The sequence below is a fragment of the Oncorhynchus mykiss genome, chromosome 14 (assembly GCF_013265735.2).
Source record: "Oncorhynchus mykiss isolate Arlee chromosome 14, USDA_OmykA_1.1, whole genome shotgun sequence".
Lineage (NCBI taxonomy): Eukaryota > Metazoa > Chordata > Actinopteri > Salmoniformes > Salmonidae > Oncorhynchus > Oncorhynchus mykiss.
The window spans coordinates 8,756,326-9,044,683 of NC_048578.1; the positions used below are offsets into that span (position 1 = coordinate 8,756,326).

The 288,358-nt window shown below is 42.4% G+C and overlaps 14 protein-coding genes and 1 non-coding gene across 30 annotated transcripts in view; 9 read left to right on the forward strand and 6 right to left on the reverse strand.

Moving 5' to 3' along the window:
- Positions 1–10,417: 10,417 nt before the first annotated feature.
- LOC110488724 (tubulin beta-4B chain) lies at positions 10,418–13,243 on the reverse strand. Its single transcript, XM_021561052.2, has 4 exons — positions 12,976–13,243; positions 12,138–12,246; positions 11,863–11,973; positions 10,418–11,621 (listed from the first exon to the last, which is right to left on the reverse strand). The coding sequence occupies exons 1-4, from the start codon at positions 13,030–13,032 to the stop codon at positions 10,561–10,563; spliced, it is 1,338 nt and encodes a 445-aa protein (XP_021416727.1). The 5' UTR covers positions 13,033–13,243; the 3' UTR covers positions 10,418–10,560.
- A 1,566-nt stretch (positions 13,244–14,809) lies between these two features.
- Positions 14,810–22,862, reverse strand: LOC110488726 (ancient ubiquitous protein 1). Its single transcript, XM_021561053.2, has 12 exons — positions 22,614–22,862; positions 22,132–22,269; positions 20,810–20,960; positions 20,050–20,237; positions 19,555–19,627; positions 19,182–19,255; positions 16,611–16,677; positions 16,270–16,375; positions 15,991–16,134; positions 15,643–15,791; positions 15,408–15,496; positions 14,810–15,291 (listed from the first exon to the last, which is right to left on the reverse strand). Exons 1-12 carry the CDS (start codon positions 22,652–22,654, stop codon positions 15,201–15,203), a joined length of 1,311 nt encoding a protein of 436 aa, XP_021416728.2. The 5' UTR covers positions 22,655–22,862; the 3' UTR covers positions 14,810–15,200.
- A 13,550-nt stretch (positions 22,863–36,412) lies between these two features.
- On the forward strand, positions 36,413–52,668 carry LOC110488727 (synaptotagmin-like protein 4). 8 transcript variants are annotated; one of them, XM_036942875.1, is made up of 18 exons: positions 36,452–36,609; positions 42,620–42,792; positions 43,274–43,452; positions 43,739–43,954; positions 44,302–44,411; positions 44,709–44,826; positions 44,958–45,113; positions 45,216–45,321; positions 45,485–45,590; positions 45,733–45,830; positions 45,971–46,057; positions 46,468–46,646; positions 49,879–49,981; positions 50,323–50,484; positions 50,643–50,745; positions 50,854–50,980; positions 51,152–51,360; positions 51,900–52,668. In XM_036942875.1, exons 3-18 carry the CDS (start codon positions 43,334–43,336, stop codon positions 52,040–52,042), a joined length of 2,142 nt encoding a protein of 713 aa, XP_036798770.1. In that variant the 5' UTR covers positions 36,452–36,609; positions 42,620–42,792; positions 43,274–43,333; the 3' UTR covers positions 52,043–52,668. The 8 variants fall into 8 exon arrangements, with proteins under 8 accessions (XP_036798772.1, XP_036798770.1, XP_036798769.1 ...); XM_036942874.1 differs by having other exon boundaries at positions 42,688–42,792; XM_036942878.1 differs by having other exon boundaries at positions 42,710–42,792.
- Positions 52,570–60,600, reverse strand: LOC110487723 (sushi repeat-containing protein SRPX2). Its single transcript, XM_021559635.2, has 10 exons — positions 58,219–60,600; positions 57,856–58,047; positions 56,988–57,164; positions 56,879–56,905; positions 56,653–56,713; positions 56,344–56,465; positions 54,072–54,251; positions 53,812–53,945; positions 53,531–53,643; positions 52,570–53,167 (listed from the first exon to the last, which is right to left on the reverse strand). The coding sequence occupies exons 1-10, from the start codon at positions 58,340–58,342 to the stop codon at positions 52,999–53,001; spliced, it is 1,299 nt and encodes a 432-aa protein (XP_021415310.2). The 5' UTR covers positions 58,343–60,600; the 3' UTR covers positions 52,570–52,998.
- A 4,881-nt stretch (positions 60,601–65,481) lies between these two features.
- On the forward strand, positions 65,482–74,183 carry tspan7 (tetraspanin 7). 2 transcript variants are annotated; one of them, XM_036942880.1, is made up of 8 exons: positions 65,482–65,727; positions 68,979–69,167; positions 69,287–69,361; positions 69,660–69,755; positions 70,145–70,300; positions 70,511–70,594; positions 70,751–70,838; positions 73,414–74,183. In XM_036942880.1, the coding sequence occupies exons 1-7, from the start codon at positions 65,641–65,643 to the stop codon at positions 70,817–70,819; spliced, it is 756 nt and encodes a 251-aa protein (XP_036798775.1). In that variant the 5' UTR covers positions 65,482–65,640; the 3' UTR covers positions 70,820–70,838; positions 73,414–74,183. The 2 variants fall into 2 exon arrangements, with proteins under 2 accessions (XP_036798775.1, XP_021416730.1); XM_021561055.2 differs by having other exon boundaries at positions 70,751–70,835.
- A 15,172-nt stretch (positions 74,184–89,355) lies between these two features.
- mid1ip1l (MID1 interacting protein 1, like) lies at positions 89,356–91,618 on the forward strand. The gene is made up of 2 exons (XM_021561058.2): positions 89,356–89,585; positions 90,120–91,618. Exon 2 carries the CDS (start codon positions 90,210–90,212, stop codon positions 90,696–90,698), a length of 489 nt encoding a protein of 162 aa, XP_021416733.1. The 5' UTR covers positions 89,356–89,585; positions 90,120–90,209; the 3' UTR covers positions 90,699–91,618.
- An 11,890-nt stretch (positions 91,619–103,508) lies between these two features.
- bcorl1 (BCL6 corepressor-like 1) lies at positions 103,509–144,561 on the reverse strand. 4 transcript variants are annotated; one of them, XM_021561060.2, is made up of 12 exons: positions 144,316–144,561; positions 112,281–112,371; positions 109,499–112,153; positions 108,981–109,113; positions 108,372–108,830; positions 107,686–107,894; positions 107,161–107,418; positions 106,715–106,881; positions 106,366–106,511; positions 105,799–105,876; positions 105,383–105,542; positions 103,509–105,177 (listed from the first exon to the last, which is right to left on the reverse strand). In XM_021561060.2, the coding sequence occupies exons 2-12, from the start codon at positions 112,284–112,286 to the stop codon at positions 104,847–104,849; spliced, it is 4,602 nt and encodes a 1,533-aa protein (XP_021416735.2). In that variant the 5' UTR covers positions 112,287–112,371; positions 144,316–144,561; the 3' UTR covers positions 103,509–104,846. The 4 variants fall into 4 exon arrangements, with proteins under 4 accessions (XP_021416735.2, XP_021416736.2, XP_021416734.2 ...); XM_021561061.2 differs by lacking the exon at positions 144,316–144,561 and adding an exon at positions 121,648–121,768; XM_021561059.2 differs by lacking the exon at positions 144,316–144,561 and adding an exon at positions 121,516–121,740.
- Positions 144,562–147,041: 2,480 nt separating this feature from the next.
- Positions 147,042–147,114, forward strand: trnav-uac. Its single transcript has one exon. It is a non-coding gene; the product is annotated as a tRNA-Val (tRNA).
- A 4,601-nt stretch (positions 147,115–151,715) lies between these two features.
- On the forward strand, positions 151,716–179,385 carry cstf2 (cleavage stimulation factor, 3' pre-RNA, subunit 2). Of its 2 annotated transcripts, XM_021561065.2 has the most exons (13): positions 151,716–151,952; positions 152,429–152,507; positions 152,664–152,833; positions 161,495–161,631; positions 161,768–161,887; positions 162,100–162,222; positions 162,848–162,947; positions 164,091–164,150; positions 172,693–172,792; positions 172,911–173,248; positions 173,435–173,559; positions 173,640–173,714; positions 178,557–179,385. In XM_021561065.2, exons 1-13 carry the CDS (start codon positions 151,874–151,876, stop codon positions 178,677–178,679), a joined length of 1,629 nt encoding a protein of 542 aa, XP_021416740.1. In that variant the 5' UTR covers positions 151,716–151,873; the 3' UTR covers positions 178,680–179,385. The 2 variants fall into 2 exon arrangements, with proteins under 2 accessions (XP_021416740.1, XP_021416741.1); XM_021561066.2 differs by lacking the exon at positions 164,091–164,150 and having other exon boundaries at positions 151,717–151,952; positions 178,557–179,011.
- On the reverse strand, positions 178,966–186,592 carry nox1 (NADPH oxidase 1). 2 transcript variants are annotated; one of them, XM_021561062.2, is made up of 13 exons: positions 185,983–186,592; positions 184,634–184,729; positions 184,285–184,395; positions 183,954–184,038; positions 182,880–183,025; positions 182,487–182,668; positions 181,953–182,079; positions 181,755–181,847; positions 181,402–181,643; positions 181,003–181,165; positions 180,650–180,796; positions 180,416–180,540; positions 178,966–180,085 (listed from the first exon to the last, which is right to left on the reverse strand). In XM_021561062.2, exons 1-13 carry the CDS (start codon positions 186,166–186,168, stop codon positions 179,959–179,961), a joined length of 1,830 nt encoding a protein of 609 aa, XP_021416737.2. In that variant the 5' UTR covers positions 186,169–186,592; the 3' UTR covers positions 178,966–179,958. The 2 variants fall into 2 exon arrangements, with proteins under 2 accessions (XP_021416737.2, XP_036798777.1); XM_036942882.1 differs by having other exon boundaries at positions 184,634–184,800.
- A 1,463-nt stretch (positions 186,593–188,055) lies between these two features.
- xkrx (XK related X-linked) lies at positions 188,056–200,217 on the reverse strand. Its single transcript, XM_021561067.2, has 3 exons — positions 199,214–200,217; positions 190,192–190,451; positions 188,056–190,101 (listed from the first exon to the last, which is right to left on the reverse strand). The coding sequence occupies exons 1-3, from the start codon at positions 199,561–199,563 to the stop codon at positions 189,251–189,253; spliced, it is 1,461 nt and encodes a 486-aa protein (XP_021416742.1). The 5' UTR covers positions 199,564–200,217; the 3' UTR covers positions 188,056–189,250.
- Positions 200,218–205,066: 4,849 nt separating this feature from the next.
- arl13a (ADP-ribosylation factor-like 13A) lies at positions 205,067–214,291 on the forward strand. The gene is made up of 10 exons (XM_021561068.2): positions 205,067–205,235; positions 209,073–209,195; positions 209,317–209,387; positions 209,505–209,754; positions 210,047–210,152; positions 210,391–210,599; positions 212,285–212,390; positions 212,569–212,836; positions 212,994–213,101; positions 213,195–214,291. Exons 1-10 carry the CDS (start codon positions 205,216–205,218, stop codon positions 213,248–213,250), a joined length of 1,317 nt encoding a protein of 438 aa, XP_021416743.2. The 5' UTR covers positions 205,067–205,215; the 3' UTR covers positions 213,251–214,291.
- Positions 214,292–214,380: 89 nt separating this feature from the next.
- On the forward strand, positions 214,381–218,221 carry tmem35 (transmembrane protein 35). The gene is made up of 2 exons (XM_021561069.2): positions 214,381–214,608; positions 216,740–218,221. The coding sequence occupies exons 1-2, from the start codon at positions 214,489–214,491 to the stop codon at positions 217,100–217,102; spliced, it is 483 nt and encodes a 160-aa protein (XP_021416744.1). The 5' UTR covers positions 214,381–214,488; the 3' UTR covers positions 217,103–218,221.
- Positions 218,222–225,866: 7,645 nt separating this feature from the next.
- On the forward strand, positions 225,867–250,770 carry cenpi (centromere protein I). 3 transcript variants are annotated; one of them, XM_021561071.2, is made up of 20 exons: positions 225,867–226,155; positions 226,824–226,961; positions 227,076–227,194; positions 227,357–227,464; positions 227,587–227,635; positions 227,734–227,780; positions 228,082–228,171; positions 228,363–228,494; positions 228,767–228,904; positions 242,040–242,160; positions 242,434–242,528; positions 242,733–242,850; positions 243,056–243,120; positions 243,419–243,528; positions 245,667–245,802; positions 246,058–246,182; positions 246,866–246,914; positions 249,169–249,384; positions 250,013–250,054; positions 250,244–250,770. In XM_021561071.2, exons 1-20 carry the CDS (start codon positions 225,987–225,989, stop codon positions 250,385–250,387), a joined length of 2,211 nt encoding a protein of 736 aa, XP_021416746.2. In that variant the 5' UTR covers positions 225,867–225,986; the 3' UTR covers positions 250,388–250,770. The 3 variants fall into 3 exon arrangements, with proteins under 3 accessions (XP_021416746.2, XP_021416745.2, XP_021416747.1); XM_021561070.2 differs by having other exon boundaries at positions 225,868–226,155; positions 249,166–249,384; XM_021561072.2 differs by lacking the exon at positions 225,867–226,155 and adding an exon at positions 226,283–226,497 and having other exon boundaries at positions 249,166–249,384.
- A 643-nt stretch (positions 250,771–251,413) lies between these two features.
- drp2 (dystrophin related protein 2) overlaps positions 251,414–288,358 on the forward strand; it is a 211,869-nt gene continuing 174,924 nt past the window's right edge. Inside the window, exons 1-2 of the mRNA XM_036942883.1 lie at positions 251,414–251,884; positions 287,921–288,061. The gene's annotated coding sequence lies outside the window, so the exon portion shown is untranslated. The remainder of the gene's footprint in view (positions 251,885–287,920; positions 288,062–288,358) is intronic.

Here is a 288,358-nt window from a genome sequence, read left to right on the forward strand (position 1 = left end):
AACGCATCACCGGGGGCAAACTACCTGCCCTCCAGGACACCTACACCACCCGATGTCACAGGAAGGCCATAAAGATCATCAAGGACATCAACCACCCGAGCCACTGCCTGTTCACCCCGCTATCGTCCAGAAGGCGAGGTCAGTACAGGTGGATCAAAGCTGGGACCGAGAGACTGAAAAACAGCTTCTATCTCAAGGCCATCAGACTGTTAAACAGCCACCACTAACATTGAGTGGCTGCTGCCAACACACTGACTCAACTCCAGCCACTTTAATAATGGGAAATGATGGGAAATGATGTATCACTAGCCACTTTAAACAATGCTACCTAATATAATGTTTACATACCCTACATTATTCATCTCATATGTATATGAATATACTGTACTCTATATCATCTACTGCATCTTTATGTAATACATGTATCACTAGCCACTTTAACTATGCCACTTTGTTTACATACTCATCTCATATGTATATACTGCACTCAATACCATCTACTGTATCTTGCCTATGCCGCTCTGTACCATCACTCATTCATATATCTTTATGTACATATTCTTTATCCCCTTACACTTGTGTCTGTCTATAAGGTAGTAGTTTTGGAATTGTTAGCTAGATTACTTGTTGGTTATTACTGCGTTGTCGGAACTAGAAGCACAAGCATTTCGCCACACTCGTATTAACATCTGCTAACCATGTGTATGTGACAAATACGATTTGATTTGATTTGATTTTTAATAAAGGAACTATACATGAAATAACTAACAAAACAATAAATGTGTGAAAACCTAAACAGTCCTATCTGGTGCAAACACAGAGACAGGAACAATCACCCACAAAGCCCAACACAAAACAGGCTACCTAAATATGGTTCCCAATCAGAGACAATGACTAACACCTGCCTCTGATTGAGAACCATATCAGGCCAAACATAGAAATAGACAAACCAGACACACAACATAGAATGCTCACCCAGCTCACGTCCTGACCAACACTAAAACAAGGAAAACACATACGAACGATGGTCAGAACGTGACAGTACCCCCCCCCCCCCCCCCCCCCCCCCAAGGTGCGGACTCCGAACGCACAACCTAAACCTATAGGGGAGGGTCTGGGTGGGCATCTGTCCGCTGTGGCGGCTCTGGCGCTGGATGTGGACCCCACTCCATAATTGTCTTAGTCCACCTCCATAGCGTCCCTTGAGTGGCGACCCTCGCCGCTAACCTTGGCATAGGAAACCTAACAACAGGCCCCACTGGACTATGGGGCAGCTCCGGATTGATGTAGCTCAGGACTGAGGGGTAGCTCGGGACTGAGGGGTAGCTTGGGACTGAGGGGAAGCTCGGGACTGAGGGGAAGCTCGGGACTGAGGGGAAGCTCGGGACTGAGGGGAAGCTCGGGACTGAGAGGAAGCTCAGGCAGGTTGATGGATCTAGCAGATCCTGGCTGGCTGGTGGTTCCGGCAGATCCTGGCTGACTGGCAGATCCTGGCTGAATGGCGGATCCTGGCTGACTGGCGGATCCTGGCAGACTGGCAGATCCTGGCCGACTGGCAGATCCTGGCCGACTGGCAGATCCTGGCCGACTGGCAGTTCTGGCAGATCCTGGCCGACTGGCAGATCCTGGCCGACTGGCGGATCCTGGCAGACTGGCGGATCCTGGCTGACTGGCGGATCCTGGCAGACTGGCGGATCCTGGCTGACTGGCGGATCTAACTGATCCTGGCAGACTGGCGGCTCTGGCGGTCCTGGCTGAGTGGCGGCACTGGCGGCTCCTGCCTCAGAGGCGGACCAAAATGCAGCGTGGTGGTTAGCACAACATTGTTTAGAATCAAGGGCAATGGTGACATCATTGAGGACCTTGAAGGTTGCAGTGACACATCTATAACCTGAGCAGAAAGATTGCATACCAGAGAGAATACTATAGTCATCAAGAAAGCCAGTCAGTTGATTATTGACAACTTTTTCCAACACTTTTGATAAACAGAGCAAAATAGAAATAGGCCTATAACATTTAGGATCAGCTTGATCTCCCCCTTTATATGGGCAGCAACCTTACAGAAGAAAAGGTCTAAACCATCTGACCCAGATGTTTTTTGGGGGTCAAGTTTAACGAGCTCCCTTAGCACCTCGGACTCAGTGACCGCCTGCAGGGAGAAACTTTGTAGCAGGGCATGGATAAAAAAGGGAGGAGCGTCGGGGCTAGTAGCATTAGAAGGGGTGGGAGATGAGGAAATGTTGGATGGGCAAGGAGGCATGTCTGAGTCAAATAGGAATCCTGACTTAATTAAGTGGTGACTAAAGAGCTCAGTCATGTGCTTCTAGTCAGTAAGAATCACATCATTAACATTAAGAGACATGGGCAGCTGTGAGGAGGAGGGTTTGTTCTCCAGGTTTTCCAGAACTTCTTGGGGTTAGACGCACAGAGAGAGAACTGCTCATTAAAGTAACTAACATTGGCCTTCCGGATAGCCTGAGTGCACTTATTTCGCATTTGCCTGAACGAGAGCCAGTCAGCCCCAGTACGCGTGTGCCAAGCCTTTCGCCAAATGCAATTCTTGAGGTGGAGTAACTCTGCAAGATCACGGTCGAACCAGGGGCTGAACCTGTTTTTAATTCTCATTTTCTTTATGGGGGCGTGTTTGTTAACAATACCACTGAAGATATTTAAAAAATAAGGTCCAAGCATCTTCGACAGAGGGGATCAAGCTCACTCTATACCATTTTACAGAGGCCAGTTCATGAAGGAAGGCTTGCTCATTAAAGTTTTTTAGCAAGCGTCTATGACAAATCAGGACAGGTCGTTTCACTGAGGCTGTAAAACAGCGATCACTAAGGTTATTATAGGCCCTAAAAAATGTGCTTATCTTAGTCCTGTGACTTCTGTCCTGTATATGCTAATAATTTTAATGATAAACTCATAGTACAGTGGTATAGCACATGTGGCCCAGGGTTGCGGTGTGCCGCCAATAGCTGCATATACAATGAGCTCCAAAAGTATTGGGGCAGTGACACATTTTTTGTTGTTTCACTTAGATACAGTGCCTTGCGAAAGTATTCGGCCCCCTTGAACTTTGCGACCTTTTGCCACATTTCAGGCTTCAAACATAAAGATATAAAACTGTATTTTTTTGTGAAGAATCAACAACAAGTGGGACACAATCATGAAGTGGAACGACATTTATTGGATATTTCAAACTTTTTTAACAAATAAAAAACTGAAAAATTGGGCGTGCAAAATTATTCAGCCCCCTTAAGTTAATACTTTGTAGCGCCACCTTTTGCTGCGATTACAGCTGTAAGTCGCTTGGGGTATGTCTCTATCAGTTTTGCACATCGAGAGACTGACATTTTTTCCCATTCCTCCTTGCAAAACAGCTCGAGCTCAGTGAGGTTGGATGGAGAGCATTTGTGAACAGCAGTTTTCAGTTCTTTCCACAGATTCTCGATTGGATTCAGGTCTGGACTTTGACTTGGCCATTCTAACACCTGGATATGTTTATTTTTGAACCATTCCATTGTAGATTTTGCTTTATGTTTAGGATCATTGTCTTGTTGGAAGACAAATCTCCGTCCCAGTCTCAGGTCTTTTGCAGACTCCATCAGGTTTTCTTCCAGAATGGTCCTGTATTTGGCTCCATCCATCTTCCCATCAATTTTAACCATCTTCCCTGTCCCTGCTGAAGAAAAGGAGGCCCAAACCATGATGCTGCCACCACCATGTTTGACAGTGGGGATGGTGTGTTCAGCTGTGTTGCTTTTACGCCAAACACAACGTTTTGCATTGTTGCCAAAAAGTTCAATTTTGGTTTCATCTGACCAGAGCACCTTCTTCCACATGTTTGGTGTGTCTCCCAGGTGGCTTGTCGCAAACTTTAAACGACACTTTTTATGGATATCTTTAAGAAATGGCTTTCTTCTTGCCACTCTTCCATAAAGGCCAGATTTGTGCAATATACGACTGATTGTTGTCCTATGGACAGAGTCTCCCACCTCAGCTGTAGATCTCTGCAGTTCATCCAGAGTGATCATGGGCCTCTTGGCTGCATCTCTGATCAGTCTTCTCCTTGTATGAGCTGCAAGTTTAGAGGGACGGCCAGGTCTTGGTAGATTTGCAGTGGTCTGATACTCCTTCCATTTCAATATTATCGCTTGCACAGTGCTCCTTGGGATGTTTAAAGCTTGGGAAATCTTTTTGTATCCAAATCCGGCTTTAAACTTCTTCACAACAGTATCTCGGACCTGCCTGGTGTGTTCCTTGTTCTTCATGAACAGGCTCTCTGCGCTTTTAACGGACCTCTGAGACTATCACAGTGCAGGTGCATTTATACGGAGACTTGATTACACACAGGTGGATTGTATTTATCATCATTAGTCATTTAGGTCAACATTGGATCATTCAGAGATCCTCACTGAACTTCTGGAGAGAGTTTGCTGCACTGAAAGTAAAGGGGCTGAATAATTTTGCATGCCCAATTTTTCAGTTTTTGATTTGTTAAAAAAGTTTGAAATATCCAATAAATGTCGTTCCACTTCATGATTGTGTCCCACTTGTTGTTGATTCTTCAAAAAAAAAATACAGTTGTATATCTTTATGTTTGAAGCCTGAAATGTGGCAAAAGGTCGCAAAGTTCAAGGGGGCCGAATACTTTCGCAAGGCACTGTAGCCTCTATAGGCCAATGCAGCAATAGGCCCATGAGTTCCATTGCCAACTAAGTAAATTATAAAGGCCTAAAGCCAACAAATACAAACAGTACAAAATATCCTGATGAAAATTCTGTTTTTTTTTCAATCGCATTAAGCTCTCTACTCCGCCTATCTCCCTCCCTTTTTCTGTCTTAATTTGAGCTATCACCACTGTGCAACATTGTCTCAACTCAGCAGGTTGGGTACTCAGGCGCTCCAGCTCCCTCAATGGAGTAACCACACACATGCTCATTGCTCACATGGAGAATTTTTTTGTGGACAAAATTCCTAAATGAGGCTTATGAAATAAACCAAAACTTGTTTCTCACTAGTGTAGCAGGTTGTGAACTCTGCAAACAACGTTTCCACTTCCAGAATGATAATGGTAAATGACTCTAATACATGTATTAACATAAATAAATGTAACTAAATTCTGTGGATTAAGGGTACATTTACTAGGCCTACTATATGTAATGGTGAATTGATCAAAATAAACAATCAAAGGGCAAACCAAACACACAATGAATGTCCAATAATTGTCGGGAGACAGAGCACATTCTGGAGAGCTGAGTGCAGGCATTCTGGAGAGAGATGCCCATATCTTCACCCATACACCCTTCCCCTTCTACTTGTCTCAACATTTTAAATTAAACTCAAAACACATTATCTTCCCACATTTTAGGTGATTTTCACTGACTGACACAACTCAATAATCAGCTAGGCCTATTGCCACGCACACTGCCCAAATTGCTGGCTTCCCAAATAGACACTTTGGCCTATGCACTTGTGATTTGAAACAATCCACAAAAGAAGCTAATGGTCATCTGCAGCTAAATCAAGCTCTCTGGTAAAGTATTTTACTGTAGGGGAAGCCAGCGTACAAACAGTGCACTGTGCACCCACCAACTTTCCTTTCTAATTCGCAAATGGCTGAAACCAGAAATCTCTATATAATGATGAGATGCTCATTTCCCGCCCTAACACAAGTCACTGTCCCAACGCCGGGATTGTCATAGATTGTAAAGGGCGGAAATGCAGGCGAGAAGATAGGTCTACACATTATGCCCATAGAAACGCATTGGGATTATTCAGCACAGCTTTTTTATTTGTGAGAGAGTGAGCCCTTTCGCTTATTCTCCTCTGCTGAAACAAGCGAGCGAAACAGCGCCCGTTTTACGACATGTAGCCAATGTACAATATCATCTGAAACTGTCAATACAGAAAAAGTATGACATGCAATACTCCTTTTGTCCAGACAGCTTCAGATACATGGGGCCTGTTGCACAAAACTAGGATAAGGGATTAAGCCAGGATATCTTGGTGATCCTGGCTCAATTGATCCGTAATCCGGTTGCACTAAAGATGGATAGGGGGCAGGAGGATATGTTATGGTATAAATTACCATGGAGATTTATTCTGTGGAGCTAGCCTGCTCCAGACCAGGGGCCTGTTGCACAAAAGTAGAATTAAGACATCCGGGATAAATGACTCAGCTGAGCTCAATGAAGCCAAAACATGTGCGTCCAGGCTTAATTGGTTGCACAAAGACCAAGCCAGGATGAGCAGACACGGATTCATTAAGCCAGGTGAAACCAATCCTGGATAGGTGCGCGCTCACGGCTCACTCAAATAGACCCCGCCACAGATCACAGATTAACTGATTTACCATGGCAACTAGAGCCGCGTACTTTTCCCCGTCGGAAGCACAAATCCTCATGGAGGCATACGAGGAGGTAAAAGATATAATTAAGAAGAAAGGCAACACCGCCACAGTGATAAAGCAAAGAGAAAAAGCGTGGCAAAGTATTGCAGACCGCCTGAATGCGTAAGTAGTGCACAATTACACACTCACCGCTCCGCTGAAACATCACAATTACAATTCAAATATTTAATTCACATCTCCAAAAATGCAGTTGTACTGTAATTATGAAACGGTTAATTTTTTTTATTGAAATGCACTGCAGATATGAGTGAAATTGTGTAAAGTAACTCCATCACACTGTATAAAGCTATGATAAAATTTTTGATATTTTTACTGAAAACAAGACAAAAATACCAAGTAATTTTTTGCAGTGTGACTCCATTAAGTGTGTGTGTGTGTGTGTGTGTGTGTGTGTGTAGATTAAACATGAACGGGCCAAAACGGACATGGCAGCAGGTCAAAATCAAATACAAGAACATTCTGCAGAATGGTATGGTCCCTGACTAATATTTAACAAAGCACAAGCATATATTGTACCCAGAAGGTGCCTGCTCACACATTGTCTGTACTGTTTTAGCAGTGAAAAAGAATACCCACAGACAAGGCACGGGTGGTGGGTCACCAAAGGCTGACCTTACCCCAGCAGAGGACATGGCCTTGGAGCTAAATAAAGGCAGGCCCGTCTTAGAGGGGATCCCTGGGGGGAAAGAGACGAGCATAGGTTCCTCCCAAGATGCCACCCGCTTCATTCAAGGTATGTCCTTCCATCTCTACATGGGATACAACCACATTCATATTGAATCAATTTGGACTGTCTGACTTTGGTTTACCTATTGCCTTGCAGTGTCTGGCAGCACTGTGTTCCTGTTAGAGCCACCAGCACAAGCACCAGACGATGCTGATCCAGTGAGTACTCCATCAAAGGCATACTGTAGGCCTGGCATGTCTTGTCTACTAGCTTCAATATGAATCCGATTAAATGTGATAGGGTGAAGGCCCCAGTGCAGCAGCAACAGCACATGATGGAGACGATGATGAGGAGGAGACCATCTCTCTGGATTCCAGAAGGCATGAGGTATCATGTTAAGACTGTGAAAGTACTATTTACTCTACAATGGTGAGGAGTCCTCATCAAAATCAAAAAATCTAATTTCTTTTACAGGACCCAGATGCTATACAGTGGGAAAACCAGCCTGGCAACATAGTGCGTATTAATAAAAGGACACCACATCCTGCCAAATTCCAGCTGCGCTAATTGTATTGTGTTCACAGAGCTCACAAGCTATCAGAAAGTTGTATGGCAACCACCTCCGGTGCCAAATAGAACTGGCAGACATAGACATTCAGTACAAGAAGAAAAAGATGGAAAATCTTGCACTGGAGTTCGAAATAAAAAAGAGGACAATTAGGAAACTGGACCTTGAAATAAAAAAACTTGAGAGGGAGGTGAGATATGCCTTCAATGTACACTGTATGCTAACTGTAACACAAATGTATTAATCATTATTTTTCTTTCCTCCCCCAGCTCCAAGAAGATGACACAGCTCAAAATAAAAATTAGGTATATTCTCGTAAAGTCAAGTGAGCCATGACATATGAGCTCTTATTGTGAGCACACAGGACGGTGGCATCTTTCTAAGGTTTTTTTTATTTTCCCAGCAATCAGTACAACCAAGTCATCGTTATAAGGCATCGCCCTCTTTTGCCCACCCCCCCAGCACCAGGTGTGGCCACTAGCCTATATGAAGGCCCAAAATTGTGTGTTCCTTTCTGCTCTGACAATGGCATGCCCATTCGTGCGAGATGTGGTGGATGAAGAAGCACTTGTGCTGAGGAGAGCCTTCAGGTGAGAAAGGGTCTTCAGGGACCGGTTGGACCCACTGGCCTTCCCTGATGACCATCTATATGAAAGATACAGGTTTTCTGCAGATGGCATCAGGTATCTATGCAGACTACTGGGTCCCAGGATTAAGCACTGCACGGAGCCATGCACTGAGTGTGGAGCAAATGGTTTGTGTGGCCTTGCGCTTTTTTGCTAGTGGAGCCTTCCTGTACTCAGTGGGGGATGCAGAACAGCTGAACAAGGCCACAATTTGCTGCACAATAAGGAGTGTGTGTCTGGCTATCAAAGCATTAGCAGATGTCTTCATCTCCTTCCCTGGCCACAGAAGACTCTGTGACATCAAAGAGGAGTTCTATAGGATTGCAGGTAAGAGGATCTACAAATTACAGGACAACTGTTAACACATAGTAGGATACTCATTACTTTGTGTGACAGGTTTCCCCAATGTCATTGGTGCAGTGGACTGCACACACATAAGGATAAAAGCCCCCTCAGGTGCCCATGAGGCCGATTTTGTGAATAGGAAATCCTTTCACAGCATTAATGTTCAGGTGAACATAACTTTTTGATATTGTCCATTGACGAACACTCTGCATTGCCAGTGATGTGCATTGATTGGTGTAATATTCCTCATCTTATGATTTCAGATGGTCTGCAATGCTGACTGTGTGATCAGCAATGTTGTGGCAAAATGGCCTGGCTCAGTCCATGACTCCAGAATCTTTCGGGCCTCTGAAATCTATCAGTGCCTATCACAAGGTAAGCCACACAACCCCTATTTATAACCATCATGGCTGTGTCAAGAATATCACTGTGTTTATGAGGTAGTAATGATGAGATTTTGTGTTGACAGGTGAATTCTCTGGTGTGTTGCTGGGAGACAGGGGGTATGGCTGCCAGCCTTTTCTCCTGACACCTTTCACAGACCCCCAGGAAGCACAGCAGGCCTACAACCATGCCCATGCCAGGACCAGGGCCAGAGTTGAAATGACCTTTGGCCTCCTGAAGGCACGCTTTCACTGCCTTCACAAATTAAGGGTCAGCCCTGTTAGGGCATGTGATATTACTGTGGCTTGTGCTGTCCTCCACAATGTGGCCTGCCTGAGGAAGGAGAGGGCCCCCAGAGTGCCACCAGCCATGGACTGGGACAACTGAATGCATCTTCTGCATTTTACCCAACCCCTCAATCAGAAGTGCAGGGGGCTGCCATAATCAACATCGTCTTCAGTGCCCAGGGAACAGTTGGTTATCTGCCTTGCTCAGAGACAGAACAGATTTTTACCATGTCAGCTCAGGGATTCGATCCAGCAACCTTTTAGTTACTGGCCCAATGCTCTAACCACTTGGCTACCTGCTTCCCCGGGGAGCATACATTTGACATGCTGACTGCAGCAATGTCCACATCTGTTGCCTCCAATGTATCTTTAGAGAATTTGGCAGTACGTCCAACCAGCCTCAACTGCAGACGTGTATGGCGTGTGTGCAGTGGTGAACAGAGTGCCCAATGATATGGGTAGGCATAAGCTACGGACAACAGAATTGCATTTTAGCGATGGCAATTTGAATGCAGATACTGAGGCCTATTGTGCCATATAGCAGCCACCGTATGTTTCAGCGCAATAACGCACAGCTCCATGTCAAAGATCTGTTCACTATTCCTGGATGCTACAAATGTCCCAGTTCTCATGGCCTGCATACTTACGACATGTCACCCATTAAGCATGTTCAGGATGCTCTGGATAGACATGTACAACCACGTTCCAGTTCCCTTCAATATCCTTCAACTTCAAAGCCATTGAAGTTGAGCGGGACAACATTCCACAAGGAACAGCCTGATCAACTCTGAATTATGCGTCGCGGTGCATGCAGCAAATGGTGGTCACACCAGACACTGGCCAACACCCCCTTTTTGGGTATCTGTGACCGACCGATGCATATCTGCATTTCCAGCTATGTGAAATCCATAGATTAATGAATTTATTTCAAGTGACTTCCTTATAGGAACTGTAACTCAAAATAGTTGCATGTATATTTGTTCAGTATAGCTGAACTGCATAGGAAACTAATGTCACCATTACCTCCCTCACAAATTACTGTAACATTATAGTATACATTTCTAAGAAATCACTATTAGCTTCACTTACTGTACATTACCCATGATCATATTAAATGACAAACAAGTGTTTAACCATGTTTCTTTTATTTGAAGTAAACAAAACAAAAAATTAAAATACAAAAAAAAGTACAGCTGAAGGTTGTCAGATAAGGAAACATGAAGTGAAAAACAAACAGTTAGATGTTTCACAAGGAAAGAAAACAAGACAATTTAAGCCAACTCCTCTTCACCCTCCTCTTCAAACTCGCCCTCCTCCTCTGCAGTGGCGTCTTGGTACTGCTGATACTCAGAAACCAGGTCGTTCATGTTGCTCTCTGCCTCAGTGAACTCCATCTCATCCATGCCTTCTCCTGTGTACCAATGGAGGAAAGCCTTACGGCGGAACATAGCTGTGAACTGCTCAGAGATGCGCTTGAACAGCTCTTGGATGGCAGTACTGTTTCCAATGAAGGTGGCGGCCATCTTGAGGCCACGGGGAGGAATGTCACAGACTGCAGTCTTGACGTTGTTGGGGATCCATTCAACGAAGTAGCTGCTGTTCTTGTTCTGTACGTTCAGCATTTGCTCGTCCACCTCTTTCATGGACATGCGCCCACGGAAGACTGCAGCCACGGTGAGGTAACGGCCGTGACGAGGGTCGCAGGCGGCCATCATGTTCTTCGAGTCAAACATCTGCTGAGTGAGCTCTGGAACCGTCAGGGCTCTGTACTGCTGGCTTCCCCTGCTGGTGAGGGGGGCAAAGCCAGGCATGAAGAAGTGGAGACGGGGGAAGGGCACCATGTTGACTGCCAGTTTGCGCAGGTCAGCGTTGAGCTGGCCGGGAAAGCGGAGACAGGTGGTGACCCCACTCATGGTCGCAGACACCAGGTGGTTGAGGTCTCCATAGGTGGGCGTGGTGAGTTTGAGGGTACGGAAGCAGATGTCGTAGAGCGCCTCGTTGTCGATACAGTAGGTCTCGTCTGTGTTCTCTACCAGCTGGTGGACTGAGAGGGTGGCATTGTAGGGCTCGACCACAGTGTCTGACACTTTAGGGGAGGGCACCACGCTGAAAGTGTTCATGATGCGGTCGGGGTACTCTTCACGGATCTTGCTGATGAGTAGGGTGCCCATGCCAGAGCCGGTTCCACCTCCCAGGGAGTGGGTGAGCTGGAAGCCCTGCAGGCAGTCACAGCTCTCAGCCTCTTTCCTCACCACATCCAAGACAGAGTCAACCAGCTCTGCACCCTCGGTGTAGTGGCCCTTGGCCCAGTTGTTACCTGCGCCACTCTGACCTGTAATGGACAGAAGTAGAATGCCAAAGTAAAGATAACATGAGATGAAACTGGGCCCTAGTGATGGATTACACAAACACTAAAGCAGGAGACAACAAAGCTAATTAAGTGACATGGCAACCCTTTCTTTTGAGTAACCAATGCCAACCATTTGCCTGTGGTGCCTGTAGTCAAGTAATGAAGGTTTATTGTAGTAACATGCAACTAATCCGGGTCCATAGACGACTCCCAAGTTTCTTACCGAAGACAAAGTTGTCAGGCCTGAAGATTTGACCGAATGGTCCGGACCTCACAGAGTCCATGGTCCCAGGCTCCAAGTCCACAAGTACTGCGCGTGGCACATACTTTCCACCTGAAAAGTCAAAAATAGCACTTAAAGATATTCAAAACAATCGTACCTGGCTAACAACGGTAACTAGGAGATCCATTTGTGATTTTGTTGCATTTAACCCGAATTGGACAATTGCCAGATTTACCAGACCATTGTGGGTCAAGACATCACACCACTTAACTCACCTGAAGCTTCATTGTAGTACACATTAATTCTTTCCAGCTGAAGATCACTGTCCCCATTGTAACTTCCAGTGGGGTCAATGCCATGCTCGTCACTAATCACCTCCCAGAACTAGCATAGGGAGACGTCAATTAATGGCAATCCAGAGTCAATTCACTGTTAACATTTTTGCAGTTGAATTAAATACAAAATGGATGCAAACAAGCCATTTTGAACAAGGAAAAAAAAAAAAAAAAAAAAAAAGAGTTCTGCTTTCTGGCTTCCATGCGTCAAGTGTCAAAAACAAAATGGAGTTTCAAAAGTTGGCACCCATTTTATATATATATTTTTTCTGCGTTGTCCTTCGATAAATGTACAAATAAAACATTAAAATTATGCTCAATGTATTAGTACATCGATAAGTAAATATAAGCCAAACTAAAAACAGCAAGGCTATAATGTAATCGCAAAGAGCGCGCGCTGACCGGTTTGGCGCACTCCATGACCTGAACCAGACATAACTGCGAGCTCGTCCAAAGCGCGGCAGTCAACACCCTTGAATTATATTACCTCGATCATTTGAATGGTTCCCCAAATAAAACAAGTATATACAATTTTAAATAATTGAAATCATTGAACTTGGAGCAGGAAGGCAAACGTATAATCGAGAGGATGATACTTTCCGCCAAACAATTATTGATCATCTGAGAACAAAGGGGTTACGTGTTTTCGCGCACACTTTGAAAGATCAATATCGAGGCCTCTTAGCCGTAGATTTTTTTTAACCAATAATAATTCTACACATAATTTAAAAAAAAAATATATATATATATGGCTTTAAAAGCCTAAACGTGTACAAACCTTTGCGCCAATTTGATTACCGCACTGCCCTGCTTGTAAATGAACAATCTCTCTCATTTTGTTAGTGGAGTAAAATTAATCTAACTTCCTTCTTCGAATGGCTACAATCTTCAAACTTTTGCGCTCATATGTGTATTTATATATACCTCGGTGGTGCGTACAGGGTATTTTTGTTAGGTCATTCTCTAAAAACCGTTTCAATTTACAGCAATTATATTGGTCCGTTTGGTCGCAGTGCCCGCGTTGTAAGCGGCGTGATTGGTGGATTTCTGATTGGAAGTGCGACATCACGTGTTGTAATAGGCCGAATATAATAGGACCATATGAAATTAATATAATAAAATTCTGGCTTCATTAGCCTAGTCCTACATTCAGATTGTGCATCATACTCGCGTTATCAATTTCTCAAAAGTCTAGCATGTATGCCGTGATATAATTCATTTGTTCAATTTTGCAGCATTCAATGCCTTTAATCATAATGTTTGCATCATGAAACAGCGCTCCATCATTTACACTAATTAGGGAGAAGTTATGAATAATCATATTTATATTATTTTTACCTTTGACTTGGTCTATTTTCTTGGAGGCAAACAAACCAGCAACAGACTAGATATTTGAAATGTTGAGGCTCTTGCTGAAGTGATTAAATGCCATCTTCAAGACAGTAATCCACTATCTGAATTATATGAGTAACAGACTAAATATATAGTTTACCTTTAAATTTCCACATATTTTAAAAAAATCAACATTCAACTAACCATTGTCAGGATGAAATCTCAGATTACAGATAGACCTACTCGAATAACATTTTGTGTATCACCCATTCTTCGCTTCGCTCTCCTGACTATGAGATATACACATTGGTGGTAAAAATATTTAAAAATCTAGTTACAAAGATATATTATTTTTGAAGAAATATATTGTTTTGACAATATTGCAAGATTATTTTTTGTGCTAGTTAGCTATACCTGCACCAAAACAACAGTATTTTTCCTTCATAGCTAGTTCCCCATCTTCTTAAATAGGAGCCAATTTGTTTTCAGCACTTTCATTTCATGACTGATCAAAACTTGTTTTCTCATGGCTCTCTTGTCTCTGTAGCAGACATTTGGTGAGCAATAAATTTGGAACATCAAATTGCAATCAAATCACAGTATTGAATCGCAACACATATCTTATCGGCACCCAAGTATTGTGATAATATATTGAGGTCACTGGTAATTTCCACCCCGTGTACACGATACTGCCAGTGCCCATAGTGGGGCAGATAACTATAGGTGATGTACCAGGTCAGTGGCCGCCTACTTCTCAAACAAGTGTGGGAAAGAGGGAGAACAGCTGAAGGGGGGGGGGGGGGGGGGGGGCTCGGCCCTATGATCCTGCAGTGCAGAGGAGCGTGATATACCCGCTGTGCCACAAGAGCCCGGGCCTCAGGCAGAGACAGAAGAACACTCATATGCCACATCTACACAAGCATAACACCCCATTCACAATGGTGTGCTATTCTTGTTTCGTCTAACTATTAAACATTTGTTTAATGTTAAGAGTTTCTATAGCTAATCACAGGGATGATCAGCCTGTCTTATCTACTGCCAATAGGAATCACTTTGAATGACCTCCCTCAAAAGCTATATGCTCTAGTTTACGGTTTTATAGTTGGGTTTTTGACTTGATAATTGCAAACGTTTATACACAAATGTATTTACTCTGAAGTAGAGTTCAAAAGTATGACATACACTGATTTTATGACCCAATGGTGCTTTGCGCTCATTGATTCCAGCCAGGGTAAATCAAAGATAAATACTGGAATTGTGATGCTATTCAAGACAATCTCTTGCATTTATAAATGACTGATTTTATTGACATTAAAAATGTATACTGCAGAAACACGTACTCACAAATCATAATGAACCTAAGACCTGAGGAGTATTCTCTGAAAGCAGAGCAAGAAAGATTTCGTTTTTACCACCACCTCTGCCATTATAAAAATAATGAGATGTTTCACGTCACTGGGTCTTAATAGAAATTGTTATCAAAATAATATTTTTACCAGGACAAACAATTAAAAAGACATGCATGATTGCCATGCAAAAAATAATAATAAAAAAATACAAATAAATCCATTGAAATCTTCAGGTCTTCTTCCTGTACGTGTGGGTCAACAAAAACTCCACTCTGCTCTGCGTACACTCCAGTACACTTATAGTCTGTACAATTTTTTGATTTTAACAACCGTCATTCCTAACACGTTTCCCAGCAATCAGATCTTGTTCAGAGGTTTCGTCCTGCTCCAGTTCATGCTTTTCGATGTAGCGTCTAGAGAAAGGAGGGTGGAAACAACTAACAGAGTTGAAAGGTGGACAACAATGACTGAGTGTAAAATGTAGGTGAAATTATAAATTAATCAGATTGAATTGCAGCTTTGATCTCACCTTCTTGCAAACTCATACAAGGCCTCTTTCCTCTCTTGTAGGGACATGTGTCTGTCTACCGGTGATTTCCCAAAAGATTTGGCAGCAGGCTATGGGTCAAAATGATCAAAATCAGACTATATAGCAAACTCCTGATAAATAGAATAGCGTAGCAAGATGGCACATTAATTACTTTGCGAGCAAGGTAATATAGACTACCAGTGTACGTAAGACATAATTTAGATCATTGGCAAACCTTAATGGTGAGAGCAGGTGCAGCTGAAGAAGAGAGGGGCCGCCAGGCTGGGCCTGGTGCAGACATGGCACCGCCTGTGACCTCCACTGGGAACACCTCAGTGCTCTCCAGCAGATTAGTGATAGTGGTGTCCACACAGTTGGTTTGCACTGTAAAAAGGGTAAAGGGAAAGATCTGGGGAAAGCTGCAAACTTCTGTGCCTTTTTCTCCCATTGATCCTAATACAAACTCCATTTGAATAAAATTCACATGCAAATACAGGACTCGAGTCAGTGCACTGCTCATCACCATTCCAAATTCCCAGTCACTGCACTGGAAATGCAAAGTGGAAATAAAAAGGTGGCATACCCAGGTCTCTGGTGATGATGCCAAGGGGGATGTCAGGCAGAACCTCCTTCACCTGCTGAGCCATCCTGCTGATCCTGAGCTCCTCCACCCCAGAGCTGCGGATCATGAAGCCCAGGGGAACTGGACGTGGTCTGGCACCCACATCTGGACAGACAGCAGCAAATACACACCATCACCAATGGTGCCAACCACCCTCCAAGTGAGCATAACAAGCACCAAGGTCATGCTGTAGGAAGGGCCTTGTCAGGGAACTTTTCTCCAGGGCTCCCCCTTACTTACTTGAGGTTGTGGTGCGCGGTGCAATGTGCCTTTTCCTCTTGATGTGCTCCGCTTTGTCTGCTTTGGTAATCTGTGTAGAGACCACGCTGAGCTCAGTGGCTAGAAGCTGAAAATGGACAACACAAAGACCAATCAGAGGACAATATAATAATTATTCTCTTTAGTGTTCCATATCATTGTGAATTTTCGGCTCCCAATGTGATAATAACTTGCAATATACAACAAACCCTTTGATAAGATACATACTTGCTTTGTTTGTTTGATATAAAATGTGGGCGGTAGTGAATAGAAGGCTGTGCAGAATAAGGGTGCAAAAATGAGAAAGGCAAAAGGTTTTATACCTCTTGGACTTTGTTGGCAAACTCTTGAAGGGACTCTTCATCTTGTCTAGATACAGGGGGGAGCCATCTGTGAAAATAAACAAAACAGGGTCTCTACAAGCCTTGTGAGCATTTATAGTGAACCTATTTTGCTTTCACAACGGTTTTACGGTATGTAAAAATAAAAAAGGCAATGTTTACATAACCCATTTTTACGACATTCTTTCCTGCATACGCCTTTTATACCTCCCGTTCGCATGCCGAGTGGTTGTAGTTGTATGAATATACACCATAAAAAAATACATGTTTAGGCAGGTCATAAGATAGATAAGATAAATAAAATGTATTTTCAAAATAATGGCATTCTGAGTTTAATTACACTACATGAACAAAAGTATGTGGACGTCGAACATCTCGTCCCAATACTTTTGGGCAATAATATGAAATTGGTCCCCCCTTTGCTGCTATAAGAGCCTCCACTCTTCTGGGAAGGCTTTCCACAAGATGTTGGAACATTGCTGCGGGGACTAGCATTAGTGAGGTTTGGGCACTGATGTAGGGCGATTAGGCCTGGCTCGCAGTCGGCGTTCCAATTCATCCCAAAGGTGTTTGATAGGGTTGAAGTCAGGGCTCTGTGCAGGCCAGTCAAGTTCTTCCACACAGATCCCGACAAGCCATTTCTGTATGGACCTCACTTTGTGAACAGGGGCATTGTCATGCTGGACCTCGCTTTGTGAATGGGGGCATTGTCATGCTGAAACAGGAAAGGGCCTTCCCCAAACTGTTGCCACAAAGTTGGATGCGCAGAATCGTCTAGAATGTCATTGTATGCTAAGATTTTCCTTCACTGGAACTAAGGGGCCTGGCCTGAACCATGGAAACCCATTTCACGAAGCTCCCAACGAACAGTTCTTGTGCTGACGTTACGTCCAGAGGCAGTTTGAACGCGGTAGTGAATGTTATTTTATTTTTGTACATGCTACGTGCTTCAACACTCCGCAATCCTGTTCTATGAACTTGTGTGGCCTACCACTTCGCTGCTGAGCCGATGTTGCTCCTAGACATTTCCACTTCACAATAACAGCACTTATAGTTGAAAAGGTGGCAGCCTATGACAGTGCCACGTTGAAAGTCACTGAGCTCTTTGGTAAGGCCATTCTACTGTCAATGTATGACTATGGAGATTGCATGTGTGTGCTTGATTTTATAAATAGCCGAATCCACTCATTTGAAGGGGTGTCCACATACACTAAAAGTATATTACGTCCAAATGAATGAAATCAATAGTTCATTATTTTGTTCAATAAACAGACAAGACACACCTACTCCAATCACAATCACACAAACAGAGTGTACAAAACATTCTTTCCATGACATCGACCATCTAGGTGAAAGCTATGATCCCTTATTGATGTCACTTGTTAAATCCTCTTCAAATCAGTGTAGATGAAGAGGAGACAGGTTAAAGAAGGATTTTTTCCCCACCTTGAGACAGAATTGTCTACACAATTCAGAGGGTGAATGGGCATGACAAAAGATATGTGACTTTGAAAGGGGTATGTGGTGCCAGGCACTGGTTTGTGCAGGGTTTCTCCACACTCAACAATTATTATTTTTTTTTTGAATTTTACCCCTTTTTCTCCCCAATTTCGTGGTATCAAATTGTTGTAGTAGCTACTATCTTGTCTCATCGCTACAACTCCCGTACAGGCTCGGGACAGACGAAGGTTGAAAGTCATGGGTCCTCCGATACAGAACCAGCACTGCTTCTTAACACATCCAACCCGGAAGCCAGCCGCACCAATGCGCCGGAGGAAACCAGACAAAATCACATTGATTGAGACAAGTCAGTGAAGTCACAGGCTTTTGGTTCGGGAGTAGGCCTAGGATACGAAGCGACTGAACAGCAAAATAATCCACTTGTTAAAACTAGACAACATAAAATTAGATACATGCTGTCAATTGCATTAGCCTACTTGATTCTAATATTTTCATAAAATCAATTATATTTATTCCCCCAGCTGTGGTTAAGAAAACAGTGCATGCTTCGTGGTGGGCTATGCAAATTTTAGAACTAGCAGGAGGATGGTTAACTGGCGCTGCCTAACATTCATGAAGAGTTTAAGAACGAAGCAGATGCCAATGCCCCCTCAGGTTTACGGCTACGATTCATACTAAGCTGTAGGCAGAAGTTTACCGAAATTATTACTAGGCTGCTAGGCGAAAATAAAAAAGTTTCGGCTTTGATACCAGCAATACCTTTCAGATATAAGGAAACGGCAAAAAAAAAAAAGTTGCCAGTGTGGTAAATTTGGCAGAAAAACTGTGATGAAAGCTTGCTTTGGCCTCTAATCAAGCTGAATGAAAAGTTATATTACAACACAAAATATACTGCTGATCCTGACAAAATAACTCTAAAACGGCAAGACCATTACAGAAACCATTGTTAATTCTAGCAGAATGTTCCAGTGAGTAATGGACTGGACTTTAAGGACATGCATAAAATGTGTCAATTATCAAAGTGATACCTTTACAAGGTCCAACCAGAGCCCCGACAAAGACAAGTAGTGAGAGACAGTAATTATTTAGTACCTTACATGGTACACTGTACATGGGACGAAAAAGGTCCACAACAGTTCTGTCAGCCAAAAGGAGTCTGGCGTGCTCTGGAGAAAGAGGAACAAACTGCATTAGTACTTTCATTTCAGGAAATCCTCTGCATTTGTCTGACAGAATTATGTAAAGGCTAAGTGAAAAATAAACACAATATCTTTAGGTCTATCACCGGAGTGAAAACCAATTTTACAAGAAAGTACTGGCCTTCTATGGACTGTTGGAGGAAACCTTCAACTTTTGAAAGCCCAACTTTTTACACAAACACTCACCAAATGTTGTTGGTTAAATATGTCACGAGTACTGCTTTTAAACTAATACGACAGAGGCAGTTTAGTTTTGATGGTATTACCAGAGCTACAAATGGCCTCTTCACTTGTAAGGCCACAGGCTGAATGGAATCAGTCATGGAGAAAGGCCAGGAGCTGAGGGAGATAAAACACAGGTTAGCTCAGTAATTCTTAGAATCAGTAATACAGGGGCAGTACAGAGCCACCTTACAGCAGTGTTGGCATTCTGCTCAGGACAGATTCTCTTCTAAAAGACCTGTTAATAAATCACTATTTCCAGTTAAATTAATAACAGCAATAGTTCTGGGTTCTACTGGTGATTAGGGAAAAATAGAAAAACGTATTTGTATATACAAATACGGCAGATATAATCGATTACAAAAAAAATTGTTGTCTTATAAACAAGATAAATCCCATGGATAGTACTGATCTGCACATTATGCTTAAACCGGTGCTGTGGGGCAGGGACACTAAGTTTGATGAAAGAACACTTCAAAACCAAAGCGAGAGACAGTGAGAACTCAATCGGCTTGATGACAGGGACAATTGTGGCTCACCTGAACTTCAGCAGGCCAGCGCGCCCATTGGTGGTGTCCTCCTCGGGGAATAGGAGTAGGGGCAGAGTTTTTGGAGAGGAGCAGTATCTCCTGAGGGACTCCTCCATCTCATCCTGGCCCGATATGGCACCCAGCTCCATGAAGCCTCGGGCCCAACACACGAAGCCTGCAGAGTCCTCCAGCATAGGCTGAGCAGAGGAACAGGTCACGGTAAAAATGAATAACAAACACTGGCTGATGGTGTAAGGTTGAGTTAACGCAGGTGCATTTTTTGAAAAATATATCTTTGTTCAGCTGGGCAAGAACAACCAATGAGGTTTACAAACCCTGGATTGCTGATACCATGTATTGGCCATTGAGCGGCTTTGACGCCACCGGTCTGCCATATTGGCACTCCCCAGTAGGACCTCTATAGGAATTAATGGAACTCTACAGTATTTCAATTACATGTTTCAAGGACAAAATCACATTAGTCATATGTAAAAAATGATGTATTTATATATTTCTTTATGTTTAGCTCATATAATATAATGTCAAAGTATGCATGAAGGTGTCTGTAATATAACAAATGTGGCAAAAACTAATGTTGACATTAAATGTATTTCTATAGCTTCCAGAATATTTTTTACAATGGTGGGAGAGTGCCAAGATGGAGGCACGGTGGCTTCAAAACAGTGCCCCCTATCAGTCATCTATTGTATATACAAAATCATTAAAAGAAGTGCAACAATGAATAGCTTCACTTCAACAAAGCACTCACAGTATTGCAGGAAGTCAGAAGATTGACAATGTTGTGGTCAAACTGGGTCACGTGATTGCAGATGTACAGTTTTGTGCTTTTGTCTCTTGAACGTGGGCTGTTCTGTCTGACGTGCATACCAAGGACTGAGAACATTATTCTCACAATGAATCTGGAACAGGAAGAATTCTTTGAGTTTGATCCAGTGAACACAAAACAGGATATGTTTTAAAAAATGGAGAGATACTAGACAAACAGCAAATTTGCCAAGACTTCCCACAATTGGTTCCTTCAAATGTGCACCCTTCTTTGGTTGAGGCATACCCATATTGGGAGAAGCCAATAGCAGAGGTGCATAAAGATGGTGGCCCCCATGTACTTTAAACCATCAAAATAAAGAAAGTCGCACACTCCATGTATAATCTCCCAGCAATTTAATGGGTATTGGGACTTTATTTTGATAGATTATTCGCCGTTAGTAAGCACATCCACACAAACTATTATTCTTGGTGTGCGCCAGCTCATGTTTTTTTAGACCCCATTTACTTACCATAAATGCCTCGTTGTCTAAGTTTGTTGTACTGTACATTTCTTTCCTTTACTCTTTTTTTTGTGTTGTCATTACCAAAGTATACATGAACCCAATTCTAGCTCCAGGTTAACTGCAATTTGAAAAACTGAAAAAGTATATTGTGCTGATTTATTGGTGCATTGAACCATGTTTAAAAAACATTTAAAAAGCCATCGTTTAAATCCTCAGTGGACAGTGTACCCCATTTATAGACGCTAACTGCTTTAGCACCTATTGATGTTATTAGTATCTGGGGGAGTTTTTTAAAAGCCCTGACGCTTGCTTTAAACATTAACACGCATCGCTGACGGCAGTGTTTTGAAAGATGAGGAAAATATCTTTCATATCAGCGAGAAATACTTTTCTAAAAACAAAAGGTTAAATTACTACACACGTTTTATTCGGTTAATGTTCCCACACGGCCATATATCCATGCTACATCACTTGTTTACAAAAAACAGACTGTGTTTTGAAAACCTTGATTATTGACGTGTCTAAACACAGCGTCGGGATTGTAGTTCAGATGACCGAAACTAATCACTCAGAACTGTAGGGAGAAGACAGAATGCCGCCTAGAGTTTAAGCACTATGGATAGCGGTTTAACAATGACATATCTGAATTCCGACATCTTTATGCCCCTTCACCACTGTGGCAGTGCTGACAGATTTGTTTTTACTTTAAGCAGGAAGTCACCCCACTGTGTATGATGATGTCATTATGCTGAGTGAACCTAACATTTAGTAAGATAACCAGTTGCAAAACTACCCTTACCTTCTAGCAAGACTGTCTGGGAGTGCACAGCTCACCAAAAACACATGTGCACCTACGAAGAGTCGTAGTAACATCAAACACAGGCCAACTGGAGAGTAAAGTAATACCAGCAAAAGGACCAGTCCATCGTTTGGCAACCTGTTTGAGACAGACACAGCTCAGTGTTATTCTTGACAGGAAGAATATTCTGAGTCCAAGGGGACAGATTATATGCTTCTAACTAGGAAACTAATGTAACTGTTACCGACCAAACTACTTGCTAGCTAGCCGTTAATGGATAGTAGTATTAATATATTGTAGGCTAATTTGCTTACAGTAACTGACAAGTTAAATGAACGCCAAAAAGACGGTGACTTAGCTAGCTAATAGCCAGAGCCGATTATGAGCAAGACTATTGGAAATCTCTGCCATGGGTATCGGTGGACTGATACTCATTTAGCTGCTAGTTAGCTTGTCTTGACAACAACACTTCTTGTTCTTACCGCTGGAAGTCAAACATCTGTTCTATTCCTCGAGTTTCCATTATTTCACCTAATCTGTAGGTTGAGAAAGTTAATTACACGCGTCACTTTCCTGCATACTAACTAATCAACCATTTAATTCGAAACGATAAAAGGTCAAACTGGTAACCATTTATTTGCTCATGTTGATGCTGGCTAACGTTTCCAGCTAGTCTACCTCAGGCGCCATGTTCAACGCTAGAAAGAGTCTCGTCAGCAGCAGTCTCGTCAGCAGCAAAAAAGGGTACTTCCGGGTTACGGAATTTCGGAACATTTCCAAATAAAAGTCCCCATGTAATAGTAGAAAAGTGTCAATAACCTGGGTTTATTCATGATATAAAAATACTTGTCTAAACATGAACAATTATTCATATTTGTTCATATTTAAATGACATTTGCATTACATTTGTGTTTTAAAACATAAATGCCCACAATGTGAATCACTGTAGATGGTATACACATTGATTTATAGAGCAAAAACTATTATTGGTTCCGCAGTAAAAGTTGGGTAGGGAATACTCAGTAGGGGCTGTATAATCTATATGGTGTCATTTCATGGGGCTCTGAATAAACCACCCATTACATTGGCCACAATTAGGACTGGGCGGTATACTTTATTTTACGATATACCAATATACAGTATTTTACGATATATATTTACGATATAGTATTGATGCATTGACTGTTTGTTTTTTGTTTTTTTTACGTTCTATAACGGTATTTGAATGTTCGGTTTGTTAAATGTAATACGCCGTGTGTAACGTGCATTTTTGTTTTGTTTACTTCGCTACTTGAGTAATTTCTCTCCATGCTGCGTTCCACACAGACCTTGCCCCGCCCCCTGTCAATCACTGAGCGTATTTTGTTGTTCCTGGAGCACGATGCGCTTGCGTTCAATATCTGCATGGTCAATGCAGTACATGCAACAATGTTGATGACCAAGAGGTTGTTTTCACTTTGCTTCCACACATACATTCACTAGCTTTCTATAATAACACTATTTCTATAATTACACTATAGCTTTCTATAATAACACAATTTCTATAATTACACTATAGATTTCTATAATAACACTATTTCTATAATTACACTATAGCTTTCTATAATTACACTATTCTTAGCTGACTTGCCTAGTTAAATAAAGGTTAGAAAAATAAAAATAATTTGGTGTCTACTCTGTCACAATAACTCCTCCCTGGCATTTTCATTTGTTTTCACTTCAAACACTGTATTCGAATAATCATTCTATTTCTATGATTCCAACAGTTCAACAAAGTGTTTTGCTCTAAATCAAATCGCAAGATTTGGTTTAAAATAAGGCCTATATTGTTTGCCCATATCGTGCAGCCCTTATGTGGCAGTGTGGAAATGATTTCAAATGAGTGCAGGAAACCCCTAAATTATTTTGGATTGAATTGAACAGTATAAAACAATCAGAATGGAGAACGACCCATTGAAATCACTTAGAATGTATGCATTGCCACCCTAGGGTCAGGCACTACTCATAAAGCAAATTCTGAACTTTTATTATTCAAAAACATAAAATACAGTCTTAGCGTCAAAAATAAAAATCAATAACGTTCACTTTTATACATTAAATATCGGTTTATAGAGGAAAAAAAACATTATTTGTGCTGATGTAAAAGTGGGGTTGGGATTACTCACTAGGGTCTGTAGAATCTATACAGTGCATTCGGGAAAGTATTCAGACCCCTTGACTTTTTCCACATTTTGTTACGTTACAGCCTTATTCTAAAATAAATTTAACCATTTTTTCCCACTCATCAATCTACACACAATACCCCATAATGCCAAAGCAAAAACAGTTTTTAATTTATTTTTAATTTTAGCAAATGTATTAAAAGTAAAAAAATAGAAATACCTTATAACATAAGTATTCAGACCCTTTGCTATGAGACTGGAAATTGAGCTCAGATACATCCTGTTTCCATTGATCATGCTTGAGATGTTTCTACAACTTGAATGGAGTCCACCTGTGGTAAATTCAATTGATTGGACATGATTTGGAATATAATGTCCCACAGTTGACAGTGAATGTCAGGTTGGGAGAAAGAGGAAATGGCATCTGTGCTTGAATCCGAAGGTGCGGCAAGTGAAGTGTGTGATAATTGAATGGAAAATAATGAAATCAAAGAATGGAACAAAATGAGCAAAAGTTGTAGTAGAAGATAAAGCCTCATTGGGCTGCGTTTTTTTGGAGGAGATTCTTTTGGGAAATCCATTTGTAATAATGAGGACTGTGAAGAAAGCAGTGGGAAAGGTGAATTCAATCAAGGGACTAGAAGCAGCCTTGTTTTGGTTAATTGTGTTGATGAAGAACAGAAGAATCTAGCAGAATTGTCCACGTCAGAAGTAACATGTATTGATCTTCGGAGCAGGGCACCTGCCAAAGGAGTTATAGCTGGAGTCTCATTGGATATACATGATGAGTACCTATGTAGAAAGTCCCAGGAGTGGTCAGTGCATGTTGCCTGACCCGTATGGTAACTGGAAGGAAGGAGAAAAGCCTGTGGATATCATTGTTGTTTGAGGAGACTACCTGAATATGTGAAGCTTGGATATGTAAGTTATGCAGTGAGAGCATTTGTGTACAAACCATTACAGTGTGGAAATTGTAAAGGATATGGTCACGTGTCAAATGTTTGCAGACAAATAATTATGATATTGAAGAATCTGTGAATGAAAAATGTTGCAACTGTGGTGAGGATCATACTCCGGACTTCCTTGAGTGCCCTGTTAAGGGGAATGAGGTCGAGGTGTCAAGGATCAGTGCTGCACAGCCGGATCTCCTATGTGAAGGCGTTGAAGAGAGTCGAAGGGGCACGAGGCATCAGTGTTGAAGATATGGCGGCGGATGCATTGCAACTAGTTGCTAGTGTTTTAAGTCAATTGGGTGATCTGGATACACTCGTTGTGAAGGTTTGTTATTGTGGGGTATTGTGTGTAGCTTGATGAGCGCCATCCATCATTCCTTCAATTTTCCAGTCCCTGCCAATGGAAAAATTGTGTTCTTGGGTGATGAGAGATGTTGGGTTTGTACCAGACATAGCATTTTGCTTGATGGCCAAAAAGCTAAATTTTAGTCTCATCTGACCAGAGTACCTTCTTTCATATGTTTGGGGACTCACCCACATGCCTAATGGCCAACACCAAATGTGTTTGCTTATTTTTTTTCTTCAAGTAATTGCTAATTTTTTTCTTCAAGCAATGGCTTTTTTCTGGCCACTCTTCCTGTAAAACCCAGCTCTGTGGAGTGTGCGGCTTAAAGTGGTCCTATGGACAGATACTCTAATCTCAGCTGTGGAGCTTTGCAGTTCCTTCAGGGTTATCTTTGGTCTCTTTGTTGCCTCTCTGACTAATGCCCTCCTTGCCTGGTCTGTGAGTTTTGGTGGGTGGCCCTATCTTGGCAGGTTTGTTGTGGTGCCATATTCTTTCAATTTTTTTAATAATGAATTTAAACGTGCTCCGTGGGATGTTCAAAGTTAAAGATATTTTTTTATAACTCAACCCTGATCTGTATTTCTCCACAACTTTATCCCTGACCTGTTTGGAGAACTAGTGGTGGTGGTGCCGCTTGCTTGCTGGTAGTGGTGGTGGTGGTGCCGCTTGCTTGGTGGTAGTGGTGGGGGTGGTGGTGCCGCTTGCTTGGTGGTGGGGGTGGTGGTGCCGCTTGCTTGGTGGTAGTGGTGGGGGTGGTGCCGCTTGCTTGGTGGTAGTGGTGGGGGTGGTGGTGCCGCTTGCTTGGTGGTAGTGGTGGTGGTGCCGCTTGCATGGTGGTGGTGGTGCCGCTTGCTTGGTGGTGGGGGTGGTGGTGGTGCCGCTTGCTTGGTGGTGGTGGTGGTGGTGGTGGTGCCGCTTGCTTGGTGGTGGTGGTGGTGCCGCTTGCATGGTGGTAGTGGTGGTGGTGCCGCTTGCATGGTGGTAGTGGTGGTGCCGCTTGCTTGGTGGTGGTGGTGCCGCTTGCTTGGTGGTGGTGGTGCCGCTTGCATGGTGGTAGTGGTGGTGGTGCCGCTTGCATGGTGGTGGTGGTGCCGCTTGCTTGGTGGTGGGGGTGGTGGTGGTGCCGCTTGCTTGGTGGTGGTGGTGGTGGTGCCGCTTGCTTGGTGGTGGTGGTGCCGCTTGCATGGTGGTAGTGGTGGTGGTGCCGCTTGCATGGTGGGGGTGGTGGTGGTGCCGCTTGCTTGTTTGTGGTGGGGGTGGTGCCGCTTGCTTGGTGGTAGTGGTGGGGGTGGTGGTGCCGCTTGCTTGGTGGTGGTGGTGCCGCTTGCTTGGTGGTGGGGGTGGTGGTGGTGCCGCTTGCTTGGTGGTGGTGGTGCCGCTTGCTTGGTGGTGGTGGTGCCGCTTGCATGGTGGTGGTGGTGCCGCTTGCTTGGAGGTGGGGGTGGTGGTGGTGCCGCTTGCTTGGTGGTGGTGGTGCCGCTTGCTTGGTGGTAGTGGTGGGGATGGTGGTGCTGCTTGCTTGGTGGTAGTGGTGGGGGGTGGTGGTGGTGGTGCCGCTTGCTTGCTTGCTTGCTTGCTTGCTTGGTGGTGGTGGTGGTGGTGGTGGTGGTGGTTCTGCTTGCTTGGTGGTGTTGCAGACTGGGGCCTTTCAGAACAGTTGTGTATATATACTGAGATCATGTGACACTTAGATTGCACACAGGTGGACTTTATTTAACTAATTATGTGACTTCTGAAGGTAATTGGTTGCACCAGATCTTATTTAGGGGCTTCATAGCAAAGGGGGTGAATACATATGCATGCACCACTTTTCAGTTTCAGTTTTAGATTTTTTTTTTGATTTTTTGGAAACAGGTAATTTTTTAAATTTCACTTCACTAATTGGGAATAGTTTGTGTATATCCATTACATGAAATCCAAATAAATATCCATTGAAATTACAAATCAAATCAAATCAAATCACAATTACAGGTTGTAATGCAACAAAATAGGAAAACACCAAGGGGGATGAATACTTTTGCAAGGCACTGTATAGACTCTAGTGCTAGATCAATAGATTCTGTAGAAAATTATGTTCTTTACATTCATTTACTCATACTCCAACCATTTTCCATGTGCTCTACCTTGCTTGTAATATTATTATTTTATATAAATGAGTAATTTTCTTAAATTTAGACCCCGATGTAATTTTGTAACTTTATTTTAACATTATGCACTATACAAAGCTTCAAAAATGATTGATTTCGTATCATACACATAGCGTTTTTCCCAAATACTTTTATTTTGAAGGCAAAATCAGAAAACCGGAAGTTTTAATGTTGCTGCCATGAGCAGAAAGTGCAAGAGTGACATTTTCCACCATTTCCAGTTCCTTCTTTTTTTGTTTACAGAACTATGCTTTATTATGGTACACAAAAGTTATTAAGACATCAAATTACATAGTGCTGTTACATTCATGTTTTTAAATTCAATTGAATAGACATCCTGTTATCCCAGTGCATCCACACCTTGTTTTCCCTACTGTGTTCAGCGTTGAACCACATGTGCATTCCTACTTTTATCTGGTTCACTGTGATGAGTGAGGAATGAAGTGAGCGCTGGAAAGAGGAACACTGAAAAAAGGGAGAAAGAGCAGAGAGCAAGTGATAGTACCCTGCAGCATCACTCTTATGCACTTATTTTCCACTCTGGGACCCCTGGCTCACCCTGAACCCGGACCCAAATGGAAGTGGATCAAATAGTGATTTTAATAAATGTTGTATGGAAATATTTTATAAAATGTACTTTTTGCCCTCAAATATGTTAATGGTCGATTTTCTTCAGTCCAGCACACCTCACTATGTAAATAATTACAGAATAAGTGTTCAATAGATTCAGTTTCTAGTTCACAAAAACTGCATTCACTGGTAACATCAGGTATATATTTAGAAATCAAGCTATTACACGGATAGAATCTATGGATAATCTTAAAGGTGATCTCCTACTTTATTGGTCATCATAAATGTGTGTGGAGTGAGCCAAGCACGGCGCCAGTTTACATCAAACGATGAAGCCCAACAAAATATAGCAGAGGGAATATAATTCCTGTAGAAAATATCCCTTAATAAACAATCATTTAATTTCTTATCTAGTACACCTATGTCATTCACCTGGATATCACTTACAATATGATATGTTCCAAAATACGCATTATCTCAGTAGAGTTTATCCCAGTAGGTATAGCTTTTATAACAGGGCCTTATTCCTTGCTGGAAACCTCAAAGTTGTATCTTTCCATAAACGATTCCTTCTTTTTTTCTTCATTACATGCTGACCAGACCATATGCGCTATTGAGCGCACGTTGATTTTGTCCACCCACATGGGAGAGGCAGGATTTGCAGCGCGTTGGGCATCACAAATAGAACCAAGTTCTATTTTAGAGCCTGGCTATGCAGACGCTCGCTCACAAGCAGTGTGGGTGCAATGATTGAATAACATATATGTGTACATTTATTTTGCAATGCTCACACATGCGACTCGTCCGGTCTGGTCAGCGTGTAAAGTTATCTGGCATCATTGTTTTCCAGTATTTTCAGGTTTTGTGATATCTCTGGGGAAAATGGATGGTAGGAGCATGGAGAGGTCGGCGATAAATTAAGGTTAATGGGGTGGTGTTTTTGTTTATTTGATCAAATAGTGGTATGTAGGCGTAGGATTAGTTGACGGTGGAATTATTTTCTCCCTTTCCCCCTTCCTCTTATTTTTGGATCACAAAATGTAACTTGATTGACCACAGTAGGTGGCGGCATGCACAAACAAAATGCAACTTGATTGACCACAGTAGGTGGTAGGATACCGATGAAGTCAAATTGGATGGGATTCAGAGATAGATGGGAGGAGTTGATGGTAGCTGAAGGATGGGATTAAAAACAAACAAAAGATAACTATAATAAAATACATTGTGTCCATAAAATGTATATAGTATTCATAAACTGGAAGTAGAAGCGAAGGTGTTCATTAGTTTACTCCAATTAAGGAAGTGGTAGAAGGGTTAAGGGAAAATAAATCAAAATACATTTAAAAGAGATGTGTACATGTATGTATGTATATATACAGGGTTGGGGAGTAACAGATTAAGTGTAAGGGATTACAAAAAAAAGGTAATCCGTTATGTTACCAGCAAAAATATTGTAATCAGATTACAGACACTTTTGAAAAACTAGATGATTCCTTTGAGGATTACTTATAAATTCCCCAAAAAATCTATGACACTTCTCTGTTTTCTCAATGACATTCAAATCAGCATTGAAAAAGGCGCAAATTTAAGTTTGTTCCACCTGAGCGAGTCTGACCACAAATCAGAGACCACTATGATGACACACCAAATGGGTTTGATGGATCACGGGAAAAGAGCAGGAATAGGCTTTTGTAGGCTACAGTCGAAACTGCCTTCCAATGGTGCGACTGCTGTCTGCATCCAAAGATTATCCAACTTGAATAAACGCTTGGAGGTAAGGATGACAGTAGTGGTGTAGTCTAGAACCGTATGGATATCACTCATTATTGATATCTACATAGCGCATTGATGTGAATCACACTGCTGCTCTCTCATTTAGCTATTTGCGCCTTAGGGATTGTGGATGGCTGTTCACAAATCTAAATGTGTATTTGAACTCAGTAATGGTTGAGTTGTCACACAATGAGAACCCAACATATAAATTCGTTTTTCTCCAGTATTTGTAAACAAACACTGTATAGCCTCATAACATGGTTAAAACAATAATGTTGATATCATGGATGGTTAGTCCTTGCATCATAGCTCTGTCTATTAATCTGAGAGTGGTTACATTTCTCCAGGCCCAGCCCTCAGCTTTTTACCAAAACAGAGGCTTGGCGGCCATTTTGTTATTGTTTCATCTGTGGATTTGCCCTTTAAACAGCTGCATATTATCAAGATATCAAAGTGTCACCAACAAAAAGGTAAACAATAGGCCTATAGAAAATGCAGCATATGCCATTCATTTTTCACATGTACAGTCGTGGCCAAAAGTTTTGAGAATGACACAAATATACATTTTCACAAAGTCTGCTGCCTCAGTGTCTTTAGATATTTTTTGTCAGATGTTAGTATGGAATACGGAAGTATAATTACAAGCATTTCATAAGTGTCAAAGGCTTTTATAGACAATTACATGAAGTTAATGCAAAGAGTCAATATTTGCAGTGTTGACTTTTTTCAAGACCTCTGCCATCCGCCCTGGCATGCTGTCAATTAACTTCTGGGCCACATCTTGACTGATGGCAGCCCATTCTTGCAAAATCAATGCTTGGAGTTTGTCAGAATTTGTGGGTTTTTGTTTGTCCACCCGCCTCTTGAGGATTGACCACAAATTCTCAATGGGATTAAGGTCTGGGGAGTTTCCTGGCCATGGACCCAAAATATTGATGTTTTATTCCCCGAGCCACTTAGTTAACACTTTTGCTTTATGGCAAGGTGCTCCATCATCCTGGAAAAGGCATTGTTCGTCACCAAACGTTTCCTGGATGGTTGTGAGAAGTTGCTCTCAGAGGATGTGTTGGTACCATTCTTTATTCATGGCTGTGTTCTTAGGCAAAATTGTGAGTGAGCCCACTCCCTTGGCTGAGAAACAACCCCACACATGAATGGTCTCAGGATGCTTTACTGTTGGCATGACACAGGACTGGTGGTAGCGCTCACCTTGTCTTCTCCAGACAAGCTTTTTTCCGGATGCCCCAAACAATCGGAAAGGGGATTCATCAGAGAAAATAACTCTACCCCAGTCCTCAGCAGTCCAACCCCTATACCTTTTTCAGAATATCAGTCTGCCCCTGATGTTTTTCCTGGAGAGAAGGGTCTTCTTTGCTGCCCTTCTTGACACCAGGCCATCCTCCAAAAGTCTTTGCGTGCAGATGCACTCACACCTACCTGTTGCCATTCCTGAGCAAGCTCTGTACTGGTGGTGCCCCGATCCCGCGGCTGAATCAACTTTAGGAGACGGTCCTGTCGCTTGCTGGACTTTCTTGGGCGCCCCGAAGCCTTCTTCACAACAATTGAACCACTCTCCTTGAAGTTCTTGATGATCAGATAAATGGTTGATTTAAGTGCAATCTTACTGGCAGCACTATCCTTGCCTGTGAAGCCCTTTTTTGTGCAGAACAATGATGACGGCACGTGTTTCCTTACAGGTAACCATGGATGACAGAGGAAGAACAATGATTCCAAGCACCACCCTCCTTTTGAAGCTTCCAGTCTGTTATTCGAACTCAATCAGCATGACAGAGTGAACTCCAGCCTTGTCCTCATCAACAATCACACCTGTTTTAACAAGACAATCACTGATATGATGTCAGCTGGTCCTTTTGTGGCAGGGCTGAAATGCAGTTGAAATGCTTTTTTGGGATTCAGTTCATTTGCATGGCAAAGAAGGACTTTGCAATTAATTGCAATTCATCTGATCACTCTTCATAGCATTCTGGAGTATATGCAAATTGCCATCATACAAACTGAGGCAGCAGACTTTGTGAAAATTAATATTTGTGTCATTCTTATAACTTTTAGACACGACTGTAAATAACACTTTTCAGTAGTGCTCAATGCATGCCATTCCATGAGCGCAGGATTTATTTTTCAACTCGAATCAATGAGCCCAATCAGACCTCCATGACAACAAAATCATAAACAGAGTTGGGCTGGCTAATAAGTCATTTGTTTTGGGGTTATGCTCAGGTAAAACAATTTGGCTAATCTATACTACCATATTTCCTAGTCCTATTCTTGAAGATCATGAATGACTGGAATTCTGATCGACTTCGTTTTTTAATGTAAAGATATAATTTAATTGTATTATTACATGGAGTAGAAAGAGATTGGTTAGAGGAAGCCAACATAAAAAGTTAAATGTAACATCCATATATGGCCAGCTACATAAACTTTAACATTGATTGATCCTGCAATAGATGTTGTTCAATTGGTAACATACATTTTTTTCTTCAAATGACTCTTAAGGAAAAGTAATCTAAAATCAGATTACGTTACTGAGTTTGGGTAATGCAAAAGTTACATTACTGATTACAATTTGGCAGGTAACTAGTAATTGTGACGGATTACATTTATAATGTAATCTACCCAACCCTGTATACGGTACCAGTCAAAAGTTTAGACACACCTACTCATTTAAGGGTTTTTCTTTATTTTTACAATTCTCCACAATGTAGAAAAATAGTAAAGACATCAAAACTATGAAATAACACATATGAAATCATTTAGTAACAAAAAAAGTGTTAAACAAATCAAAGTAGCCACCTTTTACCATGACAGCTTTGCACACTCTCAGCATTCTCTCAACCAGCTTCACCTGGAAAGCTTTTCCAATTGTCTTAGAGTCCTCACATATGCTGAGCACTTGTTGGCTACTTTTCCTTCACACTGCGATCCAACTCAGCCCAAACCATCTCAATTGGGTTGAGGTCGGGTGATTGTGGAGGCCAGGTCATCTGATGTAGCACTCCATCACTCTCCTTCTTTGTCAAATAGCACTTACACAGCCTGGAGGTGTGTTGGGTCATTGTCCTGTTGAAAAACAAATGATAGTACCACTAAGCACAAACCAGATGGGATGGCGTATCGCTGCAGAATCCTGTGGTAGCCATGCTTGTTAAGTATGCCTTGAATTCTATATAAATCATTGACAGTATCAACAGCAAAGCACCCACACAACATCACACAGTGGGAACCACACATGCGGAGATTCACCTACTCTGCGTCTCACAAAGACACGGCTGTTGGAACCAAAAATCTCAAATTTTGACTCATCAGACCAAAGGACACATTTCCACCGGTATAATGTCCATATGGCTCGTGTTCTTGGCCCAAGCAAGTCTCTTCTTATTATTAGTGTCTTGTAGTACTGGTTTCTTTGCAGCAATTTGATCATGGTCCTGATTCACACAGTCTCCTCTGAACAGTTGATGTTGAGATGTGTCTGTCTGTTACTTGAACTCTGTGAAGCATTTATTTGGGCTGCACTAATGCACTTATCCTCTGCATCCTCTTATCCTCTGCAGCAGAGGTAACTCTGGGTCTTCCTTTCATGTGGCGGTCCTCATGAGAGCCAGTTTCATCATAGTGCTTGATGGTTTTTGTGACTGCACTTTAAGAGACTTTCAAAGTTCTTGAAAGTTTCCGAATTGACTGACCTTAATGTCTTAAAGTAATGATGGTCTTTGCTTCTTGTTGCCATAATATGAAGAGTATTTTACCAGATATTTTTGTTTTATTTAACTAGGCAAGTCAGTTAAGAACAAATTCTTATTTTCAATAAAGGCCTAGGAACGGGGTTAACTCTGCCTGTTCAGGGGCAGAACGACAGATTTTTACCTTGTCAGCTTGGGGGTTTGAACTTGCAACGTTCCGGTTACTAGTCCAACGCTCTAACCACTAGGCTACCGCTCTAACCACTAGGCTATCTTCTGTATACCACCCCTACCTTGTCACAACACAATTATTGGCTCAAACGCATTAAGAAGGAAATAAATTAACTTTTAAGATGGCATACCTGTTAATGTAAATGCATTCCAGGTGACTACCTCATGAAGCTGGTTGAGAGAATGCCTAGATTGTGCAAAAATGTCATCAAGGCAAAGGTGGCTACTTTGAAGAATCTCAAATATAAAATATATTTTGATTTGCTTAACACTTTTTTGGTTACTACATGATTCCATACGTGTTATTTCATAGTTTTGATGCCTTCAATATTACTCTACAGTGTAGAAAATAGTACAAATAAAGAAAAACCCTTGAATGAGTAGGTGTGTCCAAACTTTTGACTGGTATTGTGTATGTACAGTATATAGATTTTTTTACCCAAAAATATATGGCCGATTGGAAATTATGCAGCTGATCTTTTTTTGGTTGCCTACTTTTGATTTGACTGCTAATTACAGTATAATAATGAAGTTAAAAAACAGAGATTTTCACAGGGGGGGGAGCTGAACTGGATTAACACTAAAAGTGTGCGCTAGCTGTTCTTCTTCTATGGCGGTCCTCAAACAAACGTTAAAGGTGCAGGCCACCAGGTGCAGTCATCTTTGGTATGACACTACAAGCTTGGCACACCTGTATTTGGGGAGTTTCTCCCATTCTTCTCTCCAGATCCTCTCAAGCTCTGTCAGGTTGGATGGGGAGTGTCGCTGCACAGCTATTTTCAGGTCTCTCCAGAGATGTTCAAGTCTCTACGGTTCAAGTCTGGGCTCTGGCTAGGCCTCTCAGGGACATTCAGAGATTTGTCCCGAAGCCACTCATGCGTTGTCTTGGCTGTGTGCTTAGGGTTGTTGTCCTGTTGGAAGGTGAATCTTCGCCCCAGGTTGAGGTCCTGAGCGCTCTGGAGCAGGTTTTCATCAAGGATCTCGCTGTACTTTAATCCGTTCATCTTTCCCTCGATCCTGACTAGTCTCCCACTGCCTGCCACTGAAAAACATCCCAACAGCATGATGCTTCCACCATCATGCTTTACTGTAGGGATGGTGGCAGGTTTCCTCCAGACGTGACGCTTGACATTCAGGCTAAAGAGTTTCTCATGGTCTGAGAGTCCTTTACGCACGTTTTGGCAAACTCCAAGCGTACTGTTGTGTGCCTTTTACTGAGGAGTGGCTTCCGCCTGGCTACTCTACCACAAAGGCCTGATTGGTGGAGTGCTGCATAGATGGTTGTCCTTCTGTAAGGTTCTCCCATCTCCACAGAGGAACTCTGGAGCTCTGTCGGCGACCAGCGGGTTCTTGGTCACCTCCCTGACCAAGGCCCTTCTCCCCCGATTCCTCAGTTTGGCTGGGTGACCAGTTCTAGGAAGAGTCTTGGTGGTTCCAAACTTCTTCCATTTAAGAATGATGGAGGCCACTGTGTTCTTGGTGACCTTCAATGCTGCAGAAATGTTTTGGTACCCTTCCCAGATTTGTGCCTCGACACAATCCTGTCTCGGAGCTCTACGGACAATTCCTTCGACCTCATGGCATGATTTTTGCTCTTACATACACTGTCAACTGTGGGACCTTTATATAGACAGGTGTGTGCCTTTCCAAATCATGTCCAATCATTTGAGTTTACCACAGATGGACTCAAATCAAATCAAGTCAAACATCTCAAGGATGATCCATGGAAACAGGATGCACCTGAGCTCAATTTCGAGTCTCATAGCAAAGGGTCTGAATACTTATGTATATAAAGTATACGTTTTTTATTTTAATTAATTTTCAAACATTTATAAAAAACGGTTTTCGGTTTGTCATTATAGGGTATTGTGTGTAGATTGATGAGGAACATTTTTAATTTAATCCATTTTAGAATAAGTTTGTAACGTAACAAAATATGGAAAAAGTGAAGGGGTCTGAATACTTTCTGAATGCACTGTAATAATAATGTTGCTATTTTAGGTAAAACATGATTTTAAAGGTTTATTCAATGTGAAAATGAAGCAGTTTTTTACCAGTTGTTTTACAACTGATTTGACAAAATGTCATCACATGCAATGACTGACTTGCCACATGGTGCCTGTCTGGGAACACATTTGTTACACATTTGTTTATAAATATTGTATCCATAGGATGAAATATCTGGCCAAATAAGGGATATAGTATACAATTACACACAAAAATTAAGTATTTGTGTATTTTGCCTCTTGCATTATTTCCACAATAGAATAATGCTCCACATTAATATTTAATTTTACTAAATTATTTGTACGGGGTTTGGTTATTTACTTGTGGAAACTACTGGTATTGAATTAATTAGCACTACTTCTGCTTCTTTCTCAGAAAAGTAGGGAAATAGAGCAGAGGGAATGCACCTGCTGCGGAAAACGTCTGTAGCTATTTGTCGCCCCACCGCTGTCACAAATTTTCCATATCTTCCGGGATGTGATGATTATAACCAACGCTGAAAGTCAACAGTTTCAGAGTGCAGGAAAGAGACTGGAAGGTAGACTGTGGGAGTCACGCTGACACATTGCAGCTAAGGGTTGAGCGGTAAGTTGAGTTTGTTGTGATCTATAACATTCATTCAAACTGTTTTATTGAATTACAGTTGCAATCAAAAAAATGTTTACACGACAGTAAATTGTTGAATACCTTTTCCTGATATGGGAAACCTCCCTTAGGAATGATTTACGATCCTCGATTCATTGACGTTGCGAACAAACGATGTACCGGTGCACTTGTTTTGTCCGCTACCAGTCTGCTCTGAAAGTTGAATTATTCCATTTGATTATTTTTCATCTCCTCCCTCCCAAGATTTGGGAACGAAAGAAAGTGGTATGGTCAATTAATTTGAATCATAATCGAAGTGCAGTTTTCGATTTTCTCAATGGAATTAAAACACCGTTTTTTTTTTAACAGGTGTTAAAATACATTTTTTGAGACTGACAAATCTTCTATGAACTATATTTGCGCTCGCTCATTCAGATACATTGCTTATGTAGTGTTGTCTTATTCAGCAGATCATGTGTGTTGATAAACAACTGCGCTTTTTCAATAATGTCCAATTAACTGGATGTGTTGCCAACACAATCTTAAATCCAGCCACATCATGCATTGTCTCTAGGCCTACAATAGATTTGTTTGATTACATTTGGGCTGTTAGAAAAAATACAGTAGGCTACAACAAAACAATCAAATGTAGCCTACTGCATTTTTTTGTTAAGTCCTTTTGGCAAATGAGGTAAATGACATACTTTGAAATAGTCCTACATTTGCTGTTAGACTTACATTACTTATTGAGTTACTGTCAAGAAAATTGCACATTAAACTATGCTATTCTCATGCATTGTTAAATTGGAATTAACTTTCCTTTTATTATAGCCTATGCCCACAATGAGACTATGTTTACACAGGCAGCCCAATTCTGATATTTTGGCAAAGAATCTGATCGGTCAAAATACCAATTAGTGGCGAAAACATCGGAATTGGGCTGTAAACACAACCTAAGATGCCCTGGAAAAGCACTTTATGTGGAGTTTTCTTTCCTGTATTCACCATTTAATTTTTAATTTTTTTTACTAACGTTGGTATTCGTACAATTTGTCCTCACTCTTTCTGTTGATATCCTTCTTAGTGTCTATTGACTCTAGAAATATCCCAGGGCACTGTCATCTTTGTTTCTGTGACACACGCATTCCCTTGAAGTAGGCAGCTGCCTGCTGAGCTGCCCTACAAGGCATTGTACACTTCTCAAATGTGAGTCAATTGGCCTCAAGCGTTAAAACAATGAGGAAAAAGTTTCTCTCCAAAGTTCTGCGTGAGTGACACAGCTTAGCACACAAACACTGTGGTAATGAGGGCTATGGAATTGAAATCAAATTTTTTTTCTCTGCTTAAACTCACTCAACATTATTAGAATTAGAAAAACTTTATTGTCCACCCAATGTGTCTTTGGCTTCACAACATAAAAACAGACATTAAAAGCCATCAGGACTCCATCATCCTGAAAAATAATAAACTATACGAACTACAAAAGTGCTAGTGCAGTTTCCCGTTAGACGGCTGGCTATACATTACATCATCATTGGTCTAAAAGCCACAATCAGCATCAAGAATTCCTAGTAAAAAATACATCATCATTAAGACTGAAGGGCACCTGATCACCTCCATGTTTAAATAATTCATTTGTACGTACATCAGGATCTGAGACCATTATCAACAACTTGGGTCAAATTACTTTTTATAGATATTCTTAGATATCTCCTCCCTGAGGGGAGCTTTTCAAACTGGAAATAGTGGATGGGTCATTAGCTATAGTCAGTGCTTTGCTCTGAGTGCTCAGCACTTGTAGTGCATTTAGAAAGTATTCATACCCCTTGACTTATTCCACATTTTGCTGTGTTACATCATGAATTCAAAATGGATTAAATAATTTTTTTCCACTCACCCAGCTACACAAAATACCCCATAATGACAAAGTGAAAACATGTTTTAGAAATGTTTGCACATTTATTGAAAATGACATTTTCACTCTAATCAATACTTTGTAGAAGCACCTTTGGAGCCAATTGCAGCTTTGAGTCGTCTGTATCAGCTTTGCACATTTGGAATTGTTTTTTTTCTCCCATTCTTCCTTGCAGATTTTCTCAAGCTCTGTTAAGCTGTAGGCCGTCACTGTAAATAATAATAATTTGTCATTTGTAAATCATTTGTAAATCATTTGTTCTTAACTGACTTGCCTAGTTAAATAAAAAATAAATAAAGGCTAGGCGGGGAGTGGTGGAGAACAGCAATCTTCAAGTCTTTCCACAGATTTTCAATGGGATTCATGTCTGGGATTTGGATGGGCCACTCAAGGACTTACATTTTCCAGCTTTGCTTTGGCTGTTTCCATTGATCATCTTTGAGATGTTTCTACAAGTTAATTAGAGTCCCCGTCCGTAGAGCTCAGAGAAAGGATTGTGTCGAGGCACAGATCTGGGGAAGGGTACAATTATATATTTTTTTCAGCATTGAAGGTCCCCAAGAACAAAATGGCCTCCATCATTCTTAAATGGAAGACGTTTGGAACCACCAAGACTCTTTTTAAAGCCTGCCGCCCAGCCAAACTGAGCAATCGGGGGAGAAGGGCCTTGGTCAGGGAGGTGACCGAGAACCCGATGGTCCCTCTGAGAGAGCTCCAGAATTTCTCTGTTGAGATGGGAGAACATTCCAGAAGGACAACCATCTCTGCAGCACTCCATCAATCAGGCCTTTACGGTTGAGTGGCCAGATGGAAGCCACTCCTCAGTAAAAGGCACATGAAAGCCCGCTTGGCGTTTGCCAAAAGGCACCTAAAGGACGCTCAGATCATGAGAAACAAGATTCTGTGGTCTGATGAAACCAAGATTGAATGCTTTGGCCTGAATGCCAAGCGGTTTTCTATTTTCTACATTGTAGAATAATAGTGAAGATATCAAAACTATGAAATGACACATGGAATCATGTAGTAACCAGAAAAGTGTTAAACAAATCTAAATATATTTTATAGTTGAGATTCTTCAAATAGCCAGCCTTTGACAGCTTTGCACACTCTTGCCATTCTCTAAACCACCTTCGTGAGGTAGTCACCTGAAATGCATTTCAATGAACAGGTGTGCCTTGTTAATTTGTGGAATTTATTTCCTTAATGTGTTTCAGTTGTGTTGTGACAAGGTAGGGTTGGTATACAGAAGATAGCCAAATCTGGTAAAAGACCAAGTCCATATTATGGCAAGAACAACTCAAATAAGCAAAGAGAAACGACAGTCCATCATTACTTCAAGACATGAAGCTCAGTCAATACAGAACATTTCAAGAACATCGAAAGTTTCTTCAAGTGCAGTCGCAAAAACCATCAAGCGCTATGCAGAAGCTTGTTCTCACGAGGACCGCCACAGGAATGGAAGACCCAGAGTTACCTCTGCTGCAGAAGATAAGTTCATTAGATTTAATTGCCCCTCAGATTGCAGCCCAAATAAATGCTTCAGAGTTCAAGTAACAGACACATGTCAACATCAACTGTTCAGAGACTGCATAAATCAGGCCTAATTGATGCAAAGAAACCCATTACGAAAGGATACCAATAATAAGAAGAGACTTGCTTGAGCCAAGAAATCAATGGACATTAGACCGGTGGAAATGTGTCCTTTGGTCTGAGTACAAATTTGAGATTTTTGGTTTCAACCACCGTGTCTTTGTGAGACGCAGAGTAGGTGAACGGATGCTCTCCGCGTGTGTGGTTTCCACCGTGAAGCATGGAGGAGGAGGTGTGATGGTGCTTTGCTGGCGACACTGTCTGTGATTTATTTAGAGTTCAAGGCACACTTAACCAGCATGGTTACCACAGCAGTCTGCAGCGATATGCCATCCCATCTGGTTTGCGCTTAGTGGGACTACCATTTTTTTTTCAACAGGACAATGACCCAGCACACACACACCTCCAGGCTGTGTAAGGGCTTTTTGGCCAAGGAGAGTGATGGAGTGATGCATCAGATGACCTGGCCTCCACAATCACCCTACCTCAACCCAATTGAGATGGTTGGGATGAGTTGGATCGCAGAGTGAAGGAAAAGCAGCCAACAAGTGCTCAGCATATGTGGGAATTCCCTCAAAACAATTGGAAAAGCATTCCAGATGACGCTGGTTGAGAGAATGCCAAGAGTGTGCAAAGCTGTCATCAAGGCAAAGGGTGGCTACTTTGAAGAATATATATCTAAACCCTTTTTTGTTTACTACATTATTCCATATGTGTTATTTCATAGTTTGATGTCTACACTATTATTCTACAATGTAGAAAATGGTAAAAATAAAGCAACCTTTTGAATGAGTAGGTGTGTACAAACTTTTGACTGGGTGTGTGTTTGTGTGTGTAAAATCTTGGTCGACCAACAGCCTATCGACCAGTAAATTGGGGTCAGCCCTAGTGTGAATACTAATGTAAATGAGATATTTCTGTATTTCATTCTCAATAAATTGGCAACTATCTAAAAACTAGGTTTCACTTTGTCGTTATGGGGTATTGTGTGGTATTGGTGAGAATGACTATATTTAATCCATTTTGAATTCAGGCTCTAAATGTGGAATAAGTCTAGGAGTATGAATACTTTCTGAAGAAACTGTATATGTTATTGAACTGCTTTTTGAGGTTTGCTAACTATCTTGCTATCCATATTTGCTGCCCTGAACAGTTGTGTCCTCTTCTTGGCACTCGGGTTTCCATACCATGTGGTCATGATGAAGCAAACAATACTTTTGTACACTATTTCTCAAATGTGCTGGCTCACACTGAAACTATTCCTGAGCAGATAAAAACGTTGCCTTGCCTTAAAAATATAGTGTGTTCACAGTAAATTCAGAGTTGTCCAAAAAATTGAAGTGCCTTTTAAAAAAAAAACAGTCAACTTGACTATTCAATGTCTTCTGAGATTCTGGATTCACCTAGAGATTGAAGCTCAGAACTGGAACATGGCCGATGACAGGCTTGATGTCAGGATTAAACAAATGGTTTAACCAGTGCACTCCACCCGCCGCTCTATGTCCTTAGAGGGTGGGAACCCTGCGATATGCTGAGCTCGTGTTGTTTTTAGCTTTCCTGTTCAAATTCCCTCAAGCAAACTTTCACCCTGTCAGAGGAGTTTAAAACCTCAAGGATCCTGGATCCTATTTGTCATCATCTATCTATTCTATATGCGTGTCAGCGTCTGTCAAAGTAAGATTAGGTAGAGACTATTTTCCCATGTCTTCCTGTTATAATTTACTATAGGATGACATGTCGAAATAATAAAATCACTATCTGTATGTCACCACATTTTTATTTATGCTTGTGTACCTGACTCAAAGCTCAATATACACTTAGGCAGGGCTGTTTTCTTTCCCTGCAAAGGATTTTCTACATGATGTAAGCATATACAGTACAACGTTATAGGCTTAGTTTGTTAAAGGTGTTGTAGTTTGGTGTTTACTCCAGTGGAAATGACACCGTACTGTACGTCCTGGTGAGATTTACACAGTATACAAAACATTAAGAATACCTTCCTAATATTGAGTTGCACCCTCATTTCCCCTCAGAACAGCCTCAATTCTTCAGGCCATGGACTATAAAAAGTGATGGCATTCCTCCAATGCTTGCCACAGTTGTGTCAAGTTGGATGCATGTCCTTTGGGTGGTGGACCATAAGGGAAACTGTTGAGCATGAAAAACCCAGCAGTGTTGCAGTTCTGTGTTCGTCTGGCACCTACTACTATACCCCGTTCAAAGGCACTTAAATCTTTTGTCTCGCCCATTCACCCTCATGTCTCAGCTTAATTAAGTCCTTCTTTAACCTGTCTCCTCCCCTGTATCTACTGATTTTTTTAAAAAGGGGATTTAACAGGTTACATCAATAAAGTATCATAGCTTTCACCTGGATTTACCTGGTCAGTCTGTCTTGGAAATGTTCCACTAGTCCACCTTCACTCTGGTTTGTCTGCAGCAGGGCCATCTCAGGGTGTTGGCTCTAAGCTAGGTCACTGTGTTGTCTGGGTCTGTCCATGTGTGCAGAGGGTCCCTGGTTCGCGCCCGGGTATGGGCGAGGGGACGGTCTAAAGTTATACTGTTACACTTGCCAGCTCCATCTTCCTAATTACCCAGCCAGCTCCAGCAAGGCGGAGTGAGAGGCTTCTGACACTGTGGCAGCAGCAGCCTCTCTGCATGGAGGCTCACTAGTGGAGGAGGTAAGGGTAACACCATCCACTAACAGTCCCCTTTGTCTGTATGTCTGCTAGTCCTGCACTGTCTACCCCTCTCTACCTGTCTCTGTCCTTTCCCCTCACAGCAAGCCCTCCCATTGTTTAAACGCGCACTCTCTCCTGCAGTGGTCCACTGTAATGCTGTGCTCTTTCTGAGTAGCCTGTACTGTATATGAGGTCGTTGCTCATGTACTGAAAGTGGGTCCTCCAATAAATGGACATTAGCTGGGGGAAAAGCTTCCGATCAGCTTTACTCCATCTTCAATGCTGCTGATGTTTGGGATTAGGACTTTCACACTGGTTTTCACTGTGATATCATGAGGGATTTCAAATGTAAACTATGGTGCTTGGTAAAGCAGGAGAAAGGCATTTTCAGGCAGAAACCACAAAGGACAAGTTATAGATGGATAAAACATGTTCCCATTTTGTGCCTTCTGAACTCAGCCCTGTTCTCTTCTTTGGCTAGCAGGAGCCTGTCTGGCCTAGGGTGATAATCCCTAAGGGGTTAGCCTGGGACGGAGGTGCAATGCCACAGGCTGCAGACATGATTAATGTGGCCTTCTTGACTGACTCGGAGCGGGAGCTGATCCTGGAGGTGCTGCGGAGGGACGAGGAACTGAGGCAGGCTGAAGAGCACCGTGTCCGGTGAGAACTCCCCTCCCGAGCTGCATCTCAATAGTCCTAAAGTGGCTTCCTCCTGACGTTGTCTCATTTCCTTAATCTGATCTAAAAAGACAGGACCGGTGAAAGCGATACAGTGCATGCTGGTGGCAATCTAGCATTCACCTCATCAACTCAGTATTTCACGAGTGCAGATGGAGGCAGTCACTAGACTTTCAACATCCAGTTATGCAAAGATGTCAACACAGACACCAATAGGCAAGGGTCTAACCAATGCCCCCCCCCCCCCCCCCCCCCCCTGTTGTTTTAGGAAGCTGAAGACGGAGCTGCTGGACATTATGAGGAAGGGCGCCAAGCGTAGCAGTGGGAAGTACAGTGAGCGTAGCTGCGGCCGCTGCCAGGAACCACTTGGTCCACTATCTGCCGGCTCCAGCCAGTGTAGGGCATGCAAACACCAAGTGTGCCACAACTGCTGCTCAGTGTGCCCCAATGGATCCTGGGTGTGCAGTGTGTGTGCTAAAGAGGCGTAAGAGTCAATTTCTCTGTACTGTACATCACCCCACCCTGTCTTTTAGCATCTAAATGGTGACGATCCCTGTGTTTGCTGTATCTATATGCAAAGCGTGATGTTTTTGTTAATGTCAGACTCTCACTGTACAACGCCCACGAGGAGACGATAATACTTTCAGCGGGTTTACATTTGTGGATGCACGCTATGCATATCTGTTGCATTCTAAACTTGTGTAAAAAAATATATTTCTGTTTTTATTTTTACAACGTTTTCGCACTGTCAGCATGTCACCCTTAGAGTTGTGGTCCATATATTTGATGATGTTTTAACGTGGTGGTAATGTGTGGTGTTATTTTCTCCAGTGATCTAAAGAAGGTCACCGGAGACTGGTTCTATGACCAGCGAGTCAACCGCTTCTTCACCACCCCTGGACACGACATAGTGAGGACTTCCCTCAAAAAGAGGCCCCCACGTGAGTCCAGAAACCACCAAGTTGTGGGCTACGCTCTATACAATTGGAAACCCTAAACGACTTTCACTGCGGGTGCAGAGTGGAATGTCAGTGGCGTGGCAGCATAGCAATTTGTCCTATTTTTCTCTACTCAATTTCAATATTGAGATGTAAGAAGCTCCGTTACTGCATAGCTTTTGTTTATGCACTTTTTTTCAATGGCACTTCCCAGTAAGGAAATCCCTGTCTGAATGAATGAAGCCACTGTCAGCATATTACCAGTTGCCTGTCATGCTAAAGCTTGGTGTTCTGTTTTAGTGAGGAAGAGGGAGAACATGGAAGCGCTTCTGTTGAACAGTACAGAGTTGAACCCCAGCCAGCCCACCACCCCTGTTCCCCGACCCAGACTGAGGGACCTAGCAGCCTCCAACAAGGAGTGAGTCCTATTTTTATCTGGGGTGACAACACATGCTTTACAATCAATAGTGTGATGCAGTTACTGTAATATGTGGATGGAGTTTCAATTCAACATATAACATTTTGACACTGTTATTTCAACCTTCTCAGTCTGCTAGACGAAGTCTCCGAAGAATCCGTGGGAGTTAAGGCCAAGGAGCAGCAGGAGCAACAGCAGCACAGGGACAATGAGCCTGCAGAGAAAGCCAGCCTGAACAGTGTCATGACAGAGACCGAGTCCTCTCTTGGTACTCCTCTCTTACCAAGGTGAGTCTACATCCAAACAAATAGGCCTATAGCATTAGCGCTACATGCTAACAAAACTGCTTTTGGGATGTCTGCTCATTATGAATGGTGTTTATGATCCAGGAAGGAGGAGAGCACAGGTCAGTCTAGTCCAACAGGGTCCAGTATGAATGGTCTAGTCAAAGCTGACCTCGTCAGTAGCCACAGCCCCACCTCGGATGCAGACACGGTAAGGAGACCGTTTACCTATCAATCAGGTGTTGGGGTCAGTTCCATTTTAGTGCAGTCAGTCAAGTCTGCAAGTGAAAAGTCCACCTGTATTAGTCCTCATGTCTCCAGCCAATACATATTATACTGTCACACCTGACTGTAACCCTTGTCTCTTTCCATAGTCCTCCGTAGTAGGTCGTCGTAGTGTTAGCTCTGGCACAGGGTCTGTCGCATTGGAAGATGGCGGCCTGTTCAAGAAGAGCATCAGACGAGTTCAGAAACCCTCCGGTGAGACTCTTGTGTGTCTGCCGCCTCGGTAGCCCTGACTCCCAAACTCTATTCAAATATTGTTTTGTTTTAAGGGCATCTGGCCTGCTTGAGTTAACAAAGACATGCTCCATTTGAATGCGTCTCCATGGGTTTCACTCAGAATTCACGTCTGTGCTGGACCTGCGTGAGGAGGGGGCTGAAGCATCAGAGGGCTTTATGGGTGACCGGAGCAAGTCGGTGCCTGGGCTCAATGTGCCAGTGAGCAGTACCTCTTCCTCATTACAGACTAATGCATAAGGCTTCACTATACTACAAAATACTTCCATATGGTGCTAGTATTGGTGAGATGCAGTTGCATTGTATTTTTCATGATTTTAAATGGTTTGCTGTGCTTGCAGGATGATGAGGAGGATGAAGACATTGATAACTTGGTGAGCATCCATAGAAAGGTGTGCTCAAGTACCTCAAATCTTCGCGGCTCCAAGGTAAATGCATGCGATTCTCACTTATCCTATTTTCAAAGGTTCTAGTTAGTGTGTGATGCTATTTTTTTTAGAGTTCCTCAAGATATTTATTGAACCAGAACTTTGAGACAATTCAGGATATCCTGGTTGGTGTTGTGAGCTGCTGCCTAATTGAGTTACCATGGCAACTAAAGCTCACGCTCAAAGTTGCTTCAGGGCATGCAAATTTGACTGACCTGATTTTCATTGTCACAGGCCTCATTTGTGTGCTTTCCAGGAAGTTTATGTTACTTGATTGAATATGTTACATTTACCTTTCTGGTCACAATTTTTGCTCATTTTGAATTCCAAGTTCTAGAATTGTAGTCAATATGAATGCATTTAAACCAACTACTAACAGAAATCTGTGTGTGTGTGTGTGTCCACCACAGAGCACACTGGGCAGTCTGATGAGTATTTACAGTGAGGCAGGAGATTATGACAGCGTGGAGGTGAGCGGGGACATCGTGTTCTCTATCAGCTACGATGACACCACCCAGAGCCTGGCCGTCCTCGTCAAGGAGTGTCACTCGCTGGCCCACGGGGACGCCAGACGCCAGCGCTCAAACCCGTGAGTGTCCCCTCAGGACTAGGGTTTAACAGTTGTCTCAGTAGGAAATGATGGGTGCATCTCAATAATGTTTCCTCTCCTTCATATCCCCACATCTGAAAACACTGGGTGGATGAAAGTCATGGTGGATGCCGCTCTGGAATTTTCTTTCAACAAAGCTGCTTTACACTATTCAGATGCATTCCATCATGTCATAGTGATAGTATCCCCCACTCCTTCAAGTGAGACCAACACTATTCTACCGTAGGTTGCAATAAGTCTCGTCATGTTTTTATGATGACAGTAGATGAGATGCATTGTAGAGAATGATTCCCAGTAATCCTGTTCACACTAGACACACAGTTCAGTGTTATTACTGTATGACATAATGTAGATATGCAGGCTGAATTTGGCCCGCGGGTGGTTTTATTTGCCCCCCCCCCCAGGAAATCATCTACAAGTGATTTTAATTGAAGAAATCGGTTCAAGTATTCCCATACATAAGAGAGAACCATGTGATCGTATACAAATGTAAGCAAGGTTTGAATTGATTTTTAGTCAAACATACAGTGCCTTGCGAAAGTATTCGGCCCCCTTGAACTTTGCGACCTTTTGCCACATTTCAGGCTTCAAACATAAAGATATGAAACTGTATTTTTTGTGAAGAATCAACAACAAGTGGGACACAATCATGAAGTGGAACGACATTTATTGGATGTTTCAAACTTTTTTAACAAATCAAAAACTGAAAAATTGGGTGTGCAAAATTATTCAGCCCCCTTAAGTTAATACTTTGTAGCGCCACCTTTTGCTGCGATTACAGCTGTAAGTCGCTTGGGGTATGTCTCTATCAGTTTTGCACATCGAGAGACTGACATTTTTTCCCATTCCTCCTTGCAAAACAGCTCGAGCTCAGTGAGGTTGGATGGAGAGCATTTGTGAACAGCAGTTTTCAGTTCTTTCCACAGATTCTCAATTGGATTCAGGTCTGGACTTTGACTTGGCCATTCTAACACCTGGATATGTTTATTTTTGAACCATTCCATTGTAGATTTTGCTTTATGTTTTGGATCATTGTCTTGTTGGAAGACAAATCTCCATCCCAGTCTCAGGTCTTTTGCAGACTCCATCAGGTTTTCTTCCAGAATGGTCCTGTATTTGGCTCCATCCATCTTCCCATCAATTGTAACCATCTTCCCTGTCCCTGCTGAAGAAATGCAAGCCCAAACCATGATGCTGCCACCACCAAATTTGACAGTGGGGATGGTGTGTTCAGCTGTGTTGCTTTTACGCCAAACATAACGTTTTGCATTGTTGCCAAAAAGTTCAATTTTGGTTTCATCTGACCAGAGCACCTTCTTCCACATGTTTGGTGTGTCTCCCAGGTGGCTTGTGGCAAACTTTAAACAACACTTTTTATGGATATCTTTAAGAAATGGCTTTCTTCTTGCCACTCTTCCATAAAGGCCAGATTTGTGCAATATACGACTGATTGTTGTCCTATGGATGGAGTCTCCCACCTCAGCTGTAGATCTCTGCAGTTCATCCAGAGTGATCATGGGCCTCTTGGCTGCATCTCTGATCAGTCTTCTCCTTGTATGAGTTGAAAGTTTAGAGGGACGGCCAGGTCTTGGTAGATTTGCAGTGGTCTGATACTCCTTCCATTTCAATATTATCGCTTGTACAGTGCTCCTTGGGATGTTTAAAGCTTGGGAAATCTTTTTGTATCCAAATCTGGCTTTAAACTTCTTCACAACAGTATCTCGGACCTGCCTGGTGTGTTCCTTGTTCTTCATGATGCTCTCTGCGCTTTTAACGGACCTCTGAGACTATCACAGTGCAGGTGCATTTATACGGAGACTTGATTACACACAGGTGGATTGTATTTATCATCATTAGTCATTTAGGTCAACATTGGATCATTCAGAGATCCTCACTGAACTTCTGGAGAGAGTTTGCTGCACTGAAAGTAAAGGGGCTGAATAATTTTGCACACCCAATTTTTCAGTTTTTGATTTGTTAAAAAAGTTTGAAATATCCAATAAATGTCGTTCCACTTCATGATTGTGTCCCACTTGTTGTTGATTCTTCACAAAGAAATACAGTTTTATATCTTTATGTTTGAAGCCTGAAATGTGGCAAAAAGTCGCAAAGTTCAAGGGGGCCGAATACTTTCGCAAGGCACTGTATCTGTTTGGGCTTTTTGCGGTCAGTTTGCCGTTTACAAATTTATGTTCCGGCCCTCCGACCATCCACTCAAGAACAAATTGTCCCGCAACTGAATCTAGTTGATAATCCCTGACGTAGATCATCTTAAATAAGACCCTGTCCTGTTTACAAAATGTTTGATGTGCCCAGGGGTCATTATCAGAGTTCCAAAAGGAAGAATTGTACAGGTTACATTTAACGGAAGAAAAATAATTATACATTTGTAGTTTGGAAATGTAGGCACTTTATATTTTGACTTAAATAACAGAACAAAAATATAAACGCAACAATTTCAAAGATTTTACTCAGTTAAAGTTCATATGAGAAAATCAGTCAGTTGAAATAAATTTAATTAGGCCCTAGTCTATGGATCTCACATGACTGGGAATACAGATATGCATCTGTTGGTCACAGATAACTTAAAAGAAATGGGCCTCACAATGGGCCTCAGGTACTCGTCATGGTATTTCTGTGCATTAAAATTGCCATCAATAAAATGCAATTGTGTTCCTTGTCCATAGCTTATGCCCTGCCCATACCACAACCTCACCGCCACCATGGGGCACTCTATTCACAATGTTGACATCAGCAAACCTCTTGCCCACACGATGCCATACACATAAATTCTCTAAAACGACATTGGATGAGGCTTATGGTAGAGAAATTAACATTAAGTTCTCTGGCAACAGCTCTGGTGGACATTTCTGCAGTCAGCATGCTCCCTTAACTTGAGACGTCTGTGGCATTGTGTCGTGTGACAACTGCACATTTTAGAGTGGTCTTTTATAGTATCCAGCACAAGGTGCACATATGTAATGATCATGCTGTTTAATCAGCTTCTTGATATGCCACACCTGTCAGGTGGATTGATTATCTTGGCAAAGGATAAATGTTCACTATCACGGATGTAAACCAATTTGTGCACAACATGTTGCATTTTTATATTTTTCTTCAGTATAGTTTATTGGTATTGCAGGAGGGAATATGGCTTCATTTGAACTCTTTAACATGTAGGAAAATATTCATGTTTTTTTTTGTCCTGCAGGTATGTCAAGTGCTACCTTCTCCCTGACAAGTCTCGCATTGGCAAGAAAAAAACTACCATTAAACATAACACAGTGGACCCCACTTACAATGAGACCCTAAAGGTGATGGCCTCTCTGGAACTGCAGTAGATTTAGATGAACACTGATGAACTTTAACCCTGTATACATCCCTTATTACTCAATGGCCGGTTGATAATGCCGCCTCCTTCAGTAGGCAGTAAGATTGATATTGGCATTCAAGATAAGGAGAGTTAATCGCCGTTAGTGAAAGACAAACAAATATTGATTTTGTTGCTGCCCTTTTTTTAAACTCTGAGTATAGTGAACAAGTAACTCTGATGCAAAGGCCAGAGAGGGTGGGTGGAAAACTTTACTAAGATGTAGTTGACGGATCAGTGAGAGCAGGGTGTCACTCTCTCACTTCATCTCTTCTCCTCATTCAGTTTTCCATCAGTCGCTCCCAGGTGCTCAATCGTTCCCTCCAGCTCTCCGTCTGGCACCATGCCCGCTTGGGCCGTAATGCCTTCCTTGGAGAGGTGGAGGTGCCTCTGGACTGCAGGAACCTCGACGCAGGCCACGAGGAGTGTGTGGCGTTCGTGGGAAAAGTAAGCCTGAATAGTCTCATCACTAGGGCTCAGTTGTTCCTGGTCAGGTCACATGGTCAGAAAACATTGCAGGCCCTACACATCAATCACTAAATGTATTTCTAATCTACAGTACAACCCTGTGGTCTAGTGGTTTTACTGACTATTATCCTCTATAGGCGTCACCACTGCAGTCCTCTGCCTTCTCTCAGTACAAAGGAGAACTGTTGATTTCCCTGAAGTATGTCTCGACCAAGAATTCACCCACTGAAAAGACCAAAGGTAGGAGTGCCCCTGTTGACAGAACAAACTAACAGAAAAGCTCAGTCAGCACTATCTGTGTCAGACCAATCCCTACCAGTGGCTGTCTGACACCACCATCTCCCCTAGGCAAGAGACTCTCTCTAGGCAAGAAGACAAAGACGGAGCAGGGAGGGGAGTTGCACGTCTTGATCAAAGAGGCCAAGAACCTGACGGCAATGAAAGCAGGGGACACGTCGGATTCCTTTGTGAAAGGGTTAGCTGGCGGCATGATGTCACTAATTCTCTACGTTCACCTAAACAGAGACACATTTTGTTTCATCATCTTCACTTGAGATTGTGCAACTCCTGCTCATTTTAAGAACATTTTTCAGCCACCTAGCCTTCATCAAAATGCAATCCTTCTCACTCATGCTTTTAAACCTAGGTACTTGTTGCCATCGAAGGCCAAGTCCACTAAGAGGAAGACTCCGGTGGTGAAGAAAACTCTGAACCCTCACTACGACCACACATTTGTGTACAAAGACCTGACCCTAGACCAGCTAAGTGAGATGTGGCTAGAGCTGACAGTGTGGGACCGGGAGGCCATGTCCAGTAATGACTTCCTGGGTGGGGTTCGACTCAGCACAGGCACAGGTAATGACACAACACCTTTTTATCTTCCTGGGTGGGGTTTTGACTCAGCAAAGCCACAATTAATGACACACAACACCTTGTTGATTTATGGCGGGGAAGTCTCAGTTTATATCCATTGGCAGTATTGCTCTACCGCTTTACATGTTTGAGTTACTATTCCGTTGCAGGTCACCTATTTTTCCAATGTTAAAGTTGGTAGTAAGGTGAAGCTACCTCAGTTTAAATTACTAAGAGCAGTAGGCCTATTGTTAAAATAAATCTCATTCCCTGACATTTCTGTCCAAATGTGTGAAGTCTGGTGGACCAAAGCATCAAACTTTAGCTTTTGTTAGCCAATACAGAAAGACCGGGAGTAACTCACGGTGCAGATAGCATTGGCTTAATCTACCAAACAATCCCACAACACCTAATGGTCACACCCACTAAGGCCAACTTTGAATCATTATCCCAGGCTTATATGCGCAATAGCCTGGGGACGAGGTTAGGACAGGACAGACCTACTTTAGTTCACTGTTTTTCTGGTGCCCTTCTTTTTTCAGCCACACTGAAGGTTGGGAAGGAGGAAGTGGAGGCGGATTCTACAGGGGAGGAGGTGACTCTGTGGCAGAAGATGATGCAATACCCTGACTCGTGTGCAGAGGGCACTCTTCCATTACGCTCCTCTATGGGCAAGAGCAAGTGAAGACGCCACACTGCCTCGTAACCTGAAAGAAGAGCTATGGAGACAGGGCAATCCCTCAACTTTTTATCACCATCATTCTGTAAAAAAAAAAAAAGACTGTCTAACCGCAGGCACTATTACGACACTATTGGCCTAAAACAAGTGATTTGAAAGCATAGTGGAAATTCACCTGATAGCTTGAGGTTTTTGATAGAGGTATCATTTCATATTTTTAAATGTAAGGTTGTCAACTATACATACTTTTTGAGATCAATCGACACTAACCAAAGTTTTGATCAAATTGAAAAACTCCTGTTTAATTGACATTTTATCAAAGCTGAATTCTATCCATGTTCAGCAAACCACTCATTAACTGTGGCGCTTCATGGGGGTTACTGGTGTTTCAGTTTCAGGCAGAATCTCTGTTCCACTCTTAAGGCATTGAACCAGTTTTGGTCCATGTCACCTTGGGTTATGATTCATGGTAATTGAAAAAAAACTACTGTGCATATGATTTTTAAATATGTAAATATTACCAGTTGCACAAAGTGAAGGAGACTCATTTTATTTCTCAACTTTTATGCTCTTTTGAGTCCTATGACTGTATCAAATATTTAATTCACCAAATAAATAAAAATATGAAGTGACTGAACCTTTAATTATCCACGTTTGTTATACCCGTCTGTGCAGTATGGAAGGTGAAGTAAAGGTACCTATGTTTCATTCTCTAACAATACACCAACAATCTCTATACTTTTAGATGAAGTATATACATCTGGGATGAGTAGTGCAAGATATGTAAACATCATTAATGAAGATCTTAGCCTGTTTTTCAGGTTTATCAGCCAATGGAAACATTTGACTAGCAGAGCTGTTATCCGTTTTCTTGTTTCTCTCTCTATTCTGGGCCAGCCTTCCTCTGAGCTGATATCTTTGTAAAAGTGTCTGACCTCCAAGCCACCAGGGGGCACTCTTAGTCAGAGGTCTAACTCCAACCGCCTCTGTTCTTCTTCGTCCAAAAGGTTATTGTCGATGTATGAGAAGAGCTCATCGGATGTGGTGGGTGTGAGGAATCTCTCGTGGTCCAAACCATCCTTGTCTAGCAGCACCATGTTGAAGTAGGATCTGGAGATCCGTAAAGCCTGCCTGTACCACAGTACGAGATGACCATATCGTGTCAAGTCAGTGATGGTGTATTACATTGCCTGAAGATGCAGTGCAGCCAACATGATTGAACACTCGTAACAAATGGATCAATAGTCACTTCATTAATGATGTTTACATATCTTGCACTACTCATCCCAGATGTATATACTGAATTTTATACCGTCTATGCTGGTCGGTCATGGCCCATCCATATATTTATATGTACATATTCTTATTCCATCCCTTTTGTTAGATATTGCTACACTGTCAGAACTAGAAGCACAAGCATTTCACTACACTCGCAATAACATCGGCTAACCATGTATGTGACCAATACAATTTGATTATGTGAAGTCACCTTACCTCAGACCCTCAATGTCCAGGTGACGTCCCTTGATGTGGCCCACTTCTCGAGGAGGGGACCTTAGCAGCTCAATCACTGTCACTCCTCTTATGTCCAGACCACAATCTGCTTTCTAGGCATGAAAACACCCCAAGCATGGTCACAATTCATACAAACGAGGTGCTCATATTTCATTCACTAAACAGCTATTTATTAAGTCCTGTAGAAACTACCATTGTTGAGAGCAGAAATTCCCTGACTTGCAGATGATACCCAAATCATCCCGGTGTCTCGGACTCACCTGTACCATAAGGTTCTGGAGCTTGTAGTCTCCATGGGCTATGTTAGGTGCCGACACAATCAGAAGCCTCCTCTTCTCGTAGAACCGGTCCAGGAGGCCAGAAGCTGTATCCACATCTGTTTTAAACTCCATTGCTACAGTACATATGCACACACCATCAAAAACAGTATGGTTGTTGGTATAATCACTTTACATGTTTGGGTTCAGTTGAAGACAACAAACCAGATGGCCATGCTCTGTCATTGGTTCTCAATACTAACGGACGCACTCAGCAGGGGCCTCAGTCCAGCTGTGGTCGAACTGGCAGACACGGCTGGAGATCCCCCTCCTCTCCTGGCCCCTGTCACAGTGGTACTCGCACACCACCCCGTAGTTGTTCCCGTCAGAGTTACAGGTGAGGTAACCATGGAGAGGGGGCTTGAGGACTGGACACCTCCTGACTGGGGAGAGACGGAGAGCAGGATCTCTATTGTTCAAAGCAATAGCTGATCTAGGATCAGTTTAGGATTTAAGATGATATGGACATAGGGACATGATCCTTGATCAGCACTCCTACTCTGATACAGATACACTGTATTCTGACCTTGACCTACACTAAATGACCAAAAGTATGTGTTCACCTGCTCGTCGAATATCTCATTCCAAAATCATGGGCATTAAATATGGAGTTGGTCGCCCAGGTAATGCTATAACAGCCTCCACTCTTCTGGGAAGGCTTTCCACTAGAGTTTGGAACATTGCTGCGGGGACTTGCTTTCATTCAGCCACAAGAGCATTAGTGAGGTCGGGCACTGATGTTGGGCAAATAGGCCTGGTTTACAGTCACCGTTAAAATACATCCCAAATGTGCTCATTGGGGTTGAGGTCAGGGCTCTGTGCAAGCCAGTCAAGTTCTTCCACACAAATCTCAACAAACCATTTCTGTATGAACCTTACTTTGTGCATGGTAACATTGTCATGCTGAAACAGGAAAGGGACTTCACCAAACTGTTGCCACAAAGTTGGAAGCACAGCGCTAAGATTTCCCCTCACTGAAACTAAGGGGCTTAGCCCGAACCATGAAAAACAGCCCCAGACCATTATTCCTCCACCAAACTTTACAATTGGCACTATGCAGTCGGGCAGGTAGCGTTCTCCTGGCATCCGCCAAACCCAGATTCATCTCTCGGACTGCCAGACGGTGAATCATAATTCATCAGTCCAGAGAATGCATTTCCACTGCTCCAGAGTCCAATGGCGGCAAGCTTTACACCACTCTAGCCGACGCTTGGCATTAGCGTGAAAACCCATTTCATGAAGCTGACGAACAGTTATTGTGCTGACGTTGCTTCGAGAGGCAGTTTGGTAGTGGTGTTGCAACCGAGGACAGTCGATTTTTACACGCTTCAGTGGCCCCGTTCTGTGAGCTTGTGTGGCCTACCACTTTGCGGCTGAGCCGTTGTTGCTCCTAGACGTTTCCACTTCACAATAACAGCACTTACAGTTGACCGGGGCAGCTCTAGCAGGGCAGAAATTTGATGAACTGACTTGTTGGAAACGAGGCATCCTATGACAGTGCCACGTTGAAAGTCACTGAGCTCTTCAGTAAGGCCATTCTGCTGCCCATGTTTGTCTATGGAGATTGCATGTGTGCTCAATTTTATACACCTGTCAGCAACATGTGTGGCTGAAATAGCTGAATCGACTCATTTGAAGATTACCATGGGTTGAAGAATGTGGCAATTTCCTTTTGTGCGTAAAGGCTCTCCAAACCTCTTTTTTTATGATTCATAAATACTTACCTAAACCTAAATAATCTATGTTTTTCAGTGGCAGGGACTGGGAGACTAGTCAGGATTGGGGGAAAGATGAACAGAGCAAAGTACAGAGAGATCTTTGAGGAAAACCTGCTCCAGAGCGCTCAGGACCTCAACCTGGGGCGAAGGCTCACCTTCCAACAGGACAATGACCCTAAGCACACAACCAAGACAACGCAGGAGTAGCTTCAGGACAAGTCTCGGAATGTCCTTGAGTGGCCCAGCCAGAGCCCGGACTTGAACCCGATCGAACATCTCTGGAGAGACCTGAAAATAGCTGTACAACGACAGTCCCCATCCAACCTGACAGAGCTTGAGAGGATCTGCAGAGAAGAATGGGAGAAACTCCCAAAACCCAGGTGTGCCAAGCTTGTAGTGACATACCCAAGAAGACTTGAGGCTGTAATCCCTGCCAAAGGTGCTTCAACAAAGTACTGAGTAAAGGGTCTGAATAGTTATGTAAATAAGGTGTTTCCGTTTTTGAAAACATTTGCTAAAATTTCTAAACAGCTTTTGCTTTGTCATTATAGGGTATAGTGTGTAGATTGACAAAAAAATAACAATTTTTAACAAAGTCAATTTTAGAACAAGGCTGTAACATAACAAAATGTGGAAAAAGTCAAGGGCTCTGAATACTTTCCAAATGCACTGTTTGTTTGTCCAGTAAGTCTGGGCTTTACTCTAGTCCAAATATCAGGTCATTTTGTCTGAATGTCAGGTTACTGTGGTGCCTTACCCTCCACACGAACAATGAACTTGCAGGCAGCCCTGTTTCTGGCTTGGTCATGTGCTGTGTGCCGGATAATGTTCATCCCCTCTTTAAAGTTGGTATCTGGCCCCTGGCCTATCAGTGTTACACTGCAAACAGACAAAGAACACCACGTGATTCACCTCCTGATAAAGCACAGGGGAAGAAGGAGGGAATCTTTATTTTTTAAAGGACTGTCATACGCCAGTGTTTTATCAGCTGTTTCTGAGGCAACGGGGGGGTCTTGGTTTTGAGACAAAGACAGAAAAAGGAAATGAAACGTGGAAAGAGCGGTACTAGATGAGTATCTGTGTTGTGTTTATGTGGATGGGAGACATGCCCATGGGAGCTGCCGGGGCTTATAAAAGTTAGAAACAAAACGGCACTGGAAAAACAATTAGCTTGGATTCCAAATGGTTTTTTAATTTTTTTGCTGTGCTTACAGGGTGCATCTCATTAACTCATGGGGAAGAAAAAAAAAATATGCTGACTTAATTACCACTGACTTTGACCATTCACTTACCTCCAGGCATATCAAACCCAACACCACCTGGGTTTCACACCACAGTGAAAAAGCATTCATGAATCATGTCAGTATACTTGGACGTGCTGACTAAACATATGAGCTATACCTGCACAGATGGATTCTGCCCCACTCCAGGACCCCCCATCCAGACAGGTACGAGAGTGGTCCCCCTCGATCCGGTACCCCAGCTCACAGATGTAGCCACAGCTGGAGTCCACCACATAACCCTGGGTGCAGTGGTACGTGCCATGCCAGATCAGGTGCAGCACGTTGCAACGAACCTCTGTGGAGTCACCATAGTCAACAAGATAGACCCTGAGTATAACAAACATTAGGAAGACCTTCCTAATACTGAGTGGCATAACCCCCCCCCTCTCCCCTCAGAACAGCCTCAGTTAATCGGGGCACAGAATCTACAAGGTGTCAAAAGCATTCTACAGGGATGCTGGCCCATGTTGACTCCAATGCTTTCCACAGTTGTGTCAAGTTGGCTGGATGTCCTTTGGGTGGTGGACCATTCTTGATACACACGGAAAAGTGTAGAGTGAAAAACCCAGCAGCGTTGCAGTTCTTGATTCAAAATGGTGCGCTTGGCACCTACTACCAAACCTGTTTCAAATGTTATGTCTTGCCCATTCACACTCTGAATGGCACACATACACAATCCATGTCTCAATTCTCTCAAGGCTTAAAAATCTTTCTTTAACTTGTCCCCTCCCCTTCATCTACACCGACTGAAGTGGATTTAACAAGAGACACGAATAAGGGATCATAGCTTGCACCTGGATTCACCTGGTCAGTCTGTCATGGGAAGAGCAGGGTCCTTCATGTTTTGTATACTCTGTGTATATTACTCCCATGAAGGTTTTTTCTAAAGAAAACTCAGGGACTTTAAAAGAAAAATGAACAATAGAGAGGACATGGACAAAAAAACGACAATCAGCTGTATCTGTCTATAATCAGCCTGTACTCACGGCGGCAGTGACTGGTCCCAGACCAGCGGCGGTTGGGCATGCACTGCACCGAGGATCTGCCCAGCAGCTTGTAGCCACGGTCACAGGTCATCTCGCAGCGGGTGTCTAGGGTGCTGCGGTAGTTCTCTCCTCGGGGGAAGTGGCAGGTCACATCCCCATTGGCCAGGGTCAGAAAGTGACACCATCTTAGATCTGCATCAAAACAATATTGTTTAAACACACACTGGAACTCAGTGTCAAGACCAATGTGCTACAGACATGCCAAGAGACACTGATTTCAAAACAGTGATGTGGGGTACGTAGATTTCAAATCTGTGTTGTTGATAATGTTAGTGTTGTGACTGTGTGGTTCTCCGTAGTTACTCCTGTAGTTCAGTTGGGGAGTGTAGTACTCCTCCTCTGGCACAACCTCATTGTAGCTGCTGTGCATTGTGGTTCCAGAGCCTGAAACCAACGACACACTATTATTAGCTCTAAAATCAGTCATAGCAACAAGGCATAAACAGATAAAAACTATTTGTCAGCTACTAATGTATTTATGGGCGATATGTACTTTCTTTCCCACACATTAACCTACATGTACTTATCAGATTATTTGTGATACATATGAAATTATTTTGAGGTAGAACATGAAGAGTAGAATAAAGGTCATGCAGAGAACCTCTAATGCTAATTGTTTCCTGTTAGAGGAAATTATGGTTGAAATGACTAATTATGTATACATTCCAATCAGAACTGACTAGTCTAAATGCTATAATGTACTGTACATGTGAATTTTCTCTCTTGCTCCCATTCCCAATTGTATATAATGTAGTCAGGAGTTTAGTAACAATGAAGGTCTGTTCCTTATTTCATTCAGTTGTACAATCTCCAGGTGGCAGGAACGGCCCATCTCCAGACTGTCTAGAATGTTGATTTATACTGACTGGCCTTGACTTCGTGCTGATAACGCGAAGGCTCGAGAGCTAGAGGGCCCTCTACTTGTGAAATAGATAGAACGTTTAGAAAACGCTGACGTCATTTTCACTTTATAACCTGTGGAAATATGTGTATGTGGTTAGTACTCTCTTGAAATAAACGCTGTTACCTGGCTTTTAAGACTGGTCTCGATCTACTTCATGCATAATTAATGAACTTACAACTCATTAATGAAATAGAAAGAGTGCGAATTTGGTTTTGGCTAAAAAAACATACAGGAATTTAGAAATTCCACTAAAATTTCGCCACAAATTCTCAGGTTCGCACAGCCTGAATACTGGTCCATTCCTGAGCCATTTCCATAAAGGGAAGTTGGGGGAAAAAACCTGGTTGGGATCCAAAACTGAAGTCCAGTGAAAACTAGTACATCTCTGAAAAAGGGCCAGGCTTTCTGGTTTGCTAAAGTTTCATTCAACTCAACGTAAAAGTGTTTTAGCGTCACATGGAAGGAAAATAAGATAGCAAAGAAAGTAGGAAAAGGACTTAACTGGGCACACATTGCACTGAATGTGCACTGAGATCATGACACGTGAAGAGGACAACGTTGGAAAGCAGAGGTCCTCTCCTCCATTTTGAGCGTATTACTGTAACTAGTTAGTGTTTTTGCCTCATCGTTTTCACTGTAGCTTTAAACCAAGGAGCTGAATCTAACTTTCCATACATTACATCTCCCTTACCACACTCATTCTTTCCCCTCACTTGTGGTCTATCTTATTTCATAAACCCAATCTCTTGAAGGATATTTAAAAGGGACTCTTCTGTTTAGAAAAATTTGATTTTTTCCCCCCTTGTCTCTCCAACGGAGTACTTGTAACAACAAAGTGGTCCAGATACTAGCTTACCCAGTAGACAGGGGCTAGCCAATGTGTAATTTAGACCAATGGAAATTCAACTCATGGTGACAAATCTCAACAACGTTTCTAATGATGGTAATTTGGGCACTTGCAATAGGCTGCTAAATGTACAATGATGTTTACTTACAAACACCTTTCATCAAATGCCTTATTTACAGTCTGACTCTGAATAACACGTAAACATGCCCTCAGATTCCTAGCACCCAAGTCTCCCTCGTGCTTGCAAATCCAAGTGAGGATAAACAAACTCTTTGGCATTCAAGACAGTTTTACATTTCAGCAGCGATTCAAATCCTGTGTACCATGTCTCATAGTAGACATGCAAGTGGTATCAATATTCAAATATCTCTTTTATGTTATTACACTAATGCAGGCAGCTGCTATGGCCGCCTGCAGGTTGTAAAGCAGATAGACACAGCACGCATCACAGTGAGACCAGCCAGGGGTGAGTTTGGGTGGATCTGAGGTGACTCGAATCACTGTCTCGTAGGGGCCAAATGAGGACCTTGGCACAGCTGGTCTGTGCACACTCAACCATTTGTCTGTGATTGGAGATGTAATTACACAGGTCTGAGAAGGGGTGACATGCTCAACAGAGGAGGGCTAGATAGAGAACTCATGTGACTGTAGGCTTACTACAGTGATGACTTGTATTCACCTACAAAACTTTTTCTTAATGAAAAAATGCATAGATGGGATATTTGGGCTTCTTTGCTCTCTCTTTTTTTAACTGAAAAATAATGTTAGAAGAGTGGTTGAGTTTCTGTTCGGGAAATACTCCCTGCTCTCTTTGTAATTCCTTCAGGTCCCTCTAAAGATCCCACCTCAGCTACTTCTATTTACTGCGGTGATTGAGGTATTTCTTGATTTATTTCACCTTTATTTAACCAAGTAGGCTAGTTGAGGAACAAGTTCTCATTTGCAACTGCGACCTGGCCAAGATAAAGCATAGCGGTTCGACACATACAACAACACAGAGTTACACATGGAATAAACAAAACAAACAGTCAATAATACAGTAGAAAAAAAGAAAAGTAAAAGTCTATATACAGTGTGTGCAAATGAGGTAGGATAAGGGAGTTAAGGCAATAAATAGGCCATGGTGGCGAAGTAATTACAATATAGCAATTAAACACTGGAATGATAGATGTGCAGAAGATGAATGTGCAAGTAGAGATACTGGGGTGCAAAGGAGCAAGATAAATAAATAAATGCAGTATGGGGATGCGGTAGTTGGATGGGCTGTTTACAGATGGTGCAGTGATCTGTGAGCTGCTCTGACAGCTGGTGCTTAAAGCTAGTGAGGGAGATATGAGTCTCCAGCTTCAGTGATTTTTTCAGTTCGTTCCAGCTATTGGTGGCAGAGAACTGGAAGGAAAGGCAGCCAAAGGAGAAATTGGCTTTGGGGGTAACCATTGAGATATACCTGCTGGAGCACGGGCTACGAGTGGGTGCTGCTATGGTGACCAGTGAGCTGAGATAAGGCGGGGCTTTACCGAGCAGAGACTTGTAGATTACCTGGAGCCAGTGGGTTTGGCGACGAGTATGAAGCGAGGGCCAGCCAACAAGAGCGTACAGGTCGCAGTGGTGGGTAGTATATGGGGCTTTGGTGACAAAACGGATGGCACTGTGATAGACTGCATCCAATTTTTTGAGTAGAGTGTTGGAGGCTATTTTATAAATGACATCGCCGAAGTCGAGGATCGGTAGGATGGTCAGTTTTACGAGGGTATGTTTGGCAGCATGAGTGAAGGATGCTTTGTTGCGAAATAGGAAGCCAATTCTAGATTTAATTTTGGATTGGAGATGCTTAATGTGAGTCTGGAAGGAGAGTTTACAGTCTAACCAGACACCTAGGTATTTGTAGTTATCCACATATTATAAGTCAGAACTGTCCAGAGTAGTTATGCTGGACGGGCAAGCAGGTGCAGGCAGTGATCGGTTGAAAAGCATGCATTTAGACTTACTTGCATTTAAGAGCAGTTGGAGGCCATGGAAGGGGAGTTGTATGGCATTGAAGCTCGTCTGGAGGTTAGTTAACACAGTGTCCAAAGAAGGGCCAGAAGTATACAGAATGGTGTCGTCTGCGTAGAGGTGGATCAGTGAATCATAAGCAGCAAGAACGACATCATTGATATATACAGAGAAGAGAGTCGCCCCGAGAATTGAACCCTGTGGCACCCCCATAGAGACTGCCAGAGGTCCGGACAACAGGCCCTCCAATTTTACACACCGAACTCTATCAGAGAAGTAGTTGGTGAACCAGGTGAGGCAATCATTTGAGAAACCAAGGCTGTTGAGTCTTCCAATAAGAATGTGGTGATTGACAGAGTCGAAAGCCTTGTCCAGGTCGATGAATACGGCTGCACAGTAATGTCTCTTATCGATGGCGGTTATGATATCACTTAGGACCTTGAGCGTGGCTGAGGTGCACCCATGACCAGCTCTGAAACCAGATTGCATAGCGGAGAAGGTATGGTGGGATTCGAAATGGTCGGTAATCTGTTTGCTAACTTGGCTTTCGAAGACCTTAGAAAGGAAGGGTAGGATAGATCTGTAGCAGTTTGGGTCTAGTGTCTCCCCCTTTGAAGAGGAGGATGACCGCGGCAGCTTTCCAATCTTTGGGAATCTCAGACGATGCGAAAGAGAGATTGAATAGGCTAGTGATAGTGACAATTTCGGCAGATAATTTTAGAAAGAGAGGGTCCAGATTGCCTAGCCCGGCTGATTTGTAGGGGTCCAGATTTTGCAGCTCTTTCAGAACATCAGCTATCTGGATTTGAGTGAAGGAAAAATGGGGAAGGCTTTGGGCGAGTTGCTGTGGGGAGTGCAGGGCTGTTGACCGGGGTAGGGGTAGCCAGGTGGAAAGCATGGCCAGCCGTAAAAAATGCTTATTGAAATTCTCAATTATAGTGGATTTATCGGTGGTGACAGTGTTTCCTAGCCTCAGTGCAGTGGGCAGCTGGGAGGAGGTGCTCTTATTCTTCATGGACTTTACAGTGTCCCAGAACTTTTTTGAGTTTGTGCAACAGGATTTCAGCTTGAAAAAGCTAGCCTTAGCTTTCCTAACTGCCTGTGTATATTGGTTCCCCACTCCCCATTGCATGGAACCTATTATGGGCCATAGATGAGACTGACAGGGAAAGCATGTGTCTGTACTGGCAATAATGGTTTTATAGTTGTTTACGAGTATAGTTTCAAAGTATGTCCGGATATAATCATAACTACTTATTCAGCATGAGGAATATAATAACATTTGCATGCATTCTGTACATCAAGGCTACTGCCAAATTTAATATTTGAGTAAAGAACCTGAATAGTCCAAGCGCAATGTATCTACCCACTGGTCATAGACGTGAATTTAAGGTATAGTCTACGTTAGTTCAACTGAAATGACGTGATAACAACGTTGATTAAACCCGTGTGTGCCCTGTGGTGGTCTTACCCTCATTGTGTCCCAGCAGCTCTCTGATAAAAGGTCACCAGGAATAGTAAAAGGATATGGAATCGTGACATGACAACACGGTCTTTACGCTCAACAATTCAGATAAATGTGATCCTAGGCATCGACTTTAGCCAATGTGGAGACCATAGTCCCGCGCAGAAAAAAGTAAGGCGAGCTCTAGTCCAGACCATAAGCACGACTAAAACGTAAATTCGTTAAATCGTTTTTTTTTTTTACTGACAAAATTATTCGCGTCTATTTTCTTATCTCTCTCTCTCTCTCTCTCTCTCTCTGTGCAAAGAAGAAGCCCACCAACGCTCCAGTCAAACCAGACGACAATTTTTACTGTAGAAGTTCCTCGGTGTCCACTAGTTACTACAGCCACAAAGTCAACAGGTTATGGGTTGGCATAAGGTTAGCAGTGTGGTTACGGTTAGGTTTAAAATCACATTTTAAGAAGATACATTTTAGAAATAGGCGGGTTTATTACCTTTTGGCTGTGGTAACTAGTGACGACAAGTTCCTCCGCGTTTATCACATGCGGTTCGATAAATTACCACTAGGTGGCATTGTTGGACTAGTTACAAGGGCTATCATACAGCCCTAACCCTGATCCATCACTAGTTTAACAGTTATAGCCTAAATAATTATATTAACAGGGAAACCATTGTCCATGTGCCCAAGAACGCCAACGTTACCTGTCTAAATTATTATTGCCCAGTAGCACTCACGTCTGTAGCCATGAAATGTTTTGAAAGGCTGGTCATGGTTCACATCAACACCATATTCCCAGACACTGGACCCACCCCAATTCGCATACCGCCCCACAGATTCACAGATGACGCAATCTCTATTGCACTCCACACTGCCTTTTCCCATCTGGACAAAAGTAACACCTACATGACAATGCTGTTCATGGACTACAGCTCTGCTTTCAAGCCATAGTGCCATCCAAGCTCATCACTAAACTAAGGACTCTGGGACTGAACACCTCCCTCTGCAACTGGATCCTGGACTGCCTGACAGGCCACCCTCAGATGCTGATGCTTACACCTATCCATTTGATTAATCAGGGATTAATCCATTTATAGCTAGATACCTCAATATGACAGACATAACTACATGTATAACTAGCAACATGTAGATGGCCAACTAGCTAGATGGAAAATGGTTGTTGAAAAATGGTTGTACACAAATCAACAGCCAACAATAAATACAGTAGAGTTAACTTAAATTGTTGTAGCTTCCTTTTTCATGTGTTGTATTCATTAGACATGATAGCCCAGGCATTATTTTTCTTGTTTTCTGTTGATGAATCATGCTGTTTGTTTTCGATAATTGGGTGGTTTAACACAATTCGCTTCGAGGGGGTTTTTCCCTCTTGAAGTCACTGAAATTCTTTTAATGTGTTCTTTTACTTCTGTCCATTGTTTGGTCTAGGTGTCTTGCTCCAATTCCACATAATGCTTATGTATTAGAGTCCCATCCCTGGTTTTTGAAGTGTCCTCATGTCAGCGCCAAGTGCACATCGTTAATATAATCAGATTTCACAAATATAACTGGTATGTTCTTATTTACCTTAGTCTGGGACTCCCTAGTATATAACTAATTCATCTGAAGTTAAGCAGAGTGGCACAGCGGTCTAAGGCACTGCAGCTCGGGAGTTGGGAGTTCCATATGGCGGTGCCCAATTGGCCCAGCATCGTCTAGGTTTGCCCGGGGTAGGCCGACATTGTAAATAATAATTTGTTCTTAAATTACTTGCCTAGTTAAATAAAGGTAAGAAAAAAGGGCAGTTTTTTATCTGGAGTAATTTAAGTAGAATTTATCCTAGTCCTGATTTAAATTAAACCCTGTCCACGAAACCGCACCTGAGTAAAACAAGGAGTGATGTTCAAATCCACCTACTGAAATTAATCATGTTTACAACATTTAATTCCCCGTACAATTTTGAAACTGTTGTATTGGAAACCATAACGGACAATTAGGTCAATCATGACGTTGACAGCACACGCAAGAGCGGAAAATAAATAATACATGATCAAACACTGAATATACATATACAGCAATATTCAGTACTGCAATCAGGGCGCTAACTCTGGTCTTTACCTCATGAAACCAATAGATACACTAGTAGTGTTTTAGCCAACCGGCATCAATAGGGATTTTTTGATGAAAATTACATTTTTGTGACTAATAATATCTTATATGGCATTTGTCATTGTGTTAGGCCTAGTGTCATACGTCGTATGCATTAACTGAAGTTGTCTTTGGGAATAATAAAGTTATTATATTAAATTGTGGAACACCATAAATATTTTTTTTTTAAACAACTAGGAAATGTACTTTATTTTCACGGAGTGTGAATCTGGATCAACGACGTCACTTCTCCTTGGATTCTGTTTAGTCGAGAAAAGTTTTCCAGCACGGCGCCTTGGTCATTTTCTTTTCTTCCCTTTTTTGCAACAACGATACTTTTTGACTGACCATTTCTGCGGAATAGCCATCATGTCTCCCCCATCGAGAAGGCTTCAAACGAAGCCTGTGATTACATGTCTCAAGACCTTTCTTATTTCTTACAGTCTCATATTTTGGGTGAGTATTTACATGTAAATAACTGATGCAAGCAAGCTACCGTAACAATGGGCCAAGTTAGCGGCGATGCCAACAAGCAACCTTTCCCAACCATTGGCATTTACAAAGGAATAACGTTAGGCTACGGCTGACGCGAAAGGACTCGAGTTATTGAAAATAAACACCTCGTCAAGAAATATTTCGCCGTGATATAGCGCGACAACACTCTGGTATAAAATAATAACTTTATTGGATATTTAGCGACGCCTCGAGCTAATTTACATAATGTGCAAACTTTATCAGTAAAAGTTGGGGCCCTATCACAGTTCGTCGTTATGTTGTAATAAACTTTACTCCAGGAGCGACAAACAACCCGACCTTTTTTCTTTTGAGTGTTGCAGTCCGCGAGAAGAGGCTGCATTTCGATTGTTCACGTCGATTGCCGGGCTCATGTAGTCGATCATTTCCAACCAGCTAAGGCTCGTATAGCCCTTGATCATGGCTCTCAGTTCTATTACATTACACACATTGGAGAAAGGAGTCTTCTGTACGGGGGAGTTTTGTGAAGAGCCCAGACGCCCAGTCTGAACATTAACATGTGTCGCTTGCGGTACGGTTTTGGAAGCATTATAGACCTTATCTTTCATATCTGCGAGAAACAAAACGTTAAATTGACACACACATTTATAGGGTAACGGTTAGTGTTTCCACATGGCCATATCTCCATGTTACAGCTCCTATTTACAGAAGACAGTGACCACCTGTGCTATTTGGGAACTGTATCTAGCATGATCCGAACATCTGTGTGAAATGGAAGAAGGCCGCTAGAAACGTGTCATCACTGAAAAAATACTATCAGCAGCAACTGTGATGAAGCCGGTTAAAATGGTTTACAGTAAGTTTATATTTTGCTTTTGTGAAATTATTTCGAGGTGATATGAAAGTAAAGGGCTATGTTTCTAGAACCCTGTCGATTCAAGTTTGGATGGAACATTTGGCTGTTTTGGCTGCTAGAGCCAGTCTATCTCTGAAAATAACATATACGAACCTTCGACCTTATTAAAGGAGTAACAGTTGGCTCCATAAGAGTGAATTTTGCGCTAGTGCTTGAGCTGACAGTATTCGGCAAATTGGCAGATGTTGTAAACAGCTTTTCTAAATGGTTGTTGACTGAGAAACAACCTCAGACGGCTGGCATTCTACCTAAATAATTATTATGAGCATAAACATCTATTTAGCTGTAGTTTTAGGTGAAGATATATCTTTTTTTTTGTTGACATTAAAGACCGGTAGACAGCTTTCATTTTTCTAACCGCTTTCTTTATAAATCTTGTGAACAATGCTGTTTATTCAATTTGCATTTTTCTGTCTATGCCATTAATTGAATGTGGCTTTTTTCTGGGTACAAAGTTCACGATAACATATTTATCTTAGCCGTTTATTGATATATAGAGGGTGATGTGTATCATTCATGGCCCGGTGGACTAATGACAGCACTCTGACGAATGACTCTTGTAGAAGGAAGGGCAATACATTTTTCTAGGGAAGATGCTGAGCTCACTGATGTGAGAACTTGGGCTTTTGGTTGTGGGGGAGATGTTTAAGTTCCATGTTGACTTTGCCTTCCATGTGAGAAATCTGTAGGCCACTTATACCAACCTCAAAGCTTTTTCAGCTTTGTAAAGACCCCCAACAACAGTCACACTGAGCTGAATAAAATTGTTAGGTGCTCAAGGTGTATAATTAAGATGGTTGTTTTTGAGCCTTAAATCTTGAGTTTGTGTCAGAACTAGGCCAGACTTCTTAAAAATCCCCTTATGGACCTGAGAGTGCAGAAATATACAGTGTATTTAGACCCCTTTTCCCACATTTCATTACGTTACAGCCTTAATCTAAAATTGATTAAATCATTTTTCCCCCCTCATCAATCTACACACAATACCCCATAGTGACAAAGCAAAAACAGGTTCTTAGAAAATGTTGCAAATGTATTCAAATGAAAAAACAGATACCTTATTTACATAAGTATTCAGACCCTTTGCTATGAGACTGGAAATTGATCTCCAGTGCATCCCATTTATCATCCTTGAGATGTTTATAGAACTTGATTGGAGTCCACCTGTGGTAAGTTCAATTGATTGGACATGATTTGGAAAATCACACACTGGCCAAACTGAGCAATCGGAGGAGAATGGCCTTGGTCAGGGAGCGGACCAAGAACCTGATGGTCACTCTGATAGAGCTCCAGAATTTCTTTGTGTAGATGTGGAACCTTCCAGAAGGATAACCATCTCTGCAGCACTCCACCAATCAGGCCTTTATGGTAGAGCGGCCAGACAGAAGCCACTCCTCATTAAAAGGCACATGACAGCCCACTTGGACTTTGCCAAAAGGCACCCAAAGTACTCTGACCATGAGAAACAAGATTCTGTGGTCTGGTGAAACCAAGATTGAACTCTTTGGCCTGAATGCCAAGTGTCACGTCTGGAAGAAACCAGGCACCATCCCTACGGTGAAGCATGGTGGTGGAAGCATCATGCTGTGGGGATGATTTTCTGCAGCAGGGACTGGGAGACAAGCAGGATCAAGGGAAAGATGAACAGAGCAAAGTACAGAGAGGTCCTTGATGAAAACCTGCTCACGAGCGCTCAGGACCTCAGACTGGGGCGATGGTTCACCTTCCAACACGACAACATAACATTTCTGGAGAGACCTGAAAATTGCTGTGCAGCGACGTTCCCCATCCAACCTGACAAAGCTTGAGAGGATCTGCAGCGAAGACTGGGAAAAACTCCTCAAATACAGGTGTGCCAAGCTTGTAGCGTCATACCCAAGAAGACTCCAGGCTGTAATTGCTGCCAAAGGTGCCTCAACAGAGTACTGCGTAAAGGGTCTGAATACTTATGTAAATGCAATATTTCAGTTGATTTTTTTTTATACATTTGCAAAAATGTATAAACCTTTTTTGCTTTGTCATTATGGGGTGTTGTGTGTGTGTGTGTAGATTGAGGGGAAAAAATAATTAAATCAATTTTAGAATGAGGCTGTAACAAAATGTGGAAAAAGTCAACGGGTGTGAATACTTTCCGAATGCACTCTATATCATATATGCCATTTAGCAGATACTTTTATCCAATGCCACTTAGTCATGTGTGCATACGTTTTACATATGGGTGGTCCCAGGAATCGAACCCACTACCCTTTCGTTATAAGTGCCGTGCTCTACCAACTGAGCTACAAAGGACCAGCTGACTGTCTGTGCTTTCTCCCAGTTTACAGGGGTTATCCTTCTGGCTGTTGGAGTATGGGGGAAGGTGAGCCTGGAAGCTTATTTCCAGCTGGCCTCTGAAAAGAGCACCAACGCGCCATATGTCCTCATCGGGACTGGAGCCATCATCGTCATTTTTGGCCTGTTTGGTTGCTTCGCTACATGCCGCGGTAGTCCATGGATGCTAAAACTGGTCAGTTGCACTGTGAAAGTGTTACATTTTGTATTGCACATTCTCCTCAAATGTTTCTAGTCTTTGCATGCAGTCTTTGTATGTAAATTGATGAGAATTTGTTTTTGTTCCCCTCTCAGTATGCCATGTTCCTGATTCTGGTGTTCTTAGCGGAGTTTGTGGCTGGCATCTCTGGCTTCTTATTCAGACATGAGGTGAGATATTTTTCAAAAGTAGTGTTTCCACAACAAACAATTTACCAGGTGCTGAGGTATAAAAATGTTCATATATAAGAAATGGAATTACCCGTGCACTGAGGTATACTCCCATATAGATTATTCCAACGTTTCTGACTAGGACTACAAAGACCTTCTGGTCGTTATGTTGCAGTAAGCTATAGGCTAGTATAGAACAATGTGTGGGTACTTCTATGAGGTGACTTAAAATACACTTGCCATTACTATAGGATTCAGTTTGCCACAAATCAAACCCAATTCCCTTTGTTTATTGCAGATAAAGGCTGTATTAGGTGATGCCTATAAAGATGCTGTGACGAACTACAATACCACTGACCCCAAAAGCTCTGCAGTTGACACCATCCAGAGGACTGTAAGTGATCATTTTTGTTATTCATTGCGAAGCCTAATTCTATCTGGTTCCTTTGCAAAGACCACAAAACATTCTGTTAAGAGAAGTGATCTTTATAACAACATTTTATCAGAGACCCTGCGGAAGTATTTCTCTAATCAACTTTTACAGTACAGATGGCCACGACCCGGCCATCTTTTTTTTCAGGTGCATAGATCTTGTTGGTATACGATTGTATTAGGTTATGGTCTGTCTTTTACATTATTAAATAACTTATTGACGTACAATAGAACCACCTTTTTAAAACATTATTTGATTTGCCCACTTGGCTAAGTCCTCCATATAAGTAGGAATTAGAAGTCACTGTTGTTATTTCCTCTTGATGATTAGTAAATGTGTATTTTGTACAGTTGTACTGCTGTGGGGTGAATAGTTACAAGGACTGGAACACCACAAAGTACTTCAAAGACAATGGCGTCCCTGTCAGCTGTTGCAAAGCGAACGCGGTCTGCTCTGTCGAGAAGCTCAAGGACCTTGACAAGGCTCGTGACGTGGTGTATGACACGGTGAGAGCACTGCCTCCATATCACTATCTATCATATCACACAGAATTGTCAGCTTTGTGTCTCTGGTTAGCTAAGTTCAGACCCTGCTTTGATTCATAGTTTGTCAGTATTTTAGATCAAGTGTTTGCCAATCAGTAGGCGTAATGAACAGCTATAACCTAAAGGAACCATAGTAAAAGGTTTGTTTTCCTTCTGCTCAACATGTTTTAGGGCTGCTTCTCACTGGTGACCACTTTGATGGAGTCTAACCTGGGAATCATTGCAGGGATATCTTTTGGAATTGCGTTCTTCCAGGTACATGGGGGGGGGGGGGGGGGGATACAATAATGTTACAAACCTGTAACATGGATCTTGAAATGTTGTGAGATCATCAAGAAAATGCTAGATTTAACCTTGTCCCTTTTTTTTGGTTCACATCCTAATTGAAACTCTGTTTAACTTTCTGCCTAGCTCATTGGGGTATTCTTGTCCTGCTGCTTGTCTCGATACATCACCAACAACCAGTATGAGATGGTCTAGCAGTGCCCTTCCACAGGTAGTAGTACCCTACAAGGACTAGTGGTGTGGGATCCCATCCCATGCCTCCATTGCTTTCACATAGAAAGGAATGTCTTAGGAGTGCTCAAAATGTTGATTCCCGTGTATCCCATTTAGAGCGTTGCGCTTGCAGCGCCAGGGTTGTGGGTTTGATTCCCATGGGGGACCAGTATGAAAAAGAAAGTATTAAAATGTATGCACTCACTACTGTAAGTTGCTCTGGATAAGAGTGTCTGCTAAATGATAACATGTCAATTATTATATTGTCATACATAACATGACACTGGAACCCCTGTACTTGGTTTGGTCACTTAAGTTTCTGTTTATCAACGTCTTGATTCCGCCACTTCTGAAGAGAGCATTTTCATGAAAGGAAATGCCCACTTCCGGACATCAGATATGGTATTCATTACTTAGGATGGCGATTGTGTACAATACCAGTCAAAAATTTGCATACACCCACTCATTCAAGGGTTTTTCTTATTTGTTTTACTATTTTCTACGTTGTAGAATAGTAGTGATGTCAAAACTATGAAATAACACACATGGAATCATGTAGTAACCAAAAAGGGTTGAACAGATCAAATTAGATTTTTAGATTCTTCAAAGTAGCCACCCTTTGCCTTGACTGCTTTGCACACTCTTGTCATTCTCTCAACCAGCTTCACTTGGAATGCTTTTCCAACAGTCTTGAAGGAGTTCCCACATATGCTGAGCACTTGTTGGTATCTTTTCCTTCACTCTGTGGTCCTAACCATCTCAATTGGTTTGAGGTTGGGTGATTGGAGGCCAGGTCATCTGGTGTAGCACTCCATCACTCTCCTTCTTTGTCAAATAGCCCTTACACAACCTGGAGGTGTGTTGGGTCATTGTCCTGTTGAAAAACAAATGATAGTCCCACTAAGCGCAAACCAGGTGGGATGGCGTATCGTTGCAGAATTCTGTGGTAGCCATGCTGGTTAAGTATGCCTTGAATTCTATATAAATCATTGACCGCATCAACAGCAAAGCACCCACACAACATCACACCTCCTACCCCATACTTCACGGTGGGAACCACACATGCGGAGATCATCCATTCACCTACTCTGCGTCGCACAAAGACCAAAGGACAAATTTCCACCGGTATAATGTCCATATGGCTTGTGTTTCTTGGCCCAAGCAAGTCTCTTCTTATTATTAGTGTCTTGTAGTAGTGGTTTCTTTGCAGCAATTTGACCATGGAGTCCTGATTCACACGGTCTCCTCTGAACAGTTGATGTTGATCAAATTTATTTATACAGCCCCTTCTTACATCAGCTGATATCTCAAAGTGCTGTACTGAAACCCATCCTAAAACCCCAAACAGCAAGCAATGCAGGTGTAGAAGCACGGTGACTAGGAAGAAACCTAGAGAGGAACCAGGCTATGAGGGGTGGCCAGTCCTCTTCTGGCTGTGCAGGGTGGAGATTATAACAGAACATGGCCAAGATGTTCAAATGTTCATAAATGACCAGCATGGTCAAATGATAATAATCACAGTAGTTGTCGAGGGTGCAACAAGTCAGCACCTCTGGAGTAAATGTCAGTTGGCTTTTCATAGCCGATCATTAAGAGTATCTCTACTCTGTCTTTAGAGTTGAAAACAGCAGGTCTGGGACAGGTAGCACATCCGGTGAACAGGTCAGGGTTCCATAGCCGCAGGCAGAACAGTTGAAACTGGAGCAGCAGCACGGCCAGGTGGACTGTGGACAGCAAGATTTGTCTGTTACTTGAACTCTGAAGCATTTATTTGGGCTGTGGTCTGAGGTGTCGTTAACTCTTATGAATTCATCCTCTGCTGCAGAGTTAACTCTGAGTCTTCCTTTCCTGTGGCAGTTCTCATGCGAGCCAGTTTCATCATAGCGCTTGATGGTTTTTGTGACTGCACTTTAAGAAACTAAAAGTTCTTGAAATGTTCCGCATTGTCTGATCTTCATGTCTTGAAGTAATGGACTGTCGTTTCTCTTTGCATATTTGAGCATTTCTTGCCATAATATGGACTTGGTCTTTTAAGAAATAGTGCTATCTTCTGTATACCACCCCTACCTTGTCACAACACAACTGGTTGGTTCAAACGCATTAAGAAGGAAAGAAATTCCACAAATTAGCTTTTAATAAGGCACACCTGTTCATTGAAATGCATTCGAGGTGACTACCTCATGAAGCTGGCTGAGAGAATGCCAAGATTGTGCAAAGCTGTCATCAAGGGTGGATACTTTGAAGAATCTCAAATCTAAAATACTTTTTTGGTTACTACATGATTCCATATGTGTTAATTCATAGTTTTGATGTCTTCACTATTCTACAATGTAGAACATTGTAAATAAAGAGAAACCCAGGAATGAGGTGTCAAATGTTTACTGGTACTGTAAATTCAAATAATCATGTGGAAATGTAGTACAGTGCATCAATATTGTGCTCAACAGTTGAGTAAGACCAGTGGCTCAAGTCCCCAACCTGATGTAACATTGATTATTGATGCACCGATAAAAGTAATGGAAAATGTTAATGACTACAACCCATCTAACTTGTCATTTTGTCTTTTTTCTGTGTAGGTCACTGACAGGCTGCTCATGATGCAAAGGGAATTTGCATATTTTTAATCCTTCGTATACGTGTAATGGTTATCTATGACACTTTAGAGTACACTCTTGCTGATAAAATAAAAAAACACACCTTTTAGACTTCACTTTTCAATGGCAGCCAGACTGAAGGAAATACAGTTATTGGACACCATAAGGGATTTATTTCTGTCATTCTGTCATCAATGGGATAAAGCTTTTGTCTTGCTAAGACTAGTGGAATACAGTTTATTGTGCTTAAATGTTCATTTGGGATTCACTGACTTTGCTTGATGCTATTATATATGACATGTTGCAATTGATTTGGTGAACTTAGACCAAATATTAATGTATACGTTAAACGTTCTCATATGCATGTAAAAAAACAAATTATCATAAAGGCTGCCCTCATATTTTTTTTATGGCATCTTCTGTGTTAAAATGGTCTTACTGTAGCGTATGTTATTTTCATGATCGGCATTACAATATTATAAGCTGGTGACTAAATAGACCATCTGGAACACCACAGTAATTTACACTGTGGAAAACCTCCAGCAATCCAGCTATCTCTTCTGTGGAGACTGGGAGAGAAGTATTCGAAGTAGCCTTTGTGCTGTAGTTAGAGAATAGAAAATTATACACCGTGATTTTGTGTGAACGTGAAGGCATTTTATAAGCCCTTTGTGATTTACTGTGTTTAAGTTTGATATGTTCAGGTCTTGTGTTCACAAAAAAATATATAAAAAAATATCCTCAATTGAAAATAATTGTCAGTGTTAATTGTTCATTTTGTGTAAAAAAGTATGTCAAATCAAATTTTGTTTGTCACATACACATGGTTAGCAGATGTTAATTAGAGTGTAGCGAAATGCTTGTGCTTCTAGTTCCCACAATGCAGTAATAACCAACGAGTAATCTAACCTAACAATTCCACAACTACTACCTTACACTTGTGTGTCTAAAGGGATAAAGAATATGTACATAAAGATATATGAATGAGTGATGGTACAGAACGGCAGAATGGTGGTACAGAATAGGCAAGATGCAGTAGTATAGAGTACAGTATATACAGTAGGGCAAAAAAGTATTTAGTCAGCCACCAATTGTTCAAGTTCTCCCACTTAAAAAGATGAGAGAGGCCTGTAATTTTCATCATAGGTACACTTCAACTATGACAGGCAAAATGAGAAAAAAAAATCCAGAAAATCACATTGTAGGATATTTAATGAATTTATTTGCAAATTACGGTGGAAAATAAGTATTTGGTCACCTACAAACAAGCAAGATTTCTGTCTCTCACAGACCTGTAACTTCTTTAAGAGGCTCCTCTGTCCTCCATTCGTTACCTGTATTAATGGCACCTGTTTGAACTTGTTATCAGTATAAAAGACACCTGTCCACAACCTCAAACAGTCACACTCCAAACTCCACTATGGCCAAGACCAAAGAGCTGTCAAAGGACACCAGAAACAAAATTGTAGACCTGCACCAGGCTGGGAAGGCTGAATCTGCAATAGGTAAGCAGCTTGGTTTGAAGAAATCAACGGTGGGAGCAATTATTAGGAAATGGAAGACATACAAGACCACTGATAATCTCCCTCGATCTGACGCAAGATCTCACCCTGTGGGGTCAAAATGATCACAAGAACGAGCAAAAATCCCAGAACCACACGGGGGGACCTAGTGAATGACCTGCAGAGAGCTGGGACCAAAGTAACAAAGCCTACCATCAGCAAGGGCATTGAAGATGAAACGTGGCTGGGTCTTTCAGCATGACAATGATCCCAAACACACCACCCGGGCAACGAAGGAGTGGCTTCGTAAGAAGCATTTCAAGGTCCTGGAGTGGCCTAGCCATTCTCCAGATCTCAACCCCATAGAAAATCTTTGGAGGGAGTTGAAAGTCTGTGTTGCCCATCAACAGCCCCAAAACATCACTGCTCTAGAGGAGATCTGCATGGAGGAATGGGCCAAAATACCAGCAACAGTGTGTGAAAACCTTGTGAAGACTTACAGAAAACGTTTGACCTTTGTCATTGCCAACAAAGGGTATATAACAAAGTATTGAGATAAACTTTTGTTATTGACCAAATACTTATTTTCCACCATATTTTGCAAATAAATTCATTAAAAATCCTACAATGTGATTTTCTGGATTTTTTTTCTCATTTTGCCTGTCATAGTTGAAGTGTACCTATGATGAAAATTACAGGCCTCTCATCTTTTTAAGTGGGAGAACTTGCACAATTGGTGGCTGACTAAATACTTTTTTTGCCCCACTGTACATATTAGATGAGTAATGTAGGGTATGTAAACATATTAAGTGGCATTGTTTAAAGTGGCTAGTGATACATTTTTACATAGATTTCCATCAATTCCCTTATTAAAGTGGCTGGAGTTGAGTCAGTATGTTGGCAGCAGCCACACAATGTTAGTGGTGGCTGTTTAACAGTCTGATGGCCTTGAGATAGAAGCTGTTTTTCAGTCTCTCGGTCCCTGCTTCGATGCACCTGTACTGACCTCGCCTTCTGGATGATAGCGGGGTGAACAGGCAGTGGCTCGGGTGGATGTTGTCCTTGATGATCTTTATGGTCTTCCTGTGACATCGGGTGGTGTAGGTGTCCTGGAGGGCAGGTAGTTTGTTCCCGGTGATGCGTTACGGTTGTGGGCGGAGCAGTTGCCGTACCAGGCGGTGAGACAGCCAGACAGGATGCTCTCGATTGTGCATCTAGAAGTTTGTGAGTGCTTTTGGTGACAAGCCGAATTTCTTCAGCCTCCTGAGGTTGAAGAGGCGCTGCTGCGCCTTCTTCACAACGCTGTCTGTGTGGGTGGACCAATTCAGTTTGTCTGTGATGTACACACCGAGGAACTTAACACTTTCCACCTTCCCCACCACTGTACCGTCGATGTGGATAGGGGGCTGCTCCCTCTGCTGTTTCCTGAAGTCCACGATCATCTCCTTTGTTTTGTTGACATTGATTGTGAGGTTATTTTCCTGACACCACACTCCGAGGGCCCTCACCTCCTCCCTGTAGGCCGTCTCGTCGTTGTTGGTAATCAAGCCTACCACTGTAGTATTGTCTGCATACTTGATGATTGAGTTGGAGGCGTGCATGGCCACGCAGTCGTGGGTGAGCAGGGAGAGGGCTCAGAACGCACCCTTGTGGGGCCCCAGTGTTGAGGAACAGCGGGGTGGAGATGTTGTTACCTACCCTCACCACCTGGGGGCGGCCCGTCAGGAAGTCCAGTACCCAGTTGCACAGGGTGGGGTCGAGACCCAGGGTCTCGAGCTTAATGACAAGTTTGGTGGGTACTATGGTGTTAAATGCTGAGCTGTAGTCGATGAACAGCATTCTCACATAGGTATTCCTCTTGTCCAGATGGGTTAGGGCCGTGTGCATTGTGGTTGCGATTGCTTCGTCTGTAGATCTATTAGGGCGGTAAGCAAATTGGAGTGGGTCTAGGGTGTCAGGTAGGGTGGAGGTGATATGGTCCTTGACTAGTCTCTCAATGCACTTCATGATGACGGAAGTGAGTGCTACGGGGCGGTAGTCATTTAGCTCAGTTAGCTTTCTTGGGAACAGGAACAATGGTGGCCCTCTTGAAGCATGTGGGAACAGCAGACTGGGATAAGGATTGATTGAATATGCATGCTCTGAGGACGCGGCTGGGGGTGCCGTCTGGGCCTGCAGCCTTGCGAGGGTTAACATGTTTAAATGCTTTACTCACTCGGCTGCAGTGAAGGAGAGCCCGCAGGTTTTGGTAGTTAGGCGTCTTTATTTATCTTTTCATCTTTGAAACAACTGTGTCGCAACTCAAATGAGTGTTTTATAGGCTTGCCTTGTTTTTTTATTGACTGAAATGGTATGAAAATTGCATGCACCTGTGGTGTATTCATTATGGAAACCGTTTAAGAACTATTCACCCTGTAATGTCAGAGGATCATTTTTTTAGAACATTATCGATCTTAAAAACATGCTGTTTTCACACATGTAGACACGGGTTTGGTCTTGGAGATAAATTAACATGAGGTTGAAAATTGGCGGAATTACCCTTTAAGAACCGGCCTTCAGTCTGTGGTGTGTGTGGTGGGGAAATGGTGGAGGCATTGGCAAGTATATCGGTGGTACAGGACCAGACCAGCTTTCCAATCTGGGGGATCCGGTAGTTCTCACACAGTTACTGCATGAGCTACATTAAACACTGAAATCAAAACGGTGTTTATGTAACAAGTGTTGAATTTCATGTTGTATATTTACATAAAATCTGATTAGTTCCCATGCCTGATATTACTGTACATTCCTTTTGTTGTATGTGCCCTTTTTAATGTCACATTTCCTTCTCTTTCTGCATTCCTCCTAGGTAATTGAAAAATTGTCCCATGAAAGTCATAATCCTGTATGTTAAAACAGATAGTTTATATTGCTACTAACATTGTAATATTATGGTATATTATATATATATATTCCATGCATTTATGAACTTTATCTGTTGATTTGTGAATGCTGTACATGCTAGCTAGCTACAGTACATACCTACAATTCGTCATTGGGCTAGCATGGCTATTCATGTGTCCGGTTGTTAATTTATACTTTACAGAGAAGTTGATGAATACGGACAGCACAACATTTAATTTATGGATGTTGTTTGTTTATCCGGTATGGCATGTGTTTTTGTTTGTTATTTAGACGATATTTTACTGTTTGTTTGCAAGTGCACGTCATGCACTAACTCTACGTAATGCTTGGCTGTCATTTATGAAAGTTGGCTAGCCCAGTCCCATAGGCTATACTCTACATTGCATCATTATCAAACGAGACAAATGTTATTCTTATTTTCACACGGTCTATTATCCATGTGGAAGTGAGGAGTTGGTGCGCGAGGGCAGCTCAACATTTAGTTTATGAATGCGGTTGGTTTCCTTTATCAGAATAAAACATCAACCCTGATCCTTTGGTCATATGTAAACCGATCAAAATAATCTACACCAGTCTCATCTGCAGCTGCCCTCAGTGCAGAGACAAGGCCGGTGCTGAAGACATTTTTTTATGATGGTGGAGGTTATGGAGAAACTAATGACAGTCCAGCTCTCGACTTGAAGTCGACTGTTATGCTCGACCTGGCAACAAGGTGTATGATTTCTGTTGTCAGTAAGAAACAGAAAGCTGTCAAGTCCTGCCAAACTATTGTGACCTCGCTCTGTGGAACTTCACAAGCCTCACCATAAAGTTTCCACCTTGATTAAGGACAGGCCTACCCTAGTCGACACCGTTCAAATGAAGATGAAAATCTGCCATAATCACAATAGAGTACTTGAAATGTACTGTCAATGGGATCACTATGGCATTTGTTACCAGAGATGGGCAGTATTTGTGTCAGTTACATATAGTTGAACTGAGTATTTAGTCATTTGTATTTTCGGATGAACTGGCGGTAGTAGTTGGAGAACCATTGTAGTTCCTTTAAGGTGGCAGGTTTGGGCCAGTTAAACATGGCCGTGACTTTGCCTTCGTCCATGTTGACCCCTCCTGGTGTCAGCACGAACCCTAGGAAGGTTACCGTAGTCACGTGAAAGGCGCTCTTCTCAGCCTTGACATAAAGATGGTGGTCCTGTAGTCGTTGGAGGACCTGTTGCACATGCTGTACGTGTTCTGCAAGGGAGTGAGAGTAGATCAAGATATCATCAATGTACACAATGATGAACTGGTTGATCCTGTCCAGGAAAACTTCATTCATGATGGACTGGAAGACTGCGGGAGCAGTGGTGAGACCGTAGAGCCTAATCAGGTATTCCTAGTAACCCCTAGTGGTGATGAACCCTGGCTTCCACTCATTCTCACTTCGTATACAGACCAGGTTGTCAGCACTACGTAGGTCCAGTTTGGAGTAGATGGTAGCCTGTCCAACTTGTTCTAGTGCGGACGGAATCAGAGGAAAAGGGAAGCAATTCTTGGTCAGGTCATTGAGGGGTCGGTAATCTATGCAGGGACAGAGACTACCATCCTTTTCCTTCGCAAAAAAATAAACTGGATGCAGCTGGAGATGTTGATGGACGGATGAATCCCATGTTGAGGGCCTCTACTATGTAGGTGTCCATAGCCTCGTTCTCTGGGCTGGACAAGGGGTAGGACGGACCCTTAGGGGGCGGCCCCAGGAACGAGGTCGATCGCGCAGTCCTCCGGGCGATGAGGGGGCAGAATGGACGCCTTTTTCTTGCTGAAGACGCTCAAACTGGGCATATACAGGTGGGATGTGGGTTGGAATGGCAGACTCCGATCCTTCTATAGAGGTGGCTCGACAGGGTAGACTGAAGCAGTTCCTAAACAGGTGGGAGACCATGACAGCAGTTCCCCTTGTCGCCAGGAGATGGCAGGGTCGTGAAGGCTTAGCCAGGGGTGACCGAGGATGAGGGGTTCTTTAGGTGAAGACAACACCATTCACTGAATGACTTCAGAGGGAACGAGGCCAATCTGAAGGGTGATACGTTCGGTCATGCAAGTTACACGACCAGTTCCGAGAGGTTGTCTGTCCAGCGCATTAATCCTAAAGGGAGGATTAACAGGGATTAGTTTGACTCTTAACTGTTGTACCAGTTGTTCGTCAATGACATTTCCTGCCCCCCCATTTCCTGACCCCATTAGCAGAAAGAAGAGCTGGGATACCAAACCAAACAGCTAGTGAGTCGGTAGTTACTCTCCACAATAGAGGCACAGGTTTTCATGTAACCTCTTGTCTCTCTGCAGGCATGAGAGGGGTGCGGCCGAGTTGCATGGGTTCGGGGCTATTGGACCATGGTGGACGAGAGAAGGGAGTGGAAGACTCGCAGGCAATGGGCGTCTGACTGTATAGGTCTGCGGTCCACCAATGGATATGGACATCCGGATGTATTGGTTGAGGTACGTTAAATCTCCTCTGCAGCCAAGGTCCTCTACCCCTTCGGTAGACTGTAAGGAGAGCTGGTTCACTCCATCCACTGCCGGGCAGCCTTGGTGCGGAACTCAAGGGCATACTCAGTGGTGGACTGATATCCCTGTCGCAGCTCACATAACAGGTCCCCGGTGTGACGACCTGAAACTGAATGATCGAACACCTCCTTGAAGAGGGCGTGGAAACGTGATTCAGAATACAGATCAGAACTTTGAGAGGTCCACAGAGCTGTGACCCAATCCATAGCCTTGCCTGTGAGTAGGGAGATGATGAAGTCCACCCTGTCTTTGTCAGAGGTGGAGTCAGCGGGGTGATGGTCTATGTACAGGTTACACTGCATGATAAATCCTTGACATTTCCCTGGGGAGCCGTCGTATTTACTAGGCATGGATATAGGGGAAGATGAACAATCGGTATCGGTGAAGCAGGAATGGACTGGTGAAGGAGGTCGCAGAGTTCATCGATCCTTTCCTCTCGTCGGGCTCCGCTGAATCCATCTGTCGTTTTTGGTGAGGTATTCTGCACTGAACACGATAGGAGACAGAGAGCTGGTTTCAAGCGCAGAAGGTGTTTATTGAAAGGGGCCATAGGAGGAGGCAGATAGCTGGGTCCAGGGGTAGGCAGAAGGTCATACACGGTAGGTCCAAAAAATGGCAAAAACTATCATACCTGGGAGGAGAGCAGGACAGGAACAACCAGCGTTCCAAAAGAAGTGTCTCAAAACAAACAATACCTGATGGGATGCAAAGAACTGAACTAAATAGTGTGGGATGATGACTTGCAGGTGTGTGAACAGGTGATTAGAATTCCGGTGATTGGGATCTGGAGCGTGAACTGGAAAGTGGGCTGCGTTCTGGGGATCTAAGTGTTTGGGAGTGTGAGTTGGACACAGACGTTACAGGACTGAACTACACTCCTATGTATTTTGTAACAAGATACATTTGAGAGCTGTAATTGACATTTTCAAAATACTTTTCTATACCATTTTTTTTATATTGGTTCACAATTTTGTGGCTCCCTTTCACCCTGCATTGGTAGCAGAAGTCTGATGGCACCCTGGTGTGATAAGACAGTCTGCTAAATGAACTATTGCAAAGCATGCAGAGTATTACTCTGCTCCCCGACCCCGAAACAAGGACAATAGTTATACCCAGGAGTCACTCTTATCTAGACTGACTTACAGTCAGTGCATTCAACTAAGGTAGGTAAACAACAACATATCACAGTCATAGCAAGTAAAACATCTCTGTAACCGTGACTGAGAATGTCGTTGCTGTTTGAGCCAGCTACTTGCAAATTTATTTCAGCATTTTAGAATACAAAATGTATGTATTTAAATTAAATACATTTCAAAATACAATTATTTTATAGTTTATTTTGACACATTGATATTTATGGTGTTTTGTTATTTTTTTCCAACCCCTGTCTCTTACTTGCACCATGGATCAACATCATGGACAAATGGTTGTTGTAGCAGCAGGTCATGCTGTGCAACACGTGAGAATAGAACAAATTAGATCATTAGCTCATGACTTCCATGCTGGTTGTCCCTGTTATCATCTTTCTTTCTTCTCCAATTTCATTTTTTTTTTACCTGTGTATTTTGCAGGGTAGATACAAGTTGTGAGTGACTTCTCATATTATTTTGTAAAGATTAATTTCATGTAAAGCTCCACCTCACAAGTAATGTTAAGAGTTCTGTCGCTTGTCTCTCTATGTGTGTGACTCTACTACAAATTAAGTGAATAACATAGGTTAAAATGTCATTTGATTGATACTGTCTGGTGTGTAAATGTGACAAAAACATTGATAAGAGAGAACTCTGTATTTTTGGGTTGCGCACAAGAGAGCACTTTTTGGCACACTTTGGGTGCAGTGCATTGCAATACAATCACGGTTGTTGAGGTGAAGGATTCAATTGAAGCCTTTACGGGAGGAAGCGCCATCACGGTTGTTGACATGAAGGATTAAGTTGAAACATTAGCAGGTGTGAATGACATTATGTGAAACTCCAATTTAACAGTTCTTTTCAATTTATGAACTGAGCAGGAGCAAAGGCACCGAACTTCGGTGAAGTTCTACATGGTAACATTCTCTGTTCATTTCTTGAGCAGAGTGGGGGTGACAGACTCTGGTGAAGCCCTTTCTGACAAATTTTTGTACGTTTTGATGGAACTCTATATGATAGATACACTTTTTGTTTATTTCATACAGTTGAAGTTGGAAGTTTACATACACCATAGCCAAATACATTTAAACTTAGTTTTTCACAATTCCTGATATTTAATCCTAGTAAAAATTCCCTGTCTTAAGTCAGTTAGGATCACCACTTTATTTTAAAAATGTGAAATGTCAGAATAATAGTAGAGAGAATGATTTATTTCAGCTTTTATATCTTTCATCACATTCCCAGTGGGTCAGAAGTTTACATACACTCAATTAGTATTTGGTAGCATTGCCTTTAAATTGTTTACCTTGGTTCAAATGTTTCTGGTAGGCTTCCACAAGCTTCCCACAATAAGTTGGGTGAATTTTGGCCCATTCCTCCTGACAGAGCAGGTGTAACTGAGTCGGGTTTGTAGGCTTCCTTGCTCGCACACGCATTTTCAGTTCTGCCCACACATTTTCTGTGGGATTAAGGTCAGGGCTTTGTGATGGCCACTCCAATACCTTGACTTTGTTGTCCTTAAGCCAATTTGTTACAACTTTGGAAGTATGCTTGGGGTCATTGTCCATTTGGAAGACCCATTTGCGACCAAGCTTTAACTTCCTGACTGATGTCTTGAGATGTTTCTTCAATATAGCCACATAATTGTCCCTCCTCATGAAGCCATCTATTTTGTAAAGTGCGTCAGTCCCTCCTGCAGCAAAGCACCCCCACAACATGATGCTGCCACCCTGTCCTTCACTGTTGGGATGGTGTTCTTCAGCTTGCAAGCCTCCCCCTTTTTCCTCCAAACATAACGATGGTCATTATGGCCAAACAGTTCTATTATTGTTTCATCAGTCCAGAGGACATTTCTCCAAAAAGTGCGATCTTTGTCCCCATGTGCAGTTGCAAATCACAGTCTGGCTTTTTTTTTTAGGTTTTGTAGAAGTGGCTTCTTCCTTGCTGAGCGGCCTTTCAGGTTAAGTGGATATTGGACTCATTTTACTGTGGATATAGATACTTTTGTACCCGTTTCCTCCAGCATCTTCACAAGGTCCTTTGCTGTTGTTCTGGGATTGATTTGCACTTTTCGCACCAAAGTATGTTCATCTCTAGGAGACAGAGCACTTCTCCTTCCTGAGCGGTATGACGGCTGCGTTGTCCCATGGTGTTTATACTTGTGTATGATTGTTTGTACAGATGAACGTGGTACCTAAAGGCGCTTGGAAATTGCTCCCAAGGATGAATCAGACTTAAGAAAGTCTACAATTATTTATTTTTTTAGGTCTTGGCTGATTTCTTTTGATTTTCCCATGATGTCAAGCAAAGAGGCACTGAGTTTGAAGGTAGGCCTTGAAATACATCCACAGGTACACCTCCAATTGACTCAAATTATGTCAGTTAGCTTATCAGAAGCTTCTAAAGCCATGACATCATTTTCTGGAATTTTCCAAGCTGTTTAAAGTCACAGTCAACGTAATAAACTTCTGAACCATTGGAATTGTGATACAGTGAATAGTAAGTGAAATAATCTGTTTGTAAACAATTGTTGGAAAAATGTATTGTGTCATGCACAAAGTAGATGTCCTAACCGTCTTGCCAAAACTATAGATTGTTAACAAGAAATTTGTGGAGTGGTTGAAAAATGAGTTTTAATGACTCCAACCTAAGTGTAAAGACTGAATCAAGTAGATGTTTTTTGTAGAATGAGGACTCCGATCCAAAAGAGCTGATAAACTGGCACCCCCGGACGTGTAAATAACAGATTTCATATTTTGACTATTGATTCTCTCAGGGACAGGAAGTATAGACCGCAAGCCATACGTCAAATGCAACAGGCCTTGACGATAAGATGAGACTAGTGGAAAGAACTCTGGGATGGTTTCAACTTTAGTAGGTGTTATCGAGGCCTCCTGCAGTGCCAGTTGCAGCAAGCTCGATTAAAAAAAGGGAAGTGAGGTACATAACTAAGGCCTCCCAAGATAGGAAGACAGCATACACAAAGTAATTCAGAAAAAGGCGGAATTAAAATGTTTGATTAAGATTGTGAAGATTGATTAAGATTTCGCATAGTGAAAACTAACTACAAGTTTATTTTCTCTTCCAGGACTGATGGAATGTCCACTACCAAGTATTCTGATGAGTTTAACAAGGATTTTGTATCTCTCCCTTTGAAATTCTTCTAGAGGCACGCGACCTTGGGAGAACATGTTAGGTACCAGAAACCGGCTGTTAAAGGAGCTCCCAATGTAGTAAGGCCCGGGCCATTTGTTTGTAATTGTTTTGGGATTGCCAAAATTGTTTATTTCCCGTAGAGGAGTGATTGTTGATTGTGGGGGTCTTCACACTGGGGGATTTTTTTTAGCAATCTTGATTTTAAAGAAATGCATTGAGATATGTGTATGTACCAATCCCAGTTTTCCCATTTAAATGAAATGAATGAAATAAATATTAACAAACATATGCTAACTTTACATGTCTGTCTCAGAATTACAAGTGCAGCATAACAAATGCAGCATAACAGACACAATTTCTTACCTGGTCCATTTGAATGACAATATTGTAAAATTGTCCCATCCCCTTAGACCATCAAATAAAGCCATGGGCTTTTTCTCCACATACTGTATTGTGTATCTAACTCAGGCAAAAAAAAATCTGCCCCCGGCCATCTCTGACTAGCCTACAGCACATTTTCTATATTAGCGGGTTAGGGTGGGGTGCAGGCATCAGATTTTCACTTTATCACATATTGTCGGGCAGTTGCAGATGGGTTATTAGCAATTGGGGGCGGGTGCGGGTGAACAAATAGCTGACCAGCACACCACTAGTGTGGGCTATCAAGATTGCCTCTGACTGGCAAGAACTCACAGGGGGTGTGGCCCAGGGAGCACTGTTAGGTTTATTGATCTTCCTTGCAGTTATTGACAGTGCTGCCAGACACAATGACAATCGCTGGAAATATATGTTAATGATTTAAATTTAATCCATAATTGTACAGTGGATAATATCTCCACACCAAAAGCAACCTCAACTGGTCTATAAGAATAGGTCCATAGAAGTGACATTGCCCTAAACCCTTTAAAATGCAAGATCCTGTAACATTTATGAGAAACCCGCCCCCTTCATGTCCCCTTATGATAGATGAGAAAAACCTGCAAGTCTGTGAAAGTGTGTCATTGTGTGTGTTTTCATGTCCATGGGCGTGACCATGGACCAAACATTGTAGAGGCCCTCCTGCTGGCTGGTGACAAAATGTAGCTGTTTTAAAGGTAATTTCCTGCAATTCTATACATTTTGCCATGTGGTGGACATAACAGTTAGCAGTTAAGGTAATTTCCTCAATTCTACACATTTTGTCATGACTTATGCTGAGTGACTCAAACATTATAACAAAATCAATGGGGGCCCCATGCCATGATAAAAATACTCCTGAATGCTTAATTATTTGAATATGAGAATCTCCCTGTTAGGAACTGGTCCATTGTCTTTTCTACGTACATTATATCTGGTTTAAGTCATTTAAGTTTACACTGAAAAATTACTGTTTGGACATAGTCAGCACGAAAAAACACTTAGGTGGCCCAGCCAATACTTTTCTCTGCAGACAAAACCCTGATAAAATAATCTGCATAGGAAAGACCAAATCGAATCAATGATTTATAAGATTTAACGTACCACAAATGGACCTGGTAGCCATCTACACATGCTATGTTTGACCCTGCCTAGAGTCTGTCGCACCAGCTTGGCACAGCTCCTTGACTCAAGGCCTCTCTGACCAACTCGAGCGCATACAGAAGCGTGCTTGCAGAAGCAGCCTCTGCACGGCGTTTCCTGGATACAAGGATGCTCTGACTTCACTATCACTGCCCTTACTCCATATGAAAAATGTATCACTAGCCACTTTAAACAATGCCACTTCATATAATGTTTACATACACTACATTACTCATCTCATATGTATATACTATACTCTACACCATCTACTGCATCTTGCCTATGCCGTTCTGTACCTTCACTCATTCAAATATTGTTATGTACATATTCTTCATTCCTTTACACTTGTGTGTGTATAAGGTAGTTGTGGTGAAATTGTTAGGTTAGATTACTCGTTGGTTATTACTGCATTGTCGGAACTAGAAGCACAAGCATTTCGCTACACTCGCATTAACATCTCCTAACCATGTGTATGTGACAAATAAAATTAGATTTGATTAGATTTGAAGCGAAGAGAGAAACTGTGTCTGGACTTTACTGTCTTCCTGTTTAAATACGCCTTCAGACACTGGTTACCCGTCTGTCGAGGACAAGTGTCAGGCAGATCCACCCGAAGAACCCACCTTCTCTCTATTCCACAGGCCAAGACAGAGATATTAAAAGTGACCCATACCCTACCTATGCAAATTAATCAACAAAAGTCTTTCAGTTTCATTAATGCCGTGATTTTTACTTGTGATTGCAACTTGAACGTGTTTTTGTGTATGCATTGTAATGTACAGTGCATTCGGAAAGTATTCAGCCCCCTTGACTTTTTCCATATTTTGTTACGTTACAGCCTTATTCTAAAATGGTTTGAATTGTATTTCTTTCTTCATCAATCTACATGCAATACCGCATAATGAAAAAGCAAAAACTGTTTTTTTTAGAAATGTTTGCAAATATATGTATATATATATATATGTATATTATTATTTTATTTTTTTTATATCACATTTACAAAAGTATTTAGACCCTTTACGCAGTACTTTGTTGAGGCATGTTTGGCAGCGATTACAGCCTTGAGTCTTGGGTATGACTCTACAAGCTTGGCACACCTATATTTCGGGAGTGTCTCCCATTCTTCTCTCCAGATCCTCTCAAGCTGTCAGGTTGGATGGGGAGCGTCGCTGCACACCTATTTTCAGGTCTCTCCGGAAATGTTAGATCTGGGCCACTCAAGGACATTCAGAGACTTGTTCCGAAGCCACTCCTGCGTTGTCTTGGGTGTGTGCTTAGGGTCGTTGTCCTGATGGAAGGTGAAGCTTCGCCCCAGTCTGAGGTCCTGAGTGCTCTGGAACAGGTTTTCATCAAGGATCTCTCTGTACTTTGCTCCGTTCGTCTTTCCTTTGATCCTGACTAGTCTCCCAGTCCCTGCTGCTGAAAAACATCCACACAACATGAAGCTGCCACCACCATGCTTCAACGTAGGGATGGTGCCAGATTTCCTCCAGACATGACGCTTGACATTCAGGTCACAGTGTTCAATCTTGGCTTCATCAGACCAGAGAATCTTGTTTCTCATGGTCTGAGAGTCCTTTAGGTGCCTTTCTGCAAACTCCTAGCGGGCTGTCATGTAGTGGCTTCCTTCTGACCCCTCTACCATAAAGGTCTGATTGGTGGAGTGCTGAGGAGATGGTTGTCCTTCTGGGAGGTTCTCCCATCTCCACAGAGGAACTCTTGACCTCTGTCAGAGTGACCATCGGGTTCTTGGCCAACTCCCTGACTAAGGCCCTTTCCCCCCGATTGCTCAGTTTGGCTGGGCGGCCAGCTCTAGGAAGAGTCTTGGTGGTTCCAAACTTCTTCCATTTAAGAATGATGGAGGCCACTGTGTTCTTGGGCTCTTCAATCCTGCAGAAATGTTATAGTACCCTTCCCCAGATCTGTACCTCGACACAATCCTGCCTCGGAGCTCTACAGACAATTCATTCGACCTCATGGCTTGGTTTGTGCTCTGACATGCACTGTCAACTGTGGGACCTTATATAGACAGGTGTGGGCATATCCAAATCATGTCCAATCAATTGAATGTACCACAGGTGGACTCCAATCAAGGATGATCAATGGACACAGGATGCACCTGAGCTCAATTTTGAGTCTGATAGCAAAGGGTCTGAATACTTATGTAAATAAGATTTATGTTTTTTTTGTAATACATTTGCAAAAATGTCTAAAAAACTGTTTTTGCTTTGTCATTATGGGGTTTTGTGTGTAGATTGATTAATATTTTTATTTTATTTTATCAATTTTAGAATAAGGCTGTAACGTACTAAATACAGCTATGAATACCTATAACCATAGTATCCCAGCAATCACAGCAATGCAATCACTGTTCATAAATGAGCATGTTTAGTTATTATAATCATATGCTATACAACAAAAGCTGAAATGTATAAATAAAATGTTTAAATCAATGAAAAGCTAGTAAAATGCAAAGCAAAATCTGATTTTGAGTTATTTCTACCACTATGTATCTATGCTTGAATTTACCACTCCATTTCAGCATGGATGTGGCATGTGTTGAAATGAACACCAGATGACAGTATTGTAGACCCTTAGTGATTTCTAAAAGGCTGTGACTCACACAGAGCCTTTAGAAAATCGACCCCAATTATCCTATGGATCCAATTGTCTCACACAATTTGTGGCCAAGGTAACTTTTCAAGTCAGTCCACTTCTGTATTTTCATATGACAGCACGTCATTAATTATTTATGAAGCAAGACTGGTCTGTATACACTGAACACTTTCAACTATCATAGTTTCAAGCATTCTAGTTAATCATGTCAGCCGTTTCATTGTGTGCTTGTATCGTATTTAGTAGGCCTAGGCTATGAGAGCAAAAGTAGGATAGGACTCGTAATAAATAGGCACATAAGGCCTACTATATTGTGGACTATTACATAATAGGGTAATAGGCTAATAATAATAAAATATATTTTAGAAAACGAGTGCATTGAAATGACCATTCGTGATTAGAACTAAAATAGTTGCCATATACAAACACCGATTCTCTCATTATGATTTTTGAAACAATGTATCAAGCTTAAAAACACGGTAACATTACTGCGGGTCTTTGCTGCGGACAAGCTCACAAAATAATGTGCTCTCTGATTGCTTTTTATCACTGTCAGTAACCTAAAGTTAACGCCCCATTTCCTCAATACTATCCTATTGCGCCATTGAAACCGTGAAGTGGGAGAGGTCGTTTTTTTCTAGCCGGCGTGCCCACTATAAAGGTCCACGTCTGGCTACAAAAGCCGAGGAAGTATATACACATACGTGTTTTTGTACGAGCGGGTGGAGCAAGGAATATTATCAAGAAAGAGTTTGCACAGGTCAGTATTTGTTTTGTTCGAGACTTATCGTTTATTTGGGCGCTCTCAGTTTTCTGTAAATATGGCAAGGTCATGTAGATACTATACTAGATTTTACAGGAAGCGCTACCGGTTAAATGTATAACGCCTTGTTTGTTCGCAACATTGCGGGAAAATGTTTTTTTCTGATAGCGTAGGCTACCTTCGTTTTAGTGTGGACATTCTGTTCTGTCATTGGCATCCCAAAACCATAGCCTACTCTGGTACGCAGTAGTCAGATTAAGCCTTTAAACCCTGTTTGAAGTGGCTCTTCATTCTGTTCATGTCTCCATTTACTGTTGTGTAGCCACGCTTACTTTACCAGCTGAAAATGTCATAAGCAGACAATAGTGGTACATGCCTTTTTGCTGCGTTCTTAGTAGGCTGATGTGATGGCCTATTTATTTAGTAGGCCTTTCTATTAGTGTGGCTGTATTCTGTTGACCAATGGCCTTCTCTTTATAACGCTGGGATGCAATATTTTGTCTCATGGCTTCAATGTTTCTATTTCCACAGTGACATTTAGATCATCAGTCAGCCTTAACATCAAACTTTACCTTACTCCACCTGTTTCCTGCAAACCCAAGTCTTGCCAAAACCTCCACAATGATGCAAATTAGCAGTGACCCGGCCAGCAACAAGAACTCCCTCCTCAATGTGATGCACCGCTTCATCGCTGCAACCAACAACATGGATGAGACCATCATGGTACCCAGCCTGTTGCGGGATGTGCCCCTGGAGGTGCAGGAGAGCCAGCAGGTTGTGGTGGTGGAGAACGAGCCTCCCTACCCTAACAAGCAGAAGGACATGTACGAGCACTACCTCCTCCTCAAGTCCATCAAGAATGACATGGAGTGGGGCCTGCTGAAGAGGGAGATGAGCGGTGGGGCCAGCTTCCTGGAAATGGCTGTCAAGCAAGAGGAGCAGCAGTTGATAATTGGGGAGCTCCCTGGTGAAGAGGGCTCTGATCTGGAAGGCCAGTTCCACTACCACCTCAGGGGACTGTTTGGTGTCCTGTCAAAACTCACAGTGCAAGCAGACCACCTCACCAACCGCTACAAGAGGGAGATTGGAGGTGGTAACTTTATGAGATAGGGTCACTTTTGACTGACCGTGGACTGCTTGACTCACACAGTGGTGTTATCGGAGACTTAGTGCAACTGACCAGGGACCGGTGTACTGACCAGGGCCTGGTTTCCCGGGAGCATCTTAAGGCTTAGTTAATTGTTAGAACCATAGGATCTTATGGTTTTAATGATGAACTTAGCGTAAAGATTATTTTGGGATACCGGGCCCTGAGCTACTTGACTTTCAATCCTGACTTGAGTAGTGACACGCCACCCCCTCTCGTCCCTTGCTTCCCAAAACTCCACTAATCATACATTTAAACCAATCTGATTGACACCTGCACATGTTCCTGAATGTTTAAGGCCATGTCTGATTTGTTGAACTGTGCATTGTAAGTTTATCAGAGTTGACATTTCATGCTTATTGGCTGTTTACAGAGTTGTTGGTATCGTATTTGGAGTCTTGTTGAATCATGGCTCTGGTAGGTAGGTAACCATCAGTCTTCATTTCAAGTCCAAACATTCAATGTGGATTCACGTGTATGTCAAAGGAACTGGGTGTCTGTATGCCATGTCTTTTGTAAATGTCTCTAAAAAGATTTGACTGCAGGAGTATTTAGAATGCTGGTTGTTCTGTCCCTCCTTAAAATGTAAAGCACACTTTAGCATATGGGCTTGTTTTTAAGGGCCTTTTATTTAAAAAAAAGTAATGATGTATTCATGTCTCTGTAGCACTCCTGATGAAACATGCTGTGCCTTGAATTTCTATAACTCAAGTCCTGCTCCGATGCCCATCTTGTCCACATTGTCTGATTGGTATAAAAATGTCAACCTGCCCTTTTTGGAGTGATGGTATTGTAACACTTTTCCTTTCTGTGTTGTCCTTGGTTATTTCAATTTTTATATTGCGCACAAATGCAGTACAACTAAATAAAGACTTAAACTCCTGTTTTTGTATTCAGCTCAAATTTGTGTGCAGGTAATGTCAAGCAGTGGTAGTGACTAGACTTGTCAATGGGTATGCCATTTTCATTCTAGTAGTTTCGTCCCTGGTTTAGTTGTCAGTCTATATAGCATAGGCTCTCGCTTGGTCTTCATTCCAAATGTTACTTGCTGATGTTTGTGGCAGATTCCTGTTAAGACTAGAAGGTGACTTTGACATGCTATAACATGAGCACTGATTTCTGTTCTGTACAATTGCTGTTGTCTTCGTTACAATACAGGCTCCTTGAAAGTTTAAAGCAAGTCTGGGCACTAACTTGCATAGTATGAGGCTTATGGTGCACCATGAGCCCTGCCACTTGCCCTGGAATGACCTTGGGTGAACATTGATGCAGTTATTGTATATCTGTTAGTAATATTTAGCTGGAAGGGAAACTTCTAGCTGGGGTTATCTGTGGTCATTTGACCCGGAACTATTTCCTGCGTTGAGCTCATGGCTCAATTCCCTAAGGTGTGACTTCTCATGCAAGTGATGGCAGCATTTCTGCTGCAGTGGGCCTGGTTAAGGAAATGTAGGTTTATAACTGATTTACAGTGCTTTCGTATGCCATTGAGTCATAAACACAGGACTGATTTAACCTAAGAGTTCATGACTGTTTTCCTTGTTCCTCAGTCAAACTATCAATGGCTGTTTAACAAGTTTCCTCAACAATCAGCTGGCAATTGTTCAACCTGCATATCACACAATCTTGTTTGACTCGGACGAGAGATGGGCTTAATAAAAAGGAGCGTACAGCTATAAAGATTCATGGCATAAATAATCAGGTTTTTGACCTAAAGAATATTGCTCTGTTTAATCATTCAGAACACTTCTCAAAGCGCTGAAACAAGAACATTACTTTCATGACATTTTTTTTTCTTAATATGGGTCATTGAACTACTTTAATCAAATGTATGTATAAAGCTTACATCAGATGTCACAAAGTACTTCTACAAAAAACTCAGCCTAAAACCCCAAAGAGCAAACAATGCAGATGTAGAGGCTATTAACACAATGGAGTCATTATTCTGTTATCGTTTGTAAAATCAACACAAAATATATAGGTGAGCAAAAAATACATAATACACACCCTGAGCTATATTGTATGCTCAAAATGTAAATTATTTCAAGGCTCAGGGTGCTGGAGTATTGAAAACAGGGGTGCCAATACTTTTGACCCCTATCTTTTAGAGAATTTTTAGCACTTCATCTCTGAGTATGTTTTTGAGTGTACAATATAGCTCAGTATTTGTATTTTAGTATTTTTTTAGTGTACAATATAGCTCAGTATTTGTGTTTTTGTATATTTTTTTGCTCATATTTATAAAAGTTGCCAATAATTTTAGACCTCAATATATCTATCTATGCTTGATGTGTATCAAACACAAATTATCCATATGGCTTCCTCAAACGGCAATCTCCCACCTCCATTACCCTCTCAACCTCTTCCCTTAGCAACAGCTCCACCAACAACAGCTCCACCAACAGCAGCCAATAGGGTAACAATGCTTTTTTCCCCCTCAAAGGCACAGCAGTGATTAAAAGATTGCAGAGACTGAGAGGGACAGGAGGGGTGAGAGAGCACTGCTAAAAGGGCTACTCTGACCCACCACAAAGCACGTTGGGGCATGAAAGGCTCATGTATTAGGCTATGACTACGAGAGCACATTTATATGAAGCTGGGTTCCTGAGTCTTCTCTGTAGATGCTCTCAATGTATGCTGGGAAATATCTGGACAAAAAAAATCGCTGTAGCAAAGTTGGTCAATCCTTCAGCCCACTCAAGTGAACTGGGTCAACCACAAATAGTGGGACAGCTGGTCAGGCTGTTGATATGAATGGAAATTGGGTTTCTTCACGTTACGTCCCCACGACTGTTGGCTATCAGAGAGGATAAGTTGTCTGTGTGCGGGAGACACATTTTAGCACCATTTGTTGATATAGTCAATGGACTGAATACTCAAGTGGAGATTGTTGTTGACCTTTGTCTGTGGAGCGTGACTGGATTAATACAGTGATCCAAACAAAATGGGGTTCATTTCTTAGTCATTTCAGGATCAGAACTGAAATTAAATGAATGAATTGAAAATGTACTTTCAAGAATTGAAAATGGTTTTTAATAGCATAATATCTGAATCCCTTTCCTAAATGGCGTGAGGCCCCTATAGTCACATTGCTCAGCACTGACCGTTAGGACCAACTAAATGTCTTCAGAAACTCTATACAGCAAAGGGGTACGATCACACTCATTGCCTCTCAGATTTGAGTAAGTTTCACATGGTGTGGTTGTGATACATTTCACCATGGTCTGTCAGCAATTGGGACATGATTATGAACCAAGAGTCACGTTTGAAAACACTGCAATATTTCTTGTCTACATATGGCCTGTGAGTGTCCGACAAATGCAGCGACAGTTGAATGCAGTAACTGTCCAAATCTAACCAGGTGCTCGGTATTTTAAGTAACAAAGCCATCTCTATGTAACGGCAAGACAATTGGCTGTATGTCCTTGATACTCAACTCTTGACACTGGTGTCGAGGTTATGGAGATGAGTGCTTTGCCAGCTCTCTCTCTCTCTCTCTCTCTGTGAAGGGGAATGGATGCAGTGCAATGTGACCAAGGGGGAATTGGCTAGCGGAGCGACACTGACGGACACATGAGAGTGTCTGTGTTGCAAGACCCTTCTGAGGCTCTATAAATTGTGAATCTGTTGCCCATGCCGTGGGTCAGCGTGCGACGGCGTGATCACTGACACTTGGCAGGGAGCGGTCCCGTTGGCTGGCCCATCTCAGCCAGCTGCCCCAGCCATACCTCCTGTTCCCTGCTAGTAGTTGCTGACAACGGATGCTCAACTGCTGCAACACTTTCATCTGGCACGGGCTAGACATTTAACCACACAGCCACACAGACAGGGCTCTCAGATAACAATCTTCACAAGGTAGAGTGGACGAATGTATGGCCAAATCAAATGGATGACCTGACCTGAATTGTTGCTGAAGGTCAATTCATTGAGTTGAGCCCTTACTCAGTTGCAAAGCGGTGGTGTCTATCTTTAACTGATTGTCATGGCCTGTTTCTGGTTTAATCAACTGCTTGCTTGCTCAGGTATATTCCCGCCTCACTATGTCAACAGTGCTGCTCCAAGAGTAAACACCTGCATACTGAATATGTTTGATTGAAACATACTGGCATGCTTGAATGAAATATCCAAGTTCACAGGGAGTAATAGCAACAACAAAAAACACATCAGGTCTTTGGAGTCCATTGGTCAACCAGCAAGTAAACAGGTCATTCTAATTGGAAGTCATTTGTAGGGTTCCTGTGTACTGTAATGTATACAGCCTGGCTGTCTACTGTTAGTGTTTCTAGGCATTGCTATTTAGTAAAATAACCTGGCTGGATATGCTCACACAACAGCCCATGGGGCGTAGCCTTACAATACCCTGCCTTGTACTGCACAAGTCTTATGAGAACCAGCATGCTCTATCAAGTCATTACTAACATTCCTGGCAATGGGAACATCTATTAAATGGTGAGGAGGACATTGGAAGAAAATAAAGCCAAGGAAATTACAGGGAGTTTCCCTCCCTCACCAAAGTGGATAGTATTTCAGGAAGTATATTTGACAAGTTATCCATCTGCATAATGGCTTTAGCAATAAAAAGTGCCTGTCCTTGAACTATGCTCATAAAGGCACATTAGGCATTTTAAGCCTTTATACTAGAAATGAACTGATATTTGTCTCAGGTTTGTAAGTATGATAATCAATTTAGCTAACTATGCATAGTGGTTGATAATGCTAAATAAAGTCTGCATTATAATGTCAAAGGATGCCAAGCAATGTATGCTTTGAGTCAAATCATGCATTGCTTAGCAATCTCATCTATGATTTTCTCAGTGATCAATCTTTTGCATGCCATATTTGAAAAACAAAGCAACCCTAACGCTTTATCAGTAAAAAGGTCGAGAAGGCCGCCTTTGCTCAATTTACTCGGATTGGCTGCAAGTCTTTTGTTCTAGCAGCCTGGGAAGCAGTTGTGGAGTTGGGAACACTGTGTTCTCATTTGGGCAGATGCTTTCCCACTGAGGTCCTTCAGTGCCCAGCCAGGCCCCCCCCCCCCCCCCCCAGCCTTCATAGAGGCTGGGCTGTGCCAGGCCCTTCTTGTACCATCTCAATCCTCGGCTGTGTGTGTGTGTGTGTGTGTGTGTGTGTGTGTGTGTGTGTGTGTGTGTGTGTGTGTGTGTGTGTGTGTGTGTGTGTGTGTGTGTGTGTGTGTGTGTGTGTGTGTGTGTGTGTGTGTGTGTGTGTGTGTGTGTGTGTGTGTGTGTGTGTGTGTGTGTGTGTGTGTGTGTGTGTGTGTGTGTGTGTGTGTGTGTATATTCGTGGTAAATTAGCTGCAGGGGACACAAGCCTAGAGATATTGAGATTCTGAATGGTCAGTTAACAAGATAAGTAAATCAAATAATGGGTTTTAAAGGTTTCCTTTGGGGGGGAAGAAACATTAGTTTGTCTACAAGGGGAATCTGGTCTCGGGCTTGTGTGTATATACCAATAGGACAGGGGGAAATCCACCCAGATCTCCCTGTTATCTGAGCGGTCAGTATTCATTGTTAGCGCAGCATCATCCCCTTCAGGTGAGTAGGAGCTTGGCCTCTCTCCTGCCTTGGACAGACTTAGCATGATCAGTATGCCTTCTTTGTGCAGAACGTATAGGCATGGAATGTTGGCGCTTACGTAACAGGCAAGTGGGCGTCGAGCCCAGCTGGCTCCGCTAACGGCCAGTGTCTGACACAGAGTGTCTCTCGCAACGCACTGAAGGCCCACCCAGCCCTGTACACACCACTACTCTATTAGCTTGATCTAATTAGGTCAATAAAAGATCCTTGTTTTCACTGGTATTGTGTACCTACGTTGATCCTATGTCAATTCTGTACTGTATGTGAGGTAAATATACCAGGCTACAGTAGATATGCATGGAATGTATTCTGTTGTTGAAACTCAGTTTTTCCCAGGGTTATCTTTGCCCACCACATATATCTATAGCACAAATGTCTTTGTTTTCTACTAGGAATCAGCTTACGGTAATTGTCAGATGATAAGCATCAGTTTCGCTGGCCTTTCAACCCCCATGTAGAGGAGGCCTGTTCTCAATGGCAGAGCTTGGAGGATACAGAGACAGATTAAAAGGCTGAGTTCTCCACAGGTCAGTGCTTGCATCCATCCTTGGTGGGGAAATTTCAATTAATCTAATCTGCAAGACAAGGACAAGACAATGGCAACGGCTATGTGTGTGCATGGTGCAAGTCAGCGATTCCACCATGAGCTCTTCCACAAGACAGGACCTGAACTCTCACTGCAGACTCACTTTTCCCCTTGTAAGATAACCCAAATCAAGGGAGCTCTCTCCTCCACATACAATACCTTATATTCTATAAAACACAATCAAGTCATTTTAAGGATTCAAACCAGCATTAATAGTCTAGCCGTTAGGGAACATGCTGCTATAAGATGCACATGAGATTTTAAAATAACTTTCTCCATTGACACGTGAACAAAATCAAGATATAAAGTTCAAAAGTGCGTCTGTGATCCATGACCTGCAAGTGGTGTCTAGACTATAAAGAGCCTGCTGTATACGTGCTGATGGATTGTCTGAATGCAACAGTCTGGCCAAGGCTGGTCAATTACAGTGTGAAATCTGATGTGGAAATATGTGTGACAGACCGCTACTCTCCCTCCTAAGTCTCCTGATATATTTATCCCTCGGGAGCTTAGAGTATGTGTCCGTTGAAGTCAAAGATAGCAGCAGATTAACCAACTACAGTGGCATCGGAGGTCAGAGTATTAATAATACCTGCAATGATGAGCAACAGTGTCGTCTTTGCATTGCTCAGCATGTCTGTCTGTGAACTGCTCGTGCATTGCTTTGCAAGACTCTGTGGAGTAGTCGACCGCTAAGAGGCTTTTTATGATTCAATATGTGGCGTATACTTGTACGGAAGTTCAAAACAACCCCTTCATACGAACCCTTAGATGAAACGGCAAAAAGAGGAAGTATATTTATAATTTGAATAATTAGTCAAGTAATACATCATAATAAGATGGCAATAAGCAGTTTCATTGCAAATCATGAGTCAAGGAATATGTTCGACTACACATGTTCTCATTTGCTAGATTTTGACTTTCACATTCATTTTCTCAATTACAATGACTGGTGAAGTAAAAAGTAATGGCTGAAAACCAGAGAACTATAATGTAAGTGTCCGCTGTAGCATATTTAAGATTCTGGGCATCGTGGAGTGGTCCTCAGCAGAGTGATATGGTAAGTCGTTTTGAATAGGAAACGGGTGAAAATTGAGTATTCTAGGCTGAGTTCTAGAGACAAGCCAAGCGAACAGGACCTCCCTTTGTGGGTTTCAAAGAAGACTATTGCATAACCCAAGGCTTGGTGAAAAAAAACTACAGACAACCTCCATGAACCTTGAGAAAGCAGGCAAAAGGGAAGGGGTAGAGGAGGTCCACAAGAAGGGAGCCTAAGGAACATTTGGGAGAACAGGTTTACCTCTTCTGTGGAAGAACATGCAAATATTTCTGAAATAATTGTCAACAGGGTGCAGCTGCAGGGAAAGACTCCTAACATGATTAGAATATTTTTTTGCAAAGAACTGGAAAGTCAGTTTATATATTTTAATGTAATGTCTTATTTTGACAAGGGTGTGATATTTAAGCAATAAGGCCCGAGGAGGTGTGGTATATGGCCAATATACCACGGCTAAGGATTGTTCATACACACGACGCAACGCGGAGTACTTGAACACAGCCCTTAGCCATGGTATATTGGCAATATACCACAAACCCCAGAGGTGACTTATTGCTATTATAAACCGGTTTCCAAAGTAATTAGAGCAGTAAAAATACATGTTTTGTCATACCCGTGGTATACGGTCTCATATACCGTGGCTGTCAGCCAACCAGCATTCAGGGCTCGAACCACCCAGTTCATAATATCAGTTTAATTCGGAGTAAAAATGAGGCCATCTCGCTGATGTAACAGTCCGTTGTTCCCCTCCCCCTAAAGCTTGACTGATATATCACATCATCTTCTGTATTAAAGCTATCCATTCTGCCCTTTTTTGTCAATAAGGTCTGCATATAGGAACAATGAAAAACCACTGCGTGCCTTCTGCGCTCTCTCTTCCTTCTCTTTTCAATGCTAGTCAGTCAGCAGGTCTTGTAGAGACTTGCCCTCGTTTAAAACCAATCAGAATTCACTGCCCTAAAACAACAGATGGCCAATGAACGCAGCAGGATCCCAGGGGCTCGGTGAATGGGTGGATCTCAAATCTGCATCCATGTATGATGTCATGACGCTCAATTTACAGGGCTATCAGCAGCTGAGCCTTCCGCCCTTGTCAAAGCATTCAAATGTATGCAATCTTTGGCATCCAATTGCCAGATTTTTGATAATCACTTACACAGTATGGATATTATAGATAAATCAAGTATGATTGTACAGAAAACACATTTTTCAAAGCAGTTGAGCATATAAAACAATGATATATCTTCACATCATTGCATGTACGTACCCCTAGACCACGGGTATTCAGCTCTTACCCTACGAGGTCCGGAGCCTGCTGGTTTTCAGTTCAACCTGATAATTCATTGTCCCAGGTCTAAATCAGTCCCTGGTTAGAGGAGGAGAATGAAAAAATGCAGTGGAACTGGCTTCGAGGTCCAGAGTTGAGTTTATCTATCCTATACTTTTTGATCTCCCATTCTGCTACAATAATGACAGAGTTAAACACTGTCATTCTATAACAGGGCTCTCCAACCATGTTCCTGGAGAGCTACTGTCATGTAGGTTTTAGGGGGCTATGTTAACTAAGGGTTCACTCTTGGAACTTTAATATCTGTAAAGAACTTGCTACCTAGAAGGAATTGACTGACTCTAGCTCTGTCAGACTGTACAGAAGAAGTGTTGCAGAAGTGCTGAACTATAGTAACTTTGGGGGTTGCAAAGTGCACAAAATGTATAATGAGGGGCTTGTTCTTTTGGTATGTCAGTGTCATGTTTTAGCCATGCTGGCTGCTGAATCTGTGTGTTGACATACAGTACCAGTCAAAAGGTTGGACACACCTACTCATTCAATAGTTTTTCTTCATTTTTACTATTTTCTACATTGTAGAATAATAGTGAAGACATCACAACTATGAAATGACACATATGGAATCATGCAGTAACCAAAGTGTTAAACAAATCAAAATATACTTTATATTTTAGATTCTTCAAAGTAGCCACCCTTTGCCTTGATGACAGCTTTGCACACGCTTGGCATTCTCTCAACCAGCTTCATGAGGTTGTCACCTGGAATGCATTTCAGTTGACAGGCGTGCCTTGGAATTTCTTTCCTTCTTAATGAGTTTGAGCCAATCAGTTGTGTTGTGACAAGGAAGGGGTGTTATATAGAAGATATTTGGTAAAAGACCAAGTCCATATCATGTCAAGAACAGCTCAAATAAGCAGTAACTTTTACAATTTAGAAAATAGTAAAAAATAAGAAAAACCCTGGAATGAGTAGGTGTGTCCAAACCTTTGACTGGTACTGTATATGTACTCCGAGGTTTTAAAAAGCTTTTCACTCATGTCTTGTCATTTTTTCTCAGTGACCAACACTTTATATGACTTCATGAGAAATCTCACGAGATATGCTATCATGGCTTAGTTGCATATCAATATTTCCTGCATTACATCCCTGGAAACCTAACCAGGATGACATCCAGGCTGTCAGATGCACCTATCATCTGGAAAAGCAACCTTGGAGACAGTGAGAGGAACACATATGACAAGGAGATATTAACAGGCAGCTTAAACCCCACTGGCACCCTGGTACTTGCAAGTTTCCAAGCATACAATGCAGACATGACATGTCCATACATCCTTTCTTCAAGACAGATCAGGTGAAGGCACACATTTCATTTATAGAAACACTGTCTCAATGGTCCCAGGAGTATTCAACTCTTACCCAATGAGTTCCGGAGCCTGCTGGCTTTCTCTTCTACCTGCTAATTAACTGCACCCACCTGGTGTCACAGGTCTAAATCAGTTTAACTCTGTCATTAGTGTAACAGAATGGGAGATGGAAAAAAAAGGGGGAAAAAAGTATAGGATAGATAGACCCTTCAAACTCAACTCTGGACTTCTAATCTAGTTCCACTGCATTTTTTAATTGTGCCCCTCTAATCAAGGACTGTCTGGGACAGCCCCAGGATAGATCATTCTATAACAGGCTCTCCAACCCTGTTCCTGGAGAGCTACTGTCCTGTAGGTTTTAGCTCTAACCCTAATCTAACATGCCTAATTCTAATAATTAGCTGGTTGATAAGCTGAATCAGGTTAGTTACAACTGGGGTTGGAGTGAAAACCTACAGGAGCGTAGCTTTCCAGGAACAGGGTTGGAGAGCTCTGTTCTATATAGATGTCTCACACATTGGCAACTTTGACACAGGTGGCATATTTGTGCAACGCACAGCTTGATCACAACTACTCCATCATTTGTAAGTGCAACTCATTCCCCATGTTTCTCTATCAACACGATGCCATCTGGTGGAAAATCTATTTTGATAATAGAAATGTATATGGGCATCACAATTTAGATACTGGATACTCAAGAGAGTTTTTCAAAGAGTGTTCTAAAATATCCTATAATGACACATTTATTATGTTACGCAGAATTATATCATCATCAGCATTGGCAGCGGCGGGTGGCAGGTAGCCTAGTGGTTAGAACGTTGGGCCAGTAACTATAAAAGGTAGCTGGATTTAATCCCCGAGCTGACAAGGTAAAAATCTGTCATTCTGAACAAGGCAGTTAACCCACTGTTCCCCAGTTGGCCGTCATTGTAAATAAGAATTTGTTCTTAACTGACTTGCCTAGTTAAATAAAGGTTAAAAAAATACAAGTATTTTCAATTGCAAAAACCAAACCCAGTTAAATTAAAACTAGTGGTGATACAGCAAGACGGCCGTGACTTGACGCAGGTAGGCTTCTACACTTTGCACCCCTCCAGCTTTACTGATTTATGGCACTAGACTGGGTCACTAGTTCTCTTTTGTGGAGATCATCAAATCCTTATCACAGCACCATGCTGGGGTTTGAGTCATGCTGTGTACCTTTGAATTTCATACGAAGATGGATATTTGCTTGACAGTGCATGTTCTGAATGATATTTCAGAGAAGTTCATTTATAATTTACAGTGGGCCTATTTAGGCTATACATTTTTTGATGTTATTGGCAATCATGGTCATTAGGTTGATGATAAGATTGGGTAGGTTACATACACCTCTTCAAGAGGTCGATTTATCACCAGTCAGAGGATTACAACCAAGTTCCAGCGAACATTCGTGTGCCTCGCACCACACCTATCTGTCTATCGGTCTTCCTTTAGACTTACACAATACGGTCTAAAATGTAAAAGGTTGTGGTAAGCGTTATCTTAAAATGAGCTCAGAGTAACTGACTGTAAATATAATACACCCAGATAGCACATAACGTTCTGAGAACCATATGTTTGGTGAGAGCGTGGTTGTCCTAAGGTTATTTCGCATACAACCTTCCCACAACTTCCTGGGAACGGTGCAGGATAGTTGCTTGGCTTTGTAACATTCTCAGCACATTTTCTTGGTATTTATTACTTTAACAGAACATTTCCTTAGAGTTCAAACATGGTTACATTTCATTTCAATTTTGGTAATGTTCTAGGAACGTTCTCCAACTGGTTTGACATTGGGAATGTTCTGAAAAAGTTCAGAGATCGTTAAGAAACAACGTTTTTCTGTGGGAATTTCAGTACTTCAGCATAATGTTTCCTACAGGTTTCCTTATGGTTCTATTTAAAGTAATGTTCTCAAATTGTTCCAAGAACATTAAGAAACAATGTTCTTCGGTGTTGAATTTCAGTACTTCAGCATAACATTTCCTCATGGTTCTATTTCAAGTCATGTTCATAAATTATTCAGAGAATGATAAGAAGACTACCCATAAGAAAACTTTAGTAATGTTCAGAGAATGTTCTAAGAATGTTATTTAAAAACATATACATTCCGTTCTCAGTATCAACAAAACTCCCTCTATCCTGTTAAGTGTGTTCAGGTGTTGGCCGCACCCAGTAATTGGCCACACCTGATTTTAATGAGTGCTTGTTTCCTTTGAAATGGGGTCTGTTTAAATAGAATAAAATGAACACCTTTGTATGTGGGGAAAAAACTTAGCATGCTAGCTCCATCCTAGTGGCGCAGTGCAAACTAATTCCATGGCTAGTGAACAAAAGATTATAGGGTTGAATCTCACTGATGCTGTGTTACAATAAAAAATATGTTTTTCCATGATTAATGCCCATCTGTGATTGGAGTTCAAAAAAAAGTTAACCCAAAATAAGATAGAATTGTTATTAAAAAGACTTGAAACATTCAGTGTAAGTTAAGGAAGTTATTCAAAAACATCCAAATAACGTATCATTTCTTTTCTCAGAGCGTAAATAAAACCTCCCAGGAAAACATTCAGGGAACCATAGCAAAACATTCTCAGAACCTCGATGCAACCTAAAAAAATTAACGTTCCCAGAACAGGTATAATTTTCACTTCCATTGTCAGAACGTTTAAAAACATTCAGGGAACCATAGTAAAACATTCTCAGAACATTTAAAAACATTCAGTTTTACCGGTCAGGAAGCGTATGGCTTCGTTCCCAGAACCAATGGGAAACCAAAAAAGTACATTCCCACAACTTCCAAGGAAGTAAATGTGCTAGATGGGTATGCTTTCAGAAGAGTGAAATGAATACCCACAAACAATACTTCACAATCATGCTTTATTCTGGTTGATTTCATAAAAAATAATCAAATAAAAGATGAACCTGTTTTAACAGCACTCACACAAAGCAGTACATTATTGTCCTCCTCTCCAGACTAGATGTATTCCACTTTCTCCATCATAGGTAATGAAACTATACTCTCTCTTTACATTTCTGTCACTTCACCTTAATTAAATATCATTTATTGGTTTTTAACTTCAAACAAAAACTTCATTGATTGTCAACACAAATTCTAGCTTAGCACCAGTACAATAAAACTGTACTTTTGCTTGTTAAAATACTGTTTGCAATAAGGGAAAAAACGAAAATCTCGGGAAGGATAAAGGAATCCTTAATTGTACATTTCAAATGAAGCACCAACCATACAAAGATTTTTTTTCAAATATATTAATGACCATTAAATTAAGCACAAACAGTGTAAATAAAACACACGCGCCACAAAGCACGTTGGAGTCCGTCTGTAGCGCAATGAGGAGGACGGAGGAGTGATGAGCAAGGAGCAGTAAAAGGATACCTATCCAATCCCTCCCATGAGTCAGTCTTATGCAGCAAAGTGAAGGTTAACCAGAGGACCCTGGACTCCACAGATACCATGTGGCACTTCCTCTCAGTTACTGAAAGTTGTCCACATGATTCTAGATCACTATGGTTCTATGGTTCTGTTAGCTGGGAAGATGTGTATGTCCGTGGTCTGTTCTCTGTGGGTCTCCCAACGGAGGGGCCATCTGGCCCCAGGGCCTTCCTGCCACTGTTAGCTGGCATGGCCTGGCTGTAAGCCTCTTAGCTGCACGCAAGAGTTCACCAAGATAAAAGCCTTGGATTATCTCCCACCCCAAAATATTTGCTTTCCCTCAGGAACAAACTGAACAAAACCACACACCAAAAAAATCCTAAAACATAATCCATCCCTTGCCACACGAATACATCACAACCAAATGTGTTCACCCTGGTGGCAAGATATACATATATTAACATAAACATATAGAATCATAAAAAAGGGGGTTTCTGTTTTTTTTTTCTTGGATTCTGAAATATACCTACAGATTTGAACCTGAAAGCTGCCCTCCAGCACTGAGCACCCATCCACGAGGTGGCGCTGCCATGGCCCCCATTTCACCTCAATGTGGAGGTCCCAGGTCATTAGTGAGGTGTGTTCTTCCCAGTGGCGTAGCCAGAGTTTGGCCACAAACACCGTTACGACGGCGCCTCCAGACATGGTTTACTTTGATCTGCTGCTCGCGGGGAGGTTAGGTTGAGACACTGGGGACGTGTAGAGGAACAGTTTGGATGTGTGAGGGGCTGAGAGCGAGAGGAGGGTGGGCTACCGGCTGCAGGGAGTGGCTGTATCCGTCCTGTCCCCTTCCTCCTCGTCCTCCTGTAGGATGTGAATGGAGGAACCCAGCAGTCCCTGTAGCTCCAGTACACAGCGTACCAGCTCCACCAGCCCCGCCCCCTCCTCCCTGTCCTCCTCCTCCTCCTCCTCTCCCTGAGGCTGTGCAGAGGATGTGCTCACCTGGCTGACTGACACCTGCCTCCACAGCTCTGTCCGCGCCAGGCTCACCACCTCCAAGTGCGGGTACCGCGCCCGGAATATCCGGGACGACATCTTCAGCCGCTTCAGAACATCCGTCAACAGGAACCAATTGCAAAAGCTGTCAGGGACAAGCATAAGCTTTGTATTACAACTAGCTGAGCCTATCCAACAATCTGAAGAGTGGTTGCAAGGATTTCAAAAGGGGCTTCTGGGTTTAAAATGACAAGCAGAGACAAAAGCACTAGAATATGGGTGGAAAAGCTGGGACTATGTATTTGAGTGATTGTGTTGACAGGTGATTTTCTGCTTTGGTGTTGACTCACCCCTGGGTTAACGACACTTGGACATGGAAGCAGGCTAAGAGGGGCTCTGAAGAAAATTCAAACAGGAGACAGTCCCCATCGGAGTCTCTCTCCTTACTCCCCTCTCTCTCCTCCTCCCGCTGCGAGAGCAGGAAGTCCCAGCATGCCTCCTGGCCAGTCTCTGAAAAAAACATTTTGTGACGTGAGCTCAGGATGGCCGGGAGAACTCGCTTCACCTTCGTTCTAAGTACTAAGAGCCTCTTGTTTGACCATGGGCTTAAGGCTCCCCTAGTGGACTGTTCTGTTCCTAACAACCACACTATGCATTCTAATCATGACATATACACTATGCATTCTAATCAAGTCATAACACAGATAACAGTGGATGCAGAGGTCAATGGTGAGGAAAAGAAACCAATCAAGCGAAGGTTTCTTACCAAACACAGAGCTGCTGTAGAATTCCCATGGCAGGCTGGGGTCCTGGTCACTTCTCCCCTCCAGGTCTGTGAAGTATTCTGAAACAAAGAACATTCAGGGTCAGATTAAAAAAAGGCCACCAAACACTACCCTGTGACGTTCTGAACCGGACAGACTCCTGAGTGAGCTCCAGAGCGGCGCAGCGGTCTAAGGCACTGCATCTCAGTGGTAGGGGCATCGCTACAGACCCTGGTTCGATTCCAGGCTGTATCACAACCGGCCGTGATTGGGAGTCCCATAGGTCGGCACACAATTGGCCCAGCGTTGTCCAGGTTTGGCCAGTGTAGGCCGTCATTCTAAATAAGAATTTGTTCTTAACCGTCTTTCCTAGTTAAATAAAGGTAAAATAAAAATCTAATGGTCTGCTTTCTGGTGTAAATCTGGAAACATCAAACAGCATCAGGCACTGATATGAATGACAATAAGATCAACAAAATGAGTAATCCTCCAATGCTAGTGATCTGTGACAATGTTGTGTGATGTCAGTCACAGGGGTCAAAGGTTAAGGAGATGACAGGTTAGAGTACCTTTGAGGAAGGTCTTCATGCTGGGGCTCTGGGCCAGTTTGACCACTGTCTGCCCAGAGTAGGTGGCCAGGGTGGGGTCTGCCCCGTGGTTCAGCAGCATCCACACCACAGGTAGATTATCACTGGCTACTGCGTCATGGATGGGCCTGACAAAATACAATCGCACAAATGTGTTACTTTTCACTTCTTCAACTAACATACAGTTCAACGGATCTCATATAAGCCAAGCTTGAATGTTATATTTTATGCAACAGATATAGTAATTTATTGCAGGCATAACCCTTCAGCTCAGGAGTGTATGGCAAACAATATCCTCATTAAGTCTGTTCAGTAGTGCTTAGAAGCTCACCGTGTTCCGTCCTGGGCGCTGCAGTTGACGTCGGCGCCGTACTTCAGCAGCACCTGGACGATATGGCTCCAGCCTCGAGAGCAGGCCTCGTGGAGAGCTGTGTAACCTGCGTTGTCACGCCGATTGACCTCCCGCACATCCTTCTCCAGACAATAGTGCACCACATCCTACAGAAAATAGAACACTTGAACTTGTCTTTTCCTACTAGCCATGACTTTGCTGATAACTACTTTATTGAGGTAACCTTTAGCTACTTAGGTATTTTAAGATGAATGCATTAACTATAAGTCGCTCTGGCTAAGAGGGTCTGCTAAATGACTCAAATGTACATGTAATGTCAATTCATGTTTGATAAACTGAATTCTGTTTGGGGTTAGGGTCTGGTATGAGGTGTAGGGCCCACCACACCTGAGTAATGGCAGGGGGAAAGTGCAGTAGAGCAGTACCTGGTAGCCCAATCGGGCGGCTCTTTGTAGCAGAGTTTCCCCGGCGTTCTTGTTGACAATGAGCCGGCGAACCTCTGGAGGAACAGGTCTGCTAGGAGGAGACTCTGGTGCCCCTCCTCTTCCTTTCTTACTGGCTGGAGGGGAGGCCGGGCCCTTAGGGGTGGCCGGGAGGCCTGCTGGTTTCTTAGCGTTGGGGCTGTCATCATCAGTTGCCACAGAGGTAGGGCGCTTGCCCAAGCTGGAACGCTTGGTCTTGAGCTGCATTAAAAAAAAAAAACTGGGTAATGAGAAAGTCGTGTGTGACAGAGTGTGACAGCAAGGACAAACGGCCTCACATTCTGCGCTGGAGGAAATCAGCTGCCAGAGCACAAAATACGTAGTACAGATATGTGCCACAAGGGGGCACCACGAGCCAAGCTTTTAGGCTCATCACGGCCCACTGTATCTCACAACAAGGATTTGTTTGACAGGAAACAGAAACTCCAGATCTATGGCCTCTGCGATGGATGCTGCTAAACTTCCTACCTTCTTGGGCTCGTTTGTGTCACTCAAGTGCTTGCTCTTGAACTTCCTCTTCCCAGAGGGCTTGTCGCTGGGCTCTGGGCAGGCCTCTCTCTCCGGGCGCCGCACCGACCCTGAGCGGGTGAACGAGGGCCTCCTGTGACCAGGCTCTGGGCTGGCGCCACGACAGGTCAGTGTGGCACTGAGGCGTGGGTACATGCCAGTCCTCAAATCTAGCACAACACAGGAAAGATTAATGTTTATAAGCAGTATGTTGGGTGGTAAATGTTGGTGTGGTCTCATGCTGGTGAGGATGACCAGCTGTGTACAGACAGGCTCATATAAAGCCACAATATTTGTTTGGGCAGACTTCTTGTATAATCTTCACACTTGGTAGTGGATGGCAGCTAGAGGCACAAACAATGAGACTAGCCCCTTCACAGTAAACATGCCTTCCATCTCTGCTGAAGTGTGCCATCCAAAATAAAGAGTGCATGCATTAATGGCACATACATGGATGATTTCACATAATAAACTACAAATAGAGGGAAGCTACTGTATTCAAAATCAGTTATACTGTTTACAGTTATATTCAGTCACTCAACTCTACCCAACTTTGCATTGTGTAAGGCCCACTGTGTAAGGTCCACATCCAAACAAACCTTTAACTGCACTGTCTATTTTATTTTTCATTTCCAGGTGAACCGTACCTGATCGAGTACCCTGTCTGGTGAGGACAGATCTTTCCTCCCCCTCTCCGTCTCCATCCTTGTCCTTCTCCGTGATATACTCCCCATTCTGATACTTCCTGTTCCGGCAGCGGTTCCGTTTCTTGCGTTTCGGGGTGTCTCCCTCAGTGCTGGGGACGGGCCTGGCCCTGCACTGTTCAGCCTTCTCAGGCAGGGGGTTGGTGCGCGGTCTGCCCCTGGGCCGGCGGGGTGGCTGGGGGGGTGGGTATGTAGGGGGAGGAGGAGTTGAGGGAGGTGGAGGAGAGGGAGTAGCGAAGCCCCAGTCGTCCAGCCGAGCCTCATCAGCCCTCCGCCGGCCCCTCCTCAGCCTGGGGGTGGAGCTCTCGGAGGACGCTGGCTCCTTACTGGGTCTGCCAGGGCTGCTGAGGGAGACTGGGGTCTCAGATCTCTGGGGACTGAGGAGAGGACTGCTCACGCTACCTGTGGAACCCACATCAAAAACAGACTCACTCACAGCGCTCTAAAACAAAGTGGACAAGAGGAATCGTGACGAAGGACTTCTGATTAGATCTTTGGCTGAGGTGTAGTAGGTGAAGTTCGATTCTAGACTGTCACAAGAGACAGACCTACCTGGTTTGTTGTGAGCAGCCTGCTTGTTATCAGTCGGGCTGCTCGTCTCCTTGCGAGTGTTCTCCCCCTCATCCCTGTGTGGGGATGGTTCCACCAGCGACAGACTGTGCTCCAGTACAGGTACACATGGTTTCTTCCGTGGCAACACACAGGGGACAAAGTGAGTGCACTAAATAGACCATTCAGGTAATCGATCATAAAGCTTGGATGGTGATGGAGAGCATACGGAGAAACAACTGGACTGTATAAAACACTGAATTGCCTTTTTGTATTTCAAATCAGTATACTTGAATCCTAATGCAATAACACAGGTAGGTATGTTTTGACGCGCGGTTGATATTTCACAGATTTTTTAAAATGATGTTATAAATGCGGATGAGTCAAGTGTGTGAATGTAGTGGTTTTTCTTTCTTTGTTCAGCCAACAAAAGACAATCATGCCATTGAAAACAACACATAATCAAAGCAACTCATCTAAATGGAATTCTAAATATGCGAAACAGCAGAATAGCAACTTACCTTTTTGGGACTTGGTTCTTTCTTCACTGGAGTGGCTTCCTGGTCGTGCTTTTTCTTCACTGGAGTGGCTTCCTGGTCGTGCTTTTTCTTCACTGGCGCCGCAGACTTCTCCTTTGCCGGCTTCCTTGGACTAGGGGGCTTCTTCTGTTTGCTGATGGCAGCTTTTGCTTTGGTGGGAGACTCCTCTTTAATTCCATTTGTCTTCTCCACCTCGGCTACCCCTGCACACTGCCCAGTGAGGATGGATAGGGCAATCCCCTCCAATTTAGCACGGGGAGCGAGACCAGCAGGGGCCATATTCTCCTCCTTCATCGTTCCTCCCTCCAACTCCTGGGCCAATTTGCTGTCCATCCTGTTTCTGTTAGCTGAACCACCGCTTCTAAAGGCATGGGGGTGGCTGGTGCTGTTTGCAGAGACCTGTATCTCTTTGCCACCTGCCTGCTCCCCCAGTTTAATATGTTTCTCAGTACTCTTTTCTTTGGACTCAGAGACACTTGTTTTCTCAAGTTTGTTCATAACTTGTGTGGAATCCCCTTGAAAGGAAAGTGTCTCGTTGGTCTCCACAGATCTGATAGGTGGGCATCCAAAAGCAGCCGTCTGATGTAACAATATGTCCTGGCCCGCAGTGTGGGAGCTCACCACTTCAGGCCTTCTGGATGCCACAGGTGCTAGATGGGAGTATCCCTCGCTAGTCAATGCAGTGGTCTCTAGAGCTTTCTGCTTCACTATGGACTCAAGGTTGGACAGGGGGGACTTGGTTCTGTCCCACTTTTCGGCTTCCATTCTGGACGGGCTTTGATGGGTACCCTGAAATTTGGGACCATCTGAACCTGTGGCCCCCTTGACCTTGGGAGTCCCTTGAATGACCTTTCTCTGAACAGAAGCACCTTGGTGAGGAAGAAGTGCTGGTCGCTGCCATAACGGCTTGAGGACAGTGAGGGAGTATGGGATTGCTGCTTTGACACTTCCAGATTTCTGATGAGAGTGTGAGTTGGCAGAGCCGGGCAGAGCTGTGGCGAAAGCCCCCTTAGAGGGACAGTTTTGTGTTACAGCTGGGCTGGTACTGTTAGGGTGCTTGATACCATATACATGCTGGTTGCCCTTAGTCATGAATGATGCCTTCTTTCCCCTTGAGGCCAGGTGTTCCCCTTGGTCAATGATAGAGATAGTCTCCTGTCTAGCGAAAGTCTGGAACTCGTCCTCAAAGGACCCCTTCCCATCTTTGCTACGCAGGGTGGAAGCAAGTATGGGGCTGGCCACACCTACATAGGTTCCTGGGAGGTTATTAATGGGGGCTTGAGAGGAACCTTTGACCCAGGATGAGTTGGGTTCCAAACCCTGATGAGTTAGGGGCCTACTAGCCTGCTTTAGAGTCCCATTTCGCTGGGTGTTGGGTAGGATGGGGTATGGCGCGGCAGAGCCATACGTGGCAGTATGGGGCCTCTTTGGATGGAGGGCTACTTTCTGACGTGCTTTGTTATGGAGATGCTCTGTGGTGGCAACCGTGTTTGGAGGGTCTTTGACCGTTTTTGGACGCTTTGACTTGGCGGACAGGTCGAGGGGCACATCTCTTGCTTCAGTCGGGCATGCAACTGCATGGTCATCAGCAGCAGATGGAGCTTTCAGTTTTAGAAAGCCTACGGATGTCTTGTCTGCACTGCGGTGCGTAAGGTCTTTCTCCACATAGTTCAGCAGCCTGCCCTGAGTGGTGATGCTGGCCAGTGTAGGGCCACAGCAGATGGCAGCGGAGGGAGACAACGTGAAGCGGGTTGGTGCGGCAGAGCCTAATGCTGGGTGCTGTATTGGGAGCGCAATAGTGGGAGAGGCCACCACTGAGGCGATAGTGGATTTATGCTCCCTCCCAGCTTTGGAGCTCTTGCTACTGGACGTCGAGTTACATTTGAGTTTGGGTGTTGAGTTGGGTGTTTTCTTTTGAGGTGCTGGACATTGACCCACTGAGAAGTGATATGGATAAGTCTGCAGCAGTGGCGCAACACCAGCAGCTGCGCTTAGTGGTTGACTCCCCTTCTGAAACTGGCTGGCTGTGGCTTCTCTCAATGCTGCGATCTGACCCAATGCGGGTGGAAGAGTGATTTTGCAGAGTGGAGATGAGAAGTTAGTGGAGGGAAGAAAAGTAACAGGCTGGCCTGGTTTAAACAGTGTTGAGCGTTGAAACCCAGCGGGAAGACTAATCACTGACTGGGTCTGAACATGTGGTTTCTTATTGGACGTCACACCACTGTGGCTCGGGTTAACTGGGTCCTCAGAGCTGTTCTTCGTACCACACGGCCAATGATGTGTGGGAAAGACCCTAGGACCATCAGCCTTGGATTTGGGGACCTCTGACCTCTTGTTTTCTCTCTTGTCAGAGCTAATGAGGGGAGGGCCTGACGTTGGAGCATTGTTGTGTTCTTGAGGGGGAGGGTCCACTGGGCAATGGGTGAAGTTGCTAGGGTCTGAACAGACGTTGTCTGGCATTTTACAGTCTGTTGCTGTGCTGGTCTTGTTTTGCTGACTGAGGGGCACATCTCCTCTGAGCTCAGGGGGCAGCGTCTGAGGGGGATTTCCCACCATGCTAGCAGATGCTTTAATCGGAGCACTGATCTCTCTGCTCAATGTGCCGCCATCCCCTACATTCATTGGAGTGGGATCCACCTAGATAACAAGAAAGTTACATTAAGCCCATGTTCACTACTCATGTAATTATCTCCCAGGTAAAGCACCATTGCATCATCTGTGAAGCTGACAGTTCACTCGGTCAGTGTTCAGGCACAAAAATTACCTGCATATGTGTTTCATTAACACAACATTCCTTAGGTGTAGTTGACCTCAGGTCTGCAGCAATGGGGTCTTCCTCTGTATAAGACGCGATGCTGTTGAACAAACAGATAGAAGACTTAGTATGATCTGTGATGATCTGATTGTCCTTTTCTTTAACATGAAACAAAGTTGTGACTGCATTGACCTTTTTTGATCTTGTAAAACGTTCTGAAAAAGACAGTTGTTCTAAAAGAGACAATTGCACATATATTGCATTTTTATTTTCTATTTTTACCAGCCGGCTACCACCCGGTACTCCACCCTGCACCTTAGAGACTGCTGTCCTATGTAAATAGTCATCGAACACGGGTCACTTTTTAATCATGTTTACGTACTGTTTTACCCACTATATATGTATATACTGTAGTTTAGGCTCATTCTATAGAACTACTGCTGAACTCACCTTTCCTATTCATATACCATCTATACACACCATTACACTACATGTTAACGTTTTTAAATGTATATAAATTGTAAAGTATTTTGTCTGTAATGTCTTTCTCGCTATACGTCGGACCCCAATAAGACTAGCTGTCGCCATTGGTGTCGGCTCATGGAGATCCTAATACATCAAATCAAAATGATATACATACATACGCACATACATACGCACATACATACGCACATACATACATTTGAAGTCGGAGGTTTACATACACCTTAGCCAAATACATTTAAACTCAGTTTTTCACAATTTCTGACATTTAATCCTAGTAAAAATGATCGGTCTTAGGTCAGTTAAGATCCCACTTTATTTTAAGAATGTGAAATGTCAGAATAATAGTAGAGAGAATTATTTATTTCAGCTTTTATTTCTTTCATCACATTCCCAGTGGGTCAGAAGTTTACATACACTCAATTAGTATTTGGTAGCATCGCCTTTAAATGGTTTAACTTGGGTCAAACGTTTCAGGTAGCCTTCCACAATAAGTTGGGTGAATTTTGGCCCGTTCCTCCTGACAGAGCTGGTGTAACTGTTCAGGTTTGTAGGCCTCCTTGCTCGTACACGCTTTTTCAGTTCTGCCCGCAAATTTTCTATTGGATTGAAGTCAGGGCTTTGTGATGGCCACTCCAATACCTGGACTTTGTTGTCCTTAATTAAGCCATTTTGCCACAACTTTGGAAGTATGCTTGGGACATTGTCAATTTGGAAGACCCATTTTAGCTTTAACTTCCTGACTGATGTCTTGAGCTGTTGCTTCAATATATCCACATATTTTTCCTTTCTCATGATACCATCTATTTTGTGAAGTGCACCAGTCCCTCCTGCAGCAAGGCATCCCCACAACATGATGATGCCACCCCTGTGCTTCACGGATGGGATGGTGTTCTTCGGCTTTTAGGTCTCCCCCTTTGTCCACCAAACATAACAATGGTCATTATGGCCAAACAGTTATATTTTTGTTTCATCAGACCAGAGGACATTTCTCCAAAAAGTACGATCTTTGTCCCCATGTGCAGTTGCAAACCGTAGTCTGGCTTTTTTTTGGCGGTTTTGGAGCAGTGGCTTCTTCCTTGCTGATCGGCCTTTCAGGTTATGTCGATATAGGACTCGTTTTACTGTGAATATAGATACTTTTGTACCTGTTTCCTCCAGCATCTTCACAAGGTCCTTTGCTGTTGTTCTGGGATTGATTTGCACTTTTCGCACCAAAGTACGTTCATCTCCAGGAGACAGAACGCGTCTCCTTCCTGAGCGGTATGGCGGCTACGTGGTCCCATGGTGTTTATACTTGCGTACTATTGTTTGTACAGATGAATGTAGTACCTTCAGGCGTTTGGAAATTGCTCTTGTGGAGGTCTACAATTGTATTTCTGAGGTCTTGGCTGATTTCTTTTGATTTTCCCATGATGCCATGCAAAGAGGCACTGAGTTTGAAGGTAGGCCTTGAAATACATCCACATGTACACCTCCAATTGACTCAAATTATGTCAATTAGCCTATCAGAAGCTTCTAAAGCCATGACATCATTTTCTGGAATTTCCCAAGCTGTTTAAAGTCACAGTTAACTTAGTGTATGTAAACTTCTGATCCACTAGAATTGTGATACAGTGGATTATAAGTGAAATAATCTGTCTGTAAACAATTGTTGGAAAAACGACTTGTGTCATGCACAAAGTATGTCCTAACCGACTTGCCAAAACTATAGTTTGTTAACAATACATTTGTGGAGGGGTTGAAGAATGAGTTTTAATGACTCCAACCTAAGTTTATGTAAACTTCCGACTTCAACTGTACATACAGTGCCTTGCGAAAGTATTCGGCCCCCTTGAACTTTGCGACCTTTTGCCACATTTCAGGCTTCAAACATAAAGATATAAAACTGTATTTTTTTGTGAAGAATCAACAACAAGTGGGACACAATCATGAAGTGGAACGACATTTATTGGATATTTCAAACTTTTTTAACAAATCAAAAACTGAAAAATTGGGCGTGCAAAATTATTCAGCCCCTTTACTTTCAGTGCAGCAAACTCTCTCCAGAAGTTCAGTGAGGATCTCTGAATGATCCAATGTTGACCTAAATGACTAATGATGATAAATACAATCCACCTGTGTGTAATCAAGTCTCCGTATAAATGCACCTGCACTGTGATAGTCTCAGAGGTCCGTCAAAAGCGCAGAGAGCATCATGAAGAACAAGGAACACACCAGGCAGGTCCGAGATACTGTTGTGAAGAAGTTTAAAGCCGGATTTGGATACAAAAAGATTTCCCAAGCTTTAAACATCCAAAGGAGCACTGTGAAAGCGATAATATTGAAATGGAAGGAGTATCAGACCACTGCAAATCTACCAAGACCTGGCCGTCCCTCTAAACCTTCAGCTCATACAAGGAGAAGACTGCAAAGGAGAAGACTGCAGAGATCTACAGCTGAGGTGGGAGACTCTGTCCATAGGACAACAATCAGTCGTATATTGCACAAATCTGGCCTTTATGGAAGAGTGGCAAGAAGAAAGCCATTTCTTAAAGATATCCATAAAAAGTGTTGTTTAAAGTTTGCCACAAGCCACCTGGGAGACACACCAAACATGTGGAAGAAGGTGCTCTGGTCAGATGAAACCAAAATTGAACTTTTTGGCAACAATGCAAAACGTTATGTTTGGCGTAAAAGCAACACAGCTGAACACACCATCCCCACTGTCAAACATGGTGGTGGCAGCATCATGGTTTGGGCCTGCTTTTCTTCAGCAGGGACAGGGAAGATGGTTAAAATTGATGGGAAGATGGATGGAGCCAAATACAGGACCATTCTGGAAGAAAACCTGATGGAGTCTGCAAAAGACCTGAGACTGGGACGGAGATTTGTCTTCCAACAAGACAATGATCCAAAACATAAAGCAAAATCTACAATGGAATGGTTCAAAAATAAACATAGGTGTTAGAATGGCCAAGTCAAAGTCCAGACCTGAATCCAATCGAGAATCTGTGGAAAGAACTGAAAACTGCTGTTCACAAATGCTCTCCATCCAACCTCACTGAGCTCGAGCTGTTTTGCAAGGAGGAATGGGAAAAAATGTCAGTCTCTTGATGTGCAAAACTGATAGACATACCCCAAGCGACTTACAGCTGTAATCGCAGCAAAAGGTGGCGCTACAAAGTATTAACTTAAGGGGGCTGAATAATTTTGCACGCCCAATTTTTCAGTTTTTGATTTGTTAAAAAAGTTTGAAATATCCAATAAATGTCGTTCCATTTCATGATTGTGTCCCACTTGTAGTTGATTCTTCACAAAAAAATACAGTTTTATATCTTTATGTTTGAAGCGTGAAATGTGGCGAAAGGTCGCAAAGTTCAAGGGGGCCGAATACTTTCGCAAGGCACTGTACATACATACATACATACATACATACATACATACATATAGTATCAGTCAAAAGTTTGGACACACATACTCATTCAAGGGTTTTTCTTTATTTTTACTATTTTCTACATTGTAGAATAGTGAAGACATCATCAAAACTATGAAATAACACATATGGAATCATGTCGCAACCAAAAAACTGTTAAACAAATCAAAATATATTTTAGATTCTTCAAAGTAGCCACCCTTTGCCTTGATGACAGCTTTGCACTCTTGGCATTCTCTCAACCAGCTTCATGAGGTAGTCACATTTGCATTTCAATGAACAGGTTTGCCTTGTTAAAAGTTCATTTGTGGATTTTTTTTTCCTTCTTAATGTGTTTGAGCCAATAAGTTGTGTTGTGACAAGGTAGGGTTGGTACACAGAAGATAGCCCTATTTGGTAAAAGACCAAGTCCATATTATGGCAAGACCTGCTCAAATAAGCAAAGAGAATAGACAGGCCGTCATTACTTTAAGACATGAAGGTCAATCAATCTGGAAAATGTCAAGAACTTTATTTTTTCCCCCAAGTGTAGTCATAAAAACCATCAAGCGTTATGATGAATGCCTGGGTCTCATGAGGACCACCACAGGAAAGGAAGACCCAGAGTTACCTCTGCTGCAGAGGACAAGTTCATTAGAGTTACCAGCCTCAGAAATCGGCAATTGAAGCCCAAATAAATGCTTCACTGAGTTCAAGTAAAAGACATGTCAACATCAACTGTTCAGAGGGGACTTCGTGAATCAGGCCTTCATGGTTGAATTGTTGCAAAGAAACCACTACTAGAAGAAGAGACTTGTTTGGGTCAAGAAACACGAGCCATATGGACATTAGACCAGTGGAAATCTGTCCTTTGGTCTGATGAGTCCAAATTTGAGTTTTTGTTCCAGCCGCCGTATCTTTGTGAGACGCAGAGTAGATGAACGGTTGATCTCCACATGTGTGGTTCCCACCGTGAAGCATGGAGGAGGAGGTGTGATGGTGCTTTGCTGGTGACACATTCAGTGAGTTATTTAGAATTCAAGGCACACTTAACCAGCATGGCTACCACAGCATTCTGCAGTGATACGCCATCCCATCTGGTGAGATGCCATCCCATCTTAGTGAGACTAGCATTTGTTTTTCAACAGGACAATGACCCAAAACACACCTCCAGGCTGTGTAAGGCCTATTTGAGTGCTGCATCAAATGACCTGGCCTCCACAATCACCCGACCTCAACCCAAATGAGATGGTTTGGGATGAGTTGGACAGCAGAGGGAAGTAAAAGCAGTCAACAAGTGCTCAGCATATGTGCAAACTCCTTCAAGATTGTTGGAAAAAAATTCCAGGTGACTACCTCATGAAACTGGTTAAGAGAATGCCAAGAGTGTGCGAAGCTGTCATCAAGGCAAAGGGTGGCTACTTTGAAGAATCTCAAATGTAACAAATATTTTGATTTGTTTAACACTTTTTTTGTTACTACATGATTCCATATGTGTTATTTCATATTTTTGATGCCTTCACTAATATTCTACAATGTAGAAAATAGTAAAAATAAAGAAAACCCCTGGAATGAGTTGGTGTGTCCAAACTTTTGACTGGTACTGGACATACACTACATGACCAAATGTTTGTGGACACCTGCTCGTCAAACATCTCATTCCAAAATCATGGGCATTAATATGGAGTTGGTCCCTCCCATGATGTTGGGCAATTAGGCCTGGCTCGCAGTCGGCGTTCCAATTCATCCCAAAGGTGTTTGATGGGGTTGAGGTCAGGGCTCTGTGGAGGCCAGTCAAGTTAATCCACACCGATCTCAACAAATAATTTCTGTATGGACCTTGCTTTGGGCACGGGGGCATTGTCATGCTAAAACAGGAAAAGGCCTTCCCCAAACTGTTGCCACAAAGTTGGATGCCCAGAATTGTCTAGAATATCATTGTATGCTGTAGCGTTAATATTTCCCTTCACTGGAACTAAGGGGCCTGGCCTGAACCATGAAAAACAGCCATGGAAACCCATTTCATGAAGCTCCAGACGAACAGTTATTGTGCTGACGTTGCTTCCAGAGGCAGTTTGGAACTCTGTAGTGAGTGTTGCAACCGAGGACAGATGATTTTTACGCGTTACGCTCTTCATCACTCTGCAGTCCCGTTCTGTGAGCTTGTGTGGCCCACCACTTCGTGGCTGAGCCATTGTTGCTCCTAGACGTTTCCACTTCACAATAACAGCACTTAGTTGACCAGGGGCAGCTCCAGCAGGGCAGATATTTTACGAACTGACTTGTTGGAAAGGAGGCATCCTTTGAAGGTGCCACGTTGAAAGTCAATGAGCTCTTCAGTAAGACCATTCTACTGACAATGTTTGTCTATGGAGATTGCATGGCGGTGTGCTCGATTTTATACACCTGTCAACAGCGGGTGTGGCTGAAATAGCCGAATCCACTAATTTGAAGGGGTGTCCACATACATTTGTTAGGTATACTGCACTGTTGGAGCTAGAAACATAAGTATTTTGTTGCACCTGCGATATCTACTAAATATGTGTTCGCAACCAATAACATTTGATTTGGATTTGATTTTTCATCATAGTGTCATTGGCTCAATACACCGAACCTGGTCAAATGCCTCATTCTTAGGTCATGAGTCTTGCCATAGAAGAGGTTAGCAAAATAGCAGTTACCTTATCTTGTTAGGGAACGAATTAGCCAGCCCTTTGCTAACGCTACTATACATTCCTAACAGTAGCATTAACTCATGTTAAGTTGGCACATCTAGGATAGACATCACTGTTTAGTGATTTTTTGCGCTTTTTATTGAGAAATTGTTCAATAGTTTTCTGTGTGAAAGAGAAGCTTGATGAGGTGAGATGCCACACTGTCCTCAGTCACAAAATCCAAGAAGGTAAATTGATTGTTTAAGTTTAAAAAATTGACATTATATTACTTTATATAATTTTTAATTTTATGTTATATTCATATTGTCAAGAAACATCCAATATTGGTACAAGGCATATTTGCCAATAACTTTCACTTACTCCACATGTATACTTTGTCATTTAACTATGGGTAGGCAGGCCTATTTGCATGGACATAAAGATACTAACATAGGAGTTGGGAAATTGTCACATATGGCTTGATACTTGGAAACCATATTTCATGATCTCTCTCACAGTTCTCCTTTACTGTTGCACGGATGGACATGGTCAGTGCTGACCAAGCCATGCACGCTGCAGCAGAGTGGACTGGCTGAGACCATGGAGAGAAGTAGAAACATGGTAGGCAGGTGGGGGAAGGGGTAATGGTTTCCTCACTACCCTTCATGATACATCATTTTGAAATCCCTCTCTACCCAACTCATTCATGCAGCCTTAACCCTCAGCTCATTTCCAGCTCATGTTAGAAATCAATCTGAGGGGCAAGGAGAACCTGGGGATGATGCCATATAATGTAATACACATTCTTAATCTTAACTAGAGATACTCTATTACTCAAGAATGAATTGTAAAGTTGGTATATCTCAAAGCACCGGGAGTAAAGAAGCCTCAACATACACATCTAGCTTCTGTTTCCCTTTGCCTTGAGCCCTTGATCAAATGCCCAAATTCCAAAGTAAAGAGAACAATTAGCAGTGACATCTAAGCAGACAGGCTAAGACACTGTAGGTATCACATGCATGCACAATAATTGAAATCTTCCAGTAACGTTATTCCTACAGAATGTCAACTTCATGAATATATCTGACCGAAAGCAACATGTTAAAAGCTTTCAGACATCCACCCTACCTACACACGTCAACACACCCAATGAGGAAAGGTGAGGCAGCCACCCCACCCGACAATAAATGTGATGACTATAAATGGGTCCGGTATAACTATCCACCAGCAAATATCAGAGGAATGTGCCGGGTGTTGAAATCAGTGTAGTTGGCGAAACATACCCGTACCGGAAAACGTGAGTGACATCCCAGGTAGGCGACATATCTCCGCTGAAATCGTTAAACATGGGCTGAATATAGTTGCACGCATATATAACTGAAAATGAGAGGCTTTTGCATTAATTATCGCGTAACCTCATGTTGCTACTTGCTTATATTGCTAGTTTGTCTTTGTGCTGCAGATACGCCGTCTCCTCCACTGAGTAGCCCATTGGAATGCTAGGACGTATTTTAGAAACATATATTTTGGGTTTAATTTCTCATGCTGTCAGTCTGCACACCATGCTGGTAAAACAAAGTCACAGCTGTCCCAACTATAATGAGGTGGCTATCCCATAGAGTCTTTCGGCTACGTCTAAATAAGAATAAAATAATCTCCCTCTGACTCGAGATGACTTGATCTCCCTCTGACTCGAGACGACTTGTCCGCCTGGTCAACTGACTGCGCAGCCTGGAGCACACATGCACAAAAGAGACGCATCCGAGTGTCAAAGCTATGCATTTGAAAATGCAGAAAATACAGTCGACGAGCGGGGTCGTTTTATTATACTATTTCAACTAATTGAGAAATTGGTTTAATCTCTATAAAACCAACATATTCATGCTAAAACTCCGGGCATCCCACTCGCCCAAAGAGCTGGGGAGCTGTAGTATGATAATCGGCAAGGACGACACTATTGCCTCTCAGGTGATCAGCCTGTCAAAGACAGACTACACATGATCAAAATGGAACCAAATTCACCCTTGATTTTTGAAGCGAGAATGATGCGATAGCACCCAGCACAATAGCCTACAATGCAAGCGTTTCCAATATCTAGAACGAAACGACTGACACGAGAATATCCTTTGCCCTATCAAATACTTACATCGTCCATCCGCACTTGCATGATACATACATTATGTGCCTAACGACTGTCACATAATGAAGCCAACATCAATCAACAGCCAAATATCGCGGAATAAACATTCCAAACTCCAATGACTATATTATTTAATCATTCCATAGACCACGAGGTACTGTCCATGACGTATTTTACTGATAAATAACATGACTGAAGAAACGATGTAATGATATAACGTTGGACTGTATTGCATAGACTAATATTGATTGTATGAGGAATATATTACACTTTAACTATTTCCTAAGCTAATTTTCTTATGAAAAGTCTTTCAGAACTAACGGAGGGTAGGGCAACAATTTGCACGTAACTTGTAGTTGGCTATTGTAACGTGCACCATACACAATAAGGAAAACAAAATGTAACTCCTGTTCAAAATACCACGAACAATTTTCAGATCCCTGCGCAGCAAAGTCTCCGCAAAGCCAGTATTGGTCTGCATTACACAGTGCTAAGCATGTTTAGACAGGCTACTGTATTTATCTCCGGCCGTGCGACACAAAATGTTGATTTGACTCTTTCATCAGCCCTTACCGAACCGCTTCTGTGTTCAAAGACATGCAAGAGTCCGACCCGAACCGAGTCTTCTCGTCCCTGATACTGAATAATTCGAAAGGTAATTAGCAAGCAAGATAACGATGTCAAATGGCACAAACAATTACAAACCCGTTCGTCCAGGGTATAAATTAACAGTATATATCACGGCTCCAGCGAGAATCAAGTCTTCCGTTCTTGTCGGTTGCTGTTCACTAATCTCGACGGTTTTCGGTTCTGAAAGTCGGGGGGGGGGGGGGGTGTTCGTCAAGACAGTCCGTACAGTATCTCGGTCTACGGTCTGGTGGGAGAGAGGGGCAAGAAGGTGGACTGATAGTCTGGGACTTGTAGTGTTTGGCTATCCACGCCCAAACGATACATAGCACGCAGTGGGAGGAGTAAGGACTACAGGTACCAGCATGCAACGCAGTACACCAGCCGCTCAAGGGGAAAGGGGGATCGCAACGGTGCGCTAAACTGAAAAAGCTTACCGAATTAACAAAGTGAAAATGAACATTTTCATCATAAAGACACCGAGTTATATTGAATGAATGCACGAATAACAATAATATATAATCCAATAAATGGAAGTACCCCTACGGATGATGGTTGTATTTATGGACTAAAGCAGGCCAACAAAAAAGAGTGAGAGGTATTAGTTCTAGAGCAGCGAATTAACACGAGGGACCAAGATCTTGGCTGGTCTGTGAAGAGAAAATACTCACATTTCACTGTGTAGTTATGTTATGGAGTCTAGAGCTGGGCGATATAGACAACAATCCATATCGCAATAAATTGCCTGAATAAATGCAATAACGATAAATAGAAAGATAAGTGTATAACATTAATGTGCACCTCCTTTAAAAACAAATAATTATCATTTAAACTACAATTACTATTTTGATGGTTTTAGCCATCAATTACTTGTCACCTTTAACAATCACCCATATTAGCAAACCTATTTAATTCTAACTTCACATTTCTCTAGTATAGGCTACATGTTGTAATGAATGATATCAGCAAAATGCCTGCGATAGGTGTTCGTATCGATCATTTTTGGTTTATCTTCCCAGCTCTAATTGTGTACCCATCATTATCATATGAAATTACAGTAGGCTTTATGGGTTTGATGTATGGCCAATAGGCATAGCCTTGCTGATTGTGGCAGAAATGTATTTGGACAGACTTTCCTAAACAGTATGAAACATTACATTTTCACAAAAATAATTAAGATTGATATGACCACATTATATTCTCACCCCTTGAGATCAAGTTATACATACCCTGCTTACACTACTTGACAGTACACATTGCCCCAATGCCTCTCTTTCACCCTGTCTCCTGAGTGGTACAGCGGTGTAAGGCACTGCATCTCAGTGCAAGAGTTGTCACTACAGTCCCTGGTTTGAATCCAGGCTGTATCACATCTGGCTGTGATTGGGAGTCCCATAGGGCGGCGCGCAATTGGCCCAGTGTTGTCCAGGTTTGGCCGGGGTAGGCCGTCATTGTAAATAAGAATTTGTTCTTAACTGACTTGCCTAGTTAAATAAAGTTTACACACTCTTGACAACCAGGCCTCCAATCAACGTGTACCTCAAACATACATCTTAACACTGACCTCCATCACTGCTCTGAATTCAACCCTGTTTGCCCTATTCCAGACATCTTCAATTTCAACCCCCTCCCCAATCACAATCGTCATTTACTGATATTCAGAAATGCATAATTTCTGACGACTCAAACTGAATTATTCTGCTGCTCTATGTTCGCTACATACTCAAGTCTGAGACTGCCATCGTTGAAGTCGTTTGTGGTGACAATAAAATAACAATAACGAGGCTATATACAAGGAGTACCGGGACCAAGTCAGTGTACTGGGGTACGAGGTAGTTGGGGTGATTGATTGAGGTAATACAGTATGTACATGTTGGTTTGGTGATTGATTGATTGATTGAAGTACTATGTACATGTAGGTAGGGGTAAAAAGCAGAAAGTCTGAGTAGCCATTTGTTTAACTGTTCAGCAGTCTTATGGCTTTGCGATAGAAGCTGTTCAGGAGCTTTTTGGTCCCAGACTTGGGGCTCCGGTACCACTTGCCGTGCGGTATATTTGACATAATTTAGGGCCTTCCCTGGACACCGCCTGGTATAGAGGTCCTGGATGGCTGGGAAAACGGACCCAGTGATGCAATAGGCTGTACGCAGGACCCTCTGTAGCGCCTTGCGGTCGGATGCCGAGTAGTTGCCATAGCAAGCGGTGATGCAGCCAGTCAAGATGCTTTCAATTGTGCATCTGTATAACTTTTTGAGGATCTGAGGGCCCATGCCAAATCTTTTCAGCCTCCTGAGGGGGAAGAGGCGTTGTCGTGCCCTCTGTGTTTGGACATGTTGGTGTGTTTGGACCTTGATAGGTCCTTAGTGATGTGGACACAGAGGAACTTGAAGCTCTCGACTGTCTCCACTACAGCCCCGCCGATGTGAATGGGAGCGTGCTAGGCCCTCCATGTGTTTTTGCCTACTCTCACCACCTGGGGGTGACCTGTCAGAAAGTCCATTATCCAACTGCAGAGCGAGGTGTTTAATCCCAGGGTCCTTAGCTTAGTAATGAGCTTGGAGGGCACAATGGTGTTGAACGCTGAGCTGTAGCGAATGAACAGCATTCTTACGTAGATTTTTACTTTTGTCCAGATGGGAAAAGGCAGTGTGGAGTGCAATAGAGATTGAGTCATCTGTGGATCTGTTGGGGCGGTATGCAAATTGGAGTGGGTCCAGGGTGTCTGGGATGAAGGTGTTGATGTGAGCCATGACCAGCCTTTCAAAGCATTTTATGGCTACAGATTTAATTGCTACAGGGCGATAGTCATTTAGACAGGTTACCTCGGCGCTCTTGGGCACATTGACTATGGTGGTCTGCTTGAAACATATGGGTATTAGGATCAAGGAGAGGTTGAAAATGTCAGTGAAGACACTTGCCAGCTTGTCAGCGCAAGTCCTTTTAACCCGTCTGGCCCTCTGGCCTTGTGAATGTTAACCTGTTTAAAGGTCTTACTCATATCGGCTACGAAGAGCGTGGTCACATAGTTATCCAGAACAGCTGGTGCTCTCATGCATGGCTCAGTGTTGAATGCCTCGAAGCAAGCATAGAAGGCATTTAGCTCATCTGGTAGGCTTGCGTCACTGGGCAGCTCGCAGCTGGGTTTGCCTTTGTAATCCGTAATAGTTTGCAAGTCTTGCCACATCCGACGAGCGTCAGAGCCGGTGTAGTAGGATTTGATCCTAGTCCTGTATTGACACTTTGCCTGTTTGATGGTTCATTGGAGGACGTAGCAGAATTTCTTGTAAGTTTTCGGATTTCTGTCCCACTCCTTGAAAGCGGCATCTCCAGCCTTTAGCTCAGTTTGGATGTTTCCTGTAATCCATGGCTTTTGGTTTGGGTATGGTCACTGTGGGGACTATGTTGTCGATGCACTTATTAATGAAGCCGTTGACTGATGTGGTAAACTCCTCAATGCCATCGGATGAATCCCGGAACATATTCCAATCTGTGCTAGCAAAACAGTCCTGTAGCTTAGAGTCCACTTCAGCGGATGACTTCGGTATTGAGCACATCACTGGTACTTCCAGTTTGAGTATTTGTTTGTAAGCAGTAATTAAGAGGATGTAGTTATGGTCAGATTTGCCAAATGGAGGGCAAGGGAGGTCTTTGCATGCGTCTCTGTGTGTAGAGTAGAGGTGATCTAGAGTTTTTTTTTTTGCCTCTAGTTGCACAGGAGACATGCTGGTAGAAATGTCAGTTTTCCTGCATTAAAATCCCCGGGTCATTAGGGAGCTTCTAATCTGGCTGAGCATTTTCTTGTTTGCTTATGGCCTCATACAGCTCGTTGAGTGCGGTCTTAGGGCCAGCATTGGTCTGTGGTGGTAAATAGACCACTACGAAAAATATAAATGAAAACTCTCTTGGTAAATAATGTGGTCTACTGTTTATAATGAGAGGTATTCTAACTCAGGCAAGCAGAACCTCGAGACTTTAAATTAGAGATTGCGCACCAACTGTTGTTGACAACACACCCCCCCCCCCTCCCTCACCTTACCAGACACACACTCATCTGCCGATGTACAGAAAAAACATGTAGTCCTTGTGAAACAGGATATTACAGTTATTCAGATCCCTTTGATATGATAGTCTTGAACGGAGCTCATCCTGTTTATTTTCCAGTGATTGCACGTTCACCAATAGAATGGAGGGTAAGGGTGACTTATCCATTTACCGTCGCATTCTTGTTAGGTATCCCGCAAGCTGGCCCCTATAGCGGCCCCTCCTTCTCCTCCTCCTCCTCCTCCGAGTGACAGGAATTTGGGCCTGGTCTGGGATGAGCATCATGTCCTTTACCTCTGATTCGATGAAATTGCATTCCTCATCCAAAACTAGGTTAGTAATCACTGTTTTGATGTCCAGAAGCTATTTTCATTCATATGAAACGTTAAGATCAGCACAAAAAAAAACCACACAAAATAGCACGATTGGTCAGGAGCCCGTAAAATGGTGGCCATCCCCTCCGGCGCCATTCTGTAGTTCAAAGCCAATGACACATTTTCAAAACGCCGCTTTATCCATGCGTGTTCTGGCTCTAGCCCAACCCATCGGTTTCTGGGACCAATCAGAACGGTTAGAATGTGTTTCTAGAAATTGTTGGGGAGGTACTGAGATCCAGACTCATTGCGGGGAAGAAACTATTGTTTGTGGGCGTGGAGTAGCGTTTGGCCAAAGCAAGGAGTTTGGGTAGCCAGGCAACCATTTCCCCACCTCACACTAGAGAAAGACCGATACAGATTTTTTTGTGCCGATGCCAATAACGATTTTTGGGGGTCAAGGAGGTCAATGACCGTTATTTTAGGCCAAAATTCAATATCAATAAATGTGTTTATTTTTAATTTTTAAATCAAACAATACATTTGACTTTGGTAAAAACAATCTAATTACATTACAACATAATGGTAATACTTTTATTTGAATGGTAGATCTATTGATAAACTGTGTAAATTAAGATGGCCTAGGTCTATTCACAATACAGGTGAAAGCATATTCATTAGAAGTGTGTGCATGCATTGAGTTATTGAGCTTGTTTTGGCTGATCAGTGGAGTCTATTGTGCTAGATGATTAACAATCTGTTGGAGCTAGGAACACAAGTATTTCGCTACACCCGCAATAACATCTGTTAAATTATGCCTTCCATTTGGGACTGATGTTAGCTTACTGATCAACAACATTTGCATAGAAGGGAAAGGGGGATACCTAGTCAGATGTACAACTGAATGCATTCAAATGAAATGTGTCTTCCCCTCTGAATCAGAGAGGTGTGGGGGCTGCCTTAATCGACACGCCCGGGGAACAGTGGGTTAACTTCCTTGATCAGGGGCAGAACGACATATTTTTACCTTGTCAGCTTGGGGATTCAATCCAGCAACCTTTTAGTTATTGGCCCAACGCTCCTACCCGCCAGGCTACCTGCTGCCCCAATGTGTCACTCCAGCATGTCACGCCTGTATGAAAGGACATCATATACTGTAGGCACTGCTGACCCATACAAATGGGTCCAACTTAAGGTCATGATTTGTGATCACGGATGCATTTTCCGTGATCTGGGAAAAGTTTTTTTTCTCCAACTGTCAGGACACATCTCTAAACAACTCAGCTGTCAGGACAAAAATTGAAACAACTCAATTGGCTAGTTCAGCTATCTGTTAAGAAACAGGTTTTAACTTCATCCTACTGCTACGATTGGATAGAACAAGGCTGTAACTCCATTCCCTTCATATCTCTCTCCATTGCTCATATCACTTGGTGCTGTTTACTGCTACTATGAGAACTAGCTCAATGGTCGACGACATTTGCTACCAAGCCATTCATTTGCATAATATTTAACAAGGAGAGCGAGGGCAGGCAAAAAGATGAAACAATGTTGCATGTTCTGTCTAAATGACTCAAATCTGCCCGTAGTTTGAGAGGTGAGAATGCACACACGTGCACTGATCTACAGCTTTCTTGGACCATAAACATGCAGGAAGATTCTTAGGTAGCTAAACCTATTGCCAACCTTTATTTAGGCAGTTTAAAACAATTCCTTCTTTCTCTATTACGACAATCATCTAATCCGACTATCAATTGTCAATTGACGGGTACAACTGTGGCTGCACACCAGTAAATAGCTAACGTTGCACCCCAAGTCAGATGGCTCGTTGCCAAAAATGCTGCATGTTCAAAATGATAACCAGCTGTTAGCTCATATCTGATATTTTAGCACCACGTTTATCTAGCCAGCTAGCTAGCATAGTAGATAATACAGCTAGATAGCTAACACCACAGATGAAAGGATTACTTATCATAATCTTTCTAACAGGTCACATAGCTACATGCTTAGCTAGCTTGCTTATTGCATGCATGTCCAGGCACGTTGACACAAGCCTTATTATTAGTGAATTAAGTAAACTAATATTTTCAACAGGAGTTAGATTTTTGTCACCGTGTTAATTTATCAATTCCTTAATACTGCACCTTTCTGTTAGAGAATGAGCTAGCTTGCTGCTGATTTTCCCAGCTAGATATTCCTCTGCATTGTACAGTGCTCGTGGCTCAGGCAGTGAGTGGCGGCTGGCATAGCAGCAGGGCTGATAGACTAGAAAAGGCCAATATGGCCCGATATATTGGCTCGGACGATTATCAGTCATTCTCTACCTCGCACCCCACATCTGTCTACCCTACATCACTTGGTACTGTTTTCTGTATGGTTATTTTAACTGGGCTCTCTCAAATTGACCTTCGCTGTCCTCCCAACTCCTCCACCTCTCTTCCTGCTCAAACTCATTCATATAGTCACAGGACAGCATATAGGCCCTAAACCCGTCCTTGACCCCTCTTGCATGGTAATTCATTTCTTCATCTTCTTATCACTGTGCAGACAGTTTTAACTGTTAGAACATTCTGATTAAAATCAATTTCGGAGGATGAATGGTTCAAATGAATTTATACTGCTTCATGACTGAAACCTCAGGGCAAATTCAAAATATAAATGGTGAACTCGACCTGCACGTCCTTACCTTTCTTTACATCTCATCTAACTTTCCCAGTTGTATCATTAATGTGTGGAGTCAATGAAAACTATGCATTAGATATACAGTGCATTCGGAAAGTATTCAGACCCCTTGTCTTTTTCAACATTTTGTTACGTTCCAACATTATTCTAAAATGTATTTAATAGTTTTTTCCCCTCATCGATCTACACACAACACTCCACAATGACAAAGCAAAAACAGGTTTTTAGAAATGTTTGCAAATTTATATAAAAAAACCCCAGAAATATCACATTTACATAAGCATTAAGACCCTTTACTCAGTACTTTGTTGAAGCACCTTTGACAGGACTACAGCCATGAGTCTTCATGGGTATGACACTACAAGCTTGGCACACCTGTATTTGGGGAGTTTCTCCCATTCCTCTCTGCAGATCATCTCAAGCTCTGTCAGGTTGGATGGGGAGCGTCGCTGCACAGCTATTTTCAGGTCTCTTCAGAGATGTCCGATCGGGTTCAAGTCCGGGCTCTGGCTAGGCCACTCAAGGACAGCCCTGGAGCCACTACTGCGTTGTCTTGGCTGTGTGCTTAGGGTTGTTGTCCTTTTTGAAGGTGAACCTTTGCCCAAGTCTGACGCTTGGCAATCAGACGAAAGAGTTCAATCTTGGTTTCATCAGACCAGACAATATTGTTTCTCATGGTCTGAGAGTCTTTAGGTGCCTTTTGGCAAACTCCAAGCGGGCTATCATGCGCCTTTTACTGATGAGTGGCTTCCATCTGGCCACTCTACCATAAAGGCCTGATTGGTGGAGTGCTGCAGAGACGGTTGTCCTTCTGGAAGATTTTCCAATCTCCAAAGAGGAACTCTAGAGCTCTGTCAGAGTAACCATCGGGTTCTCTGTCACCCCCCTGACCAAGGCCCTTCTCCCCCGATTGCTCAGTTTGGCCGGGCGGCCAGCTCTAGGAAGAGTCTTGGTGGTTCCAAACTTCTTCCATTTAATAATGATGGAGGCCACTGTGTTCTTCGAGACCTTCAATACTGCAGAAATGTTTTGGTACCCTTCCCCAGATTTGTGCCCCGACACAATCCTGTTTCGTAGCTCTACGGACAATTCCTTCGACCTCATGGCATGATTTTTGCTCTTACATACACTGTCAACTGTGGGACCTTTATATAGACAGGTGTGTGCCTTTCCAAATCATGTCCAATCAATTGAATTTACCACAGGTGGACTACAATGAAGTTGTAGAAACATCTCAAGGATGATCAATGGAAATAGGTTGTACCTGAGCTCTATTTCAAGTTCATAGCAAAGGGTCTGAATAGTTATGTAAATAAGGTATCTGTTTTTTAAAATTGTATTGTGTGTAGATTGTTGATGAAAAATGTTGTTTTAATAAATTTTAGGATACGGCTGTAATGTAACAAAATGTGGAAAAAAATCAAGGGGTCTGAATACTTTCCGAAGGTATTGTAGACCTATGTTTAAGTTTTTGACATCACTCAAGAGTACTGATGCAAGAAAAGGGTCATTTTAGAGATGCAGTATATTTCATCATTTGAAACGCATGACAACCTGGCCCTTTCATTGAGGCACAATAGGCGTACACAGCAAAAAAACATATTATTTCCACAATCCGATAGAATGGTTACTGATGTTGGGTCATTTTTGGGGGTTATTTCCTGCTTGTTGGGTTGTTTTAGCAGTAACTCAACAGGTTGGGTACAAGTAAATTAATCTCATGACAGGCATTTGTAATCAAACCCCAACAATCGGATACCGGGGGACAGCAACTCTCTGCAAAACCCATTACCACTTATTGTGCCACTGGACAGAAACAAATGGGTAAGTTAACCTTTAGTTATAGTTATTTAAATGAGCTAATTGTTTAGCTAGATAACATACCTCAATCGACTACCTCAATCGTTATTTCAAATCATTCTGGTGACTTTACAGCAATTGCTAGCTAGATAGCTTCTAGCATAAGCTAGCTAACGTCTAGGTTGAAGATAACAAAGGTTAAGACAAGTTATGATTCCATATGGAAGCTTTTCGAAAAATAAACAAATTTATGAGACCAGCGGCGTTGCTAACTACTAGTGCCATTGCTAACTACTGGTGCCGTTGCTAACTACTTGTGCCGTTGCTAACTACTTGTGCCGTTGCTAACTACCAGCGCTGTTGCTATGACCAGCGCCGTTGCAAACTAGCATAGCTGGTCCCATTGTTTCAAAGAGTTATGCAATATTAAAATCCTCTTGTCTTAACCTTTGTCATCTTCTTCTTAGGCTAATGTTAAAAGAAAGTATTCACACCCCTGACTTTTACCACATTTTGTTGTGTTACAGCCTGAATTTAAAATGGATTCTATTTATATTTTTTGTCACTGGCCTACACACAATACCTCATTAATGTCAAAGTGGAATTATGTTTTACGAAAGTTTTACAAATGAATGAAAATTGAACAGCCGAAAGTATTCAACTCATTTGCTATTGCATGTCTAAATAAGTTCAGGAGTAGAAATGTGCTTAACAAGTCACATGAATTGCATTGACTCACTCTGTGTGCAATAATGATTTTTGAATGACTACATCATCTCTGTACCCCAATCTCTGTAAGGTCCCTCAGTCGAGCAGTGAATTTCAAACCCAGATTAAACCCCGACTAGGGAGGTTTTCCAATGCCTCGCAAAGGGCAAAAATGTAAAAAAGCAGACATTGAATATCCCTTTGAGCATGGTGAAGTTATCACTACAAAGATACAGGTGTCCTTCTTAACTCAGTTAATTGACAGAGTGAAAAGAAGGAAGCCTGTACATGATACAAATATTCCAAAACATGCATCCTGTTTCCAACAAGGCACTAAAGTAATACTGAAAAGAAAATTGTCCTGAACACAAGGCCGTCATTGTAAATAAGAATTTGTTCTTAACTTCTCTAGGGTAGGGGCCAGCATTTGGAATTTTGGATGAAAAGCGTGCCCAAATTAAACTGCCTAGAAGATAGGATATGCATATAATTGGTAGATTTGGATAGAAAACACTCTAAAGTTTCCAAAACCGTTAAAATAGTGTCTGTGAGTATAACAGAACTGATTTGGCAGGAGAAAACCTGAGAAAATATCCATTCAGGAAGTAGGATTTTATGTTGTTGTAGTTTTCTATTCAATGCCATTAGTGTCCATTGACTTAGGACTCAAATTGCAGTTCCTATGCCTTCCACTAGATGTCAACAGTCTTTAGAAATGGTTTCAGGCTTGTATTCTGAAAAATGAGGGAGTAAGAGCAGTCTGAATGAGTGGACCCTGCCATGTCACAGAGCTTATTCATGCACGCGGCCGAGAGAGTGCCTTTCTTGTTTACCTTTTATACTGACAACGTTATTGTCTGGTTGAAATATTATCGATTATTTAGGTTGAAAACAACCTGAGGATTGAATATAAACATCGTTTGACATGTTTCTATGAACTTTACGGATACAATTTGGATTTTTTTGTCTGCCTGTTGTGACTGCGTTTGAGCCTGTGGATTACTGAAGAAAACGCAGGAACAAAACGCAGGTTTTTGGATATGAAGAGACTTTATCGAACAAAATGAACATTTATTGAATAAATGAATGTCTTCTGAGTGCAACCATATGAAGATCATCAAAGGTAAGTGATTAATTTTATCTCTGTTTCTGACTTGTGTAACTCTTCTACTTGGCTGGTTATTGTTTGTAATGATTTGTCTACTGGGCGATGTTCTCAAATAATCGTAAGGTATGCTTTCGCCGTAAAGCATTTTTGAAATCTGACACTGTGGTTGGATTCACAATAAGTTCATCTTTAAACCTATGTAAAATAGCTGTATCTTTTCTGAATTTTTATAATGAGTATTTCTGTATTTGAATTTGGCGCTCTGCAATCTCACTGGATGTTGGCCAGGTGGGACGCTAGCGTCCCACATAACCTAGAGAGATTAACTGACTTGCCTAGTTAAATAAAGGTTAAATACATGTTTGAGGCAAATTCAATACAACATGGTGGCTGTATCATGTTATGGGTATGCTTGTACTTGTTAATGAATGAGCAGTTTTTCAGGATAAAAACATTACGGAATGGAGCTAAGCACAGTCAGAATCCTGATTCAGTCTGCTTCCCAACAGACACTGGGAGATTAATTCACCTTTCAGCAAGACAATAACCTAAAAAAAGGCAAACATCTACAATGGAGTTGCTTACCAAGAAGACAGTGAATGCCGAGTGGCCGAGTTACATATTTGACTTAAATCTGCTTGAAAATCTATGGCAAGATTTGAAAATGGTAGTCTATCAATGATCAACAACCATTTAGACAGAGCCTGAAGAATTTTGAAAAGAATAATGACAAAATATTGTACAATCCAGGTGCGCAAAGCTCTTAGAGAATTACTCAGAAAGACTCACAGCTGTAATCTCTGCCAAAGGTGATTCTAACATGTATTGACGCAGGGGTGCGAATACTTGTGTAAATTATTTATTTCTATATTTCATATTCATTAACTTTTAAATGTTTTATAATATTATGTTTTCACTTTGTCATTATAGGGTATCGTGTGTAGATGGGTGAGAAAAAAAAATATTTAATTGATCTTGAATTCAGGCAGTACCACAACAAAATGTGGAATAAGTCAAGGGGTATGAATACTTTGTGAAGGCACTGTATTTCTTCAGTTTAAAACATTGTTTCAAATAAATATATACAGTTGAAGTCGGAAGTTTACATAAACTAGTTTTAATGACTCCAACCTAAGTGTTTCAACCACTCCACAAAATTCTTGCTAACAAACTATAGTTTTGGCAATTAGGTTAGGACATCTACTTTGCACATGACACAAGTAATTTCACAGATTATTTCACTTATAAATCACTGGATCACAATTCCAGTGGGTCAGAAGTTTACATGAGTTGACTGTGCCTTTAAATAGCTTGTAAAATTCCAGAAAATTACAGTGGGACTGTTTGAGGTTGTGGACAGGTGTCTTTTATACTGATAACAAGTTCAAACTGGTGCCATTAATACAGGTAACGAGTGGAGGACAGAGGAGCCTCTTAAAGAAGAAGTTACAGGTCTGTGAGAGCCAGAAATCTTGCTTGTTTGTAGGTGACCAAATACTTATTTTCCACCATAATTTGCAAATAAATTCATAAAAAATCCTACAATGTGATTTTCTGGAATTTTTTTCTCATTTTGTCTGTCATGGTTGAAGTGTACCTATGATGAAAATTATAGGCCTCTCATCTTTTTAAGTGGGAGAAGTTGCACAATTGGTGGCTGACTAAATACTTTTTTGCCCCACTGTATGTCATGGCTTTAGAAGCTTCTGGTAGGCTAATTGACATAATTTAAGTCAATTGGAGGTGTGTCTGTGGATGTATTTCAAGGCTTACCTTCAAACTCAGTGACTCTTGACATAATGGGAAAATCAAAAGAAATCAGCCAAGACCTCAGAAACAAATTGTAGAAAAATGGTATCACAAGTCTGGTTCATCCTTAGGAGCAATTTCCAAATGCCTGAAGGTACCATGTTCATCTCTACAAACAATAGTACGCAAGTAATAACACCATGGGACCACGCAGCCGTCATACTGCTCAGGAAGGAGACGCATTCTGTCTCCTAGAGATGAACATACTTTGGTGCGAAAAGTGCAAATCAATCCTAGAACAACAGTAAAGGACCATGTGAAGATGCTGGAGGAAACAGGTACAAAAGTCTCTATATCCACAGTAAAACGAGTCCTATATCGACAAAACCCGAAAGGCCGCTCAGCAAGGAAGAAGCTACTGCTCCAAAACCGCCGTAAAAAAGCCAGACTACGGTTTGCAACTGCACATGGGGACAAAGATCATACTTTTTGGAGAAATGTCCTCTGGTCTGATGAAAAGAAAATAGAACTGTTTGGCCATAATGACCATCGTTATGTTTGGAGGAAAAAGGGGAAGGCTTGCAAGCCGAAGAACCCCATCCCAACCGTGAAGCACGGGGGTGGCAGCATCATGTTGTGGGGGTGCTTTGCTGCAGGAGGGACTTGTGCACTTCACAAAATAGATGGCATCATGAGGTTGGAAAATTATGTGGATATATTGACGCAGCATCTCACGACATCAGTCAGGAAGTTAAACCTAAAATGGGTCTTCCAAATGGACAATAACCCCAAGCATACCTCCAAAGTTGTGGCAAAATGGCTTAGGGGCAACAAAGTCAAGGTACTGGAATGGCCATCACAAAGCCCTGACCTCAATGTTATAGACAATTTGTGGGCAGAACTGAAAACGCGTGTGTGAGCAAGGAGGCCTAGAAACCTGACTCAGTTACATCAGCTCTGTCAGGAGGAATGGGCCAAAATTCACCCAACTTATTGTGGGAAGCTTGTGGAAGACTACCCGAAACGTTTGACCCATGTTAAACAATTTAAAGGCAATGCTACCAAATACGAATTGAGTGTATGTAAACTTCTGACCCACTGGGAATGTGATGAAAGAAATGAAATCTGAAATAAATCATTCTCTCTACTATTATTCTGACATTTCACATTCTTAAAACAAAGTGGTGACCCTAACTGACCTAAGACAGGGAATTTTTATTAGGATTAAATGTCAGGAATTGTGAAACTGAGTTTAAATGTATTTGGCTAAGGTGTATGTTAACTTCCGACTTCAACTGTATTTTGTGTTTCATCAAATGCAGGGGTGACCTGTGATGGAGTTTCATCGGACTTGTTGTTGTCTTCCATAGGGGGAGAAAAGGGCAAGTGACCTGGCAAAGGATGCTGAAACCCTTCTAATGGTAAGACAATGTGAAAAATATACTAGGCCAATAATAAATATGCTTTTCGACATCATACTTTTCTTGTTCTTTATGGAAATTGACATACCAATGCCCTGATCCAATAATTTGGGATTTGTTTTCCACTTATAGACCTGTTTTGTGATGTGGCCCTGAAGGTGGTACCTGCCATCCTGCCTCCATGGTCATACAGAATGGATGGGGAAATGATTCACCCCTAATTTTTTTATTTTACCTTTATTTACTGTAACTAGGCAAGTCAGTTAAGAACAAACTCTTATTTTCAATGGCGGCCTAGGAACAGTGGGTTAGTTAACCATGTTTGTTCTTAACTGACTTGCCTGTTCAGGGGCAGAACGACAGATTTGTACCTTGTCAGCTCGGGAATCTGAACTTGCAACCTTCCGGTTACTAGTCCAACACTCTAACCACTAGGCTACCCTGCCGCCCCAATAATAATAATATTAATAATACAACATGTAAGTATACAAGCTGTGGTCTTCCCAGGGGGGTCCGGGGCCATGCCCCCCGGGAGATTACATTTTTGTTGAATGACTGTGAGAAGGTCACTACTGGGGACATTCTACTCCAAAATGCATGAACATTTTATGTTCAGTTTCATTAATTATCTCTTGATCTCAATTACCAGAGAATTCTATATTAAACCCAAATATAATTTAACTAGTGTAACGTTACTGCATCTTTGCTAACAATTATTACATAAATCTATTAATAGCGTTCTCATAGCGATATTTAGAGGACGCAACATTGCATCTGTCCCATTATGGTGTCTGTGAGAGAATGGGCAGTGCCATTGAGGCCATCTCCATTTTGAAGTAGTACATTTTTCTTCACCTACTACTTCTATGAGTTGGTAAACAAACTGAAAGGGTGCACACTGCCACCTGAAGTGTGTTGTTTGAACGGGTATAAAGACAAGGTTGACAATTTACTGCCACCTGCGGTTATGGAATGTTTGCTCACAAGTATAATTCATTGTCTGAGCACTCCCGATGAACTGGATGGAATTATGTGATCCTTCCTTAACCCATAGGAAGTCCCACCCAGTTGACAGTTTTTTTTTTAGCAGTGAGGGCAACAATTTAGCAGCAGCGATGCGCCAATTCTCAATTAATATAGGGGAAACACTGCTTTCTGGACCTTTTGAAATGTAGTGTATTTGTCTCTTTCTAACTTTTACATCCCATGTGTTAAGGAATGGGAGTGGGGTATTGATGGGTAGGGGTTTAAAGTGTAAAGCTATTAAATGCAACTATTAAATATTAATAATCACATTGACATGGTATGAAAACCTTTTATTAGCAGGAAATAAAAATTATTTATGCTTGGCAATGCATTGTATTATCCATTACTTTCATCATTCAGTATCTAAATATTGTATTGTTGCTTAAATTAATGACAATAGTATTAAAATAGGGAGAAAATAAATACAAATAAGAATATAGATGGGTTATTATGAAACCAGCTATTGGGTTAGTTAACCCAAATGTTGGTTGATTAGATAACCCATTGCGTTGGGTAAAAAATTATCAATTCAATGCATTGGTTAAAATAACCAATAATACAATTCATGAATTACCCTCATTATGTATGTCCAATTGTGTGCACAAATTTGTTTATATCCCTGTTAGTGAGCATTTCTCCTTTGCCAAGATAATCTATCCACCTGACAGGTGTGGCATATCAAGAAGCTGATTAAAAAGCATGATCATTACACAGGTGTACCTTGCGCTGGGGTCAATAAAAGGCCACTAAAATGTCTCTACCATAGGTTGTTTTAGAGAATTTGACAGTACGTCCAACCAGCTTCACAACCGCAGACCACGTGTAACCATGCCAGCCCAGGACCTCCACATCCGGCTTCTTCGCCTGCGGGATAGTCTGAGACCAGCCACCCAGACAGCTGATGAGTATTTTTGTCAGTAATAAAGCCCATTTGTGGGGGAAAAGTAATTCTTATTGGCTGGGTCTGGCTCCCAAGTGGGTGTGCCATGCTCTCCCAGGCCCGCCCCTGCCCAGTCATGTGAAATCCATAGATTAGGGCCTAATGAATTTATTTCAATTGACTGATTTCCTTATATGAACTGTACCTCAGTAAAATCGTTGAAATTGTTGCATTTATATTTTATTTCAGTATATATCTGTATAGCAGACGCAGTAGCCATTAGACATAAAAAAATACATGTCGGTGTCATAACATGCCACCAACATATCTCTATCTCTCTGGGGTTAGGCCTAAGCTTCTCTTCCTTTATATATACAGTACCAGTCAAAAGTTTGGACACACCTACTCATTCAAGGGTTTTTCTTTATTTTTACTATTTGTAGAATAATAGTGAAGACATCAAAACTATTAAATAAAACATGGAATCATGTGGTACCCAAATATATTATAGAATTTAGATTCTTCAAAGTAGCCACCCTTTGCCTTGATGACAACTTTGCACACTCTTGACATTCTCTCAACCAGCTTCATCTGGAATGCTTTTCCAACAGTCTTGAAGGAGTTCCCACATATGCTGAGCACTTGTTGGGTGCTTTTCCTTCACTCTGCGGTCCAACTCATCCCAGACCATCTCAATTGGGTTGAGGTCAGTGATTGTGAAGGCCAGGTCATCTGATGCAGCACTCTAACACTCTTCTACTTGGTCAAATAGGCTTTACACAGCCTGGAGGTGTGTTTTGGGTCATTATACTGTTGAAACAAATGAAAGTCCCACTAAGCACAAACCAGACGGGATGGCGTATCGCTGCAGAATGTTGTGGTAGCCATTAGAGGTCAACCGATTAATCGGAATGGCCGATTAATTGGGGCCGATTTCAAGTTTTCATAACAATCGAAAATCGGTATTTTTGGGCGCCAATTAGACCAATTTCTAAATTGTATTATGTCTTTATACCTTTATTTAACTAGGCAAGTCAGTTAAGAACACATTCTTATTTTCAATGACGGCCTAGGAACGGTCGGTTAACTGCCTTGTTCAGGGGCAGAACGACAGATTTTCACCTTGTCAGCTCGGGGGATCCAATCTTGCAACCGTACAGTTAACTTGTCCAACGCAATAATGACCTGCCTCTCTCTCGTTGCACTCCACAAGGAGACTGCCTGTTACGCAAATGCAGTAAGCCAAGGTAAGTTGCTAGCTAGCATTAAACTTATCTTATAAAAAACAATCAATCATAATCACTAGTTAACTACACATTGTTGATGATATTACTAGATATCATCTAGCGTGTCCTACTGTCCTATAATCTGACTGAGCATACAAGCATCTAAGTATCTGACTGAGCGGTGGTAGGCAGAAGCATGCGCGTAAACATTCATTCAAACAGCACTTTTGTGCATTTTGCCAGCAGCTCTTCGTTATGCGTCAAGCATTGCGCTGTTTATGACTTCAAGCCTATCAACTCCCGAGATGAGGCTGGTGTAACCGAAGTGAAATGGCTAACTAGTTAGTGCACGCTAATAGTGTTTCAAACATCACTCGCTCTGAGCCTTCTAGTAGTGGTTCCCCTTGCTCTGCATGGGTAACGCTGCTTCGATGGTGGCTGTTGTCGTTGTGTTGCTGGTTCGAGCCCAGGGAGGTGCGAGGAGAGGGACGGAAGCTATAAGCATTATTTAAACCAAATTGAACATGTCATTATTTACTTGAGGCAAAATTGATTTTCTTGATGTATATTAAGTTAAAATAAGTGTTCATTCAGTATTGTTGTAATTGTCATTATTACAAATAAAAATAAAACAAATCGGCTGATTAATCGGCTTTTTTGTTCGTCCAATAATCGGTATTGGCTTTTTTGTCCCCCCAATAATCGGTATCGGCGTTGAAAAATCATAATCGGTCGACCTCTAGTAGCCATGCTGGTTAAGTGTGCCTTGCATTCTAAATAAATCACAACAGTGCACCAGCAAAGCACCCCCACACCCTCCTCCATGCGTCACGGTGGGAACCATACATGCGGAGATAATCTGTTCACCTACTCTGCGTCTCACAAAGATACGGCGGTTGGAACCAAAAATCTCAAATTTGGACTCATCAGGGACAGGACAGATTTCCTGCGGTCTAATGTCCATTGCTCATGTTTCTTGGCCAAAGCAAGTCTCTTCTTCTTATTTGTGTCTTCAGTAGTGTTTTTTTCTTCTTCAGCAATTCGACCATGAAGGCCTGATTCATGCAGTCTCCTCTGATCAGTTGATATTGAGATGTGTCTGTTACTTGAACTCTGAAGCATTTATTTGGGCTGCAATTTCTGAGGAAATTCCACAAATGAATTTTTAACAAGGCACACCAGTTAATTAAAATGCATCCCATGTGACTACCTCATGAAGCTGGTTGAGAGAATGTCAAGAGTGTGCAAAGCAATCTCCAAGGCAAAGGGCTACCTCGAAGAATTTCAAATATAACATATATTTTCATTTGTTTAACACTTTTTGGTTACTACATGATTCCATATGTGTTATTTGATAGTTTTGATGCCTTCACTATTATTCTACAATGTAGATAGTTTTGATAGTTACTGTATATATTTATTAAATTGTTAATATCATACAGTGGACACCTAAGCCTATAGGCCTATGCATACAATGCACTGATACAAATGAACCGTGAGGTGGACAATTATTGTTTTAGGAAAGTAGCCTAAAAACAGGTTTAGCATATGCTACACATCGAAACACAAGTAATAGTGTTTTTGTAATTTGTTATAGGCTGTTTTTAAGGATACGTAAATGTGGCTCATTTGGCCAATATCCCTCATATATTGATGGCACTGGTTGCGCCAGGTTGGATCTGAATGCATATGGATGTCCGGTAAATTCCTCAAATGTCCGGTAAATTAAAATCTTCCCGGGCATGTTGTCCGGTGCAACATTTTTCAAAAGGTAACTCTGAAATGGCATATTGTTTTTATGAAGATTTCCGAAAATCTGTCGCCAATTGGATGAAAACATAGCTAGTGCGCTAGTCCAATGTCACTTTGATTATGCTTGTACATCATGGTTCACAAGCAGCCCCAAACATCTAAAGAATAAGCTACCAGCCATACAAGCTTTTCCCTCATACTCATCTGGCGGTTGAGCATTTTTTCGGCTCTATCTATGTAATTGTATATGTAAAAAATATTGACCACAATGGAAATAAGTCCCCAAAGCATGATGTTTCCACCCCCATGCTTCACAGTAGGTATGGTGTTCTTTGGATGCAACTCAGCATTCTTTGTCCTCCAAACACGAACAGTTGGGTTTTTACCACAAATTGTTCTATTTTGGTTTCATCTGACCATATGACATTCTCCCAATCTTCTTCTGGATCATCCCAATGCTCTCTAGCAAACTTCAGACGGGCCTGGACATGTACTGGCTTAAGCAGGGGGACATGTCTGGCACTGCAGGATTTGAGTCCCTGGCGGCGTAGTGTGTTACTGATGGTAGGCTTTGTTACTTTGGTCCCAGCTCTCTGCAGGTCATTCACTAGGTCCCCCCGTGTGGTTCTGGTATTTTTGCTCACCGTTCTTGTGATCATTTTGACCCCACGGCGTGAGATCTTGCGTGGAGCCCCAGATCGAGGGAGATTATCAGTGGTCTTGTATGTCTTCCATTTCCTAAAAATTGCTCTCACAGTTCATTTCTTCAAACCAAGCTGCTTACCTATGGCAGATTCAGTCTTCCCAGCCTGGTGCAGGTCTAAAATGTTGTTTCTGGTGTCCTTTGACAGCTCTTTGGTCTTGGCCATAGTGGAGTTTGGAGTGTGACTGTTTGAGGTTGTGGACAGGTGTCTTTTATACTGATAACAAGTTCAAACAGGTGCCATTAATACAGGTAACGAGTGGAGGACAGAGGAGCCTATTAAAGAAGAAGTTACAGGTCTGTGAGAGTCAGGAATCTTGCTTGTTTGTAGGTGACCAAATACTTATTTTCCACCATAATTTGCAAATTCATTAAAAATGTGATTTTCTGAATGTTTTATCTCATTTTGTCTGTCATAGTTGAAGTGTGCATATGATGAAAATTACAGGCCTCTCTCATCTTTTTAAGTGGGAGAACTTGCACAATTGGTGGCTGACTAAATACTTTTTTGCCCCACTGTATGTTCTGTTTGTCGAAATTTACATAGTTTATTTACTGTGGTGCTGAAAACGCAAACCATGATATTGAAGTGCCTGAAGTTGATATGCTTTGTTATTGGTTGTGTGGTGCATTGGCACAGAAACCTGTCGCTGGAATATTGTTTGCATATATTTTATAGAATTATAAATATGGCATCATAATGTAAAAAATCTGCTTCCCCATAGCTGATCATTGTATGCAGCTGGCTCTGATTGTAGTGTAAAGAAGCAGGCAGGGAGAGTGAGCTCGTCTATGGTGGTCAGCGAACCCCTAACCTTCTGGCTCGTAGCCCTGCTTGGCATCGACCGGGCCACAAAAGCATGCTGAAGTGGCAAAGTTGATATCCACCTATATAAACAAAGGGTCGCTACAGTTATTCTTATTTGTGGTCTTAAACATTATTTTTAGTTACTTCTGAGGAAGGAGGGATTTCAATGTATTTTACTGTACAAGGGGAAGGTCATGTGAAAACATTTGTAACGTTGGGGAAGGGAAGTGCATTGAATGTGAGATGAATCAATTTTTGAAAAATATGCATTATGTGTTCAGAAATTCGACCTTTATCCCATACAATATTAAATACTATTGGCACCATGTGATGTATGAACGCCTTTTTATTGAGTGATTATCATGATGACCAATATATGTGCATACAATAAGAAATGTTTGATGTTTGAGAAGTGTATCAGCCCAAGTTGTTGGCTGATAGTTCAGAGAGATAAGAATTTCAATATTTGAAGTGACCTACACGTTTTCATGATGAAATATGATGCTGATAATCACTCCTCTCATATACGCCATTACAGGTGGTAATTAACAATTAACAACACATCTTTCACGTTTTGGACCATTGGTTAGTTATTTTCATAGTTGTAAATGCTGAGGTAAAATAGGTGTGAATGATCAAGGTTAGAGGATCAGCATTTCCACCAATTTAATACCGGTTGCAAGTGTCAACGAGTGTCAGGTGGATGGATACATCTTACAGTTAACTTGAACAGGCTTGTCCTAAAAATACACTGGAATGTTTCGCCACTCGATTATAATGAGGCTATAATATGCGAGCTGAGAACCTATAAGTTCTATTGCCTTGCAAGGTCAAACCGCCTAAAGACAGGTCTCGAAGCCTGTGTTGTCTGCTTAATGCAGAATAGACACAATAGCGTACGCCAAAACATTCAGCAGGCCACGCGTTCATACAGTTGACATCTAGAAAAAAGCTTTTGGTACATCTGGCTTTCCCAATTTCGGATACCTTTAATCAGGCCAGCGCAGGAATCTTACCTAAATCATACGCAGGTATAAACTAAGTAGCTTATGGAATACAATATCACAGACTTGTGAATGACATAACTGGAATATATACACCCGGTTATAGCAACTGTCTAAATGTCTGGTAGTCTAAATGATAATGGAAGTAAACAAGTTTGTTGTTTAACAATGACCTATTTCTTTCCTCTCTCCCGGCCGTTGCTGCACGGTGATGCACCCCACCGGATACATTTTCGTCTTTCTACTATTTCGCAGCCTTCATCTCGGTGAAGGTAGCTAGCTATTGGAGTGTATGATCATTTGTCCATTGCCCAACACCATTCACTCGCGAACAGCACTGAGTGTTGCATGTCGGCTGACAGACTAGTCGTTGACATATTGCCAAATATCAAAATAGAACCAATATACACATCACACTACCCGAGCTACGGAATAACACGACTGATTGTTGTGCCTCCCTATCGAGCACAAGAGGAACCAGGTTGTCTCCACATTGCATTGTGTCAGAGCGGGGTTACCCAGAGACCTTAACGACAGAGCGAAAGCAATCCCGGTTGTGGCTGGCTGCTCCGGTCTTCAGCTATCGACTAGTTTTGGTCACTGCCACGACCAGTGAACGTTTGACGCCATAGGCTCAAAAAACGTAAATACAGTGACTATACATTTGCACACTCCAGTGCACATTTGACTGGTGATTAAAACAATCACACTCAAAACAGCAAGTTTACAGTGAATGAAGCCACAATGTTTTGTTTGAGGCCTCGTCAAAATTACTGTCGTTCCCTTTCAAAATGGGGCTTAGGCTACGGAGAGTAAATTTGGTCGATTTATGGAATATTCGAACGCCTCGTCCAAACAACCTAGGCCTGGGATACTGCTGCTATAGAGTAGTAGCTACAGCATGGCATGTCCCGTCTGAGTTCGCGGTTGCCATTACCTGACCAAATGTTTACGTTGCGAACGTAGTAAATCATGCAAAGCATGAAATATGTCACCACCAACTATGTAAAAAGACGATCACTTTTGTTCGTATGTGCGTAAAAGGATTGGACCTGATGTAGGCTATACCATGGAGGCAGGGAACAAGTTGGAGACGATGCTCTGAGTTGGCAGGTTGAGGATGCCACGATGTGTAAACTCATGGCAGATGGAAGATTAATGTTATAATGAAATAAGGTGAAACTAGAATTCACGACCTTTTTTGGTTATAGTAGCCTTAGCAAAATATAATGTGGGCCACTGCCGACTGAGACAGGAATTCACCCCAAGAAACATGTGACACGTTTATCCTCACACTTGAAGACTTTACGTTACCAAAATGCATACCTTGAATACCGTTAGACAGGTTTGTTATGGCCTGTACGTGGATTTACAAACTTTACTGTACACAATTATTCACAGCAAAAGTTTGGGAGAGTTGACTGTTGCCCTCCATGCCGTTGTGCAATGCCCCCCTTATTGCCCCCTGCTCTCCAGTATGTACGCCTTTGTTATTAGTAATCGCATGGTATCGCACCGCCTTACCTTGCGCTCCAAACTGCCCTTTCAAAGCTTGCAAATAGAGCTTTTCACACCACGACAAGTGATTGTTTGAGACTTGATGACTTCTGTTAAGGGTCAGGAATGTGCTTTTGTGGTAGAATAATTCCAGTGTGACATGTCGGCTTCTCCTCGCGATCTTCTCTCATCGCCCGTTTTCAGACCGCAGCAGCTGGAGATGAAAATCGCGCACCCTGGGTCCTAGCGCCGACAGAGGCCTACAGGTGAATAACAGGTGGTGACCGTAGTCGAGCCCTTATATAATTGTAAATTCAAAACATGGACATTTTTGGAATCATCTTTGGAAATTAGAATCATCCCTTCTAATACGGGAATAGGTCTACCACAACAGCCAAACTCTGATGACCCAAGTGATGTTATGGCTGAAAGTGTGTGTTTATGAACCATCATTAGATAGCTGACAGAATGGTAGTTATTAAGCATAGGCACATCATACGATTTGGCTACTGGATATTTCCTCCTGACAATGATATGAATGTAAGGAAAGATACTAAACTATAAGTATAAAACAATTGTGGCACAAATATGGGATTTTTTCCCTCTGCAATGCATAACACACGATCACTATGATGACATAAAATACGTGTTGTGTAAAAGCTTACATTGTTATCATGAGGGTTTGGACAGGAGTGTCCTTCTTCATATTACTGTAAAGTTATTATTGCCATTCAATAAGAATGCACATTTCCTTTACGTCGCATTCTAGTCCCCTATAATTACACCCAAGACACAAATAACTTCGGCAGAATCCGTCTCAACGTTGCTGTCCTGTTTCCACTACAATGTCCCTAAATTGCGTTATTAAATATGCGATGTGAATAGAGGACACCTCGTTTAGTTACTGAGTTTTAGAGACTTGAGTGAAGCTAGCCACAATAAGGATTTGCATTTCGCCATCAAAATAAAAGTCCCTGTTGAAACATCCAAACGGATACAAATAGTGGAATAAGGCCATATTTGGACTAGATAATGCTAAACAAGGTATGTTGTTATATAAGGTAAAAAATTAAAAAAAATACAATAATGTATTAATTTGACAATAAACAGAAAAAACATTGGATTTATTAAACTGTATAATTGCATTGGGTGTGCTGCAACCTATTCTGTACATAAATCCGAGGACACTCCCATTTAGTGTATGCTACGTTTGTAGTTACATTAGATAGATGATTATTTCAGGCAAAAACGAAAGGAGTGTGGTTAACACGAACTTCTAGCAACTCAAAGGTTGCGAGTTCAAATCTCATTACAGACAACTTTAGCATTTTAGCCAAATAGCAACTTTTCAACTACTTACTACTTTTTTTTTTAACTACTTAGCATGTTAGCTAACCCTTTCCCTAACCTTGACCCTTTTAGCTAACCATATAACCTTAACCATTTAACCTAACTCCTAGACTTAATCCTAACCCATAGCCTAGTTTACATTGGCGAGTTAGCTAATGTTTGCAATCTAACCACCTAGCTAAAATTCGTAACATATCATACGTTAGCAAATTCGTAACATATTGTATGTTTTGCAAATTCGTAACATATAATACGAATTGTAAATCGTAACATATATTACGAAATAGGTGATGGTCATCCACAAATTAATACATGCCATCGTACTAAATGTGGTGCATCAGATTTATTTACATAATAATACGAACTGCTCTGAGACCATGTTGGGCAAACATATACGCACTGTACAGCCTTGCGATTGGCGCCTTACCTACTATTGTGACTAATCCTTATTGTGGCTAGCTTCACACAGGTAGATTATAGACCTTCCACTCGATACGGGTGACTAGAGTGGAAATCCAAGAAGCCAGTCAAGTATAATGTAGGCAACCAGTTTTACCTCCCCATAAACAAGAACCCTGTCAATAGCCTGTGTGGTGGTCACGAGGGTGTGTCTCACGGTGGGTGCCCTGCTTTCCTCATTTGTACAAAACAGGCGACGGAAATGGATAACAGTTTGTCATACTGTACCAGCATGAGTTGGTCCGACGAACGTGCTGTCGAGACTGGAGAGCCTTTCAAATGTTCTCCAATTTATAAAACCGTTATTATTGGTCAATTCACTTTAAATAAATAACCATGTGGCTCAAATTATGTATACAGACCCATTACACAATCCGTCATAACCAATGCATTCCGGACATTTCACAAGGGGAAAGAAATATGGTGTCAGTTGAGCCTGGTAAAAGTTTCGGTTTTGCACAACATTGTGCGCTAAAAACCTATGGATCCAACTCAACGAGAGGTATGTCAGTGCCGGTACGGATTAAATACAGTTTATTATAGGCCGGCATTTTAATGTTCATGCAACGTGTACATTTTGACATTTTTAGATCAAGTTTGTATTTGGTGACTATTTATGGCGCAGATTTAATGCCGCAGAAGGTGCTGAATCAAAGCAGAAAGCTATAATACTAACATGACACAACTCAGCACTAAACCAAATAGCTTGCCATTGCAAATGCAGTTATACACACGACTGCACTCCCCGATGCCTATACAGCTAATCAATTCCAACAAGACTGCAATTCCATGCGTGTCTCAAAAATGAAGATATCATCTCATAATATTCCAAGCAGTTAAATACATCTAATATAGGTCAAACAATATTAATTAATGAAAAACATTCAGAACTACTGTGGCGTCGTCATCTATAAGAACAGTGTATTTGACCAACGTTACCACCTGGTTCCATAGTGTAGTGGTTATCACGTCTGCTTTACACGCAGAAGGTCCTGGGTTCGAGCCCCAGTGGAACCACCACTTTTTGTTGACCTACAGAAAACATTAAACGCTCCATACTGATAGCTAAATGTAGGCTAATACACACATCACGAATAAATATCTAAGATCTGTTATCTCATGAACATTTTAGACATATAGGAACAACATTTGTTCTCAGATAATCACAGATTTATTGGTCACTGGTCTATAGTGCATGCCAGTATGGTACCGATGTATTATCGATGTATTATCTCAATAACAAACAAGCTGCAAACTGCATTGTGCCAGTGGTTCCCAAACTTTTTATACTCCCGTACCCCTTCAAACATTCAACCTCCAGCTGCATACCACCTCTAGCACCAGGGTCAACGCACTCACATTTTGTTTTTTTGCCATCATTGTAAGCCTGCCACACACACACTATAGGATACATCTATTAAACATAAGAATGAGTACAGGTTTTTTGTCACAACCCGGCTCATGGAAAGTGACAAAGAGCTCTTATAGGACCAGGGCACAAATAATATAATAATAATCAATCATTTTGCTCTTTATTTAACCATCTTACATATAAAACCTTATTTGTTCATCGAAAATGGTGAATAACTCACCACAGGTTAATGAGAAGGGTGTGCTTGAAAGGATGCACATAACTCTGCAATGTTGGGTTGTATTGGAGAGAGTCTCAGTCTTAAATAATTTTCTACACACAGTCTGTGCCTGTATTTAGTTTTCATGCTAGTGAGGGCCGAGAATCCACTCTCACATAGGTACATGGTAGCAAAGGACATCAGTGTCTTAACAGTGTGATTTGCCAAGACATGATACTCTGAGCACAGCCCAATCCAGAAATCTGACAGTGGCTTCTGATTAAATTTTTGGGCCTCCTGGGTGGCGCAGTGGGTGCTGTACTGCAGTGCCAGTTGTGCCATCAGAGACTCTGGGTTCGTGCCCAGGCTCTGTCGTAACTGGCCGCGACCGGGAGGTCTGTGGGGCGACACACAGTTGTCCGGGTTAGGGAGGGTTTGGCTGGTAGGAATATCCTTGTCTCATCACGCACCAGCGACTCCTGTGCCGGGCACAGTGCGCGCTAACCAAGGTTGCCAGGTGCACAGTGTTTCCTCTGACACATCTTTCAAGCTGTCAGGCAGTCCCTTGGCAGTAAAAGCCTCTCGGTGGATGCTGCACCAAGTGGCATCGGGAACAACTGCTTGCACGTGCGTTATGTCTCCCTGTCATGGCTTTTGCGCCATCAGTACAGATACCAACATGAGCAGCAGCTACGTTTGGCTAGTGGAATTCCCGCAAGAGAGTAACGGTTCATGCGATTGGATGTTAATTATTTGACTAGACTAGCTGTATTTGACATTGTGTTGTTATTTTGCTGATGGTTTAATTTTATTTTTGGCAGTGAAACGAGGCTACTCAGGCGAGAAAAAAACCTCACCCAAATGTATAGCACCATTGGAAAATATAAACGGACTGTTTGAAAATGTCAAGGGGAAAAAAATTAAACCCCTCTTAAAAATGTGAATCACATTTTTATTTGGCGTACCCCCCGACGGCGTACCCCCGACGTCTGAAGACTCTTGTTTCATGATGACATTGGTAATCATAGTAATTTAACTGATAATTCACACCTACGATATCCAGGCAGGTGAAATATTTCTGAATGGAACATGAGTAGGCTATCAGTTTCTTTTCAAATATTACAAGGTCAACACTTGACTTCATAATACTCATTATGCCATACTTCTATTGAAAACAGAATTTAAGCACCTTTGGCAGTGATTACAGCCTCGAGTCTCCTTGGGTATTGACGCTACAAGCTTGGCACAGCTGTATTTGGGGATTTTATCCCATTCTTCTCTGCAGATACTCTGAAATGTTCAGGTTGGATGGGGAGCATTGCTGCAGCCATTTTCAGGTCTCTCCAGAGATGTTCGATTGGGTTCAAGTCCAGACTCTGGCTGGGAATTCAAAGATTGTCCCAAAGCCACTCCTGCGTTGTCTTGGCTATGTGCTTAGGGTTGTTGTCCTGTTGGAAGGTGAACCTTCGCCCCAGTCTGGTGTCCTGAGCGCTTTTGGAGCAGGTTTTCATCAAGGATCTCTCTGTACTTTGCTCCGTTCAATATTGAGTCTCATTGCAAAGGGTCTGAATACTTTTCAATATTTTACATTTTTAATACATGTCTAAAAACCTGTTTTCGCTTTTTGATTATGGTGTATTGTGTGTAGATTGAGGTTTTTTTTGTTATTTAATCCATTTAAGAATAAGGCTGCAATGTAACAACATGTGGAAAAAGTCAAGGGGTCTGAATACTTTCCAAATGCACTGTATTGAATCGTATCGTGAGGTCCCTGGCAATTCCCAGCCCTACAAAATACCCAATTAAAAAGTCTCAGCAACAATAACTATATATCCAAAGCAATTTCTTTACATTGTGGTTGTATTGTCCGTGTTTTTCTAATAGGTAGCAAGTACCAGTAATTACAATAATTGAATCCTTGTGGACTAAAATAAATTACCAATGATCAAGCTGTTTGTTTTTTATCTTGTTAGTTAGCACCCCCTACTGTTAAATCTGTTCTTTACAGGGTCCCAAGGCCTTCCAAGATAATTGGTGAGTTAATAAGGATACAGCACTCTCTCAGGCTAGCCTTGTAAAACAGACAGTGGTGACTGGATATTTGAAAAACCACTTCTAGCTGATCCAGGTTGATATCCTTGCCAACTGTGCTGCCACCATGCCCATGTCCTCTGCATTGTGGCCCAATCCCAAATGGACATATAAACGTTGGTTATACAATTATTGCATCTGAGCTCCTAGAGTGAAGCTCTCCTTTTCTTTTTCAATTGATTCATATAAGCAACATGGTGAAACTTCCACCTAGCATATCAAAGGGCAAAGTGGCGCTATTACCATATTGCTTACACCTGTCAAATCCTCTCAGATCTCCACAAGTGCATAGGGCATAGGCAGGTTATGGAGTCCATTTGGGATTGGGCCTATCACTTCCTCAAAGACTTTCTCCACTCTCTCATAATGCATTTGATTCCATAATGAGTATTCTAGAAGAATCATGACTAAACACTGATTTCAGATTAAATCATTTCAAAGTGATAAATCCTGCTGGGTATTGTGACTCTGCATAAACATATACAGCAGATAGTTATGACCAATTATCAATTGACTTACAATGGTGGCTTTTCCTAAATAAATACACACTATGGGCAATAAATAGACACTATGAGGACATCATTTTAAAAAGCCTTCCATTCATAAACTAAACTCAACCTAAATTGACATGTTTGCCCGTTTTGAAAATGAAACACAATGACTTAAACTAGCTAACGTTACCTAACTGCTAAGAAAATATTTGACTGTGTCTGATAACAGCACTGACATCTATGATAATCTTAGACTTGCATACTAGCTAGTTAGTTATCTTGGTCCACATGGAGGAACTGTCTAATAATTCAATCTTGCTAGTTATGTAAACTAATCTAGCTAGCTTGTTCGCAAAATTCGGATAGATACATGTTGCTAGCTTATTGCTAGCTATCAATTCAAGCGCGTTGTAGTCAAGGAAGTTAACTAGAATGGCAGACGTTAGATAGCCAGGGCGAGGCTAATGTTAGCAATATGCCTACACTTATCATTCATTCATCTCAGCTTTCACATTAGCTACTTACCAAATAATTAAATGTATATGTTCTGTGTTCGCACACTTGACTTGACCCATTTGTTTAGCAAGCTATATAAAAGCGTTTATGAAGTTGGCACCCAGAGGTTCCTGAACTAAAACGTTAGTCAAGGCGCATGCATGTTACCTGCTGCAAGAAACGATGCCCCCTATTGGACAAAGAAACTGGTGTGTTTTTCCCGCCAAATGTGAACGTTATGTATGCAAATATATGAATAGTAGTGCTGTTATTTGATTGAAATTGTACATTTTCAGTGGACAACACCGGAAACATGTAGGTACTTTCATTAATTGAATCAATGACTCCTCACTTCAAGGAGGAAGGAATGAACGATCATTCAATGATAGTTTAGTATGAAACCAGAGAGGAAGAGGCGAAGCGAGAGGGATATATGGGCCCAAATATGGTCTTCTCCAGAGGGTTGCGTTTTTAGTTGTTTTTTCGCTCAAGCCAGGAGTTTTTGCATGGAGGCCAATGGCAGAGTATCGAATTTTGCTAACAAAACATTGAATGGCTTATTTGCTACGTGTGGCTTACTTGATCAAATATACGTTTCGTAACGATTAGGTTGTTACCAGTGTACTGATATAAGTAGGACACGTAACATCCAAACACAATACCGGAGTTGTCTGGTCGTTACTAGTTACCACAGCCACAAAGTCTTACACCTCACCCATTTTACACTTTATCTTCTTAAAATGTGATTTTAAACCTAACCGTAACCTTATGCATAACCATATTCTTACATGAAGACCAAAAAGCAAATTGTTACGATATAGCCCATGTTGACTTGGTGGCTGTGGTAACTAATGGAAACCGTTGTGTCTGTTGTTCACACGCTTATCTGCCCTCTCATTGGCGCGAATGGTCCCACCTGATCTTGCCTCCTCCCAACTGCCTTTTATTTTATGATTTATTTTCATTGTTAGAACGGTCATTAGAGTATCTGGTCAATATGCAACCTAATGGATCATCTGTGATGAAACGCTGATGCATTGAAACACTGAACGAGCCCCCCTCGTAAACCGGATGGTGTTACACTTTAAAGTTTAGCATTTCCTGTTGTTACACTTGTTATTCCCTAAAATGGCGAATTTAGCAGCTGCTGTTGTTGCTGCCGCTGGTAGAGATCCCGCTGTTGACCGTTCATTGCGCTCTGTCTTTGGTAAATTTATTGATGGGGGAATACTGTTTCAAAAGTGTATGTCGGACAATACGTTTGTACTCACAGCTAGCGAGCTGGATAGCTTACCGCGCTAGACATAGCACATCAGCAGATAGCTAACTAACTAATGTGTGCAGGATTAGTATCAAACGCATTTTTATAGCTAGCAAGTGTGCCTCACGTTAGTTAGCCAAGGTATTCCTCAGTCTGTATCACAGACGTAAGTGGCAAGTTAGCGAAGTGTATACCTGTGTTAACAAGTTTTATAGTTAACTAGAAGGTTGGTAATGGTGTCTGAATTACCATCACACATTGCTACTAGCAACAGGTGGTTCAGCCATAGACAACAGTAACGTTAACTAAGAACTCTGCCGCTCATGTCTTTTGCATGTTAGTTGTTTAGGGTTCTTGCATTCTGTAAGTTTTTCCACAACTCAGTCGAGTTGCTGTCTTGAACTCTTAACTCAATTTAACAGTGGGAAACATTCCATATGAGGCCACAGAGGAGCAACTGAAAGACATTTTTTCAGAAGTCGGGCTTGTTGTCAGCTTTAGGTACGTAAAGCAGTCTTAATTAAGGCAACGTTCACCGTTTCATCTGCCTAAAACAATTGCTGCTGTGCACTAGGCTATTCTTCAAGTAATTACATGCTAATATGTATTTTTGGTCACCTTTTGAAAATGGTTTTGTAACCGTACACTATTTTTCAGGTTAGTGTATGATAGGGAGACAGGCAAGCCAAAAGGATATGGCTTCTGTGAGTATCAAGACCAGGAGACCGCCCTCAGTGCCATGCGGAACCTGAACGGAAGAGAGTTCAGTGGCCGAGCTCTCCGTGTCGACAATGCTGCTAGTGAGAAGAATAAAGAAGAGCTCAAGAGTAAGTATGCACTGCAATGCACTATTAACCACAATGGAAAGTGTTCACTATTAACCGCAATGGAAAGTATGCACTGCAGTATTATCCACAATGGAAAGTATCTACTGCAATGCACTATTAACTACATGGATTAGGTTGACATACACAGTAATAATTCAATATTAACCTGATTATGCAATAATCATGTAAACACCTTGGTCTGTTTATCTTAAACCCTGTTTTCTGAGCGATCTTTTGAATTATTAGGACATGTAAACACCTTAATTGGTGTTACAGCGGCGTATTTGATCTGTGCATGTGCTAGCACCAGCTGAGCGAGCCACCCTCTTTATCTAGAGTGAAGTGAGTTCGGAACAACTGAATGTATGCTTCTTAGAAGTAGTTCTAGCATACAAACTTTATATACCTGAACTCATTGGCGATGTTCTGCATTTATCAGATGGCCATCAGGTGTCCATATAAACAGGATTCTTAGGGAAATAGTTCTTCTTCCAAAGTATTACACCATTTTAATTGAACTATATTGGAACAAAAATATAAACGCCACATGCAACATTTTCAAAGATTTTACCGGGTTTTACAGTTCATAAAAGGAAATCAGTCAATTTAAATAAATACGGCCATAATCTATGGATTTCACATGGCTGGGAATACAGATATGCATCTGTTGGTCACAGGTACCTAAAAAAAAGTAGGGGAGTGGATCAGAACCATTTGCCTCATGCAGTGATGAGGTGATGGCGGCAGATGAATGGCACGACAATGAGCCTCAACTTTTCACGGTATCTCTGTGCATTCAAATTGCCCTTCGGTAAAATGCAATTGTGTTCATTGTCTGTAGCTTCGCCATACGCATTGTTACCTAAACAAATTGGGACACTGCAAATTTTAGGTCTTGTGAGCAGAAACTTGAACATTGTGAGAATTTTGTGCAACTGCTCTGAGGATGTACCCTTACAGTTTTAGACAGTTGCCAATAGACTATTTGAGCATAGTGTAGGCCTACCAACAAAAGCCCATGACACATCTTTTCAGCCTCCTGAGGGGTACTGTCGTGTCCTCGTCACGACTGTTGGTGTGTTTGGACCATGAATAGGTCAGCAAGAATGATGAGAGCAGACACATGACCTTTCTCTTGAGCTACGCTTTGCATATAGGATATAGCCTACCTTTTTTTAGGAGGATGATCTGGAGGCAGAGACAAATGAGTCATCGATATTTATTTAAAATGAAAAGGCGCAACACTTGCTCACCATGGTAGCCTGTGCGCCTTTTCACTGGTTCTCAAATTATTTGATTGCACTTCAACTCACGTTGGTTGAGTGCCCTCCACTTATTTCCATTCATCAATATTTATTTACAGACACTAACCACGTTTCCATCCAACCATTTTCATGCGGATAAATTACGACCGGGCTGATGAACAATTACAATTTTATAAATGCAGACAGACAATTTGTTGGTTCCACATGGTGGGATCTTTTTGTGTCTGTAAATTGAGTTATTATTATTATTATATTTTTTTTATTTATTTAACTAGGCAAGTCGGTTAAGAACAAATTCTTATTTACAATGATGGCCTACTCCGGCCAAACCCGGACGATGCTGTGCCAATTATGCGCCGCCCTATGGGACTCCCAATCACGTCCGGATGTGATACAGCCTTGATACGAACCGGGGACTGTAGTGTCACCTCTTGCACTGAGATGCAGTGCCTTAGACCGCTGCCCTGCTCGGGAGACCCAAATTCTGTGAGAAATGGCGGTGGAATAACATATCGAAGTAAACTTGGAGTCACGTGATGATATGTTGTGTGGTCCTCCCACTACGACTGGAAAGCATGCAGTTTATTAGGCTACAGATTACATAAGTTATGATGAACTTCACAGGCGAGTAAGTGCATGGTGACGAACTTGATGTTGCTTTCCAATAAATATCGAGGGTCTTGTTTTGGTGACATGATCATCAATGCTTGGCTGTCGTTTGATAAATATAAATAATATCACTCTTATCCATAATATGTAGGTAGCCTACCCACACTGTACCTGCAAGCTGTTGGCTAGAGCGCATGTGCCAAGACTAGTGGGCACATTTGATATACCGTGCATTCAGAAAGAATTCAGACCCCTTGACCGTTTTCTACATTTTGTTACTTTACAGCCATATTCTAAAATGGATTAAATTACATATTTCCCTCATCAATCTACACACAATACCCCATAATGACAAAGTGAAAACAGGTTTTTAGACATTTTTGAAAATATATATTACAAATAAACACCTTATTTTACAGTACCAGTCAAAAGTTTGGACACCAACTCATCCAAGTGTTTTTCTTTAAAGTACCCACAAGGATCGTAAAACAAGGAAAATTCTCCCTCGTGGGACATTTCCCACATCCCACATCCGGGGGCTCCGTTCATGTGCATGCCCCACTGACGACCACACATACACAACCAGACATTAGGACAGGGAACAGCACACATGCATCATGTAACAATTATTAAATGTACAGTACCACTAGTCATTCAAGGGATTCTTTTCTGTTTACTATTTTCTACATTGTAGAGTATTTGTGAAGACATAAACTGTGCAATAACATGGAATAACATGGAATCATGTAGTAATCAAAAAAGTGTAGCCACCCGTTGGTTACATGATTCCATATGTTATTTCATAGTTTCTACAATGTAGAAAATAGTAAAAAAAATAAAGAAACCCTTGAATGAGTGTGTCCAAACTTTTGACTGGTACTGTAAGTATTCAGACACTTTGTTATGATACTTTGAAATTGAGCTCCGGTGCATCCCGTTTCCATTGATCATCCTTGATGTTTCTACGACTTGCTTGGAGTCCACCTGTGGTAAATTCAATTGATTAGACATGATTTGGAAAGGCACACATCTGTCTATATAAGGTCCCACAGTTGACCGTGCACGTCAGAGCAAAAACCAAGCCATTAGGTCGAAGGATATCAAATAACATTTTATTGGTCACATACGGGTTTAGAGATGTTATTGCGGGTGTAGCGAAATGCTTGTGCTTCTAGTTCCGACAGTGCCGCAATATCTAACAATTTCACAACAAATATCTAATGCACACGCCTAAGTAATGGAATTAGGAATATATAAATATATGGATGAGCAATGTCTGAGCAGCATAGACTAAGACACATTAGATAGTATAGAATACAGTATATACATATGAGAAGAGTAATGCAAGATACAGTTGAAGTCGGAAGTTTACATACACCGTAGCCAAATATATTTCAACTCAGTTTTTCACAATCCCTGACATTTTAATCCAAGTAAAAATTCCCTGTTTTAGGTCAGTTAGAATCACCACTTTATTTTAAGAATGTGAAATGTCAGAATAATAGTAGACATTTATTTCAGCTTTTCTTTCTTTCATCACATTCCCAGTGGTCAGAAGTTTACATGCACTCAATTAGTATTTGGTGGAATTGCCTTTAAATTTTTTAACTTGGGTCAAACGTTTTGGGTAGCCTTTCACAAGCTTCCCACAATAAGTTGGGTGAATTTTGGCCCATTCCTCCTGACAGAGCTGATGTAACTGAGTCAGGTTTGTAGGCATCCTTGCCCGCACACGCTTTTTCAGTTCTGCCCACAAATGTTCTATAGGATTGAGGTCAGAGCTTTGTGATGGCCACTCCAATACCTAGACTTTGTTGTCCTAGAGCCATTTTGCCACAACTTTGTAAGTATGCTTTGGGTCATTGTCGATTTGGAAGACCCATTTGCGACCTGCTTTAACGTCCTGACTGATGTCTTGAAATGTTGCTTCAATATATCCACATCATTTTCCTACCTCATGGTGCCATCTATTTTGTGAAGTGCACCAGTCCCTCATTTTACTGTGGATATAGATACTTTTGTACCTGTTTCCTCCAGCATCTTCACAAGGTCCTTTGCTGTTGTTTTGGGATTGAGTTGCACTTTTCGCACCAAAGTACGTTCATCTCTAGGAGACAGAACGCGTCTCCTTCCTGAGCAGTATTATGGCTGCGTGGTCCCATGGTGTTTGTACTTGCGTACTATTGTTTGTACAGATGAATGTTGTACCTTCAGGCGTTTGGAAATTGCTCCCAAGGATGAACCAGACTTGTGGAGGTCTACAATTTTTTTCCTGAGGTCTTGGCTGATTACTTTTGATTTTCCCATGATGTCATGCAAAGAGGCACTGAGTTTGAAGGTAGGCCTTGAAATACATCCACAGGTACACCTCCAATTGACTCAAATTATGTCAATTCGCCTATCAGAAGCTTCTAAAGCCATGACATAATTTTCTGGAATTTTCCAAGCTGTTTAAAGGCACAGTCAACTTAGTGTATGTAAACTTCTGACCCACTGTGATACAGTGAAATAATCTGTCTGTAAACAATGTTGGAAAAGTTACTTGTGTCATGCACGAAGTATGTCCTAACCGACTTCCCAAAACTATAGTTTAACAATACATTTGTGGAGTGGTTGAAAAACAGGTTTTAATGACTCCCACCTAAGTGTATGTAACTTCTGACTTCAACTGTATGTGAATATTATTAAAGTGACTAGTGTTACATTTCTTAAAGTGGCCAATAATTTCAAGTCTGTATGTAGGCAGCAGCCGCTCTGCTAGTGCCTCTCGGTCCCAGCTTTGATGCACCTGTACTCGCCTTCTGATGACAGTGGGGTGAACAGACTGTGGTTCTGGTGGTTGTTGTCCTTGATGAGCTTTTTGGCCTTCGTGCGACATTGGGTGCTGTAGGTGTCCTGGGGGGCATGTAGTTTGCCCCCGGTGATGCAGTTGCCATACCAGGCGGTGATATAGCCCGACAGGATTCTCTAAATTGTGCATCTGTAGAAGTTTTAGATGACAAGCCAAATTTCTTCTGCCTCCTGAGGTTGAAGAGGTGCTGTTGCGCTGTCTGTGTGGGTGGATCATTTCAGATCGTCAGTGATGTGTACACCGAGGTACTTGAAGCTTTCCACCTTCTCCGCTGCTGTCCCGTCAATGTGGATAGGGGGTGCTCCCTCTGCTGTTTCCTGAAGGTCACAATCATCTCCTTTGCTTTGTTGACGTTGAGAGGTTATTTTCCTGACACCACACTCCCAGAGCCTCTCGCCTCTTCCCTGTAGGCTCGTCATTGTTGGTAACCAAGCCACTACTGTTGTCTGCAAACTTGATGATTGAGTTGGAGGCGTGCATGGCCACGCAGTCATGGGTGAACAGGGAGTACAGGAGGGGTCTTAGCACGCACCCTTGTGGGGGCCCCAGTGTTGAGTATCAGCGAAGTGTAGGTGTTGTTTCCTACCATCACCACCTAGGGGTGGCCTGTCAGGAAGTCCAGGACCCAATTGCACAGGGTGAGGTTCAGACCCAGGGCCTTGAGCTTAATGATGAGCTTGGAGGGTACTATGGTGTTGAATGCTGAGCTGTAATCAATGAACAGCATTCTTACATGGGTATTCCTCTTGTCTAGATGGGATAGGGCAGTGTGATGGCGATTGCATCGTCTGTGGACCTTTTGGGGTGGTAAGCAAATGGAAGTGGGTCTAGGGTGACAGTTAAGGTGGCGGTGGTATGATCCGTAACTAGCCTCACAAAGCACTTCATGGTGACAGAATTGAGTGCTAGTCATTTAGTTCAGTTAACTTTGTTCCTGTACCCAGGAAAGCAATGGTGGCCATCTTGAAGCATGTGGGGACAGCAGACTGGGATTTGGAGAGATTGACTATGTCTATAATCGCATTATCCAGCTGTTCTGCGCATGCTCTGAGGATGCGGCTAGGGATGCAGTCTGGGCCAGCAGCCTTGCAAGGGTTAAAATGTCTTACTCACGTCGGCTACGGAGAAGAGCCCACAGTCCTTGGTAGCTGGCCGTGTCGGTGGCACTGTTATCCTCAAAGTGGGCAAAGAACGTGTTTATCTTGTCCGGAAGCAAGGCGTCAGTGTCCACAACGTGGCTGGTTTTCCTTTTGTAGTCCGTGATTGTCTGTAGACCCTGCCACATACGTCTCGTGTCTAAGCCGTTGAATTGCTACTCCACTTTCTCTATACTGTCATTTCGCTTGTTTGATTGCCTTGCGGAGGGAATGACTACTACGTTTGTGTTCTGCTATATTCACAGTCACCTTGCCGTAGTTATATGCGGTGGTTCGCACTTTCAGTTTTGCATGAATGCTGCCTTCTCTCCACGGTTTCTGGTTAGGGTAGGTTTTAATAGTCACAGTGGGTACAACATCCCCTATACACTCCTTGATGAAATCAGTAACTGTCTGTGTATTCTCGGAAGCTACCCGGAACATATCCCAGTCCTCGTGATCAAAACGATCTTGAAGCGTGGATTTCGATTGGTCAGACCAGCGTTGAATAGTCTTTAGCATGGGTACATCCTGTTTGAGTTTCTGCCTATAGGAAGGGAGGAGCAAAATGGAGTCATGGTCAGATTTGCCAAAAGCAGGGCGGGGGGAGGGCCTTGTATGCATCCCGGAAGTTGGAGAAGCAATGGTCGAGGTGTTTTTCCAGCGCGAGTACTACAGTCGATATGCTGATAGAATTTAGGTAGCCTTTTCCTAATTTTCTTTAAAATCCCCAGCTACAATAAATGCAGCCTCAGTATTTATGGTTTGCATAAAGTGCAGTGAAGTTTGAGGGCCCTCATAGTATCAGCTTGAGGGGGGATATACACGGCTGTGACAATAACCGAAGAGAATTCGATCGGCATTTGATTGAGGTATTCTTGGTCGGGTGAACAAAAGGAATTGAGTTCCTGTATGTTATTACAATTACACCCTGAGTTGTTAATCATGAAACATACACCCCGCCCTTCTTCCTGGAGGCGCGTTGAACTGAGAATCCAGATGGCTAGACTGACTCGGACAGAATATCCAGAGAGAGCCATGTTTCCGTGAAATGGACTATGTTACAATCCCTGATGTCTCTCTGGAAAGAAACCGTTGCCTGATCTCGTCAACTTTGTTTCCCATGGACTGAACATTGGCGAGTAATATACTCGGATGCGGTGGGTGGTGTGCGCTCCTCCTAAGTCTGACTAGAAGACCGCTCCGAATTCTTCTTCTCCACCAGTGTTGTTTTGTGTTGGCCTCTAGAATCAGTTAAATTGCCCTGGATGGCGCAAACAAATGATCTGCTTCGGGAAAGTCGCAATACTGTTAGTGTTGGTGAGTTACCGCCGCCCTGATATTACATACAGCCGGGAATAACTATTGCATAACACAACATTTTCTGGGCTAACAATGTAAGAAATAATACACAACAACAAAATACTGCAAAGTTTGCTAAGAACGAGAAGCGAGGCAGACAGACCCCTCTGTCGGCGCCATCACGTGTCATGAGTTCCGAGATTGTCCTGCGAGACGCTCCCCAAATACAGGTGTGCCAGACTTGTAGCGTCATACCCAAGAAGACTCGGATGTAATTGCTGCGAAAGGTGCTTCTACAAAGTAGTGAGTAAAGGGTCTGAATACTTATGTAAATGTGACATTTCAGTTTTTTATTTTTAATAGATTTAATAGTAGATTGAGGGGCGGATACTATTTAATCAATTTTAGAATTAGCGTTAACATAAAATGTGCTAAAAGTCAAGGGTTCTGAATACTTTCCGAATGCGCTGTATAATGCAACCGTTTTTTTGACAACCAGAGTTCCCGAGTTGCACAAGGCACTGCATCTCTGTGCAAGAGGTGTCACTACAGTCCCTGGTTCGTATCAAGACTGTTTCACATCCGGCCGTGATTGGGAGTCCCATAGGGCGGCGTACAATTTGCCCAGTATCGGCTGGGGTAGGCCATCATTGTAAATAAGAATTTGTTCTTAACTGACTTGCGTAGTTAAATGAAGGTTCAATTAAAACATTTGAAAAAGAGATGAAAATGCGATGGAAACCCATTTAACTTGTTTTTGTGTTTTTTTTTTTAACAGCAAAAGTGTTTTTATGTGCACTACGTCATCATGCACAGTCTTTTTATCCGCAAAAGGTATGTTTGATGGAAACATCTCTGGTGGGAAACCGTGCAAATTGTTTAATGCAGATTTTAAAATATTCTCATGATAATCTGTCGCAAATTGGAGGGCAACCCAGCTACTGTAGGAAAATATAGTCAAATCATATTTAATTTCCTTGGAAAGTTAATGCCACGTCAATCTCCGTCCATGCATAGGCAGTCTACTCTATTTCATTGAGACTAAACATGCTATGCGCACTTGATCTAGCACGCCCAACTAGGAGATATGCTACTTAACTTGAAGCAGCGAATTCTGAGTGCGAATAATGCGACAGATGTGCTTTTAATACAATGGGTAGGCTAGCGCATGCAAAGCAGATAGATGTCAGTTTTGAAATAATCTGCGGGACGACAACAAATATTTTAATCCCAAAGGTGTCTGTCTTTGTGACCGCCCACTCACAACCGCAGCATAAAAAATGCAGACCGCACCGTAATGATCTCTGTCAGAACCCGCAGGTCTATTGGCCCGCTACACTGCAGTGCACGATTAACCACAATGGAACGTGTGCAGTGCACTATTCACCATAACAAACATCTGAAAAGGGGTTGGGACATGTTTTGCTGCTTCTCAATAATTGGTAGTGTGAAGCTTTCAGCATAACTCTTCGGACATAACTCCTGTTGTCTCCCCTAGGTTTGGGGACAGGGGCCCCTATCATTGAGTCTCCCTACGGGGACAACATAATACCAGATGAGGCTCCAGAGTCTATAAGCAGAGCTGTGGCCAGTCTGCCCCCAGAGCAGATGTTTGAGCTCATGAAACAGATGAAGGTGAGTTTTCTCTCTTTAGACCCCAGTTTCCTTGTTTTGAGATGTATATCATCACATCCATCCATAGACAGTCACTTGTGGATAATCCAAAGACAAATTCATTGGACTCCCATTGTGGTGTAATTATCCCCTCCAGCTGTGTGTGCAAAACAGTCCCCAGGAGGCCAGGAACATGCTGTTGCAGAACCCCCAGCTGGCCTTTGCCCTGCTCCAGGCCCAGGTGGTCATGAGGATCGTAGACCCTGAGATCGCCTTGGTGAGACCTGGTTACTCGAAACTTGGGTCAGTGCAAATGCACTCCAGTGATATGGGGTTAGGTGTCTTACTGACTTTAGAGCGTAATGGTTAAGATTGTATTCTTCATAGACCTTGAGCATGAACTCATTCAGAGATCTTGTTGCACATGTTGTCAAGAGAATCGTCAACGTTTAACTTGATGTTCCTCTGCTCGTTTGACCTCTGCTGTAGAAAATGCTTCACCGTCAAACCCCAGTGCAGCCATTGGTTCCCAACAGTCAAGCTGGACCAGTGCCAGTGGCCAACCAGCCTATTCCACCGCCCAACGCTCCAGTCTCCCAGTCACAGCCAATGGTGAATCCACTTTGGCAGACCCATAACTAATTGTTTAATAGCTAATCGTTTAATTTATTAGGATTTAGGTCAACTGAAGACCATCTGTCAGTTTCCTACATCTGAGATCAACCTACACAATCTCTAATGCTAAATCTAGAACCATTCAAAAGTTTGGACACCTACTAATTCCAGAGTTTTTCTTTATTTTGACTATTTTCTAAATTGTGGAATAATAGTGAGGACATCAAAACTATGAAATAACACATGGAATCATGTGTTAAACAAGTCAATGTATTTTAGATTCTTCAAAGTAGTCACCCTTTGCCTTGATGACAGCTTTGCACACTCTTGGCATTCTCTCAATCAGCTTCACCTGGAATGCTACTTTGAAGAATCTCAAATATAAAATATATTTTGATTTGTTAAACACTTTTTTTGGGGGGGTTACTGCATGATTCCATATGTGTTATTTCATAGTTTTGATGTCTTCACTGTAGAATAACGATGTAGAAAATAGTACAAATAAAGTAACTCTGGAATGAGTAGGTGTCAACTTTTGACTGGTACTGTACATTTTAATAATTGTTACATGATTCATGTGTGCTATTCCCTGTCCTAATGTCTGGTTGTGTGTGGTCGTCAGCCGGGCATGCACATGAACGGAGCCCCCCAGATGATGCAGCCCCCTCCCATAGGTGGAGGACCTGGGCCCATGCCAGGGCAGGGACTAGTGGGACCACCAGGTAAAGAGAGACCCTTTATCACTCACACACACGTTTATGTTCTATCCTCGTGGGGACCTAAAATACATTTTCTTAAACCTAACCCCTAAGCTTAAAATAGCCTTTGTCCTAATCGGGATGTGGGAAATGTCCCCTCAATGGAGAATGTTCCTTGTTTTACTATCCTTGTGGGGATTTTAGTTCTCCACAAGGATAGAAGAACCAACACCCACACCCATAGACAGCCTCTCGGTATCCATAAGTCAAAGGGGCACCCCTGTTGTGCTTCACCTTGCCATCTTACCCCAGGTGGGATACAGCCACCGATAGGAATGCCTCAGGGAGGTCCCGTTCCTATCGATAGGGGACAAGGTAATCTAACATGCCTGTGTCTCCAATGAAACTAGTTTTAATGGCATTACAATCCATCCATTCCTAGCCGGGGCTTCAATTGAAGTATTTACCAGTTAAGTCTTAGCATTACCTGTTCATGTCTTCCTTTCCTCCTGTGCATGTCATTACTCCTTGTTGACACTTGGTGGCAGAGGAAACTAGTGGTCTAAGTTCCTCAGGACATGGGGCCAACTCAGGTGGATGAGATCATAGCATTGCAGTTAAAGTAATAGATCAGCCATGATTTTATTTTGGATTTATTTATTTAACCTTTATTTAACTAGAACAAATTCTTATTTACAATGATGGCCTACACCGGCCAAACCCGGACGACGCTGGGCCAATTGTGTGCCACCCTATGGGACTCCCAATCACAGCCGACTGTGATACAGCCTGGATTCGAGGTGTCTCCCATGACGCCTTTAGGACTGAGATGCAGTGCCTTAGACCGCTGCTCCACTCGGGAGCCTGATGATTGTCCAACTATGTAAAGATTACCGAGACTATTTCCTTGGGGGGATTAAGTACATAAGTACATTTCTATCTGCAATATATACATTTGTACATTTTAACCACTAAACGCACCTCTGCCACCTCATCCACTTCAGCCATCCATGTCAGTAGTGCTGCTTTCTGTGTGTGTTCTGAGCTCCTGCTATGAAGTCTGTGGGCTTCTCTGTCAGTGTGGCATGCGGTGGGTGCACTCCTATGTGTTGCTGCTTTGCTCTCTGAGTTGTCTCCTGTTTTTTTTTTCACTTAATGCTGGCTCAGGAAACCTCCAGCACTCTCCCGTAGGATCGTCTGGGCAAGCTGCTATCGAGCGGCCTCAAGGTATCACTCACACCCTAGCCCCAGGCTCTGGCCTGTCCCAGACTCCAGCCAAGCCAACAGGGCTGTTATAGGCTGTCTCATGAGCGCATGCATAATTTTTTTATATATTTTAATTTCAGGTGGTGGATCGGCTTTAATATTGGGGATAAATTGTTGCTCCCATTAATGTAATTGTTTGTATCATTTCCAATCCCCCATATGTTCTTTTGGGTAAAGTATGTATGTATGTTAGGGCTGGGCAGTATACTGTATTTTACGATAAACCTGTATTGATTCATGGACCGATTTGGGTTTTTACTTCACCTTCTATAACGATATTTGAATGTTTGGTTTGTTAAATATGATGCGCTGTGTTTAACGTCCATTTTTATAGTTTGCTTCTTGAGTCCTCTCGCTCTCTCAATGCCGGTTTCCATACAGACCTAGCCCTGCCCCCTGTCACTCAAGGAGCGCATTTGTTGTTCCTCGACCACAAGACACTTGTATTCAGTCTGTTTTCACTTTGCTTCTTCATATATTCTTCCAGTAGCGTTCTATAATTACACTATTAGTTTGTGTTGCTTACATCTGCTAGTTTTTCTTAGCAAGTTGGGCCTAAAGCCGCTAATCGCTAGGTAGCTAGATAATGTACTGAGTTAGAGCAAACATAATTAGTTATACAGCCTGATAATACCAGTGACGGTGTACACCTAAATCAACATGCTGTTTGTGCAACAGTACCTTCTAAATCAAAGAGGAATACAAGAAGCATTAATAGGTTAGCTACATGAAGTAGTTAAGAGAGAACAGACAATGTAGCCAAAGATTATAGGGTCCCCTAGGAAACAATTATCAACACTTTGGTTCCTATTCTAACTATAGAATTAGAATAGTCATTCTATTTCCATGATTCCAACATTTTACCCAAGTGTTTAGCTCTAAATCATATCGCTATTGCAACATTTGGTTCAAAATAAGGTTTAGATTGTTTTCCCGTATCGTGAAGCCCTACATGGCAGTGTGGAAATTCTCAAATGTGTACATGAAATCAAGAAATGTATGAAAATGCAACAACAACAAAATTGTTGAATTTAAAATCTTCTGAAACAATAAGAATGGAGAAAGACCCATTGAAATCACTTAGAATGCATGTGTTGACACTCTGAGGTCATGCACTACTTATAAAGCAAATTTAGACATTTTATAATTTAAAAACAATATACTGTCAAATACCATTTGTATACCGTGACATGAATTTTGTCCATATCGCCCAGCACATACATGCATACATACAGTTAGTCGGAAGTTTACATACATTTAGGTTGGAGTCATTAAAACTAGTTTTTTAACCACTCCACAAATTTCTTGTTTAACAACTATTGTTTTGGCAAGTCGGTTAGGACATCTACTTTGTGCATGACACAAGTAATTTTTCCAACTATTGTTTACAAACAGATTATTTCCCTATCACAATTCCAGTGGGTCAGAAGTTTACATACACTAAGTTGACTGTGTCTTTTAAACGGCTTGGAAAATTCCAGAAAATGATATGGCTTTAGAAGCTTCTGATAGGCTAATTGACATAATATGAGTCAATTGGAGGTGTACCTGTGGATGTATTTCAAGGCCTACCTTCAAACTCAGTGCCTCTTTGCTTGACATCATGGGAAAATCAAAAGAAATCAGCCAAGACCTCAGGAAAAAAAATTGTAGACCTCCACAAGTCTGGTTAATCCTTGGGAGCAATTTCCAAGCGCCTGAAGGTACAACGTTCATCTGTACAAACAATAGTACGCAAGTATAAACACCATGGGACCACGCAACTGTTATACCGCTCAGGAAGGAAACCTGGTCTGATGAAACAACAAAAATAGAACTGTTTGGTCATAATGACCATCGTTATGTTTGGAGGAAAAAGAGGGATCCTTGCAAGCTGAAGAACACCATCCCAACTGTGAAGCATGGGAGTGGCAGCATCATGTTGTGGGGGTGCTTTGCTGCAGGAGGGACTGGGTCACTTCAAAAAAATAGATGGCATCATGAGGATGGAAAATGATATGGATTATATTGAAGCAACATCTCAAGACATCAGTCAGAAAGTTAAAGCTTGGTCGCAAATGGACAATGACACCAAGGATACTTCCAAAGTTGTGGAAAAACGGCTTTAGGACAACAAAGTCAAGGTATTGGAGTGGCCATCACAAAGCCCTGACCTCAATCCCATAGAAAATTTGTGGACAGAACTGAAAAAGCGTGTGTAAGCAAGGAGGCCTACAAACCTGACTCAGTTACATCGGCTCTGTCAGGAGGAATGGGCCAAAATTCACCCAACTTATTGTGGGAAGCTTGTGGAAAGCTACCAGAAATGTTTGATCCAAGTTAAACAATTTAAAGGCAATGCTTCCGAATACTAATTGAGTGTATGTAAACTTCTGACCCATTGTAAGACAAGAACATTTTACTAGGATTAAATGTTGGGAATTGTGATATTGAGTTTAAATGTATTTGGTTAAGATATTTGTAAACTTCCAACTTCAACTGTGTGTCTGTCGCAAGGAGTTTGTATAATTTAAATTGAAAAATTAGACGTTTTGAATCCGGCATCATTTTGCTTGTCAATTCATTAACCATGTGCCATAGAATCGGTATATTGCAAATCTCTTCCCAACTATTTAGAAATGTATATGGCACAGCTGTCATTTTTTGGGGGTCCTTCAATGAAATTGGTATACATCTTTTTATTTATCACAATTTTATTTAACCATTTTTGGTATTTAATGCAGGGCCAACAGACAAGTTCCTTACTTTTGCCTCTTCCATTTTTATTGTAATGCTGCATTTAGTTGGTTGTAATTTTGGGTAGAGCAGACATTTCCATATGTGTTTGTTAGCTGCATGTATGACAACTCCGTATATCCTATTTATGATATAATTTACAAAGATTGTAGTTTTATTTTTTGATAAATGTAGAAAAGGGGGATTTAATTTATTTTTTTATCAATTAGTATATTTGAGTTTAACCACTATTTGTTGTATTATTTATTCTGTCTTTTCAGGTGGATTGAACTGAAATGTCATCCAACTTTCTAAGGCTTGTTTAAAAAAATAATGATATTTTGGAGATTTAGTTTTCAAATAACCGAAAGCGAGCAGTTGTAATCTGAATAAAGGGAAAAAGGCCATTCTGGAACATGGGGTGAGACAGTCTTAACCATTTCGGATTTCTCTATTAAATGACTAAGTATAACTTTTGTATGACTGATGCCTCTAGTGAGAGGGCTAATGCTTTAATATTTCATTTCTGCCCTCCGAATTCATGTTCATTAAGTAGATAGGCCCTTTTAATTATGTCTGGGTTTAAAAGAGATTTTTTTTTTGTTCAAATAATTTAAAAAGCTGGTCACTAGGTTTAGGCAAAACCATAAGCAAATAGGTAAACTGTGATTTGACTAGAGTTAATCTGGGATTTTTCCACAAATAGACAGCTATTTTCCTTTCAATGGTAGCAAGATCTTATCTATTTTTGCCAACTTTCTATTAAAAGTTGTTGGAGTAAGATTATTTCTTTCTTTCAGGATATGTATAACAAGTATGTCCACATCACCATCAGACCATTTATTGGTAAACTACACAGTAATGTAAAAGTTGCATTTTTTTTTATTGATCCACTATGTAATATACTCTTATCATAATGTGGTTTTAATCCAGAGAGGTTAGAAAAACTATCTAGATTCTCTGAGGTTGTGGAGGTATTCTAATTGTGGTTTTAAAAGAAAACATGAACCATCAGCGTACGGATTTCTAATCCCTTAATATTATTGTTGGGTCTACTTTTAACAGCTAACATTTCAATGGAAATAATACATAGATATGTGGAAAATGGACAACCTTGTTTTACTCCTCTTGACAGTTTAAAACTTTCTGAGATGTAGACATTATTTACTATTTTACACCTAGGGTTACTATACGTAACTTTAACCCATTTTATAAGAGATTCTCCGAAATTGAAATATTCCAGGCATTTATATATAAACTCCAGTCGTACTTTATCAAAAGCCTTTTTAAAGTCCGCTATGAATACCAGGCCTGGTTTTCTATTGTTTCCATTACTTCTCTTATCTCCAATGTGTCGTCCATGTTAAAAACCTGTCTGATTAGGATGAATAATATCTGACAAAACCTTTTTTTTTAAATTCTATGCTCCAAGCATTTAGCTAGAATTTTTGCATCACAACACTGAAGTGTAAGAGGCCTCCAATTTTTTAATGGACTGGTTCTTTATATATACACTGCTCAAAAAAATAAAGGGAACACTTAAACAACACAATGTAACTCCAAGTCAATCACACTTCTGTGAAATCAAACTGTCCACTTAGGAAGCAACACTGATTGCCAATAAATTTCACATGCTGTTGTGCAAATGGAATTGACAACAGGTGGAAATTATAGGCGATTAGCAAGACACCCCCAATAAAGGAGTGGTTCTGCAGGTGGTGACCACAGACCACTTCTCAGTTCCTATGCTTCCTGGCTGATGTTTTGGTCACTTTTGAATGCTGGCGGTGCTTTCACTCTAGTGGTAGCATGAGACGGAGTCTACAACCCACACAAGTGGCTCAGGTAGTGCAGCTCATCCAGGATGGCACATCAATGCGAGCTGTGGCAAGAAGGTTTGCTGTGTCTGTCAGCGTAGTGTCCAGAGCATGGAGGCGCTACCAGGAGACAGGCCAGTAGATCAGGAGATGTGGAGGAGGCCGTAGGAGTGCAACAACCCAGCAGCAGGACCGCTACCTCCGCCTTTGTGCAAGGAGGAGCACTGCCAGAGCCCTGCAAAATTACCTTCAGCAGGCCACAAATGTGCATGTGTCTGTTTCTGACCATTTGTGCAGACTCCATGAGGGTGGTATCAGGGCCCGACGTCCACAGGTGGGGGTTGTGCTTACAGCCCAACACCGTGCAGGACGTTTGGCATTTGCCAGAGAACACCAAGATTGGCAAATTTGCCACTGGCACCCTGTGCTCTTCACAGATGAAAGCAGGTTCACACTGAGCACGTGACAGAGTCTGGAGATGCCGTGGAGAACGTTCTGCTGCCTGCAACATCCTCCAGCATGACCGGTTTGGCGGTGGGTCAGTCATGGTGTGGGGTGGCATTTCTTTGGGGGGGCCGCACAGCCCTCCATGTGCTCGCCAGAGGTAGCCTGACTGCCATTAGGTACCGAGATGAGATCCTCAGACCCCTTGTGAGACCATATGCTGGTGCGGTTGGCCCTGGGTTCCTCCTAATGCAAGACAATGCTAGACCTCATGTGGCTGGAGTGTGTCAGCAGTTCCTGCAAGAGGAAGGCATTGATGCTATGGACTGGCCTGCCCGTTCCCCATACCTGAATCCAATTGAGCACATCTGGGACATCATGTCTCGCTCCATCCACCAAACGCCACGTTGCACCACAGGCTGTCCAGGAGTTGGCGGATGCTTTAGTCCAGGTCTGGGAGGAGATCCCTCAGAAGACCATCCGCCACCTCATCAGGAGCATGCCCAGGCATTGTAGGGAGGTCATACAGGCACGTGGAGGCCACACACACTACTGAGCCTGAAGTTGTGGTTTTCCACTTTAATTTTGAGTGTGACTCCAAATCCAGACCTCCATGGGTTGATAAATTTGATTTCTATTGATCATTTTTGTGTGATTTTTGTTGTCAGCACATTCAACTATGTAAAGAAAAAAGTATTTAATAAGAATATTTCATTCATTCAGATCTAGGATGTGTTATTTCAGTGTTCCCTTTATTTATTTTTTGCAGTGTGTGTGTATATATTTATATTAATTAGAGGTCGACCGATTTTAGGATTTTTTCAACTCCGATAACAATTATTGGATGACCAAAAAAGCCGATACCGATAAATCGGCCAATTTTATAAAACATTTAAAAAAAAAAAAAAAATTTTTTAAATATATATATATATATATATATATATATATATATTTTTTTTTTTAACTTTTATTTGTAATTATGACAATTACAACAATACTGAATTAATACTTATTTTAACTTAATATAATACATCAATAAAATACATTTTGCCTCAAGTAAAAGTGCAATATGTGCTATGTAAGAAAGCTAACGTTTCAGTTCCTTGCTCAGAACATGAGAACATATGAAAGCTGGTGGTTCCTTTTAACATGAGTCTTCAATATTCCCAGGTAAGAAGTTTTAGGTTGTAGTTATTATAGGAATTATAGGACTATTTCCCTCTATACCATTTGTATTTCATTAACCTTTGACTATTGGATGTTCTTATAGGCACTTTAGTATTGCCAGAGTAACGGTATAGCTTCCGTCCCTCTCCTCGCTCCTCCATGGGCTCGAACCAGCAACACAACGACAACAGCCACCATCGAAGCAGTGTTACCCATGCAGAGCAAGGGGAACAACTACTAGAAGGCTCAGAGCGAGTGATGTTTGAAACACTATTAGCGCGTGCTAACTAGCTAGCCATTTCACTTCGGTTACACAAGCCTCATCTCGGGAGTTGATAGGCTTGAAGTCATAAACAGCGCGATGCTTGACGCACAACGAAGAGCTGCTGGCAAAACGCACGAAAGTGCTGTTTGAATGAATGTTTACGCGCCTGCCTCTGCCTACCACCGCTCAGATACTTGTATGCTCAGTCAGATTATATGCAACGCAGGACACGCTAGATAATATCTAGTAATATCATCAACCATGTGTAGTTAATGTGTGATTATGATTGATTGTTTTTTTAAAGATAAGTTTAATGCTAGCTAGCAACTTACCTTGGCTTACTGCATTCTCGTAACAGGCAGTCTCCTTGTGGAGTGCAACGAGAGAGAGGCAGGTCGTTATTGCGTTGGACAAGTTTGTAACTGTAAGGTTGCAAGATTGGATCCCCCGAGCTAACAAGGTGAAAATCTGTTGTTCTGCCCCTGAACAAGGCAGTTAACCTACCGTTCCTAGGCCGTCATTGAAAATAAGAATGTGTTCTTAACTGACTTGCCTAGTTAAATAAAGGTATACCATTTTTTTTAAATCGGCGCCCAAAAATACCGATTTCCGATAGTTATGAAAACTTGAAATCGGCCCTAATTAATCGGCCATTCCCGATTTAATCAGTCGACCTCTTTTATTTATATATATATATATATATATATATATATATATCAATCAATCATTTGGATCCTGTTTCAGTAATAATGAAATCCAACCTTCTTGTTGCGTATCCTATAATCTGTTTATATAGGAGTGCTTCAAACATGCTAATATTGGTCCACTAAGTATATTTAAAAATACATGTTTTCCCAGCCATAAAGGCTTTAATTGCATCAAGATGTTCCTCCTCTGCAATTTGGCCTTCACATGAGTCTTTCTGTACAGATGTTAATTTTACGTTATTAATAGGGAAAAAATCCATACAATTAGCTTCGGTTAGTGGAGATGGAGGAAACTGAAATGAAAACATATTCCTAACGTACTTTACTTACACTGAACAATATTTTGAAAGAGTATCATGCGTGACTCCATTTAACATGTTTCAATAACATTTTTTTGGTAGCATTTCTATGTTGAAGATTGTAAAATAATTTTGTGCATCCCCCCCATATTCCATCCATTTTGCTTTATTTATATAATATATTACACTTGCTCTTTCTTGAATAAGTTCCCCCATTTCTTTTTGTTTTTCCTCTAACTTATTTTGTACGTCTATGGTACAGTTTTTTTTTTATTGATATCTAACTGTACTGTTAGTCCTTCAGTTTCCTTTTGTTAATATGGACTCTTTTTAGACCATGAGAGCATAAATTATGTCCTGTTAGAGTAAATACATTTTTGTCATTTAGAAATGTATTATTAATCTGACTGGTCATGCAGTTGGTGTTTACTTCAGGCTAAAAATACACATTGCCCTAAAACCCTATCATGTCATAGAGGAGTGTGATGCAACTGCAAATATGAACAATAGTCCCAAGATACAAGTGTGATGAATGATTAGAGTGATTGACAAAGGCGGCCGGCCGCATGAACAAATAACCTCAATTGTAATTACCTGTTAGAAAATTCCATGACGAGGAATGGGATTAATACATTTATTGTAGTCAACAAAATAGATTTGTGCTAATGCTGTTTTAGCAATTTCATGTTAACACCCATGGCCTTTTTTCATGTCGCTAACACATGCCTCTTCTATTGACGTGTCCGGTCCAACAATACCAGATGTGCAAGTAGGCAAACGACTTGAAAACGGAACATTTTCAAAGATATGCCGTGCTCCTTTTGTATAAAACTCCTTGTTGTTTTTACCTCGGTCCTCTGTCTGTGGTGTGATGGTGAGCTGTGTCATTACTGTGCTGTGGTTATTGTGTCTCTCTGTGTGACCTATGGGAGTCATTGTGAAATTAAATCACCATGGTCTGATGAGTGACATGACCATAGAATTAGAACTGTAGTTCTTTGGATGCATTACGGTGTAGTGATGTTGTGTTCTGTGATAGATGGTGTCCCTCCGACATGTCTATAGCTGACTGATGTATACCCCCCTCAGGACCAGGTGGTATCCCCCCCAGAGGCCTGCTTGGCGACGGCCCCAACGACCCCCGAGGAGGAACCCTGCTCTCAGTCACAGGAGAGGTCATCGAACCCAGGTGAAAGAGGAGGCATTGTTAGTGTAGTTTTACCGTCATTGAGTTAATCAATTGCATTCTTATAGCACCTTTTCAATTTCTGTGAACGACTGGCTTATTCTGTTCTCTTTGTGTCCAGTCGTGGAGGAGCCTTCATTGGCGCCCCCCCACCACACCAGGGGCCCCCCATGCACATGAACCAGATGGTTGGCGGGCCTCCTTCGGACATGAGGCCACCTCATGACATGAGAGGACCCCCCATGGGTGAACCCAGAGGCATGATGGGAGAGACCCGGGGACCCCCCATGGGTGAACCCAGGGGCATGATGGGAGAGCCCCGGGGACCCCCCATGGGTGAACCCAGAGGCATGATGGGAGAGCTCCGGGGATCCCCCATGAGTGAACCCAGGGGCATGATGGGAGAGCCCCGGGGACCACCCATGATGGAGCCCAGGGGACCCCCCATGGAGACAAGAGGTATCCACATCACAGTATTAACATCAAGTCCAATTAAGTCTCTTTTATTAGCAGACATTTTATTAGAAGCATTATTGCCATAATTTAGAATTGTGTGGAAAACAGGTGGAAAAGCTCCTGTGCTTAGACTAGTTAGATCAGATCTGTAATGAGTAATCACGTGAGGAATGGCTGTTGTTTCTAAAGGTCGTGACCCCAGAGCGGTGGACACCCGTGGACCAGTGTCAGGCCAGAGGGTTCCCATGGCCCAAGGAATGCAGGGTCCCCCCCCCCACTCCATGAATCCTAATGCCCCTCCAACTGCCAGACCGGTACTGCCTACCTACAGCAAATGTCTTCAACATTAGGTCTTGTTGTCAATGAAAACAGTTCTAATAACTGTTTTTTTCAGGGTCCTGGTGTACCACAGTCTGGAGGTAGCTTCAGCCCAGGGCAAAGCCAGGTGACCTCACAGGACCATGAGAAGGTGGGTTTGTCATGTCACCATTGTGTCACGATTAACTTTCAGTTTCACCTTAAAATGCCTGGCTAGTACTAGAAGATATTGGCTCAGATTAGTGTTGGCTGTCTAGAGAAACTAGAGCATCAAGTACCTTCAGGAAGTATTCACATCTATTGACTTTTTCCACATTTTGTTGTGTTAAAGTGTGATTGAAATCTATTTAATTGTGATTTATTTTGGTCAATGATCTGCACAAAATACCCTAATGTCAAAGTGGAAGAAAAATTCAAACATTTGTATAAAAAAAAAACACTGTCTTGATTACATAAGTATTCAACCCCCTGAGTCAATGCATGTTAGAATAACCTTTGGCAACGATTGCAACTGTAAGTCTCGAAGAGCTTTGCACACCTGGATTGTGCAACATTTGCCCATTATCTTATTTTCAAAATCCTTCAAGCTCTGTCAAATTGGTTGTTGATCATTGCTAAACAATCGTTTTCAGGTCTTGCCATAGATTTTTATGTCGCTATAAAATGGCCACTCAAGAACTTTCAAGGTCTTCTTGGTAAGCAACTCCAGTGTAGATTTGGCCCTGTACTTTAGGTTTTTGTCCTTCTGAAAGGTACGTTTGTCATCTATTGTCTGTTGGAAAGCAGACTGAACCAGGAGTTCCTCTAGAATTTTGCCTGTGCTTATCTCCATTCTGTCTTTATTGTTTTATCCTATAAAGCTCCTGAGTCCTTAACGATTACAATCATGCCCATAACATGATGCAGCCACCACTATGCTTGAAAGGATGGAGAGTTGTACTCGGTCATGTTGTATTGGATTTGCCACAAACATAACACTTTGTATTCAGGACAAAAGGTTAATTGCTTTGCAACATTTTTTGCAGTATTACTTTAGTGCCTTGTTCAAACAATGCAGGTTTAGGAAAATGTTATTCTGTACAGGCTTGCTTGCTTTTCACTAGGTTCAGCAGGTTAGTATTGTGGCATACATGACCTTTGGAAAGTATTCAGACCCCTTTACTTTTTCAACATTTTGTTACGTTACAGCCTTATTCTGAAAGGGAGAGAAGTCCTCAGAAATCTACACACACAACCCCATAATGACAAAGCGAAAACAGGTTTTTATAAATGTCTGCAAATGTATACAAATTAACCGATGCCTTATTTACATAACCATTCAGACCCTTTGCTATGAGACTTGAAATTGAGCTCAGGTGCATCTTGGTTTCCATTGCTCATTCTTGAGATGTTTCTACAACTTCATTGGACATGATTTGGAAAGGCACACACCTGTCTATATGAGGTCTCACAGTTGACGGTGCAAGTCAGAGCAAAAACCAAAACACGAGGTTGAAGGAATTGTCCCTGGAGCTCCGAGACAGGATTGTGTCAAGGCACAGATCTGGGGAAGGGTACCAAAAAATGTTTGCTGCATTGAATGTTCCCAAGAACACAGTGGCCTCCATCATTCTTAAATGGAAGAAGTTTGGAACCACCAAGACTCTTCCTTGAGCTGGCCGCCCGGCCAAGCTGAGCAATCAGGGGAGAAAGGCATTGGTCAGGGAGGTGACCAAGAACCCGATGGTCACTCTGACCGAGTTCCTCTGTGGAGATGGGAGAACCTTCCAGAAGGAGAAATATCCCTGCAGCACTTCCCTACGGTGAAGCATGGTTGTGGGGATGTTTTTCTTCAGCAGGGACTGGGAGACTAGTCAGGATTGAGGCAAAGATGAGGTACAGAGATCCTTGATGACAACCTGCTCCAGAGCGCTCAGGACCTCCGACTGGGGTGAAGGTTCACCTTCCAACAGGACAACCACCCTAAGCACACAGCCAAGACAACTCAGGACTGGCTTCGGGACAAGTCTCTGAATGTCCTTGAGTGACCCAGCCAGAGCTCGGACTAGAACCTGATCGATCATATCTGGAAAGACCTGAAAATAGCTGTGCAGCAACACTCCCCATCCAACCTGACAGCGCCTGAGAGGATCTGCAGAGAAGAATGGGATAAACTCCCTAAATACAGGTGTGCCAAGCTTGTAGCGTCATACCCAAGAAGACTCGATGCTGCCAAAGGTGCTTCATTCAACAAAGTACTTATTTTTAAGGGTTTAAATACTTATGTAAATGTGACATTTCAGTTTATTTTTAATACATTCACAAACATTTCTAAACCTGTTTTTGCTTTGTCATTATGGGGGGAAACAATTTAATCCATTTTAGAATAAGGCTGTAACATAACAGAATGTGGAAAAAGTCAAGGGGTGTGAATACTTTCCGAAGGCACTAACTACAATGTTGATCCATCCTCAGTTTTCTCCTATCACAGCCATTCAACTCTGTAACTGTTTTAAAGTCACCATTGGCCGCATGGTGAAGTCCCTGAGCGGTTTTCTTCCTCTCCGGCAAATGAGTTAGTAAGGACGCCTGTATCTTTGCAGTGACTGGGTGTATTGATACACCATCCAAAGTGTAATAACTTCACCATGCTCAAAGGGATATTCAATGTCTTTTTTTCTTTCTTTTTTTACCCATCTACCAATAGGTGCCCTTTGCGAGGCATTGGAAAACCTCCATTCTTTGCGGTTCAATCTGTTTGAAATTTACTGCTCGAGCTGAGGGACCTTCAAAATTGTGTGTGGGGTACAGACATGAGGTAGCCATTCAAAAATAATGTTTAAACACTCTTGTATTCAAAGTCCATGCAACTTATTATGTGACTTGAAAGCATATTTATACTCTTGAACTTATTTAGGCTTGCCATAACAAAAGGTTTGAATACTTATTGCCTCAAGACATTTCAGCTTTTCCACTTTTATTGATTTGTAAAAAACACAATTCCACTTTGACATAATGGGTTGTTGTGTGTAGGCCAGTGACAAATCACAATTTTAAATTCCGGCTGTAACGCAACAAAATGTGAAAGTCAAGGGGTGTGAATACTTTCTGAAGGCACTGTACTGTGCAGCTGTCTTCATCGACCTGGCCAAGGCTTTCGACTCTGTCAATCATCACATTCTTATTGGCAGACTCAATAGCCTTGGCTTCTCAAATGACTGCCTCGCCTGGTTCACCAACTACTTCTCAGATAGTTCAGTGTGTCAAATCGGAGGGCCTGTTGTCCGGACCTCTTGCAGTCTCTATGGGGGTTCCACAGGGTTCAATTCTCGGGCTGACTCTTTTTTTTTTCTCTGTATATAACAATGATGTCACTCTTGCTGCTGGTGATTCTCTGATCCATTTCTACGCAGATGACACCATTCTGTGGACACTGTGCTAACAAACCTCCAAATGAGCTTCAACGCCATACAACACTCCTTCTGTGGCCTCCAACAGCTTTTAAATGCTAGTAAAACTAAGTGCATGCTCTTCAACCAATTGCTGCCCGCACCTTCCCGCCCGACTAGCATCAATCACTACTCTGGACGATTCTGACCTAGAATATGTGGATAACTACAAATACCTAGGTGTCTGGCTAGACTGTAAACTCTCCTTCCAGACTCACATTAAGCATCTCCAATCCAAAATGAAATCTAGAATCGGCTTCCTATTTCACAACAAAGCCTACTTCACTCATGCTGCCAAATATACCCTTGTAAAACTGACTATCCTACCGATCCTCAACTTCGGCGACGTCATTTACAAAATAGCCTCCAACACTCTACTCAGCTAATTGGATGTAGTCTATCGCAGTGCCATCCGTTTTGTCACCAAAGCCCCATATACTACCCACCACTGTGACCTGTATGCTCTCGTTGGCTGGCCCTCACTACATATTTGTCACCAAACTCAGTGGCTCCAGGTCATCTAAGTCTTTGCTAGGTAAAGCCCCGCATTATCTCAGCTCACTGGTCACCATAGCAACACCCACCCGTAGCATGCGCTCCAGCAGGTATATTTCACTGGTCATCCCCCAAAGCCAACACTTCCTTTGGCTGCCTTTCCTTCCAGTTCTCTGCTGCCAATGACTGGAATGAATTGCAAAAATCACTGAAGCTGGAGTCTTATCTCTCCCCCTCTAACTTTAAGCATCAGCCGTCAGAGCAACTTACCGATCACTGTACCTGTACACAGCCAATCTGTAAATGGCACACCCAACTACCTCATCCCCATATTATTACTTACCCTCTTTCTCTTTTGCACCCCAGTATCTCTACTTGCACATCATCTGCACATCTATCACTCCAGTGTTTAGGCGAAATAATTACAATTTAGCATTTTTATTACCTCCCTACTCTTCTACATTTGCACACACTGTACATAGATTTTTCTATTGTGTTATTGACTGAACGTTTGTAACTCTGTTTTTGTTGCACTGCTTTGCTATATCTTGGCCAGGTCGCAGATGTAATTGAGAACTTGTTCTCAACTGGCCTACCTGGTTAAATAAAGGTCAAATAAAAAAAGATGCTCAATGACAAGAAGCTTAAACCCCAACTTTTAAATGAAAGGTCTGTCTGTCCTAACCTGTCAGCAGTCTGGGAAGGAAGTTATTGAGGAATGGGGTGAAAAGAGGATTGACATCTCAAGCACTTGGGTTTGTGGAGACAACTTGGGGCTCAGTGCTTTCTTTGGCTACCTGAAGAGTAACGAGTCAGGGCAACAAAATAACCAATGCATTAGCACTCAATGAAAAGCCATTTATTTCAATGCAATAACAACCAATGGAATACACTACATGACGCAGTGGAAAATTTTTAACGTGTTCTGTGTAAACTATTTTGAAAGATCTGACTTTCCTTCTGTATCCAAGCTGTGCTTTTGGCGGTATTTTGGTTTTAACATTACTGCCTGCCTGTCAATATCTGATCTGAGAGCAGTGTGGTTCACCAGTTTGTCTATTGTTTTCCAGGCCGCCTTGATCATGCAGGTGCTGCAGCTGACCCCAGAACAGATTGCCATGCTACCCCCAGAGCAGAGGCAGAGCATCCTCATCCTCAAAGAGCAGATCCAGAAGACCGCCGGGGCGCCCTAAAGAACAACCAACTCCCTGTCCCCTATAATGTCGACGTCACCTCATCCTAATTTCAAACATTTTGTAGATTGTTTTGTATTATATTGTCTTTTTTTAATGGAAGATTGAAGTGAGTGCTTGTGATTTGAAGAATGTCAGTTCATCCTCAAATGGCAACACTTCAACAGAAGTATTGCTGGATGTTATGGGTTTTTATATTGTCTATCAAAACAAATAGACGAGAACAATTTTTCAGTACTGTATTTTATTCAGATGGGATGTTGGTATGTACAGGAGAGGATTTAAAGTGTCCATTGTAGATTTAAAATAAACTATTTGCTCATAAGAAAAAGGACATACAAATGAAGTGAAACAATTGTGTAGGTTGAGGGGATACACAGAGTGAAAGAGTCCTTGGAATTATTTTGTAAATGTGAGGAAAGTACATTTGTATACATGCTTCATAGGATTGTGACTCATTTGTTCTAGAACAGATTATGTAGCTTTGACTGGCAATGCCTCGCCCTCATTTAACAACACTTCAGTGCACCTGTATCGTTTACAAGGAAATGGATATACAATAGGGCTTTTGTAAAAACATTGCTATAATTTCCTTCTCTGTAGCTACACCTTGAAAGCGTGAAACTCAAAGGCCTCAGTGTCATGTTCAGATATAAGAGCCATTGTTGATTCTTTATTCTACACTGAATAAAACATATTTAAAGTGTTGGTTGCATGTTTGAGTTGAAATGAAATGTTTCATATGCACAAAAAGCTTATTTCTCTAATTTTGTGCAAGGCTTGTCAGTTTTCTGTGGAGGAAGCAGAATCTGAAAAGGTATTAAGGGCTGATATATTCTACAGCATCTGTCATGTTCAGATTCTTGTAAAAAAAAATATTTTCCCTCAATTTCTTGATATCCATTTGGTTATAGTCTTGTCCCATCGCTGCAACTCCACTACGGACTCAGGAGAGGTGAAGTCAAAAGCCATGCATCCTCAAACGTGACCCTGCCAAGTCGCACTGCTTCTTGACACGCTGCTCGCTTAACCCGGAAGTCAGCCGCACCAATGTGTCGGAGGAAACACTGTCCAGCTGGCGGACGAAGTCAGCTTGCAGGCGCCTGGCCCACCACAAGGAGTCGCTAGAGCGCGATGGAACAAGGAAATCCCGGCCGGAAGTACCGCTGCACCACTCAAGAAGCTCCCAGATGAATAGTTTTAAAAACAACTCTTTGCAAACATTTTGGAAGACCAAAGAGCCAGCTTTGGTCGGGGGGCAGATTAGACATTGTTTTACTCAGAAGTTCTCCTTGTTGAAGTAGAATTTGGTCTTTCGGGGATCGACGTCCGTGTATTTGACACATTTCTTTGACAAGACGGTAGCTAAGACCACAGGGCCACACAAGAACGTGCCCACCACTGACCTGTAGACATTGATAAGAGAGACATATATAGTAGTTTAGTCAATGAAGGGTACAGTCCAAGCTATATGTAATACCCCTGTTTTTAAAGATGCAGAAATCGCTCTGCCATTTCTTGGTCGCTAAAATTCTAAAAAGTTTATTTTGTCTCATTTTGTGCACATAAGAATGGGAAGCATAGAAATAGCGCCCATAGAACAGATGTACAGCTTCTTAGACTTGTGAATTTGGTAGAGTCGCCCCAAAAAGTTACACATTGCAGATTTTACTACTGTCCAGAACTGATTTATAAAGGAATATTGTCATATCAAGACGTGTTGTAAACAAACGTACGTCGGATTCTCTTGGCACACTTGTTCAAACTCCTTATCCCAGTTCGGCCTGCCGTAGTTGGTTTTCTGCTTCAGACCAGTGACCACATCCGTGTCCGCATCCGCATGAACCATCACATGAGTTGCCTATGGGGAAGGAAGATAGTGAACAGACGCTACCACAACTATTGCATGTCTCACAGTGGAATATGGTAATACAGATTGTTGGTGGGTGTATGTATGCTGCCTCACATACATGGCTCTGATCCCATCCAGTGAGGTAGAGTTTGTAGGTGAGGAAGTCTCCCATGCCTCTCTCCTCCATCTCCCTCTCTAGCACCTGCAACAGATCTGCAAACCACTCGAATGCATGCGTCTCCCTGCACAGCCAATAGAAGTAGATCTGCAACCAGGAAGTAAATATGAGGATGTGATTTCAAACAATTCAATACCGAAGCTATAACATGCTATGCTGGCAAAAGTCCATGAAAAATACTAATGTTCACAGAGACATTCAGGTGCATCATGGAATTAGACTGGTATGCAGGACTAAAGGTGTCTGGTTAGTAGCTTCAATGGAAAGCCAGAGAGTATCAATATGTTCCCTACCTTTCTGGTGCGTAGCTTGGGGTTGGAGTCCTTGAATTTGTACCAGATGGACTTGAGGATGGAGGCGAAGGGGGTGACTCCGATTCCAGCGCCAACCAGCATGGCGACTTCGTAGTCAAACACATCCTCACTGGCAGTACCAAACGGTCCATCCACACCCATTCTGAGGGACAGGTCAAAGGTCAAGCCATCACAAACAGGATAGGAGGGCAGAAATATTTGACCAGCTAAACCTAATTCCTATGCATTCAGGAATGGTTTCCAACTTAATCTGTGCATGTAACTTGGACCTTTCACAGAAATCATGCATTGATGCCCCTTATCCTCCCCATCAACAAAGATGAGGAGCTTGCTGCTACATTATAAGACATTGTCTGCTTTTCTATAAAGAAAACTTACTTCGGTCCCTGAGCCCCCTCAGGGAGCTGCTCCACGATGCTGATGAGTTTCTGGGTCCAGTCACCTACAGAGCGAATGTGCACGCTGAAGAAGTCCTCCTCGGGGGCAGAGGTCATGGTGAAGGGGTGCCACTCCAGCTGGGAGATGGCTGGGCAGTTGAGGAAGACGTACTGGCCCACGTCCATTTTGAAACCATTCTTCACCAGCTGCAGTTCCAGTACTTTGGACGGCCGAATCACTATCTAAGAGGGGAGCGTTAGAGAAACGGATATTAATTATCTGGTCATGGAAAGGAAAATACAATTATTGTCAATTACACAGAATAGTTAGTAGTTACTGCAGTGCACACTTACCTTTCTGTATTTGACCGCTTGAATGTAGCGGATGAAGCGCAGCAAGCGCTCACACACATAGAGGACCATGGGACCGATCACCCACATCCAGGTCTATAAGGACATGGGAACACAGGACATACTGTATCGAAGACGATTCTCTTTAAGTTATTTTTGATTGTAGGTGATATTATTACGTGTCATTGAGGAACCTCTTACCTGTGGGAACCCCCCTGCAAACTGAGGGACGGGACACATCTTTTTCTTCCCCCAGTCTTCTATATGATCTTTACAGAAGGTGATATTGTATGGTGGATTGGCGTTTGTTTGACTTCGAACTATGCGTCTGTAGGGACAATGGACATAACCATTGACTTCTAATCCAAAACAAACCTTTACTCTTCAAGGTGCACTATGCAGAAATCACTCCACCATTTCCTGGTTGCAAAAATTCTAATACAGTAGTTCGCATAATTTCTGTTTATGTGACAAAACTAGCAGGTATAGTGTAGAGAATCATTGCACCATCTAAACCTCTGTGAAATACCTTTTCCATAACAAAAAACATTGTATTGTCAGCTGTTTGAAGCTGGTGTACTAAACCACTAAACTTAAAAACAGGAAACATAGAAATAGTGCATATAGAACAGATCTACTGCTTCTTAGCTTTGCTTTCAATTAGAATGAGATTTCTAACTGCCATTTCTATGTGAATTTGGTCAGATATTGTAGCTTTAAAAGAGAGTGCCTTACCCGGCTCCATGGATGACCAGCCCAGCAAAGAAGACAATGAAGAGGTGGTGTGTGAACCAGAAGACCTCGAAGTAGCTGCGCCTGATGACCTCCATGGACGAGGTGATCATAAGGATGAGTGCCAGCGTGATGATTACGCCCGTGATCCCAGCGATGGTGGTGAACACCAGGAGGTTCGGAGTCTGAGGCAGAAGGAGCCAATCAGAATGCACCCAAGTCATTCACATGACCTCTAGGCCTATATAAAACTTCTACAAGGACTTGTGCCAGGAGTTTGTTTGGTATACCAGACCTGACTAGGAAAAACTTGGTGCCCTAATTACAATAACATACAAAGAATTATAATACAGTACTAAACAAGTGATTAAAACTCCAATGGCTTGCAAGCCGTACAGTGGTTGTAGAGCGGATTGGGTTCAGGTAGGTGGTGTTGCCCGAGTCGTTAAGTCTGGACAGGGCCATGCTGAGGGCATCATACTCTCCATGCCAGCTGTTGTAGTACCGCTCCACGTTCAGCAAATGGGCAATGATGTGAACCGCTGCCACAAAACAAGAGGAAATACAGTTTAACGTCTAATTTAGCATTAGGAATAGACTCGAGATTCCTATGTGTTCAACAGGATCATTCCACCCCAGGAAGAATAGCTGCTGCTTTGGCAAAATCGAATGGGGATCTGAATAAACCACCCCCAAGGGCAGCGCAGGTAAATTAGTTGAACTTTGGATCGGAGTCACTGCCTTGATTGGATACCACTACTCCATTCTTTCGAAACACTATTATTTAAGAATAGAAAAGTGTAGAAATTGGCACAAAGATAATGGTACGATCTATGTTGAAATGGTTTAATCTACTTTGAACCATGTACTGGTATGGCACAGGGATAACGGCACAGGGATAACGGCACAGGGATAACGGCACAGGGATAATAACATGAAAGAAGCCGTGTCGGAATGTCGTTCTCCATTCCTCGAGCATTTCAAGCTATGTTGAACCATGTACTGGTATTTAAACCGAAGCTGAGGTTTTCAATGACATCTTCAACATAGCCTGAATACTCCATCTGGCCATATCAAAAGATACTGGATGAATGTTCAAATGTTCTATCGAATGTGACAGATCTGTTTACTCGGTTCTTCTTGAGAAATACTTTGTCAGGCCTTTAGTCTCTCCGAGGTCAGGATCTCCCCATCCAACAACCCTAGTAGGTCCATTTCCAGCTTCAGTCTCCTGGTCTTTTTCACCCCTTGACCTTAATTGTGCCGTTGCCACAATAAGAAAGTGTCATATTTTGTGTTGACCAAATAACACTGGTAACAATTTCAAATAAATCTTAAACGTTTCATCACCATTGTCACCTAAAATCGAACTTTGTTTACGAGTAGATTACTTATCAGTGCATGAGAAAGTAAAGGCTTCAGGTTAGGGTTTTCCGCTGGTTATCTGACCAGGAAGCAAGCGTCGCATACCTGTCATCAGGCCAATCATGTAGGCCACCAGCTTGTGGAAACTGATATTTTTGTCCAGCTGTTTCCTCATAGTTCGCCCACAGCACTGAAACAGCAACACAAGGAAGTTCAAGACAAATTAGGAAGATGACAATGAAAGTCCATTAAAAGCCATGAACCTTTAATATATTGGCAAAGCACTTCAACCATACAAGTCCGTTCCGTTATAGTTATCATCAGACAATATAAGTATACAGTAATGTACAGAGGAATGTTTGCTACAAGATGCTGTGATGACAAATTAGACAATAATTGCATGACCCCTTGGCTAAACCCTGAGGATTAGTTTTACCACGAAGGAGCCGCGGACAAGAGACAGCAGGTTCCGACACACAGGCAGCAGAATCAGCAGGCAGTTGAAGTTGAGGACGGCTGCAGGGGCTCTGGCCCAGGCCAATGCAGACTGAAAGCCCAAGGACACCCATGTCAACCTCTGCAGTGTGTTATCCTATACATACCCTCTGTGACATCTGTCCTATCATAAGGAATGGTGTAAACTACTAAATAGAAACAAATTCAACAGACAAAGTCGGATACTTCATATTTGTCCTATTTAAATCGTAGGAATGCATTATTAATTGAGCATGTACACTATACTATGTTTATACTACCCAAGGCCTAAATATTATGGTAAGACTCACCCCTAAAAGGTGTCGCGTGTAGAAAAACCGATCCCCCAAATCGTACAAGAAGTAGAACCAGACGAAAATGAATATGTTGATGGCCATCCAGACCACCTGTAAATCCAGCCAGGAAAAGATGACCAAAACAGCAGGATTGGGAATATTGTAGTCTTCTATTTATTACTCTTAAAAAGAACATGCATTCCTCTCAAAATAACATATCTTGCCGTTGTCTAGACTTGACAGTTCATGCAGCTTTAGTATTCTGATCATAGTTCTGCCTTTACAAAAAAAGATTGCAGTCAGAGTGCAGTATGACTGCAGTACAACTGGAGAAAAAGTGCTACAGTAATTTTGCAGAGTAACTGCAGTTACATTTAAGTTATTCTGCAATGTATTTATTTTACCTTTATTTAACTAGGGAAGTCAAATTCTTATTTACAATGACGGCCTACCCCGGATGACTCTGGGCTAATTGTGCGCCGCACTATGGGACTCCCAATCACGGCCGGGTGTGATGCAGCCTGGATTCGAACCAGGGACTACAGTGACGCCTCTTGCACTGAGATGCAGTGCCTTGAGACCGCTGCAATTACTGCGTCCGAAATACCACAGTCGACTACAGTTTAAAAACGGTCATCTTTTTTTGTAAGGGTGATCATGGAATTCCCGAACGAGTCATGCACGGACACTACATTTTAAATTATGTCTACCCTGTCCACAGTGTGTCCGGATTCCCGCGCTATTTTCAAATGACAGTATGCGTTCTACGAACAGTGGAATAGGCTAAATACGACAACACAACAACAACTGGTGGCAGTAACTACCTCTGTAGCTAGCCAGCAAGCAACGCTAAAGCGATTTCAAACGGGTTAGCGTAACTCTAGCCAAACCAAACATATTAGCTAGCGTGTATGAGGCCAATAGACACGAGCCTTCACACGCTAAGAACGTTTTTCCTCCAACTTAATAATAAAAAGCTGCCTCTCGGTCCAAAACGCAAGTTTTCTGGAGCCTTGCGGGAGGATAGGTGATGAGCTCGCCCAATGTATGCCCTTTCGGTAGCTTGATTGCGTTCAGACTAAGGAGAAATCCGCACACATCCCTGACCACCTCTTCATATTCTGGTAGCAGAAGTCGCATGCAAGTGTCAAGTATAGACACAACCTTTTGGGGTTTCAGTAAAGCTAACCAGGTTATCCTATTTTGCGCATTTGGAGAGATATTACGCATCTGGGGCATCACTCATATGCGCTTTGTCTGGCTGTCCTTAAAAGCCCAAATACATGTATCGCATTCACTCAAATGATACATTGACTATAGCCTACATTATCCAATATGATTAAGGTAATACATCATATTCTTACCAGTATGAAGTATGTCAGTCCATGGTTAATGATCCAGTTGCCCATTTTGAATGACTTTTGCCATCCACCACTACTGGTCTTTAAGCCGTTACCAGTCGTTTTTATACAGTGCACCTGTTCGAACCCCACCCATTTCAGGTCAGTAGTCAAAGTTATGCCAAGGAAATACAGTCCATCAAATTGCATTTCCCCAGGGAGGATGTAATCATTTACTTTTGTTGAGAGCTTGTCAGAATCCCCTTTCCCCTTGCCTTTGGAATGAGGAAGATTTTTTTTGGACCGACTATGGTTGGCTCTTGGGCTCCAAGCAGAGGAATTGAGGAGAGGCCTTTTTCTTTAGACAATTTTGAGCCATATTCGGGTAAACCACCACCCGATCATGTCTATCCATGCCTGCGCCTATAGAACATCTCAAGTTACTTTCCTATGGATCTAAAGTGCATTCGGAAAGTATTCAGACTCCTTGATTTTTTCCCACATTGTTACTTTACAGCGTTATTCGAAAATTGTATTTTATTCCCCCTCATCAATTTACACACAATACCCCAAAATGACAAAGTGAAAACAGGTTTTTATATATTTTTTGCAAATGTATTAAAAAAACATCAGAAATACCTTATTTACATAAGTATTCATACCCTTTGCTATGATATTCGAAATTGAGCTTCAGTGCATCCTGTTTCCATTGATCGTCCTTGAGATGTTTTTACAATTTGATTGGATTCTACCTGTGATAAATTCAATTGATTGGACATGATTTGGAAAGGTACACACCCTGTCTATATGAGGTCTCACAGTTGACAGTGCAAGTCAGAGCAAAAACCAAAACATGAGGTCGAAGGAATTGTCCATAGAGCACCCGAGACAGGATTGTGTCGAGGCACAGATCTGGGGAAGGGTACCAAAACATTTATGCAGCGTCGAAGGTCCCCAAGAACACAGTGGCCTCCATCATTCTTAAATGGAAGCTGTTTGGAACCACCAAGACTCTTCCTAGAGCTGGCCACCCAGCCAAACTGAGCAATCAGGGGAGAAGGGTCTTGGTCAGGGAGGTGACAAAGAACCCGATGATCACACTGACAGAGCTCCAGAGTTCCTCTCTGGAGATGGGAGAACCTAACAGAAGGACAACTGTCTTTGCAGCAATCTACCAATCAGGCCTTTATGATATAGTGGCCAGACGGAAGCCACTCCTCAATAAAATGCACGATAGCCCGCTTGGAGTTCGCCAAAAGGCCCCTAAAGGACTCTCATGAGAAACAAGATTCTCTGGTCTAATGAAACCAAGATTGAACTCTTTGGCCTGAATGCCAAGTGTCACATCTGGAGGAAACCTGGCACCAACCCTATGGTGAAACATGGTGGTGGAAGCATCATGTTGTGGGTATGTTTTTCCGTGGCAGGGACTGGGAGACTAGTCAGGATCTAGGCAAAGATGAACGGAGCAAAGTACAGAGATCCTTGATGAAAACCTGCTGCAGAGCGCTCAGGACCTCATACTGGGGTCAATATTAACCTTTCAACAGGACAATGACCCCAAGTACACAGCCAAGACGACGCAGGAGTGGCTTTGGGACAAGTCTCCGAGTGGCCCAGCCAAAGCCCAGACTTGAACCCGATCGAACATCTCTGGAGAGACCTGAAAATTGCTGTGCAGCAACACTCCCTATGCAACCTGACATAGCTTGAGAGGATCTGCAGAGAATGGGAGAAACTCCCCAAATAAAGGTGTGCCAAGCTTTTAGCATCATACCCAAGGAGACTCAAGGCTGTAATCGCTGCCAAAGGTGCTTCAACAAAAGGGTCTGAATACTAACGGAAATGTTATTTCAGGGATTTCTTTAATGGATTTGCTAACATTTCTAAAAACCTGTTTTTGCTTTGTCATTGTGGGGTATTGTGTGCAGATGGAGGGGGGGAAAACAATTGAATCAATTATAGATTAAGGCACGTAACAATGTGTAAAAAGTCAAGTTGTCTGAATATTTTCAGAATGAACTGTATATGGTTTTTGGAAAGTCCATACAGGCTACTACTGCTAAAATAAAAATGTGTTTTCTTTATATTACAGAATTTAGTATTCAATAACTTTTTTATTCAAGTGATAATGTAGTAGTTAAGGCACTTAACATGCCATTGAACAGACCATACACTGCAGACTAATAATGGACTTTAATATTTCAGACATAAGGGACCATGAAGGTAGTCTGGGTACCAGTCTCTTTAGCTAATCCCAATTGGCAATGAAAAGGAGTGGACCGTTAGGTAAAGAGACTGGTACTCAGACTACCGGTAAGGCATCATTGAACGTAAACAGTTGTGAATTGCATCTCAATGACAATGTGTGTGATTACATAAAATCTCCATTGTCTCTTTAACCCATTTGTTCTTTAAAATGATCCATGTCTATTGCCACGTTCACGTGCTAGTTGGAACTACAAAACTTTGAAATGTCCAACTTGTAAGTCGTGCCGCCTTCAACCGGTTAGCAGGTTGGACATTTGAGTTTCCTAGTTCCCGACTAGCAAGTGAACACGGCATGACTCACTGAGCTTGACTTTTAAACACTGTGCGCAAAAGGCAAAAAAAAAAAAGGCCAGGTACTAATAATACAAACCATTCATTAAATACACAGTGAGTGGAGTGGGGTTTGAGGAAGGTAGCTCGGATTTCATCTGACCTTTCATTTCCTTCATGTTACATATGGGCTTTGACGTGTGGATGAAAGAGACCTAATGCAACATGTTGGGTTTATTCATTAAGTAAACCGCCGGTAATCAGGGGAAGTCCCAGTTTACAGGGCAAGTCGGCCCGAGGCCACATGTTTCCACACACCTGGCCCCCCTGTATCTGACCCCCGTGCTGCTATTCTCAAGTCTGCCTTTGTGCATCACGGCGGCATATCTTATCAGAGTATATTCTTTGGTCTCCCGCGGCCCACTGCCTCTCTACCTGTACAGTATGCCCATTCAACAACAGTGATGCAACATTGTCTATATCACAGCTGATCTTTTTGAGCCCAAAGCTCTGCATGCACGTGTTATTCTAAAATGAGGAAAATCGATAAAATCATGGTACCAATTTCAAATGCGCTTAGCTAACCACTTGGGACCAACTTGTCCTCTGTGCACCGCAGTGCAGAACTAGCAGCTCTGTCCGACTCATCTGCACCACTCACAGTATAACAGTCCTGAGTGTACATAGCCATTAGTTCAGTAGCTGCACCACGCAATGACCCCATATCATCAAATAATCACATGGGTCCTTCTCAAGCCGCCTCCATTATGTCTTCAATGATGGCTGTCTCCCGCTCCACCAGCTGGCTGGTTAGGTCTGGGGGCTGCAGTTCTGGTGGCTCCAATGGCACCAGCACCATGGTGGCAGTGGTGGAATAGGAATTGGGTTGCCCCTGCCCCTCTCTCCCCCCACCCCTGCGGCAGCAGATACAGCAGCAGACGCAGGCCAGGCAGTCGTGCACGTTGTGCCTGAAGAGGCGCCGACACGGGTGGCAGAACTGGTAGAAGAGTAGCATGAAGAGCACGGCCAGGCTGTAGCAGATGAGCAGCTGAGCCACCAACAACGGGGCACACACGTACTCGTAGAAGTCCGACTTGTGGAAGTACCAGAGGGTGATGAGCGCGCCGTTCTCCAGGAAGCGTCCGCCGTAGTAGGCGGCCAGGCGGCCCCAGCGCTGCTTCTTCTCGATGAGGTCACGGTGGCCCAGGTCCAGCTGCACGGCCGACCAGCAGAAGATGTTGATGCAGGCGTACAGGAAGGTAACCAGCGACAGTACCACTGTGGTGCCCAGCTTGCTGAAGTTCTTCTCTACGTTGTCGGGCAGCGAGGCGCGTCGTGCCCAGAATTCGACCCAGGGCAGCAGGAAGAAGAAAAGAAGGTTGCCTAGGCCAACGGGGATCACCCAGTAGGTGAGCGCCGTGCTGAACAGTACCAGGGAGGTGACGCGCGTGGCGATCTCCAGGACCCGCCACAGGATCATGCAGAGGTAGGCGGCCGGGCGCAGCCGCACCTTGTAGTCGTCGTAGCGGATGTTGATGGCCAGCACGCTGCACACCAGGGCCCCGTAGGTGACGGAGATGAGGCAGATAATCATCAGAGTCACTGGGATGAACACAGAGACAAAGCACTCGTTAGACCCCCCAAAACAAGACATACAGCATTCACCATTAATGCCATCAAGATAACTCTTACTTCTGACGGGGAGTAAGTACTTCTCCTGGATGGTGGCGTACAGCTGCAGGGTGAGCTGGGGGGTGGAGCCAAGGAAGGCCTGGATGACGGCGGTGCGTTTGAAGGCGTTCCGGTGGGTGGCCAGCTTGCGCTCTGAGTGGCCAATCTCCCACTCCATGGGCGTGCCCTGGTCTTTCTTCAGCTTGATCTTCCTGGAGATGGTCACGTACGGCTCCTCCTTTTTGCCTGCCTTAAAATAAACCATCAGAGCCTCAAAACACCTGAGGACAGAAGAGGGCCATTGAAAATTGAGCAATTTCACATAACCACCAAAGGGCAACACGGGCTAACAAAAAAACATTGTCTCGTTTATTTTCAGTCAAGGGTTTGTATTATCATTCAATAAATATCATATTTTGCTTCACATTTAAATTTGAGACTGAAATGTGACATTTATATGACTCCACCAGAGGGCAGTGTATGTGACAGCATGACTGAAACCTAAGCCTATAGCACTGAAACCTAAGAAGGGTGTGTTCCCTTCCCAGAGGTAAATGCTTTCACTGTTCACTGATAAACATGTGGTGTAGCTCTCCTTTACGTCTGTTTATGTTGAATAGTACTAGTGCAGGGGTTAGCTGTACACAAGACACTTAATAACATCCAATGTATCCACACTCAACTACTAAATCACACAGCACGTTGCTGGAATGTTGTCTTTCAGACCAAAACAGCTCCTACTTTGGACATGGGCTTTAGGGGAGAGAACACACAGACAGGCTGGCTACTACTAGGATTCACTTCCTGGCAGCTCAGCTTTGTGCTGCTACGAGAGCCCTCTGGCATACAGTCCGTCAGCCATTTTCAGCCACTGTGTTTTTTCAGCTGTTGTGGTGCTGGTGGAATCACGTTGGCTGTGACCTTGCGGTGCATAACCAAAACATGCCGCCTCTCGTCTTTGACTTCAACTCTCGCTGAACTGAGAGACATTTAAAGGAGGGGTAGGGAAGGCACTCTGTGCCATCCACAAGCTGACTCATCGCTCGAGTGGTACTACAATACTGGTAGCCCATGCATAAGAATCGAGGCCATCTTGTCTGATTGCACAATCGTGAAACTAAGGTCTACAGATGGAGAGAAGTAGCAGGCACAAGACTGATTTACTTCCAGGGAAATTTGGCATCATAATGCAGCTGAGAATGAGTGCTGAGTCAGTCTAGCCAGCCAGCACTGAAAAAAAATGACTAAGAGACTAAATGCATTACACTTACAGGAAAAAGCACAGCTGAGAAAAAGGTTGGCTGGCAGAATCAATATGCCCGATGTCCACAGCAGCATCTAATGGTACCATTGGCTGAAGCAAAGTGCCTACTGCCAGGTAATCACTCCCAGGCCATAAAAATCACTTTGCTCTCAGCTTACAGTACAAGTTCTTGTAAAAAGAGCAAAGTAAAACACACATGCAATAAGGAACTTAAAAGGGGGGGGCTGAACTTCCTGGTTTGGTCTTGTTTTTCAGCTTGGTTATTAAGAAATGCAGTGGCCATGACTGAAGCCAAATGAGTTGTCTTGGGGGGGTAATGTGGGTGTCTCATGTGTGTGTGTGTTCGAATGTGGCAAGTGTTTGTACATTCACACTGTCAAAACAGTTCACAGCTAGTCACTCACCCTTCTAGATGACCCGGTTACACTGTTTTCAAGTTGTGTGTCTTGAAGTCGCCTAGGCTAGATAGTGCTAGCCAACTAGCTTCAGCTGGCTGGTGTGGTTTGACATTGGATAGCCCATTTCAATATGTTACACAATGTAAATGGGACAATATTTTCATGAAGCACATACAGTACACATCCAAAAGTATGTGGACATGTGCTCAAACATCTCATGCCAAAATCATGGCCATCAATATGGAGTTGGTCCCCCCTTTGCTGCTATAACAGCCTCCACTCTTTTGAGAAGGTTTTCCACTAGAGGTTGGAACATTGCTGCGGGGACTTGCTTCCATTCAGCCACAAGAGCATTAGTGAGGTCGGGCACTGATGTTGGGCGATTAGGTCTGGCTCGCAGAATTGATAAACCATTTCTGTATGGACCTCACTTTGTGGACGGGGGCATTGTCATGCTGAAACAGGAAAGGGCCTTCACCAAATTGTTGCCACAAAGTTGGAAGCACAGAATCGTCTAGAATGTAATTGTATGCTGTAGTGTTAAGATTTCCATTCACTGGAACTAAGGGGTCTAGCCCAAACCATGAAAAACAGCCCCAGACCATTATTTCTCCTCCACCAAACTTTACAGTTAGCACTATGCATTCAGGCAGGTAGCGTTCTCCTGGCATCCTCCAAACCCAGATTCGTCCATCGGACAGCCAGATGGTGAAGTGTGATTCATCACTCCAACGCGTTTCCACTGCTCCAGAGTACAATGGTGGCGAGCAACAATTTATAGTTGGTTTGAGGTTTGTCACTCAAATTTGGAGCTATTGCCATTTTCATATATTGTCCCATGTTATTTAATGATGGTCCCCAACTAGCCCCATAGGGATATCAAATGTCAAACCAAATTGACCACGAGCATTACGAACGGGTCAGCTGCACCTGTGCTCCGAATTTATGATCACTTGGGTGCTGCCAGTTGTGGGCAGGATTTGAGAAACCCTGCTTTAAGGCATGGGCTGCAGTTCAAGCAACTGCGGCTTTTGTTTTCATAGAAAATGTCACAAGGGCGGTTTCATCATCAGGAAATACTTTCAACATGCTCCTTAAGGTCCAGTAGAGATTTCTCACCCTGTTATGCTTAACAGTGACTTAACACCCACAAGAGACATTGGTGCCCAAAAAAAAAGATCAATTTTGACCTTCGGACAAATTCAATTTCTTTGAGTGTTTGCACTAAGTTAGCATTTCAGAATACAGGACATCAAGACACCAACCTTTCCTCGCTGTGTGTAAACACTTTCAGAGTTGCATGATGGGACAGGGACAGCAATGACTAAGTATGTAGCCTCCTCTGCCTCGGAGGATAATTATTTTATCTTAGATAAGCTGTGACAAGGGTCACTCAAGCAGGGAACCAACCTGACACTATACAGAGATTCCCAGTTGGCCATGTGACATCTTGTCAACATACAGTATTATCTTAGAAAGATTCTAAGCTACGTTGCTTGTGAAACTTCACTGTGTGTTCATTCATTGACATGTGAGAATGTGAGTTACAAGACGGATACAACCCTGTGAGCTAGAGTCCTTGCCTGTTACTTGGTAAAGCAAGCCGTGCAGTCAACAACATTCAAACCCTTGGGTGGAGTTGCTAGGCAACATGCAATATTGAATTGCGCCGACACAGCAGATGATCTGATGATGATGATGACATCCTCCCATGCTCCACAGGAAGTGCACAGCAGATCAGCCCAAAGCGGAGATGTGGTCTGTGGGAGTAACTGGAACTAACGCACAGCTGTTTATCTAGTGCATCTGTTTTTGACACAGTTAACTGTTCACTTAGAAACAAAATATGGTTTAAGGCAGGAAAATGTCAGGACGGGAATGATATGTAGCTTCCTCTACGGAGGGAACCACATCCCCAAACAAGCCACCCTCCAGAGTATGATTATAGAACTGTGTAGCTGTAGCAGAAAAACCCTGAAACCGAACCTTGATCTAGTTCTTCTGAAAACAAACAAATAAAAAGGTCTGATTCTCACTAATCAGCACTGCTACAGTGAGGGAGTGGGGGAGCATGGCTGTAAACAGTGTGCCAATGTGATGCCTTGTGCGGGCTTGGTAAATGCCTGCAAGTCAGTCACTTGATTTGTCATAAAAGGTGAAGCTAGTACAGTCAGAGATCACGCCAAACCTGCCCTTTGAATTGAACATATACCGTGCATATACAGGAAAGTATTCAGACCCCTTGATGTTTTCCACATTTTGTTACTTTACAGCCTTATTATGATATTGATTGAATAGTTTCCCCCCCCCCCCCTCATAAATCAACACACAATACCCCATAATGACAAAGCAAAAACAAGTAAAACATTTTTTTTATTAAATTCAACATTTACATAAATATTCAGACCCTTTACTCAGTACTTTGTTGAAGCACCTTTGGCAGTAATTACATTCTTAAGTCCTTATGGGTATTTTATTGGATTTTTTTATTTAACTGTGCAAGTCAGGTAAGAACAAATTCTTATTTACAATAACCTATACCGACCAAACCCAGACGGCGCTGGGCCAATTGTGCGCCGCCCTATGGGACTCCCAATCACTGCCGGTTGTGATACAGCGTGGATTCGAACCAGGGTGTCTGTAGTGAAATGGATTAAATAGTCCGTCCCCCCCATTCAATCTACACACAATACCCCATTTTAAAAACCTGTTTTCACTTTGTCATTATGGGGTATTGTGTGTAGATTGCTAAGGAAATTTTTAATTTTTATTTAATCCATTTTAGAATAAGGCTTTAACTACAGCTCAGCATTCAACACCATAGTACCCTCCAAGCTCCTCATCAAGCTGCAGGCCTTGGGTCTCAAACCCGTCCTGTGCAATTGGGCCATGGACTTTGATTGGCCGCCCCCAGGTGGTGAAGGGAGGAAACAACATATCCACTTCGCTGACCCTCAACACTGGGGCCCCAAAAGGGTGCGTGCTTAGCCCCCTCCTGTACTCCCTGTTCACCCACGACTGTGTGGCAATGCATGCCTCCAACTCAATCATCAAGTTTGCAGACGACAACAGTAGTGGCCTTGATTACCAACAACGACGAGACAGCCTACAGGGAGGTGGTGAGGGCACTCGGAGTGTGGTGTCAGGAAAACAACCTCTCACTCAACGTCAACAAAACAAAGGAGATGATTGTGGACTTCAGGAAACAACAGAGGGAGCACCCCCCTATCCACATCGAAGGGACAGCAGTGGAGAAGGTGGAAAGTTAAGTTCCTTGATGTACACATCACAGACAAACTGAAATGGTCCACCCACACAGACAGTGTGGTGAAGAAGGCACAACAGTGCCTCTTCAACCTCAGGAGGCTGAAGAAATTTGGCTTGTCACTCAAAACCCTGACAAACTTTTACAGATGCACAATCGAGAGAATCCTGTAGGGCTGTATCACAGCTTGGTACAGCCACTGCACTTCCCTCAACCGCAAGGCTCTCCAGAGGGTGGTGCGGTCTGCACAACGCATCACCAGGGGTAAACTACCTGCTCTCCATGACACCTACAGCACCCGACGTCACAGGAAGGCCAAAAAGATCATCAAGGACAATAAAGGCGAGGTCAGTACAGGTGCACCAAAGCTGGACCGAGAGACTGAAAAACAGCTTCTATATCAAGGCCATCCGACAGCAATCACTAATTCAGAGAAGCTGCTGCCTACACTGGCCACTTTAATAAAATGGATCACTAGTCACTTTATACAATGCCACTCTAAGTAATGTTTACATATCTCAAGTCACATGTATTTTATACCATCTACTGCACCTTGCCTATAGCGCTCGGCCATCGCTCATCCATATACTTACATGTACATATTCTCATTAGATTTGTGTGTATTAGGAGTTGTTGGGGAATTGTTAGATTACTTGTTAGATGCACCGTTGGAACTAGAAGCACAAGCATTTCGCTACACTTGCATTTTTTTTTTTAAATGTTATCTTTATTTAACTAGGCAAGTCAGTTAAGAACAAATTCGTATTTTCAATGATGGCCTAGGAACAGTGGGTTAACTGCATGTTCAGGGGCAGAATGACAGATTTGTACCTTCCGGTTACTAGTCCAACGCTCTAACCACTAGGCCACCCTGCCGCCCCATTAACATCTGCTACCCATGTGTATGTGACAAATAAAATTAGATAAAATGTGGAAAGAATAATGGGGTCTGAATTCTTTCCAAAAGGCACTGTATGTAGATATAAGGTGTTTATTAGAATAGAACCATATAACATTTAGAGAAATCTCAAGTGATATGACACGGGGCACTGCTTCCACATTCCAGTCCTAGGCTTTTCTAGATATTTGAATACTTGACACACATAGCTGATAATCACGCTTCACTTCTAATAGAGCACATTCACCTCGCAGATTCAAGGCAGTCCTTGTTGCGGAATTGAAAAGATTGAATGCAGAACACCTCAAAGGAAATATGAAACACCGTTATTCTGCTTTTCTGGGTCTTTTTCAAATCTGTACTATGGAATGGTAAGCAATGCAGAGGTAAAGTCAACATGCTGAAGGCCTACTTTGTACAGTGTTATGGGCCACACCCGCAGCTATCTACTAGGCCGACAGTGATCAAATTGTAAAATCCAAGGTTCTGTTGACACACCAAAGTTAACCAACAGTATCACTCAGATATGCTCCGTTTTGAAACAGCAACCAGACTCCACCTTAACCTTAATTCACCAGTGACAAATGACGGTTTGTTCAAACAGGTCTAGACACAAAGAGAAACCTTAACTGTCATGGGGTAGAGTGCTTTACAGAAATGTCAGTATTAGAGCCTTCAAAGTGTGTGCATTCCACAATAAAACAAAATGAGAGCTATGATTGGTGTCATTTCAGCCAATTAGATACAGTTGAAGTCTGAAGTTTACATACACTTAGGTTGGAGTCATTAAAACCAGTTTTCAACCACTCCACAAATGTCTTGTTAACACACTATAGTTTTGGCAAGTCAGTTAGGACATCTACTTTGTGCATGACAAGTCATTTTTGTTTACAGAGATTATTATAACAATTATTTACAGTGATTATTTCACTCATAATTCACTGTATAAATTCATGTGGGTCAGAAGATTACATACACTAAGTTGACTGTGCCTTTAAACAGCTTGGAAAATTGCAGAAAATTATGTCATGGCTTTAGAAGCGTCTAATAGGCTAATTGACATCATTTGAGTCAATTGGAGGTGTACCAGTGGATGTATTTCAAGGCCTACCTTCAAACTCAGTGCCTCTTTGCTTGACATCATGGGAAAATCAAAATAAATCAGCCAAGACCTCAGAGAAAAGATTGTAGACCTCCACAAGTCTGGTTCATCCTTGGGAGCAATTTCCAAACGCCTGAAGGTACCACGTTCATCAGTACAAACAATAGTACGCAAGTATAAACACAATAGGACCACGCAACCGTCATATCAGGAAGGAGACACGTTCTGTCTCCTAGAGTTGAACGTACTTTGGTGCGAAAAGTGCAAATCAATCGCAGAACAACAGCAAAGGACCTTGTAAACATACTCGAGGAAACTGGTACAAAAGTATCTATATCCACAGTAAAACTAGTCCTCTATTGACATAACCTGAAAGGAAGAAGCCACTGCTCCAAAACCACCATAAAAAAGCCAGACTACGGTTTGCAACTGCACATGGGGACAAAGATCGTACTTTTTGGAGAAATGTCCTCTGGTCTGATGAAACAAAAATAGAACTGTTTGGCCATAATGACCATTGTTATGTTTGGAGGAAAAAGGGGAAGGCTTGCAAGCCGAAGAACACCAACCCAACCGTGAAGCACGGGGTGCCAGCATCATGTTGTGGGGGTGCTTTGCTGCAGGAGGGACTGGTGCACTTCACAAAATAGATGGCACCATGAGGAAAGAAAATTATGTGGACATATTGAAGCAACATCAGTCTTAAAGCTGTTAAAGTTAAAGCTAGGTAGCAAATGGGTCTTCCAAATCGACAATGACCCAAAGCATACTTACAAAGTTGTGGCAAAATGGCTTAAGGAAAACAAAGTCAAGGTATTGGAGTAGCCATCACAAAACCCTGACGTCAATCCTATAGAAAATTTATGGGCAGAACTGAAAAAGCGTGTGAGCAAGGAGGCCTACAAACCTGACTCAGTTACACCAGCTCTGTCAGGAGGAATGGGCCAAAATTCAGGCAACTTATTGTGGGAAGCTTGTGGAAGGCTACCAGAAACATTTGACCAAAGTTAAACAATTTAAAGGCAATGCTACCAAATACTGATTGAGTGTATGTAAACTTCTGACCCACTGGGAATGTGAGGAAAGAAATAAAAGCTGAAATAAATCACTCTACTATTATTCTGACATTTCACATTCTTAAAATAAAGTGGTGATCCTAACTGACCTAAGACAGGGAATCTTTACTAGGATTAAATGTCAGGAATTGTGAAAAACTGAGTTTAAGAGTTTAAATGTATTTGGCTACGGTGTATGTAAACTTCCGACTACAGCTGTATGTGAAACGAATGAAAAAATGTGTCTGATCTAAACTAAGATTAATTTCGGAATACCAATAACCTCAAAAATGAGGTTGATCTCATTGTGAATTGTCACATGTGCCTGGGGTATACTCATTACGGAAACCGTTTAGGGACCAAACAGAGCAAAATTTGAGTTTCTATTGGACAAATTCAGGTAGGGCCTTTCCCACTTTGTGCCGTTTGGCAACAGAATCTGCGTAATAAATACCTCTGGCAGTGGCAGTTCAAACCCATTTAGAAGTGGGTTGACAAATTAGCAGTTGTATCTACAGTAGGCTGCGTGAGTCACATGTCTGACAGAGGTGTAAATGAGAGGGTCTATCTTAACCGTGACCCACTTCACATCTGGTCAAACAGGTTTGAAGAGACGGGAAAATACTGCCCTGATTCTAGGATAAGTGAATTTACCTTGTAGAGCATTTTACTCTCCACAGAGGCATTTCTTAGTAGGCCTGCAGCGCTGTTGCGGGAAAGAGAGTTCACTGGGGACTAAAGTATATGAACCTGTGGTGCAGTCAAGTGCTCTAGTCCCTGTGAGGCAGTAGAACAGTCCTATATAAGCCATTTTACCCTCTCCTTCGAAAAGCCTCCTCGCTCACAGTTCCACCTGTCAACTGGTACGCTTCCCCAGCATCCTACCCGAGAGAGCACCAGAATGATCCCACCAATGTAGGGAGAGAGAACAGCTGATTGGGGGCCAGAGGTGAGAGCACTATTCCCTGTACCAGGAAAGCCTGGGCCTTGGGTAAAGGCAGTGCAACACTCATTGCATTATTCTACTACTCAGCACTGTGATGACTCGGCACCATACCTACCTAATGAGTGGGCCCAGGAGAAGTAGATGCAAGAAGAGGACCAGGGGGCGGTCTCTTCCCAGGTCTCTATGAATGAATGTCAGCGCCAATTGAGTCAATACAGCGGGCACCAACATGAAGGTGATGGTCAACCCCATCCAGGTGTCGTCATCGCTCTTGTGGTACATGTTGCAAAGCACAGCCGCGCAGACAAACTCAGCGCAATACAACAAAGTGGCCAACACCACGCTGAAAGGGGGTTGAATGTTACTGTGGTTTACAACCAACATGACTCCGTTTTCAGAGGGGGATTCCTGGTGGAATTGCTCGACGTCCGAGATGTTTACGACTGGCTCGCCCTCTTCTTCCATGGCTCAATGACTAAAAACAACGTCACACAATGGAGACCTATAAGGCTGACGAACGGCTCAAAGAAAAGTGTAGTTTCCAGGTGTCAGATTGTATGTATCGACTTCTTCAAACAAAGCAGTTCAGTTTGTTATCATTCATGAATGTATCAAGTTTGTTAAACAACGTCTTTAACGTTTTAATGTTTGCTGCGGTAGGTCCTGTCCTTTCGCCCACTTTCCACGCACATCAAGAATAACTCCTTTGTGTATCAATAGCCTATATTACGTGGCATTGCCACCCGTGGCCACAATACAAAAAATACAAAATAAACCACCCCCCATATAGTATCTCAAGGGTAGTCTTCCAAATCGAATCCAGTGGTTGTCGCATACGTGTAAATACGAGTCATACTCCCACAATCTTAAAGATCGGCAAATACATTTTCCAGCGCAATGCAAAAGTCATGCCGCTGATGTCTGCCTGCAAATGATGGGCTCAATACCCACATTTACTTGTTGCAAAGCAAAGTCGACTGTTGAACCATAATCAAAACTGAAGCAATTTATTCGCTGTAGAATTCCATTGAAAACTTGGGAAATGCAAAAGTGAATGTTTTTGTTAGCTCCTCCACTGAACAAGAAAGCAGGTGTGTCTGAACATGCTATTGCTGCTAACTTCACACCTATGCGAAGCTAGCAGCAATAACGATTAGCAACGCTAGTCGAATCTGCCTTCAAAATAAGAGTTCACAATTGAAAGTGGTGCAAACGGATAAAAATAGTGGAATTATGACATATTTGGACTAGATAATGGTCCAACGTTGTTATATAAATTCAACAAAATACAATAATTAGTTCATTTAACCAACAACAAAAAAAGGTCAGTTGAAATTGCAATGTGGATGTGTTAGAATTCAGAATTGCTTTGGGGTCAAAGTTATATTTCACTGTACAATCTTACCTATGGATTGTGGATCCATGAAATGGTGTGTCAGCAGTGATGGAAAAAGTACCCAATTGTCATACTTGAGTAAAAGTAAAGATATCTTAATAGAAAATTACTCAAGTAAAAGTGAAAGTTACCTATTAAAATACTTGAGTAAAAGTCTAAAAGTATTTGGTTTTAAATATATTTAAGTATTAAAAGTAAATGTAATTGCTAAAATATACTTAAGTATCAAAAGTAAAAGTATAAATCATTTATTCCATATATTAAGCAAACCAGATAGCACCATATTTTTATTTTACATTTTTTAAAGATAGCCAGAGGCACACTCCAACACTAAGACATCATTTACAAACAAATCATTTGTGTTTAGTGAGTCCGTCAGAGGCAGTAGGGATGACCAGGGATGTTCTCTTGAGAAGTACGCAAATTGGACCATTTTCCTGTGCTGCTAAGCATTCTAAATGTAATGAGTACCTTTTGGGTGTCAGGGAAAATGTATGGAGTAAAAAGTACATTATTTTCTTCAGGAATGAAGTGAAGTAAAAGTAGTCAAAAATAAAGTACAGTACAGATACCCCAAAAACCTACTTAAGTAGTACATTAAAGCATTTTTACTTAAGTGCTTTACACCACTGTGTATCAGCTTACTCAGTGAAACCCATAGAACACATCTGTGAAGAGTTAACACAAATGTTAGCCTTGATACTATCATTAGGGGACTTTGTGGTAAATCACCTCCCAGTCAGCCTATTGTGCGTATTTACATTCATGTTTCACTGTACAGCCTTACGTATGGATTGTGGATCCATGAAATGGGGTGTGAAATATTAAGGTCAATATGCGTAAATATGCTGAATAGTGAGGGGAATTGCCATAGTTAAAGTTCCCTAATAAGAGCTACAATGCTAATATTTGTGTAAACTTTTCACAGTTATGTTCTGTGGGTGTCACTGAGTAGACTGATATCCCAATTCCATGGATCCACAATCTATAGGTAAAGCTGAACATTGCAATATGAATGTTCAATGCACATTGTAGGTTAACTGGTGAACTAGCGCGTCTCAGTTCACACTGGTGTCAAAGAGCTGCAATAAGATCTACGATGCTAATATTTGTGTAAACTCTTCACAGTTGTGTTGAGTAGACTGATACACAATTCCATGGATCCACAATCCAAATGTAAGGCTCTACAGTGAAATATGAATGCCAGAACGCACAATAGGCTGACTGGGGAGGTGATTTACCACAAAGTCCCCTAATAGATTTGATTAGGATCCCCATTAGCCGACGCCAATTGCGACAGCTAGTCGTACCTAATAAGAGCTACGACACCAATATTTGGGTAAACCCTCACAGTTATGTTCTGTGCGTGTCACTGAGTAGGCTGATACACCATTTCACGGAGACACAATCCATAGGTAAGACTGTACAGTGAAATCTAAGTATGCGTCCAACGAAATTTCAGTTTCAGCCCTTTTATTTATTTTTTGGGGGTCAAATTAGCTAATTATTGTATTTTGTTGAATTTATATAACAACATCCCAACCTTGATCTAGTACAAATGGCATCACTTTCAATGGGTCACGTTCAATTGGGAACTTTTACTTTGAAGGCGAACCGCAAATGCCACTATTGTGCTTAACCATTATTGTGGCTAGCTTCACATCGGTCTTGGAGGGTGAGCGCTCCCTCCCACTGCTCCTGGGTCCTGAGCCTTTATCTACGCTTACTGCGTGCAGCTGTGTGCATGTCATCGAGAGTGCATGCTTGCAACCTATTTATACTTGACTATTTTCAATAAGAGTGCCATCGCTGTTTTGGATCCTAAAAAACTATAACGAAAGCCCCAATGGTAATGTGGGGATATCACAAAAGCACAGAATAGAAAAAAGTAGAAATCTTGGGCAATTACTTTCAGAAGGTTATTGAAGCAGGTGGGGCTACTACAAATCATGACAGCTTAGAAACACTACTACAGTCAGCCATATACAGTACATCTCAACCTTCTCTCTCTCAGTGCCTGTGTGTTGTGCAGGGCAGGAGCACAGAGAGATCAGTTGTCCTGTTTCCCTTTTTAGGCTATCACACCACCACTAGGACAGACTTGGCCCTGTTACAGCACCAGAGCTATGTGGAACGCTGCTATGTCAACATGTGCTGTGGGAAGGCCAGGCTAGCTCCTACCCCAAAATTGAGGATTTATATTTCCGTGACTTGACACAGTGTTGCATTTGGATTACATTTACACTTGGTACTACATTTTAGTAAACAAATGACCAACTACATCACATCCTTTAGAATGAATGGAACCTAGTGAAACGGTTTTCTGTTTGCTCGGGCTACTGTGCAAACAGGGATTATGAGAATTGGTGCTCGTCCTGTGAGAGGGATCCCATCTGCTTCCTTTGCCCACCTTTTGCTTTTGCTCCTCAGTGAAAATGTGGTTCCTTTAATTTAATGTTGACTTCAATCTGGCCAGTCATTTCAAACTGTCGCTAAGCTTGAAATAAGATGTTGTGCCCATCAACAGAGTACTTAAAATACAGACTGTTATGTAGATTGTTTTAATAACACTAGTTTGGATGATTAATCTATCTCATTTTTGAATTCGTATTATGATCCCAGGGCACTGTTTTCCATATGAAAGCCTTAATCCAGATTAAATATTCATGTTTTTCCAGAGCAGTACAATAATCGCTCAAAGGCACAATGTTACCCATAGCTCAGCCCAAAATGAAAATCACTCCCCCAGTGTAACCAGATGGGTCCCAGACAGGCAATGATGTGGGCGCTGCATTGTGAATGTCTGCTGGAGGCCCTCCTCCTATTATTAATTAATGTGAGTGGCGAGACAGCGCTGTGGGTCAGTGGCTGCAAACCGTAGTGGTTGTTTACTTTCTGGAAGGAAGGCGGCAGTGTAGAACTAAGGCCCTGTCATTAGTGGCCTAGCAGGTCTTTAGGACCCCACCCTGTATGTACACACATACTCCCTATTCCGTCATTGAACAAAACCTGAAGACAATCTGAGCCAAGATTCAAACTAATTAAATCAGTTTGAAACAGTACGTCCAACAGTCATCAGAGGCATAGTAACATTCTGTAGCCCTAGTTAATAGATCATTCTAAACGAAAGCAGAGCGACTTCAGAGGGAACATAACCCTCAGACATAAATTCAGCTGTCAGGTCTCTCAGAGATGTTAGGTACGTGGGGCCATGGGTATATAGGGCAGGGCATAAGGACGTTGTGCTAAGCCTTTGCTGCTGCTTCTGCTGCTGTGTGTGTGTGTGTTGTGTGTGCGTATGTGCATGTGTGTGTGTGTGTGTGTGTGTGTCTATATGTGTGTCATTGCCAGCTGACGCAGTGGTCAGAGCCTCGGATGAGTCTAGTCAGCAGATGAAGCCCATGCCTGATTGGACACTGGGGTAATGACTTAATGAGATGAAGGATGTACACAAAGGGCAGTTCCAGAATATGTTATCCTTGTTGTGGAACAAAAATACTGACTGTACTAGGACTAACTGTTTATAAAATTAAAATTTTATTTTATACGTAAGTATTGTTGTGGGTTGTTAAGAAGGTTCGCTTGGAGATTTTTTTTGTTGTTGTCATGAGTAGACAGACTGCAGGGCAAATTCTTTCCTCCCTATGTCAGCTCTTGTTTAGCAAAACCACACACCGTGACGTAATCACAGCCCCATTATGTGAATGGTTCCATAGAAATTGAGGCCATCTAGTGGCCATTGTAATAATGTATTAACTTGTAAAGATGTTATAATGTTACAAGGCATCAATAATAGCCTTACGATAAAATGAAACATACTTACATTTGCCTCATACTGCATGTTTATCCTGTTTTATTTCCATCAGTGTAAAGATACCACCTCTCTATCCACTCATTATGGACATCACAGGAGATCATAGGTCAAATTGAACTCAATTAATTGTGAGGGGATTCTGGTAGTACCAATAATCTGGATTTCTCTCTTCCATTGTTAAAGGAGGGGCACTAGATGTAAAAAAAAAAAAAAAAAAATCACATCATGAGACATCTTTGTTCAAATTGGCCATGAGCAGGTGTCCTGATCTGGCCAAGCTAAATCACAATGCAGTCAAAAACGTGATTCATTTTATAAATATTTCCACACTATGTGGTTGGAATAATATTGTGAAATTGTGAAAATGATCATAATACCCTTTTTAGCATAAGAGCTGTTTGAAAAGACAGCCTGAATTTCCAGCATATTTTGCTGGGATGAAGTTTTGGCCTGCCAGGTGAGATCACCATTGGCGTGTTAATAAACCAATAAGAAAGAGCTTTCCAAACCTCTCTGCCAATTACAGCTAGTTCTCAGATTTCCCCTACCCACTCAGAATAAATCCAGAAAGTTTTAGCAAAATTCTAGCTTGAGAAATGTATCTTTACTAATAATCTATTTTTGTTCATTTTTAACTATTTTAATTGAAAACAATCACAGTAAGGTGCTTAATTGTTACCCAGAAATGATTTGATATTCAGATAAAAAAGGCTGCATTGGACCTTTACAGTAGAGCAACCTATCCGGTTGAAGGCAGATCTAACGAACACCCGAATGATTGGTAGACAGGTTACCACTGTGTTTCCCAGGTTGCACCACCTACATGAGGTGACCACAGGATTAGTGGAATTATTGAGCCCTGATTAGTTATCTGGTACATACAAGATGCCACAAGAGAAACACACGTATGGACACTGACATCCTACTGTAAGTATGCTGAGATTACATTTTATTTATATTCTATCTATCATTTCACGTGGCTTCTATTTTCATAGATTTACCCCTGAGAACAGTGGTGAAAGTGTTCTACTTGCGGGATTAAACAAGTAATATGAACGACTTTTTGAGTGAACAATGCTGTGTGTGGATTGGATATTTTGTCATGGACTAATACAGTTTTGCATAATTTATATGATGGGCAATGCATTTAGGCTTTTGCACATTGTTTACATTGAGGTTGTACACATGGTTATCACTGTTAACTAATAAAGCACACTGTTGTCTTCAGATTCAACCATATCAATATTCATCATTACAGTCAGTGACGTGTTTTATTGAAGTCAGTTTTTTATTTTTACTTTAATCTGACAACGTGCTTAATTTGCACTTTTATGGTCTAAATGTCTGAATTTAAATAGCCTTTTATTGCTACATTGGAATTTGTATAGAGACAAACATATTTATTATATAAATAATTCACCTGACACCCGAAACCGTATCAATAAGAAATATGAATATTGAAAATATATACTGTAGGTCAGGGATCAACTTTGGGCCGATTTTTTTCTTGCGCGGATGGTCGAGGGGCCGGGAAACATAAATTCACTCTGGCTATCTACTCCGATTTCAGAGGACTCTGTCTGAATGAGCCAGAGTACAGAATAACTGATGAATTTCCGAATGTGCAACACCTGTTGAATATGACCGGTGTCAGTAAAACGTCGGCAAATTTGTTTTATTCAATTGTTGCCAGCAGCACAGTTAGAGTCACCACAACTCTCTATCTAGATATCATGAAATCAGCCTAACCAGCTCTGACAGGGCGAGTAAAATGACAGTGAGTTGTTCTCTCAATTGTGACTGGAAGTAGCTAGCCAACTTTAGCCAGTTAGCTTGGGTGCTTGACTGCAGTTGTGACAACGCTTGGATCAACCCTACTGTGGCTCTGAACGCCTCGAGAGTGAAACGCTCTGAATTTAAGAAAGGACAATCTGACAGCGCTCTGAATCTACGAACGCCAGAGTGCACTGAATTTATGAACATCCACAATTACACATAATTTGTATACTACAAATTGACCACAGATATAATACTTCACTAAAACATAATAATTTCAAACCATGCTTACATTTGTGTACAATCACATCTCTATTATGCGTGGGAATACTTGGGAACAGATTTCCAAAATTAGATTGTATATACAGTTGAAGTCGGAAGTTTACATACACTTAGGTTAGAGTCATTAAAACTAGTTTTTCAACCACTCCACAAATGTCTTGTTACAAACTAATATTTTGGCAAGTCTGTTAGGACATCTACTGTGTGCATGACACAAGTAATTTTTCCAACAATTGTTTACAGACAGATTATTTCACATTATAATTCACTGTATCACAATTCCAGTGGGTCAGGATTTTACATACACAAAGTTGACTGTGCCTTTAAACAGCTTGGAAAATTCCAGAAAATGATGTCATGGCTTTAGAAGCTTCTGGTAGGCTAATTGACATCATTTGAGTCAATTGGAGGTGTACCTGTGGATATATATTTCAAGGCCTACCTTCAAACTCAGTGCCTCTTTGCTTGACATCATGGGAAAATCAAAAGAAATCAGCCAAGACCTCAGAGAAATAATTGTAGACCTCCACAAGTCTGGTTCATCCTTGGGAGCAATTTCCAAGCGCCTGAAGGTACAACATTCATCTGTACAAACAATAGTACGCAAGTATAAACACCATGGGACCGTGCAGCCGTCATACCGCTCAGGAAGGAGATGCTTTCTGTCTCCTAGAGATGAACGTACTATGGTGTGGAAAGTGCAAATCAATCCCAGAACAACAGCAAAGTACCTTGTGAACATACTGGAGGAAACCGGTACAAAAGTATCTATATCCACAGTAAAACTAGTCCTATATTGACAACCTGAAATGCTGCTCAGCAAAGATAAAGCCACTGCTCCAAAACCACCATTAAAAAAGCCAGACTACGGTTTGCAACTGCACATGGGGACAAAGATCGTACTTTTTGGAGAAATGTCCTCTGGCCTGATGAAACAATAATAGAACTGTTTGGCCATAATGACCATTGTTATGTTTGGAGGAAAAAGGGGGAGGCTTGCAAGCCGAAGAACACCATCCCAACTTCCAGCACAGGGGTGGCAGTATCATGTTGTGGGGGTGCTTTGCTGCAGGAGGGACTGGTGCACTTCACAAAATAGATGGCACCATGAGGAAAGAAAATTATGTGGACATATTGAAGTAACATCTCAAGACATCAGTCAGGAAGTTAAAGCTCGGTCACAAATGGGTCTTCCAAATGGACAATGACCCCAAACATACTTCCAAAGTTGCGGCAAAATGGCTTAAGGACCACAAAGTCAAGGTATTGGAGTGGACATCACAAAGCCCTGACGTCAATCCTATAGACAATTTGTGGGCAGAACTGAAAAAGTGTGTGCGAGCAAGGAGGCCTACAAACCTGACTCAGTTACACCAGCTCTGTCAGGAGGAATGGGCCAAAATTCACCCAACTTATTGTTGGAAGCTTGTGGAAGGCTACCCAAAACGTTTGACCCAAGTTAAACAATTTAAAGGTAATGCTACCAAATACTAATTGAGTGTATGTAAACTTCTGAACCACTGGGAATGTGATGAAAGAAATAAAAGTTGAAATAAATATTTCTCTCTACTATTATTCTGACATTTCACATTCTTAAAATAAAGTGGTGATAGGGAATTTTTACTAGGATTAAATGTCAGGAATTGTGAAAAACTGAGTTTAAATGTATTTGGCTAAGGTGTATGTAAACGTCTGACTTCAACTGTGTGTGTGTGTGTGTTTTATTTGATTTTTTTACTAAAGTTGGATAACCATGCTGTCGTTTGAAGTCTTGTTGCTAGTTTATGCTCTACCTGACTAGTCTGGGCTTAGGCAGCTTATGGAGATTGAGCAGATGCAGAGGGCAGAGAGCTGAGGCCTGCTGGATTTATTTAGCACACCTTAGATGGACACACTCACACACCTGCTATTTGTGTAGAACCAGTCTGTGGCAGACTACACACAGGTACAAAGATTTGTCAGACAACTGGTAGGCTACCGTGTCTTAATGTAATCAGTCTGTGCCAGCCAGTTCAGCCACATAGTTCCGTAACATGTAGTTGAGTCTATATACATTTATGCTGTGCGTTGTAAAACAATAAAACAAATCCCATGGTGGAAACCGATGGACTAGTTTATGGATAGTTTATGGGGATAGCAAAAAGGATATACAGTAAGCAGGTAATGCACAGACCCAATGAATAGTGTATCCCGAAAGGGATAGGAATGCACTGTGGGTACAAACAAAGTTACCTAGTTTAGCCAGGTACTATAACCCATGCTCTTAGAAAAAAGGGTGTCCCCATAGAAGAACCCTTTTTGTTTCCAGGGAGAACCCTCTGTGGAATGGTCCTAATGGAGCCAAAAATGGTTCTACCTGGAACCAAAATGGTTCTACTTGTAACCAAAAAGAGTTATTCAAAGGGTTCCCCTTTGGGGACAGCTGAAGAACCATTTTACGTTCTACAAATAGTCTTTTTTTTCTGATAGTGTAGTTTATATATTCACACAGATACTGCTAACCTTTGTCAAAGAGATTTCAAACAGTAAAGAAATTATCGACTTTTACAGTAAGATCTAAATGGCTCTGAAGTCTTCAGGGGTTTATTGGCCCTGACCCTGATCACCTGACAGTAGCCTTTGTTACCTCAGCTGACTTAGCACCGGTCATTCTGTAAGTCTATAGTTTGCACGTCGACCCTGTGTCATAATGAGCTCTTCTTTCAGGTGGGGACTGAGGAGAAGATGGTTGCCGCTGTGCTCACCTTGTTCTGTTTCACCACAACTGAACATGTTCAACCTGATAACCAACTGCTGCAGCTGGGTCTCCAAGTTCCAGCAACCCATCAGGTAAGAATGACTTTCTCTCAAATGGATTAACACAGTCCCTCAGTCACTTGTGATTACAAATACTCTGACTTAAATTGCTCCATATGCTAACTCCAGCCCCATGTCTCGTATTTTCACACAGGAAAGTCAATGTACTCGTGGTCGGTCTTGATAAAGCAGGAAAAACATCCACTGTCAGGGGGATGTTAAGAGGTAATGTAACAGTGACTTCAATACAAAACAATTAACAGTAACATTGCAGTAGACATTACACAGAAATCTGCGTATGGCTGACTGAGGTCCTCTTGTAACTATTCTCGCTGTCTGCAGTGCCCCCGGTGGATGTGGGTCCAACACATGGGTGTGTCCGCACGGAGCTGAGAGTGGAGAACTTCCTGGTCACCCTGCTGGACATCAGTGGGGCCCCGGAGTTGCGGGGGTCCTGGAGGGATCTCTATGGGGAGGTCCATGGGTTCATCTTTGTGGTGGACTCCAGTGACCGGCAGAGGATTAAAGAGGTCAAGGAACTTCTGACGGACCTGCTGAAGCAGCCTAGAGTGGCGGGAAAACCACTACTGGTGTAAGGACTAATTCTTATATCAAGTTTGAGTTCATGTGAATATTCATACTTGATCAACCTTAAAATAAAAAGTAAAGCTATATTTGTTATATTTATAGTTTATAAGTATGTTAGACAATATTCTATGAGATGTACATGACAAAGTGACAGATAATCTATACTACCTACATTAAAACCTTAGTGTTGCCATGGTACAGTGGGCAAGGAAGCACAGTAACGAAACTGATTAGTGCTTTCAGTGTAGTTTTTTTTCCTTTTTTGAATCCACTGAATAAACTGTGTTGTGTTTTAGGCTGGCCAACAAGCAAGACAAGATGAATGCCCTGCTGGGAAGTGAGATAATTGAGCTCCTGTCTCTGGAGAGATTGGTGAACCAGAGCCGTTCTCTGTGCCACATTGTGAGTCTAGTTCTCACACACACCTCTCTCCACACAGCCAGACAGAAGAGCCAGACAGAAGATCCAGACAGCCAGACATAAGCTCCAGACAGACAGACAGACAGCCAGACAAACTGACAGCCAGGCAAACAGACAGACAGATTATGTTTATTATGTTCAAGAGACAGATAGATACATAGACAGACAGAAATCCATGTAGGCTACATAGATTTGATTATGTTGTGCCTTTTCGCTCTAGGAGCCTTGCTCAGCCTTAATAGACCTGCGGAGGTGGACAGACAGGAAGACGCTGCGGGGTCTTCGCTGGCTTCTGCGTGCTGTCAATCTGGATTACCCAGAACTCTGTTCTCGCATAATCAGGGACATCAGGGACAGGAGACCTCTAGCACCAGACGAGAGGGACAGGCGTGGGAAGATGGAGAGGAGCCGCAAGCCCAAAGAGGAAAGGTAAGAGCGACCATAACTATCCCAATTGGCACAAACTGGTTGAATCAACGTTGTTTCAATGTAATTTGTCAACGTATTGTGACGTGGATTTTAAAAAGTAATCAATAGAAACTGTTGCTTTGAGTGTGACATTTAAGGTTACAATACAATTTTCAAGGTAGACACACCCTGTATAAAATATGTTGAATTTGTACCTTTGAAACTATTTCAGAACTTCAACGTCATATACACTATTTAAAAAATATAGCAGCACCTCCTACTGGAGAGTTGATCTAAAGCTATTCATTTGGTTTCCCATCCAGGATTTTAACTAACTCAGCTTTGATTTTTGTCACTGACTACTACCAATGTGCTATCGTGAGAATGATTATTGAGAGATCCCTTAATAACTAAATATATTCACTGTTGCTATTGAAGTCATTCCAAAGGGTAGGTTTAACAGGGCAAATTAAATGAAACCATACTTATTAGGTCAAATATCATCAATTATACTATTTAAGCCTATATAGCATTTGCAAAGTCATCAACAGCCATTGTTAAATATTTTATTAAACAATAGCTCAAAGATTTTATATATTTTTTTTGTTTTACAATACAAAACATATACATACAAATGACAACATACAGACGACATACACAAACATCCACAACATCCCCCCTGCCCAGACCCACCTGCTCACACCCCCATCTCCAGTGGCCCTATCACATGGCCTCAAACTGCACCATTTTGTTTCTCTCCGTCGCCCACGCACTTTCAACATTTAGATAAAGCATTTGACCTTTCCGTTGTGTTAACGATGGAGGATTGGTAGATTTCCAGACAAGTAAACAAATTATATGTTGGATTCACATCTCCAAATAAACCAAAAATACAAGTTAAATAATAGGATTAAGCCAGTGGCTCAAATGAAATTATCCAAGCATATCCTTTAAATGTTGACATTTGGTTACAATGTCAACCAAACACAATTCAATTATCTTTTTGTCGTAAGAGTAAATAGCTTAAAGTAAAGGCTATCTTACAAACTAATGTAACCGTATTTATTCAACCTTAAAATGAGTAACACTTCCATGGACAAATTGAGGTTACTGGAACTGTAAATGTCTTCCTACAGTACGTAATCATAGAAAGCGTGCATGTTCAAGATAGCATGCAAAGGCCGCAGGTCTGTGGAGAGCTTCACAATTGCTGTAATAATCTGAGCAGAATCTTGAACAGCATTGATCACTTGCACTATGTACTTTTAATGTAATCTCAACTGCAATCCATTTGGTTCTGCTATTAGGGAATGCACAGTGATAACCCGTTACGTTGTTGTATAAATACAAAATGTCTGACATTGTATTTCCATTTGAACGTTGGTGTCCTTTTAGATGGTTGAAAGCATAGTGATAACACATTGGGAATTCAACAACCTTCTGTCTGTCTATTGGAGTCGGTGAATAAAGGTTGAAATCTCATTGATCAACTTCTCTACCAATTAGTATCCACATTTCCACGTTGAAATGACATGGTGTGCCCATGAGTGGGATGTGCCTTCAGTTAGACAGGATATCATCTGCCTTGGCCAATGTGTTAATATTGCATTCACAGAATGTATCCATGGACTACTGCAAAGACGTGGCCCATGTTAGCTAAAGCATCATGGTATGGACCCTTTCTTATGTGAAATGTCTATGTGTAGAATCCGTGCCAGCAAAAATGACCTTCGTAAAGTACAAAGCCCTCATGAAAGGGACCTAAGACCCAAGACCCCCTCGCTACAACCCATTCGAAACATCTTGAAAAAGGTAAAGACATTTAAATGTACAAATCAACTGATAATCTTTAGTTGTAGATCCATTTGATCTTGATAAGATTCCAGTTGATTATTTGTAGTGAAACAATCTACTAGTTTTAGTAGATCTGGAGGTGCACATTCATTTTCACTGCTGGAATATGTGAACTGAAAAGCCTTGTTTATTGTAGGAGAGCACTCTGAAAAAGAGGCTTAATAAAAAGAAGAAACAACAGGTGAAGATTAAGGACACAGGAGAGAAAAGCGAAGGAGAGAATGCGGAGGAGGAGGAAGGTAGCACAGAGGCAGACCCAGAACACAGTGTGCAGAAAGAGAAGGCCAACAGTCCCCTAATACCTCCGAAACGAAGGAAGCTGAAACGTAAAGCCAAAGTGAAGGAAGAGACCCAAGAGCTCCCAGAATCAGTTGACAACGAAGACAAAGACAACTCAAATAAAGGTAGCTGTGCTCCTCAAACAACACTTCAATCTGCCTCCAATGTATCGGAGCATGTTTTATGATGTATTAACAGGTTACAACATGTTGTTAGCACTTTTTAATATTGAAATGTGCATCTGAGTTGATAACGTTCACATTTTCTCATCTGTTGATAAAGGGGACAAGAAGAAGAAGAAAAAAGTGGTGAAAGTGAAAAAGAACAGGATAAACTCTGAGAAGATGCCAGGAGCATACTCCCAGCCAGTTGACCTCTCCGCGACCTTTGGTGAGCCCCCTGTCTCTCCTTTTTAACTCACACTGAAATGCAACGCAAAAAATGAGACTGTTTGAGATATGTGATTTCCCTGTTTCTTGATAGATCTTTACCGAAAAGCCATTTTGGCTCTGAAAGAGCGACAGAATCAGGGCCAGTGAGAGGAGAGGGCTGAGAGAGAGTCCTAGGTCCAGTGTGTGACGACGCAGTCTGCTATCCTGGCAAGGGCAGCACTCCAGTGATTTCTAAACACGCTGAGACACCTTAGTGACTCACCCCCAGCCTCTTCCCTGCAAACCACCCAGACAGCTACCTGACTGACTGATTGACAGAGGGAGACATGCCCTGCCTGCAAATCCTCCACAACCTCTTTTTCCATTCTGTTACCTCACATTTCTAACGTATGGATTACAACTGGAGTATTCAACGGCTTTTGAAGGACAATTTCAAAATACTTGATGGATGTTTTTCTTCGCTGCTACTGTGCAGGAACTGCAAATCCACAATGCACCCCCTGAGAAATGTGTGTTTATTTTATCTTACCAAAAATATGTTACATGAAATATTTATTTATTAGTGGTTACTTAATTATCTGCAGTATAAGTAAACAGTTGTTTACAAACATGATGAATGTACTGGCCAAAATATTTTAATCCCTCATAAATATGAATAGAGTTGATCTGTGTATATTGTAATTTTGATGGAAAAAGTGACATGCTTTTGTAATGTTCGTTTTCTTTTTATATGACTGTTCGACAAATGTCTCACAGACCCTGTTTTTCAACAACACAAAATGGTCAGTGAAAGGAAAATAGAATTTTAAGAGAACACCACCAGGTCAATTTTGAAGAAAGAACAAATACAAAATTGAAATGTACAATAAACAATCACGTGCTTCCTTTTACAATGTACCATATGCCTTGAAGTGTGCTCGTGTTTGTTCACCTTGAAGATGATAATGCTCTGTTGCTTGACCCAGATTCAAAACAGTCCAAACAATAGGTCAAGCGCCAAACTAATAGTCAGCCATATGTAACCATGTTTCCTATTTCATTCGGTATTAGCTATTATTTACTTATGCATGCTGGAAAAAAAACTCTGATAAAAAAAGGTTTTCTTGTGTTCAAATAATATCCATTCGTAATTGTTGTAATCATATTACATATAAGCTGATAATATATATTGGTATGGGCTTCATAATTGGGCATTTGGACCTTGGACCCTGTGTACAAATTCACTTTCGCCATTTTTGTCGCTCTTCGAGAAGCCCACCCCCCTCAGCATATTCACAGGAGAGAATACATTACAGCCAGTTGTTTCAGTGAATAGGCCTGCACTAAATAGCGGCCGCGCCGAGACACACAGGTTGGTGGGGGGACCGGGACACACAACACTGAAGATGGCTTCACCGAGGACGATAACAATTGTGGCCCTCTCTTTTGCTCTTGGTCTTTTTTTCGTCTTCATGGGCACTATAAAGCTCACACCAAGATTAAGCAAAGATGCGTACAGTGAGATGGTAAGTAAACCTTTAGCAACAAGCCGCAGCTGGAAGCGAAAGCCATTGTTCTGGCTATGGACGCTCTCAGGCTCTAATGTGCTGTGCGCTGCTGACCCACATTTGGATCATGAAATAAAATAGCATATAATATCTAACCGATACATATGATTTTAATGTATGTTTTGTTTCAATCTTGGGAATGAATTTAAGCAAGCAAGGAGATGATGGTACCTGCTGCATTATTATATAGCCTATAATAGGCAAAATTATTTATTGAAGTCTGACGATAGAAATACATGACTATTATGACAAAAAAAACTAAATATTTACCATTAGGCATTTCAGATAAGCCCACATAATTGAAATCGAATGAATTGGCTACAGGTAAATAGGCCTGTTTGTTTGAAATAAGATAAGACTAGGATATAGGCTAACAGTAGCCTACACGTTTGTTCAGTAGTGTTTTATGGCGAATTATTTGTTATTATTAGCCAAATATGACTTAAAAACGGTATTTGAAGGTACATTTTAGCCTAGCATTCGAACAAATTCTATAGTCAAATTCTGGGATTCACTAGCCGACCAGTCGATTAAACTCTTTATGGTGGAGTTGTACGGCGACTACTGTGGGCGGTCTGGAGCTCCGACATCACGACATTGTTCTGTGTAATTTCGAGCTATTCTTTGGGTGCTGAAATCAGTCGTTTTTGTTAAAAACGTCATTTTATGTGATGTCGGAGCTCCAGTCCGCCGACACTAGCCCCCACTCAACTCCATTGCAAATCGTGGAGTTGAGTTTAATCAGCTAGGGGTGCACCTACCGGTGTGGGGCTGATGTTGAGTCTCTCCCTACCAATGATGTTAATGCTCATCTCTGCTTTTCTCTTCATTCATATATGTTCTAATGTAATTCTTATTATATGACGAATAGGCCCCTTCATTAGCCTATATTTTGGTCATTGAGTATTATTATTATTTGTTTATTTTTGTACTTTTTACCACATTTTCTCCCCAATTTAGTGATATCCAATTGGTAGTTACAGTCTTGTCCCAGTACGGAATAGGGTGAGGCGAAGGTCGAGAGCCATGTGTCCTCCAAAACCTGACGCCTCCGACCCGCACGGCTTCTTGACACACTGCTCGCTTAACCAGGAAGCCAGCCGCACCAATGTGCATCCAATCTGGCAACCTTGTCAGCGTGCATGTGCCCGGCCCGCCTCAGGAGTCGCTAGAGCGCGATGGGACAAGGACATCCCGGCCAGCCAAACCCTCCCCTAACCCGGACGAAGCTGGGTCAATTGTGTGCCGCCTCATGGATCTCCCGGTCATGGCCAGCTGCGAAACAGCCCGTGATCGGATCTGTAGTGATACCTCTAGCACTGCGATGCTGTGCCTTAGACCGCTGCACCACTCGGCAGGCCCCAACGATTTAACATTTTATGTAATAGGCCGATATCAAGGACAGTGGTTTTTGGTGGTGCTTGCATAGGCTACTTACAAGTACAACTCTTAAACCCTATAGTTAGACTATTTTGTGAAAAACAACAGAAAAGCATCTGTTAGTGTCAGTGGCAATTTTAGCATGTACATCTTGGTGGGGCAACCTCAACAACAACAAAACAATGTTTAGATGCATGCCAGCAAAGCCACTACCCAACACTTATCAAAACATGAATTGCACTATAACGGTGACAAACGGTGCCCACAAACTGTTAGGACTACATAAAGCTCTCCCGACAGCAGAGCTTTCCTTTCAGGACCATGGAGTGAATCCTTACCACTGCTACACCTGGCTATCAGCGGAGCCTTGTCTGGCAGGGAAACAGTTCATTCAGCCTCATTTACTGCCTTTTAAAAAAACATATGGCTGACTTGCTTAAACAAACGTGATTTCTACTGACAATTGAGATGTACAAACTATGGCATAAGAGGACGACGAGCGGATGAGAGGCCATGCGTCATTTCTGTTAAGACATGAAATGTATCGTCTCACTCCAACTGTTGATATAGAACTGGAACTTCCTTACAGGTTCTACAAATCGGAGAAAGTATATACTGTAGCCTATAGTATACCACTAATGAGCAAGTTCTCTCTTTGATATCTATGAAAATGAATGCTGAAATGTTCTCTCTCACATTTTTTCTTTAGAAAAGGGCATACAAAAGCTACGCAAAGGCCTTGCCAGGTCTAAAGAAGATGGGTATCAGTTCGGTGCTGCTCCGTAAGATCATTGGCTCACTAGAGGTGGGCTGTGGTGTGGTTCTGACGTTGGTTCCAGGGAGACCCAAGGACGTGGCTAACTTCCTGCTCTTGCTGGTCATGCTGGCGGTCCTTTTCTTCCACCAGCTAGTAGGAGACCCCCTGAAACGATACGCTCATGCTCTGGTCTTTGGCATTCTGCTCACCTGCCGACTGCTCATTGCCCGCCAGAGTGAGGACCGGCCTGAGAGGGAGGAGAGCAGGGAAGAACACATCAATGTCCAGGAAAAGAACAAAGTCAAGCAGTCCTAATCCAGCCCAATCGTCTAGTGTGGGCAGAGCAACAGCAAAATGGAACCTTGTGTATTTCTTTGGATTGTAGCAATTCTGATTCAAAAGAAACACAGTCGCTATTAACAAGTGATATTTTTATGTTCTTTTTGACACAAATACTAATTTGAGTGACTTTGTTGGCTTTGAGACTGCTAATGTTTTCTGCTATTGAAGATTGGTACTTTTCTATTTTTTTTACATTTTAGCTAGGAAGCTAATGATATCCCTTGAATTCAATTGTTATTTTACAACAATTAAGCATAGTTCACATTAAATGGTTTAAAACAAACTCATATCCTATCACCACTGTTCAAGATATATTGTTGGTGAATATTGACTCACATTTATTTAAATATAATACACAGTATCACATGTTTCCATTGGTATTAGTAAAATAAGAATCATTTCAGTGAATTCAGATTACTTTCGTTAAAGCTTTTACCTGTTCATTCGATTTTCTTGTAAGTATTCCTATGCATGAAAATGTACCCCTTTTCCCCAAAGAAAAATTGAACGGTCAAATGACAAGTCTTTCGCTCATCACAAATTGATGAATCACTTTGTTGCACCCAACACTTTTGTTCAAGAACTCATATGGAGGAGAGACCTATAGGAAGGCATTTTGCTAGCAATTATGCACATACATAATATGTCTATGGTTGCTAGCCTAGTGCTGTCTCTATGTCTCTGGAACACAGTCAGTAGTCCAGCTACTTTGTCAAATGCTGTGTCAATTGACATGTCCAATAAAGGACTTGATATTTGTCTCTTAATAAAGGACGGTCTCTCTTTACATCCAGTGACAACAAAGGCTTATGTTTATCTGTGAGTCTATTTTGCGCTTGGATTTTTTTAACAGTATTCTGTTGAATGACTATATTAGATAAGTATTCATATGAGTATTAACATTACCACTGGGTTCTTCTTGTAATGTAAATGTATTTGATTAACATATAAGTGGTGCTACCTTCAGTAATGATGAGTAGATAAAGGGAGGTTTTTAGTCAGATGAACAGTTGTTCAGTTGGTCTTTAACATTCACAATACTTCTGTAAAACAAGATGAGCTAAATAAAAAAATGTACAGGTGGATCTCCAAGCTGTGTGTTCATTGTGTATCGTTTTAATTCAGTTCAAGTCAGCAGTTATTTGCAAAACATTCCAAACATAAAGTGTGTAAAAATAAGAATGAACGCTTGGATTTGCATTCAGTTCATTGCAAATTTAGAGCACCTGAACTTGGATCCTTGAAGTGAATGAGCCTACTACACACAATTATGTATATAAATCATTACCTTCACATCAGTTTATGCATGTAGGAAGGAAAGCGAACTGGCAGATGGGTCGAGTTTGAAGTCGAGGAAGTATAGGGCTTAGCGTGTCTCTCGAGGGGGCTAAAAAGAGATTTTGGCTTAGAAAATATTAATATTTTCAAGAGTTGGGTAATTGGCTATGTGAGGTGAGTTTTAGGGAAAGAGAGAGGAGGTTGAAAAGACTAAGGGATTTGAATCTGTTGAAGCTCGCAATAACAAGGGAGAGGGTATGTCGAGGAAGATTGGTGTCAAGTTCAAACATGTGAGCCGGACGCCAGTTCAAGTTCTGGAGGTGAAATGGAAGGGGTGGAAGGTGTTGTGAGGAGCTCAGAGCCCGAGCCTTGCATTGATGGACATGGTTATGATAAAGATAAGTTTGGTCCAGTAGGAGTGGCATTTTTGGAGAAAGTGGATCGTTGCCTTTTATATGTGGATCCATTTGTGGTTTAAGGGCGGTTGGGAAAGGAGTTGGGTGCCATTGAATCAGTGAAGGTAACCTGTAGTGGACTCGTGATATTTGTTTGTGTTTCTTCTGACCAGAGGGAGCAGGTGCGCCGTGTCACACAACTTGGGTCAAGATCTGTGATTTCTTAAATAAATATGCACATGTATGCAGCATGGTTAACTGCATACGCCCACAATTCTATTGTAATGAATATGCTCGTTCTGCTTTCCCCAAGTATATAATTCCCACTAGACTTTGTTTCGCCAGCATCATAAAAGTAGCCTCTCACCCCAGATTTTTACACACACATAGACACGCACACGCACGCACACACACACACACACACACACACACACACACACATACACACACACACACACACACACACACACACACACAGGGAAGACTACTAATCGCACACGCAAATGCAAACACACAAAATCATCGATAATTATACAATATTGTGCATTTCTTAAAAGCACATAGTACAAAATACACGTTTTGGATGAATTTACACAGACTTTAATAGCTTTATTTACAGATTAATTCTTTCAACATTTTTTAAAACTTCCAATCCCAATTTGCTTGAGTAACGTTATCGGTGAACGACGAGGTGAGCGTTTTCTGCTTTTTGTTTTCTTTCTTTCAAAAAATGGGAATCCAAATGTCTTCCTGTAGGAGGCCAGAACCAAATAAAAAGGGGGAGGAAAGAGTGATGATGATGAATCGTGAGGGGGGTGGGGCTACCTGCTGATGGGATGGGCTGGGGAGGGGAGTTTCGGAAGGTAAAACTGAAAAGACAGGTGACATGATGGGCATGATATGGATGTGGCTACTGCAAAGAAACATCAGTAATGTTTCCTAGCAAGTGCCAAAAGAGTGGAGTGAAGAAAATGGCTCTGTTCAAACAATCTAACACTGCTTCCTTACTTTCTTCAAGGTCATAGCTGATGTAAAAGGATTGTATAGTTAAATAGGATGCCAGTGAAGAGTGTTTGGACAAAGCCAGCGAGTGAATGGGGTCCAGCATGTGCAGAGAGGAAGGGCACTTGGTTCAAGTCATTTGATTGAGGTATGTGAAATGGAAGGGTATAGTGCCAATGTGAAGATGGCAGGAAAGCTGGAGCATGGTACAGAGCAGAGACGATGGTGATTATGACTAAGGGGAGAAGTGCCAGGAGGTTGAGAGGGGGTATCCAACAGGTGTGGAGGTAAGGGGTCAGAGGAACAGAGGAGGGCTTCAGATGGAGGGAGACTGAAGGGAGAGGGTGTGTATAGAGGAGTCAGATGGGGGCCGGGTGAGGTGGTGTGATGGGTGGTTTGGGACCAGGGGGCCGTTGAGACTCAGTTACTGAGCAGTAGCTCTGTCGCAGTCTCCACGTCCCAGGATTTCGACGACAACTCCACTATTACTGCATTCTGTGGAGACGGGACAAACAGTAGAGAAGGAAGTTTATAACACAGTCATAACTATGCTACAGTATTCAAACACAAAACAGATCCATTGGTGAACCATAATAAAATGTGATGAATGTATCGACTGCTGAGACAGCATTAGAGCTAGTCACGTGGGGCCCAATGACTCTGTCGAAGCCTATGCCACAGAGTTTGTTTATTTTGCTGGTGTACTCTGGGCTGGAGGAGGGGGCACCGGCGTACACTTGAGACCAGAGTCTGGCCGTCTGTTTGAACATCTCTGGGTTCTGCTTATACTAAAGTCTTTGTTCTATGTCCCAGTCGTTCGTTTTAAATGTTCCGTTGCAATGCTGGCTGGCAATGCTCTTATCCCTTGCTTGCTAGCTAGCCAACTACGGTTAACACAGTCACGTCAAACCGTGGAGCTAGAAAAACAGCAAAGTAGCTGCATTTCATTTTGTTTGACCTTTTTTTCTATTGACATTTCTATGTATACAGTGCAAAATAGATTTTTTTTAAATGTCCTTATCAATCTACAAATAATGCCCCATAATGACAAAGCAAAAACAGTTTTTTAGACATTTCTGCAAATATATTCAAAATAAAAAACAGATACCTTATTTACATACAGTACCAGTCAAATGTTTGGACACACCTACTCATTCCAGGGGTTTTCTTTATTTTTTACTATTTCTTCATTGCAGAATAATAGTGAAGACATCGAAATTATGAAATAACACATATGGAATCAAGTAGTAACCAAAAAAGTTTTAAACAAATCAAAACATATTTTATATTTCAGATTCTTCAAAGTAGCCACCCTTTGCCTTGATGACAGCTATGGTAGAAAAAATTACAAGATGATGTTTTAATACTGTTTATGCATCAAATAAGATTTGATGAGCACTCGCTCATCTGTGTCTGTGGAACTGAGTTGGACCTCTGGGGCTTGGCGCTGGCAATTGATTTATGATGGCTTAGTGAGAAAACCTACAGCCTGCATTCCATAGAATGAGTTGGTATTTGTATACGGTGAGATACCAGGGAGGAGATGTCTCTGGTATGGACGGCTGATGAGAGGAACCTTGTCTTAGGGGCCAAACCCTGGTTTCTATACAATTGGAACAGTCTTCACAGTAAATGTTATCTGGCTGGGGGATACACCTTTCTCACATATAAATCCTAACCTTTTCGACCTATTCCAGACATCTGTTGTTTGTTATGTGGATATGTCTTAACTATAAAATACTGTGGCTCAATTCTGCTTGTTGAGCTCTCGTCATCACACTTCAGACTGTAGGATCGACCAGCTTCATTATTGCAATAATTAATCGATATTAAATAAAGATGATTGCTTGAAGAAATTACAAAGTCTCTCTCTTTTGATTAGAATGTTCCACAACACAGCTTTGCACACTCTTGGCATACTCTCAACCAGCTTAATTAGGTAGTCACCTGGAATGCATTTAAATTAACAGGTGTACCTTGTTAAAATTTATTTCAATCTTAATGTGTTCGAGGCAATCAGTTGTGTTGTTACAAGGGAGGGGTGGTATACAGAACATAGCCCTATTTGGTAAAAGACCGAGTCCATATTATGGCAATAACCACTCAAATAAGCAAAGAGAAATGACAGTCCATCATTACTTTATTAAGACATGAATGTGAGTCAATCCGGAAAATGTCAAGAACTTTTCAAATGTATTCAAGTGCTGTCGCAAAAACCATCAAGCGCTATAATGAAACCGGCTCTCATGAGGACCGCCACTGGAAAGGAAGACCCAGTGTTACCTCTGCTGCAGAGGAGGTGTTCATTAGAGTTACCAGCCTCAGAAATTGCAGCCCAAATAAATTCTTCACAGAGTTCAAGTAACAGACACATTTCAACATTAACTGTTCAGAGGAGACTGGGTGAATCAGCCCTTCATGGTTGAATTGCTGCAAAGAAACCACTACTAAAGGACACCAATAATAAGAAGAGACTTGCTTGGGCCAAGAAACACGTGCAATGGACATTAGAACGGTAGAAATGTGTCCTTTGGTCCAATGAGTCCAAACATTAGATTTTTGGGTCCAACCAATGCTTATTTGTGAGATGCAGAGTAGGTGAACGGATGATCTCTGCATGTGTGGTTCCCACCGTGAAGCATGAAGGAGGTGGTGTGATGGTGTGGAGATCATCATTCAAGGCACACTTAACCAGCATGGCTACCACAGCATTCTGCAGCGATATGCCATCCCATCTGGTTTGGGCTTAGTGGGACTATCATTTGTTTTTCAGTAGGACAATGGGCTAGTGAAACATAGGAGTCACTCTCAGTCCTTCTGAGTTTTGAGTCGGGGTCTTTACCTGACAAGCTCATGTTAGGATATATCAGTTACAGTATCTTTTTAGAGCTTTTGTGGTGAATCCACTGTGCTATTTCTGGTGCAACGTTTTTGTTCATGTCACATAAGTGTGTAGGAGGGAGATTCCAAGATGTGGAAAGTGTGCATGAGGTCTGGGATAGAGGATTGTGTAGTTTCGGTGGATAATGTTGTTTGTGTCAACTGTAGGGGTGCACGTGTTGCTGGGGATCAGAAGTGTCTGATGAAAGAGAGGCAGTTTGACATGGCTAGAGTCAGATTAGAGCAGAAGGTGTGGTATGCTGAGGCAGTGAAGAAAGTAGAGCAGGATGAGTCAAGGGTGAGGGATTCTGAGAGGATCCCTGTGAATAGTTGATCTCTTCCAGCACAGAGGGATAGGCCAATGAGTGATACAGTGCATTGGGAAAGTATTCAGACCCCTTGTTTTTTTCCACATTTTGCTACGTTACAGCCTTATTCTAAACTTTATTAAATTGTTTTTCCCCCATCAATCTACACACAATACCCCATAATGACGACGCAAAAACAGGTTTTTAGACATCTTTGCAAGTGTAATAAAAATAAACTGAAACATCACATTTACAAAAGTATTCAGACACTTTACTTTAAAGCACCTTTGGCAGCGATTACAGCCTCGAGTCTTCTTGGGTATGACGCTACAAGCTTGGCACATGTGTATTTGGGGCTTTCCCTAATTCTTCTCTGCAGATCCTCTCCAGCTCTGTCAGGTTGGATGGGGAGTGTCGCTGCACAGCTATTTTCAGGTATCTCCAGAGATGTTTGATCGGGTTCAAGTCTGAGCTTTGGATGGGCCACTCAAGGACATTTAAAGACTTGTCCTGCATTGTCTTGGCTGTGTGCTTAAGGTTGTTGGCCTGTTGGAAGGTGAACCTTTGCCCCAGTCTGATGTCCTGAGCACATTGGAGCAGGCTTTCATCAAGGATCTCTCTGTACTTTGCTCTGTTCATCTTTTCCTCGATCCTTACTAGTCTCCCAGCCCCTGCCGCTGAAAAACATCTCCACAGAATGATGCTGCCACCACCATGCTTCACCGCACAGATGGCGCCAGGTTTCATCCAAACATGACTCTTGGCATTCCTGCCAAAGAGTTCAATCTTGGTTTCATCAGACCAGAGAATCTTTTTCTCATAGTCTGTGAGTCCTTTAGGTTTCTTTAGGCAAACTCCAAGCGGGCTGTCACGTGCCTTTTACTGAGGAGTTGCTTCCGTCTGGCCACTCTACCAAAAATGCCTGATTGGTGGAGTGCTGCAGAAATAGTTGTCCTTCTCAAAAGTTCTCCACATAGGAACTCTGGGACTCTGTCAGAGTGACCATTGGGTTCTTGGTCAACTCCCTGACGAAGGCCCTTCACCAATTACTCAGTTTGGCTCTAGGAAGAGTCTTGGTGGTTCCAAACATCTTCCATTTAAGAATGATGGGGGCCACTGTGTTCTTGGGGACCTTCGATGCTGCAGAAATGTTTTGGCGCCCTTCCCCAGATCTGTGCCTCGACACAATCCTGTCTCGGAGCTCCACGGACAATTCCTTCGACCTCATGTTTAGGTTTTTCCTCTGACTTGCAATGTCAACTGTGGGCCCTTATATAGACAGGTGTGTGCCTTTCCAAATCATGTCCAATCAAGCGAATTTACCACAGGGGGACTCCAATCAAGTTGTAGAAACATCTCAAGAATGATCAATGGAAACAGGATGCACCTGAGCTCAAGTTCGAGTCTCATAGCAAAGTGTATGAATACTTATGTAAATAAGGTATTTTTGTTTATTTTTTTTCCACCTATTTTTGCTTTGTCGTAATGGGGTATTGTGTGTAGATTGATGAGGAAAGGTTTTATTTAATCCATTTTAGAATAAGACTGTAACGTAACAAAATGTGGAAAAAGTCAAGGGGTCTGAATACTTTCCAAATGCACTGTATATGCTTCAGTAAGGTTGGCTTCTTAAGGTTCAAAGCAATGGTTATCAACTGCACCGCTGAAATGGAAAGTAAATCACAGAAAATAGATGTTGTAGTGGCAGCTGCAGAGAAGTGCTTGGGGGTACAATATTTGACTTCAGAAGAGTTACAGCATGTGTTGAGTGGTAGTGTCCCCTCCTCTCAGGTGTTGGCCTGGGGTAGGATCAGATCGGGCTAAAGTAGTGGAATAAGGTGATCAGGTTATCATGAGTATAGGGTTCGTTGGTAGGGTAATTCAAGTATATGTATATATAAAAATAAAAATAAACCCCTGTTCCCATTTTTTTTTTATCACAAAGTCTATTGGATCTATACTATAGTTCAGTTGGGGGATCGGTAATGCAACATATTGGATTGTCTGTTCTGTTCTTTTGAGTTTTGATGTTGAGTCTTTTCCCGACAAAGTGATGTTAGGATATATAAGTTATCCTGTAGGAGCTTTTGTGCCGAATACATTACGTTGTTACAGGTGTCAAGCTTATGGGCATGTGGCAGCAGTATGTAGGAGGGAGATTCCTAGGTGTGAGAAGTGTGCAGAAGGGCATGAGACAAAGGAATGTGTAGCATTGGGGAAATTAATGGTATGTGTTAATTGTAGGGGTGCAAAATGGGGGCTGGGGATCAGAAATGTCCTGTGGGAGAGAGGCAGGTTGAAGTTTCCAGGGTTAGAGTAGTGCAGAAGTCGGCATATGCTGAGGCAGTGAAGAAAGAGGAGGAAGATGGGTCAAGGGGGTGGGATCTTGAGAGGAGTTGTGTGTGTAGTAGATCTGTACCAGTACTGAGGGATAGGCCAACAAGTGATTTATGGTTCAGTAAGATTGGATTTTTAGCATTTATAGCAATGGTTATCAACTGTATTGCAGAAATGGAGGTTGTGGTGGCAGCTGCATAGAGGTATGTGGGTGTGACTTGACATCAGAAGAGTTACAAGGTGTGTTAAGTGGTGGTGTCCCATCCTTTCAGCTTGTTGGCCTGAGGTAGGATTAAACATATTTAAATAGTGGAGTAGGGTGGTGTTATTTTTTATAATTATTATTTTATTTTGTTTTGTGAGTGTAGTGTTAGATGGTAGAGTATTTTTTTAAACATTTTTTTAAGCAAAGTATAAGTGAGTCCTCCAGTCTAGTAGGTGGCGGTAATGCAACATAGATTAGATGCCAACCGCCGTTAAACCTAATCGAAGAAACGTTGGACCACTATTCCCACTAAACTAGTGCGCAATACATTTTCGGAAGTAGTTAGTGCGCCTGCGTACAACAAACGGTCGCGCGCAATATTTGAGTTTTGTTTGATTGACTTCGTGCCTGGGGAAAAGATAATACGTGGATTTTTAACTATGTAGCTAGCAATGGCAAAAGCCTCCAACCTGACGAGGACAGATTTGGACTCTTCATTTGAAAGCCAGTTGTCAGTTTCAAGCCGAACTTCTAATAGAAGTTTGCGAGTGGCAGAGAAGGAAAGAAGAAAGAACCAGATCGGGGATCCATTTGTACTTGCGCTGAAGTACTTCTCAGAAGGTAGCAAGAGAAGCTAACGTTTGCTAGCCTGCTAGTATAACATTGCTTGCAGAAGGCAAGCGTAGCTAACGTTAATGTTGTAGCTACCTTTTAACCAAAGTGAACTAGCTATTTGACCGTATGGCATCCCAGTTTATTGCTATGTGATCTTATCAGACCCCGCCCAGTCTTCTTGTTTTGGAAACACCCTTTTACTTATCTTGGACACAACATAGGAACAACCATTACAGAGACTGCCGATGTTGTGTTCCAAAGTGACCTTTTACTGTAACTTATTTTGCTGACGTTAGTTAGCTAATGCAGCGTGGGTGGGGTATGGTTAGACTGAACAAGGAAAGGAAGGTATGTAGTATGCACAATTTGCAAGTGATCATTTAGTTACGAAGTACAACAATTGCATATAACTTAAATATCTGTTGAATAATACATTATTTAATGCTAAGGTTAATCACACAAACAATAAGAGGATATCTAGCTAACGTTACACGTAACGTACAAAATAAATACAATCATGTGATTCGAAATGTTACAGCTGGATGTTACCTACTAACATTGTTTGCTATTAATGAAGTACATTGGAATTCAATAGCTAACTAGCTAGCTACAGTAACTAAACCGCATCCAGTCACAGAATGTCCATGGCTTCACATGAGCTGTTTGTTTCCTAGTGGAGGCAGGTACCGCATGCGCGGGGAACGATGTACTGGAGAGGAACCTGGTGCTGGTGGAGAGAGTGGGGCTCAGTCGAGGACTGCCTCCTGAGGCCATCTCCGTCATGTTGGACTACGCTATGAGCTTACGTATGGGTACGAACAACCAGCAGCCACTGCAACTACAGACTGACATGAAATGTAGATTTACACTATGCTGAATTAATTTGACCATACATAACATTTCAGCGCTTTCTCTTCCCTGAGCAGGAGGTGTGACGTGTGTTCGGGTCCTGAAGTTTCTAATCCCCGCAACCGTGGTGCCACAGGAGGCTGTTGTTCGAGCAGTGTCGTGGTTATGTGTCGGCAAGATAGCAATCAGCACACAGGTAAAGAGCTCCTCTGTCTCAAAGGTCTATAAGTCACACTCACAGATTTAAAGGTTGACACTGAAGACTGAACGTAACATTACAGTATTAGAGTCATCAGGATTGCTCTGTGTACTCTTTCCCTATACGTGCTTGAAACTGGTGTTATGGGGTGTGTTCCAGGTTCTTTTCCTTCGGTGGGTGCTGACTGTTTTCGACATGATCGACTCCAAGGACCATCTTCGAGCCATCTATGGCTTCATCTTCAGCTTTGTGACTGAGGAGAATTTGGTATGTGCAGGAGTCGTATCCCCCCCCCCCCTGCTCTGATGATATCAATGAATGTCTTGAGTTTTTACATTGGCATTAGATTGCATTGCTATTTAAATAACGATTGCGTTGTTGTGTTTCAGTCTCCTTACATCTGCCATTTGCTTTACCTTTTGACAAGGAGAGAAAGTGGTAAGTGACTTCTTGTTACTCAATGAACCATTACCATATGGTCCAAGTTGTTCCTGCAGCACAACATTGCTCTTTGTTTTCTTTTCTTTCTGTCATAGTTCGGCCATTCAGAGTCAGAAAACTGTTGGACCTCCAAACAAAAATGGTAAAACAAATTCTGTTTTTTAAGGTGTTGCCAACTTAATACAAGTGAATGCATGGGAGACATCTAACAATTGTATTACCGTTATGAAATAGTTTGTGATAAATGGCAGGAGGAGAAAATACTTGTATATTGTTTGTAGCTCTCTACGTAATCCCCATAAATAGTTAATCCTCAGTACCATTTATCTGTAGTTGCACTCTGTAAATGATTGCTGCATCCATCAACCTGAGAGCGGAGTCCCCGCTGTGAGCATGTTGCACTGAGAGTTTCATTAATTTCCTCTCATCTTCTGTCTCCCCAGGGCAGGCAGCCGTTCCTGTTGCACTTGCTGTCATTGTACAAAGTGTTTTACCCCGAGTTGGTGACGCTTGCTCTTCCATCACGAATGAGGGTTAGTACACGGATCACACCTAGTGACCTCTTTCCATTGCACAAACCACACTTTGTTGTTCACCAAACATCAGGTTTAAGGTCGATTTCATCCATATCCGATCTGGAAGTGAACTGAAAATCCAATTCTCTTCATTGAAACCCTGACAAACATCTGTAATGTCAACGTGTATCTTTTCGGCTGTCATTCAGAGTGGGTTTAAGAACCACAATTCCACGTGGAAGGTGGCGCTCTGTGCTGTCCAGAAGAGGAACAGAGGCCAGGTGTCCTCTGACATCAGCCTGCCCCTCGGGCTCAAAGACAAGACCAACTTCAGAAAGAGGGTAAGGCCATGAGCTATGGCACACCACTGACAAGGAGACAGATTACCTTAAACACAGTCTTTATAAGGGGACTTATTGCTAATGTATAGCACACACAAAAAATACAACATTTTTTTAATCATTAGGGGTCAGGACATTTTGCCCTCCATAGACCATGAGACTCATTGAGTCAACTGCCCTCCTTGCTTTTTGGATCTATCTGGAAATAGACACTTTATGTGGCACTGTCATAACCTAATGAACTGTTTACAATATACTGACATTCCTATCAGAAATTTCATCACCTGGAGTTACCGTCGTTGAGCTCGTCTATCCAGAGCAACTCCTCCTCCAGCAGAAGCAGGAAGGTGTTCTCTCTGGAGCAGCTCCACTCCTTTCCACAGCTGCTGGACAACCTCCACTGCATAGAGGTAACTCTCTCTCTCTGTCTCGCTTTCTCACTATCTCGTTCCGTCTCCCTGTCTCTCGCTCTTTGATCTCTTTTTATCTCTCACTCACTCACACAATCCTGATTATTCACACAATGGTATGGCCTTGAGGTACCTTGTTTTGAGACAGATGGAAGATGAGGTTTTAACCAGGATGGATATACTGTGTTTTAAGGTTGGGCGATGTCAAAATTTTTCCAATCGTGATTATGTACCCATAAAACATTGTAATATGCAATGGTATTGCCCCCTTTTGGCCAACCCCCCCCCCCAAAAAAAATACTTTGTTGTAGGTAGCGTAAGCTAGCACTAGTTGGCTGTACCTGTGCCTAACTCCAGTATTTTTCATCCTATTGCCTGTTCTCCCCTTTTTAAATAGTGAGCCAACATGTTTTCAACACTCAAAACTCGTTTTCTCATGCGCTGGTGTGCCATGTCTCTTTGTATAGTGAGCAATATGTTTGGAACATCAAATCGCAGTATTGAATCGCAATACATATAGAATCGCAATACATATAGAATCGGGAAAATTGCAGTACATGCGAATCAGCACATAAGTATCGTGATAATATTGTATCGTGAGGTCCCTGGCAATTCCCAGGCCTAGCTATAGTGAAAAATTGCATGCTACAACTGGACAAAATATAATGTTGAAATCTTGGACAGAGGCTGAGTGTGTGTGTGTGTATGTATGTATATATATATATATATATATATATATATATATATATATATATATATATATATATATATATATACATACATACCACTCGGCCTCTGTCCAAGATTTCAACATTATATTTTGTATTATATATATATATTATTATATATACAGTGCCTTGCGAAAGTATTCGGCCCCCTTGAACTTTGCGACCTTTTGCCACATTTCAGGCTTCAAACATAAAGATATAAAACTGTATTTTTTTGTGAAGAATCAACAACAAGTGGGACACAATCATGAAGTGGAACGACATTTATTGGATATTTCAAACTTTTTTAACAAATCAAAAACTGAAAAATTGGGCGTGCAAAATTATTCAGCCCCCTTAAGTTAATACTTTGTAGTGCCACCTTTTGCTGCAATTACAGCTGTAAGTCGCTTGGGGTATGTCTGTATCAGTTTTGCACATCGAGAGACTGACATTTTTTCCCATTCCTCCTTGCAAAACAGCTCGAGCTCAGTGAGGTTGGATGGAGAGCATTTGTGAACAGCAGTTTTCAGTTCTTTCCACAGATTCTCGATTGGATTCAGGTCTGGACTTTGACTTGGCCATTCTAAAACCTGGATATGTTTATTTTTGAACCATTCCATTGTAGATTTTGCTTTATGTTTTGGATCATTGTCTTGTTGGAAGACAAATCTCCGTCCCAGTCTCAGGTCTTTTGCAGACTCCATCAGGTTCTTCCAGAATGGTCCTGTATTTGGCTCCATCCATCTTCCCATCAATTTTAACCATCTTCCCTGTCCCTGCTGAAGAAAAGCAGGCCCAAACCATGATGCTGCCACCACCATGTTTGACAGTGGGGATGGTGTGTTCAGCTGTGTTGCTTTTACGCCAAACATAACGTTTTGCATTGTTGCCAAAAAGTTCAATTTTGGTTTCATCTGACCAGAGCACCTTCTTCCACATGTTTGGTGTGTCTCCCAGGTGGCTTGTGGCAAACTTTAAACAACACTTTTTATGGATATCTTTAAGAAATGGCTTTCTTCTTGCCACTCTTTCATAAAGGCCAGATTTGTGCAATATACGACTGATTGTTGTCCTATGGACAGAGTCTCCCACCTCAGCTGTAGATCTCTGCAGTTCATCCAGAGTGATCATGGGCCTCTTGGCTGCATCTCTGATCAGTCTTCTCCTTGTATGAGCTGAAAGTTTAGAGGGACGGCCAGGTCTTGGTAGATTTGCAGTGGTCTGATACTCCTTCCATTTCAATATTATCGCTTGCACAGTGCTCCTTGGGATGTTTAAAGCTTGGGAAATCTTTTTGTATCCAAATCCGGCTTTAAACTTCTTCACAACAGTATCTCGGACCTGCCTGGTGTGTTCCTTGTTCTTCATGATGCTCTCTGCGCTTTTAACGGACCTCTGAGACTATCACAGTGCAGGTGCATTTATACGGAGACTTGATTACACACAGGTGGATTGTATTTATCATCATTAGTCATTTAGGTCAACATTGGATCATTCAGAGATCCTCACTGAACTTCTGGAGAGAGTTTGCTGCACTGAAAGTAAATGGGCTGAATAATTTTGCACGCACAATTTTTCAGTTTTTGATTTGTTAAAAAAGTTTGAAATATCCAATAAATGTCGTTCCACTTCATGATTGTGTCCCACTTGTTGTCGATTCTTCACAAAAAAAATACAGTTTTATATCTTTGTTTGAAGCCTGAAATGTGGCAAAAGGTCGCAAAGTTCAAGGGGGCCGAATACTTTCGCAAGGCACTGTATATATATACCACTCAGCCTCTGTCCAAGATTTCAACATTATATATTGTATTATATATATATTATTATATATATATATATTTTTTTTTTAAATATATATATATTTTTTTAATATGTATATTGTTTTGTGTGTGTGTGTTCCTTTCTGATGGAGCTTGAAAACAGGTTTGTGTGTGTCCGCGTGGCTTGCTCATGACGGAGCAAAGTGACAGTCAACTGATGAGGAACGGGGCTGTCTTGCCGTAGTGAGTTAGGTTATAAATCATGGGCTGGATGGAAACAAAGTGTACCGTCTTCAGAACTGGATAATAATTGCTTTATTTGCCTCATCCTCCTCTCTTAATATTGTATGATAGAGAATAGCCTAGGCCTGTAGACTCCAACCCGTTCTTGTTCTTTATGAAAGGGGCAACTTTACGATGCCTTAGGTTATTTGATAAAACTTTAACTTGTCTTGAAGCTTTTACGATAGGCCTAGTAGGAAATTGGCCATTTGGTTTTCAACCTCGCATGGAATGATTTTTACGCCCTGCACGGATCATTTATTTCTTAATAAGCTTAAACTTGATTAAACGTATCACTTTAAAAAAAGTATGGTTTTGATGTGGTTTGTACTCTCTCATTATTAGTCCCATGGCTACCATACGCTTTTAGGCTATACTAACAACTTTTTGAGATGGAACTCCGTTAGATAGATTTGTTTCATGAGGAGAAAGCCATGCAGGCGTAAAATGATGAAAGTGTAGCCTACCAGTAGCCCAAAGTCATATTCATACCGAATTAAAGAGTTAGTCACAAGATAGTTAAGGAGTGTCCGTTTATATACAGTACCTTCAGAAACTTTTCACACCCCTTGACTTTTTCCATATTTTGTTCTCACAGCCTGAATTTGTAACCGATCTACACACATTACGCGATAATGTCAAAGTGGAAATCTGTTTATAGGTATTTTTTACAAATGTATAAAAAATTAAAAGCTGTAATGTATTAAATCAATAACTATTCAACCCCTTTGTTATGACAAGCCTAAATAACTTCAGGAGTAAACATTTGCTTAACAAGTCAGTAAAATTGCAGGGACTAACTCTGCAAGTACAGATTCAATGACAAAGACCAGGGGTGTTTTCCAATGCCTTGCAAAGAAGGGCACCTATTGGTAGATGGGTAAAGCAACCAAAAAAAGCAGATATTGAATATCCCTTTGAGCATTGTGAAGTTATTAATTAGATGGTGTATCAATAAACCCAGTCACTACAAAGATTAAGGTGTCCTTCCTAACTCTGACAGGTGGTTTTTAAACCAGTTAGTTTTATGGCTGTGATTGGAGGATGGTTCAACAACATTGTAGTTACTCCACAATACTAACCTAAATGACAGAGTGAAAAGAAGGAAGCCTGTACAGAATAAATATATTCCAAAACATGCATCCTGTTTGCAACAAGGCTGTAAAGTAATACTGAAAAAAATGTGGCAAAGCAATTACATTTAGTTCTGAATGCAAATTGTTGTGTTTGGGGCAAATCCAACACATCACTGAGTACTATTCTTCATATTTTCAAGTATGGTGGTGGCTGCATCATGTTATGGTTATGCTTGTCATTGGCAAGGTAGTTTTTTAGGATAAAAAGAAAAGGAATAGAGCTAAGCACTGGCGAAGACCTAGAGGATAACCTGGTTTATTTTTTCCCCAAGAGACACTGGGAGAGAAATTCACCTTTCAGCGGGTCAATAACCTAAAACTCAAGGCCAATTCTATACTGGAGTTACTTACAAGATGACATTGAATGTTCCTTAGTGGCCTACTTACAGTTTTGACTTAAATCGGCTTGAAAATCTATGACAAGACTTGAAAATGGCTGTCTAGCAATGATTAACAACTAACTTGACAGAGTGGAGAGTTTTGAAAAGATTTATGGGCAAATGTTGCACAATCCAGGTTTGTAAAGCTCTTAGAGACTAACGTATTGAATCGGGGTTGAATGCTTTTCAACTTCGACAGTATTTTGTGTAGATTGTTGTCAAAACATGACAAATACATTTTAATACTATTTTATAACAACAAAATGTGGAAAAGGTCCAGGGGTATGAATACTTTCTGAAGGCACTGTATATAAACTTTTTTTTTTTAAGATTTAGGCTATAAGGCCCACACATCTGACAGAGAGAGAGCGAGAAAGAATATTCTGACTGGACATTTTGCTCTGCTTTGGTGGAATTCTCTGCTCTGTCTAACCTACATTCCCCTCTTGTGCTCTGTATATAACATATACAGAGCTCCAGTCAAGTTTAAATATACTAAACCATCATCTGTCACATCACAATGTCGTCACCATTGACGATGGCTGTCAATCATTTTTGATAGACGATGCTATAGTAATATCACCCCACCCACCCTACTGCTTTCCTTAGCTATAAAAATCAATTATTGAAGGTGTCCAGCACTGCCCGTTTCACTTGTAATGTCTTTTTAGGGCCACATGGGGGAGCTATGTCACCAGCACAGTTTTGCTTGTATTAGAACAGAACTAGTGCTCAACTTTCTCTCTCACTCAATATGATGGTTAGCATTGTCAGTGCAATTTGTTTGTTATTATCCGGAGCCATAAAACAGATTCATGAGCTCTCTCCATGTCGTTTTGTTTTCTAAATTTGTCATTGCTCTGTTTACAGACTTTATCAGGGTTTGTTTATCCCAAGTTGTTAATTAACTGGCCAACAAAGATGTATCACATGGAGCCACATTGAAAAAGTTATAAATTGTTGACAATTACAAAATGGCTGCTCGCAAATACTGTTTGCTTGTCAGATACATTGACCTGATTGAAACATACACTGCTGTGAAAAATGATTTGTCCCTTTTCTAATTTTCTTTGCTTTTACATATTTTTTTTTATACTTGAATTATTATATCTTCAACCAAAACCATGGGTGAACAAATAACACAACATTTACGTATTTCATAAACAAAGTAATGCAACACCCTATGTCCCTCTGTGAAAAAAGTAATTGCCCCCTTACACGCAATAACTGGTTGTACCACCTTAAGCTGCAATGACTCCAAGCAAACGCTTCCTGTAGTTGTTGATCAGTCTCTCACATCGCTGTGGAGGAATTTTGTTTCACTTCCGTGCAGAACTGCTATAACTCAGCGACATTTGTGGGTTTTCAAGCATGAACTGTTCGTTTCAAGTCCTGCCACATCTCAATTGGGATTAGGTCTGGACTTTGGCTAGGCCATTCCAAAACTTCAAATGTGTTTCTTTTTAGCCATTTTCATGTAGACTTGATTTGTGTTTTTTGATAAGTGTCTTGCTGCATGTCCCAGCTGCGCTTCAGAACACAGACGGATGGCCTGACATTCTCCTGTAGAATTCTGATACAGAGCAGAACTCATGGTTCCTTGTGTTAAGGCAAGTCATCCAGGTCCCGATGCAGCAAAACATCCCCAAACCATCACACTACCAACACCATGCTTGACCGTTGGTATAAGGTTCTTACTTTGGAAAGTGAGCAATCACTGCAGCTGTTCACCCCATGTTAGTAGCCACATGTACATTGTCAAATCAAAACCCAACCTTCATGTACACATTGATGCACGGATGTTCCAAACTCAGTTTTAGACAAGACTGACTTTATGACCAAAATTATTCTATTTACAATATGTAGTCAATTTTGACACTATAAAAGGGATTTGTTGCTTTTTAAAGGCATTTTGTTGTTGTTGTTGCAATAATCACTGATCAGGCTTTGAAGTCGGTCTGAAAATTCCCTTTTTGTTTGAAATGGAACCACAACCATGCATAATGCACATTCACTAATAATGACTAACTTCTTGTAGTAGGCATGATAGAAAATCAACACAGGTATAGAAAATGAACACAGGTCTCATAAACAATCTCTCAAGCACAAGCCCACGTGCTAGTGAGTAGCCAGTTATTTCAGTTTAATTGTTATAAACACACCCATCTGTCCGTCTCCAACTGCTTGAACAGCATGCTAGCCTGTCCACTTTGTTCAGATGTTTAAATCAAGTGGCATACATGATTTCTCAGAACATGTCGCCAGTTCCTTATCTAATTGTGTTTTGTGCTTATTGCGCTTTTATAAAACAGACGAGACAGCTTGTATAGTCTTTGGCTAAACTGCTGTTAGCGGTACATGGTACCGCAATACTGTGCGACACAAACTGAGTATTACATTTCCAGAATCAATGTTCCTTGGTACTCCTGTTTTTGCAGTGCCTGCTTTGTGCACAATTTGAGGAGTTAAAACATTAAAAGGGTTAGAAAGGTTAACGCAATGGAGAGGTCAAATGCTTTTTTTAAGAACTTCGGTCTGTGGACTACGGAGAGAAACAATACGGTGCAGATTGACGCCATGTGGCGTCAAGTGATGCTGGAGATGCTGGGTCTCGGCAGGTGTGATGTAGTTGTTGTTTGTAAGTATGTCTTGTATTATTTATAAAATAAAAAAGGATAACTTCCTCTATTCCAGGAAAATAATGTCTCAATGTGTTTTCGTTGTCCTAATGACCGATTCTGTTGGACCAAACCTCAAATGCAAATAGTGAGTTGTCGGATATTATTCATCCTGATCAGACAGGTTTTTTCATGGAAGATACATTGGATATAAGACAAGTATTTTAATCAATAAAATGCTATGAAAAATCTAGGAAACCAGGTCTGGTATTCATAGCAGATGTTGAAGGCTTTTGATCAAGTACGACTAGAATTAATATATAAATGTCTAGACCATTTTAATTTTGTAGAATGTCTTATACAATGGGTTAAAGTTATGTATAAGTAACCCCAGGTGTAAAATAGTAAATAATGGCTACTTCTAAACTGTCGAGGAGGGTTGCCCACTGTCGGCATATCTATCTATTATGGCCATCAAAATTTTAGCTATTAAAATCAGATCCAACAACAATATAGATTGGCTTGAAATCCAGGACTTAAAAACAAATGCAAATAGTCTGTGTAGCCATTTGATTAGATGCTTGGGGGAAGAAGCTGTTTAGAAGCCTCTTGGACCTAGACTTGGCGCTCCGGTACCGATTGCCGTGCGGTAGCAGAGAGAACAGTCTATGACTAGGATGGCTGGAGGCCTTCCTGTGACACCGCCTGGTATAGAGTTCCTGGATGGCAGGAAACTTGGCCCCAGTGATGTACTGGGCCGTACGCACTACCCTCTGTAGTGCCTTGTGGTCGGAGGCCGAGCAGTTGTCATACCCGGCAGTGATGCAACCTGTCAGGATGCTCTCGATGGTGCAGCTGTAGAACCTTTTGAGGATCTGAGGACCCATGCCAAGTGTTTTCAGTCTCCTGAGGGGGGAATAGGTTTTGTCGTGCCCTCTTCACGACTGTCTTGGTGTGCTTGGACCATGATAGTTTGTTGGTAATGTGGATGCCAAGGAACTTGAAGCTCTCAACCTGCTCCACTACAGCCCCGTCAATGAGAATGGGGGCGTGCTCGGTCCTCCTTTCCCTGTAGTCCACAATCATCTTCTTTGTCTTGATCATGTTGAGGGAGAGGTTGTCCTGGCACAACACGGCCAAGTCTCTACACTCCCTATAGGCTAACTTGTCGGTGATCAGGCCTACCACTGTTGTGTCGTCGTTTAAACTTTATGCCTGGCCGTACAGTCATGATTGTGCAGGAGGGGACTGAGCACGCACCGCTGAAGGGCCTTCGTGTTGAGGATCAGCGTGGCGGATGTGTTGTTACCTACCCTTACCCATCAGGAAGTCCAGGATCCAGTTGCAGAGGGAGGTGTTTACTCCCAGGGTCCTTAGCTTAGTAATGAGCTTTGAGGGCACTATGGTGTTGAACACTGAGCTGTAGTCATTGAATAGCATTCTCACATAGGTGTTCCTTTTGTCCAGGTGGGAAAGGGCAGTGTGGAGTGCAATAGAGATTGCATCATCTGGAACTGTTGGGGCGGTATGCAAATTGGAGTGGGTCTAGGGTTTCTGGGATAATGGTGTTGACGTGAGCCATGACCAGCCTTTCAAAGCACTTCATGGCTACGGACTTGAGTGCTACGGGTCGGTAGTCATTTCGGCAGGTTACCTTAGTCACTGTGCTTATGAACAAACACTATGGTGGTCTGCTTGAGACATGTTGGTATTAGACTCGGACAGGGGGAGGTTGACAATGTCAGTGAAGACACTTGCCAGTTAGTCAGCGCATGCTTGGAGTACATGTATGTCCTGGTAATCCGTCTGGCCCTGCAGCCTTGTGAATGTTGACCTGTTTAAAGGTCTTACTCACATCGGCTGCAGAGAGCGTGATCACACGGTTGTCCAGAACAGCTGATGCTCTCATGCATGTTTCTGTGTTACTTGCCTCAGCCAGCATAGAAGTAATTTAGCTCGTCTGCTAGGCCTGTGTCACTGGGCAGCTCTGAAATAATATGGTTAAATTCAAATATTTGTATTTAAATCATTTTGTATATTCATGGAATAAATCTTTTTTAAGATGTGTATCTTTGTTAAACATATTTTTTTTATATATATATATATATATATAAGGTGGAATTATGTCACGTGCAGTTAAACACACATACAGTGGGGAGAACAAGTATTTGATACACTGCCGATTTTGCAGGTTTTCCTACTTACAAAGCATGTAGAGATCTGTAATTTTTATCATAGGTACACTTCAACTGTGAGAGACGGAATCTAAAACAAAAATCCAGAAAATCACATTGTATGATTTTTTTAAGTAATTCATTTGCATTTTATTGCATGACATAAGTATTTGATCACCTACCAACCAGTAAGAATTCCGGCTCTCACAGACCTGTTTAGTTTTTCTTTAAGAATCCCTCCTGTTCTCCACTCATTACCTGTATTAACTGCACCTGTTTGAACTCGTTACCTGTATAAAAGACACCTGTCCACACACTCAATCAAACAGACTCCAACCTCTCCACAATGGCCAAGACCAGAGAGCTGTGTAAGGACATCAGGTAGACCTGCACAAGGCTGGGATGGGCTACAGGACAATAGGCAAGCAGCTTGGTGAGAAGACAACTGTTGGCGCAATTATTGGAAAATGGAAGAAGTTCAAGATGAGGGTCAATCACACTCAGTCTGGGGCTCCATGCATGATCTCACCTCGTGGGGCATCAATGATCATGAGGAAGGTGATGGATCAGCCCAGAACTACACGGCAGGACCTGGTCAATGACCTGAAGAGAGCTGGGACCACAGTCTCAAAGAAAACCATTAGTAACACACTACGCCGTCATGGATTAAAATCCTGCAGCGCATGCAAGGTCCCCCTGCTCAAGCCAGCGCATGTCCAGGCCCATCTGAAGTTTGCCAATGACCATCTGGATGGTCCAGAGGAGGAATGGGAGAAGGTCATGTGATCTGATGAGACAAAAATATAGCTTTTTGTTCTAAACTCCACTCGCCGTGTTTGGAGGAAGAAGGATGATTACAACCCCAAGAACACCATCCCAACCGTGAAGCATGGAGGTGGAAACATCATTCTTTGGGGATGCTTTTCTGCAAAGGGGACAGGACGACTGCACCGTATTGAGGGGAGGATGGATGGGGCCATGTATCGCAAGATCTTGGCCAACAACCTCCTTCCCTCAGTAAGAGCATTGAAGATGGGTCGTGGCTGGGTCTTCCAGCATGACAATGACCCGAAACACACAGCCAGGGCAACTAAGGAGTGGCTCCGTAAGAAGCGTCTCAAGGTCCTGGAGTAGCCTAGCCAGTCTCCAGACCTGAACCCAATAGAAAATCTTTGGAGGTCCGTATTGCCCAGCGACAGCCCCGAAACCTGAAGGATCTGGATAAGGTCTGTATGGAGGAGTGGGCCAAAATCCCTGCTGCAGTGTGTGCAAACCTGGTCAAGAACTACAGGAAACGTATGATCTCTGTAATTGCAAACAAAGGTTTCTGTACCAAATATTAAGTTCTGCTTTTCTGATGTATCAAATACTTATGTCATGCAATAAAATGCAAATGAATTACTTAAAAATCATACAATGTGATTTTCTGGATTTTTGTTTTAGATTCCATCTCTCACAGTTGAAGTGTACCTATGATAAAAATTACAGATCTCTACATGCTTTGTGTAAAATGTGTAGATCTCCACAAGTCTGGTTCAACCTTGGGAGCAATTTCCAAATGCCTGAAGGTACCACGTTCATCTGTACAAACAATAGTACGCAAGTATTAACACAGTATAATCATACTTTTTGGAGAAATGTCCTCTGGTCTGATGAAACAAAAATAGAACTGTTTGGCCATAATGACCATTATCTTTGGAGGAGAATAGGGGAGGCTTTATGTGGATATATTGAAGCAACATCTCAAGACATCAGTTAAAGCTTGGTCGCAAATGGGTCTTCCAAATGGACAATGACACCAAGCATACTTCCAAAGTTGTGGCAAAATGGCTTAAGGACAACAAAGTCAAGGTATTGGAGTGTCCATCACAAAGCCCTGACCTTAATCCCATAGTAAAAGTGTGGGCAGAACTAAAAAAGCGTGTGTGAGCAAGGAGGCCTACAAACCTGACTCAGTTACACCTGCTCTGTCAGGAGGAATGGGCCAAAATTCACCCAGCTTATTGTGGGAAGCTTGTGGAAGGCTTCCTGAAACGTTTGACCCAAGTTAAACAATTTAAAGGCAATGCTACCAAATACTAAACTTCTGCCCACTGGGAATGTGATGAAAGAAATAAAAGCATCATCTCTTATTATTCTGACATTTCACATTCTTAAACTGACTCTTTACTAGGATTAAATGTCAGGATTTGTGAAAAACTGAGTTTAAATGTATTTGGCTAAGGTGTATATGAACTTCCGACTTCGACTGTATACTGAACAACCACAGACCAAGTGTATCCACTCCTACCCAGGACTTCCACATCCGGCATCTTCATCTTTATTTATTTTTATTTTACCTTTATTTAACTAGGCAAGTCAGTTGAGAACAAATTCTTATTTTCAATGACGTGACGGCCTAGGAACAGTGGGTTAACTGTACCTTCTCAGCTCGGGGGTTTGAACTTGCAACCTTCCGGTTACTAGTCCAACGCTCTAACCACTAGGCTACCCTGCCGCCCCTGTGGGATCATCTGAGACCATCTACCCGGACAGCTGATGAAATTGAGGTGTATTTCAATTTGTAATAAAGCTGTTTTGTGGGACAAACTCGTTATGATTGGCTGGACCTGGCTCCAAAGTGGATGGGACTGTGCCCACCAAAGTCTGTGCCCCTGTCCAGTCATGTGAGGCCTAATTAGGGCCCAATTTATTTATTTCAATTGACTGACTGTAACTCAGTAAAATCGTTGAATTGTTGCATTTATATTTTTGTTCAGTATAGATGTATATCAAATAACTTTTCTTGTTATGTAACTACTGTAAAACAAAATTAAGTGCCAGGTGTGTAAAATGTACATGTTACAACAAAAAAGATGTAACATTTTTTATTTTTGTCCTCCGAAGGGGGGGGGGGGGTGAAAAAATAAATAAAATGAATAAATACAATTAAAAATTGTGAGTTGAAACTGCTTGTCATAGAGGAAGAAGTGATCTTGAGAAGGTGCTTGGAAGGTACACACAGCCTACAGTCATTGACCACCGCACATGAGTGAAGGAACCAAAAAGAACATGAAAACATGGGCATAAACACTTTATTCAAAAAATATTGCGATACATGCAATTGGAATATCGCACAAAAACATACATTTGAATTAATCGGTTTCATTCGATATATCACCCAGCCCCACTTTAAACTACTACTAGTTTGATGGTTGTAGCCACCAGTTGTCCCATTAAAAATCACCCATATTAGCACACTTATTTCATTTCAAACTTCACATTTTTCTAATATAGGCTACTTATCGTAATGAGTGATATCAGCAAAATGTGTCGATCATTTGCTGTTTATCGTCCCAGTTCTACCTCAAGGAGCCAACATGTGCAACAAGCCATTGTGACAGCACTTACTACTTTTTATGGCATCACGGCTACTAACGCTGTGCAGGACGTCAGACAAACAGATCAGCTAGTACTGTTGGATCATGCAGTGCAAACAAATCAGCAGCGGCATCGTTGAGGGATCACTGATTCCTTAAGATAGGCCCCCCCCCAATCATTAAAAGCAGTCGTTTCTCAGACGACTGATGCCGTTGCTCCTTAGTTATGGGAAGACTCAGCCATGTCTGTTGACAATCGGTCTATTTTTTTCTTAATTATTATGCTTAAGTTCCCATATTACCAGGCAGCTGTTCACACAACAGACAGACCATTCGGTGTGGAGAAATGTCTGAATGCTGCCTGCAACAGACATATCCATGATGGCTGTAGTATGAGGATTAGTAGATGTGACAGATTTAGTCCAGTCAGTGACAGAAAGATTGCTCACCCAATGAATACAAGGACACTGGCAACAGAGATCCTCTTATTCAATAACATGAAGACTTCAATAATATAATGCTAATCTCCTGACATGAAGCTGTTCAGAACATGATGGAACTTTGGAGTTTGATGGTCTCTGTGTTTGTGGCTAAGTGGTGGGTTTCATGAGTATAATGATAGTGTGTGTTTTTAAGGGTGGTGGGGTTTGATGGGGTTCATACTGAGTGTGTGTGTATGTTGACTGGTTTAATAATAATCTCCCCCTCTTCCACAGCTCCCATCCCAGATGGGTTCTCTGCTGGGCTCCAGTCTGGCCCTCTGTTACCTGGACTACGTACAGGATGACTCCGCCTTCCTCCGACTCAACTTCTGGCTGGGCCACGCCCTCCATGAGGGTAAAACCATGAACTAACCAACCACTACGTCTTCCCTCCATTGTCTCTCTTATATCGTGAAAGAGGGAAGTATAAAGAAAAAAGCCCAAAACAATCAAATCTCTGTACCCTCCAAATGGACCCTCATCAATTCCCAGTAGGCATAAAGCAATAGTCTGAAAAGCTTTTATGAAAAGAAAGAGTTTTGGTGTCAATGTTGTAGAACTAAAAAATCTGTCTCATCATCACTTATTTAATAAAAAATAAAACATGTTTTTTTTGGGGGTGTTTCAGAGTTTCTATACTGCAGCAGGGACGGGAGCTCTGGGAGTTCGTCCGAGGCACTCCACTTCCTCAACAGGTTGCTCTCCACACAGCACTTCCTCCAGGTGAGCCTTAGCCCCCTCATCGCCGCCATCCAGGCCCCTCTCACCTCCCGTTCCCCTCCCCTCTTTGCCAGATCTGTATCTATAAGAGTGGGTTAAACTCTCTCTTTTTTGCTCTCACTTCTCCCCTTCTGTTCATTCATAAATTATGCCACAGTCAAACGCTAATTTGAGATGCATATGTTTTGTCTCCCCCCTCCTCCTCAGGAGGGCTTCTCCAGCACAGAGGGCTTCCTCTACAAGTTCCTGAACGTTTGGGATGGTTCACTCCTCCGCCCCCAGATCCTAGGCTTGCTGAGTGACATCCCTGTGGTCCCCAGTTCCTGTGAGTATGCCCTGTTTGCTTGGCTGCTTCACGCTCATTTCCTCCAGTCTTTCTTTCCCCTAATTAAACAGATGAACTGTAACGGGGGGAGGGGGGGCACGTGACTACGTTTCCCAGGCTTCCTGGCATATGCTGCCAGCTTGCAATGTGCTGGGGATTGCATGGTTAGGAATGTTGAGTTCATTACTCTCCCCATCTCTCCCAGGTATCAGCCAACTTCTGTTTGAGCCCCTCATGCAGCTATTCTTCACCTCCACGCTCTTCTTCAAGGTAATAGTACACAGAATCCCTGGAAATAGATCCTGCTTTGAATCAAACTTAAGAAGATTGCATCATACCACCATATCCATGTACAGTCCAGCTATCAGCAGTCTAATCCCGGGTCGTATTCATTTCATACCAAACAGAAGAAAACGTATTGAAACAGGGAGCAACTACGTTTGACAAAGTTTTGCTACAGTGTGCCTTAATGAACATGACCCCGTTGTAGTTCTAACTATCCCTCTTGTTTTTTTCCACTTTGAATATGTTTAAACTCCAACACCCCTCTGTTGTCTGTCCTCTCTAGTGCAGTGTGATTGACTGTCTGAACAACATGCTGTTGAAGTGGCTGACCTGGCACTCTGTGTATGCCCTGGAGGATGGCCTGGACATCAGTCTAAACAGCCACACACCCATGTGAGTCTCACTGTCCCTGTCCCACTTACTCACTCAGATGCGTCCCTGTCCCACTCACTCGCTCAGACACGTCCCTGTCCCACTCAGTCACTCACTCACTGTCACTCACTCACACTTCCAGCACCTCAGCCCCGTAACTGTTTTGAGTTAAAGACATACAGTGCATTTGAAAAATATTCAGACCCCTTCCCTTGTTCCACATTTTGTTATGTTACAGCCTTATTCTCAAATGAATTAAATACAAAATGTTACATCAATCTACACACAATATCCCATAATGACAAAGCGAAAACAGGTTTTTAGAAATGTTTGCAAATGTATTAAAAAAATCAAAAAACAGAAATACCTTATTTACATAAGTATTCAGCTGAGCTCAGGTGCATCCTCTTTCAATTGATCATCTTTGAGATGTTTCTACAACTTAATTGGAGTCCACCTGTGGTAAATTCAGTTGATTGGACATGATTTGGAAAGGCACACACCTGTCTATATAAGGTCCCACAGTTGACAGTGCATGTCAGAGCAGAAACCAAGCCATGAGGTCAAAGGAATTGTCCGTAGAGCTCAGAGACAGGATTGTGGTGAGGCACAGATCTGGGTAAGGGTACCAAAAAGTTTCTGCAGCATTGACGGTCCCCAAGAACACAGTGGCCCCCATCATTCTTAAATGGAAGAAGTTTGGAACCACCAAGACTCTTCCTAGAGCTGGCCGCCCAGCCAAACTGAGCAATCTGGCGAGAAGGGCTTTGGTCAGGGAGGTGAACAAGAACCCGATGGTCACTCTGACAGAGATGGGAGAACCTTCGAGAAAGACAACCAAGATTTTCTAGTCTGATGAAACCAAGATTGAACTCTTTGGCCTGAATGCTTAGCATCACGTCCATGCTTTTGCATTGCTTGCTGTTTGGGGTTTTAGGCTGGGCTTCTGTACAGCACTTTGTGACATCGGCTGATGTAAAAAGGGCTTTATAAATACATTTGGTTGATTGATTGGAGGAAATCTGGCACCATCCATACGGTGCAGCATGGTGGTGGCAAGATCATGCTGTGTGGATGTTATTCAGCAGCAGGGACTGGAAGACTAGTCAGGATCAAGGGAGAGATGAACGGAGCAAAGTACAGAGAGATCCTCGATGAAAACCTGCTTCAGGACCTCAGACTGGGGCGAAGGTTCACCTTCCAACAGGACAAAAACCCTAAGCACACAGCCAAGACAACGCAGGAGTGGCTTCGGGGAAAAGTCTCTGAACATCCTTGGACTTGAACCCGATCGAACATCTCTGGAGAGACCTGAAAATAGCTGTGCAGTGACACTCCCCATCCAACCTGACAGAGCTTGAGATGATCTACAAAGGAGAATGGGAGGAACTCCCGAAATACAGGTGTGCCCAGCTTGTTGTGTCAGACCCAAGAAGACTCGAGGCTGTAATCACTGCCAAAGTACTGAGTAAAGGGTCTGAATACTTATTAAATGTGATATTTCTGTTTTTTTTATTTTTTTTTATCCATTTGCAAAAATGTTTAAAAACCTTTTTGTCATTACGGGGTATTGTGTGTATATTGATGATGGGAAAAATGTATGTAATCCATTTCAGAATTAGGCTGTAATGTAACAATGTGGGAAAAGTCAAAGGGTCAGAATACTTTCGGAATGCACTGTCTTCCTCTCCAGATTTCTAACTCTTCACAAATGCCCAATCCGAACCCATCAAGGTTAAAGAGGTCTCCAATACATTTTTATTCCCTTCCCATTTTCAACTTAATCTCTGGAGGGAAACTCAATGAAACGCGATGCTTAAATCAATGGCTGTAGTGTGTGGTTGGCCGCCTCCTCTCAACCTCCTCGGTATATCCTCAGCACTGTCCTTTGGAACGCAGCATCGGAATGAACTGCAGTGTGTGTGCATCTCATAACGCCCGGCCACATTGCTTCACACTCAGCGCTGATTTGGTTATAGTGTTTTATTGCATTAACCAAGATCTGAAGGAGAAATTCATATGATCCAAGGGCAAAGACCCCGTTTTGACCGGTCTCAGTAGTCCCATGCATCATTGCGACTCATGCGCTTCCCTCATATTATGGCCAGTGTTTTGTGTTGTATAAAGGTTTACAGTATGTAAGTACCCTGCCTTCCCAGGAACATGACTCTGTCTGGCTTCATGGACTCTGTCATGGAGCTGGTGCGTTTCGTGGGCCGCCTGGCCACAGTGGGGCTGCAGCTAGAGGGCTGCCACTCCCTGCTCCTCAGCTTCATCCTGGACTTCTACGAGACGGTAATCAATCCAGATTATGCCAATACATTTCATTTAATACATAAAGAAAATACAAATACCGTGCACTCCTTTAGTGATCACAAAGGAAAATGTTTGATCTTTATAAGCAGTTGATCATCGTAATCGCATTCATTACAAGCAGAATGCACTATGTCAGTTTTTATATATTCATGCTCCATTTAGAAAAAGAGACTTAAGATATTCGTTCTGTGGTGTTGACGTGTGTGTCCCTGTGCCTCGGTGCATGCCGTGCAGGTGTGTGACATGTTCCTGAAGTACGGGCTCCCCCTCGTGGTCATGCCCCCCGCGGGAGTGTTCTACCCGGCCCTGTTCGCCACCGACCCCGTCAGCGTGGACCGCCTCAGCTACATCATGTACAGGTGGGGAGGAGTGGTGACGTCAACCCCGTTACGGTCATGTCAACACCAGGTCTGACAGCGTTGATGCTGGGACTCGACACCATCACGTTAGCATGTCATCTTTCACTCACAAACCATCACTGTAATGTCGTGTGCAAAGCATCAACATGGATGTCAAGATGTCAAACTTTCTCATATATATATATATATTATATTATATTATATTATATTATATTATATTTGAAGTGAATGGTAACCAGTCTTGTTGCAGCACGCCAGAACATTGCATTTATGATTCATGATAATGAAGGGTCCAGGATGCAGAATTGCACTAAGATCCATTTTCCCGGAGAAAGTGTTTTAAGGCCATGAAGAATGCAAACGGCATGCATTACTGAAGCATGAATATCTTGTCGCACAAATTGCTTGTATCCTCTGTATACTGAGTATAACAGTTCAACCAAGTGCTACACATAAAACATACCTCTGTAGCATGACAAAAAGAGCACTGCTTTTAATAAAACAGGCCAAAGATCTGGTCTGATATACATTTACTGCGACTATGGTTGTTGTTTTATTTATCCTAAAATATTCTGCTTGCAATAAATGGCCTTTAGGATAGATGTTGTTTACATAACATGGAAAGCAATGTGGTTGTTTTTCTACCCTTAAACAGACGACTAAGGTCATTGCTGTTTTTTCAGATACAAGACGAATCTGACCTCTGCTAAGTGTCAACAACAGGAGACCAAGGTAATGACAGTTCTCACTTTAAGATACGTTTTCTGCTTTGTATGTTTAAGTGTTTTTGCATAATCAAGCCATTCAAGGCTCCTCAAGTGGCCACTTCTACCCGTCCACATGATGAACAAAACTATTAGAATTAAGTGCTGATAAAGAAAAGCCAATTTAGGTGGTTACTTGTTCAAACCAAAAACACATAAATTACATTTTTTATTTTGTATGCCAATTCTAGTGTATGACGGAAATGTTATTTTCAAGTAGGTGCTGCCAATTACACTGAACAAAAATATACAGTATGTAAATGTAATATTTCATTTTTTAAAATGTTGAATACATTTGCAAAAATGTCTAAACCTGTTTTTGCTTTGTCATTATGGGGCATAAAAAGCTTATTTCTCTCAAATTTTGTGCTCAAATTTGTTTACATCCCTGTTAGTGAGCATTTCTCCTTTGCCAAGATAATCCATCCACCTGACAGATGTGGCATATCAAGAAGCTGATTAACAGCATTATCTTTACACAGGTGCACCTTGTGCTAGGGACAAAAGACCACTCTAAAATGTGCGGTTTTGTCATGCAGCACAATACCACAGATGTCTTAAGCTTTGGGGAACGTGCTATTGGCATGCTGATTGCAGGAATGTCCACCAGAGCTATTGCCAGATAATTGAATGCTAATGTCTCTACCATAAGCCGCCTCCAACATAATATCAGAGAGTTTGGCAGTGCGTCCAATCGTCTTCCCAACCGCAGACCACGTGTAACCATGCCAGCCCAGGACTTCCACATCCGGCATCTCCACCTGCGGGATCATCTGAGACCAGCCAACCGGACAGCTGATGAAACTAGGTTTGCACAACCAAAGAATTTCTGCACAAACTGTCAGAAACCGTCTCTGGGAAGCTCATCTGCATGCTTGTCGTCCTCACCAGGGTCTTGACCTGACTGCAGTTTGGCGTCGTAACCGCCTTAAGTTGGCAAATGCTCACCTTCGATGGCCACTGGCACGATGAAGTGTGCTCTTCACTGATGAATCCCGGTTTCAACTGTATTGGGCAGATGGCAGACAGCGTGTATGGCATTGTATGGGCAAGCGGTTTTGGCTGATGGCAACGTTGTGAACAAAGTGCCTCATGGTGGCGGTAGGGTTATGGTATGGGCATGCATAAGCTACGGGCAATGAACGCAATTGCTACCCGGACTATTTGCATTGTGTGCCCCCCCTAAACCCTATTTTACGCTACTGCTACTCTGTTCATCATATATGCATAGTCACTTTAACCATATCTACATGTACATACTACGTCAATCAGCCTGACTAACCGGTGTCTGTATGTACCTCGCTACTTTTATAGCCTCGCTACTGTATATAGCCTGTCTTTTTACTGTTGTTTTATTTCTTTACCTACCTATTGTTCACCTAATACCTTTCTTGCACTATTGGTTAGAGCCTGTAAGTAAGCATTTCACTGTATTCAGCGCAAGTGACAAACTTTGATTTGATTTATTCATCCTCCGCCATCACTGCATGTTTCAGAATGATAATGCACGGCCCCATGTTGCAAGGATCTGTACACAATTCCTAGAAGCTGAAAATGTCCCAGTTCTTCCATGGCCTGCAGAGTCATGTTTTGGAATGCTCTGGATCGATGTGTACAACGGCGTGTTCCAGTTCCCGTCAATTTCCAGCATCTTTTAATAGCCTTTGAAGAGGAGTGGGATAACATTCCACAGGCCACAATCAACAGCCTGATCAACTCTATGGGAAGGAGATGTCGCGCTGCATGAGGCAAATGTTGGTCACACCAGATACGGACTGGTTTTCTGATCCACGCTCCTACCTTTTTTATGTATCTGTGACCAATAGATGCATATCTGTATTCCTAGTCATGTGAAATCCATAGATTATGGCCTAATTAATTAATTAATATTAACTGATTTCCTTATATGAACTGTAACTCATTTACATACTGTATATTTTTGTTCAGTGTGTGTCTCTGGGTTGAGACACGCAATATGTTTATCCCAAATGTCAGACTTAACAAGAAAAATGGATCCGATAAACGGCATGTAGATTGGTCATTGCGTGCAAACATTGGAGATAATGGACCCCAAGATTTAACCACGCAAAACCTGACCCTGTGAAATTCCACAAGATGGGCTATTCATTTAGCATGTGCCACAAGCTGATTGAGTGTTTAAACTATCTCTCCATTGCTCTCTTTTTCCTCTCTTCTTTCTTGTCATCCCCCGATTGCAGCAGGCGTTTCACATCAGCAGGCAGACGTGCCAGGAGTTTAACCACTACCTGCTCTTCATGGTGAGCTGCCTGTGGAACTCCAAGATGTTCTTGCCAGGCATGGCCATCGAGGTAGACCAGGAGCTCTTGGCTCTCAGCAAAGTGCCCGAGCCCTGGACCAGCTTTGACCTCAACCACCACCCTGCCTTCCTGGGCTGTGCCCTCGACTTTCACCTCAAGGTGAGTTTTTAGATTTAATTCATTTTCGTGATCATTTGATTTGCATTGTGATTTACATATTGAAATTTGCCAGGCATTTTATAATGTTCACATCTGTGAAACTAATATATATATTGTATATAATTTCCATAAATGTCCACATAACTGTTTTTTAAATGTATTTTATTTAACCTTTATTTAACTATGCAAGTCAGTTAAGAACAAATTCTTATTTACAATGACGGGCTAGGAACAGTGGGTTAACTGCCTTGTTCAGGGGCAGAACGACAGATTTTTACCTTGTCAGCTCAGGGTTTCGATCTAGCAACCTTTCAGTTACTGCCTCAACGCTCTGACCACTAGGCTACCTGTGCTCAGTTTATATATGAAGTCTAATTTCCAAACTTCAAGTGAGCAGCCATCCTCTCCAGTTGAGTTAATCAAGTTTAAGGTCGGACAAGGGGATGAATGTGGTATAAATGTATATTTCATAGAAGATCAGAATCACAGTTTATTATTCATGGGGGTTGCATGAGACTTGAGTTTTCATCACGTTAAATAATCCAAGTACCTTTTGGTCCGAAACCGCTGCAACACTGTTCTACTGAGGGGGGTAACTGTTGAATATGAATAATTCTCTCTTTATCAGTGTTGGCCAGAGAGGAAGGACATAGACTTCAATTCCATAAAGGTACCACAGTCTTATTACTTCTTCCGTTTTTTTTGTGTAATGTACGTGCACTGATGTGCGTTTGAAGTGTGCCATTCGTTTTTCATTATCATTTCTATTGATCAGCGAGCCACAGGCTCAGGTATGGGAGTCCTGGATGGCCTGTATGTAGTTGATGGTCTGTAAAGCTGTCTGTCTTTCTGTCTGTAGGCGGCGAAGCCGTGGAACTGGTACATGGAGTTCCTCTTCTCTCAGGGCTTTCAGGGCCTCCAACAGTTTGTCCAAAGTAGCATCAACCGGCGCGCTGTGGCTGGGATCAGTGGCCAAAGAGGCAGCCAGCCCACAAGCAGGTAAACCACATGCCTAACGGGAGGATGAAACAGAAAACACAAAAGACTCTGACACTTCTCCCTGTTGTAAAATACTTGTACATATTTTATCTCTTGCCATATTCTCCAAGGAAAGATTCACAAGAGACTTGAGTGTCTTTTTCTCTGTAAATAGCCACTATTTTTAATCCTGACTGCATTTTATTTAGTTTTGTCCATATTTGAATTATGCTTGGTGCTGTCTGTTTTCTTCTATAGCTTACCTATCTATATAATTTCGGTGCAACTTGCACATTAATAAGAATGCATTTTATCTCATTTGTATTTTTTGGGACAAAAGCATCCTCCTGAACTGTTAGTAAATTGAAAATGTGAATATCCTTTCTATTAAAAACCATTTGTAGAATTCATTAAGGGTGAAATCATCAGCGTCTATTGCAGTGATTGTCTCCACCATCTGGAAAACAACATTTTCCCTTAATTGAGGGTTCCATCTGGATAGTTAATACACTCTCCAGCTACAGTACCTTGGAACATGCTGGGTGCAGGGAAACCAGACACACCCTCCATTCTCACTGTGCCACCACAGACTTTCCCCTCTGAGCACCACCATTACTGACAATGGGGTTAACAGGTCTGCTGTGTTTACACTGCATGTATTATAGCTGTATTCGTGTCAATTTATTGAGTCAATAATTTCAGCACATTGCTTATTTTCTTTTTCAACGTAGTAGTAGACCAATGTCAATGTAATGGTCAATTTCACATACATTGCTGACTGTCCACCAATCCATCATAATTAGACCATTGCTGTGTCAGGCTCTCAGGCTCTATTTCCTGCTGTTTAAACTAAGTACCTCAATTTCAAAGGTGAAAGTTTGCATTAGCTCCTGTAACCTGTTTTTAATTGTGTGCTTTTAATATTAGAATTCCTTTCAACAAATACAGTTATTATCATGCAGTGATGGCAACTCACAGGGGATGAATATTTTAAAATGAATGCTGTGTTAATGGGCTGATTTAAAGAGACCCTTGTCACCACATAGTCTCCATGGGTGTCTGGAACTATCCTGCATCTGTTTTGTTTGGCTCTTGTTTTGAATGGTTGAAAACATTGCCTGAATGCATAAGATCCTTTATACAGTATCCTAATTAGACTATATCACAGGACACGGATACTCCAAATGCAGTAGCCTTTCATGGCTGTTTGTGGATATGGATTTTCAACATATTACATAGTTTATAGAATTTTGTTGATGCACCAAGGAGGATTTGAATAGCCGATAGGACCACCTTAAGCAGGTCTCTGATGTCAACGTCAATGAGAGGAGACTCCAGTTTTACAGCGCTACTCTGACCGGAGTATGGTTTGCCGTTTGAAATGTTCATCTTCGCACCAGTCTCTCTGCACTTTTCGTCTTTCCCCCTGTTGATGGGTATTTCAGTCTGCAATACAAGTCTATTAGGCTGTTGCATGGCACTTTGAGAGACGACCTGTGCCAAATCTCTTGACAAGAAAAAGGTAAGAGTCCATGCATCCTAAGTATGAATTTATGTAATGTGTTTAATTAGACCATGAACGCAAGTAATGTGTTTCGCATTATAATACCTTTGTCACTGACATAATACCACATATTCGCTCCTTGTGCTGTGTATTTTGGTGGAAAACCAATCAATGTTTTAATGGGGCGTAATGCTGTAATGACCGATGTTTGGCGATGATGTCCCGGTTAGATGAGCTGCCAGGCTTTTAGTAACAGACAGAATAAAAACGCTACAATATATTCGATATATTGTAGGCTACAATGTTGCATAGATTGAAATAATATTAAATACACTTACGGTGCTTTCTGTTCGGCATGGTTCTACGTGAGATAATACGAAAGGTTTTATGTACGCAACTAAAGATTTTGGCAACCGGCGCAGCGGACGACTCATCCAAAAGCCAAAATGTGTGAACACTGTACCAATGCATGCAAAGATCAGTCTTGTCATGTCATGTCATTCGGAATTGCAGAGTTGCATGGCATGTTGCATTTTCGTTATTTGTAGTCTAAATTGAGTATGAATTCTTACTTGGGTATCGGGATATTAGCTTCCCGATGCTGAGTGATACAGGTTGAGCTTGATATACATAATTTGGTTCAAGATACAGGTAAAGAAGTCTGTTTTACTGTAGTGTGAAGAAACATAAGTTGACAGTGACTCCGGGGAAATTATTTGAAAGGGAAAATCTAGTATTGTCTCCGTTTGTATTCAACGATTTTTACCCCACTTTAGATGACAGTACTAAATAAATAGGAATTTGAAGGTTCTTATGAAGCTGCATTGTGAATAATTATTTGATATTCCTTACTGCCCCACAGCTCGCCGTGCTTATGGCAGTGTAGTTCAGTCAGTGAGATGAACATATACAAGTGTCTGTGAGCTCCATGTGCTGCTTTCGAAATAACAGAATAATGCCCATAAATAAATAAACATTATATATCCTTCCTGGGAGGGAATGGTTGTGAATAGAGTGTGTGACCAACAGAAGACAACTGGTTTTCTGATGCTATAGTTCATTTATCTGCAATTAGTGTAGCAAAGACTTTCATGTTGGCTGAAGGGGCTCAGTATCCATGTGAAACATGTTAAAGGTTTTAGAATCTTGTTTCATTGTCATTCCCTCTCACTTACATGCTATACATTTTCTCCACACTTTTATGGTATCTGTGTTTAGATTGCTCTCTACAGGATATCTCCAAATTGTCCTGATCATTCCTCCAATGGCTCCTATTTGTCTTTATAAAACACAAACTGTCAGCCCTATCGATGGTGATAGTGCATTCATGTGTAGATGATTGTGCGTTTGGACACGTGTAAGAGTGTGTGTAATCTTTAAATCAACCCCAATGCACAGTGCTCCTAAGGTATGCCTGCTTTCCTTTCCTAAACATGTATTTTTGTATTGCAATATTTATATGGTGGTGTAGTAGTAGACACAGCCTGAGCCAACGAGTGTCTGAGGCGCCAGCTTTTATTTTCCCCTCTTTTAATTCAGGAGAGTGTTCTGAAAATGTCAGTTCCCCTTAGTCTTTCCAGGGTCTTCAGGAACTCTAGCCCGAGCGTTAAGAACGAGCAATCTACCAACTGTTACTCTCTGACATTATATATTCTTGCTTGATGTCTCTGTTCTACCTGAGTCGAATACTCTAGTGCTTCCGTGAAAAAAATCATTTCCCCAATCATTTTCCTCTGTCATTTTCTCCTTCCTGTCCAAATGCCTTTTATAGGCTACAGCAGTCTTGATTAAGAAGTGTCTAATGGAGTCAAGAGGTCAAAGTGTCTTTGTGATGTAATTACGCATGACACCAGCCTCGACCTATTGAAGTCACGCTGCTACTCTCCTATAGGTTGGCTGTGATTTACCAGTAATTATTTTTTGTGGCTCTGGCTCAACATGTAGCCTACACATAGTAATGTACAGAAAACCCTATAGTGCCTGGGGACTGGATATAAAGGCACAGTCTTCAGTCATCACAATCCTTCTATCAAACAGAAGGGCCACACCAGACAGCCATACCAACTGCTCCCATCCCAGTGTTAAGTGAGTCTCACAGAAGAATCACAGATTGTAGGGGATGGTTTACATTGACCCCCCCCCCCCCCCACACACACTTTTTGTTTTTACACTGCTACTTGCTGTTTAGTCACTTTACCCCTACCTACATATACAGATTATCTCGACTAACCTGTACCCCTGCACATTCACTCGTTGCCGGGCCCCCTGAATACAGTGTCGTTATTGTTATGTAATTCTACTGTTACTTTTTATTTGTATTTAATGTAGTAAGTATTTTCTCAACTCTATTTCTTGAACTGCACTGTTGGTTAAATTAAGGGCTTGTAAGTAAGCAATCTGCGATAACCTGTTTTATTCGGCACGTGACAAATAAAATGTGATTTGATTTGGTGCTGTTGTAGCTCGGAGCACGCTCCCTTGTCCTCCAGACATGGTGTATGCACTCAAGCTGTACAGAGAAGCCCAATCAGCCATCACCCATTGGCCCTTCTTCATCATCCTCACCCCAGCCTGAAGGAGATGAAATGAAGGGATAGAGGGGGATGGAAAAGTAATTTGCTAACTCTATAAATCCAACCCACCTTGGGTACCTAACCCCGACCATGGTGACTGGGAGCTATTATTTTGAATCTGGTAACCGATGCTCTCCTATTAACATTGAATGGCCTGGCGTCTGCCGGTTGTCTCCGGCGACACCTTTATGCCTGTTATTTACTTCCTGGCACTGCAGGCCTTGCTCTCTGAGCCGCTGACAGAGCCAAGCTCAGTGTGTGGTGGCTACCGCTCCTACTTATTATGGAGGAACAGGGTGTTTGTAGGTGGGTGGTGTGTGTGATTTTTATATTTCCTGGTGTGACGGAGAGGGGGGGGGGGGGGGGGGGGGGGAGTTGTCACAGACGTTGTGAGCCATGCTCCAAAAAAGGTCATACGTTCTGTCTAGCTTGTCGGGCTGCTGTGCTCTGCTGTGCTGTTTAAGCTTCACACAGCAAGGTGATGTGTTTCTTAATCCTGTCATCCAGAGCAATATTGATGCACATGCCTTTGGTTTCCTTCCTTTCGTCTCTACCATGGTGTAAATACACAGAGGGGGGTGAACATATGTCTTACCTTCCTGGATAAACGTTTCTCTTTCATTCTGCTTTAAAAATAACCCAAAGAAATAAGTCCCAATTACTTCATAAGCGTTGAGTAAAGGTTCAAATAAATGCATGATTATTTAGGCCTTCATCGGTTATTAATAATTTATTATATCTCCAATCCATTTTTTGGCCTTGGGCCTTGTAATTTCCACTACAGAGATTGTATAAATTAGTTGTTAATCAGCAAAAACGGGAATGCTTAAACTAATCTAATGCTGCATTTTTTGCCGCCGGTTTATAGAAGTGCATCTGACGCGAATCTATATGTAAAGAAGGGCTGTATAATGAATCCTCTTGTTTTTGGTATTCAGTGTAGAGTCCCAAGACCTATTGTCATTAACATTAGTGTAGACTACGGCTAGCCTGGTTAAAGTTTAAAACAAGTGAGTGCAGTCTGGTTTTACCAGGCTAGGCTACTGCAGTGGCCCCATTGTAATTTGTCTTAATAGCTCCAGTTCTGCGTCTAGCAACATCTATTCAGGCCCTAATGGTCTCTCTCTGCGTTTGTTTCCCGGGACCTATTAGTTGGCAAAACTCTGCTGAATATTTAAAGCCTTGTGACTGTTTCTATCAGCTTTGTTTAATCTGCGACTAGCAGTCTTTCTTGTGTCAGGGCAGTCAGTACTAGTGTCTGCGTTGGTCACTTTACATCTTGTAATGTGCTAATGTGGTCTAATTAAAGCAGCCGCGTTGTGAACTGCCTTTTCAATGTGGCTCGTCTTGTCTGACGGTTAGCGGCGTGACCTGAAGTTGGGTTTGGTCCGCTGCTCTGTTCTGCTCTCCCCCTCTCTCTCTTGCATTATTATGTAGAGGCTCGCCTCTCTCCTCTCTGCTTCTTAATATACATGGAGCATTCTATTGGTAATATGCAGATGGTAGGCTATGCACCGAGTCAAAGAGATGTGTCAACATCTGAATATGCATGGTCTTTGTAACCGATGTGAAATGGCTAGCTAGTTAGCGGTGGTGTGCACTAATAGCGTTTCGATCGGTGACGTCACTCACTCTGAGACCTTGAAGTAGTGGTTCCCCTTGCTCTGCAAGGGCCGCGGCTTTTGTGGAGCGATGGGTAACGATGCTTTGTGGGTGACTGTTGTTGATGTGTGCATAGGGTCCCTGGTTCGAGCCCGGGTAGGGGCGAGGGGACGGACTAAAGTTATACTGTTACATCTTCACACGGGGGCAATTTTGTTGCATGATTTGTTTTCATGAGGGAAACTGAGGCCTACATGCACTGTTTTGAACATTTGCGATCGGAAGGTGGGAGGGGACGGATTTGGATAATTGCATTGAGTCCTAGAGTTTCATTTCATTTTAGAGACTGATGGAGTGTTTATGGCAATGTGAAATTTGTGCTTTTCCACATACAAGGTGATGAACTCATCAGAAATCTGAAATAACTCAGGATTTGAAGGTGAAACACTGAGTGTGCTGGTTTGTGTCTCTCTCTGTGTGTGTTTTGAGAGAGAGCGAGAGCCATAGGAAACCATCTCTGGCATGTCTTCAAAGGAGCTACTGTCTCTCCAGAAATTGATAAAGCAGTTTCATCCATTGTTCTCTGGCAGATGGTACAGTAGGCTATGTAATGCTCTCCCAATCTACGCGCATGATTGGCAAAATCTGCCTATGGAAATGATTTAATCTGATTGAAATCTTCAAGATTTTAATTGGTGGAGTTGGTCAATTTCGTCGCCACAGTCTTTGTATGAGCCTAGATCTGAATCCTGATGAGTAGAGTTAGGACCGGAAGTTCTATTGTTGAGGAAGGGATAAGTGTGTGGGATTCCCAGGATACGTCAGCCTTTCATTTGCTCAGTGAATCGGTTCCCGAATTGAACCTCACCATTCAAAGACGGCAGATAATGAAGTGAGAATGAAAGGCTCACCATCCCTTGAAGATGGCAGTTGAAAAAGCCTGCTTTTGAAGGCCTCTTCAGAGAGAGCGTATGAAAGGTATATCCCAAAAAAGAGCATTATGACTACATTAGCTCCTAGCAGACAGACTACAGACTCCTTAGTAGTTACTGAAGGAGCCATGGCTTGAGTCTCAAGGGACCGATCCTGTGTGCTGAATGATAATGTTTAACCTCCCTAAAGAGAGGGAATGCGCCAGTGTCCCACTCTCCCACTCTCCCACTGCAAGTTTGAAATAGATACTGTGTGAGTTTTCCATCTGAATAATTTTTGTTTTAATCAGTGGCAATTTTAGCATGTAAATCTTGTTGGGGCAAACAAAAAACAAAAAATGTGTAGATGCATGCCAGCAAAGCCACTACACAACACAACACTAAACGATACATTAATTGCACTATAACGGTGACAAACGGTGCCTACAAACTGTAAGGGCCTACATCAATCTGTCCCAACAGCAGAGCTTTCTTTTCATCACCATGGAGTGAATCTTTACCACTGCTACACCTGGATATCAGTGGAGCCTTGTCTGGCAGAGAAACAGTTAATTCAGCCTCATTTACTGCCTTAAAAAAACATAGCTGATATGGCTGACTTGCTTAAACAAATGTGGTTTCTGCTGACAATTGAGATGTACAAACTATGGCATAAGTGGACGACAGGCGGATAAGAGGCAATCAGTAATTTCGATTAAGACATTAATGAGCGAGCTAGGTTGGACGCAGTCAATATAACTATTTGTTCAGCACTTTTGAAATGTATTGCGACAAAATTCAGAATATGGGCCAGAATTACAGAATTCTCCCTGTACACCCTGTCAGAACCATAGGATAAATAAAGGGGGCATATAAGCAGACAATGAAAGCTCTTACAATATTCAATGATTACATTTCTCTAAAACATGCTATAGGCTACATGTGCACCACCAAGTCAGAACAGTAGGCTAAATTATGAGGGGAAAAGGGACCAAATTATTAGGGTGAGGCACATGGGCTACTAACAGCTTACATCACAACAAACACTTAGTATTACTTTCTTAGCTACAGTAGACATATCTCCCTGGCATATTACATAATTTATGCAGCAACATACAAGACGTTTGTGGACTCACCTTGTTGTGCTGTTCTCACTTGAACAGGACGGTGGCGCGGTGGTCCTGCTTGTAGGCTCTAGAAGAGGCCCAATATCCCGACTTGGAATTCCGAGTTGGATGACTGTTCAAAATTATTTTCCATATTTTCCCAGTCAGAGCTAGTTTTATCATAGTTTCCAGATGTTTTGAACACTGCAGAAGTCATGCTGGATTGACAGCATGGCCAATGTATTCAAACCTTTCTGGCCCATGGTGTTACTCCCTTTTTCGTGATATCCAATTGGCAGTTAAGATCTTGTCTCATCGCTGAAACTCCCCTACGGACTCGGCAAAGGTTGAGAGCCAAGCCGCACTGCTTCTTGACACACTGGGTCAATTGTGCGCCACCTCATGGGTCTCCCTGGCACAGCCGGCTGTGACACAGCCTGGGATCGAACCCGGGGCTGCAGCACTCATTGTTGAATATGCGATTTTTAACTTGTAGTGTAATGTTTATGTCCAATGGCCGATGAGCACTGATACATTTTATCTATAATTTCTCTTCATACAGTATGACAAGGATTGAAAAGGATTTTCCAGTAGATTGCCTACTTGATGCTTGATGATGACTCCTTGTCTAGCTTGCTAGCTAAGATTTTGAAAGTATGATGTTGACATGATCAGTCTAACCAAAGCTATGGTGGATATAATGTGATTTGAAATCAGTTTCTCTGTGGCCAATGACCTTGAGCCTTCTTGGATGGGCATTTCTAATGTAAATCTATGGCAGCTCCCAAGGGGCTTGAATTTTCCAGCTCTACCTGTAGATTTTGCGGTGACGTAGTTTCCCCATGAGTGACAGAACACTGAGCCAGTCACGGCGCAACTAGAGAACATTACGAACCCCCTTTTCCGCTGGCTGCCCCACAATCACAGAAACCACTGAGCTAGTGTCACGTGTGCTCCCTTTCCGGCCTCTAGGTCACCAGGCTGCTCGTTATGGCACACACCTGTCACCATCGTTACGCGCACCTGCGCGTCATCAGACTCACCTGGACTCTATCACCTCCCTGATTAACTTCCCTATATATGTCACTCCCTTTGGTTCCTTCCCCAGGAGTTGTTTGCGTTTCTTGTTTTGTATTTACTTGTGTTTATTTATTAAAGCACTCACTCCCTGAACTTTCTTCTTGACTCTCAGTGCCCTTGTTACAGCTAGGCTGAAACACCTGCAATTTTGGAGCTAATATGCAAAATCGGCAACCTCCCCAATAAATAAAATTATTTCTAGATTGTTTTAGCTAAACAGGTGGAGTGTTAATATGGCTGTTCTGTGGCTCTGCCTGACTGCCTGTGTGCCGGAGACCGGGCCGGTTGGTCGATACAACAGCCCCAGATCCCAGGAAGAGATTGTTTTTCAAGCCTGGGCGTCCTACATCCACATGCCCTAATGGCAGCCTCCCTAGCCTCTCCGGCTGTATGATTTATCAAAGGGAAAAGGTCAGTCTGGCAGGCTGTAATTAAATCTGTCTGCTTTTATTTGGTGCTGCATGGGAGCGCTTTCTCCATTAGTGGCATATCTCATTACATGGTTTGTCTCGGGGACAGCGGCGCAGGAAAGGGGCAGCTTTCATTTAAATCATGATGCTCTCTTATCAGGTGCAGGGTGGGGGGTTGTTGTAACTCACATAGCAGGGGAGATGTGATATGCCTGACTGCTGGGTAGTGTGTCTAGGTCAGGCAGACTAGGTCTAGGTCAGTTCCTGTGGACCAATGAGGGCCTGCTGTGTAGTTAGTGTGTGTATAGGGCTTGTTGAGTGCACTTGCTGCTGCTGCTCGTGACAGAACAGCCTAATTGCCATAGCATGTAAAGTTAAATAGAAGTGTCTTCTTATTATATATTTAGTAAGGCCTTTCTGGAGATACTTGAATCAAGCACATTTGCATAAATGTAAGTCAAACACATTTACATGGAGTTAAACCCAGCAAATCTAGGATTATACTCGCATATCTTATCGTTAGATTTGGATTAGTTTTTTTATGATTAAGATGTAGGTCATTTGTTACATTTCAAACTTGGCAGAGTGCCCAGGGCAATACTAAAATAATGGAACATTTGCACTCATATTTACAAGTTTAATAGAGCAAGATTCTAGTACCCAGGCATGTGTCATAGTAGTTTTTCTCTAAATTACTTTGTCGGCATAGATGCACTTTTACAGCGTTTACTTCCTCATCTACCTCCTACCTCATTTACCTACTTCCTCAACTACCTCCTCATCAATTTAGCTTGCGTGAGAGAGGGCTGCCTTCTTAGTTATTGTTCCTATGGAAACAGTGAAGTGAGAGAGTTCAAGCTGATCTTTATTCAGGCCTTTCCAATAAAGTTTTACACTGGCAGATTGCACTCTTGATGTTAAACCCTCCTTTTTTGTAGGGCTCTGACCTTCTGTGCTTCTGCCAACCGTTTCAGTTTGGGTCTTTCGATCGGAATTAGGGACCGCAGGCCTGGGAGAAATGTGCTGGAGCAAATCCCAACAATTCAGCTGGACGATTATTGCAATGGCCTGACCTTTGCGAGATCGTCACAATCACTTTGACCTTTGAGAAAGGAAGCGGATGCTAGGCCTCGGCTCCCAACAAAATCAATCTCCGTAAAACACAGAACAAATCCTTTTTCCCTGTCACAGAGTTTCACACCTATAAACCCGACGTGAGTGACATTGGGGATGTGATCCGCCTAATGGGTTGTCTGTGTTGTGTGCAGCAAAGCTCCCTCCTGAGAGGGGCTAATATGGAACAATCTGCCTAATTCTACTTGGTGCTGTGGCTGTGGCTGGCTGCATCAGTAGCAGGCAGCCATGTAGATGTACAGTATGTGAGGGAATGCTAATCATGCCTGGTCTTTATTTTTAGAGCCCATCTCCTCCGAGTGCTCTCTCGCTCTCTCTATCTGTCTCAGTGTGGAGGCAGTGAGTCATGTTTAAACCAATGAATATGAACTTGACAAAGCCCACAGTGGTAGGAAGCTCTCCATCCTCATTGTGCTAGGGATTCTGGGTGTATTTGTATTAAAACAACCATTATCTCTTCATCAAAATAGACATTGTCTCTGGCAAACGTCAATTATGAGTATTTGTGGCAGTATAGCAGTTTATTTTGTATTGGTGTACTGCAGGATGATATTTACTGGTATCCAGCCGTTTTATATATCATAGCGAAATTGTCAGAGGGAAACAAATCTATAGCTGACCTCTCCATCCACCTACTCAGCCATCAATAAACATAACCGTGCTAGTTTGTCTCTAAGAAGAATATGTTTTTAATTGTTTGTGATGCATCCATGTAAAAGCAAAAGCAAAGGGGGGGCAGGGGGTGTGGCAATGGGCACGTTGTGGGGGGCGTGGCAATGGGCACGTTAAAGGGGGCGCGGGGGGCGTGGCGTCGGCGCAGCTGAATTTTCTATGACATTTTTAATGCACATTACATGATTCCATATATATTCTGCCATGGATCTGAGAATGTTTTTGCAGTTTAAAAGCTAATTTCCTGCAATTCTATGCATCTTGCCATGGCTAAAGCAGATTTTTTTTTTTTTAAGCATAAAAACCTAATCAAGACTACTAAATTAATTGTTTTGGCGATTTTCAATTCTGCCTGACTGTCTATCTTTTATTTTGATGATGATTAGTTCTCAAAGATTATATATATTTATTTTAAACATTATTTTTTTTTTTTTACAGTGTTTGGACTTTCAATGGCAGACAAATCCCTGCAACTGAAGGTGTTCTTTAGGAATACACTTAAAAGTGAAGGTTTTTGAACATCCTTAATGACATCCAACAATTGTGTTCATCTGACAGATACGACTCTATAAAAACTGTAACCAATATGAGTATGTTTCTAAAATGTACTGTGGTGAATATTTAGGATATGCTCTGTCTAAGCATAACACCCACAAGGACTCCTTTCAATCAGATTGTGATGATTCATTTATTAATCCCCATCCGGTGGGCTGCCTGCTTATCGTTATTAATGGTATTTACAAGCAGTTGTTGGGGAGGAACTACTAATTGAGTGCTTATCTCTAGGGAATTCCAAACACATGGAACTGTCCTCCAGCAACAACAGTGTCTAACATAGCCAACGTGAATTAGCTTCGTTAACCTAGGCCGTTATTGTAAATAAGAATTTGTTCTTAACTGACTTGTCTAGTTAAATAAAAGTTAAATAAAAATAAAATAAATAAAAATAAACTTTTGGTTGAATAACACACAGAGAATGCCTTGCATTTATGGGTCAACAAACCATGCCTTGTTAAAATTTTGTTCATCTTAGATCTCCTATGGAGTGGGAAAAGCTTCAAACAGCTCTGGTATCCTTAGATCTCGTCTGTTGCCTTAATGGAAATAACTTCCTCTAACAATAGCCCAAACTTGGTATTGATCTGTGGCCTCAATCACGTCTGTTTAATCAGTAGAGGACCAGAGAGCTGAACTGAAATTGATGGCCCAGACGCAGGTAGGGAGAACGGTGACCTCAATAGCACCTGAGTGTTTATCTAACTCTGTCATGGCTGCCAGTATCTGAATGCCTTGTTGTTATTCCCTTCTCCTCTACTCTGATCACGTCTGCCATAGCTAGTAGCCTTAACATCAAAACTCACAAATTCAGACTAGCAGCCCTTATCCATTGCCTTGCATACACTAGTACAGAACAGAGATATAGCAGGACTTGTTTCACACTACCACTCTATTGTGGTCCAGATATATTAATTATAGAAGTGAGTTGTGTGTACTACACGTTTGACTGAGGTTATTATTAGTGTGTATGTGTGCTTGCGCGCATTTGTGTGTCTGAGAAAAAATATTTAACAGTGTGAGTCAGGTTTGGCTGAGGTTATAGTGTAGCCATACAATATGTGTGGGTGACGCCCACTCTAGCATGAGAAAGCTCATCTGCATCACACCGGACCCTTAGGCTGTCCAGGTGGAGACTCCAGTGCTTTGGGTGCGGAGGGACAGGAGAGATGAGGAGTAACGGCAGCAGTGGCTGAATGGGGATGCTGGAGCGGTTTGAGACTATGGGGATGCTGGAGCGGTTTGAGACTATGGGGATGCTGGAGCGGTTTGAGACTATGGGGACGCTGGAGTGGTTTGAGACTATGGGGATGCTGGAGCGGTTTGAGACTATGGGACTGCAGAAAGGACTAGAGACAGTGGTGGGGTCACAAATGAACACACACACACACACCCCTCCAGAACCTCATAGACAGAGTGAGGGCATGGAGGCTGGGAGCATCAGTGTTCAGTGGTGGAAAAAGTACCACATTGTCATACTTGAGTAAAAGTAAAGATACCGTAATAGAAAATGACTCAAGTAATTGTTAAAGTCACCCAGTAAAATACTACTTGAGTAAAAGTCTTAAATAATTGTATTTTAAATATACTTAAGTAACAAATGTAGTTGCTAAAATATACTTCAGAATCAAAAGTATAAGTATAAATAATTTCAAATTCCTTAAATTTACTGATAGCTAGGGACACACTCCAAGGCTCAGACATAATTTACAAACAAAGCATTTGTGTTTAGTGAGTCCGCCAGATCAGAGGCAGTAGGAATTACCAGGGGTGTTCTCTTGATACGTGTGTGAATTGGACCAGTTTCCTGTCCTGCTAAGCATTCAAAATGTTAAAAAAAATGTAAGTATTTTGGGTGTCAGGGAAAATTTACAGAGATTAGTGAAGTATATAGTGAAGTAAAAGTAAAAGTTGTCAAAGTTGTAAATAGTAAAGTACAGATTCCCCAAAAAACGACTTTGAGTAGTACTTTAAAGTAATTTTACTTAAGTACTTTACACCACTGTCATTATTATGGATTAGATGAGACCAGAGGGCTCTCCCAAGGCTGGGTTACCACTGGCTTTTCTTGTCTCACACAGAAAGCATAACAGTGCATTCGAAAAGTATTCAGACCTATTGACTTTATCCACATTTTGTTACGTTACAGACGTAATCTAAAATGGATTATATTTTTTGCCCCCTTCATCAATCTACACACAACACCCCATAATGAGAAAGCAAAAACTGGTTTATAGGGACTGTTTGCAAATGTGTTAAAAATAAAAACTGAAATACCTTATTTACATAAGTATTCAGACCCTTGCTATGAGACTCGAAATTGAGCTCAGGTGGATCCTGATATGTTTCTTCAACTTGATTGGAGTCCACCGGCGGTAAATTCAATTGATTGGACATGATTTGGAAAGGCACACACCTGTCTATATAAGGTCCCACAATTGACAGTGCAGGTCAGAGCAGAAACCAAAACATGAGGTCGAAGGAATTGTCCGTAGAGCTCCGAGACAGGATTGTGTCGAGGCACAGATCTGGGGAAGGGTAACAAAACATTTCTGCAGCATTGAAGGTCCCCAAGAACACATTATTATTTTTTTTAATTTATTTTTATTTTTTTTAATTTTTACCCCTTTTTCTCCCCAATTTCGTGGTATCCAATTGTTGTAGTAGCTACTATCTTGTCTCATCGATACAACTCCCGTACGGGCTCGGGAGAGACGAAGGTTGAAAGTCATGCGTCCTCCGATACACAACCCAACCAGCCGCACTGCTTCCTAACATAGCGCGCATCCAGCGCACATGGCAACCTTGGATGACACAAGGACATCCCTACCGACCAAGCCCTCCCTAACCCGGACGACGCTAGGCCAATTGTGCGTCGCCCCACGGACCTCCCGGGTAGCGGCCGGTTACGACAGAGCCTGGGCGCGAACCCAGGGACTCTGATGGCACAGCTGGCGCTGCAGTACAGCACCCTTAACCACTGCACCACCCGGGAGGCCAAGAACACATTCTTAACACATTCACATTATTCATCATTCTTAAATGGAAGAAGGTTGGAACCCCCAAGACTCTTCCTAGAACTGGCCATCTGGTCAAACTGAGCAATTGGGGGAGAAGGGCCTTTGTCAGGGAGGTGACCAAAAACCCAGTGGTCACTCTGACAGAGCTCCAGAGCTCCTTTGAGTAGATGGAAGTACCTTCCAGAAAGACAACCATCTCCGCAGCATTCCACCAATTAGGCCTTTATGGTAGGGTGGCCAGACGGAAGCCAGTCCTCAGTAAAAGGTACATGTCAGCCCGCTTGAAGTTTGCCAAAAGGCCCCTAAAAGCCCCTAAAGGAGAACCAAGATTATCTGGTCTGATGAAACCAAGATTGAACTCTTTGGCCTGAATGCCAAGCGTCACATCTGGAGGAAACCTGGCACCATCCCTATGATGAAGTGTGGTGACAGCATCATGCTGTGGGGATGTTTTTCAGAGGCAGGGACTGGGAGACTAGTCAGGATGGAGAGAAAGATTAAGGGAGCAGAGTACAGAGAGATCCTTATGAAAACCTGCTCCAGAGTGCTCAGGACCTCTGACTGGGCCGAAGCTTCACCTTCCAACAGTACAACGACCCTGAGCACACAGCCAAGACAATGCAGGAGTGGCTTTGGGACAAGTCTCTGAATGTCTATGAGTGGCCCAGCCAAAGCCCGGACTTGAACTCGATCGAACATATCTGGAGAGACCTGAAAACAGCTGTGCAGCGATGCTTCCCATCCAACCCGGAAGAGCTTGAGAGTATCTGCAGAGAAGAATGAGAGAAACTCCCCAAATATAGGTGAGCCAAGCTTCAAAGATTAATACCAGAGGAGACTCAAGGCTATAATCGCTGCCAAAGGTGCTTCAACAAATTACTGAGTAAAGGGTCTGAATACATGTAAATGTGACACTTCAGTTTATTTTTTATTTTTATAAATGTGCAGAAATGTCTACAAACCTGTTTTTGCATTGTCATTATGGGGTATTGTGTGTAGATTGATTACGGGGACAAGTCACCTGGCAGACAAACCAGAAAGTCACGATTCGAAACCAAAGTTTGCGCTGGTTTTAGTGAATCTTTGTATGTAGTTACCTGAGAGCCGTCAAGTTGATAGTGAGTCTGCATGTGTCCTGGTGGATTACAATACCAAACCCAATACTCATGTACACCTTTGAAATGTCAGCCAAGATATTGAAATGTCAGCCATTTCCTCAGCCCAGATTACAACAGCCAATCTCATAGCGGGCCTGCTTTTAACCCCCCCCCACCCCCCCACCCCACCTTCCTTGCCTATGAGTATGGCCACATGCCTGCTCATCCAGTGGAACATGCTCTCCCCATTTGAATTGTGGCCTTCCCTTGGTATGCAGTGATGTCCCATTGCTGTCCTGCTTGTGGAGCCACAACACAGAGGGGTTTCAGGAAGAAAATAAGAGTGTTAACAGTGGAGGTGTAATTTCCCTGTGACTGTTTCCACAGAAGTGCCGTTGTGTGTGCGTGTTGCGACTGCCACGATTTCAATGGGCCGACAGCAGGAGGTGTAGTTGGGCGCTCGCCTCTGGTCAGAAGTGGAATAGGCTGACTCCGAGGGGGTTGCAGATGATCGCCGTATGGGCTCTGGCGTGATTTGGAAAGGTCCCTTTGGTGACAGAAAAGAGTCAGCTTTGTGTGTCAAAATGAAAAGCGAGTAAGCTGTTCACCCCCCACCCCCCCCACCCCCCACAACAAGTCGTGCGTGCCCCACTGTCCTTGGCGCGCGGGGCTTTAGAAGTTTAGTGTCCTGCAGGGTCAGGGAATAGGTGCATTCAGTCAGAGAGAGGGCTGTTGTGTTGACCGGTCTCTCGAGGGAATGAGGCCTTTCATGTCAGCCATGCCAGTGCAGCCTTCCCTGGCTTGTCTGTTCTGTGGGCTGATAGTTGAAAGGGGAGAAAATAATGACATTAAATGTATATTTCTGGGCCAGTCTTGACAGCAAAGAAGAGAATCACCATAAGTAATCTGTTAGAAGGTAGAACATTGCCCACACATGACAGATTATTAACAATCAACACAAATACACACACACACACACACGCACACAAAACCCCTCCCGCCCCACACACAATGTGGCCCACTAATAAGATGCGTCGTCAGGCTCACATTAACATGCCCCACTCCCTGTTGTTAGCCTGCATAGCACCCAGATTGAGTGAGAAAAAGCTCTGGTGTTGTCTCCTGAAATGCACAGGTATACAGCTTTCCTTCACAGGAACACAGAACAGCTTCAAGCAAAGGCTAGTCAGTAGGCCCAGCGTCAACGGCTTTGTTAGCATGCCTTTTATTAGCAACCATCTCCAAGGTCATTACATTTGCAAGGCTTCCTTAATGCTATTTCTCTTTTCGTCAATTTAACACGCAGAGTGAAAAAGGCAATTGTTTCAACCCAAGGCCTCTTTAGGATTTATGAATATTAGATCGACTGGAAGATCTTGGAAGTGCGGGCGCCACGGCGGTATAAACCTTTGAATTCTTTGCTTCACTTACAAGCAAATAAGGTGTTCTGAAGGCACCAGTGGCGCGTCGTTATAGTGATGTTTGTAATGGTCTTTGTTATTTTACTTTGCAAGCAACACGCTGTGAATTTGAATAGAGCCCCGGATGCATTGGGAGGTCGTGCTTAGACTAAGACAGCTGTGTACTCACACACACTGAGAACCCATGGCTTATCCCAGCATTATATAAAACCAATGCATACACTTGGCATGATACAAAGACCAGCCTAGCTAAAAATCTGTGACCTCGATACCACACAGACTGTCAGTGACTGCAGGGATCATCTTTGCTATTGATTGGGAAAGCATGAATAAAGAAAAGTACAAAATAAAGAATTGGATTTGTGAAATGATCTTTAATATTTAAAATCCCCCCACATTTCAGCTTTAGGTTGCCTGTACCAGATATAAAACCGAATTTGCTACTGTAAATTAAGGGTTGCATTGTTGTTTTGTATATGCAGTGGGTGGTTATTGTTGACATGGGTGTGGTTTGGGGTTACCATTGGTATGGCGATGGATACCAAGGAATGAGGTCTTCTGATGTTGTTGCCCAGGCCAAAGTAATTAACTAAGGTGGGATGCACTCCATTCAGCCAGAGAGAAAAGAGACTTAACGACGGTGATACAGTAGGGGCCATCACATTGGCATTGATTTCTGTTGGCATGTCCTCAGAAAGCCATATAAAGGAGTCAGCTCAAGATGGCACCTATGGCAGCAGCTCAGCTAGAGGTGTTGAGAGAGATGCGGAGAGGGAGGGAGGTGGGGAGGGTGGAGAGAGAAGTGAGGAGGGTGGGAGGGAGAGGAGGGAGGTGGGGAGGGCGCAGAGAGAGGTGAGGAGGGAGGGAAGTGGGTAGAGGGAGGTGGAGAGGAAATTAAAGAGAGAGGAGAGGGAGGTAGGGGAAGTACAGTGCATTCGGAAAGTATTCAGACCCCTTGACATTTTCCACATTTTGTTATGTTACAGCCTTATCCTAAAATGGTTTAAATACAAATATTTCTTAATCAATCTACATACAATACCCCATAATGATGAATTGAAAACAGGTTTTTTGAAATGTTTGCATATTTATGCAAAATAAAAAACAGATACCTATTTACATAACTATTCAGACCCTTTGTTTGTTTGAAATTTAGCTCAGGTGCTTCCTGTTTCCATTGATTATCCTTGAGATGTTTCTACAACTTGATTGGCGTTCATCTATGGTAATTGATTGGACATGATTTGGAAAGGCACACACCTGTCTATATAGGGTCCCACAGTTGACAGTGCAAGTCAGAGCAAAAACTAAGCCATGAGATCGAAAGAATTGTCCGTAGAGCTCCGAGACAGGACTGTGTTGAGGTGCATATCTGGGGAAGGGTACCAAAACATTTCTGCAGCATTGAAGGTCCCCAAGAACACAGTGGCCCCCATCATTCTTAAATGGAAGAAGTTTGGAACTACCAAGACTCTTCCTAGAGCTGGCCGCCCGGCCAAACTGAGCAATCGGGGGAGAAGGGCCTTGGTCAGGGAGGTGACCAAGAACCCAGTGGTCACTCTGACAGAGCTCCAGAGTTCCTTTGAGTAGATGAAGAGGGAGGTGGAGAGGGAGGTAGAGAGGTGGAGAGGGAGATGGTGAGGGGTGGTGGAGAGGGAAGAGGGAGGCGGAGAGGGAGGTAGGGACATGGAGAGGGAGGTAGGGAGGTGGAGAGGGAAGAGGGAGGGGGAGAGGGCGGTAGGGAGAGGGAGTTAGGGAGGTGGAGAGGGAGATGGGGAGGTGGTGAGGGGTGGTGGAGAGGGAAGAGGGAGGCGGAGAGGGAGGTAGGGATGTGGAGAGGGAGGTAGGGACGTGGAGAGGGAGGTAGGGACGTGGAGAGGGAGGTAGGGACGTGGAGAGGGAGGTAGGGATGTGGAGAGGGAGGTAGGGATGTGGAGAGGGAGGTAGGGAGGTGGAGAGGGATGTAGGGAGTTGTCGAGAGGGAAGTGTTAAGGCGTCCACATGCTTCCCAGCCAAAACCGTTTCTGCATATATTATGAAGACATTTTGTGACGTTTTTTTCGGCTGTTCGGGCACACTACATTTTTTCTCGAGGCAAGCCGAAATCGGTGATTGGTCAACAGTAGAGATTCTTCAATAAAATGTTGGTTGTCATTCAACGAGAGACGACTCGTTTTCATGTACATTTTTCCATTGAGTAGTAATGAACCAAACATCTTAGATGTAAAAATGCGCGACTAAGATCTCCTCTGCAAAAAAAGTCCAAAATTAATGACAGATGTATTGAGTTATTTTAGATGAATTCTGACTATTTTGAGGAAGTGTATACTGGTTACGGCGGCTCAAAATGGACAAACAGTACTATTGCCGCGTTTTTCTCATTTTTCAAAGAAATTTGTTTTAAGGGATTATGCAAGGACACTCGTTGGGTTTGCCCAGCCGAGTTTGGCTTGGCGCCAGCCGAACTGAAGGATGCTGACGTCTTTAGTCATGTGCCTTTATTCAGGTGCGTACTGCTCATGATGATGATAAAGGTGGCCGTCTAAGCTCAGACCCTATTGGCCAGTGTCTGATTGAAAATAGTGTGTGTGTGTATGTCTGCATTTGTGCAGACATTGTGGTAGAGACCGATGGAAAGTGTGTGTGTGCAGGTGAGGGCAGTGAAAACAGTTAGCAAGGGAGAGCGTGGGTGTGTGTGTGCAACATTGAAGGATTGCCTGGCACAGGCTCTATCCTGATGGTCATCTCTATAGCAACTCTCTTGACAAGGACTCAGGGACACCGCATCAAACCCAAATGTAATTGCATTTTGGAATTGAGGAGGGGAGGGGGAAAAATGTGGGTGTATTAAATGGAACTAAATGTTCTAATTACATCATATGGTTTTAAATACAATGGGAGGAATTTAATTAGAGGAGACGCGTCCTGCACGCTGCCATCCAGGGGGAATGCTCTCTGTACATGAAAGCAATTTGTTCCTGCTATGCCTTCATTTCTCACCCCTGGAACTGCCCTGATAGCGCAATGAAATTAACATTTGGAATAAATGTTGGTCGAATTTAATAAGGACCGCCACACTCCCTCTCTCTTTCATCCTCTCTCCCTCTTTCTCTTTTTCTCTCTCTCTCTCTTTCATCCCGTCTCCCTCTCGTTCGTCCCATTACTCTGCCTCTTTCTCTCTTTCTCCCTCTTTCGGTCTTTCTCTCCTTTCTCTCCCTCTCTCTGTGTTTCTCCCTCTCTCTCTCTAGGTTGTGGCTGAGGCAAGGGCTTGTGGTGCAGCCACACGCCACAGATTAGTTTGTTCTTCACAGCGTGGAAATGACAAGGCATTTTTGTCATTTTTCCGCCCGAGGTCAAGGCGAGTTTACAGCTCACTTTTCACGAGCGTGCTGAAAAGGCTGACATTTCACGGATATGTGAATGAGGAGTAGTGTTCTAGGGAGCTGGCTAGTGGGCCTCAGCCTCTCTACTGCTCATTGCTATGATCTTTAGTCCGAGAAAAGCTGGCTGGCTTACGGCTCTCACTGTATGATTGTACAGAGCCACAGCTTTAAAGTCAAGTAGTGAATTGTTCGCCTTGCAACGGAATCCAGGGGTCTGACCTATGCAGGGAAGAGGATCAGCATCTACCCAGAACTGAGTGCTGAACTGCTAAAACAGAGGGAGACCTACAACGAGGTGAGATCCCCGCTACCCAAGCTAAACCTCATCCACCTGGCAAAACTCATCTTGACCTTCCTGAACAGAACAGAACATGCACGTTTTCCACTGCCAAGGTAGCACAAGACTTCTTTGAGAAGCACATCAAACCCAACACACAAGGGGACAAGCCAGCAGATGGTACCCCATGACATTATTCAGGTATGCTATCCATGCACAATCCTGCAGCCTAGCCTATGGGTATTCATTTTATTTTTAACTAGGCAAGTCAGTTAAGAACAAATTCTTATTTTCAATGACAGTCTAGGAACAGTGGGTTAACTGCTTTGTTCAGGGGTAGAACAACAGATTTTTACCTTGTCAGCTCGGGGATTCAATCTTGCAACCTTCCAGTTACTAGTCCAACGCTCTAACCACTAGGTTACCTGCCGCCAATATGATGCTGGCTTCAGCATAAGACAATGATGAGGACATCCCCTCATGTTTGGGCACCAGCAACAATATTACTATTATTGCTGAGCATTGACGTTGTTCTAATTATATTGCCTATGGTCAAGTACATTTACACAGTGATGACACAGCAATTAGTGAACAATGGACAATGTACGGTGGTGTCATACATGCTGGGACTACTTTCTTGTGTGGCTACAGCACATTGAAGACAAGTTGGCGGGGTTGTGGGAATTGGATGGGAGGTCAGGGGTGGAAGCCCACTTCTTTTTTGTTTTCTTTTCCTGTTTATACTGAATGTATTATTACTTAAACTCAATGTCTTTCTTACAGTTTTTTTGATTTGAGCTATAGCCTGCTCTAGAATTTGTGAGTGGAAAATTGAAATTAATTTACAGCCGGAGCCTACCTCCCTGGAAAGTGACACTTGGACTTAGTTCCACGGATATTGCTCGAAGGACAATGATTTTACTGTAAAATGAATTGTGAGTAGACTATGTGTTCTACTCTGTCTGAATGTTCTACTCTAAGGGCTCTCTGTAGGAGCAAAACTTGTGCCAGGAGTTCATTTCAAAGTACAGTTAAATTCCAGTTCATTTTCAGGCATTATTGTTAATGAACCAACAAAAACAGCATAATGAACCCCGCATGAAACAGACTGTGACGCTAAAATTGTATCACATTATGTAAGAAAGGTTCCACGGTAAAAGACTATAAAACACTGCTCTGATTTTCTCTTGAGAAATCAGACCACAGCTACTATATTTTTGGTGAAGGCTGTCTATGAGTGTCTCCTTCTCTGTCTTTATCAGACATGTCTTGTATCTCTCTACCGCCCATTGAAGATCCCCCCATGAATTCCATATGCTTCACCTCCCTGAGTTTGTCCCTGTTTCATTAAGTACATAATGTTGTCTCTCAGTTTGTCAGTAGACTGCAACAAGATGGAAACAAAAAACAGAAGAAGAAAAGGATAAAGCAGGCTTGTTTTATTGACATTGAAGGATGTATCTAACAGAAATGTCCCACTGCTGGCTTGCCTCTGCAGCTAAGCAGGTTTGATCCTGGTTGGTACCTCACCGGGATGGAAAACCAGGCACTTCTGAAAGGGGTGTTGGATGGCCAGTAGGGGCACTCTTTCCTCTGGTCGAGGAAAATCCCAACGTGGCATTGCCCCATGGTAGACGCCCCCATACAATGTTAAGCATCTAGAAAAAGTGCTTTATAAATCCAATCAATGGACAAAAGATGAAAACCCATTAAAAACATTACTTGGAGAAAGCAAGCTGCTGTTGAAGAAAGTGGTATTGAGTTATTGGCCGCCACTGGCCGCCTCCCAGGCACATTTGTTATTGTTTTTGTTTTTAGGAAATTAGCATCTCGCATCGTGGTACAAATAAAATCCTGTACCTGCTCTTCTGTCGCACATGCAACGATGTGCAATGATGTCAGAAGGAGAAAAAGTGTTCATTGTTTGATGTAACGTCTTTGTTGTTGTTGTAATATCACAATCGGACGTGGCAGTTTCACCGCTACAGATTCCAGCTTTAACCCCAAGATGCTTAGTTATCATCTTCAATTTGTAACCATTCAATTGTTCCTCTGTCTTTTCCACCTTTCGTAATGCATTTTCACACATATAATCTCTTGAAAATTACACTTGGTTTTTCACAGCGATGCTGCTTCTAAGTGTTGTTGAAATTGAAGATGGGTGATTTTCCTTTGATGTTTTGAAGGCTTGTTTAGAGCAGTTTGGCCTCTCGGCTCACCCGCCTGTCTTTGCCCCGCTCATTCTGATTTCCTCCACTTCAACTCCATCAGGAAATGTATGAGCCTGGACGTTTCTATCAAATTAACACTGGTGGAGCCTCCGAGATTCTCACTGCTGGTTAATATTCTGCTGTCAGTTGTCATTGGCTATCCCAAGTCGTTATCCTATAAAAATCGATCTTAGATTAGATTAAAATGGCATCTCTAGGCTCTTTCACCCATCTCTACCTCAGTAAAACAGATTGGCCTCCATTCGTTTCCCGCAGGTTTCCCAGAAAATTCCTAATTAAAAGCTGCTGCACAAACGATAACTAAAACGCCGACTTGAATGTCCCTGCTTTCGTCCCTACTTTCCCTTTCCAGCTTTATAATGGACCACACGCCCAGGCTAATAAGCAATTTAATGCTCTGTGTGGAGTCTGCTGACAAAACAACTAGACACAGAAAAAGAACAGTGCAGCCCGAAGCTGTGAAAATTTAAGTTAATTTCTGACCTTGGTGGCCTAATGGCTCTAAATAGCGACTGAATGTCAGGTTAGTCCAGAGAAGGGCAGCCTCAGCCTGAGGTGGTAATGGGCAGAGCGCTAGCTCTGAACTTGTAAAAAAGGGACATGGGGAGACGCCTCGGATGGATTAAGAGGGATGGAGGCTGACTGCGGTGATCAAACGCATGTGGTCCGCCCGACACTGCCCGGCGCCCCATTCTCCTTCGCCGTGGGAGGCCGTGCGCCAATGCCCCCACTGTCCTCACGAAACTCCAACATAAACCCCTAAATGGTCAATAGTGTGGACAGAATTGAAAGTTGAGCTCAAGCTAGAGCCATTTGAAGAACTCGATTGTGGACATGCTGGGAAACTACAATGGCTTCCTAGCATAGGCCTGGGATTCAAATCCACATGTCTCCCCATACTCAGTTAATAACATGTAACATCATCAGCTGTGACTGTGCCAAATGGATTAGAGAAGTGAACAGAAGGACACCGGCAAAAAAAGAGAAATGGTCTCAGCACTTTTTTATTTCATTTTATTCGGCAGCAACATTGAATGAGCCAATTGATAGCAAGTTGACAAAACACCATGGTGGTCTGAGAGGTGGTCAGGGGAGAGATATGACTTCTTTAAGCGCTCTGTAATTGAACGTTCTCTTCCAAAAACTCCCCAGACGGACCGCAGGGGGAAAAGGTATGGCCACCTCCAAATACATGTTTACTGCACGCTCCACTGGTTTGGAAGATGATGTGAGGAGCTGAGGTAAAATATGAGTGCTTCCAGGAGAGGTCCAGATGTAAAATCTTCATTAGGCAACGCAGTTTCCTCCGGAGATGAATAAAAGGCATTGAGCCGGAAGTGCTGACTTGATTTACAGGGACCTGACTCCATAATCCATTTCATTTTCCCTCACATAAATCTTTTAAAGCAGGCATGTCAGCCATGTCCTTTTATTTGTTAATAAATGACAAATGACTGTACGTACATACCCCAACCAGAAGCCATGGATTACAGGCAACATTTGCACTGAGCTAAAGGGTAGAGCTGCTGACTTAAAGGAGCGGGACTCTAACCCGGAAACTTATAAGAAAGCCGCTATGCCCTCGGACGAACCATTAAACAGGCAAAGCGTCAATGCAGGACTAAGATCGAATCGTACTACACTGGCTCAGACGCTCGTCTGATATGGCAGGGCTTGCAAACTATTACAGACTCCAAAGAGAAGCACAGCCGATAGCTGCCCAGTGACACAAGCCTACCAGACGAGCTAAATAACTTATATGCTCGCTTCGAGGCAAGTAACATTGAAACATGCATGAGAGCATCAGCTGTTCTGGACGACTGTGTGATCACGCTCTCTGCAGCCGATGTGAGTAAGACCTTTAAACAAGTCAACATTCACAAGGCCGCTGGGCCAGATGGATTACCAGGGCGTGTACTCCGAGCATGCGCTGACCAACTGGCAAGTATCTTCACTGACATTTTCAACCTCTCCCTGTCTGAGTCTGTAATACCAACATGTTTCAAGCAGACCATCATAGTCCCTGTGCCCAACAACACTAAGGTAACCTGCCTAAATGACTACAGACCCGTAGCACTCATGTCTTTAGTCATGAAGTGCTTTGAAGGCTGGTCATGGCTCACATCAACACCCTAGACCCACTCAATTTGCATACCGCCCAAACAGATCCACAGATGATGCAATCTCTGTTGCACTCCACACTGTCCTTTCCCACCTGGACAAAAGGAACAGCTCAGTGTTCAACACCATAGCGCCCTCAAAGCTCATCACTAAGCTAAGGACCCTGGGAGTAAACACCTCCCTCTGCAACTGGATCCTTGACTTCCTGATGGGCCGCCCCCAGGTGGTAAGGGTAGGTAACATCACATCCCCCACGCTGATCGTCAACACGGGGGCCCCTCAGGGGTGCGTGCTCAGTCCCCTCCTGTACTTCATGTTCACTCGTGACTGCATGGCCAGGCATGACTCCAACACTAAGTTTGCTGATGACACAACAGTGTTAGGCCTGATCACCAACAAGGGAGGAGGTCAGAGGCCTGACCGTGTGGTGCAAGCACAACAACCTCTCCCTCAATGCGATCAAGACAAAGGAGGTGATTGTGGACTACAGGAAAATGTGAACTGAGCACATGGTTAAGGGCTTGTAAGTAAGCATTTCACTGTAAGGTCTACCTACACTTGTTGTATTTGGTGCAGGTGACAAATACAATTAGATTTGATTTTGGATTTGATTAAAGAGCTGTGAATTCCAGTATGCAGATGAGATGAGCTGAGCTGAAAACACTGGCTGGGAGAGAGAGTGGCTGGCAGGTGTACAGTTCTAGTGTCATTGTGTTGGACCTTACCGATTGGCTCTAATAAGTGTTATCACAAATAGCACTTGAAACAATGGCATCCATGCCAGAGAAAGAGATGCTTTAATCATTTGCCAAAGGAGTGCTATCAGCTGCTGCGTTTTTTTCAAATGAACATGTTTTGTTTGATGGCTTCATCCTCAGCCAAATGATTTGTCCTGCTCTTTTGAAGTGTATCTGTAAATGCCATAGTCTGTTTTTATGACATTTTTCTTTTCCAATACTACTGTTCACTAGGTTTTTAGGGACATTGATGGAAAAGGAGCGAGAGAAAGGGAACGTCGCTCTTCCCTCATCTGAAGGCATTGTCTGTGTCATTGGGCTTTCAATGTGTTTTATCAGCAGAGCGCAAAATGGTTGTGTGAAATTTGCTGTGCATGCTTTACGGAATTGACATCGGAAAAACTCTATTCTTCTCAAGATGTCTGGCTCGGGTGTAGGATAAAACAAAAATTGTACTTGCTTGCTATGTATTTCTTATTAAAGTTAAAGAAGCCTATTGATGTGGATCTTTTGGGGCTTCAGTCCTGGAAGGGTTATTTCATGGCTCTCCGTCAATTTAACGTCCTACTGATATGACGAGACTTTGAAGTTAAACTCTTTCCGGTATTGTGTACTGTAAGTACTGGTATCCCCAGTATAATGCAACGCCTTTCCTATTTTCACTGACCTTGATGGGGATTTTCATAAACAGAAGTACAGAGCAGATGTCACTTCTACTATTTAGTTCTCTGTCTGCATTAAACTGGTTTATGAAGGCTACGTACACACAACTAGGTTGCATACTATAGTATAGGGCTAACATAAGACTAGAAATTAAAACTAGCTTCTTACTTGTTGATGTTGTAAATCAATTTGACACTACTGCCACAAAAAAATATGAATTCAATCAAGTATAAGAATAGGTATAGGCCTAGCTGTCAGTAGGTGAGAGATGGAGTAGGATTGGACTGCGAGCGAGAGTTTGCGTTTCACCAGGTGACAGTAACTGTCAACTGCTGAGCAGTGCTGTGCCAAGCATATTCACTTGGGAAGAGAATTATGACTTAAGCACGAGAGAAAAATGTCTGATAGTACCTCAGTCACCAATCGTTTTGGTAGGAATAACCCATGTGGGAAATGCCTTTTTCATTTCTGATCTGTGACAAATAGGAAATGCGCAAGACAAACCTGCAGTATTAAGCAGTTTCCACTACAATTGCTGAAGCGGGTCAGGCCCCTTCATGAAACAGTGTTGTCCCCCTGTCTAAATCGATGTAAATACATTTAATTGCTTTCCATAGAATTTTTTTGTGTACGTAGACCTGTATTTTGCTTCATGGGTCTTGCGCTCTTAGGTAAAAATAAGCTAGGGGGCACAATAGCATAATATGAGGGCAAATTCCACTTTCCTGTGTACTATATTTCTGAGGAACAGTATTCCAATATAGCATTCCCCCAATAGTGTATCACAATTCAAAGGAGTAGAACATCTGTTTCTCTGTACTGTTATAGGCTTAGCACAAAGGCAGAGCCTACTTATTTATAAACTGGATTTATTGCCTCCAATGGATCACCACATGGACATTTTCTGTCTGAAAATCAATGGCTTGATTGCATTCGTTTTCCTTTCCTTTAACAATGGGTAATTTCATTGCTCAAGTGAAATTCCATCTGGCCCCTAAATACAGTATCATTCATTCCCGAAATGTCACTATGAAAGGGATGGGGGTGGTGCAGGAGGAAGGAGGCGGGGGTTGCTCCCGTGAAGCAATGTTTCTGTCAACATAACTCAGCGCACACTTAGCCCTCTGCTACGGCCGCCGAACATTTAACACAGGCACCTCAAGGACCTCAATGTAAAAGCGGAAGGCTCCGAGCAGGGAACATACGAGGGGTAGGAAGGGACAGATGAGGAAGGGACAGATAATCTGTGATTTGTGGAGAGAATAGTGGCCATGAAATTTGTGAACATCAAGCCTTTAGTGGCACCCAGCAGAATGCCATACACTTCACAGCAAGGACAAGATCCTCCTCTCTGTCTCCTCTTGTCCACAGCTAATCCAGCAGTGTGGGTAGGCTCTCATGATAACTGAGCTGGGCTCTATTTAAATTTGACCTGACAGCCATGATTGGATAAGACTCATGAAAGGAAACAGAAGAAAGAAACTGTAAATGTGAGCGTGTGTGCGAAACGTTTATTAAGACAGTCTTTCAATGGTGGTAATAGCCTCTCCTGTGAAGGCATACTATTCTGCTTGATAGATGTGGGGCTGACAGGTCATTTTTCAGTACGTTTCGCCAGCCAAGGGAAGAACAAAAATGTTTGCAGACGTTTCTCATGGCTACTTCTATTTTCAGCCTAATGTCATAGTCTCCACACCAACACAGTCCTATAATGAAGTCTTGTATTGATATTATATGATAACAATGTCTTTGTGCTGATTTGTATTAAGCAGAGGACAACAAATGAAGAAGTCCTGGTGCTAGTTATATGAAGAGAAAGACTTCTCCACGGTGACCATCATTTAATGGAGATTATGGATAATATACTGTAGGCCTGCCATTTACTTTTTCTCCATACAATATCAGTCAATTTGTAAGAATAGGGCTGTTCCATCATAGCATTAGGGCCAGTGCCCCCGCACATTGACTCTGTACTGGTACCCTCCTGTATATAGTCTCGCTATTGTTATTTAACTGCTGCTCTTTAATTACTTGTTACTTTTATTTGTTATTTGTTTTTTCTATATATATATATATATACTGCTCAAAAAATTAAAGGGAACACTTAAACAACACAATGTAATTACAAGTCAATCACACTTCTGTGAAATCAAACTGTCCACTTAGGAAGCAACACTGATTGACAATAAATTTGACATGCTGTTGTGCAAATGGAATAGACAACAGGTGGAAATTATAGGCAATTAGCAAGACAGACAGGAGTGGTTCTGCAGGTGATGACCACAGACCACTTCTCAGTTCCTATGCTTCCTGGTTGATGTTTTGGTCACTTTTGAATGCTGGCGGTGCTTTCACTCTAGTGGTAGCATGAGACGGAGTCTACAACCCACACAAGTGGCTCAGGTAGTGCAGCTCATCCAGGATGACACATCAATGCGAGCTGTGGCAAGAAGGTTTGCTGTGTCTGTCAGCGTAGTGTCCAGAGCATGAAAGCGCTACCAGGAGACAGGCCAGCACATAAGGAGATGTGGAGGAGGCCGTAGGAGGGCAACAACCCAGCAGCAGGACCGCTACCTCCGCCTTTGTGCAAGGAGGAGCAGGAGGAGCACTGCCAGAGCCCTGCAAAATGACCTCCAGTAGGCCACAAATGTGCATGTGTCTGCTCAAACAGTCAGAAACAGACTCCATGAGGGTGGTATGAGGGCCCAACTTCCACAGGTGGGGGTTGTGCTTACAGGCCAACACCGAGCAGGACGTTTGGCATTTGCCAGAGAACACCAAGATTGGCAAATTCGCACACAGGTGCACACAGGTGGATTTTATTTAACTAATTATGTGACTTCTGAAGGTTGTTGATTGCACCAGATCTTATTTAGGGGCCTCATAGCAAAAGGGGTGACCACTGCGCCACCCGGGAGGCCTACTTCCAGTGGGTAAGAAGTTTACATACACTAAGTTGTCTGTGCCTTTAAACAGCTTGGAAAATTCCAGAAAATTATGTCATGGCTTTAGAAGCTTCTGATAGGCTAATTGACATAATTTGAGTCAACCTTTTGAGGTTGATTTGAGTGTACCTGTGGATGTATTTCAAGGCCTACCTTCAAACTCATGCACCACTTTTCTGTTTTTTTGTTGTTGAATTTTTTTTTTTTAAATTTCACTTGACCAATTTGGACTATTTTGTGTATGTCCATGACATGAAATCCAAATAAAAATCCATTTAAATTACAGGTTGTAATGCAACAAAATATTTAAAAACCAAGGGGGGATGAATACTTTTGCAAGGCACTGTATGCACTTTTAAGGAAACGTAAGGATGCTTTGCACAGAGCGTGAGGAAAGAGAGTTGATTTCTTCCCACGGCTCTCAGACTTGCTCTGAAGTAAACGCATATGCACCACAGCCTCTTTGAGGAATCAATGGGCCAAGGAAATAAAACGAAGCTACGAGGGTTGACCAAATCGTAGGCAGTGCGGTGCATGGCTTGCAAGCTAAATGGGTTGCTGATGCTCAGTTAAAACGGTGCTCAATCTCCTGCTGTGTCATAGAAGCACTTTAAAAGTAGTTTAAAGCAGATTTAATGGTGGTGTTTATGGGCATTGGAATCAAAGATGGATGATCTTAAGGAGAAATGACACAGGGTGTCATCATAATTATTCATGAATAGCCATAACGTTTTGTGGCTTCTGGAGCTTAAAGATGAGATATCAGCAGGAGCTGCTGAGTACATGCTGCTAGATACAGCCAATGTGTCCCAAATGACACCCTATTCCCTACATAGTGTGCTACTTTTGACCAGAGCCCTGTGGGTGCACTATGGGAATAGAGTGACATTTGGGACACTGCCAGTGTCTCTCTGTATCCCCCTGGGTGTGCATATACACTACAGCCTGGGCTCTTTCAGAACAGGTGTATATATACACTACAGCCTGGGTTATATACACTACAGCCTGGGTTATATACACTACAGCCTGGGTTATATGTACTACTGTCACGCTGGTATAAGAGATCGGGAGACAGGCGCAGGAATGCGCAATAGGGGTTTTAATTGACCCAAATTACAGCATGCTATGTAAAGGCACGGGGACAAAGACCAAACAAACACGTAAACAACACACAGGGTTGAAACCCAAACGAAATATCTTGGAGTACCTCGAATAAATACATGGGGCGCACAATGATACCACACGGGACCAAACCCGTAATCATCTGCACAATACCAGTGGCACGAAAGCCAAAACAATACAGCACAGGTACTCACACGACCAACGGACATTGTAACAATAATCGACACGACAATGGTGAACAAAGGGCACATTCATTAAATTACTAATCAATGGGGACGGGGACCAGGTGTGAGTAATAACACAGTTCCAGAGGGATCCTTGACAACTACAGCCTGGGTTATATACACTACAGCCTGGGGTCTATACACTACAGCCTGGGTTATATACACTACAGCCTGGGGTCTATACACCACAGTCTGGGTTATCTACACTACAGTCTGGGGTCTATACACTACAGCCTGGGTTATCTACACTACAGCCTGGGTTATATACACTACAGCCTGGGGTATACACACTACAGTCTGGGGTCTATACACTACAGCCTGGGTTATCTACACTACAGCCTGGGTTATATACACTACAGCCTGGGTTATATACACTACAGTCTGGGTTATCTACACTACAGCCTGGGTTATATACACTACAGTCTGGGTTATATACACTACAGCCTGGGGTCTATACACTACAGCCTGGGTTATATACACTACAGCCTGGGGTCTATACACTACAGTCTGGGTTATATACACTACAGTCTGGGTTATATACACTACAGCCTGGGTTATCTACACTACAGCCTGGGTTATATACACTACAGTCTGGGTTATATACACTACAGTCTGGGTTATATACACTACAGTCTGGGTTATATACACTACAGCCTGGGGTCTATACACTACAGCCTGGGTTATATACACTACAGCCTGGGGTCTATACACTACAGTCTGGGTTATATACACTACAGTCTGGGTTATATACACTACAGCCTGGGTTATCTACACTACAGTCTGGGTTATATACACTACAGCCTGGGGTCTATACACTACAGCCTGGGTTATATACACTACAGTCTGGGTTATAAACACTACAGCCTGGGTTATCTACACTACAGTCTGGGTTATATACACTACAGTCTGGGTTATCTACACTACAGTCTGGGTTATATACACTACAGTCTGGTTTATATACACTACAGTCTGGGTTATATACACTACAGTCTGGGTTATATACACTGCAGCCTGGGTTCATTGCCAGATAAGATGACCTGCAAGCCATCAAAACACTTAACCCCCCCCCCCCCCCCCCCCCACACACACACACACACAGCTCTTGGAGGTGTGAGGCCAAAGCATTCACGTTTGACTGGGTTCATGTACAGCATTCAAAATGTCTCCCTCCCATTTGGAAGTTGAACTGCCCAGGGTTCAGGCAAAGTGTCCTACTGGCTTGTTATGCTGTGTCGCAGTAGCTTCAGCAGCAGACCCTGACACACCCGGCACCGTGCCCACTCAAGGTGATCCTGGAGGCATGTGGCGAAGAAAGATGCAACACAGCACGCATAAGGAATAAGGGCAGACACACACACACACACCTACCCCTGAGCGGCTGAAAAATCCTCACTTAACCTCCTTGGGCAGGGTCCCTGCCATGTGTGAGCATGAATAATGTAACCGTGGTGATGAGGTTGGCGAGAGGGAAGCAAGGACACAGTAATGAAGATGGCTTCCTGAGATGCCACCTTGGTGGGCACAATACTGCCCGTTACGCTAGAGGGGCCATTTCTTTCTTTGGCATTATCTCCCTCTCTTCTCTGACTGCTGTGGATAAGAAAGGTTAAGACACAGGGTCAGATGCTCCCTCCGGTTCTCTATGGACTTAATACTGGTGTATGTAGTTGTAGTCACTTTTTGTTTAGAGCATATGTTTTTGAATTATGTGTTAGATAAATAGTTGTGTGGGTGGATAAATTGTAGCCTGAGTGTTTATAAAGTACATTCATCAAGTTGTTTGGCATGACATCAAGTTGGCTAACGAAGTAAGTAGATAAAGATAGGGAACTAAGCATCCCCCATGTCTACAGACCACAACCAAATACTGTATGTATATTATATCATTACGCTCTACCTCTTGATCCTACAATAAGGACCCCATTCCTTTATAACCTAAATTGCCCGGAGTATACCTGCAATTAGGTAACGATAGACTCTGCCATCTTAAATGTTGGATGAAGTATTGATTCCTTGTCGTAATATCAACCAAATCAATTGAACAAATGTACTGATGAAGTGATTTTAAAATAAACCGTTGTCACATAGTGCTGTAACACTAGTGTGTACATTTATGGCTCATCCAGGCCTAGCTAGTGTACTGTAGCTGTGGCTAAGGTGTGTATTATTATGTTAGCACACTGCTGTGAGGCTGGGGCCTGCCATGGGACCACTGCTGTGAGGCTGGGGCCTGCCATGGGACCATTGACGTGGGCTGGACTAAGTGAGACTGACAGCAGGCTCTCCCGGTGCTTCAGCTCTCATTTCACACAGCCCGTCTTAATGGGAAGGGCTGGGCCAGAGCTGCTGCTGCTTGACAGCCTGCTGCTTCTTTCTCTCTCTGTTCTTCATCTCTGTTTCTTCTCCCTATCTTTTTCTCTCTTTTTCTCTGAAGCGAGGCTGCTCTGTCTACATAAATTCTGCTGTATGATCAGAAATCACAGGCTCTCTCACTGTCAAAAAGAGCATTGGAGCACACTCGGTTTGTGTGTGTGTGTGTGTGTGTGTGTGTGTATGTGAGTGAGTGTGAGTGTGATCCCTCTCCTACATCAGGCCAGGTGCTCATGTCTCCCTGCTGTCTGTGTGCTGGTCAGTTTTTTAGTTGTTGTTATTGTTGTGGCCTCTGTGTAATAGCCCACTAAATTAATTTGAATTCAATTACTTTTTGACAGCACTCTTTTTGATTTGAATGGAACCTTCCATCCATATTTGCCCATGGTAGAAATGCTCAGATTGTCACGTATACTCCCTCTCCGGCCTCTAGGTCATCAGGCTGCTGATTATCCCGCACACCTGTCACCATCGTCTCGCGCACCAGCACCTCATGACACTCACCTGGACTCCATCACTTCCTTGATTATCTTCTATTTTGTTTATTTATTAAAACACTCCCTCCCTGAACTTGCTTCCCGACTCTGAGCGCACCCGTTACAGAATAACACCTCACCTAAGGGAAGCATCAGGGAGTGCCTTTTTTTTGTGTCAGAGTAAATGACGTCGGGTCCGGGAACCGCTACAGGCTTTCATGCCTCAACCGGATCGCCAGGCTCCCCTGCCTCAGCCGACTCGTCAGGCTTTCATGCCTCAACCGGATCGCCAGGCTCCCCTGCCTCAGCCGACTCGTCAGGCTTTCATGCCTCAGCCGGATCGCCAGGCTCCCCTGCCTCAGCCGGCTCGTCAGGCTTTCATGCCTCAACCGGATCGCCAGGCTCCCCTGCCTCAGCCGGCTCGTCAGGCTTTCATGCCTCAGCCGGATCGCTAGGCTCCCCTGCCTCAGCCGGCTCGTCAGGCTTTCATGCCACCACCGGATTGCCAGACTCCGCTGCTTCAAACGGTCTGTCAGGTTCCCGCACACCCAGCTGACTCGACAGGTTTCCGTGCCTCAGCTGGCGTGACAGGTTCCAGCACATCAGCAGTGACCTGTCCACTCCTGATCCCTGGGTTCGTCCCCTTTGACGGCGTCCTGCGGCTGGAGGGGAGGGGATACTGTCACGTATACATACTGTATGTGAATATGAAAAAATGTGGAGATTGTTTTGACAATTGAAGGTTTCAAAATGACAATTTGTAGAATTTTCTTTTCTCCAAGATATGGTAACAAAAAAACTATAATCTTTTAAATGATATCAAACTCAAACCTATTATATTTTCCAGTGATGAAGACATGTATGTCTCATGGTATGGCGAGTTATGTAAAATGGGTAAACTTTTAGCACCTTTATCTCTTGAATGTAAAATATTTGGGCTCCCGAGTGGCGCAGCGGTCTAAGGCACTGTACCTCAGTTCTTGAGGCTGATTCGAATTCAGGTGGTATAATTGGAACGATAACTGGAACGAACTGCAAAAATCACTGAAGCTGAAGACTCATATCTCCCTCACTAGCTTTAAGCATCAGCTGTCAGAGCAGATCACAGATCACTGCACCTGTACATAGCCCATCTGTAAACAGCCCATCCAACTACCTCATCCCCATACTTTATTTATTTATTTATGTTGCTCCTTTGCACCCCAGTATCTCTACTTGCACATTCATCTTCTGCACATCAATCACTCCAGTGTTGAATTGATATATTGTAATTACTTCGCCACTATTTATTGCCTTACCTCCCTTATCTTACCTCATTTTCACACACTGTATATAGATTTTTTTTCTACTGTATTGTATGTTTGTTTATTCCGTGTGTAACTCTGTGTTGTTGTATGTGTCGAACTGCTTTGCTTTATTCTTGGCCAGGTCGCAGTTATAAATGAGAACTTGTTCTCAACTAGACTACCTGGTTAAATAAAGGTTAAATAAATAAATAAATGTTTAAAAAATAACAAACGGCCGTGATTGGAGTCAAATAGGGCGGCGCATAATTGGCCCAGCGTCATTTGGCCAGTGTAGGTCGTCACGGTCAATAAGAATTTGTTCTTAGCTGACTTGCCTGGTTACATTTTTTTGGGGGGGTGGGGGGGCATTCAGGTCCAAAAAGTCACTTCACCCTTCTTCCATGGGCAAACATGTATGGAAAGTTTTGTTTATATCAAAAAGGATGCTGTCAAAAAGTGATTGAATTCCAATGAATTTGCCCCATACCAACACTCCCAAAAGGACTGATTCAATCAAGTCAACCCTCCACGTCACCCCGACCCCCATCACAAGCTATTTCATGCTCCCGGAACGTTGTTGAAGCTTATCTGAATGAACGGACACCAATTTCCAGTGACAAAACACTTCATTATCCGGGCAGAGGGGAAGTGACAGGGGGGTTAACAGTGTGGATGATGAATTGGCGTTGTGTTGTGAAAGAAGCCACTTCAGCGTGGTGTCCTATCCAAAGCGACTAGTGACTCTGTCTCCTCGGTTCGTGACTGAACTCTGAGGCCTCTTCCTGGTGGAGGGAATAGGGCGTCCGGTGGGTTGCCTGAGTGGTTTTTACTGTTGCGCCTCTCTCCAGGCTCTCTCAGCCACATGTTCTTTGGTCCAACTAGTTGATGGATGCGTTGACATCCTCGGCCCTCTTCCTCCTGCTCTTTGAAAGGGTGCCCAGATGGTATCTTTTAAAACACGTTACGCCGATTTTAGTCAGCTAAACGCTCAGGGGCACTGGGTGATGGATGGATTGATGGTGAGTGGTGGGGGAGTGGAGATATGAGGGTATAGAGAACATTGACATCCAGGAATGTAGGGGACAGGGGATAGAATATGTAGAGGGACGTTTGAAGTGTGTATTGCCTTACTCTACTCCTGCTTCTCTCTCTCATTTTCCCTCCCTGTCTTCTTCTCTCCCTGTCATTCCCTCTTTCCTTCACTTCCCACCTCTGGTCATTATTACTGTGGGCGTGTGTAATAGTTCATCGATATCAGCCATGGGTTTGTTTTTCAAAGATTTATAATCGGATCAGGCTTCCTTGATTAAATATGTATAATACCAGAGTTACTAAAGAGAGATTTAATTTGTTCCAATGAAATGTAAAAAATAAAAAAAAGATGTTCTAGGGGTGATTCTTTGGGGGAGATTGGAAAATGAAAGCTTCCCTGCTTCTTGTCACTCAGAGTTAAGTGACAACCAGTGTTAGCTATCTTCTTGATTCCGCTCTCCGACTCTTGAGAGGGTCTCTGCTGCTAGTTAGCATTTTGCCAAGTCTGAGGTATGGAACATTATGACATGTCTCCAGACACGGCAGATAATAGAAGATAGAATGTGCAAAGTTGGAGAGGAAGACAAGGATTCTGAACAGAAACACCTTTTTTTCTGCCACCTAAAACTTTAATACAGCTTTGAAAATAGCTCATCTCACTCACCTTTTTCTACCGGGCTGCTATCTGCCAGCTGTGCATTAAACTTTTATGTCTCTGTTTGAACTCTTTGGGAGTGCACTCAATTTTGGTCACCTCTAACCTTTCTTCCCCACACAGATGTATTAGAGAGCTCGACACACCTTAACACAGACCTGGTAACAGCCTAACCTCCCCCAAAGTATATATCTTATCTCCCTCTTAGCCGTCGTTTCCAGGCATTTTACCCCCAAATCTTCTAGTAGGGGCCAAATCAAATGGGATTTGTGCAGTTATCGATGTTTGTAAAGGTCGGTCGTCTGGGGGCGGTGGGCGTGTGTTAAGGCGAGTAAGGAGAGGGCTCCTGTTGCATGTTAACATGGCTATCAGACTTGGAACGGGTCGAAGTGCTCCACAGGCCAGCGCTATATCCCCGTCTGGGGGAGTAATGAAATCTCAGAGCTGGCTCGGCCAGGGGACCACGCTCATTGGCATTCTTCCCCTATCCGCCTCTCTGTTTCTCTGTTTCCTACTGACAGCCAGGGCTCAGTGTTCAGCTCCCCAGCAGCCAGTATGAGGAGGGGGGCGCGTGCTGGCTGCTGATAAGAAACACCCTATAACGGGATGATGGGACTGGTGGAGCCAGTCTCTCTCTCTTCCTTGAGCAGGGCACTTAACCATCCTTTACTCCTGGGGCACCGTACTACTATAGCTGACCCTGTAAAACAACCTATCCGGTCTCTCTCTCTCTCTCTCTCTCTCTCTCTCTCTCTCTCTCTCTCTCTCTCTCTCTTTCTCTCTCGTACGATTAAGGACTGAACACATAGAAAAGCATGCTTTTGCATGTCTGTATGTCATTGATTTTGATAGGGCTTCTCCATTGGCACGCTGCCCAAATCCAATAATTGAAAATGCCAAAATGACAGATGTTTGATGTGCCTCTCTGACCCTCCTCACTTCCCCTCATAGGTCCACCCTCTGAGGAGAGAAGGAGAGCGCCATTGGACCCCCACGTGACAGCGACTGGCCCTCCCCTAGGAAGAGACGCGTTGGTCTGATTCCACGGAGACGCCGAATCTGCAGCCACGTCAATCACGTCTTCACCACTGGGTAATTAATCACAAGTGACCGATTTCATTTTTTTGGTGTGTGGAGAGATTGCAGATCTAGCTTCAAAGATGAGGAAGTTTTATGTTGTTTTCCCCTCCATAGTGATTTCATCCATGTTTATCTGAAGTCCTAAGTGGAGGAGAGTGGAGGAGAGGGGGGAGAGGGAGCAGGAGGTGATCTCTCAAGCCAAGCATGCGACATAGAACCTGGGTTGCTGGGTTCCCCAGAGGCCCGATCAAAGCGGCGATGTCTTTTTTCAGTCAATCGACTAGAAATACATTTCATTCAGTCTCCTGG

Bases quoted from the DNA above. Each gene is read 5' to 3' on its own strand.
- LOC110488724 (XM_021561052.2), bottom strand. From the start codon at position 13,032: ATGAGAGAGATTGTTCATTTACAAGCAGGGCAGTGCGGTAATCAAATT. The intron at 12,247-12,975 runs GTTTGTACACGT...TCCCTATGCTAG, and splicing joins GTAATCAAATTGGCGCAAAG to TTCTGGGAGGTGATTAGTGA. The intron at 11,622-11,862 runs GTAAGAAACTTG...TGTCCATTACAG, and splicing joins GCCTGACAACTTTGTCTTCG to GTCAGAGTGGCGCAGGTAAC.
- LOC110488726 (XM_021561053.2), bottom strand. From the start codon at position 22,654: ATGGAAACTCGAGGAATAGAACAGATGTTTGACTTCCAGCG. The intron at 20,961-22,131 runs GTAAGGGTAGTT...TTCCTGTTCCAG, and splicing joins CCAGACAGTCTTGCTAGAAG to ATTCATTGTGAGAATAATGT. The intron at 20,238-20,809 runs GTGAGTGCTTTG...TCCTCTGCTCAG, and splicing joins TTCTGACTTCCTGCAATACT to CCTATGCTGGAGGACTCTGC.
- LOC110488727 (XM_036942877.1), top strand. From the start codon at position 43,334: ATGCCACAGGCTGCAGACATGATTAATGTGGCCTTCTTGACTGACTCG. The intron at 46,058-46,467 runs GTAAATGCATGC...TGTCCACCACAG, and splicing joins CAAATCTTCGCGGCTCCAAG to AGCACACTGGGCAGTCTGAT. The intron at 49,982-50,322 runs GTGATGGCCTCT...CTCCTCATTCAG, and splicing joins CTTACAATGAGACCCTAAAG to TTTTCCATCAGTCGCTCCCA.
- LOC110487723 (XM_021559635.2), bottom strand. From the start codon at position 58,342: ATGACTGATTTTAGAGCTAATAATAGTGTGTCGTTGGTTTCAGGCTCT. The intron at 53,644-53,811 runs GTGAGTCCGAGA...TTTCATGCCTAG, and splicing joins TCCAGAACCTTATGGTACAG to AAAGCAGATTGTGGTCTGGA. The intron at 53,168-53,530 runs GTAAGGTGACTT...ACTGTGGTACAG, and splicing joins CTGGACATTGAGGGTCTGAG to GCAGGCTTTACGGATCTCCA.
- tspan7 (XM_036942880.1), top strand. From the start codon at position 65,641: ATGTCTCCCCCATCGAGAAGGCTTCAAACGAAGCCTGTGATTACATGT. The intron at 69,168-69,286 runs GTCAGTTGCACT...TTCCCCTCTCAG, and splicing joins GTCCATGGATGCTAAAACTG to TATGCCATGTTCCTGATTCT. The intron at 69,362-69,659 runs GTGAGATATTTT...TGTTTATTGCAG, and splicing joins GCTTCTTATTCAGACATGAG to ATAAAGGCTGTATTAGGTGA.
- mid1ip1l (XM_021561058.2), top strand. From the start codon at position 90,210: ATGATGCAAATTAGCAGTGACCCGGCCAGCAACAAGAACTCCCTCCTC.
- bcorl1 (XM_036942881.1), bottom strand. From the start codon at position 120,150: ATGTTTAACGATTTCAGCGGAGATATGTCGCCTACCTGGGATGTCACT. The intron at 107,419-107,685 runs GTAGGAAGTTTA...TTTTTAATGCAG, and splicing joins ACACAAACGAGCCCAAGAAG to CTCAAGACCAAGCGTTCCAG. The intron at 106,512-106,714 runs GTGAGCTTCTAA...GTATTTTGTCAG, and splicing joins AGCGCCCAGGACGGAACACG to GCCCATCCATGACGCAGTAG.
- cstf2 (XM_021561065.2), top strand. From the start codon at position 151,874: ATGGCGAATTTAGCAGCTGCTGTTGTTGCTGCCGCTGGTAGAGATCCC. The intron at 161,888-162,099 runs GTGAGACCTGGT...CCTCTGCTGTAG, and splicing joins TAGACCCTGAGATCGCCTTG to AAAATGCTTCACCGTCAAAC. The intron at 162,948-164,090 runs GTAAAGAGAGAC...ATGCTGGCTCAG, and splicing joins GGGACTAGTGGGACCACCAG to GAAACCTCCAGCACTCTCCC.
- nox1 (XM_021561062.2), bottom strand. From the start codon at position 186,168: ATGCAATTTGATGGACTGTATTTCCTTGGCATAACTTTGACTACTGAC. The intron at 183,026-183,953 runs GTATGCGACGCT...GTTTTGTGGCAG, and splicing joins CATGATTGGCCTGATGACAG to CGGTTCACATCATTGCCCAT. The intron at 180,541-180,649 runs GTATGTGAGGCA...CCTTCCCCATAG, and splicing joins CTGGATGGGATCAGAGCCAT to GCAACTCATGTGATGGTTCA.
- xkrx (XM_021561067.2), bottom strand. From the start codon at position 199,563: ATGGAAGAAGAGGGCGAGCCAGTCGTAAACATCTCGGACGTCGAGCAA. The intron at 190,452-199,213 runs GTAGGTATGGTG...TTCTGTCCTCAG, and splicing joins CTCCTGGGCCCACTCATTAG to GTGTTTTGAGGCTCTGATGG. The intron at 190,102-190,191 runs GTAAGAGTTATC...TGTTCATCCCAG, and splicing joins GTACTTACTCCCCGTCAGAA to TGACTCTGATGATTATCTGC.
- arl13a (XM_021561068.2), top strand. From the start codon at position 205,216: ATGGACACTGACATCCTACT. The intron at 209,388-209,504 runs GTAATGTAACAG...CGCTGTCTGCAG, and splicing joins TGTCAGGGGGATGTTAAGAG to TGCCCCCGGTGGATGTGGGT. The intron at 212,391-212,568 runs GTAAAGACATTT...TGTTTATTGTAG, and splicing joins TTCGAAACATCTTGAAAAAG to GAGAGCACTCTGAAAAAGAG.
- tmem35 (XM_021561069.2), top strand. From the start codon at position 214,489: ATGGCTTCACCGAGGACGATAACAATTGTGGCCCTCTCTTTTGCTCTT. The intron at 214,609-216,739 runs GTAAGTAAACCT...TTTTTTCTTTAG, and splicing joins AAGATGCGTACAGTGAGATG to AAAAGGGCATACAAAAGCTA.
- cenpi (XM_021561070.2), top strand. From the start codon at position 225,987: ATGGCAAAAGCCTCCAACCTGACGAGGACAGATTTGGACTCTTCATTT. The intron at 227,195-227,356 runs GTAAAGAGCTCC...GGTGTGTTCCAG, and splicing joins AGATAGCAATCAGCACACAG to GTTCTTTTCCTTCGGTGGGT. The intron at 227,465-227,586 runs GTATGTGCAGGA...GTTGTGTTTCAG, and splicing joins TTGTGACTGAGGAGAATTTG to TCTCCTTACATCTGCCATTT.